This window comes from Megalops cyprinoides, chromosome 6, assembly GCF_013368585.1.
Source record: "Megalops cyprinoides isolate fMegCyp1 chromosome 6, fMegCyp1.pri, whole genome shotgun sequence".
Lineage (NCBI taxonomy): Eukaryota > Metazoa > Chordata > Actinopteri > Elopiformes > Megalopidae > Megalops > Megalops cyprinoides.
In genome coordinates, this window is record NC_050588.1 from 1,369,093 (window position 1) to 1,657,450 (window position 288,358).

General features: G+C 43.8%; 7 protein-coding genes and 2 long non-coding RNA genes across 19 annotated transcripts; 4 read left to right on the forward strand and 5 right to left on the reverse strand.

Annotated features, from left to right (window-relative positions):
- The first annotated feature begins 6,441 nt into the window (after window positions 1-6,441).
- cdk4 (cyclin-dependent kinase 4) lies at window positions 6,442-16,363 on the forward strand. Of its 2 annotated transcripts, XM_036530532.1 has the most exons (8): window positions 6,442-6,664; window positions 8,748-8,972; window positions 9,684-9,819; window positions 10,397-10,564; window positions 11,088-11,197; window positions 14,284-14,334; window positions 14,440-14,584; window positions 15,279-16,362. In XM_036530532.1, exons 2-8 carry the CDS (start codon window positions 8,755-8,757, stop codon window positions 15,354-15,356), a joined length of 906 nt encoding a protein of 301 aa, XP_036386425.1. In that variant the 5' UTR covers window positions 6,442-6,664; window positions 8,748-8,754; the 3' UTR covers window positions 15,357-16,362. The 2 variants fall into 2 exon arrangements, with proteins under 2 accessions (XP_036386425.1, XP_036386426.1); XM_036530533.1 differs by lacking the exon at window positions 6,442-6,664 and having other exon boundaries at window positions 8,751-8,972; window positions 15,279-16,363.
- Window positions 16,364-18,097: 1,734 nt separating this feature from the next.
- On the reverse strand, window positions 18,098-29,197 carry LOC118778806 (tetraspanin-31-like). The gene is made up of 6 exons (XM_036530534.1): window positions 28,985-29,197; window positions 26,394-26,561; window positions 23,941-24,021; window positions 22,285-22,425; window positions 19,826-19,936; window positions 18,098-19,695 (listed from the first exon to the last, which is right to left on the reverse strand). Exons 1-6 carry the CDS (start codon window positions 29,045-29,047, stop codon window positions 19,621-19,623), a joined length of 639 nt encoding a protein of 212 aa, XP_036386427.1. The 5' UTR covers window positions 29,048-29,197; the 3' UTR covers window positions 18,098-19,620.
- An 11,606-nt stretch (window positions 29,198-40,803) lies between these two features.
- LOC118779162 (arf-GAP with GTPase, ANK repeat and PH domain-containing protein 1-like) lies at window positions 40,804-68,047 on the forward strand. 4 transcript variants are annotated; one of them, XM_036531107.1, is made up of 19 exons: window positions 48,243-50,958; window positions 56,241-56,299; window positions 56,763-56,850; window positions 56,944-57,029; window positions 57,393-57,534; window positions 58,273-58,407; window positions 58,986-59,107; window positions 59,434-59,595; window positions 60,206-60,289; window positions 60,526-60,630; window positions 60,937-61,096; window positions 61,201-61,326; window positions 61,436-61,573; window positions 62,166-62,225; window positions 64,415-64,566; window positions 64,698-64,788; window positions 64,892-65,114; window positions 65,278-65,563; window positions 67,046-68,047. In XM_036531107.1, the coding sequence occupies exons 1-19, from the start codon at window positions 49,950-49,952 to the stop codon at window positions 67,250-67,252; spliced, it is 3,435 nt and encodes a 1,144-aa protein (XP_036387000.1). In that variant the 5' UTR covers window positions 48,243-49,949; the 3' UTR covers window positions 67,253-68,047. The 4 variants fall into 4 exon arrangements, with proteins under 4 accessions (XP_036387003.1, XP_036387000.1, XP_036387001.1 ...); XM_036531108.1 differs by having other exon boundaries at window positions 61,204-61,326; XM_036531110.1 differs by lacking the exons at window positions 48,243-50,958; window positions 62,166-62,225 and adding an exon at window positions 40,804-41,141.
- Window positions 68,048-77,137: 9,090 nt separating this feature from the next.
- Window positions 77,138-93,355, reverse strand: LOC118779836 (phosphatidylinositol 5-phosphate 4-kinase type-2 gamma-like). Of its 3 annotated transcripts, none has more exons than XM_036532126.1 (10): window positions 93,324-93,355; window positions 91,375-91,472; window positions 89,936-90,032; window positions 89,150-89,299; window positions 87,499-87,645; window positions 87,112-87,150; window positions 81,785-81,898; window positions 81,192-81,456; window positions 80,510-80,613; window positions 77,138-79,888 (listed from the first exon to the last, which is right to left on the reverse strand). In XM_036532126.1, the coding sequence occupies exons 2-10, from the start codon at window positions 91,437-91,439 to the stop codon at window positions 79,808-79,810; spliced, it is 1,062 nt and encodes a 353-aa protein (XP_036388019.1). In that variant the 5' UTR covers window positions 91,440-91,472; window positions 93,324-93,355; the 3' UTR covers window positions 77,138-79,807. The 3 variants fall into 3 exon arrangements, with proteins under 3 accessions (XP_036388019.1, XP_036388017.1, XP_036388018.1); XM_036532124.1 differs by lacking the exon at window positions 93,324-93,355 and adding an exon at window positions 92,321-92,684; XM_036532125.1 differs by lacking the exons at window positions 77,138-79,888; window positions 93,324-93,355 and adding exons at window positions 79,950-80,159; window positions 92,321-92,684.
- Window positions 93,356-96,527: 3,172 nt separating this feature from the next.
- LOC118779748 (insulin-like growth factor-binding protein 3) lies at window positions 96,528-100,624 on the reverse strand. The gene is made up of 4 exons (XM_036531976.1): window positions 100,137-100,624; window positions 99,028-99,062; window positions 97,612-97,731; window positions 96,528-97,323 (listed from the first exon to the last, which is right to left on the reverse strand). Exons 1-4 carry the CDS (start codon window positions 100,483-100,485, stop codon window positions 97,216-97,218), a joined length of 612 nt encoding a protein of 203 aa, XP_036387869.1. The 5' UTR covers window positions 100,486-100,624; the 3' UTR covers window positions 96,528-97,215.
- A 5,710-nt stretch (window positions 100,625-106,334) lies between these two features.
- On the forward strand, window positions 106,335-181,932 carry LOC118779299 (SPRY domain-containing protein 3-like). 2 transcript variants are annotated; one of them, XM_036531338.1, is made up of 11 exons: window positions 106,335-106,464; window positions 107,312-107,449; window positions 111,063-111,138; window positions 126,611-126,735; window positions 127,212-127,347; window positions 129,519-129,707; window positions 154,415-154,564; window positions 170,143-170,200; window positions 175,893-176,012; window positions 177,951-178,087; window positions 179,001-181,932. In XM_036531338.1, the coding sequence occupies exons 2-11, from the start codon at window positions 107,322-107,324 to the stop codon at window positions 179,133-179,135; spliced, it is 1,254 nt and encodes a 417-aa protein (XP_036387231.1). In that variant the 5' UTR covers window positions 106,335-106,464; window positions 107,312-107,321; the 3' UTR covers window positions 179,136-181,932. The 2 variants fall into 2 exon arrangements, with proteins under 2 accessions (XP_036387231.1, XP_036387232.1); XM_036531339.1 differs by having other exon boundaries at window positions 107,315-107,449.
- A 1,437-nt stretch (window positions 181,933-183,369) lies between these two features.
- Window positions 183,370-217,798, reverse strand: LOC118779151 (LIM domain and actin-binding protein 1-like). Of its 3 annotated transcripts, none has more exons than XM_036531083.1 (11): window positions 217,678-217,798; window positions 211,577-211,723; window positions 208,903-208,948; window positions 200,540-200,944; window positions 193,499-193,574; window positions 192,953-193,071; window positions 186,568-186,645; window positions 186,423-186,474; window positions 185,003-185,088; window positions 184,638-184,771; window positions 183,370-184,491 (listed from the first exon to the last, which is right to left on the reverse strand). In XM_036531083.1, the coding sequence occupies exons 2-11, from the start codon at window positions 211,696-211,698 to the stop codon at window positions 183,399-183,401; spliced, it is 2,211 nt and encodes a 736-aa protein (XP_036386976.1). In that variant the 5' UTR covers window positions 211,699-211,723; window positions 217,678-217,798; the 3' UTR covers window positions 183,370-183,398. The 3 variants fall into 3 exon arrangements, with proteins under 3 accessions (XP_036386976.1, XP_036386975.1, XP_036386977.1); XM_036531082.1 differs by having other exon boundaries at window positions 186,568-186,648; XM_036531084.1 differs by lacking the exons at window positions 208,903-208,948; window positions 211,577-211,723; window positions 217,678-217,798 and adding an exon at window positions 202,015-202,129 and having other exon boundaries at window positions 186,568-186,648.
- A 2,498-nt stretch (window positions 217,799-220,296) lies between these two features.
- On the forward strand, window positions 220,297-224,389 carry LOC118779447. 2 transcript variants are annotated; one of them, XR_005005031.1, is made up of 5 exons: window positions 220,297-220,371; window positions 221,810-222,003; window positions 222,280-222,435; window positions 222,991-223,084; window positions 223,491-224,389. It is a non-coding gene; the product is annotated as an uncharacterized LOC118779447 (long non-coding RNA). The 2 variants fall into 2 exon arrangements; XR_005005032.1 differs by having other exon boundaries at window positions 220,302-220,371; window positions 221,813-222,003.
- Window positions 224,390-230,703: 6,314 nt separating this feature from the next.
- LOC118779448 lies at window positions 230,704-232,752 on the reverse strand. The gene is made up of 3 exons (XR_005005033.1): window positions 232,557-232,752; window positions 232,354-232,426; window positions 230,704-230,976 (listed from the first exon to the last, which is right to left on the reverse strand). It is a non-coding gene; the product is annotated as an uncharacterized LOC118779448 (long non-coding RNA).
- Window positions 232,753-288,358: the final 55,606 nt, after the last annotated feature.

The window sequence follows — 288,358 nt, forward strand, 5'->3', positions numbered from 1 at the left end:
AAAGGATGGGACCCTGGAGCCATGCGACAGGATTCCTGGTTGGGGCCCTCCTCCTATGGGCAATGGGAGCAGCGTCAGTCCAACGGCAGGACTTAAATAATAGCCGCTCAGTCCAACGGTGGGACTCTAAAGATAACCGCACAGTGATGAGTGCCAAGCCAACGGCACCACCGCAGGGTCGGAGTAGTACCCCAGAAGCAGATGAACCGAGGTGCACGGGCCTACTAAATGCAAACACACACACACACACACACACACACAGACACAGACACAGACTATGCTAAGTGGGAGAGAAGAGCCTTGAAGTCTCAATGTATATACTCACACACGGAAAATGACTGGTGGAACTGGTATAATCTGACTGCTCAAACATATCCTACAGTGAAAGACTCATGTGATGTGTGCACTTAGGTGCCTTATTCAGCTCAGCAACTCTGACCTATGGCAGATGGTTAAATACCCACACATTTTTTCCTGCACCGCTGCCGAGAAAAATCGTGACCAGCAACGGCTGAGTGATGTGCTAGGAACTTCTCTTCTGTCCATTGGTCCAACGCCCCGGTGAGGACTTGGAGGAAAAGAAGATGTCACTCTGCTAAAGCTGTCTTGCGTGATTTAATATTGTTTGCCTAGATTTAATGTTTAATACAATTACTCGGGTGATTTTACTACTGTGATTTGAAATGTGATTGATCAAAACTGATTACACCGTGGTTGGTCCCATTACTGATGTAACCATGCTTAGCAGGTGATTTATTTGATGTATTTTAGTATGTTTTTTGATAGGATTACAGTGTATGCAGGTCGGCCCACATCAAGCCTCGTTGAGTGGTACTGATGGCCATGATTTGCCCTGTTGCTGTTGTCCTGGGGGCCTCAGGTGGATGATGGCCAAGAGTCTGATGGCGGGGCGACAATTGCATCTGATATCCATGTGGAGGGGGGCCACATGACATTGTACAACATACTCTTTTAAGACACGGGGGCCATGCCCTGGCGGCACACAGCGGTAAAGCCTGCATCTGGCCTTGGTACTCCTGGGGGTCCTGGGTGACGACTGCTGGGCAAATCGGTTTACTGGTGGCCTATGTAAGTGGCAGGAAGGCCGATTAGGGAGTCTGCCTAGTTGTTTAACCCACTGGGGGTTGATTGGGGCTGACTATGTTTATGTTTTCATATCTGACTGACTATATTTCAGGTTCTTATATCTGACTAAGTGTTATGTGCATTATGCCTTACTGACAATGATTTCTGTTTATTGATCTTATATGATTTAGCTTGTAATAACTCTTATTGATGATGATATTGAGTAGGGACAGGTACACAGTGTGGTTTTTACACGCGCCCTGCAGGGACGGGATGTTTTCCATGATGTGTTGCTTAGGGATAGTTTAATGGTGTGACTTATAAGTCACAAAGGGGGGAATGTGGTGGAAAATTTTTGATAAAGTGTATACCCCATATGTAAATTATGAGTATTATGAGTATTAGTATTATGAGTATTGCCACTTTCACCCCCCCCCCCCAGAGAAAAGCGGAGCTTGACGTGGTACGATTAAGCTTGTTACATGGTGGAAATATTATTGCCAGCAAACATCATAAGCATTGCCAACAGATGTTAGCTTTTGATTTTAACCACAGTTATTGACATATTAACTGAAGTTATTGATATATTACATTAGATATTTATTTTATCTTTACTGTACATGTGGAGGTCTGGAAGTGTATAAGGAAACCAGACAATCTAATATGTTAGCCTTAAATAATATGTATTCTATTATACTTCGTATGGTGGAAAATATTGTTTGCATTAAGCACTACTACTGAAAAGTAATATGATGTGATTCTATGCCTAAATAATGCTGGGGCTTACCCTAGGTCATAAACATTTCATGTAGGCCATTGTAAGACACCGCTAGGGGGGTAATCTTGGGGTTATTACAGGACAGTGGGTGACCTTGGAGAAGGAACACTGGCTTCAGCATTGGCCCTCCCTGGAAGTCACCCCAGAACCTTCGTGCACTATGTTGCTGTTCTATAGTCATGCCAACTTCTGTTGGTTCATGGTCTACGCTTATTGTATCTTTTTTGCCTTCACTTCTCCTATTGGTTCATAATCTACGCTTATTGTATCTTCTCTCCCTTCACTTCTCCTATTGGTTTACGGTCTACGCTTATTGTATCTTTTTCCTCTGACTCATAGTCATGCCACCTTCGCTTATTGTATCTTCTCCCCCTGACATGCCCCTACAGCGTGTCAGCATGTTTTTGCCTCCTTTTAACATATGCATCCCATATTAGTTTTATATTTTCTTTTAGGAGTCATACAGCTAGAAAATAAGAGCTGATTGCCTGCTTTGGCCTAGCTGACATCTACTGGCAAATGCTTGCCAACTGTATGTGGATTTACTGCTGTTTGTCATAGTTGCCCATCATAGTAGTGCTGAGCCAACGGCCCCCCTTTGCGGGGTTTAATTCCTCTTTGTCTTATTCCTGTGGCCCGTCTTCTGGGCCGTGTCCAGACGGGGCCTAGTTCTTACATTAACCCTTTGCTTTAAGGCCTAACCTTGTAGCTTATGGCACATAGATATCTGTGTGCCTTCTTACAGTCTGCAGCATCGCGGTCTGGCTAACTGAGTTACTTAACCTTTTTTATTATTTAAATGTGGGCCTGGAAATAATGGTAATATTCCAGGCATATATGCTGTGTATTATTTAATTATGTTTAAAAATCATATAGGTGTGGAGTGGGAATAATGGGAAATTTCAGAAGTGTTATGTTTAAAAATAATATACAATTAATGACTATGGAGTTTATGGGACTTTCCAGGCGGGGTAAATGTAACAACTTAAAAATTAAATAATGGTGTATTAAAATGGAAAATGGGATGATCTTGAAGGAGGAGCCTGGGAGGAGTTGGAAGTTGTGGTCTGGGATAGGAGGAGTGAGAAAAGGCATAAAGGATGGATGTAGGCTGAGGGGAAGGGGAGTGATTGGGGAGTGTTTGTGAATGTATACACACGCATATACACCTGTTGCTCCGCGGACCAACCCGGTTTACTGTATGTGATTGATCACCATATGCAATAAACCAAACAACCATGATTACATCAGACTCTGTGAGGACTTATTATTTTCCAGAAGGCATCAAAATGTGGAGGAAGACCCTCGGTCCATTTGGCCCAGACCAGGGGGATATACACCACAATGCGACCATTAATAATTACATTTGTAGTATGTTACATTGTCGCTTGAAATCATTGCGAGTTTAGAAACGTCCAGGTTTCCTCGTGGTATTTTCCAGTTAGACGCCACTTGCATTCTCACGAGTGAAAAGTATTGACGAGATCATCTAAAGTAGTCACGAGTTGAAGTAGTTTTTTTTTCTTTTCAATGTCTTACCTTTCAGTGGTACGGGTACATAATGTGGCACGGAGGAGGAGAAGGCGAACATAGCTATTGTACTTTTGGGTAGCCTATAAAAAAATCACACATAGCCATCCAAATGGTGCTACCGGCACACATAATTTATTATTAATTATACATTTATTATTAACAGGATGGTAAGTTTTTGTTGTTCGCTATGTAATGTTAGGTCACCAGTTCACCTATCTCACTACACCTATCACTATTACTTAGCTACAGCTTAGTTAGCTACTAACCATAACCAGATAATAAACTACTAACCAACGTTATTAATCGTAATGCCTGTACATTAAGAGTAAGAGACAAGTTTTGGCAGTATAGCTATAGCTAACTATCTCTTTAATGATCATTGGACTCAAAATAACATGTATTTGGACATATCCGCAATGTCAACGAAACAGTGGAAAGCTATGTACAGGCACGCAGCAAAGAGTATAAGGCAGATGTTTGTATTCTTCCGGTTTCGTGCCAGTCATCAACACGTCCACTCGCTGGCGGTGGATTCTCCGGAACGTTGCCTGCTATATTCACACATGGGCTCACTCCTACATGAGGCGGAATTTGTACTAGGGAGCTGGCACAACGAAGTCTGTCACATGTCCGGTCCGACAGATTCGGACATTTGGTTCTCACATAGAGCTCCTCCGGCTAAGGGCCGGATACGTTCCGGTGACCAGTACATGTGTGAAAGGGGCTTCAGAGAGGCGGCTGTATCAGAGCCAAAGTAGCGCATTTTTAAATTAATTTATTTTATCGGATATCTGATAAAAAAATAAAGATGCCGATGCTGGATATCGGATCCGATAATCGGCCAGGCCGATAATCGGTGGACCCCCTAGTTAGTACACCATTACCAAGTTTGAGAAACACATGTGTCGCTAGGGGGCAGCGGACCCAACATATTTTGCTGTTCGCCTTATATCGGATCGCTGAGACAGTGGTATACTGAACCTGCTAGTCAGTAAACTCAGAATTTGATAGCAATATGTATGTCAGACCATTTTAATGGAAGTGCATAAACTAACTTCTAATTCTAATAATCGACGTCTTGTGTCAAATTCTGGAGACAGCAGAGAATGTATTCACATAATCACAGTAGTACAGCATACCATTGCATTGATATGGAATGTTTGTGAGGAGGCTGAGTAGTAAGCAATAATACATGTTAGACAGAAGGAAGATCTCCTTACTGGGAGATTTCAACAACAGACACATCATCACCCCAACCAATTTTTACAAATATATCATATGAAATGAGACGTATGCAATATTACTGATGCTGAAAGTGTTCAATAAAGAACACTACCTTTTAATAACTGAAACTCACCTTAAACACTCAGCAGTAAGGTTTCCTTGTAATTTGGCGAGACAATGTTTCGGGCTACATTGTCATGTTTAAAACAAGCCTACAATTTACAGTTTACACTTACGCTATTGATTGAAACACATTTCGATTTCACAAGTCCCGATCACAAAGGTCAACAGGCTGAGGTCATTTCATGTTCACTAAAACCAGTTACCAGTGAATACGGTGATTTCAGCCATAGCAAACCGGGCTACATTTTCTCCCCTGCGCTACTGAAATGCATTAACTTCTTGGTCATGCGAGGTCAGCTGATGAGAAAGCGCCAACCTGGGCCCCATCTGCTATCTACTAGGCCACAATAAATCCCACATCGATACAGGCAAGTGTTAACAATTACATGACTCTAATCTGTCGCGTTTTGGGGATATCCCCCAACTCACAAATGTCGTCACAGACCCACATGCAAAAGCGCGACTACTCGCAATATAATTATGCTCAATTAATGTAGAAGACAGAATGTCATTTTACTCCCCACAGACAGCCCCTGTTCCGGGATCATGAGGAATAATGTATGGGGGATTTACAGACTTGAATACCAGAATGTTCTACTAAAATACCTATGCCATTTTGTTCTTGTATTATAGGATAGCAATGTTATGTTTGAAACTGAAGACACTAGGCCAATAGTCAGCCTGTTACAGATATATTTTTAATCTTACATTTTACATTTACATTTATTCTTTTGGCAGACTTAAAAGCAACTTACATAGGTTACAGTTGTTTTACAATGTTATCCATTTATACAGCTGGATATTTACTGAGGTAACTGTGGGTTAAGTACCTTGCCCAAGGGTACAGCAGCAGTGTCCCAGCGGGGATTGAACCGGCAACCTTTCGGTTACGAGCGCTGCTCCTTAACCACTATGCTACACTGCCGCCCAATCTTGGCAATCGCATGCCTGTGTAACTACTTCGTATGATGATGCGGCTATAGTACGTGTTGTTATGCGACGGGTAATTTCAGATGGATGTTTCGTACCGTCGTCTCAGTCGCAATCTCCACTGGAATGCGGCTTCCTAGCTCTCCTAGCACAACAGAGCAGCGGGTGAGCCTAGCAACAGCACTTTCTCACCAATCGCAGTGCAGCTGAAAGCGGGGCGGGACTACGTGGTCGGTCAGCGCCACGCCGCTGATGTGTCTGCGCGCGCCGGGGGCGGCGGAGTCTGTGACAGTCTTCTTTCGGCAGAGACACTGTGATTATTGTGCAGATAGTACAATCACAGGCATTCAAACTGTCCGAAATGATAATAAACAGAGAGGACGCACACGCACATAGATATAAATAAATGCAAACGATCAAATGACGTGCCAAATCTTTTCACTGTACAAATAAACTGAGCAGGCACTTGTCATGCCGAAAAACTCCCCTCAAACCCATCTTTTAAACGTAAGGTCAATTATATTTTACAACATAGCCAATACTATGCCATGACATTAGTATTATATTTCACCATTTCTTCTTCCAATGTTATGTCACTCAGCAGACCTCATATATTTTTATCAATCAAAAGTGGTCGGGATGGGCTAAGGAATAATGGGCGTGTTTATTGGAAAATTTTAGCTGCGATTGGTTAAAAGAAGGCAAGGGGCGTGTTGGCTCGGCCTTTCATGCGCACAGGAAGCGCCTCCGCTCAAGTATGAGATTAAGGTTGGAGTGTTTGGAAAAAGTGAAGTCAGGCCAAAGTTTTAATAGAAATATCAGAACGCGTTCTGTACATCAATATCAACAGTAAAAGCCGATAAATCAGTGCGGTCGTGCGTCTTCATATGCAAACATATACACAAAGGACTCGAGGGAGGAGATGATTTCGCTCACAAATTAAAGTATTTAGAGCTAGCTTGCTAGCTAAAGAGAACGAAAAGGAGCGTGGTGAGTAAAGTATCCTGGCAAAATGAATCTTTTCAATATATGTTCGAAGATTAACCTTATGTTAACAAGCTAGATAGACTTGTAAACTGTAAACTACACGTATTTCATATTGTAGGTCGTTGGACTATATTTTAAAGCTTGCTAATATTGTAAGTAAAATGAAATTTTGTTCGTTAAATTTTATAATTGAGCATAATAGTTCATTAAACCATTTTAGCAAGAAGCTCACCAAAGATCACCAACTGAGTCGCAATCCACACATAGTACCAGTTTTTAAGGATGTGGAGACGAAGCATCTAGGTTTGTGAAGTTGGCTATTCGGCCTTTGAAGCCACACTGACTAATTAACAAAGAAAAGAGCGCTGAGGATACCACGTGCTGAGGAAGCGCTTTCGTTTTGTGCCTGTCTTGTTTGCCCCTGCAGCCATTAACGGAAGCTAACTGGGAACGGAAGGCCAGAATGGGCGCTCTAAATGTTTAGCTATACCCTTGATTAAACAAAACCAAGGAAATTTAGTACAGTTTATTCAGTGTCGTTTGGGGGAGATGCTAGATACCTGTCGTAATTTGTAGTCAAGTATCATGCCCCCTTTGTGTTTAATAACGTCAGTTATATATGTTTGGTATTACATAGCGAAGATGACATTTGATGTACATTTTCTCATTAACATTGTACACACCCGTATTCCCAGACAGAAACGGCACTCGTGTTCACCGCAACAGACTTTCCGGACATCCGCAAACTGACGTCAGTCAGTTCCTCTCACGCGTGTCAATTAGGCTATTTCTCTTTTATTGAAATAACCTGTTCCAGGTGAATGATTGTAATGTTGGCGCTGTACAGTGTCTCTCTTGCTGGCATAAATGCGACTCAGGTTGTATTTCCAAAATTAAATTTGCCTAGTTTATACACCTGCATGGCAGGCGACAGCTTAGAAATCCTTGAGATCATGACTTAATTGACGCTGTACTTCACTGTGTCGCAATAGTTGACGTTATACTTTAAGTTATTATTTCAATGGTTTTCGCACAAAAGCTAGCAGACCAGCCACTTTTGCTACTGATAACGGTAGAAATTACGACGCAGAAATCTGTCGGTGGGACAACTTGCAGGTGCATTCGGACAACAGAAACGCCATAGTTACCCGTTCTCCTTGTCTGTTGTCATAATTTTGGGTGAAATATCTGACACATGGACACAGCCATTCAAAGGCCTGATTTTTTTCTTCGGCCCCGCTGCATGTTTGAACCACGTGACCGCAGCGAAACTTGTACACTGTGGACCAGGGAGGTTCCTTCGAACCGCTTTAGGTTCTGTGAGAGTTGGGTCATTCGTAAAAATCATTTCAGAAACGATTGACCAGTGGAAGTTCCAACAGTCATGAAAAACGTTGTCTTTGTCATAAAATAACACATTATGGGCTGAGTATCTTGGGACTCAAAAAAAGCCACTGGAATATGAAAAGAGACTTGCCAATGGTTTAGCTGCCGTTTCCTCTGTTGCCTACGGTGATCCTGTGACGTCAGCAGAGTGAAAGACCTAAATAATTAATTTCTTCTAGCTCTGATGGTGTTGAAATGACTTGCATGGGGTGTTTTACCTGGGCTCTGCTTATAGAGTGGCAATATAACATGGAATGACCCTGGCCCCACCCACTCTCCTGCCGCTTTCCGTCTCTGACTGCAAGGAGCCTGCGGCCTTGTGGTTCCCCTCAGGAATGTCTTGTTGACTGAACTCTTGTCTCACTGGATGGCAGGTTAGATTCCACCCCCCCCCCCCTCCTTAGCTCAAGAATTCAGTGTTGATCCCAGCTGACTGGTGGGGGGGTTAAGAGAGCAAGACTGCCACAACAGGCGTGTAGAGTAGGCAGAGTTTATAAACAGGAAGGTGGAATATGCCTTTGGGTTTGAGATCCGGTGTGAGTGGGGTGAGAGGGATATTTGTGAGATTGGGGGAGGGATTCAGGGGGTTTGTTTAATGTAATTGGGTATTTGGGATACAGAGGGGGGTGTTGATTGGGGTTATAGGGCATTTGGGTTATGATTTTACAGCAAACTGAATTTGGTGCTCTTTGTGGGCCAGGCTGGCCATGGCTCAGGAGTCGGGGGTGCAGTATGAGCCCGTGGCAGAGATCGGTGGAGGGGCCTACGGCACAGTGTACAAGGCTCGGGACAGGCAGAGCGGGCAGTTTGTGGCACTGAAGAGTGTTCGTGTCCAGACCGACCAGGATGGTCTCCCCCTCTCTACGGTCAGAGAGGTGGCTCTGCTGAAGAGGCTGGAGCAGTTTGACCATCCCAATGTCGTCAAGTAAGGCACCGGCTTACATGGTCACCGCTGCAACGCTGTGCCCACACACACAGTCAACACTGCAACACTGAACCCACACACACGGTCAACACTGCACCACTGCATCCACGCACACGGTCACCACTGCAACACTACACCCCACGCACACGGTCAACACTGCAACACTACACCCCACGCACACGGTCAACACTGCTACACTACACCCCACGCACACGGTCACCACTGCAACACTACACCCACGCACACGGTCACCACTGCAACACTGCACCCAATCTCACGGTCAACACTGCAACACTGCACCCACGCACACGGTCACCACTGCAACACTGCACCCACGCACACGGTCACCACTGCAACACTGCACCCAAGCACACGGTCAACACTGCAACACTGTGCCCATGCACGTGGTCAGCACTGCACCCACGCACACAGTCAACACAGCCAACGCAGCCACACACGGTCATTCTGTCCTTGTCCTGAATCTTACTTGTGAGCAAAACAATAATTTTGCAATACTGTACAGTGTATGCACAGGAAGTGCAGGAAGTCAGATTGTGTTTGAGTGCAACGGGGGAGAGCTTCTTCATCTTGCAGCCCCTTGCAGGGCTGGATTATCAGTGCCTGGAGTGGCCAGTCAAGCACTTTCTTGGAGGTTTAGTGTCACAGGGCAGTCAAGGGTGCTGTGTGGGTGATGCTGTGCATTTCTCCCAGGCTGATGGATGTCTGCGCCACGCTGCGGACAGACCAGGAGACCAAGGTGACCCTTGTGTTCGAACACGTGGATCAGGACCTGAAGACATACCTGAACAAGGCACCAGCACCAGGACTCCCCGCAAGCCAAATCCAGGTAGGGCCTACAGCACTCACCTGTCCCATAAATTACACACCCCCTCTCCTCTCTATAGCTGGGGATCAGGTCGAAATGAGCTGCTGTCCCATTCTTGCATGGGCATCTGTCTTCAGGCAAACAAATACATTCAATTCTTTGCACATGGCTTGATCTTTCAGCATGTGTTTTCCAGGATGTCGTTAGCCATGGTTTGGCAAGAAGTGGCTTCTCTGAACAAGTGAAGTCATAACTGAACTCTTTACAGTAGGGCACCTGTTAGTGTACAAGCTCTACCTCCTCATGTAAAGTTCTCCTAATGCTACACTCTAAATTTTACATTACATTACATTATTGTCATTTAGCAGATGCTCTTATCCAGAGCAACTTACGTCAGTTACATTTATACACCTCGATATTTACCAGTTACATTTATACACCTCGATATTGACTGAGGCAATTGTGGGTTAAGTACTTTGCCCAAGGGTACAGCAACAGTTCCCCAGTGGGGAATCGAACCGGCAACCTTTCAATACAAGTCCTGCTCATTAACCGCTATGCCACGCTGCCGACTGAAATCTGGCTCTGCCTTCAACAGGACTTGATGCGTCAGTTGTTGTGTGGCCTGGCCTTCCTTCACTCCAACCGCATAGTCCACCGTGACCTGAAGCCGGAGAACATCCTGGTGACAAGCCGTGGCCAGGTCAAGCTGGCCGATTTCGGGCTTGCACGAATTTACAGCTGTCACATGGCCCTCACTCCTGTGGTGAGTGCAGCGAGAGCGCTAACGTGTATGCTTTGGCTATCCGTGGAATATCACTAGAGCTAACACCCGTGCTTTGGCTATCTGTGACACTCCTTTAATGAAGCATAGTACTTTGGCTATCTCTGACATTGCCTTAGGGAAAAGTAGTACAAGTGCTAAGATTTGCACTTTGGCTATCTCTGGCATTGCATGAATGAACTGTTGTACGAGGTCTAACACTTGAGCACTAGCTGTTTGTAGCACTACATTACGGAATTGTAGCACAAGTGCTAAGGCTCATGCTTTTGCTGTCTGTAGCACTTCATTAAGGAAGCTTAGGTACTTGCACTGTAGCATCTCTCTAGTGTTGTGGTAATGAAGAAGCCCCAAGAGATTTTTAGAGTAATGTAAAAGTGTAGAGATGGGACCCAGTGACCCAGTGCATGTTGGAAGTATTCAAGTGGGTGCATTGCTAAAGCATGTGGACATGCTGCTGGTGTCATCCCTGCTCTTTCTTCTCCTCCTACTCTGTTTGTGGTCTCAGGTGGTCACCCTGTGGTACCGTGCCCCCGAGGTGCTGCTGCAGTCCACCTACGCCACCCCCGTGGATATCTGGAGCACTGGATGCATCTTTGCTGAGATGTTCCGCCGCAAGTGAGTCCATCTCTTGGACTAAGTGTGTGTTTAGGTTGAGTGCTCATGGACGGTGGCTGCCACTTTTTCCCTTTCTTCCCTGGATTCACCAGTTTTAAGGCCCACAGGGGAATTGGCTGTGAAATATGGGTTCTGTAAGGGTCCTAGAACTCCATTTCAGATCAAGAGAGAGGTCAGTGTTCACAGCTGAGATCCTTATGTCATGCCCTCTGCTGCCACCACATGGTTAGCTGCAGTACTGCAGCAACCCCTTGTCTGCGGTTCTGTGATAAAAGGAAGCCAGAGGGAAACTGTGCTTATCAATCTTGTTCAACACTAACTGCCACAACAGGCGGTTGGAGGGAGGGTCAGCACAGGGTCCTGTAATCTCTGGGACTTGGACAGCAGGACTTCTGCTATGCCGAGCTGCCATGTTGTATCTTGAAGCCCAGTGCTTCAGATACTCTGTCACAGTGGTGATCTAGGCGGTAGTGGTCTGCATTCCAGCTGGGGTGTTTATTAATAAGTGAGCCTTGCTTTGATGGCAACGTGAATCATAACCAGGGGCTCACACACTGGGTGCTACTTCTCCCTCTGTATGCTTGTTTTTGTGCCAGCCAGAAGTGCTGCTGTAATGTAATGTAATGCTGTATGAGCTGTTAGCTAAGTGCTAGTCAGGTTGAGCCATGGGCAGTGGTCTGTCCTTAAAGGCCCTGCGGCAGTAGACACAGGTATGTGTTCTAGAGGTGTGCAAAAATATTGTTTTTTCGACTAATCGTTTTTTGAAATTTGTCTGATTCGATATCAATCTGTAAAAATTGTGGATCAATCTTTTAGGCTAATATGCATTTTTTTCCGGTTTTCTAGGTTCATTTCCGAAATGGTTATACATAGCCAAAGAATTAAATAGACGGGCTCTGACATAGCCTAACTGTCGGATTAAAGGCAGTTACTAGTCCCCCCATTAGATGTCGCTCTCTCGTTTAACTTTTAACGTTTAACGACCTGCGAACGCATAGAGGAAAACCTGTTACATAATTTTTTTTTACTATGATACGACCTCTCAGTGTTCACCATGGCTAACCCTACGGTCACATGGACGACACAGGAGAGAGACAAAGCGACCGACCGGCTGCCATTCATTTTCAGTGAGAGTTGGTGATTTACAGCAACAAGAGACAAGTGGCCGTTGCAAAGCCAACTAGGTGGGGCTAAAATAGACTAGACTCGAGGTCTGTTTTATGCAAATACTGAGCGATGCGACACGGCGAAGGCAGCGCGACACACGTTGCTGAAACAAATGATCCAACATTTTGGTTCCAGTCAAACATGGAGGAGAAGCTTATCGTGGCAATGTCAGGTTTCCCCATACTCTACAGTTTGTCTCTTGATACGTACAGAGATATAAATAAAAAAGATGCATGGAGAAGGGTGTCCGAAATCGTGGAGATGCCTGGTATACATATTCATATATATGTGCACTTCAGTCACAGCTTTTTAGCTTTAACTTTAATACAGTGCCCAACCACTACCTTGCTACCTAACTAGCTAGCTACCTAAACAGAACCGCAAAACACTTGCTCACGAATGCAGTGTAATTTAGCGCAATTCAAGAGAAACGTAGTTGTTCATGTTTGTTAGTTAGGTAGCTAGTTGTTCATATTAGGCTAGCTAGAAAACGTTCACAATTGCAAAGTTGCTACTGGCAGTCAGCTACGTTTTGTCAGACATTGTAGCTACCTTATAAACCAGCTTTCCCTGAGCTAACTGATGCAAACACATTGCTGCTTCGTGTCATTAATAAGTAGGCAAGGACACAGGTTGGTTTTGTTTTTAAGGAACTATACCCATGTGTTTCTCAAATAAAAAGATTTTGGTATACAGCCATGCATTGCTTAATGTCCACAATACGTTCTGTGAAATAGGACGTTATGCGATTTTGACGGTGTGCCAACACCATACTATATACTTAGCAAACCTATATGGAATAGCATGAGATTGGATGCTGCTGCTTACGAGTCAAAGCATACACTGTTATACAGTAAACTTTTTAACTGTAAGTATGCAAAGTTCACATTAAAACAACGATAGAAAGTACAGTACAGTACATAGGCTACATAAGACATTAGCATAGGCATTTATTATGACTATCAAGACATGTATTATACGGTATACTATGTACTGTACCATTATACGCCTGGCAGCGCAATCGCTTTATTTCCATGAGACATGAGATACACGTGTTGCGTGCGGAAAGCGTTGCCTTCGCTACGCCCGGTTACGTCCGCTACGTCCCGTTGTGCGATCTGGATTTTTAAACTTTATCATAACCTTATGGGACTACGGACGTATATGCGAACGGACGTTGTCCGAATGGATGTTAAGTGGCGCGTGACTGTACAAGCCTTTGGCCTTTTCTTTAGTGATTTTCACAATTTCCAGTGACTCTGCATTTGTAAATTTGTGTTTCCTTTAGAGCTTTTTAAACATCTCCCCAAATATGGAATGCAGCTATATAGTATTTCATATCTCATTCTTATTGAATCGATAATGAATTGGAATTGAATGGAATCGGATTGAATCGAATCGTTACCTTGTGAATCGGAATCTAAACGAATTGGGGCATCTGTGCCAATACCCAGCCCTAATGCGTTCCATAAAGAACAAATGCCTGGGATTTAAGACATGCTGATCGATTGTTCACATGGCCAATGATTTCCTTTTATGCACTGTACTTTGGTAATGCCTTTAGACAAGGGGCTACCTTTGACTGGCTTATAGGAGTCATACCTGTGCCCTAAACACTGAAAGCAAGGACACCCAGTTACTGAAACTAAACACTTACTGCTACAAAATCAATGAACAGTTTTAGCTGTTAATGTAAATCGCTGAAGTACCAAAATGTGCATTTTTGATGGCCAGTTAAGAGACTGGCTGGAAAGCACATTAATATACTTGAGAATCTGGAACTAAATGAATAGCCTGCTGTAGACCATTAGATCTCTTGGACCAGGAGTGGTCATTACTATGGTACATAGGTAAGTTAAAACTTTCTTTCTCCTTCCTCCCTTTCTCTCTGTCTCTCTTCCTCCCTCTCTCCATCCCAGGCCATTATTCTCTGGTGAATCTGAAGTGGACCAGCTGGGGAAGATTTTCCAGTGAGTATCAGTGTGATCGTGGATTTAGATTGCAGTTGGCTGCTTCTGTGTTGAGACTGATTTGCCATTGGTTCTGCCCCTCCCCTGTTTCCTAACTGCCCACAGAGTGATTGGTCTGCCAGCAGAGGAGGAGTGGCCTGCCGATGTCAAGCTGAAGCAGCACAACTTCAGCCAGCTCAGCTCTCACGGCCCCTGTCCAATCACAGAACTGGTTCCTGAGATCAGCCACCAGGGGGCGGAGTTGCTGCTGGTAAGAGGAAGCTGGATTGGGCGAGGCAGAGAGAATTTTGGAAAACGGTGATGAATCAGGTGACAGGTGTGCTTGCACCAGAGAAAAAGTGAACAGGAGGTGAAAAATTATGTTTTGGAGAAATCTGTAGCATATACCTGTGGGGTGGAAGTGTGGTGTAGTGGTATGAAGCAGGGCTTGTAACGGAAAGGTTGCTGGTTCAATTCCCCACAGGGGCACTGCTGCTGTACCCTTGGGCAAGGCACCTAACCCACATTGCCTAAGTAAATATCCAGCTGTATAAATGGATAAAATTGTAAGTCGCTCTCATGAAGAGCATCTGCTAAATAATAATGCAATACCTACAAATAACTCGTAATGAGTGAGGCTCTCCCATCGCTCCAGAGGTTTTGTCATTTGTGTTTCAATTATCACTTGTTTTTCAAACCTGTACACATGCCTTGTATGCACATTGAATGTTTCATACATGTCTTATTTAGCCATATTTAGCCAATCCGCACAGGTGAACTTTGGTTATAGAGACGTGTCACCGAGCCTTGATTATCACACACCGTCCCACTCCCCTCCTGGGCACAGTGACAGTAAATTTCACATCACTGTTGAGTTTAATTATAGATGGCAATATTCTTCCCCCTGTTCGTGTTCTCTGCTTTAACACATTTATAAACATGTTTTTTCCTCTGCCCTGCTGTAGGAGATGCTGACCTTTGACCCCCTACGAAGAATCTCAGCCCTCAATGCTTTGGATCATCCGTATTTCCAGGAGGGGTGATTGGGGGGGTGGTTGTGGGGGAGTTAGTGGGGGGTGGATATGGGACCAAGGCCCCCCACTAGCGGGGCAGAGGGTTGGAGAAGCAAGTCGACAAAAGGACAAAGAGAAAAGAAGGGGACTTCAGCTCTGGGCGTGGTATTGAGGCAGCGGCATCCAAACACCTATAATCGAGCAATGTATCACGTCTTTGTTGCACCTCTGGCCATTCTCTGGCTGCAGCAAAACCTGCAGGGGCTGAAATGATGCTTTGTCACCAAGGGAATCTTTTTTTGAGGATGGGGAGTTACAGGATGCTGGGAAGGAAAATGGCCGATACTCATGAGAGGCAGAAGTTGCCCAAAGGTGCCGATCTAGGACCTGATACCCCCAACCAGAATTCTAACCATAACCACAATAAGCTCAGTAGCAAAAACAGGTCCTGGACCAGCGCTCAAGGGTTAACTTATGTGAGATTGGGACCAATTGACATTTGGGAGCAAGGTGCTTAATCCCAAAGTGAAATAAGCAACCAGCCACTGAGTGCCATTAACTGTCCTCAGTTGTACTTTTAATATATATTGTATTCTGTATGTGTATCAGTTGAAATAATTGTGAGCGGCATTAATTGGGTCTCAGAAATAGGTCAGTGGTTTTAGTAAGTGGGAACCTGTCTTGCCTTTGTTGGTCACATACACTAATGGCTTTGTGAAAATTTAGCCAAAGAATGTGTTGCTGCGTAGAGCATTGATTCTGGCTGCGTTCCTGCCTCTCATTCCAGTCATAACTTGGAAGTGGTCCCTTACACGCTGCTCAGTCTCTGTCGCTAACCAAAATGGATACTGGTATAAGTACCATGTGAGTACTGTAATGCATGTATTAATATTTTATTAATAAATGCTGCTTTGTGTCAGTGCTGGAGTTGTGTAATGATCGCTCCTGGGGGGTGAGGAGGACATGGGGTCATTTTGAACCCTTCCGCCCCACTTTTGTGGGAAATCTGTTAAAGGGAATGTTCGAATAAAATGAATGACTTGGCATAACTGATGATGCATTGCCATTGACTGAATTTTCACATAGGACTGTTTATGGCAGGACTGGTTTTTGAGCAGCTTAACTCTGAACTGAATATGTTCAATTGACTGCTCTTGACTGTGTACAAAAAGGGGAAAAAAAACACCCCCTTGTGGACAGGGCCATTCTCACCCCTGTGTTTTTGTGGGGCAGGAGACCCATAAATTGTCTGCTACACACCAACAGGGCCAGAAGGTCTTTGCTGAAGTGCTTAAGATCACTAATGCAAGAACAAGAGCTTACACAATGGGTCTTGGATCTTGACATTCTTTTTTATTAGGAAAATCGCCAACAAATAAAAGTTAAGCAGGAAAACAAGTGCACGGTGCGTATGCAAAATCAGGCATGTTATGAGAATTGCATAAGGTGAGGTAGGGAAAGGGGGGTGGGGGGAGGAGGACTCCGATTAGTGGACAGAATGGGGAACATCCTGCATCATGCAATCTCTGCAGCGCAGAGCCCCACCCGGACATTTGTTAAGCTTTCCAGGGCCTTAGCTCTGGTGAGATGATACACGCCTGGATTTATTGCTGTGAAGGTCCCTCTCTGGTGGGAGTCTGTCATTTTTGATTGACAGAGGGCGCGGGGCACCAGCGGGACCCGCCATCTCTCTAGCACTCTCTTGGCATGGGAGCCGGAGTCTGAGGACCCCCCCCCCCCCCCCCCCCCCCAATCTGCACGCGATGCATGCAGCAGAACACACTGGCCCACCTGCAACTAACAGAGTTCATTCCATACTGAGCACTTCAGCTATTCACTGCACCTAACAGAGTGAAGTCTCAAACCCAGACACAACTGAGGGGAAAAAAGAACAATGGATCAGATGAGGTGGCTCCTAGCAGTGCACTCATGCATAGTTTTGTACAGCGCCCATACATACAGACAGGAAATGGGGCAGTTGAATGAAACCCCTTTCTGTACGGCTTTGGCGGCTATGCTGGGACACGGCACTTTAGTTATATAATTGAACAGACGTGCTTCTACAGCGAGCGCCGATCCATGACCCCCGATTCTAGATGGGCGTTAATGAAAATTCACCCGTTGCATGATTTTGACATACACATACAAGTGGCAAGTTTTCACTGCTTCTGGGATATAAAGGAGAATGTCTGGCTTGGGTATGGCTGCGTGGTCTTTGCACTGGCACACAGCGTTAATGTGCAACTCTCAGACTGCAGGTGGCCCAGATTTTTCTCAACTTGGCATTAGCGGGACTTAAAGCAGGGAAAAAGTACACTTATGCGATACCAACTTAAACTGAAAAACTAAAGCACTATTTAAAAAAAACACTGATGTAGTGCTAAAACATACTCCATTTCCACATTTGGCAAATTAGCAATATTAATAACATTAAGAAGGAAGAAAAAACAACATTATGAACACAGCAGGTTTTCCTTCCTTTTAGGACTTAACTAGGGTTTAAGTGAGCCCCAGCACCACCCTCTATCCACCAAAAGATGGTGCTCTCTGCCACCACTCTCCTTCGCCTGCAGTGGGAAATCCGCATCCATGTTTCATCTTTTGGTGATCCAGTTCGAGGATGGGCAAATTCCTAACACATCCAGTTAAAAAAAGACTCCAGTCTAGACTGCTGTAAAAATCACTTAAATAATCACATTAAAATCACATCATTTAAAATGTACACACTTTGAGAGATTCGCAAAGAGAGGGACCTGGGAGTTAGTGGGGGGGGGGGGGGGGCAATGGCAGCTCGGAATGTCCCCGTAATTCACCAAAAAAGAGGGAGGGACGCTGGAGCCCCTGCGGCCCTCCACTGATTGAGAAAAGGATGAAATGGTGGCTGCTGCCAGTCAGTGAGCTGCGCGGGTCGGGCAGGAATGCGGCGTTGCCGAGGTAACACTCTTTAAATAAAACCCGGATTAAGCGTTTAAATTTAACAAGCTCAGTCAAAGTGCGGCTTCATCCTATTATCTAATTAAGGGTTTAGGGAAAATCCCCCGTGCCGAGGGAGGAAGAGGCATCCCTGCAACAGTTGCGGTAAAACATGGTAAAGTTGGGCTGTGGGAGACTGTTGTTGTGAGAGTGCATTACCGTAGCTGACATCAACCATAATGCCTTACTCCATCCTGTGTTAGCAAAGTTCTGGTCTCCCTTTTCATCCACTGTAGTTTTCATTATTCTACCTAGTAGGGGATGACTTGTGTAGTGTGCATTCCTGTAAAATGTGGAGGCTTTTTTCATTTTTTCGCTGAATGGACTGATAGAGGCCCGATAAGGGAAACCCGCGTGGAAATGACAGCAAACTTAAAGTGCAGTGAAGCGGTTTGAATGTGAGTTGAGCATGTGTGGGTGTGCCCCAGTCCAGTCAATGCTGTATGGTTACCGCAATAACAGTCTGAGCTCCGCAGGCTGCACCAATCGCAGGCATCTCCCAAGAGTCCGGGCGGGAGAGATGGCCCATCAAGACCGAACCCCCCCCCCCCCAGATTTTGTCTGGGGGGCGGAGTGAGAAGCACGGGAGAAAAGCTACAGTCACAGTGGGAGGAGGAGGGGAGCTGCCATGTGCTGGGGGGGGGTGTTGTACTCAATTCCAGAGGCCGAAGAATCGTCATCCTCTGTAAAGAAACTGGTCTTCAGCACTGCAGGGTCGCCATCCTGCATGTAATCCACTCATGTCAAGGATGGCAGAAGGGGGGGGCAGAGCCAGGGTGTGAGCAAAGCCGGCTATTGGTGCTGGGAAAGGAGGGAATAGATGACCATCCAATCATGCATGAGTGAAGAGACTTGTCAGGAATGGCAGTGGGCGGGGCTATTAGTGTGTGATGTGCACGCGCTGTGCTTGTTGACTTCGAGCTCAGTACCATATGGACATAAATACATAGTTATGCATATGTGTGTGCATGTATGTATGTGTTGTGTATGGATATGCAGATACATATACAGACTCGCACATATACAGTTTAGGGCTCAGTACAAAATGACCAATAGAGGCTCAGTGCTGAGCATCTGCTGGTGTGTGTTGGTGTTCTCTCTCGCAGGACAAGAGCAATTCTGTGCAAATATGTGTTGATGTGGCCACGTCTGTGCCTGTGAGTGCGTGTCTGAGTGTTGTATGTGCTGCATTTGTGCGTTTGTCAGCGTGTCCAGTTTTATTTCTACTTGTGTGTGTGTGTACTGCAAACGTGTGCGCATGTATAGTGTATGTACCGTGTGTGTGTATCTATGAGTATGTGTGTATTTCGTCTGTGTGTGCCTATAGGAAGGCACTGGGGTTTGCTCTGGGGTCTTTCTGGTTCCGGTAGCGCACGGCCAGCCACACGCCTAGGATCTGTAACGATATAGTGAAGGAGGCGGTGAGTGTCAGTCGGGGTCAGAGTGACCACAACACTCAGAGGCCCGATGGGAACACGGGAGGGTCCACAGGTAGGCGTGCCCTAGGGGGGAAGGTGCGAACTCACCTCTGTGAAGCTGAAGAAGAGGCCTACACCCCCAAGGATCTGCAGCGCTTCAGCGGAGTGCTGCAGCATCAGCCCCCCGCAGGTGTAGCACTTCTTTGTGCGTTTGCATGGCTGGGGGAGGGGGAGATGTCTTACATCATCAACATGAAACGGCCACTGTTTCCGCAACTTAGCATTAAATCACTTGCCCATTGTAAGGTAAGCAACATGAAGCTACATACGTACACAACTTCATATGTACACTGGAGCCTGCTTGTCACATCAGCTCTAACCCAGGGGCCTCTTAGAAGGAGGGGCTATTCAAAGGGAGGAGCTAACTGGCCCTAAAGACAGCAGAGTAACTCATAACTCTCCGCCACCTTCTGAAGGCTCACCTCTTCTGACTATTCCTGGGTTAATCTGTCTCAGATCTGCCTCAATCTGCTATGCCTGATGTATATCTGCTGCAGTCTGTCTTTAGTAGTTACAGCCAATGACTAGTCACTACAAGTAATTTCACCAGACTAGCACTTTGTGCTTTCATTGGGTGAGGTGGCTTCTTGCTGACTTTTATTAACCATTAATAGCTGTCTCGCTGTCATGATTGTAAAGAGTATTCTTCATTCTAGTTTTCACATGCCAAAATCAACCCCAAAAGTAACTTACCACAGTCCACCAGTCTGTGCTTTCTAATTAGGACAATGGCAGGGAGTGGAAGTGAGGTCAGGTTTGCAAATGTGGCCTAACTCTTACAAAAAAGTGCTGGGCTAGTGAGCATGAAGTGTTCAAAAGCCTAATCGCAGTCCAGTCACAGTGCTGGGAAGAAGCACCGTGAGGCAGAGTCTGTGAGATCAGCCACACTGTAAACGCTGACCTCAACTTTGTCCTGTTCAAGATTAACTAGACAATGATGAACAATTCAAATGGTATCAAAACACTCACATTAACCAGCTGAATTAAGATACTTTTTGTATATACGTGTATCAAATCTCAATATCCAAAGCTCACATTTTGGATCAAAAGTATCTGAAATTCACATCAATAGCATGTCAAATGTACGTTCTGTATCCATATGTTTCAAATTTCAATGTGTCAAGCTCACTGTACCGAAGGGTGAGAGCAGTCACTCCACTCGGCCTCGAACCCAGGTCTATGGGATACTGAACTGCAGCTTTGACCGCGACACCAAAGAGTAAGGATCGTTAGTATGGCAGTCAGAGCACATACTCAACCATTGTGACAGCACTGTGTCACACACATAATATATCAAAACATCTTAAATTCACATCAAAGTCCTAGAAAACATAGAAAACATTACTACGTGTTTATGACATGTGAGATGTCAGACAAATCTGATGATCATTGGATGCTATTTTGGAACATTAAGCCACGATAAGCCTTAATGGGCGTCAATAGAGAAAAAAAAATGCTTAATGTAAAATAACATCCATACTCATAGGATTCGCGGTTTTGATTTTTTTGACAGTTGAAAGTGTTCATGACAAGACCTGTCTGAGAGAAATTTGGTGATCATTGATCGCTGTTTTGGAACATTAAGCCACATTAAGCCTTTTCACGTTAAGAGCTTTAAAATGTCCCTGAAGTGGCGCTGAACGTTGCATCTTTTACCGACTGAAATGCTGGTTCCGCAGATGAGGCACACACACTTGTCCTTCACATTCATGGGAAAAAAAACTTCCCATTCCTCATGGAAATAGCATGTTTTTTTTGGCCTGCCCACTTTCTTTGTTCATCATAAATCTGGCTATTTTATAAGCTAAACTGGCTTGCTAACACCACCAAACTCCTTGCTTTAGCTCAGTAGCTACTTCAGTAGCTAGCCTACAGGGTAACTGATGTGACGTGTTGGCAAACTTGACAGCAGCCCAACTTATTTGATTGACAGGTGATATCATTTTGTGTTGGAGGGGGTGGGACATCTGTGTATTTGATTGGATTGAAATGGGATGAGGTTTCCAGTGTGCATTTATTTGTTGTCAGATTTTTTGTACATAATCTTTGAACCTTTTGGCGAGCTACTCAAAAACAGGCAGCGAGCTACCGGTAGCTCACGAGCGACATGTTGGAGACCCCTGCTCTACACATTGTCATGCATTTTGTCATGGACCATTTGTATACTTTCCCCTGCAATTTCTAATAATCTGTCAAGCATCTGCCAAAAAGCATCTTTAAGTTGCTTCATATTTGATAGACTGCATGCATAAATATAAGGGTTTCATTAAGTCTGACATATATTGCTCACTTTCAAGGGATTGCTCAGTAATGACAAAAAACCCTAGGTTTTTAGCACTTGACTGGCCACTGCACAAATAACCTGTTGTATGTGCAAGTCATTCATTTTTCCCGAATAATTTAACCCTTTCATTTTGATGGAAGAAAGGGCAGGTATGAGCGTTCTGTGGCGTGTGCGGGATGGGGTGAAAGGCTGAAGGGGTGCGAATCAGCCGGCTTAGACTCACAGCGATGCAGGACTGGACTTCACTGACAAACTGTGCCTGGCTGGCTGTGGTGTTGAAGAGGCCGCAGCAGTCCAGCTGCTTCTCCAGAGCCCCCCGTGTCCCGTTACCCATCATCCCCCAGGTGGCGTTCAGCAGCTTCTCCTGTGTACAAGAGGAGAGGAAGGGAACATGTAACATCAGCAGTACAATATTTAACCCCCTGCCGCAAACTAAGGAATGAACAATGACTGTTCACAGCTTGTGATCTGTTAATATTCACAGTTTATGATCAGTCCATTAACGTTACTTTCAAATTCATATTCGTGTGTCATGTCTGAAAATGTGAAAATTGTTTCATCTGTTACAACCTTTGGCAATATGACACCATGCCAATGAAGTAGTTTGAAGCTGAATTTAAATTTTAGAGGGAGAGAAACAAAGACAGGAAGAAAAAAACAGAGGTAAAATGGGAGAGGGGTGAGTAACAGAGAGGGAGAAAAAGAGGAACAGAGGGAGAGAGAGGGAGACAAAGAGAGAGAGAGAAATGGAGAATGAGAGATTTACTTCCTAACATGCTGAGATAAATACTCCTAAAAGAACATTTATTTAAACAGATAATGGCCACGCTCCCCTGTTTCCTGATGAGGAAGAGATGTCGGTCATGCCCACTGCCTCTCAGGCAGCCCAATATATGTCCACATCACACCGCAAGTCTTCACTGCTTCAGAAGTGGGAGGCTTTCCACAGTATTAAACAATTTCATGGAACTTACGGTTATGGTACCCTTTCTGACATGCAGTTACACATGCCATTGTTGGCTATCAATTTAACTTCATTTTGGGACACATATTTGTTTACATTACATTATTTTCATTTAGCAAACACTCCCATCCAGAGCAACTTAAATAGTTTACAATTTTATTCATTTATACAGTTAGATATTTACTGAGGCAACTGAATCGAACCAGTGACCTTTCCGTTACAGACCCTGTTCCTTACCACGATGCCACACTGCTGCCACATGATTTGATTCTAGTATATTGGATTTGATATGAGATGTAAAATCCCAGCTGAAAGTGAAAACAGAAGGCAGATGTTCTGACACTCTCAAGACCCAATCGGAGCGGTCCTGAGCCCTGCAGTTACTATCTGTGAGTGTGTCCATTCAGACAAGTCTGATTGGTCAGATTTGTCTGGGCGACTGACAGCATTTACCTTCAATATGTTCTCCTTGTTTCGGTGTTCTAAAGCAGCTTGGCTGCCCAATCCCCCAGACACCCCACGTCTGAAGGCCTCCATGCCCCTCCCCTTCGGGGTTAGGCTAGTAGCCAACAGCTGCACAGGCAGCAAGTTGATTCTTTAGATTGGCTTCTTGCTCGTTTCCTCCTTATCTATGTCCCTACATACATGCACATATATTTCGGTTTTCTATTCTGCTACACAGATGTGCTTAATGGACTGCTGTGGTGACACTACTTTGTCTTCTGAATGTTGGTTTTTCCTGCAAATAAAACACCATTGGATTTGGGGGGGGGGGGGGGGGGGACAGAGGTGATCAGGCCAAGTGGACAGGGGAGGAGAAGGGGGCAAAGCCTGGAAAGGGGATCCAACACCAGGAGTTCAAGACCAGTGGAAAGGTTTTCGGGGAGAACGGTGTGGTCACAGACGGACCCCCACCTGTTGTTCGCGGTTCATCGCCAGGCAGGAACAGGACACTCCAAACTGGAAAAGGAACACCAGGAAGAGGATGACCATGTACTGAGGGGAGGGGCAGTCAAGGAAACAGCGAAACCAACAGAGCTTCCCTAGGAGTGACACAATGAATGATAACAATGACTGTAAAAATAAAAACAGCTATAGAGTTTTTTGTGGTCACACCCACACCCACACTCTTATCGTTCAACACAAATGTCAAATTCGTGCACTTTGATTCAAGAGAAAAGTCATCTGGACCTCAGCGTGCTGCCATGCAACATTACGGTGATAACTAGTTATGCAGGTAGCCACTGCTCATTTCCAGGTAACTCCCCGTTTCTGCTCACAAGACATGTTTAGAAAAGGGGGCTGGTTTTATCATACGGCATGCCCCCCCCCAAGACTTCAACTCCCACTTCTAAATGGAATCTTCTGCTTTAATGGCTGGTCAAAGTAATGGGACTGCACCAATTATGCAACTGTGATTGGTTAGCAATATTTTAAACGTGAAACGGCACCTGGAATTCAGTCTGAAAATGGCCCCAACAACTCTGCTGTGATCCCATCATCATTAGCTGAAAGTCATTTCTTGAGGCTATCGTGGAGGAACCACCTGCATTGATCTGTCCTTGAGCGATTTGCATTTCTAACCCAATATATGAAAATGTAATATATAGATATATCTCGACATAGATATACAGGAAATTAGACCCTGGCGGATAAATCGGCGTGCCGATATGAGCTAATTGCAGATATACTGGCATCGGCGTTTAGGCTATAACGGCCAATAAATGACAATTAAAAAAGAAACGGAGAGACGGAAGACGGATCCTTCAACCATGTTATGAGTGTTGTCGTTGCATAGTTTGTCCACCAGAGGGCACACTGCAATTCCACTGTTGGCAACACACGTGGTTGGAACGCCACAAATCACAACAATCTGCTGACCCAAGCAGAGTCGAGCAGAGTAGCCCACGACGGAGATCATTTGTGTTCATGGTAAGCTGATAATCGTCATGAGAAACATATTACTTAAATAATAATAAATATCCCCCATCACTTCTCCTCTTAAGCCTGACAACATCCATGTCAGTCATGCCTGATTTTGCTGCAGTAACATGAAAGCTGGTACCGTCAGTCAAACATCAAAATTATGTTTAACGTTACGGTAGTTGAGTGGTGTAGGCTAAGCTGTTGACAAACTTGATTGTAGGTGTATTTATGAAACAGTGCGGCAGTTCTTGCGAGTAAACAAACAACGGTCCTATCATCTCTCCCACGTCACTTCTAAAAATTCTCTGGCAGCCTCGCTTACAGCAGCTTATAACACTGTCCATTGCTAAATTAGGTTACCCACAACGTTAGCTAATGCCATGTTTATCAGTGGAAAACCGCTAACGTTAACGAGCGGTTAAACCATAGTGTTTCACTTATTCTGCCTAAATGAAGCGATGGTAAATATATTTGCGACTCGCATGTCTGTAGTTACAGACGGTGCATTGGAAATTATTAACCCTTTCGCACATACAGTCACACCAGTGTTATTAGTCGTTTAGCGCGTATGCTAAAACTTGTGTGATTATAACAGTAGATTGGAGAAATTCTAGCTAATTTTAGCTTTGAGGAAACAGCGATATAACTCTAAAAAATATAGCAAATGCTAACTGAAAACTATGAGAAGCTTAATAACGCTAATGAAAACATAATGAACTATGAAAGAGAACACCCACGCTACATAGCATAAAAACTAAGTTATGTGCGACAGGGTTAAACCAGAGGGGACACGTAAATAAACGTGATCTGAACAAGTATTTAACATCGCTTTGTAGCCAGACAAAGTTGTCTAGCTTCTCTTTCAAACATGTAGTGTGAAATCCCAAAGTCGCAAGTCCTCGTTGCAGACAGTCATGTAGTATTAGATGCATTCAACAGCAGCGTTTACTCTAGGTCACTGTCAGTTTACTGCATAGTTTAAGATGGCATGATATTTTTTAAAACTTTTTTGTATTTTTATACATTTGACTCTTATTTATCAAAACTTTACTATATTTTGTTGTACTTTTGTTCAAAGTTCCATTTATGACAATAAAACAAGTTTATTTTTAAACTGCATCATGTCATGTTATCTTGGTGAGGACTCAAATAACTACACATAACAAATGTTAGGGAAAATCTTTCTTTATGTTATGTGTTTCTGAAGAAGAAGAAAAAAGAATATTGGCCGATATATCATTATCGGAATTTTAAATCCTCAAATATCGAAATCTGTATTGGTCTTAAAAATCCTACATCAGGTGGGCTCTACAGGAAATATAATTTGCGCTGTTGCAGGACTTCGGAGTGCTGCCAGTGACAGAGGTGGAGTGAGGGGTCCCCACAGTGATCCTGTATCCTCACTGCACTCCAGCACCGCAGCAGAGAGGGAGAAAGGATACGAAGAAGAGCATGACTTGGTGGTGGTTGAGGGCCCCAACGAGCCCCACGATGGCGATGAGGAGAAGGAAGACACCCACAGCAATCACCCCACCAATGATGTGGATGCTGGAGACGATCCCAAAGCCTTTGCCCCAGGCCGCCACCCCGATGAGAAGCAGGCCCACCAGCTGGGGAGGGGGAGAGGTGAGTGCAGTTAGACCCACAGACACACACACAAAATCAGACACAGACACACACACACAATCATAAAAAGTTAAGGACAGTATCACACATAACAGACAGACACACGGTACAGACACAATTACAGAGTCCAGACAGAAATATACTCACACACAGACCGACGCAAGCTAAGTCACTTGATGGAATACATTCACAGACGACCGCAACCACATCTAATAATTACGGAAATGTGCTGGCACAATAAAGACACTACCAGTCCAACTTTGCAGAGAACAGGGAAACAACACGCTAACGCAGTCCGACCATGCAGAGAACAGCGTTACGATAGACCCAGCGAGAATCGCAGTCAACGAGAAGCGAAAGCGAAGCTGACTGTTCTCAAACGAGACGCTAAATGATTTTTAACACGACAGCATTCCATAGCAACATTACAGAGCAAATTTCGAAACGAATTCCCTCGTCTTATTTCTAACCTCTTCACAAATACAGTCTTATCAATAGATAAGCAGTCATTCTGTACACTCCTCCAACAGAACACTTCTAAGACTCAGGGGTAGAGAGGTTATCAGGCTGAGAGGGACTGAATGGATAACAAAACCGTTTCGAATTGACTGACATAATGACGTAATCTCAATATAAAATGACAAACTGAAAAGGCGCAGCCAAAGGGATTAATTCTCGTTTATGCCGCTCCCGACGCCCTCAAAGTCAGGATGGAAGGGTATATATTTTCGAGTTTGAGAGCGACTTTGATAAAATGCCACGAATAAACCACGCTTTCGAAGTTTGTGAGCCACAGTCACGTCACCGTGGCACGTGGTCGTCTTGACTGCTGACCACGTTGATAAAATGCCGGACTAAGCTCGGCCATGAAAACAGTTTCACTAGTTAACTGTAAAGAGGTTCACGCTTGGCCCTCCCTCGTTAATAAACTGGACATGTCTTGGCAAACTTCACAATGAAGAGGAAGGTACCTATGATCGTGCTTGCCAGAGTATTTTATTTTCAAGGCACTAGTAACAGGGTCTCTCTGTCCACTACAAACACCACAACAAGGCATTTTCGCCTTTAATATGATCTGAACAGGAGTGCGTGTTTGGGGATTAATACCATTTATTTTGGTTCAACAGCACGCTTTTGTTAATGACCTCTACTGGGCCCCAAAACCTCGACAAAGCCTGGGTGGAAGAAGCTCAGTCTTAGCCTTCGTTTTTCAATAAAACGAATTACTATCATTACCATGTAATGGTAGGAAGATTTGCGTTGACAGTCGTTCTGGGTAAGAGTGTACATCACATGACTAAATACAAACACTAGTCGGCGGGCTAGTTCATCATCACGCCCCCAAGACCGCTAACCTTCGCTATATATTCTAACGAAATACATAGCTACCACAGCGTTACTATTCTCCCTGTTCTAACCCTCATTTTTTACTCTGACTACCATTATAATTGAATCTAGTATTAATGACACATAACACAGCAATGCAATAGCAATGGCTTCAAGTGCAGAAACACTGTACAAGTAACCGATCTGTAATATTTAAGCAAAACTAGTGACTTGCTACAGGAGCTGGCTAAACTTTGCTATCTTACTAATTTGGCTACGTGGGATAAATAGACAAGCTAGACTAGCGTCTTGCAAACCTAGCTGCTATTTTCACAATAAATGGTCAAACATCCATACTAAAACTGTGAGTAGAATTTGCGTAATCATAAACGAAACTCTGTCGAGTCTAATTCATTGCAGAAAACATGCAGTGTAACAGTCCAGGGATAAAACAGTTTTGCTAGCTAGCCAGAGAGTGACGTCACATACAGTGACGACACCAGACGGCCTGTTTATAATGTGTAGCCATTTCGCAATTATTTTGCAGATCTTGTGGTATTAGAGCGCATGTTGGCCATTAAAGCACTTCAGCTCCGGTTAGGGTCAATTAACTAGCATGCTACATTAAGATAACATTAGATGACTACACAGCTGTAATGCAAAATCACCGTTAATTAATAAAAACAGCTAACAGAACGAGCGCGTCATTTTATGCACTAGCTAGAAACCGGCGTGTTTGTGTGCGCAAATGCAAATATGTCAGATGAATAGCTCGCTAATGACAGCAAGCAGGGTAAATTGTAGCTTTTTGGGAAGAAATTTGCGCGCCGTCAACGTTACTTGTTGATTCGAGTTTTTTTGATTGGGTATAGCTAGCTTGCTAACTTATGTTAGGTAATTAAATACATTTCGATAAATAAAGCTATACTGTTAAATCGGTGAGTCAGCTAGCTAGTTACATTTGGTTTCATACATTCGCAATCGCTCGTGAAAGTGGAGATTATCTGGCACTCGCTACGCTTTTGATAGGCTAGCTACGAGACAAGACTTCTACCCGTGTTGGTAGTGAATCGTTACTCACCATGTAGACCACGTTAAGAGAACAAAGAGCATTTTTTGAACATGTAAATCCTCCGCAGACCATCTTCAGAGTGCTTATTATACGGTTCCTAGACCTGAATGCCGTATCGTATGGTTTTGTTTATCTAGCTATCGTTTTTATTCGTCCCCAAAGACGGTCAGAAAGGCGCTTGCTGCCTCCCAACTGCTCCAGACAGATTTCCCTCAGTCAGCCGGGCGATCGCCTGTAAACTTCCCCGTTGTCGTTTGGACCGCTGCACAAAGAGTGAATCCCATTGGATACTCAGTCTTCCGTCCCACCTACTAGGGAACGCCCCCATAAAGGGATAAGAACCTCTATCCAACATCCCCTTTCAAACATGCACTGGACGCCGGAACTTATCTAGCCATTAGGGAGGAGCTGTATGTGAGAACGCAAACGTCCGAATCAGTCGGACTGCACATGTGACGGACTTCGTTCTGCCAGCTCCCTAGTACAAAGTCCGTCTCATGTCGTACTGAGTCCATGTGTCAATAGAGCACGTAATTTGCCGGAGAGTTCACAGCGAGCGAGTGGGCGTGTTGATGACGTTTCTATCATGCGACTGGCACGAAACCGGAAGAATACAAACATCTGCTTCGTACTCTTTTCTGCTTGCCTGTATATTTCTTTCCACTCTTTTGTTGATATTACGGATACGTCTAAATACATGTTATTTAGAGTCCAACGATCGTTAAAGAGATAGTTAGCTATAGCTATACTGCCAAAACTTGTCTCTTATGATGATTAATAACGTTGGTTAGTAGTTTATTTAGTAGCTAGCTACGCTGAAGCTAATAGTGATAGGTATAGTGAGATAGGTGAACTGGTGACCTAACATTACATAGCGAACAACAAAAACTTACCTTCCTGTTATAATAAATGTATAATTAGCCTCGCCTAAACCAACCGGAATATTTCCAATATGTGAGAACGCGTCTGTCACGGGCAATCTCCTGTAGTGTGCTACACGTGTGAAAGGGCAATTCCGACCAATTTCCGGACCCGCGTCGCCCGACATTCCTCCGGAATTCATGTGCGAAAACGGAGGATAGTCCTGGGCTAAGAATATGCAGTGTGAAAAGCCTTTATGTGCAGTTGGTTGCATAGTGAAGAGGCGGCGCAATGAGGGTTATCCTAGGCTAGGGCGTTTATATTACTTTCTTTGGCTGACACCATCCAGGGTGACCAATTAATTGCTGTACCTGTACTTGGGTGATGACTACAGGATGTTTTTTCAACCCTCCCTGTCCAGCTGAGCAAAAATAAAAACACTTATTACACAAAGTCACATAATAAGTTGGAGTAAGCTGTTCACTAAGTTAGAGGCTTAGACGGTTGTGGGGATGAATTAAATGTATGGTAACACACAATCAGCACATTTGTAATTACCACAGGTATGGTGCCTAAAAATGCATTCTGTTATCGAATGGGAGGATCTCTTTAGATCAGGTCTCCCTTGAAGTTTTAAGGAATTAAGCCTCTTAGTGGACAGCCTCCCTGCCAGACCCTTTTGCACATGTGCTGTGTCTGTAGAATATGAATGGCATCTGGACTTCCTGATTCTGTGTAAATGACTGATGAGCATGCTCTGATGTGGTGGTGCGAAAGAGTTTGTTTTTGGAAAAAGTGAAGTAATAAACAACATGAGCATCGGCCTGCTCCAGTGAATCTCATTAAACATTATTTCAAATTTGAATATGTAACTATGTAATTTATGTACGGTTTTAAAAAAGTAATTAACCAGGACAACAAAGGCTGTGGAGGTCTTTATCATGCATTATAGCCTGTTAAATCATTGAACATGCACCTCTAATTAGCTGGATGCTAGGAGTTAGAGGTATTTGATTTCCTGGTTGCTGGGTAAGGACAGCTGCAGTCTACTTAACTATGACAAGGTAACACTAGTTGTCTGTTAAAGCACTATACTTAATTGTTATGTCCATTTGAGAAAATAAAAAACCCTAAAAAATAAAAAAGAAAACTTTATAGAGGTTATGCACGTGATGTCACAGTAGGCGGAGTCACCGCGGTTACACCCACTGAGTGGCAGAAAGACTTGCTGTGTGGCAGTGTTAGCGTTCAGCTTGAATGCCGCGAAAACACAAAAAACACATCTAAAATGGGAAAGAGCTGTTGTGCGATTGATTGTACAAATAGATTCAACAAGAAATCGGAGCTATCTTTTTACAGACTGCAGAAAGCTAAAGAAAAGAGAAGCAAATGGATCGCTGCAATTCGCAGAAACAACTGGAATGCAGGCACCGAAAAGTGTAGCTTACAGTTTTCCAAATAAAAGTTGTAATAAAATAAAAATATTTGTGCACACCTGTCCACGTACAACCAGAATATCCATTGGTGTCCTCGTCACAAACCCCGCCTTGAAGTACGACCAAGCGTTAAGGCTTTTGCGGACGTTCTAAAACGCTTAACGTGACACGGCTTTTAACGTGGCTTAATGTTCCAAAACAGCGATCAATGATCACCAAATTTCTCTCGGACATGTCTTGTCATAAACACTTTCACCTGTCAAAAAAATCAAAATCGCAATCCTATGAGTATGGATGTTATCTTACATTAAGCGTTTTTTTCTCTATTGACGCCCATTAAGGCTTAACGTGGCTTAATGTTCCAAAATAGCGTCCAATGATCATCAGATTTGTCTGACATCTCACATGTCATAAACACGTAGTAATGTTTTCTATGTTTTCTAGGACTTTGATGTGAATTTAAGATGTTTTGATATATTATGTGTGTGACAATGCTGTCACTACGGTTGAGTATGTGCTCTGACTGTCATACTAACGATCCTTGCTCTTTGGTGTCGCGGTCAAAGCTGCAGTTTAGTATCCCATAGACCTGGGTTCGAGGCTGAGTGGAGTGACTGCTCTCACCCTTCACTGCAGTGAGCTTGACACATTGAAATTTGAAACATATGGATACAGAACGTACTTTTGACATGCTATTGATGTGAATTTCAGATACTTTTGATCCAAAATGTGAGCTTTGGATATTGACATTTGATACACGTATATACAAATAGTAGCTTAATTCAGCTGGTTAATGTGGGTGTTTTGATACCTTATGTGAATAAGTGTGAGTAATATAAGACATGAGTAGCTCTCCGCCACTTTCATTTTTTCAAAGTAGCTCTCAGATGAAAAAAGGTTGGAGACCCCTGGTGTAGAAAAACATTTAGAGGTATATTCATGTATCCTATTTGAACTGTTCATCATTATCTAGTTAATCTTGAACAGTACAAAGTTGAGGTCAGCGTTTACAGTGTGGCTGGTCTCACAGATTCCGCCTCACGGTGCTTCCTCCCAGCACTGTGACTGGACTGCGATTAGGCTTTTGAACACTTCATGCTCACTAGCCCAGCACTTTTTTGTAAGAGTTAGGCCACATTTGCAAACCTGACCTCACTTCCACTCCCTGCCATTGTCCTAATTAGAAAGCACAGACTGGTGGACTGTGGTAAGTTACTTTTGGGGTTGATTTTGGCATGTGAAAACTAGAAAGAAGAATACTCTTTACAATCATGACAGCGAGACAGCTATTAATGGTTAATAAAAGTCAGCAAGAAGCCACCTTGCCCAATGAAAGCACAAAGTGCTAGTCTGGTGAAATTACTTGTAGTGACTAGTCATTGGCTGTAACTACTAAAGACAGACTGCAGCAGATGTACATCAGGCATAGCAGATTGAGGCAGATCTGAGACAGATTAACCCAGGAATAGTCAGAAGAGGTGAGCCTTCAGAAGGTGGCGGAGAGTTATGAGTTACTCTGCTGTCTTTAGGGCCAGTTAGCTCCTCCCTTTGAATAGCCCCTCATTCTAAGAGGCCCCTGGGTTAGAGCTGATGTGACAAGCAGGCTCCAGTGTACATATGAAGTTGTGTACGTATGTAGCTTCATGTTGCTTACCTTACAATGGGCAAGTGATTTAATGCTAAGTTGCGGAAACAGTGGCCGTCTCATGTTGATGATGTAAGACATCTCCCCCTCCCCCAGCCATGCAAACGCGCAAAGAAGTGCTACACCTACGGGGGGCTGATGCTGCAGCACTCCGCCAAAGCGCTGCAGATCCTTGGGGGTGTCGGCCTCTTCTTCAGCTTGTTTTAGATATTCCCAAGCGTTCACCCGTAACATGCAAATGAGTTTGACAGCAAAGACACCAAACAGGTAGTGAGGTCATATCTTGGCAATGCTTTTGTGTCTTCACAAGAAACTTGGTATATGGACTTCCTACACAGTCCTGAGAGTGTCCAAGAAGTTTTGTGTCATTTCACCCCTTTGTGGCGCTATAACTAAAACAGTTGAATTTCTGCTCATAACGTTTGATGTCTTTAGTTTAGAATTATGATTCTTTTTTATTTCGATTCCTTGGGTCATGTCAAGTTGAGCAGATGTAAAATTTTCATTTCCACCATATTTGGTTGTCCGACCTTTTTGAATTTTAATGAAAACAGTCTTTTTGCTACTCCTCTCACAAATTTTCTCCAATTTTCACGAAAATTGAGTCAGAGCGTATTGAGACCATGCCACGCAACAGTTATCCATGATTTTCTGTTCATGGAAAGCATTTGCTAGTAATGTGCGAACAAAGTCAACAGCGAAGACGCCAAACCAGCAATAGGCCATATCTCGGCAATGCTTTTATGTACTGACGCCAAATTTGGTGCCTGTGTTTGCGACTATGCCTTGAGGGTGCCCAAGTGTTTGACCACTAGGTGGCGCTATAACTCTTATTGCGTATAACATATTATACTTATATTTTAACATATGTTTTGAATTGCATACCAAGAATTGAATTGTCATACCAAGTTACACACACATAACATAATTCAATGTCTGCTGTGTTGGATTGACTGTCATTTTGAATTTTAATGAAAATCTTTCTGCGACTCCTCTCACAAATGTTCTCCAATCTTCACCAAAATTGAGTCAGAGCATAGTGAGACTATGCCTCATAACAGTTATCCATAGATTTTTGATTACTGAAAGAGGTACTGTAGCAAAACAGGCCCTCATTGTGCTTGGCCCCTGTATCGCTGCTTGCAGCTATATTTTACTCAGACTCGCGCTAGGAAGCTAACGCGATTATCACGTATTTATCATTGTATAAACAATTAAATGCGAAACATCTCCGATTCATATAAGCAATGTAACACGAACAATTTGAACAGTAAGACATTTGTACATAAATACTTACTTAATTTAAAGAACGCACACAGCAGAACAGATTCAGTGCAAGTAATGTCTCTCTTGAAACTTGCAGCTTTTTCCAGTGATGCACTGTGATTGGCTGGTGAAGCTGTCATCAGGCAAACGTCAAATTTAAACTATACACAACTTAAGTCTCTTAAAGGAGCAGTTTTTATAAAGGCATAGCCTTTTCAATAGGCCGTGCTCTCAAAGCATGTGCCTACGAACTGGCAGATGTCTTCACTGACATCTTCAACCTTTCTCTGTTCCAGTCTGTAGTCCCCACATGTGTCAAGAAGACCACCATCATCCCAGTCCCGAAGAAACCAAATGTAAGCTGCCAAATAACTACTGCCCAGTAGCACTCACCTCCATTGTGATGAAGTGCTTTGAGCGGATAGTCAAAACCCACATTACATTCTCCCTGCCCATTACACTAGACCCACTCCAGTTCGCCTATAGGCCACAGGTCCACAGATGATGCAAAAACATTTGCACCGCACACTGCCCTCTCCCACCTGGACCAGAAAAACACTTACGTGCGGATGCTGTTCATTGACTACAGCTCAGCCGTCCAGACTCGTCATGAAGCTCCGAGACCTGTGCATCAGTTCCTCCCTGTGCAGCTGGATCCTGGTCTTCCTGACGGGCAGACAACAGGTGGTGCAGATCGGCAATGCCACCTCCTCCGCACTGAAACTCAGCACTGGTGCCCCCCAGGGATGTGTGCTCAGCCCCCTGCTGTTCTTCCTGTTCACCCATGACTGCACGGCCAGACACAGCACCAACGCTGTGATGAAGTTTGCTGACAACACCACCATCATCGGCTGCATCACAGACGGAGATGAGTCTGCCTATAGAGCAGAGTTGAGAGCCCTGACATCGTGATGTCAGGACAAAAACCTCCTGCTCAATGTCAGCAAGACCAAGCATCCAGACCCGAACCAGCAGGATCAGAGAAAGTTTTTACCCGCAAGCCATCAGGCTTATGAACTGCTGACACTAACACTTGCACACACACCATACACCTGGCATACACTCACCACAGTAAATGGACCCTTACCTCACACAACTGGCCACTTTAAGGAGAGTAATGTTTACACCCTTTACATTGTTTACCACTAGTCACCTAACTATATCAGTATTGCACTGCACTGTTTACACTGCTACAGAGTTACTTTGCTTACTATCTTACTTATTTTATTTTATTTTATTTATTATGTAAAGCTGAGTTGGCTCTGAGGCTAAGAATTTCATTACTGGTAATGATGTTGCATTGTTATCAAGTATATGACAATAAACTTAAAGGCATTCTGTCTGATGCGATCCAAAAGAGGATACATTCCCAACCTTATCCTCCAGGGGGTGCCATACGAATGCTGAATGCTAGCTAGCATAAAGGAATCTCTCTCTCTCTCTCTCTCTATATATATGTATATATATATATATACAGTACTGTGCAAAAGTCTTAGGCACGAAAGATTTTTCACAAAACATTTGTCTTAAAACAGTTATTTTCTATCTTCTCCATTAGTGTGTCAATAACAAATATCATATTTTAGATTTCCAAACATTTCTTTTGAAAATAGTGAAATGTGCCACTAAGACTAAATAAAGAAAGTGGCAAACTAACAAAAAAACTTCCAGACCCTCCAAACCTTTTTTTGCAGGCATATACTCCAATGCATGATAAAACAACTATACCAAACAACTAAACAAAACAGGTGGTAATCATTAGCAACATCAGCAGGTTTAACCACAATTATTAACTGAAACAGAAATACCTGTGTAGAGGGAATAAAACTGGGTGAGGATCAGCCATACTGAAAAGGTGAGGTTGCAGAACAGATTGCTAATCTTACACCATGACAAGGGTGAGCATAGAGACACGACACAAGGTGGTCATCCTGCATCAGCAAGGTCTATCACAGGCAGAAATTTTGAGGCAGACAGATGTTTCCAGATGTGCTATCCAAGCTCTTCTGAAGAAGCACAAAGAAACGGGCAAGGTTGAGGACCACAAACGCAGTGGTCGGCCAAGGAAACTTAGTTCAGCAGATGAAAGACACATCACGTTGACGTCCCTCCGCAATTGGAAGCTGTCAAGCAGTGCCATCAGCTCAGAGCTGGCAGCAACCACAGGGACCCTGGTACACCCATCTACAGTCCGGAGAAGTCTGGTCAGAAGTGGTCTCAAGGGAAGACTTGCAGCCAAAAAACCATTCCTCAGACGTGGAAACACAGCCAAACAACTCATCTATGCATGAAAACACAAGACCTGGGATGCAGCACAATGGCAGCAGGTGCTCTGGACCGATGAGTCCAAATTTGAAATATTTGGCTCTAGAAGAGGGCAGTTTATTTGTCAAAGGGCTGGAGAACACTACAAGGATGAGTGCCTGCAGGCAAGTAAAGCATGGAGGAAGTTCCTTGCAGGTTTGGGGCTGCATTGCTGCAAATGGAATTGGGGTTTTTGTCAGAATTAGTGGCCTCCTCAATGCTGAGAAATACAAGCAGATTCTTATCCATCATGCAATACCATCAGGGATGCGTCTGATTGGTCCTAAATTCATTCTGCAGCATGACAATGATCCCAAACATACAGCCAGAGTGATAAAAAAAACTATCTTCACCAAAAAGAGGAACAAGGAGTCCTGCAACAGATGGTGTGGCCCCCACAAAGCCCTGATCCCAACATCATTGAGTCAGTCTGGGATTACATGAAGAGACAGAAAGAATTGAAACAGCCAAAATCCATAGAAGAACTGTGGCAAGTTCTCCAAGATGCTTGGAAAAACCTACCTGCTGAGTACCTTACAAAACTGTGCACAAGTATACCTAAGCGAATCGGTGATGTTTTGAAAGCCATACCATGGTGGTCATACCAAATATTGATTTAGCTATTGATTTTTCTGTTTTGTGCGCTTCGTATGTTGTTAATACATACATTAAAAACTATTCATTTCATTATTTTGAAAGCATTCTGAATTTACATCACTTGTGCCTAAAACTTTTCCCTTTTGCAGCTATAACAGCTTCCACTCTTCTTGGAAGGATTTCCACAAGATTTTGGAGTGTTTCTGTGGGAATTTGTGCCCATTCATTCTGTAGAGCATTTATGAGGTCAGGCACTGATGTTGAACGAGAAGGCTTGGCTCGCAATCTCCATTCCAGTTCATCCCCAAGGTGCTCGATGGGGTTGAGGTCAGGGCTCTGTGTGGGCCAGTCAAGTTCTTCCACTCCAAACTCATCAAACCATGTCTTTATAGTCCTTGCTTTGTGCACTGGGGCACAGTCATGTTGGAATAGAAAAGGGCCTTCCCCAAACTGCTGCCACAAAGTTGGAAGCACAGCATTGTCCAAATTGTCTTGGTATGCTGAAGCATTAAGATTGCCCTTCACTGGAGATAAGGGGCCTGGCCCAACCCCTGAAAAACAGGTGTGGCCAAATACATTTGTCCATATAGTGTATATGAGACTGAACCTGGAATTTGGAAGTTTAGGAGAACATCAGCACTATAGATTTCATTGTGTAAACATCTTTCAAAGATCACAGTTAATAGTCTTGGCTTATTTCTTTCATTCAAAAAACACAAATTTTATGAGCTTTTACAATTCATACGCGCTGTATGTCCATTAAAATCAAAGCACAAAAAAGGAACCTGGAGCTGGTCTGTAAGCACCTCTGTAACCCTACTCGCTAGCTCAATCTGTCCTGCAATAGCACTTCATATATTCTTCCACAGGTTGGAGATAGACCACTATCCCAGAGCAGCGCGTGGTCATCCCTGGCAGTGTCATCCCATCCTAGTTCTGGCTACTTCGCCGTATGTCCTGGTTTTTATTCCAACTGAGATCAATTAATTAGGTCTGATAACTGAAGACAGAGCTAGATAATCATATATTATATTTTGCATTTGGAAATATAACAATTTAATCAATGAAACGACAGTCATGTATTTACTATGAACTTCATATCCTTAGTTTGTTGAAACTGGCACTCATTTTTAGCTGGTCAGAAAGGCCACCACTTTGGCTGTGATCTGATGGCCGTGATCATGTTGGAACTTGTGTTCCAACATGATCTTTGTGGAGTTTTGAAGAGAAACAGAGGGTCTTGTGGTGACATATATTGCGAGGCCTCTTCACGCTTTTAACATTGCGGTATCATTGGAGAATTTCATTTCGGGTAGATGTTGTTTCAATTTTGGAATATTAAATAGTTACGCTGCACATAACAGTTATTGAGTTGCGCGGGGTACACTTTGGATTGTTCATTCCATGGTTGTTGGGTCAGTTTATTCCATTGTTGTAATATCAACGATCCTGCTTCATCACTTAGACTAAAGGTGCACATCCATGAGGAAGCTGCTTGCAAGATAAATATATGCCAAGATAGAGTATGATAGGCAGATATCTTTGACATTAACAGGAAAAAAATCCTCAATCATCAAACAACCCTCATACTCGTGGATTGTTTTTGATAGACTGGGAGGGAAGAATGCGTCTGTAAAGCTCATGTCAGCGTTGCGTTGTGGGTTCGTTCAGGTTGGACTGGATGGCGATAGGACATGTTGAGTTGAATGTCTTCTTAGGTAATTTATCAAATTGACAGTGGGCTCTATTTTAACGATCTAAGGCGCATCGTCAGTGGCGTGAAGCGCACTGCCGTTGTGGGTGTGGTCTGGCGCGTTTTGCTATTTTGACGGCGGAAAAAACGCACCAAGCGCCGACGCATTGCTCCAAAAGGGTTGGACTACTCTACCTAATTAATCAGAGGTGTGTTTTGGGCGTGACAGGCAAAGAACCAATCATATCGTCATCTGTCATTCCCTTTAAAAGCGCGGCGCTTGATCAATGGCGGATTGCTATTTCAATGGCGCAATTACCAGGGAGACCAAACAGCTTGCGGTTGACATATATCAGTGCGTTTTCAGATGGTGAACGTAGTTGCACATGAGTGCAGTCCATAGCACCGAGGACGCCAGGGAACCCACTCATCGCCCAGAACTCTTGTTTAACCCGCTCCTGGCTGTCAGGTGTCATGGGAAATTGAATGTATTCACTAGCATGTCGGACTAGACCTGAGGTAACTGCATGTACGGCCGAACTTATGGCAGATTGTGATATGCCTCCAATTGAACTCAGGGGATGTTGGAATGAGCCACTAGCATAGAATTGCAGCGCAGCAGTTACTTTAACAGCAACGGGAAGGGCATAGGGACAGGATGCATTACTTCCCAGATCATCTGCCAGGAGATGACCGATGTCTGTCACAAACTGGCGAGATAGGCGCAGCTTACACCTACATTCCTCCTCACTGAGACAGATAGGAATGTCTCGGCCGGTGAACCCTCTGCCTTTGCCGTCTTAAAATTCTCTGTGCCATCAGATACTCCATTCGGCTGCGCGAATCGACACCATATGAGCAAATGCAGATATGATAATTAACTGAAGAGTTCAAGGTGTTTTAATAAACTTACATGGTCTTGTGTTGGTGTAGCCTAAAGTAGCTGTCAGTGTTGATCCGTCAGATAGTTTCCTGGTTATTGACCGACAGCTCCATTGTGACACGTATCCTTAAATACCCGTGGTCTTGCTGCTACTGGTGAAAGAATTAAAAAAACATTTTTTGAATAGGTCTACCTACCTAATCTCCCGTATCTGTGAATACCTGATTATTATAACTACTCATTGTGAAATACATTTCTTCTTATCTTCATTTATCCCAAAACGATGTGTCCCATTGCAATCTAATTTGTTATATTTTGCATGGATGTGTGCTATTGCTTATTGTTGTATGACAGAAGCAGGGTGTATGATCGCGCAGCCTGACATGAGTAAGTTGATACTGCGCCCTTAAAATAACATTAAACAATGCGCCACTGACTTCCGACCAGCTTTTTCTTGGTCAACGGCGCTTGGTCAGCGGCGCATTTTCAGTGCTGTCAAAATAGCGTCTTATAGACCATGCGCTTGACCACACCTCTTTTTTAAATTACCACGCCTAAGGCCGCGCATGGTCACCTGCTATTTTGACGGCGTGAGCGCATGACGCGAAAACTGACAATGCGCTGCCTGTAAAGACAACTGCGCCGCCGCGCCAACCGCCATGCGCCGGGTGTAAGATAGGGCCCAGTAGCTTTAAAGCTGCTACAAGACTGTTTTAACTGGAATGTTACAGGTTTCAAAGATACTCGTTCTTCATTGCTCTAACCACCCTAGGTACAGATCAAGACGATTCACGTCACAAAAATCACAAGTATCTGCTATCCACAGGCCTAGTAAAATCTATATCTTATCGACATGCAATTGCTTCAGATAAACTGGGGCGTTTAGTCTGTGTATTTGAAATAATTCATAGGCGAGCAGAACGTTCAATGCCTGTGAAAGCGTGTGTAAATATCGCATGCAGTTGCTTCAGATCAACTAGTGCATTTAGTCTGTGTATTTGAAATAATTCATAGGCGAGCAGAACGTTCAATGCCTGTGAAGGCGTGTGTAAATATCGTCGTCAGGTGTCAGGACTTGACACACGAAAAAAAAAAACGCACACAGACATACACAGTCATTTAAATTCAGGAAGTAGACGCAACGTCGGAATTGGATGAACTTGAACAGGAAAACGTATGATTTAGCAACGTTTTACTTTTATTTTTGTTGTTTTAAGTGATGCGCTACTTACAGTGCTCAGCCATTGTTTGCGGGAAGGAGAGCACATATGCGTAGCAAGTGTCATTTCGGCAAAGAGAAAACTCGCCGACCGATTACAAGATGAACAGTGTGAAATTAGCGAACTCAAGCGCAATTCGTGCCGAGGTGAAGCGGCACGAATCCGTAAAGAACAACATCACTAAAATTTTAAAGCAACTGGAGAGAGTGGAGAACGAACAGCTCCGGTCCGCCCTCAAAATCTACCTCCACAGTCTCAAAGGTGAGCTGCCGACAGGTGCACAGACCTAGCGAGACCTTTACATGGAATCTCAAGTATTTATTGTCAGCTATAATTTACACCACGTTCCGTGTTCATGACCACTCACAAAGTACACAATTATATTTTAGTTAAGGGGAGATACTTTATATTACTTGGTACTAATTCACTTTCTTGTAATTTCAACCTCCTGCAAATTCTTTTTCACAGCCTCTCGCAAACTCGTGCTGTTTTAACTCTCGTTGAATTGTTGGACAGAAGAATTTTAAGGACGTAGTTTTAACAGTTTTATTGTGACATCCCGTCGCAAGTTTGCCACAGCTAAAGTGTCAAGGCTTCGTGTTCCCCTTTTTGGTTCTTTTATAGAATGGTCTGTCAGATATCTTGCAGCATCCGCATATGGAACGCTAACGTTACTCAAAAGCGTTTTACCCAAGTCATTAAAGAAGGACCGCAGAGGTCTGTGAGACCACTATGATTTTGATTTTTTAAACGTCTGTGCACGGCTATATTTTTTAGTGAGGGATGTCTGCAAGGTGATCTGTAATGTACACGAGAGATGGACTGCTTTACATATAACTTTATAGCACACTACCGTAAAACTGCAGATATTATTCAACATTCAATGACATTTTCAGTTAAAAATGACCTAAAACCATTTTCTCTTTACCCATGCCCAGCAGTGGTCATTAGTGTGAGGTTGTCCCTCCCTTTCTGTGCCCCCCCCCCCCCCCCAACCACGGTAGCAATGCTACTAGGGGCTGCTTCTGTTAGACACACAGAGCATCAGCCCAAGTACGTGCGTTGCAGTTATAAACCAACTAGCTCATTTACAGTGAACAAGTCAGTGGTTATTATTCATTTTAGTCTTGCAATATGACAGTGGAAGGTAGAAGGTACCTGTGAGGTAACTCAAAAGGCGTTAAAGGGTAGTTTTGCCATTTGCCTCATGGCCTTATGTCCTCTGGGTCATCATTGGATTTTTTGGCCTTGAATATTTTATATAAATTAAATATTCACCAGTTAAAACGTGCATGTTTATGGTGAGTGCAGTTTTGGCTCAGCTATCATGACCTGTGTGTGTGAGAGCATTTGACAGGGGGAAGGTGGACAGTTCTAGCTGGATGGAGACAGGCTGTGGGAGGACACAGCACTGGCGGTCCCATTGACAGTGTAGTGCCAGGTTTGACACAGTGTAGAGGTGTGTCACTGACTCAGTGAAAGCGCCGAGCGCACAGTCAGCGGTATCTTGGCTGTCCGTCAAATGGAGAACTTTTAAAACTGCTTTTGAACTGCAATTGAGGGCCGGGCAGGATGTGTCTCCATAGCGACCGGTTCAGACATGACAGAGAAAAACCAGAGAGAGAGAGCTAGAGAGAGGAAGAGACAGAGACATTACCTCTTGACTGTTACTTCCTGTAACCTTTCAAATGAAATTGACAAAATTTGAGGGATTGGTAGCTGTAAAGAGGAAGCTAGATGTGGTGACTGTGACTCAACCTTTTACCAATGATGGCGTTCTGCACATTTAATTATCACTCTGGCGTCACTCTTATAATGAGTAGTAATACCACCTCACATGAACTGCAGAATTACTTTCCCATGTAATCCAGATCAGAACACACACACACACACACACACACACACACACACACACACAAACATACTGGACAGAGACTCACAAACACATAGACGTACACGAACACACTCATACTGGAGACACAAACATACTGGACACACACAAACACACATATTGTGCATCTGAGTGTGCGTTTTGTGCTGCGATTGCATTATCAGTGTCCCTGTGGGAATATTTGGTTTTTCATAGAACTTCACAGAGTACAGTTCTATGCCGTCCAGACAGCAGCTCTGGCTTTCAAAAAACAACAGAAAAATTCTAGACATTCTATTAATAGTGTGTCCTTGAACGCGGCTCAGACTCAACCAGGGCCAAAAAAACTCAGCAGCTGTCAAGAACTTCTTTTCTTACATTTCACTTTGTCAAAAAATTTCACTTTGCCTTAGCAGGAAGCAGCTGAGGCACTGTGAAGCCTTGCTTTGTAGATGTTACTTCCCAGCAGATTGTGCATGATTTCATCTTCTCTCCTCACACCTGAAAAGCACAGTGAGCACCATATAACAGCTCTTTGTGTGTAACAGTGTCACCTGTGAGATGCACCTCTAAAAGGTGGCATTAGACAGCGCTGCACTGTGGCAGCGGGAGCGTGGATAGTGGTGTGCGGCAGCTTGCATTCAGTGGGTCTTCGCTGCTTCCTCCCTGTTTCCGAGGGGAGAGTCACGTGACCCCAGCCCTGGCAACTTCAGCTGCCTGGCTTCCTGCCTTTATCTGAATGCTATCAGAGGGTGAGACTCACACCTAGAAATGTCCTTGCCTCTTTAGTTTCGAGCATGAGATCAATGCCCACTTCCTCTGAGGAAATTGCATGAGCCGTAACCACACCTGAATGGAATGAGGTGCTGCCCAGATGGGTATTTTGTCCACAGTTGGCGTTGTCGTTAACATTTGTATGGGTCTCCATGATGCTGTCAGTTTTTCTCAATGCGGACACCTTCTTATCTTTCCAAACATTGCCATATCTCACTTAAACCTTTAACGTGTGGGGAGCAGAGTCAAAATTCACGCCATTTCAGATAGGAACCATACATTGGTTGAGGAGACACCCCCTCCTCCCCACTGTAAGGCTCTTTGAGATGCCTGGAAGAAATGTATGAATTTTAAAATGAATTTTAGTGTGTGTATATATATATATATATATATATATATATATATATATATAATGTGTATACGTGTGTGTATACATATATATGTATATGTTTGTATATGTATACAGTAGTCCCCCCTTATCTGCAAGGGATATGGTCCAAGACCCCCAGCAGACGCCTGAAATCACGAATAGTACCGGACCCTGTATTACTATATATGTTTTTTCTGTATACATACATACACTGTATGGACAAAAGTATTTGGCCACACCTGTTTTTCAGGGTTTGGGCTAGGCCCCTTATCTCCAGTGAAGGGCAATCTTAATGCTTCAGCATACCAAGACATTTTGGACAATGCTATGCCTCCAACTTTGTGGCAACAGTTTGGGGAAGGCCCTTTTCTATTCCAACATCACTGTGCCCCAGTGCACAAAGCAAGGACTATAAAGACATGGTTTGATGAGTTTGGTGTGGAAGAACTTGACTGGCCCGCACAGAGCCCTGACCTCAACCCCATCGAGCACCTTTGGGATGAACTGGAACGGAGATTGCGAGCCAGGCCTTCTCGTCCAACATCAGTGCCTGACCTCATAAATGCTCTACAGAATGAATGGGCACAAATTCCCACAGAAACACTCCAAAATCTTGTGGAAAGCCTTCCAAGAAGAGTGGAAGCTGTTATAGCTGTAAAAGGGTGACCAACTCCATATTAAAGTATTTATCATATTAATGTATTTGAATGCAATGTCATTACAGTCCCTGTTGGTGCAATGGTCAGGCGTCCGAATACTTTTTGTCCATATAGTGTACCTATGATAAAGTTTATTTCTGGAATTTTCCATTTAATATTTTTGGACCGCGGTTGACTGCGGATAACTGAAACTGAAGCGAAACATATGTAAAATTTTGTATATATATAATTCATTAGTGTAGCATATATATCTGAATGCTGGATTATGAAGTAATTGCTGTCTTACTGTCCACCAGTGTCCCATGCATGCTAGTAGCAAGACTCAGAGCACACACTGTGCCAACCTACTTCCTGTCTGCCGCCCACAAACCCACTTCCTTCTGGGCTGAGATGGCACCTGTCACCAAACTACACCCCCCCCTCCCCCCCGTCGATCTTTCTCTTGATCTGGTGCATTTCCTCTTCAGCCAGCTCTCTTTCCTCCCTCTGCTCTCAGTCTCTCTCGTGTTCTGCTGCCTTCATTCAGAGGCTCTGTCCCTGTGAGCTGTCCTGCCTTGCTGAGGGTAAAGTGTTCAAACGGGGTGGGGGGGTGGGGGTGAGGTACTCTGACTGGGCTGGGGGAGGGGAGTGAGGTGCTCTGACTAGGCTGGGGGGGGGGGGGGGGGGGGGGTGAGGTGCTCTGACTGGTTAGGCTGTCTCCTTTTGACGGGGCCGCTATTACACTGTAATTAGGCTGATTCCTGATGTCTTTGGATTCTGACTGTGAGGTCTCACAGCAAGCCCCATTTGCGACCTGCCCTCTCAGTCATTGGGTGTTAGGAGTGTCTGCAGCAGGCCGCCAGCGCAGCTGCGCCATGCAGCGCCTCTTCAGAGGCTCATTTGCATTGCAGATGAGCTGATGGCTATTAGTGCTATGCCATGTCCAATTTTTGATTGCTGGCTCCAGAGACCCAAGCACAGCCACCACCCCCTAGACCTTACCCTCTTCCTCCCCCCATTCCCCTGTCTCCGTACACACACACAGGAAATTTGCCTTGTTGGCTGGCCCCTTTCATGGGGACATTAATAGCTCATACATTGTACACCATCACATCTGCATAAGACCCTCTCGGCTGGAAAGGTTAAAGGTCAAGTCTTTGTTTCTTTGTGCTATGCTCTATGCTTGTGTCACATGCAAATAGTGCTACAGTTTCAAACATCCAGCACAATGCTGTGAGAGTGGTCTTTGGAAAAACATAGCTCTGTTTTTTCAAGGGCATAAATATCTTTGTAATGTGGTGTCTGTGATCTGATTATGTAATAACTGAGAAATTCCTCCCATGTCTGTGTACGTCAGTGTGCTCTTGGGCAATGTCACACACCCAGATTATCAGGAATTTTCAGGATTTTATTATTTGAAGGAAGAAACTGGTAAAACATGCAAATCTGTTCTAGATCTGGACCAATTAGGACTTGTAAAATGCAGCACAGCAACACAGCAGTGTCTCTGAGCTAATGAAATGGTCCCACTCCTGCTCAAAGACCAATGGGGAAGCATGTCTTGTTAAGGACTGTGCAGCTTTAACCAATATCCACCTGCACGGTCCCATGTTTGTAGTGTGATGTTTTTTCTGGTAGGGGTTACACTCAGTGACCCTCCTTGGAATGTGCGGAATGTCTTCGATGCTTGGAATCCTTGAACTCTGCTTTCGGAATGCTACCAGTTTGTCCGGCCTGTTTCCTGTTGCTGTGTGTCTTCCTTTGAAGGTTAAAGGCTGTGTTTTTATTTTGTTCTTTTTTTTCCCAAAGCTTGAAAGTGAATCGAGACAAATTTGCAGAAGTGCGAGGCCTCTGGATTGACAGAGGGCGTGCCTGGTCTGCGGTGCAGTGTGAGAGTGTGCAGGATGACTTGCTGAGTGAATGAGATGCTTTTTCAACATGGCTGTGGGAGCAAACATGCGACTGAGCTAGCAGGCTGTTGTACTCTCTACTACTCTGCTCTGACCTGTGAGTGAGCCCTGATTAGTGTTTGCATGCGTTCTGTTTTTCATGTGAATAGTCTTTTGAAATGCACAACATGGAATCAATTGGACAGTGTGTGGATAATTTTCACAGCAGTGTGCACAGCAGTGTGTGTGTATGTGTGAGTGTCTCCATTTGTTTGAGTGTATGTGTCTGTGTGAGTGCGTGTGTGTGTGCGTGCATGTGTGTTTGTTTGAGTGTGTGTGAGTGTGTGTGTTTGTTTGCGTGTTTGAGTGTGTGTGTGTGTGTGTGTGTGTGTGTGTGTGTGTGAAAATGTGTATGTTAGAAAGTGTGTGTGTAAGCACCCAGTGAATGACGCGCTGTCAGTCTGTGGGCACACATCATAGAGTGATCCAATTATGCTGGAAACAATGCAGAATTGGAGTACTACAGCTCAAAAAGGGTGTATGTATGCTCACACACACATACACACGGCCTTACTCCACCCGTTACCTCAATTTAAACCAAGACGGTACACCCCAGGAGTTAGGATAGTATTCACAGAAGAGTTGAGGACAAAAGACCCACTGACATAATATCTCACCCTTGCCAGAGCTTTGTAAATCAAACTGACCTGGTGCACTGACTGAACTACAGAGTGCAGCACCAGGAGTGGTGGCCCACTATCGGGACTTTGCGAAGGAGACAGACAGACATGAGATGGAAGGTCATGTGTACTGTCAGGGGATAGCAGGAGTCACCCTGTGTGAACTGAAAAAGGGACCCCGCTTTATACAGCACAGGCCTTGCTGTTGCATATTGAATACCACCAATTGTGTTTCAAATACGGGGAATTCAGGAGGCAGCAGCATGAGTGTTGAGTAATGGGTTAACACACAAAAATCGACAGCGCTGATATCAATCTCTCTCTCTCCTGGAATCATATGTAAGGAAAATATGAAATGTAATACAAACACGGTTCAACCACTGGGTGGGAGAGCAGCATGAGTGGTCTTTAATTTCCTCAATTCATGCTGTGTGTGAACATCTGACTGCTTCTGCAAATGAACACACCGGCAAGCAGATCAGTGGAGATGCAGACATACTTGGAAATATACACAAACACACACGTGCACACACAACCACACACACACACACACACATAAACAGATGTGAACAGACATTCAAACATATTAACCTAACATACTCACAAAAAGCATATTATGCACATGCATACACACAAACGGATATTTACACTCATACAAACATATTAGCATACACAGACGTATGAAGACATATTAATATACAAACGTACACACGTGCATATAACGTATTTACTGTCTCACACACACACACACACACGCACACACACAGGCACCACAGCAGCTGACAGAAAGGTCTCAGGGAGACAGAGGACGAGAGGACTGACAGGAAGGGGGGGGGGGGGGGGGGGGCAGTGAGCACGCGTCAGGCGACACCTTGGTAACAGGTTTCTGCGGCACACGAAAGGGGAGAGGGATGCATCAGCTGCTGCTACTATGCCACTGACTGGCTGTGACTGATGCTGATGACATAGTGATGTGAGGGAGAGGACAGGGAGAGCCTTCTCTCTTTCTCCCGCTCTCTCACTCTCCCCTGCCCTCCCCTGTGAGCCACACTCTCCTCCCCATTTCCCGCCCCTCATTCATCATCTTGCTCCTCCACTCTGTGTTACCTCTACTCTCTTTTGCTTTTTCCCCCTGTGCATTGCTCTTCCCTTTTAATAGTAGAGAGGCAGAGATACAGAGCAACAGCGAGAGGCAGAGAGAGAGAGCAGGGACTGCCTGGTGACTGCCTTATGAGAGTGAAAGAGGGAGAGAGGGCAAGCACAGAGGGAGGGAGAGAGAGCGAGGACTGCCTGGAGACTGGCTTGGGAGAGCAACAGAGTGAGAGGGAGAGAGAGCGATAGAGGGAGAGAGGGAGAGAGAGAGAGAAGGGAATGAAGCAGAGGTTTGCCGCTCCCTCCGTTCTGCTCAGACACAGGCAGCGCAGCACGGAGCAGGGAATGAAGACAAACATCCGTGTGCTCCCCTCCTCCACCTTCTCTTCCTCCGCCAACGCTCCTCGCAGGCAGTCCGACCGGTCGCTGGCTGCTGCCTCTGCATTCGCATGCCAAGCGTGTCAGCTGGGTGGCTTGGAGCCGGGGCTCAGCCTGTCTCTCAGACGCCTTTCACCGGCTTGCTAATCGCCCGACGCACTCCGAGGACCCGGAAACCAAAGGAAGCCTGCCTGGCCGATGGAGGTGTCGTTGTGAGTTTCCTTCTGTGTCCCTGCGATTTCAGTGGGAATATCTGTGTTTTTAGGGCTTTTTTGTGTGTTTTTTTTTTTTCTTGGTCCCGTCTTTCGTCAACCCCCCACCCCCCCATCTCCTACCCTCGGGGTGCGTGCTCCATCACAGACCGCCCGACGTGGGCATACAGCCACGACCGTGAGTGATACCCATCCGTCTCTCCGTCACTGCCGTGTCTGCAAGCGTGCATTTGTTTTTTTCCCCTCCACATCAGAATGGCTTTGCCACTTTTTCAAAATCCCCGGCTGCAATTTGCTGTCTGATCAGCTGTGCCCGTTTGGGTTGGCTGCTCCTTCTGGGTTTCACTGTTTTGCTGGTGGTATTCTCCTCCTCACTGTTTGAGTGGGCTTAAATTGGTGATTTTTTGGCTGTTTTTCCCCTCCTGCATGGACTACACAGATGATTGAACAATAGAAGAAGCAGAGAGGAGAGGGAAGAAGAATGCTGTAAATGGGAAAGGAGGAAACAACCAAGAGGAACTCTGTGAAGGACGAGAGGCACCTACATAACGCCGCCCCTCTCCCCTCTACAACTGTCCCGGGGGGGGGGGTATGCACCATCAGGCGGAATGTTGATGGAGTAACTGAAAGAAAGTCCAATGTTTTTTATCCTAAACCATGTTTAAGTGCGGAGCCTGCCTTTTTTGGGCTTCGGAGTAGACAAGAGTGATGCTGTCGCGGAGGGAGAGGTGCGACCTAAGCCCCCTGGAGTGGGCGAGAGCAGAATGAAACGCAGGGAGGAGCGTGTGGCGGCATCCTGAGGTGGCCACACTTGCTGAGCCATTTAGGAAGCCAGAGAAAGAGAGGGAGGGAAAGAGGGCATGCAATAAGGAGAGGGGCAGTCTTGTCACCCGACTGCTCCGTTTGCCCTCCTCCTCGTTTTGGCTAGAAAACAACACAGTCCCGCTTCACCTGTTCAACCTGGCTGTGAACTTTGACCACTGAGGGAGAGAAACAAGGGGACCCTCTGTGGCCTTGTTAAGAGAGTCTCCCGGTCATCGCCTAATCAGCCCAGGCATCAGGCCATCCTCGCGCTGGGGCAGAGGATTCCGGCTCTGTGTGGCTATGCACACCGCTGTGCTGTCCCGCTGTGACCGGTTGCAGCCCGTCTGCTGAAGCCTGCCCCAATGTCGCGAGCCGGAGCACTGCAGCGCCGTACCACCTACCTCATCTCCCTCACCCTCGTCAAGGTCGAGGCCCTGGGGGCCTCAGAGGAGGGGGAGTTGCCTTCTCCCACACAATGGAAGGAAGAGGATGATGAGGCAATGACAGGAGGAAAGGAGAGCTCTGCCAGGCCCCGGGAAGAGAGGGTTAAACCGCAGAGGAGAGGGCGTCGGCCACCCAGCCCTGCTAAGGACGGGGCACCCATCGAGGATGGGGAAGGGGAGAGGGCACTCCCTGTGGCCCAGGTGGAGGGTGTGAGCTGCAATTTGGTTGAGGGCAGAGGAGGTGGAATAGAGGAAGGGGTGCAGAGGGAGGACACCCCAAGACCAAAGCCCGTCATTGGGACCTTACAGTCCTGTGCGTCCATGGGCGTGGCTCAGCCAGGCCACACCCCTAATAATGATGTTCCCCTCCGGATTAGCCAACACCCAGGGGCTCTGGTGAAGGCCCACGGTGGCACAATGAGTTGCCATGACCTGAAGGAGGTGAAGGAGGCCATCCCTGCCTCTGCCAAGAGCCTGGACCACAAGGACGGGGGCCGGCCGTTGGGGTCAGCGGAGCCAGGGCCCAGCCCGGCCTTCTGGGCTGACAGTGAGGGGACAGCCAAACTACAGTGCAGGGGTGGGGCTATGGGGTCTGGGCAGTTCAGTCCCAGGGCAGAGAGGTTAAAGATGGGGTCTGCCTCTCTCCCTGCCCCCGTCAGTGTCATCCCCAAGCCCCCACGCAAAGGCAAGAGCCGGACCCTGGACAACAGTGACCTGCACACTCTGTCTGAGGACCTGCGCTGGGGCAGGGAGGGGCACACTGCTGCCCCTCCCCAGGCCCAGTCCCAGCGTGGCTCCGCCCGCGACCGCAAGATGCTGAAGTTCATCAGCGGGATTTTCACCAAGAGCACTCCGGTCCCTGTGGTCAGTGCGGCCACCTCCCCGCCACTCTACACCTCTGTGCAGAGGGAGTCCAGTGACGAGGAAGGTAAGCCCCTCCCCCTCATGTCCCAGAGGCCCCGAAGCACCACCTACTCTGCCACTGCAGAGTCCTACCTGAAAGGACTTCATGTTGTGTTACTCTTATTCATCCATTATGGAGCTCTGATGTCCCAAATATGACTGCGAAACACAGGATGCATTAAGTGGTATGGCATTAGGGGATGTTAAAGGACAAAGGGGATTTCCTGCACAGTGCGCGGGGGCCAACTGCCAGGACTGACTGCTAGGGCCCCTATTCCCAGCTGCAAAATGGTGGGGAGTCTGATGGTGCAAGAGGAGCCAAACTCACCAACCAGTGTGTGTGTTCAGTACCTGCAGGAGCTGGCCTGAAGGTGTAGAGCCAGGAGTCAGTTTGCCACCGACAGGCTGCAAAAAGCCAGTCATACTAGTGTGAGCGATACGTGCTTTTTATCTTCTGGTTTGATCAACATCAGAAATGAGAGAGGGGCTAGGATGGCAATGTGGCATAGTGGTAGGGAGCAGGGCTAATAACTGAAAGGTTTCTATTTCAATTCCCCTGCTGCTGTACCATTGGGCAAGGTACTTATTCCAGAAATGCCTCGATAAATATAAAGCTGTATAAGTGGGTAATATGTAAAACTGTAACCTATGTAAGTTGATCTGGAGAAGAACATCTACTAAATGACAGTAATGTAATGGGTTATTGTTGTCCCATGTGTCATCTCTCTAGTCCTCTTATGATAGTATGGAAGAGTAGAAGAGTAACACAGGACTGTCTCTGTTGTGCCGTTTTGGCTGTCATGGCTGAAGAGACCGTCCCTCCTGCCGTTTCTGTCCCTAAACCTAGAAACTGGGAGGGGCAACCAATTTGTTGAAAACCATGCCCAAAAGCAGCACAGCTTTAGCCTAATCCTATCTTTGATGCTTTGCTTCAGTCTTTTTTTATACACAACCATGGCTGCATCTGAATACTCAGTATGCACTAACTTTGGTTAAGAACGTACTACCCAACCGTTACTGCAGTACGTTCTATGAGTATGCGAGTGAGTAGTAAGGACACATTTCGGACGTACTCCGCCGCCATCTTATCTGTCCTTTGACCTCTGATGTTTACATGTTTTAAAAATCAGTCTGCTTTACTTAGCTGACTGTCAACCTGAGGTAAAACGAACAGCTAACGTTACGTAACACGCCAATTGATATGTTAGCTTAACCAAGTTGACTACACCGCCATCTTTCTCTTTTTCCTGGGGAATTCTTCTTCTTCCATTATTCGGGCTCCAGCTGACTTATGGGATAGCGTAGTGTAGTACGTTTGCATACTTCAAAATTTCAACAGATGTAGTAAGTCATCTGGGTACCGTTCGACTACTATTAAATGCCTACTGAGTATTCGGACACCCTATGGATTGTGACGTACTGCTTTTTGCCTACTAAATAGTATAGCAGTATGAGTATTCGGATGCAGCCCATGTTTTTCAATCTTCTCTCCTCCCTGCTCTTCCTCTTCCTGTTTAAGTAGGAAGGTGGATTGATGTGTAGTGAGATCAGGAGTTTTCTTGATCCTGTAATGGGTTGACCCCCTATCTGTAATGACAATGAAATGGTGCGTCAGGTGAAACGTCAGTCAGTGCTGGTGTCAAACTGGAACCAATCACGACAATCCAGTGGTGCTGAAGACTTGGCTAGATGTTGTTCAATAAATCAATGCTTTTAAATGCAGACAAGTTGCAAGGGCCAGCCCCCACTTCTTTCAGCTGTGCTAACATCAGAGCCGCAGCCTGCAACCACCAAGATGGTTTTAACCTTTAATTTCATTTAACCTTTATTTAACCATGTAGGTCCTTTTGAGGTAAATATCTCTTTTCTGAGGTGGGCCTGGTCAAGAAGACAGCAGAACATAGAGTTACATACAAAAGCAAAACCACTGTACCAAATCACTATACCAAAATACTAATTTATAACCAATATAAAACCTTAAATCACAAGGCAATCACAGTATACCAATGAAAGCCTTCAAGAAAAAGAGCACACGAGACAGAGAGAGAGAAATGAGAACACACAAGAGATGAGGGGAGAGAGGGACAGAAAAAGAAGAGAGAAAAGAGAATGAGGGGCAGAGAGAGAGCACATCCAGAGTAAGGGTGGTACAGAGAAAAGGAGAGAAAGATGGAGCAGACCTCAGCTGGCTGGGATAAAAACTCAGATCCACGGCGGCTGAGGGAAATGCAATTACTGAAGTCAGAAAACCCTTGAGTTGTCTGGTTCCGGGGCACCAGCAAGCAGGGCGACGTTTTGAATTCGCTGCTGGCCCACTGGTGGGAGGAAAAAAGGGTGAGGGGCAAACAAGTACAAATTTGAGATTGCATCTCAGTTATGTCTGCGCAGATAGTGACTAAGTAGAGTCTGCGATCGCTGTGAGCACTAAATAATTTGTCAGGGATAAGTGCTGCATGAATATCTGAGGGAAACAGAGCAAAGACCCGCAGTCTGTAGAGGGTCAGAGAAGAGGAGTGTGGGGGGCTGGGGGGTTGATGTATTTCCTGTCACTCTTTGAAAGTTTTTATCGACATTCAGCAGGCTGTCTGAGTGAACGGATACTGTTTAGGAATTTCTGCTGTTAACGGAATTTCTAACAAAGAGAGACTGTTGACAAAGAGGGTTTCTGTTGGTGTGCTCTTCAGAAGGACATCTTCATGAATGAATTGTGTGTTTGTGTTTGCCATTGTGGTTAATTGTATTTTTAGGTGCATTTCTCCAGGCCCATCTCACATTGCGTGTGATTCTCCTTGTGCATGTGACCCTTGTATGTGTGTGCGCGCGCCCAGTAGTGTATGTGTGCATGTACATGATGTGTCGTGCATTCTTGAGTGTGCGCATGCGCATTTGTGCATATGCGCACTGAGTGCAATCTCATTCGTTGTGCAAGAGCAAGGCAGCTGTTGGAGGGATGGTTGTCATGGCAACAGCGAGCCGTGAGAGGTGCTTGCTGGATGGTGGTGTAATAATGAAAGGGGAGAGAGAGAGAAAGAGGGATGGACGGGGTGGGGGTAGTAGAGAAATGGAAAGAATGGTTGCTAAAATTCTTGCGGGAAGAAGAGGAGTGGTGGCTCTGTCAGTATCATTGAGATGCAACAGTCCAATGTGCCCTTATGCACAGGGGGTCCGATATGCTGCTGCAGGTTTCCCCACACAGAGGGCATTGACAGTGTATAACCATCACACTGTCTAATTTCTTTGACAGTGGCACTAAGGAAGCCATGCCAATAAATCACCCTTTGACATGAGCCGAATTAAGATGGAGGCCATGTTTGTGTGAATTTGTATAGGTGTGTATGTAAGCTATGGGATGTCATTAATGCATTAATGCATGTCTATCTGGAAGCCTCAGGAGTGATCTGCATACATGCCCTTCCTTTCCTTCCTCTTTCTTTCACCCCTCATTTCTCTCTCTTTCCCCCCCCCCCCTCTCTCTCCTGTGTGAAGTAAAGTTCCTCTGCTGTAGCGTTCTCTCCTTTGCCCTTGACTGCACTGGTGGAGATGAGCACCCGCAGGAGGGCAGGCATCAGGACAGCCCTTGCGCCTGTCTCACCTCTGGCCGCTGTTTTACCACAGAGCTACTCCCCTGGCTCTGTAAGCTATAAGCCAGAAGTGCGTAGGTGGACTTTATTGGCGAAGCCAACGTTTGTGGTCTCCTCTTTTACGGGGGGCAACAGGAGTGGTGACAACCCTCCAGCTGTCTGTGACCACTCCTCCACGGTCTGATGAGACATAGACCACGGGCCTCTCGAGCTGCGTAAAATTAGCTGTGCTGTAAAGGCCTGTCTTGTGCATATTCCATAGGGTTTGTGTACTTGTTGGTTGTATGGTATTACTATCAGGTGCAGTCCCTGCAGTGCTGTGAGCACAGACACACAGCCACTATGAACAGAGCTGTGCTTCACATATATTATCATATATTATTGAAGCTCTCTGGGTCTGGAAAAAATAGTAAACACGATTCATAATTCAGCACCTCTGTGTGAGAGTGTAACTTAGATATCTTCATTCCCTCACACATGCACATAACATATGTGCATAGACACACACACATACACACTGCTGCAGCCAGATGCACCAGAGAGAAGGGTGTTCATTGGTGTTCCGCTCTATTGAGTGGGTGATTTTAATTAGCAGTTTTACGTGATTCCGTGAGTAACAAGGCCCCTCTATCACTGGGCTGCTCCTTCTCATCTGCTCGCCACTGGAAAGGCATGTGCTTCAACCTTTCAACCTTTCAACAAAGACCAGGGAAAATAGGAAGGCATCTTAGGGTCTGTCATTAGATTAGATGAGAGGAAATCCCACAGACAGATGGGGTACCTGAAGACAGAGAGGAGGCAGAGTGTGGAACAGGATGACCTTACTTAACCAAACTTACCTGACTTAAAACGCTGAGGTACACACACATGCACATGTGCACACACACACACACACACACACACACAGAAACGCACAGTTAATGCTCCCTCTGTCCCGGCACTGAGCTGCTAATGAACTTGAGCCTCACTACTGCTACCCCATACAGCCTTTGCAATTAATTTGCACCACTCCTCCTCCTTGCCTATCACTCACTCCCTTTTGCCCCCCCCACCACCACGACACTTAACACCTCTCCCCGGCCTCCCACTGAGCGCCATCTGGACCTGTGAGGGAATGCATATGGGGCGCACGGCGCCAGCACAAAGCCTGAGTGGCATTACATGCCATTGAAAATCACCACCGGACGCACGGTGACTTTCAAAGTTTCCCATGCAGCAGAGTTCAGGCAGGTGCTGGTTGCGACTGAAACGGGGGCCTTAACCCCTCTGCCACATAACTTTCAAACAACAATGGAGGAAGTGTTTTTCCTGCCTCTGGGTGGGGATCCACATCGCTGCTGAAGCCCTCCCCCCGGGCGTCAGCAATGCTTTTTGTAATTAGCCACTAGCAGGTGGTGAGCAAGTGCTGTGCTCTGATAGCATGGTCTGCAGGACAAGGGTCTGCCCCGATGGCTTGCCCCCATGCCAGGCTTCTGATTGCATTAAACCCGGTTTCTGGTCTGGGAAGGAAATCGCTCCACTGCATTTTCAGCCATGAAGTTATATTTGGGAGCATTCAGAGCGTGTCACTTCCTGGCAGCTGTCTGCTTGCTTGCGCAGCTGGTGCAATCACCCTCGCAAGCAAAACTGAATAAAAATAAATTCATGACTGCACATTTTCCCACAGACAAATGTAACCTCTCTATCTCCCTCTCTCTCTTATTCTACCTCTCTCTGTCTCGAGCAGCGGCCTGTGCCAACAGCCAGGAATGGACCATGAGCCGCTCAATCCCAGAGCTTCGGCTGGTAAGAACTGTCATCAATAGTCCAATGAATACAATTATTGGTCATAGCTGTTTTAGTGGTCGTTACAGCAATATTTTTTGTATGACATCCAGGATGGCTATTAATGAACACTCAGTTTAACATCAATTCAACACATTCACACTCGTTTATCTAGCAAACATGATAAAGGTCACATTAAAATTCACATTTCAAAGACAACACAATGAAACCATACTTATGATTGTGATGATGCAAGTACATTGACAGCAATTGACAGCAACCTAAAGACACGTTACATGTGAAGGCAAACCTAGGAGCAGCAAACTGTAGTGATGTGGGCTGGGAGGGAAAAACACAGTTTGCCTCTGCCTGTGTGTTCTGTGTGTGCAGGGGGCATGAGAAGCCTCTCTGTCTTTTCTGAGAGTGCCTCTGTCTGTGCCTCTTTGTGTCCCCCCTCACTCTCTCTTTCTCTGTCTCTGGGCAGGGAGTGCTGGGAAGTCTTCGGAGTGCCAAATCTGCCCTCATCAATAGGTACATGACGGGCAGTTACCTTCCCCTGGAGTCTCAGGAAGGTACATGCATTGATACCTCACAGGGCTTATCTGCACCTCACAGACAGACAGGCTATCCCACAGATCTCTCCTCTGTTTGCCTTTCTTCCGCAGAGGCAAGGTATAAGAAGGAGGTGCTGGTTGATGGACAGAGTCACCTTCTGCTAATCAGGGAGGAAACTGGGCCTCCAGATGCGCAGGTATGCGTGTGTGTGTGTGTGTGTGTGTGTGTGTGTGTGTGTGTGTGTGTGTGTGTATTTGCGCATGCAGGTGTCTGTACGTGTGTGTACCTGTGTGCAGTTGTGGATCAGTTGCACTGGTATTATTTCCAGAATTGCAATCATTGTTATGGCAGGGAAATTGGAAATGTCTTCATTGTGGTTGGACCTTTATGTCACTTCCTTCAGAGCTTCTTAGAGATGCTTGGATTGAATGTGACATGAGCACAGAGCCGGGGCCACCACACGATGTCCCGCCACCCTCCCTCTCATCCCCCCTCACCTCTCACTCGTATTTCTCTCCCTCCTCCCCTGTTCCCTTGTTCTCTTCCTCTCCCTCTTTAGTTCAGTGCCTGGGTGGATGCAGTTATCCTGGTGTTCAGTTTGGAGAACGAGTCCAGTTTCCAGGAGGTGTACAAGAACTATAGTCAGCTGACCGCACACCGCAACACCGCTGATGTCCCATTAATCGTGGTGGGAACACAGGGTGAGTGGGAGAGGCAGTTCTAGATAAATTCCACTGTCATATTTTACAGTTACATATACAATATGTATTATTTGCCATAGGGGACATTACATAGATATCAAGAGGGCCCCCAGCAAAGGAAAGATACAATTACCCATAAACCCTCATTGCCTTTGTGTTGTAAAAACATGTTTAGCCTTGGGGGTGTCCAGTTCAGTCCCAGACTTGCAGTTAGCAGACCGGTAAGAAGAGTCTGCCCCAAAGTCTAAACAATGGGGGTGTGCACAGGGTACTGTCTCTCAGAGGGTTGTGAAGATACATGTGACATAGGATGTGCATACATGCATGCGACTCCAAACAAAGGTTTTAATCCAGCAAACCGAAATGGCTCCCTGTGGAGAAGCTGGCCAACACTTCTCATAGAAAGAGAAGGAGCAAAAGTTACAAAAACCCAACTCGGTCAGCCTCCTTGCTCTGTAGTCTCACGCCTGTCACACTGAGGCCTTAATTGTCAGGTGAGGTGACAATGACCATTGCATTTAAGGAATCCACAATTAACCTGTTCAGATGGAACTAATTGACATGACTTGTCTGTCTGAAAATTGACAGACAGGGTCTCTAAGCCTTTAAACAACGATGAAATGGTTTTGAGGGTGGAGGTGAAGGTTTTCCCTCATACTCTCGCATGTGTTTGGGTGCCTGTGAGCACGGCTCTCCTCCTCAGCTCCTGGTCTCTCAACCCTGACTCTCCTCCACCAGACAAGATCACCAGCACAAATCCGCGGGTGATCGAGGACGCTCGGGCTCGGCAGCTGTGCTCCGACGTGCGCCGTTGCACCTACTATGAGACCTGTGCCACCTACGGGCTCAACGTCAACCGTGTCTTCACCGAGGGTGACTGCTGGCCACAACCTTGGGGCTTTTTCTTCTTTTTGCCTTGGTTTTTAATTTAATTCAATACACCTTGGAGCCTTCTGAATTAGCTCAATTGCATGCAGGATGTTGTTATAGTACATTGAGTGCTTGTTTTTATTCTCCTCCAAAGCAGGATGCATGAGTCATGTTCTATTACGTTACATTGTTGTCATTTAGCAGATTCTCTAATCCAGAGTGATTTCCATAGTTTCCACAGTAATTTTATCCATTAGACAACTGTGGGTGAAGTACCTTACCTAAGCGTGCAACAGCAGTGCTCCAGCAGAGGAATCAAACCGGAAACCTTTTGGTTACAAGCCCTACTCCTTACCACTATGCCACACTGCTCCCCTTATATACCCTTATACACCTTTTCAGTACAGGGATTTTGTTTCTTTTGATAAATTTGGAAATAGATTATGGTAATCTCACTCTATGTGCAGATGCAATTTCTTTCTTCTAGGAAAGCCTTTTAGATTTGAGAGCAAAAGATAAAGAGCTGCTGAGACGGAGAAACAGAGGGAATAATGACTGATCTTCAGTCTCCTTCTCCATAGCTACACAGAAGATAGTAGCTGTGAAGAAGCAAGCTGCTCTGCTGGCCTCCTGCAAATCCCTGCCCAACTCCCCCAGTCACTCAGGGGGGTTGACCCCCATTTCAGGAGCTTTTCCTGGACAGGTAGTAGACTGAACTAATGCTCTGTGTCCCTTGCTTTTGAGGTCTGGCCCATTGCCAGAATGGTCACTGCAGACATTCATATGGTGACAGTAAAGGATCTGTTTTGGTGGCACATCACTGTACTTCCACAGATAGGCAAACTGAGACAGATAGATAGACTGCTGGTGTTGTTTCCTTCTCCTATTGGTCCCTCAGCCCCTATACCTCTCTTTTTGCCTCTCTGTCGCTCAAAATCAAAATTTTACATTTACACAATTCAGCTTGGGTTGCAAATGGACAAATGGACACATAAAAAGGAAATGTCTCTCCCTCCCTCCCTCTCTCAGACCAGCAATGGAGGCCAGAGCAGTGACTATTCCTCCTCTCTGCCCTCCACCCCTGTGGTCAGCCACAAGGAGCTGCGAGGGGTTGTAGCGGGAGATGGAGGGGGGAGTGCCATCCCTGGGCCCCAGCGTGGCACCCTCCGGCGAAAGACATCCCGCTTTCCGGTCAGTTGCCTTGCCTTGTTACATCGCCCCCGACCCCTCACCCCCCACCCCCTGCACCCTACCCCTCCATCCTTACAGAGCTCCAGGGACCTGGAGCCCAGTAGCCTGCATTGTCCTCCATGATTCAGAGCTGCTCTTTCACAAAGGACTCTAGGGAGATGGAAAAAATGGCACAGAATGCATTCAGGCCTCATCAGTATAGCCAGTCAGGGGAGACTGTAGATCCTATAAAGGGAGGGTGCTTGTCTGTATTGGGTCCTGTAATGAGGCTGGTACCTTTCTCAGTCAGCAGTTTGGACCCGATTACCCCTCAATTCCCATGTCTTCTTTCCCTCTCTTCTTCCAGAAGCTCAATTCTATTTGCCCATTGGACCAACAGATTTGACAAAACAGTTTTACTTCTTCTGAGAAGTTAGTAATAACAGAAATGACATTAATACCTTTTATTTGTGCAGCACTTTTCTCAAGGGCACTGCACAGGACAGATAGCAACACATGCCATCAACATATGTCTGTAAAAAACTTCTTTCTCTCTCCCTCTCAACCTCTCTCACTGTCTCTCCCTCTCCAATCTGTGTCCCTCCCCGTTCACTCTTTCCTCCATTCCAAGAACCGGAGAGGCAGTGACTCGGAGAAGAGGAGTGCTGACGGTAAAGGTGACTTGGGCAGTGGAAGGGCAATCCCCATCAAACAGGTCAGCTCGACATGCCCCCTTTCACCTCATCCTGTCAGACCAGGGGGCGGAGCGTCGCAGCCCCATCACACACGTAGCTTACACTGAATTTCATTCAGCTGAAACATTGGCTGGAGCAATGTGGGTGGTGTGGGTCATGGGCCCCTGCTCCACCATCACTACATCACGCAGCTGCCGTGACCTCACCTCTACCTGGTGAGAGCACTCATACCCCTGCCCCTTCCCCGGCCTTACAGAGCATCCTGTTGAAGCGCAGTGGGAACTCACTGAACAAAGAGTGGAAGAAGAAGTACGTCACACTGTCCAACAACGGGGTGCTGTCATACCATTCGAGCGCCAATGTGAGTTGCACACCTGTTCCAGTCTGGTTTTTACTGTCCCAGCAAGGCATATACACATACACAAAACCAAATAGCAACAGTGTTTCAGGATCCAGATTTATCCATTTATACAACTGGATATTTACTAAGGCAATTGTGGGTTAAGTACCTTACTCAGTGGTACAACAGTAGTGTCCCAGTAGGGAACTGAATTCTGTAGCTCAGTAATAAAGGTACAGGCTGATATTTTGTGATTAATGCATGCATTTTCAGTGCAGTGTGTAATAATTTATGTGTGTGTTTTGGTATGGCGTTTTGGCTGGTCAGGATTACATGCTGAATGCCCACGGGAAGGAAATGGACCTGCGGCGAGTGACAGTGAAAGTGCCGGGGAAGCACCCGCCTCGCGCTATTATTTCCTGTGGCTCTGCCCCCGGCATCAATGGACTGGTGAAGGACGTGTCCGGCCCTGACGGAGGCACAGCTGGTGAGAACCCACTGTTCTGGGATCAGCTTGAGTGAGACTGGTGTGGGGGGTGCTTTCGCCTGGGAGCTGCATATGACCTCTGTGTCGCTGTTCCATTCCCTCAGCAGCTCCCCCATTTCCCAGCAGTCTGCTGCCGTTGGAGGAGGTGGGCGGGGCAGGTGTGTCACCGCGAGGGGACAGAGGAGTGCAGCGCTGTCCCTCCTCGCTTTCCAGCAAGGGGCAGAGCATCGGTGAGTCATCTCGCACCATGATTTAACAATCAGCATTTTCTTCTGTGGCATGATCTCCAGTGCTATCGCTCGGAAACACTAGGTTTAATACAGCATGTCACTGCACCAGACTCCTCCACAGAAGGCATGCACAGCCTGCCTGCTGCGAAAGACCCCCCACCCTCCTCCCCAATGATCGACCGAAAGAAACACAGGAGGAAGAAGAGTATGAACCAGAAGGGTGACGCAGCCATTGGACAAGCTGAGGGTGAGCATCCACTTACAGGAGCGAGGAGAGTAATGTCATAGATGGGAGCCAATGAAGAAAGAGAAAGAGGACTTTGGTAGAGTTTGGAAGGGGTCTGAGAGTAGAGGTGAAAGCGACCAATTGTAAGAAGACAAGTTAAGGTGGTCTTAAACTTGAGCAATCCAGAGCAATTAAAATAATGAAGATCTGCAATGTGTGATATCACAACAGTGATGAAAATAAAGATTTGCAGTGAAAATATTGAAACTTTGCTCTGGGTATATGCAGTTACATGGGGTCCAACATCAGATCAGACTGTAAATGAGAAAGGGAAGCTAACCAGAAAGGATCATAAGAGTGATGAAGATGTCTATGGTGATGGAGGGTTGGATGGACTGTACTCTTTTTCTCACCTTCACCTATCGTTCATGGATGGCACAGAGGCAGATCTGCCACATACTCTACAGTGTCTGCTTCTCTGTCTTGTCTTTGCTTACCTGTCTCCCCTCCTCTCTCTCCTCCCCTCTCTCCACCTCCTGTGTCCTCTCTCTCCTCTCTCTCTCTCTCTCTCTACTTGCCTGCCTGGGACACATGCTAATCTCGTGCTCTGCAGCCAAGCGCAAAATGTGGAAACTAAAAAGCTTCGGTAGTTTGAGAAACATTTACAAGACAGGTAATAGGGTGCTGGGAGGCCAGAGCATGCTGCAGGCCTGATTGTGTCTGTGTCTGTCTGTCTCACTGCCTGCCTGTCTGCCTTTCTGTCTGTCTGTCTGTCTGTCTCACTGCCTGCCTGTCTGTCTGGCTGCTTGTCTTGCTGTCTGCCTGTCTGTGCCTGCCTGTCTGTCTATCTGTGTCTCCTTTTCAAAGCTTCAGTCATACAGTAATCTAGAATTCTTCACTGTTTTTTCTAAACCCATTTCATGGCCATAAGTTCTCTCCCTGTGTCCCTCAACCCTCACATATGTACAATGCAAAAGTTTGGGCACCCCTGGTCAAAATTTCTGTTACTGTGAATAGCTAAGGGAGTAAAAGATGACCAGATTTACAAAAGACATAAAGTTAAAGATGACACATTTCTTAAATATTTTAAGCATACTTAGTAACACCCCCTTTGGCAAGTATCACAGCTTGTAAACACTTTTTGTAGCTTTTGAGTCTTTCAGTTCTTGTTTGGGGGATTTTCGCCCATTCTTCCTCGCAAAAGGCTTCTAGTTCTGTGAGATTCTTGGGCTGTCTTGCAGGCACTGCTCTTTTTAGGTCTATCCACATATTTTTGATGATATTTAGGTTGGGGGACTGTGAGAGCCATGGCAAAACCTTCAGCTTGTGCCTCTTGAGGTAGTCCATTGTGGATTTTGAGGTGTGTTTAGGATCATTATCCTGTTGTAGAAGCCATCCTCTTTTCATCTTCAGCTTTTTTACAGACGGTGTGATGTTTGCTTCCAGAATTTGCTGGTATTTAATCCATTATTCCTTCTACCAGTGAAATGTTACCCATGCCACTGGCTGCAACACAAGCCCAAAGCATGATCAATCCACCCCCGTGCTTAACAGTTAGAGAGGTGTTCTTTTCATGAAATTCTGCACCCTTTTTCCTCCAAACATACCTTAGCTCACTGTGGCCAAAAAGTTCTATTTTAACTTCATCAGTCCACAGGACTTGTTTCCAAAATGCATCAGGCTTGTTTAGATGTTCCTTTGCAAACGTCTGACACTGAATTTTGTGGTGAGGTCACAGGAAAGGTTTTCTTCTGATGACTCTTCCATGAAGGTCATTTTTGTGCAGGTGTCGCTGCACAGTAGTCTCCAGAGTCTGCTAAATCTTCCTGAAGGTCTTTTGCAGTCAAACATGGTTTTGATTTGCCTTTCTAGCAATCCTACAGGCAGTTCTCTCTGAAAGTTTTCTTGGTCTTCCAGACCTCAACTTCTACCTCCACCTCCACCGTTCCTGTTAACTGCCATTTCTTAATTATATCACAAACTCAGGAAATGGCTACCTGAAAACGCTTTTCTATCCTCTCATAGCCTTCTCCTGCTTTGTGGGCATCAATTATTTTAATTTTCAGAGTGCTAGGCAGCTGCTTAGAGGAGCCCATGGCTGCTGATTGTTGGGACAAGGTTTGAGGAGTCAGAGTATTTATAAAGCTTTGAAATTTGCATCACCTGGCCTTTCCTAGCGATGATTGTGAACAAGCCATAGCCCTAACAAGCTAATTAAGGTCTGAGACCTTGGTAAAAGTTATCTGACAGCTCAAATCTCTTGGGGTGCCCAAACATTTGCATGGTGCTCCTTTCCTTTTTTCCACTCTAAAATTGTACAAAACAAAAATAATACACTAATCTCGCTTAAAATGTTGAAAAGAATGTTTCATCTTTAACTTTATGCCTTTTGGAGATCCGTTCATCTTCTACTCACTTAACTATTCACAGTAACAGAAATTTTGACCAGGGGCGCCCAAACTTTTGCATGGCACTGTAATCTTGTAATTTGGGTAATCTTACTTTTGCCTCGATGGACATGCAATGGGATAGTAGGGTGATTTTCGTTGCTCTGTGTGTGTAAATATCCAGCTGTATAAATGGACAACATTGTAACATTTTAAAGAACTGTACTGTAAAGAACTGTAACCTATGTAAGTCGCTTTGGATAAAAGCGTCTGCCAAATCAATAAATAAATGAATGAATGAATAAATGTAAATGTAAATGTAAATGTAAATGTAAATGTGTGTGTTTGTAGGTTTGTAGGTTTGAGTAAGTGGATGTGTGTTTGTACACATAAGAAAATGAGAGAGGGATGTGTCTGTGCATAGGGTAGTATAGTTATCTTACTGTGTCAATATTCTGTCTTCGTGCCTTTGTAGATGAGGAGAATTTCGACTTCATGGTGGTGTCCAGCACAGGGCAGACCTGGCACTTTGAGGCCCAGAGTTTGGAGGAGCGGGACGTCTGGGTCCAGGCCATTGAAAGGCAGATTCTGGCCAGTCTGCAGTCCTGCGAGAGCAGCAAGAACAAGGTGACTCCCGTGCTGTTGGGGAGCCTAGCTGAAATTTACCGGGAAATTTCTACATGGTTTCATGGTTGTCTCAAGATGAAAATAAACTGACACCATGTGTGTGTACATTTGTGTGTATGTGTGTCCCACAGGCACGGAGGAACAGCCAAAGTGAGGCTGTGGCGCTGCAGGCCATTCGCAATGCCAAGGGTAACAGTCTCTGTGTGGACTGTGAAGCACCCAGTAAGTGCCCCCTGTCCCCTGTCCTTACACCCCATGCTCCCTTTGTCTGCTCCTGCTCCTGCCACTGCTCTGACCCCAGATCCCCTCTCTTGCACTGTGTAAGACCCTACCTGGGCCAGCCTCAACCTGGGTGCGTTGATCTGCATTGAGTGCTCGGGCATCCACCGCAACCTGGGGACGCACCTGTCGCGCGTGCGATCGCTTGACCTGGATGACTGGCCACGGGAGCTGACGCTGGTCCTCACCGCCATTGGCAACCACATGGCCAACAGCATCTGGGAGAACCGCACCCTAGGCCGCCAAAAGCCCACGCCCGACGCCACACGGTGAGAGCACCATGCAGTGGTCGCTGATCCGGGATCAGCATGCTCTTTTTCACACAGAATGCCTTTCCACGTGACATTCCCACACTAGAAACCCCACCAGGGTCACGTGCAGGGTTGCTGTGATGACCCTCCCCTGCCCTAACCCTTGCCCTTTGTGCCCCAGGGAGGAGCGGGAGTCGTGGATCCGGGCAAAGTACGAACAGCGGGCGTTTGTGGCGCCCCTGCCCGCTGCGGGTGAGGGCACAGACACCACCATGTCGGTGCGGCTGCTCTCTGCTGTCACCCAGAGGGACCTCCCGAGGCTACTCCTGCTGCTTGCCCACAGCACCAAGGATGAGATCAACGTCCCGCCAGTGGTCCCACCCAATGGCGCCGCCCAGCAGCCTCACTATGCTCTGCACGCCGCCTGCCAGCTTGCTGACGTTGCCATGACCCAGCTGCTTGTCTGGGTAAGAGCCTTCTTCCTTTTTTCCTGGATTACACCCAATCCAGACACAAGACTCAGATGGCTACTTGTCAATGTTAAATGGTCTTGCTGTGTCCTCCTTCCACTTAGAAGGTGACTGTTTACAGAGGCTAATTGTTGTCAATTGTTGGTCATTAAACTAAGAGAAGTTTCTGTTTCAGGGGACAATCTGAACCCTGGTACTCAGGATTCATCTGACTCCCAATGTGTGCTTGCCACAGAGTCCACAGCCAGGGCTGTGTTTACACAAGCCACACATTCATTCGTATCTCCAGGTGGCAAAGGGATCCTGCTGTACCTATATTACATCTAGTTGTTGTATAAATCACCCTGGGTGAGACAGGTCTCTACTGGTTGCTGTCTGTCATTACACTCCACACAGCTGTGAATAAGAGGACCTAGTGGGAATAGATGTGTTGCTTTGTGAACTGGGCAGGGTCAAAAACCGGAAGGCAGTCCGTGGACAGAATGAGGATCGGGAACTGGAGCAGGCAGGGTCGGGAACCGGACAGGCAGGCAATCAGGTGAACGTGGCAAGGCGGCAGGCAAAAACGAGGTCAGGATACGAGCAGGGTTGAAAACGAGAAACACGCAGACAGAAGCAAACGGCGGGGACAAAACAGGGGAAACACACTGTGACGAACTAGCAACAGGACAGGGAAAACCTGTGGGTGACCTCTGACACTGCTGGAATGGAACATGGAATGGAACATGGGTCAGGTATTCCCTTAAAACACAAAGGACAGGTTTGAATGAGCTTTGAGCTGACACCACAGGGGCCAGCTATATGTGAATGCAGCAGGTAAGGACGCAGAACATGTGCGCATTGTTTTTCAGCAGTGGATGTCATTTATGAGTTGTTGCATTTTTGACTGTAGGAGGACTTCCTGTTTGTAGGTGTAATTTAAGTGAGGATGGGCAACACCCGGGCCAGCTGGTTTTGTTCGTCAGGTATTTGTTCAGTTAAAGTCATTGTGCAAACAGGAAGCAACCTCACCTGAATGCATCTGGGTAGAAGTCAGTTGTTAACTAAATAGCAACCTTGCAACCTGAAGGACCTGGGACTCCCATGGCTTCAGTTATCTTTTTTGACCTTTGACACATCACAACCACCCCTGATGAGATGGCAGTTTTATTTTTTGATTGGATTTCTTTGAGTGTGTTTTGTTGAAGTCACTCAGATATTCCCTGACCCTGCACCCCCCACCCACATTACCCCAGACTTGGACCCCTAACTGAGAGGTTTCTGGTTTGTTTCCCTGGGTGGGAGGAGAACAGTGTTGCTGTTGTACCATTGTGCAAGGTGCTTTATCGAGATTGCTTCAGTCAATATCTGCTTGTCTGTAATGGATGATATATCAGCTATAAGTAAGTCCTGCTGAGCAAGTGATGTGATGCAATGTGAAGTGGTTGATTGAATGTCCCCCCCCCCCCAACCCCCCACTGTCGCTCCCCATCTCTGCAGTACGGCAGTGATGTGACTGCGCGGGATGCTCAGGGCCAGACTGCCTTGGTGCTGGCCCGCCGTGCGAGGAGCCAGGAGTGCGTCGACATCCTGCTGCAGCACGGCTGCCCTAACGAAGCCCCGCCGACTGCCCTCACACCCGCCCTCTCCCGCAAGAGCAACATCACCAGCCTCAGCCGTACCAGCTCCAAGAGAGGGGTGTCCTAACCCTCCCCCCCGCAGGGCCAGCAGAGGATGGGGTGGGGGATGAACACTCCTCTGCACGGACAAACACCCACCTGGCCAGGAGGGAGATGGATTTACAATGTTCTCACCAGAGGTGCACTGTGCTCAAGGATGTTTATCTGCATCTGTGTGTGTGTGTGTGTGTGTGTGTGTGTGCATGAATGTGAAAAAAACACTGTCATCCCAGTAGGTTCAGGGCACTGCATTCCAAGGGTGATAACCCCAGAGTTGTTGTGACGGGGAGAGAAAGACAAAGCTTCATACAACCAACTGGAAAAACACGATAAAAAATAGGACTCACTGCTGTAAACCCTGTCCTTGTGTAAACGACATAGAAGCATTGTGCTGTGCAATGAAGAAGCAATACATTTTTGTCACTGATGTGCATGCGTCACCTTGCCTGCAACCACACTGTGTTCGAGACACAGAAGAGAGCAGAAGCCGTACAGACATGCAGTGTGCCATGCAGTGTGCAGCAGAGGTGCCTCACTGGGTGGCTACCAACACTGTGACTGTGACTGGGAGAGAGTGACCAGGGCCCTGGTTTCCGAGTGTTGGCACTTAGAGAGAGAAAGAGAGTAAGCTGGATATGTGAAGCTTCTAACATCTGTTGTGGACTTTGTTTTCAGACCTCTTCCTGAAAGGAGGTTTTGTTTGACTGTCAGGTTTTCTGCAGGAGCTTCGGAACCTGCAGAGGAGAAAGTGTTAAACTTCAGAGGACTGGAGGACTATGTGTGTGTATGTACGTATGTGTGTATATGTGTATTTTTAAATGCGTATATGTGTGCATGTGAACACGCACCTGTGTGTGTGTGTGTGTGTGTGTGTGTGTTTGTTTTTGCATACATGTGTCTGTGGGAATGTTTGTGTGTGCTTGCATGTGTGGAGGTGGGGGGGTTACACAGTGTCCTGTAAATGTTGGCTGTGGTCTCATGCTGGTAAGAGGGAACAGAAGGACAGAGTGGACGAGCAGCCAGAGACATTGTTATGTGAGCCACGGGGAGTGCCGTTTCAGGGTGTGATCTAAATCAGATGCCGCTGATTCTCTGCCGGCCAGCGCTTGTGTCACCCCATAGTGCTGACTGGGGCAGAACTGGTGCCCCTGCCATGGCCTGCCTCGCTTGGAGTGAGGGCACAAGCCAAACTCTGTGCCTGCTGGGAAATAACAGGGCCAAACGGGTGCGAGGACTGAAGGAGCATCTTAGCAGGTTTTTGAATGAGATGGTGCACAGTGTTTATGCGGATCTGAAAGCCTTGAACTGAAAGAAAATGGCAATAATCCAAGTTCTCATGGAAAATGACAGTTTGATGGCTCCACATCTTTGCTGCCATGTTTGCCTGCATTTAAGCTCAGTCTGAATCCATCTAATACCATTGTACAGAAACAAAAAAGGTGTCTCTCTTTTTTATTAAGTGTTAGCTTTACCTTTGTCCTTGCTTATAGGGGTAAGGTATGTTAAATGGCGAGTGATGATTTAACTCATCATGCAAATAAAGATGTTTTTAACTTTTTCTTCCCTCAAAATTTTCCATGGGAAGGAATGAAGTAGCTGTTTGCACCAACTGTGTAGCTTGTAGTAATTAACAGTAAGCTGATGGGAGCAGGACAGAGGACCAAGCCACTTTTACTGTCTAATGTTATCCATTAGCTGTAATCATAACTCAATGCAGAGTTTTGCCTTTGCTGTCACACATTAAGTGCTATAAATTACTGCTTATTACAGCTGAAGAAAAGGAAAATGACCTGGGTATAAGGGCAAATACTGTCCTAATCAAACACAAAACACAGATTTAATGGAGAAATGGAGAAATGCTATTAACAAATGACAGAAGAATTGTAAAGATATAAATATATAATTATATTGTTATTACCAATGTTATGTGTTATTATGGTTCTTGATTATGTATTGTACAAACAAGATTGTAACTGTATGTAATGATGTTTGTATGAATATCTAGGACTTGTCTGTAACCGTACAGGATTATGAGTTGCTGTTCAGATATGTGCTTCAGATGTAATGTTTTTAAGTGGGTTTTTTATTTGATTTTTTAAAGATGACCAATATTACTGTACATAGCTTTTTGTCTTAACTGTGTTCATCTTCGGTCACATCTTGCTGAACCGCTATGTGGTCTTCATCAGTTGTATGGACTCAAAATGTAATGTAGGGCCTATGTCATGAATGACTACTCTCAGAAGGCGGCGTCTGTCTCTACTCTTCATTTGTGATCTTCATTCAAATATAATTTAAGCCTGATCAATTTGTTCATGCAAAGTTACTGAGTTAATAAGAACAGTTAACATAAATTACTGCTCATGTTTATCAACCCATTTACAAACCCTAAAAAAAGAGTGGCATAATCACGATTTTTAATTCGTGTCTGTGGGGTTTACATCACTCTCATGGTTCTCAAAAAAAGAAAACGGGGATAAATTTCTGTCAGTGAACAACTTAACGCAAGCACCTCTGACTGAACTACAGTAATCGAGTTACGCAAATCAAACATTGCCTTTATCGGCACCGCATGGATGGAGGATGAACATTCAGGTGAGAAAAAGAGGTAGGCTATAAGAAAAGACCATGACCCTGCATACATTCACGCAATGTGCTTTGCTTTTCCGTCCCCTCAGGGGTGAAGAAGTGGCTGCAGCTTTTTTTCCCCCTCATGTCACATTCCACTGATTGTGCTCAAAAATCAGACAATTTATACGTAGTCACGTGATCTTGCAAAGCCAACTAAAGACAATCTCACAAAATTTCAATTGGTAATAGGTGATTGGCTCACGGCTATATCTGATTTTAGATGACGCTACTTTAATAGCCTTGCATAATTAATCTGCCATCCATCTTAGTGGATATCTAAATTGAAAAAAAAATGGAGAGCAGGCCTGCGTGTTGGGAGCTGCTTTTTCCCCGCCCCCCGCATGGTGATGGCCTGCACCGCCTCCTATTTCCAGAGTCTCTTCTCTGGTGATCGGGCGACAGCCACCGTCACCATGGACCTGGTGGCCCCAGCTAGCTTTGAGAAGATGCTGACCTTCATCTACACAGCTGAGGTTTTCACCGATCTCATCGACGTTGGGGTGCTGTACGAGCTGGCTGAGAGGCTCGGGGTGCAGGAGCTGGTGTGGGCGTGCCGCACCACCTTCCCTGACCTGCGGGGGCGCCACCCCGGGGAGCCCGAGTGGGGTCTTGCTACCACCCCTGTGCTGGCCGCATGCGGCTGCTTGTCCTCCACCGCCACTTCCTCCTCTTCCTCCTCCTCGCTGCTGTCCCCAGGTGCTCCACCGAGGCTCCTGCCCTGGTCTCCCCCCCCGGCGGCAGGGGAAGCGCGGGGTGGAAGAAGCCCCGGAGCTCGCCTCTCTCTCGCCCCTGGATGCGGGCAGGTCTGGCCCAGGGATGGGAACAGGGACGAGCCAGAGGGCCAAATGGTATCGGTGCCGATACTGCGGGAAACCATTCGCTCACTTGGGTGAGTTCACGTACCACCTGCGCATCCACGCAGGTGAGAAGCCGTACCAGTGCAAGGTGTGTCTGCGCTTCTTCCGTGGCTGCTCCACCATGATCTGCCACCTGAAGACGCACACTGGTGCCCTCATGTACCGCTGCACCGTCTGCAGCCTCTACTTCTCCACACTCAAGCTGGTGTCCGCACACATGGAGCTGCCTGCCGCCTGACTTCAACATCAAACAGACCTTCATGTACAACGAGCACTCCAAAGAGCCACTCCCCAGCCTGGACAGCTGACTGGGTTCACCTTCTCACTAGGGCTGTGTGATATAACCGTTGTGATATATCGATTAGTTATTTTTAGTATAATAACAGCTATCTCCGGTATGCGGCATTAGGTTTCTTCCCGTATTGTTTTCTCTTTAGTCATACCTGATGCAGCTAACAATCGGGTGTTTATGTAACGGGTGATCTCTTGCGTTGTGTTTTAATATGATGTTACGTGGGTCGGCGAGCGAGCGAGTTTCGAACCGAGGTTCTTACTGCTCGCTGCCAACCCCTTAAAGCCAGCGTCGTTGCCAGTTGAGCTAAAGGCAAATTGCCGTTAGCCTGTCGGCAACAACGCTACTTAGCCAGGTCTCAGAGGGAGTGACGTAGCCGCTGCAACCACTCGGCTACCTGCTACCCGCTACCTAAGGCTTTACGCAGGACTCACACGAGCTAATCACTTCAGCTCCGCTACAATTGCACTAAAAATAGCTATGCGATATATCACAACGGCTACATCACACAGCCCCTCTTCTCACCCCCCAACCTGGGGGGTTTTCCACCTCTTCCTCTCCCTGCCTGGCCCTCCTCCCAAAGGTCCTGGAAGGTTGCGCTTGCTTACTGTCCTCAGACTGCAAAGTTAACGGCCAGGTGTGGATTCTGGGTTGGAGGGTTGGAGTGTGGTTATTAGATCCTGACCGATATAGGATTTTGTAAAACCGATACTGATTGCAATATTTGAGGATTTAAAAATCTGATAATGATATATCGGCCAATATTCATTTAGAAAAAGACCTTTATTACTGCTACTACTACTACTACTACTAATAATAATAATAATAATGATATACCATTTATCATTACTCTTGTGATTACAATTATCTGATGAACAGGGCTCTCCTTCATAGGCAAAAAATTATATAATAGGTTATTTTTGTTGTTTAATAGTTATTACCTTACATCTAATCTGTCACAATGACTATGTTCAATGTAGCATATTCACATCTAGTTTGTCCCTTTACCAGCACTCTTTCAATTCTATTCAATGCAAACTATGAGAAACCATTTTTGAACCACCATTTGGCGCCGTCTAAAACATGTCATCTTAAACTGTCAATACAGCGGCATCTTAGCCGGTTTGTTTTTGTTTTCCCTGTCCCCTTGTTTACCGTTTTTCCCTGTGTTCCAGCCCTGCCCTGCTCTCTGCCCTGTCGCCACCCATCTGATTACCTGCCTCTTCCTGCCTGCCTATGCACCTGCATCCCATTCTCCTCATCAGCCTAGCCCTATATCTTCCCTGCTTGTTTCTTGTTTCGTTACCAGTTTGTCTCAGTTTATCTGTTTCTCTACAAGCCATTTTTCCTGTCTTGCCTGCCTGCCTGCCTGCCTGCCTGCCTGCCTACCTGTTTTGCCAATCTTGCCTGTTATTTTATCCCTAATTTATTTACGTGTCCCCTCTGGTTTCATAATTTCAAATACACTGATTGTAACTACGGACATGCGAGTCGCAGATATATTTACCATTGCTTCATTTTGGCAGAACGCTATAGTTTAACTGCTCATTAATATTAGCGGTTTTCCACTGATAAACATGGCATAAGCTAGCTTTGTGGGTAAGCTAATTTAGCAATGGACAGCGTTATAAGCTGCTGTAAGCAATGTTGCTAGAGAATTTTTAGAAGTGACAAGGGTGAAATGATAGGACCGTTGTTTGTTTACTCCCTAGAACTGCCGCACTGTTTCATAAATAAACCTACAATCAAGTTTGTCAACAGCTTAGTCTACACCACTCAACTACAATTCAACGTAATTTTGATGTTTGACTGACAGTACCAACTTTCACGTTACTGCAGCAAAAACCAGGCATGGCTGACATGAATGTTGTCAGGCTTATTTAGGCTAAGAGGAGAAGTGATGGGGGATATTATTATTTAAACAATGTATTTCATGTGACAATTATCAACTTACCATGAACACAGATGATCTCCGTCGTGGGCTACTCTGCTCGACTCTGCTTGGGTCAGCTGATTGTTGTGATTTGTGGCATTCCAAACACACCTTGCCAACAGTGGAGTTGATGTGTGCCCTCTGGTGGACAAACTATGCAACGGCAACACTCATAACATGGTTGAAGGATCCATCATCCGTCTCTCCGTTTCTTTTTTAATTGTCATTTATTGGCCGTTATAAATGCCGATACCGATTTATCTGTAATTAGCTCATATCGGCCGACAATATCGGCACACCGATTTATTGGTCGGGCTCTAGTGGTTATAGTGTGTTCATAGTGTGATCACAGTGCCTGACACATTTTCCAAATGCCTCTTGGTCACACAGAAATAGATGCAAGGACCTGCTCCTGCGGTCGCCCTCTAGTCCCACAGAAAAGAATATTTTTGTGGGGTGACAGCAATATTTTCTGATAAGGGACAAAGACGACTTTATTAACATTCCTATATACTTGTACACTTGCAGGGCAGTGCAAGCTAAATGAGTCTTTATTTACATGCTTTTGCTCACGTGCATATAATTAAAGGGGATCAAATCCTTCTCAGGATGTGGGCTCCAGAATCCAAATGGAAAAGCCCCCTTTTGAAACAGAGTTGCCTTTTGCATTTTCACCTGCATCAAACAGTTTGATGCTCATGTTCCATGTGCAGCTGAATTCAAGGAATGGCTGTTCCACTCAAATTGTAGGTTTACAACTTAAAGCTGGTCTTGGTGTGCATTTGAGTCTGTGTGTTTTCCCTGTTGTTTTGAATAGGGACTGACGATGATGACAGGAATTTTTGTTTTCCACTAGGTGGCAGCATACTGAAGGGCTCATGTTTTAAGGGGACAAAAGGGAACGAGAAGAAGTACATATCTCCGTGCACCCCCAGTTGTGTCCTTATATCCTGATGTGTACTTAATATTTATTACTTTTACTTTTATTTTATTATGCTATAACATTCCCCCCACCATGGATTTCAAGTGCACAGTTTATCTAAACTTCACAAATTCTGACTCTAGAAGGGGTCTGAAAACGCAGCCGTTGTGTTACATAATTTGAGGCAATTAAAGTCATTCAATTCAAGTCATGAGTTCATTCTATATTTTACATTAGATGTAATCTGTATGGCCTCCATATGTATTGAAATACAGTGGTTAGGCTAGGTGACAAGCTAGATCATGTGCCAGCTAGTGTTTCTCAATCCTGCTCCTGGAGGCCCACTGTCCTGCGCGTTTTCCATCTTTCCCTGCTCTGCCTCCCTGACTGAACTCATCAGTGGCACTTTTGATTAGCTGAGCACACCTGATTTAATCAAGAGCATGTTAATCACACTACTCAGGTGTGTTTGGAGCAAGGATAGACAGAACATATGCAGGACACTGGGCCTCCAGGAGTAGGATTGAGAACACTGAGTAGCCTATTTCCCATTATCAGCTGGCTCAGTTATTTCTTGTAGGGACACGTTGATAACAAACTCTTATGTGTCATGAACTACCTGGATTGCCTTGCAATGGTTACATCGTTCAGTCTAGTTTCCATATTAGAGCGCTACACAACCCCACACCATCAGTACCAAACTGTTTTTACTGAATACGCCCTTTCTCCGGTCTCCACTGATGCGGTCATGGTGTGTGTGGACGATCGTGAGCGTGAAGAGGCGTTTCCAAGGCCAAGCTGCAGTTCAAATTAGTTTTGAGGAGTTGGGGGGTTGGCTAACCGTAAGGGAAGACACAAAACACGGAAAGCCCTAAGTATTGCTGCTCATCCTTATATAGTGAAACGTTAACAGCAAAATTCAATGTGACAATCACCGTATACAACAACCAATGTGTGTGGATACACTTTCAACTTCATTCTGGGAAATAGTACCAAGACATTGGATTGCATCGTAAGAGGGAGTTAACGTTAACTAGCACACCAACTGATGTGTTATTAAACTAACTTTGGAAGAAAAAAAGTGTGATGAGGGACCGGTTGGCCGACTTGACAGCCATAAGTGAACATATATTTTTCCTCTTTAAATTACATAGCGTTACTATTTTGCCAGCTAAGAAACGTTAGCTAACTTATCTCAGTTAAGTCGTTGCCCTGTTTTCATCAACCAATTATAGCTAGCCAACTAGCTAGCTAGTTGATCCTATGGTTGTTACATCTTTATGGCGGTCAGTTGTCCAATGATAATGTGACGGTTGGGGAAGTGGCGGAGCGACCGAACCGTGACTGTGTTTGCGCTCCCTTTTATTTAGTCCCTTCCTTCTTTGCTTTGGGTGCGTGCCTGTGGTGCTAAAAAGTGATTGGTATTAGCAATTTGCAGTGTCATTCTTTCTGAAAAGAATCCGGTACGCTACAATAATATAACTAAGTAGATCATCAAATTAACCATAAGTTAAGTTATTAAAATTAACGTCTACAAGTTTAAGTATTATGTAACGTAACGGAGTAAATTCGCGAGCTAGCCGTTAGCTAGCTAATACCACCGGGGTGTAGGTCTGGAGCTACGTTCAGGGTGGTCAGGGAAAAGACTAGGTAACGTTAGTTAAGTAATTGCTAACGGTAACCAACGACGAATTCAAGGTGAGACTGTGATGCTTTAACCACTTTGTTTTTTGGATAATGTTAGGTAGATAAGCTTTTGTTTTAATGCATAATCACACAGAATGCTAGTGATATAACTGTAAAGTACCTTTCAATTTAGACAATTTTGTAAGTAGGAGCTACCTAGCTAAGTTGGCTAACTACTCAACTGAAGCTAGGTGCTTATATAAAACATCAGTTTCTGCTATCCAAACCGTTTAGTGAGCGTTACTTAATGAAATTGAGTTGGACAGGTCTTATTTCCAGGGAGGACTGAGAAAGAGAAGTTGTGCGCATTTCGTCACTGCAAGTTTACCCTCATTCATTGAAGTAGTACGATATCTTCCTGTATCGATAGTCCCACCCCTATTCCTTGGTATGTTTAGTGTCATGTGGCCAACTGTTTATTACCTCCCACAAACCAAGAAATGCAGTGTGCGGATGTGCTTTGACAGAACGTATCATCAGGCCCTGTTTATTGAAAGGGGTGTCTTTGGACATCATACTGACCAGAAAGCTACACAGATTTGGAGATGTTTACTGTGCAGACCTCAGCACCAACGCGCTGCCTCAGTCATATAACCGAGCCCCACGTTTACCCAACAGTCAGGGTGGCAGCTGCCACCTGCAGAGACTCATTGCATTTATGGCTAATTGCTCTTATCTTTAGAGGCATTGCTGATTGTGCTGTCTGTTTGCACATGCTCACATGTAAGTCTTCTGCGGAACAGAACAGCAGACACCAGTAGAGCTGCTATGCATTCAAGGAAGCCTGAAGAAGACGTTTCCCATAAACGTGTTGTAGAACTGTAATCACGTCAAACCTAGCCTTCCAAGTTTGACTTATTAGCCATGTTAAAGCAGAAATAAAATGTTCCATGCGTTGTGTTACCAATGAAATGGATGCTGCTGTGCTAAGGTTGCCGTCCATTAACGACACGGTGAACGCTGGGGCCTTTGGAAATAATGTCTGAAAGGAAGGCCTTTTCGACTTTCACGTGTTCTGCAGGCTTGTGAGGACACACAAGTACTTATTTCTGAGAAGACCGTCCCCTTGCCTTTTTATTTTGAGATTATGAAAGTGTCTTCAGTTCACTGAAATGAAGAGTTGTTTGTGCCATTTTTAATACTTTGTAATGTGTCAAATGCTGTCTTCACAAACCATGGCATTGACAATTTTTTTTACACTTATAATCCTGTTTTATATCAGTTTAGTTGACAATAAAATGAAGGCAGAAAAGGTTGCTGTAATGGATTTGTATCAGCTTTGTCATTTTGGAGTCTCTGAGACATAAGATGTAAAAAGTTTATATATAGATACATATACACACACACACACAAGTAGTAGCCTCTTAATTTATTCAGACTCTTGAAGGTGTAATGAGAAGAGTATTTAACAGAAGAAATGTGAGTGTATAGTTTTTTCTCAAATGAATTTTTTTGCTAAAATTAAATTTTAATATTTAACAAAACTGCACAAATTCTTCTTCAGTGTTCTTCGTTTAAATTGTGCTGTTCCATTCAGGCCCTGCACAGCTGTGATCTTATGTGTGCTCTATACACTATACACTTTACCCAGGTTTTGTTTTCTTGTGGAACATCACTATGTGATCTGAAGTTCTTTGCCACCTCAACACTTGTGATCAAAAACATTGACTGACACCTACATTTCCTTTCCTCTCCACCATGCTTACTGCATGCCAAAAACAAAATCAGGAGTCGCTGACCAGGTAATCTTAGCATTTTCCATTCCATCATGTCTTTTACATGTGATGAAATGAAAAATTGCAGAAAGAAATGACACCAAATTTTTTCCAGGAGATTTCAGAAACATAAAATATATTTGGTCCAACCATTGATTATTGCACAACAATTGTAAGGCATATTTGGTCTACTTTGTTCTTCATGTCTATGTTTACATGCTATAAAATCCTTCATCGCTTATATGCTACTAGTTAAACAGGATCATTCGCAAATGGCCAGTCTCTTCCTTGGCAGGAGACAGCAGTGAAACTCTAATAACCTGTTGCCTGTACATTTTTAAACAGTTGATAGTCAAAACAACCTAAGAGCATCGTGCTGAGAAGACTACATTCTCAGGATAGGATTTTCCCCTCACTGTTTACATTGCACTCATGTGCGGTGAGACAGAGAAAGGAACATCCAGTCAACCATGCCACTACAGCTTGAGACACCCCTGTCCACTCCACTTTTGATGATGTCACAATGACCGCTCCAGACAGTAAAGCTGCATCCAAATACTCAGTATGCACTAACGTCGGTTAAGAACGTACTACCCAACCGTTACTGCAGTATGTTCTATGAGTATGTGAGTGAGTAGTAAGGACACAATTCGGACGTACTCCGCCGCCATCTTATCTGTCCTTTGACCCGGATGTTTAAATGTTTACATGCTTTAAAAATCAGTCTGCTTTACTTAGCTGACTGTCAACCTGAGGTAAAACGAAAACCTAATGTTACATAACCAGCCAATTGATTTGTTAGCTTAACCAAGCTGACTACACCGCCGTCTTCTTTCTCTTTTCCCCTGGGGAATTCTTCTTCGGTTATTCGGGCTCCAGCTGACTTATGGGATAGCGTAGTGTAGTATGTTCGCATACTTCTGATGTAGTAGGTCATCCGGGTACCTACTATTAAATGCCTACTAGGTATTCAGACACCCTACAGATTGTGACGTACTGCTTTTTGCGTACTATATAGTATGGAAGTATGAGTATTCAGATGCAGCCTAACTCAGTGGAGTCATTAAGGCCTCCCATGTTCCAAGAGCCCCCATGAAGTCATCTGATTGGTCCAATTCGCTTGTGTCACGTGGCCACCATTTTGAATATTTTATGCGCGAAAACGAGGCTGAGGTTGTAGGAACAAGGAAGTTCATCGGAAAGTTGCAGTGAGTGAATTGAGTGATTGACAAGCCATGGCTTACTGCTGTGTGCCAGGCTGCCATTCTTACCAAAGACGCAATCCAGAGCTGTCTTTTTATCGTTTTCCAAAAGACAAGGACACCCATCGGCAGTGGATTGTCAAAATAAGGCGTGATGTTGGACCATATTTTCAGATAACTATGAAGTAATGCAACGAGATAAGCTAGCGTTAACTTTCAGTGTTGGCTAATGTGTGGGGTCGATAGATGTCGAAGCATCATCGAGTGCAGCAAAGTTAGTTATAATGTTAGCTAACGTGGAAAGTTACCTTTGCAAGTAAATTAATAAAATAAAGTGAACTATTTTACGTGCTAATACTGATAATACATCTCTCATCTCAGATTACAGACAACACAAGAGTGTGCTCCAAACACTTTGCTGATGACTGTAGAGTCAGGTCGCTCACCGGTTTAAAGAAATTTAAGAGTGGGAGTGTGCCAACTGTGTTTTCATGGTGTCACCCGAAAAAAAAAAAACCTGTGAACTATAACCTTGTCACAAACACATTAAAACACAATGTAATGTTACATAAAACATAGGCCTACATCATATTTCATGTCTTCACTTTAGTGAGAAGTATATATTAGGCCAAGACTGAAGTTAGCTCTTCACGCTTCCAGTATTTTGACGTTTGCTAAGCTAGCGCACCGATTGTTTACTTACATTCTATATCAGTGATGTAGCCCTCTATCCAGTTGCTGTAACCTTTCAGTAATACTGATCTTGGGATACGATTCCCTTCTTCAGCCCACTTCTCAACATCAGTCATTGTGAATGATGGTAGAGACTCAAGGCTCGTTGTCCAAGCCATCTTTACGTTGTTGACACTGAAACTGTACGGTTGCATTGTACTCTATGAAATGTAACAGAACGTGACGTCACAGCTACCACCTCTGCCTCGTTCTCGCTGCAGCGTGACATAAGCGAATTGGGATTCTGATTAGCAGGTTGCATTAAATCAAATGGTTTAATTAAATGCATGATTTTAAGAATATGTGCAATCAACCTTGCCAAACTATGACCGTTTACAGCCAGATCAAATGACATTTGTTACTGTGTGATTATTTCATGGCTTTAGCAATAAATACAACTGTGTAATATTTAACATAAACAGCAACATAAAAGCAGCTCCTAAACATTGATCCTGCCCAAGTACCTTGCTTTGAATTTCTGCATTTTTTAGAACAATTATTGCTTCATACATGTATATCCAAAAAATAGATTGCAATGGCAGGAGGAGACTACAGGGTTTCTGGGAGAAACAGGGACAGTCATGGTCGGTGCAGCACAGGGGGTTATGGGAGCTCAGGCGAAGATGGTTGCAATGAAGTCACGAAATCGCTTGGCGTACTGCTCTGGGTTAACGGTGGAGATCTCCGCGCCGGCCTGTAATTCACACAGGAGTCACGCTTCAGATGGTCCCCTGGGGGGGGGGGGGGGGGGGGGGGGGGCTCTCTCACAATCTGCTACACAATGAAGCGCAGCCTGTCCCACAGTGAGGGAGTGGGGTTTGTGCTGATGGAGTTTTGTTTGGAGGGCTATCGGTCAATGTGAGAAGCAGAATTTTATCACAAATATTAATGCCCTTGAAGGACAAGTCTCAATATCTGGTGTGCTGTTATCGTCTATGTGTAGAACTGAACAATTATAGCAAATCCTGTGGAAAAAGACAGGAATTCAAGTATTACATCCAGAGAAAGTGTTTGTACAAAGTACATGCCAAGCAAATGGCTTTCTCTGAGTGGTTGAGTGACTGAATGGCTGAATGGTTTGTATGCTCAAACAAACCATTTCCCTGAATTTGTTCTGTCGGACAATAGTCGTCAGTACTGTGACGATGTGAAAAATGGGTTACCCTGTGAGAGAATGATTAGAGAATTTATGGTGACCTCAGCACTAGCTTACCTGAAACACGAACATAGCTTTGCCCACCACCCCTCACCGTTGCCCTGTGGAGTCTCATGTTTCAGCAACGCCCTCCAACTCCTCCTTCCCACTACCACTCACCCCGTGCTTGACCGTCTTGGCTGCGTGGGCCGCCCTCTTCTTCGTGTCGTATTGTGTCAGCACGTCAATCAGACCCATGAAGTACACTTCCCTCCGGGGGGCACCTGCAACAGCACAAGAGGGAGGAAGGGGGTGTCGCATCAGCCCAAATCCGCCTCCTCTGCACCTTTACACTGTTCCTCTCTCCTGTGGTCTCTCGCTAATGCGCACAAGATAGAAAGGCCAGCAGCAGGCAAAAAGCCACCCTGATGTACAAAAACATATGGCAGACTCCTGCACATGCTCCTTCCCCTCTCCAACTTACTGATGCATTTGCATTTTACATTCTGTCCCTAAGCAGACGCTCTTATCATTACATTACATTCATTCAGTAGATGCTCTTATCCAGACTGATTTCCAGCACAAGAGAACAGAAGTGTATCCATTCAAGTTGAATTAGCAAAAGTGTCAGACCAGGATAACAGCACTCCCAGGCCACTAAGTGTATGCACAATGCCATTCAAGCACTACTACATGTTAACTTGTGCTAACCTGAAACTAGACAGCCTAGAAGTGAACTCAAGTACATACACAACCATATATTTCAATGGTTCACACAGGACACCGCTGAGGCAGCGTGAACACACATCATCTCCTTGTGGAGTTCTGCATTAAGTCGTGTGTGTGCTTCAGGTGCGCTCACCAGGTGCGCTCTTCACGGCATACATGTCCACATAGGGATCAAACTCCCCGGGCCCCAGGGGCTTGTGGGAGCTGAAGTATCCAGCGATGCCCTCAGGAGACGTGCTGTAGGAGCCCACCAAGGGAGCGGGTGCCAGGCCATTCTCGGGCTCCCCCTCCTCCTCCACAGACTCTTCCTCCAGCTCCTCCTCCTCGTGCTCTGCCCGCTCCAAATCGTGGATCCCCAGCAGCAGGCTGTAGTCCATGATCCTTTGCTGGACCAGGAACTGCAGACCCACACAGGAACACACATACACACGCACAAATACATGTTGGTATGCACAGACATGTACACACACACAGGTACGCATATATGTACACACGAACACGCAAGCACACACAAACATGCATGTCCACACATGCAAGAGCTCACAAGTCATACCTATACATTGCAGCCTAGATTAAACTGATGACCTTATTTTAGCCCTGTGTTGATATGCACAGTATACTTAACACCATCATGTGCATGGCATACTGAATACTAAGCTGTGCACAGTATACTGAAAGACAAAACTGACACCACAGCCTGTTGTGAGACACGTCAGAGCTCCTAACCTCCACGTCTCTGTTCAGCCGCTCCATGATCTTCTCCTTGTCCTCCTCGGTCACGTACACCTTCTGCATGTTATTCCTGAAATCGACGTCCTTATAAGTGGGCAGCTCTTTCACCTGTGGGGACACCGGCAGTGGAAGAGAGAGTAAGAGTGCAGATATTTTACATTTGGACCAGATATTTAGTACTCTGTGCCTCACACTGAAAGTTTTATCTCTGCTGTTGCTGAAGCTATAGGTGCTCCAATTTGCTGGCTGGCCCTGAACAGTCTCGACTGGGTGTGGTCTCAGTTAGTGATGACAGAGAACAGAGGAAATGCAGGAGCTCAATACCTCAACATAATATAGAATATCTGTGCCATATCAAATAGTAGGCATTGTCTACAACACAAACACCAACTGACACCCCAGGGTCAAGAGGAAAGCTTTAATTGCCACAGAAATTACACAGCACACAAAATGAAGCATACATTTCCATACAGAGGGTAAGCCACAACAACATACACTCCATTTTTGCACAATGCAGTTATTTATTATTGCTATTGTTACTGTGGTTTTTACTGGTACTAAACATGACAGCAGTGACGTTCAGCTGGTTAACTGCAGTGAGTCTCTTTCTAATACTACATATGAGATCTAGGACTTTCAGCAAAGAACCTGGGAAAAAACTTATGCAAATGAGTGCTGTCAATACACCCTATCAAATTTATCACACCAAACAGTAACTGTCACTGTACCAAGAGGTCAGAACAAGAGGCTCGCTTGTAGGAGTTTTCAGTGATCAGTTATTAACTGAAGTCTCAACATTTCACATTTCTTTATTACAAGGGCGTACAGCATTTTGTCCTATTGCAATGGGAAGCCATGATAGGCTGTGAGAGGGTGTGTCGTCTCATATTACACATATTGTAACACATTATTATATATCACAATAACATATTATTTCACATAACATCACATATATAGTGTGCTATTACTGTGTTACTGCCTTGATCAGCCATCACACACTCCCCACAGAGAAACTGTTGAATCTTCTCAGCTGGTCCTCCTTCAGCTTGCAATACTAAAAGCAGTTTTCTCTTTTTGCAGACAGCCATTAGTTTTTAGCAGAGACAGATTATTTCACTGGAAAGAAGGCAAGAACCAAGGACATAATGGACGAAGGTATCCAGATTTTAGAAGACTGGAAAAGAGGAAACTGCTTTTAATGAAGCCTCCTCGCAAAGGGCTGGAGGGGGCCTGACTGTTGAGTAGGGCCTTACCCCTACCAAAATATAGAACCATATATAACATCAATACATTATAATATCATCACATAAATTTCACATATTGCTGTATTCCATTCATCCTCATGGTAAAGAAATCCACTTAAACTTCAAGTACTAGCTCATTCTCCATGCATATGAATAAAAGTACTTATGCCAACACCCGTAGTGTTTTACAAACCACTAGAAAGGTCTTATTCATTAGCCAAAGGAAATGAATGAAAAGCCCACACTCAATGATCTTTGGAAATCTCACCTGAGCTGAGTTGAGCTGGGCTTTCGGTCATTGGACTTAAGAGTGAGGTTTGCCAGTGTAACAGAGTGAAAATTATAGTTTGTGACAAGAGTTTCGCCATATTTAAGCAGCCCTAGACAGTATTAGCTTTCCTGGAGCCTCCTTTGGAGTTGTGGCGTACTGCAGGTCTGCACATGCTTTTGTCCTTTTTTTGCCCTACTCCAGCAGAAGCGGTAAGCTGACTGCATGAGGTAGGTCTACTGTGCAAAGTGCTCCCAGCATTTCATTCTTTGCATAAAAGTGGACATCATCTAAGTTGAAATTTGTAACGTATTATGTGTACTAACCATTTTAGCAGGTGTTGTGATGAATACTGTACGGTTTTATCTGCCGACGATAAGTTTAGAAATAACTTTCATCAGACCACATGTTTGCATGCTAATTAGCTGTCAAGTTTGCTAGCTAGCATCATTCCGTGCATTCCAAGCATTTCATTCCTCACATTCTGCTTGCTAACTAGCTCTGACAGTGTTGCTGCATAGAAATGCGATCATATTTTATTGTTTTGCTTGCGCAGATACTGCGGTATTACAGACACCAGGGGATCTGAAGACATTTATGTGTTTGTTTTGTCTTCTACTTCCGGAATAAAAGAACAAAAGCACATGGTTGTCCCTCAGTCCTTTGACAGTCTGACTATCGTTACACCAGGACCATAAAATGCAGGCATTCTGATACTTTTTGTCTTTTGAGTTTGTTAGCCGTGGAGCCGGAGGCTGATACCATGGAAACCCCTGCCGGGAGAGGGGGGGATAGGGGTTTCTTAGGGGCTCTTTGACATGCAGCCTGCAGCCACTGCTGGGACCTCGCCAGGCAAACAGACGCCCGGGCTGAGGCAGGATTGGGTGACGCCATTGGCGCCAGGGCTTTCCGCCAATTCATTACGTGGCCTGAACCTCTTAGCGCAACTTGGCTTGTATTGACATTGTTTTCCACTGATTTAAAATGTTTGCTTTTTGTTTGTTTGTTTTTCCTGAGTGACTTCGAGAGAGTGTTCCTGAGGTTTCACCGGGCACGGAATTTTGGGTATTGTTGACAGTGCCAACGGCAGCACCAGCCAACACCAACAAGCCAAGGCAAGGACACCAGGTGGTGTGGTAGCCGCCTGCAAACTGGGTCCGCCCCTTACTGGTATGCCAGCACAGCACTTGTTATAACGGTTTCATCAGGGTCCCCACTTTGAACCAGAAACCCCTATTTCCTCCGACTTACCTCAGTCATTTTCCTTCAGGTTCATCCGGTATACCGGTTTTAATTTCCCGTACGGTATGAATTTTTCAAATACCGCCATACCGTTGCAGAGCTGAAACAACAGCTGTAACGCTTCAATAGGCAACAAATTATATAATATTGTTCGCCGCTAGAAGCGCTACGGAGCGCTGTGCAGAGTGTATTGGGGGGGACCCCTATTAACCGTGCGTACCATTCTTACTAACGGTTATAACTTTATAACACAACAATTAATTACCCACAACTTACTCTCTTTAACAAAACACCATGGCACGCAACAATTTGTGACACATAAACAATTTGTAACACCAGTGGCGGCTGGTCAGCTGGAAACAGGGGGAGCGGAAACACTACCTTTAAATCTATCATTACTTTAAACCTGTTCCCCTTTATCCTGCTTGATTAACAATAAAACAAATAATTCACAGAATAATCGACACCAATCGCGTAAATAGAGTAAACCAATATGCTCGCAAAACAGCGCAGATTGTCTGTAGTTTGTGTGCTTGCGAAAGCTACAACGTGAGATTGTTTAAAGAGGATAAAGGGGAACAGGACGAAAGTAATGATAGATTTAAAGGTAGTGTTTCCGCTTCCCCTGTTTCCAGCTCACCAGCCACCACTGTGTAACACTAATATTTGTACGTTTACAAAATTACACGACCACCACAGCATACTGGGTACAGCTCGCTAGCTAGCCAGGTAGCATAGCAGTCTGTTAACAGCTGGGAGAGGCTCCGTCGCTACGGTACATTAAAGAACAGAAAACGGATGGAAGATGCAGAAAGTGAGACCGGAGTTGGAATGTTTTATTTGTTAAATGGAGAACCAAGGGAACTGTGCCTGATCAACACCCATTTTAATACCTGAATACCTTGGCTTGAAGGATAACATATTGTGAATTAATATTAAACTTGTTTCTTATTTGTGCAATAGAAATATCTCTTTGAATATTTAAACACTTTTGAGTATTTTAGGTCAGCTTGTAGTGTTTATAGAACTATCTTAAAATGTTTTTTTTTTTTTTTTTTTTGAAAAGGAAGCAATGTTAAAGTTGTTAGCATATCTATTTTTTAAGTTCTGGTTTTACTACGTTGCAGTTTGCGCAATAAAAATTGTTTACATTCTGTCAGTGCTCCGCCTCCTTAGCTGTGGTGTTTTTGTTTTTTCCTTTGCCCATGTGCTTTTGTTTTCCTTGTGTTTTAGTCCTGCCCCGCTCCCCGCCCGGTCTCCGCCCGCCTGATTGCCTGCACACCTGCTTCCCATTCCCTCGTCTGCCCTGCCATATATCTTCCCTGCTTTTCCCTGTCCTGTTGCTAGTTCGTCACAGTGTTTTTCGCCTGTTTCGTCCCCGCCGTTTGCGTTTTGCTTCTGTCTGCCGGTTTCTCGTTTTTTGACCCTGCTTTTTCCCAGACCTCGTTTTTGCCTGCCTCCTTGTCTCGTTCGCCTGATTACCTGCCTGGCCGGTTCCCGACCTTGCCTGCTCCCGTTTCCCGATCCTCGCTCTGTCCCCGGACTGCCTTCCGGTTTTCGACCCTGCCCGTTTTCTGATTAACGATTCTGCCTCACGATTCTATCAAAGACGCTTGGAACCCGAAGCTCCCGTGGTCCGCGCCTGAGTCCCTGCCTGAGCCCTGACACATTCTGCAACTGTTTCATACATACTGATTCCTTCATATATTGTGTCATTTTGTGGGGCCAAGCAAACCCTATAGTAATCAAAGCCTTCACTATATACATGATGAAATTAAAATGTTTTTATATTCTATGTACTCCTGACAATAGAATAAGCCACAAACCTATATAAAGTCATGCAAAAAAAAAAAAAAAAAAAAATACCGTCATATACCATGAAACCACCAGAATCTTAAAAATACTGTGATACAAATTTTTGGTCATATCACCCAGCACTAGGTTCCAGGGTTTCCAGGCTTATTTTCACTGCTTCAGTGTTAAAATGTTCAAATACTTTGAATTTGGAATTTCAGAGTGGTGGAAGAGTGTGTCTTTTCCAAAGTGTTTGAGTCTGCCTGCACACTTATGGAGTCACCACTGGCTTTTGTCAGCATGTTTAATGTAAAAGCTGGTGAGACAGCTAATTATTTAGAAGGCTAGGCTTGACTAACAAGTTAGCTTTAAGTAAAGTACACCAATCTGGCGAATTAGCATGAAACGGGTATTTCTAACTTGCTGTCACAGAAAAAAGAAGGGGACTTTTAGGATTTTCAACAAGCTTTCAAGGACATATTTTTGGTCATTTTGAGGAACATGGGAACTGTGTCACAGGTGGGGCTGGTGAGGAACACACGTAAGGGAGGAACCATGGTGAGAGGAGACATATCTCAATAAATTCGTCTTCATAACAATTCAAAATATCCTCCAAGAAGACCCTTTTTTGTAGATTTTTGCAAACATTCACTCCCCCTCACCCTCATGTACAAAAATGTGAAAAATGAAACATGAATCAAAGGGAAATGTGGCAGGAACAGAAGAGACAGCAACAGAAGAACTTAGAGCAGCAGCAGTGCTTTCTTTCCTACCTTTTCTTTGTCGCTTGCTTCACGGGACACAAGGGACCCCTGCAAAGATAAGGTATGTTCACATGCTTTTTTCAAACCACTCCTAATTCATGCTATGCTAATTGCTAATGTTCAGTTACAACAGCAATGCTTGCAGCTGAACAAGCATGCAATTCCATCTTTCACTCTTCATGACCAAACCACAGATTTACTGAGGTGCTCAGGGGTGCACAACAGCACTGATCCGGTAGCCACGACTAAGCCAAGCTAATCCTGCTTCAGACCCCAAACCCTTGGTGAGAGAAGCTGAAAACAAAGCAAGCAGCATGCTGTGCCACTGATCTTGGATCAGCCACCAGCCAGTGGCTGGCTCTCGCTCTGCTGATGAAGCAGAAGGGGCAGTCTCACCTTGAGGTCGTACTTGGTGTGCACCACCAGCCTGTGGCTGAACATGTTCCTCATAATGATGAGGTAAGTGTCCTCGCTGTCCACACTCACGCGGTACATGCCCAGGAACTGCGGGAGCAGTGTGCTGCCATGGCATGTCACAATGTGCTGGGGGGGTGAGGGAGGGGGGTCAGTAAGAGAGGGGATTGAGGGACAGAGGGGGGGAGAGGACAGGAGGGAGAGAGAGGGAAGGAGGGAATGAGGGAAGAGGAAAGGGAGGAAGAGAGTACAAGAAAGGCAGTAAGAGGGGATCAGTAAGAGAGGGGATTGAGGGACAGAGGGGGGAGAGGACAGGAGGGAGAGAGAGGGAAGGAGGGAATGAGGGAAGGGGAGAGGGAGAAAGAGAGAACAAGAAAGACAGTCAGACATAAAGTGGGAGGGAGAGGGAGAGAGAGAGGGAGGGTGGGAGTGAGGGAAGGATGTAATGTAACAAAGGAGACACGGAAGTAGCAAGGGAGGAATGAGAGAGGGAGAGAGAAGGAGGAAGGAGGAGAAGAAGTTGGGAAAAAACCATTAAACAAAGACAAACATTGATGAAGCACAGACTGAGTGTGTGCGAGGCCTGGCCACAGACAGCGTCCGTCTCCAGCAGACCTGGCAGCCCAGACAGGACAGACTGTGCTCTCGCCGTCAGTTACAGGAAACCAGGCACAGAGCTACACTTTCTTCTTATTTGTGGAAAATAGGAAAAGGGAAAAGAAGACATTTGTTTCCCTTCTATTAGGCTGGTTTGGCCAACAAAAAAAAAAAAAACTCTGTTATATTCTTAAGAAATGTATGTATTTTTATTTCAACAGGCATACATTTTTTACCCTTTAAGGGCAATAATAAATTTGTTTATTCATATATATGTTTATTAATATGTTTTATTTAAGAAATATGCTACCTGTGCTTGTATTCTTTTTAAAGATTTCACAATATATTCAACTATGTGGTGCCAATAAAGCATTTGAAATTGACAAGTGAAAAATCTGGGAGAGTCAGATTGCACAAGGTAACTTTTGGTAGGGCTTGAATGGTGTTAGGCTCACACTCACTGGACTGGGAGAGTTGTTAGCCTGGTCTAAGAGTGTCTGCTAAATGCATGTAATGTAATGTAATGGAGAGTGAGAGGAGGAGAGGAGGCTGAGGACAGGGGGACAGAGGGGAGGGGAAAAGCACTTTAGAGTTATTATAGCCATGTGTCACTCAACAGTTTACTGATCTAAGCTGGTTTGACTCCATTACCCAATCAGGGTAATGAAGTCAAATCACCTGATGACACACGAGAGATGCTACCCAATCAGATTGCTCACTTTGACAGTCAAGCGCAATACAGTGTTTGGGCTTCCCTAGGTCAGACAGCTGATGTACACCAACATCCAGAGAAGGGGAAACGATCACTGTAATCTGAGTATTACTGTAACGCCTGCATTAATGTCCCCTCTTGCTTGAGATGCATACAGTGAGCTGGGGAGATGAGACAAAATAAGACCAGCACATCCAATCCACATTCAGAAAAACAGTTCCGTGTCAGGGCTGCTGTGAATGTGGAGTTTTCCCCAGTGGAGCAAGAGATGGAGAGGAGGCACGGTGGTGGGCCACTGAGGCCCCTCGGCCCCGTGGTCGGTACCTGGTGGTATTCGGACAGGATGTTGTGCATGTCTTCCACCTCCTCGCTGGAGATCTGCTTGACCACCAGTGTGCGGTCATACGAGGTCAGCAGAAGCCCCTCCTCTTGCCCCTCCCCTCCCCTCACAGGGGGGCTTCGGGCCAGAGACACCTGTGGAAATCAGACGGCCACAGATGTAAACACTCCATGTGAAAATGAAATATAGTGCAATATACTTAGAAATATGTTGTTCAGCCCAAGATTACATTGCAAACATACTAAAAATCTGTTCATGCAAAGCAGAAATATATTGCAATACACCAACACAGCAATAATTTTCATGTATTCAATATACTGATTGAGTTCAAAAATATACTCTCAACATATTATTTTTTGTATGGGAAACCTCTAGGAGATGCTTAACTACAGCTGCTTGGCAAGTAGGGGCCAGAGCAGGACCAGGAATTATATAGGCTACAAATGGTAAATCAGGAAGCCCAGGTTTTTTCACTTTCTTTCCAAAATGAGAATGCTGGCCCCTATCTTCACATAAGGTCAAATCTGAACTGCAGATGTCAAGGACACCTAAGTAACTGACTGGCAAGAGAGACTTCACTAATCCTACAATGATGGCGCTATCACACCTTGGTAACCACTGACTTGTGTGAACCAATCAAAAGACTGCTCTCCATACAAAACAATATGATTGGTTAAAATCAGCCCCTAGAGCATTTGATAGCTCCACCCATTCTGGAGCATGTGAAGCCATGTTCTCCTGCCACTGGCCATGGCGAGCTGGTTTTGCACCTGGTAATCCAGATCCTCGATTCCGAAGCGTTCTCGGAGGTTGCGGAACACCTGCGGGCAGTACTCCTTAAACTTGAAATGTCCTGGCAGATTCTCTCTGTGAGGATTGGAGCAGATTCAAAGCAGGGCTGATCAGATGTAGGCGTGCACAGAAACACCAACACACACTTTGATAATGAGTGCATTAGCCACTATTGCACAAAAGAGCACTGTGCAATCTCATCTCTCCCTCTGAAAATGGGATTCTTCCATGCTTGGCACAGCCCCCTCCTCTTCTCCCTCTGCTGCCCTGCGCACTGTATAGGAATTTCCCACCCTGCATCTGAACGTTCACATACAAACACCAAGCCCTCAATCACCTACCAACTGCCCTGCCTGCTCCAGCAGACGCACAGGACCAGAGAGAGAGCAGGAAATATAGCATGAATCCATGACTTGTGCTTGTGCATGCTAACGGCGTACTCTGCTGATCTTTTAGATAGACCATCCACAATGAATTAAATGCGGTATCGGATCGCTTTTAATTCGATAATTTCTGGAAGGGCTCGAATAGTGTAATGCTCACACTCACTGGTCTGGGAGTGTTGTTAAACTGCTTTGACACTGTTGCTCGTTCAAACTGAATAGATACACTTATGTTCTATTATGATGGAAGTCGTTCTGGATACGTGCGTGTGCTAAATGCATGTAGTGTAATGTGTTGCGGTCGAACAGTGTTTTATTGTAATGGAATACTCTTCCCACCCACCAGACCTGGATTCTCGTAGAGATCGTGGGGGCTGAGGAAATCCACTTCAGCCGAACTACAATATCGTCACCCATCTCAGACAAGTACGCCGAGAATATTAAACACAATGGCGCCATTGCACGCGAACGCAAGCAGGGACACATTTACACTCTGATTCTAGGCCACTGCCAGGCCGAGTTCTCTAACATCTCTACACCAAGTTACTGAGCTCGACCTCCACTTCACTTCTGCAAAGCATCCTGTTTACGTGAGCCGTAAATTTAACAGGCTTCCTGTGAATGCTCAATTTCTCAGTGGGATTTGAGGGGAAAATCGTTTTAGTAGGATTGATAAGATTAAAAGCTCGTGGGTTTCGTCTACAGGACAAAAGGCCGTGCTTTCGCTTGTCTTGGAAGTTCTGGCATCTTCGACTATCGTAGCGACAGCCACCTGTGAATTCTGTTCCATTTTTTTGTGGATGAAAGCCTGGGCAGAAAAAACAATAATGAACTTGCGGAAAGGGAGGTCCAATAAACTTGTAAACTCGAGTTTCCTGTCCCAGTTCATATTAGCCCTTTAGCAAAGGAATAATTCTGTAAGACAGCGCTTGTTTTGCAAATACGTTTTCAGCCTTTTGTTCGCATCACGTTATGTCATTTGACTGCAGCGGGGACAGTGGGACAGCATGGTGATAGCCACATCTCAGCCTTACTTGTTGAAGAGATGGTTACTGACTTTAATCTTGGTGTTGGCTTTGAAGTCATCAGGGAGCAACATGACGGGAACAGGCACCTGGCTTAGGTCATTGATCTAAAGAGAGAGCACAATGTGTCACAGTCGCGCCCCAGTTCACACAAACAACGCCCCCCCCCCAGAATAGAATGTGACCGTTTTTTCTGCTACTAGTGATGTAGTTTCGCATTATCAGTTTTCCAAAAGTCAGTCCGGGCCAGTGCCCGATCCTGTATTATTTTTTTAGGACTGTTGTCAACATCGCCACAGTGAAGGGGTTTGCTGATGCAGCAGGACAGCGCTGGCAAACTGAGACCTCTGGATGTCTTAGTCGTAGGCTATTAGTTCCACAGCAAAAAAACAGCAACGAACCTGTCATTAATTTAAATAGGACTTCATGTGACCATGTGACAGTTCCAAACGACATACAATGAGCACAAGTATGGGCACTTCTGTGGCAAACCGGTAGCTGACTACCTGCAGCTAGTGATCTAGCCAGCTACAAAATTTCGTTTGTGACAAGCACACTAAATAATAGGTCGTAAAGTATCTGGCTTGCTAACTAGCATAACTAATGACAGATTTGACTCCAAAAGTGACCTGGAACCTAGACAGCCATAAGCTAATCAGACGCTCTTGCTAGCTCTTACTAACCAGCATGCTGGCTTGCTAGAAGTAGCCAGCTAATAACCAGTCTACCAAACAATCAAGCGTTTCTTTTAGCAGTAATGTTAGCCCACTTTACGCCGGCTACCTAGCTACCTAGACTTTTTTAAAGGAAAGAAAAATATCACTCACTTAGGTCAAAAGCTCACAGCAGAAACTATCCTTCACTTGTGATAGCAAATAAGTTGGTTAGCCAGCCAGCCAATGCCGGCAAATGAAACAACAGCAAACAAGCTGGCTAGCTAGCTAAATCTACGTACCGAGTGGTTAACTCCCCACATAAGGACACTCAGAACAGGATCACTGGCACGGAACACCTCCACCTTCTGCTGCACGAAATGTTTTTTCTTGGTCTTGGTTTTAGGAGCCAAAATAACCATCGGACTGGAAGCGGAGCCCGAGCTACCAAGAGACGCCATCGCAACGTTTGCAGCTGAGGGGGGATGAAGAAACTTAAGTATCACAGCTATTTAGCTTGCTAGCTAACTTTTCCTCCAAAACTTTCTGTTGACGTATTAGGCAGCTACATCAATCCGTTACTCTGCCAATCAAACGTCTATGCGAGCTGCCGGCATAACTTCTGGACCACGGCTTGCTGCTTTCACTGGATTCCTGGTCGCATTCCTCTCGGGACGAGTTTTTTTTTTTGCGCCAGCTCAGTCAGTATTTGCGTCCCACGCTCGGCACTCCCCCTTCCCGTTGCAAAGCGCAAGGAACAAAATCTCTCTTTGCTGCGAAACCAGTTCTCCATCATGTGTCTACAATGGGCGAATGAATAAACCTGATACACATTTTCGCAGTCCAAATACTACGTATGTTGCGTTCTGTAGCAAACTTTACGATAGCAGTCATAACTGCCTCGCTAAATTGAAGTAATTGAATTGGCCCCATAAAGCACACATATCTGTAACGCCAACGCAGTCAGCATGAACACCTATGAAGTCTAGCTAATGTGATCAACCAGATTTGACCGAATGTCGTCGGGCGTTTTGTTCGCACTCGCCTCCTGGTTAACCAAAGATAACTAGGATTATATTGCTTTTTCGGACCGGAAACATCTCTCAGGCCAGATTGTCTGCATGTTTACAGCAGCCTACGTAGCGTTGTGGATTATTTAATTTTTACCTTTACATCATCAGTGAAGTTCATTCAAACAGTGAATGAACGGTGGCAGCTATGTGGGATCTTTCAATTACGGGTAATTGCACAGAAACGGGAAATTATACAGGCTATAGTAATTTGCTGAATGAGTGTCCTACTTACAAGATCACGCTTATTTGAACATGTATCTCCCCTTCAAGTTCTTCTAAAAAAGTAACTTGAATGCTTAAAAAAAGAAATGTTCATTTGCTACACTTCACAACACCATCTCTTCCGCTTACATCTTTCTTGCAAATGCTCATAGCATAATTTGATATCAGCGAAACAAAAAAGACAGTGTTCATTTGTTTGGTGTGGCTGGTCACATGCAAATCAACTGACCAACTGGCTTTTAAAAAATGTGAGATAATTCCACTGCACTGTGCAAAGCAACAAACTTGTGATGTCTAAAGAAAGTTGCTCTGTGACTTTGGAGAGTGCTCCGAGGGTTGAATTTGAGAATATCTTCTCTTTCAAAGTGACTGCTCACCAGTTAAGAAACTCGGACAGCACAGTCCATGATTGGCATACCTTGCAGGGGAAGTAACTTGCCGGATCACAGTTGAGTGAAATGAGTATTTGCACTCTGGTAAAATTTAAAATACAATTTGACTGAGGAGGTGCTCCGTATGTACTTTGTACATATGTACTTTTTCTTGCTCATTAAACACTTTTTGGCACATCAGACCGTGTGGATACTCATTCCTCTCTTCTGCTGTTTCCTCATAGCCAGTACCTGTGAACATCTGCTGGATGTGTACATGCCCTGTTGCTTTATTGACAGAGGCGAAGTAGAGGACACAGACTTACTGCTTTGATTGCATTGTGCCACTGTTCAGTGCAGCTCATGCAGACAGCACACTATTAACACCTGCCTTCAGAAACCTCATTTCCTTCCATCAGCAGGAAAGGAGAGAGAAAGTGTGGAAAGCTGCCAGGGTTCTCAATGCTCAAGGCTTATTTATATATGCTAAGGTGTCAGAGCAAACACTTTCGATGAGTGTACTGTACAGAGAGCTACTATAGGTGTCACCAAAGCTTCATTCAAGTTCTGCTGTTGTGGATCCCAGACAGTCAGCCTGCATTTTGCTATTTGGCCTCCTGTCCTTTAACAGCATTTGGAATATCTCGTTCAGTGCCCTACCTCTTCTCTCAGCTCTAGGTCATATGAAAGGGATTTGAGGATTATGAGAAGTCCTTCAAGCAGTCCAGGGCCAGGGTTGCCATGGCAAGGCTTCCATTTAGACAAGAGGAGGACTCCTGTTGAATTTTCTTATCCATTTCACTTCTGAAAGCAGAGTCTTCTAAAGAAACCTGTGACCTGGTTGTCTTTACCTTCCGTATATCACTCTGCTCTCCTTGTTTCTATGTTCTAACATCCACCATAGAGGAAAAATCCTCATGGCCAAGTTTAGTTTAATGAAAGTACAAGAGCAGACAAGCAGACAAAGCAACACCTGAGTTGAAAACTAATTTAATGAAAGGTTGGATGAAAAGCAGACAATTTTAAAATTGAATGTCAACATTTACAAAATGCATATTGACAATAAATGACGGATATAAATAAAACAACTTTAAAGTAGAAACAGTGACAGTTACAGCAGGTAGAGCTAAAATGAGGATGTGTGCGAAAGTGTGTTCTTCCCAAGAAGTTGCCAAAAGATTCCCAAATCCATAAAATAACAATAATAATAAACAAACATGAACTTTTGTTTTAAATAAAGAAAAAAAACATTATAAAAATACAGAGCTTTTTGTTAAATAATAAATCAGACTTAATTTATATATGTATACAAAAGTGTATAAAAATATGAGTAACCGTATTTTCAGAAGGGTAGCAGTCTCCAGCATTTGTGTGACCTTTCACTGGCACCTCCAAAGCCTGACAGTTTGAATCTGGTTTAGCATAAAATAAAAAACCAAGGCAGGGATGGCAGACACATCACCTGGGCTGCGTGTAATGGTTTACATATATTTAGATCACAGAATTAAGTGCATAAATCAAAACATGTATTTAAGTGCATTGCAACAGCATATCCCTCTGTGATTTATTTGAGTCAGACATCAGTTATGTCCGTTTTCTTATACATAATGTTGTCAGTGTACCAAGGGGAGGAGTGGGGGGGGGGGGGCTGGCTATAACCGGGGTGCATCCAGCTGAGCCACACTGTCTTAGTGCTCTTTGTGATAGGTTTAGAGCCTCTTGATCCTTTCATGTCTCCGCCAAGGTCTTAATAGGGAAGTGGTAGTTGTCTTCAGAGTGGATTTTGTGTATGTAACAAAACATCTGATGCTTTATCCAAAAAAAAAATGTGCTCATTTTTAGCTCCTTGTTCCTTCAGAGAAAAGATCACATTCAGGTAGCCTGTCATTGTAACTCAGTTATGATCTCATAATCTGTTGAGGCATATGCTCCCAAAAGGATTTCTTTAGATCAATATTTTTACTCTTCATTAATTTTTGCATGGTTGTCTTCATTCAAAAAAAGTTTAGGCAAAATTGTGCCACTAGAGAGCAGCATGACATCGAAGTGTGGATTGACAGTGATGTTCATCACCGTCTCCAAAGCATGTAAATTCCTTGATGTGGTGCTGATATTGTTGAAGATTCTGAGGACTACACTATATGGACAAAAGTATTTTGCCACACCTATTTTTCAGGGTTTGGGCTAGGCCCCTTATCTCCAGTGAAGGGCAATCTTAATGCTTCAGCATACCAACACATTTTGGACAATGCTATGCTTCCAACTTTTTGGCTCGCACAGGGCCCTGACCTCAACCCCATCAAGCACCTTTGGGATGAACTGGAACAGAGACTGCGAGCCAGGCCTTCTTGTCCAGCATCAGTGCCTGACCTCATAAATGCTCTACAGAATGAATGGGCACAAATTCCCTCAGAAACACTCCAAAATCTTGTGGAAAGCCTTCCAAGAAGAGCGGAAGCTGTTATAGCTGCAAAAGGGCGACCAACTCCATATTAAAGTATATGTATTCGAATACAATGTCATGACAATGTAATGGTCAGGTGTCCGAATACTTTTGTCCATATAGTGTATCAATGACATATGTGATGAGAATTCAGTTATATATTTTTCCTCAACTCTGTGAGCATTGCATTGTGTGATTATGTCTTCAAACATTTGTGTTAAGCACAATAATGATCTTAAATATCAATATGGACAACTGGATCAAATAATCCCTTGAGCAAACTGCATCTGCTGTAAAATAGGATTTAAACATGCATTACTGTCAAATGTCAGATGAAACTGTAAACATCTGTTTCATCTATTGTCTCTTGAACACAATTTTTCAAACAATATTGGTCGGCTTTGACCTGACACGGTATTTTTAGATGAGACTTCAAACTGGATGCAGAGTGCAAATGACTTAAATAACTAGCGATAGTCATGCCACCTTTTCTGGTGAAAGTGATTTAAAAAGCTTTGGTCAAATTCCAGGGGATTTTCCAGATTATTTTGGGGAAATTCTAGTGCACAACAGAAATGTGGTTGATTTAACTCTAAAGGGGCTGCGATAAACACAATCAAGGCAGTTACCAAGCCGGTTGTTTTTCTTTTTTTTTACCAATAATTTATATAACAAGTTTGTACACAGTGTGGGTGTCTCATCAGTCTGATGACCATGGCAAGTTGCTAGATCCCCTGCACAATGTTTAGGTAAAAGACCCATAGCTAGCTAGTGTGCTGGCTGCCTTAACCATGAAAGGCAGTTTGTGCTTTTATCAAATTCAGAATTAAGATAGACAGTAAAATGATTTTACTCATTAAAAAGTGCTTTGATCACTCGTGTGCCCTGCGCCGTCATTAGGAATGATGGGAACCTTACTAGAGGATTTCATGGCCATTTCGGGTGCATCCCCCCTGCTTGGAGCATGTTGCAGTGGGCCTCCATGGCTCTTGCTGTGGGGGAGTGGGGTGGAGGGGTCACACCTGTGGGTTGGATGGTGTCCGGTAAGCCTGCCGCCCCTCAGCTCTGCCCCTCCAGCTCCCCACCTCTCAGTTGCAGTGCACAGTGCCATCCTCAGCAATGCGTGATGGCAGTGGTGTCCCGTCCTCACTAACGCACCAGCAGTGGCCGCGTTGCATGCGTCTGGATGATTGACACTGTGGCACAGAGAGAGAGAGCCAGATATCACGCACCATTCCTGCTGCGAGAGCAAGGGGTGACTCATGCATACAGACACACACACACGCACTCATGTACATGCAAATACACACATACAGTGATATATTGCAATACACACACTGACTGTGACACAGTCACACACAGACACACAATCATGCACACGTTCACACACATACACAGACACAGTCACTTACTGTCATACACTACGATTCACACAGTCACACACACACATAAACTCACACACACCGGGTTGGTTAGGCAGCTACCTGCTTCTTCATGTAGAAACCACGAGTGTCACAATTGGGGATGTAGATGTCATGGCTGGACTGGAAGACAGTGAGCTCAAGACCCTGCAGGATAGTATTCTGCAGTTTACGACAGGGGGCCTACAGACAGAGCAGAGACAGTGGGTCAATGAGACAGGGAGGCAGAGTGACAATGAGAGACTGAGAGGCAGTAGAACAGAGACACAGTGAGACAGGTAGAGCAGAGAGATACAGAGACACTGAGTCAGACAGACCAGAGAGGCAGTGTCACAATATCTCCATCATTGATTGTAAATGTGTTGGGGAGAAAACACAGCCCAGAGGGTCATTAGGTCCAAACAGAGTGTGGGATAATGCACTTCCAGACCTAATGCTTGCTTTCCATTGGTTGGTTGTGCCATGGATAAAAAGATACAGTGCTCTGATTCTGACATAGCAATGAACATATAGTCAGTAATATATGTAGTGCACCCTAGTGCCATTATTTTCTCTGAAACATTAAAAGGAAATTAAAAAGTCTTAGGAGACGTGGGAGGGTCTGAACTCCCAGTTCCACAGGGGATACAGATAATTCCTGCCAGTTATGCAAACTAACATTGCAAATGTGGAGAAATTCAGCATGGAAATGATCAGTCGCCTCTCAAAGGTGTCTCAGGAGCTAGTGTATGTTGGTATACACCTCATTTTTTTTCTTTTTTCTGCATTATTGGCATTTAGGACATGCTTTTAATCAGAGCAACTTACATCCGTTTTTAAAATGTTACCCATGTTACAAATTTATACAGATGGGTATTTACTGAGGTAACTGTGGGTTAAGTACCTTGTCCAAGGGTACAGCAGCAATGGCCCAGCGGGGAATTGAACAAGCAACCTTTAAGTTATGAGTCCTGCTCCTTAACCACTATGCTATACTGCCTCCCACTCATAAGGCATTTTTCTGCATGTGATATTAAAGGATTATCTCACAAAAACACATTTTCCTTGAAAAGATGAACACTTACAGATGAACACTACTGGCAGCATTCCACCTAGGCAAATTCCTTGTGCATTCAATGTACTCGATAAATAAAGGTGATTCTGATTCTGATCTGATATTTAAATGTTTGCAGTGATTTGGCAGAGCTAGTATAAAGTCCCTGAGACAGTGCCACACCGCATAGGGTGGGGATTCTGGGATTTCTATGCCTTCAATTCATGGTAACATGGTAAGGACACACAAAATAAGATAGCTTGGAGCCAACAAGTTAGCTTCTCCCTGTCTGTATAGGTCCCGATGAGCTCCACACATACACAAAGTTAAGTAAGGATTCAGGAAGAGCAGGAACTAGAATACGAGAAGCAGCTGGGACTGCACAGTACAACAGAAACAAATCCAAAATCTCAGCCAGGAAAGGAGTTTGGAAGCCAGTGGCTTACCTTTTCCAGGTCGCTGTTGTATGAGGGGTCCAAAGCTGGAAGGCAAGAGACAAATTTATCTTTTTTTTCTGAGGGTCACAGCAGTGCCCAATCAATCCCACTGGCGGGACAGCTTTGCACCTTAAGGTGAAGGCAGCAGCCTGGACGGTCCACATTTCATAGCAGGACTGTAATCTGAGCACAGTAGATAGCAGTGGATACTCCACCCTTAAGAATCATGCTAATTACTGGATTCAGTACAGCCTATGTCAGAGTACACAGTCAGGCACACATAAACATGCATCTGTTTCAGTGAAGTGCCTCCCTCTTGTGTGCATATTTTTTAGGCTGAATGCTCTCCTGTGATTCAGGGTGCACTGCGTTCGCTTCGCCATGATGAGTTTTCCCTTGGGGCATAATTCCTCCGTGTAGTTTTGGATGGGCATGCGCACGGAGCCAGGAGGAAAGGAGAGTGGTGCCTGCCGGACTCAAGGCGTGCCCCGCAGATGGGGAACTACGCTGACTTTGGCAAAAGAGGAAGGGGAGGTGCCCTCGTTCACACAAGGCCTGTGCCTGAGAGTTTGCTCACCCAGAGCGTTGCCTCCCTCCGAGGGGCGGGAGGGAGAGCATGTATGTTTGGAAAGGAATGCACATCCCCCGCCCCCCACCCCCCGTCGCTCTGGAGTATTGGTTTAATTTGTATGCCAGGCCGACGCATTGCTGAAAGCCTTTCATCTAAAACAGATGCACCCTGTGCCTGTCGGCAGTAGGGCTGACGGACTGCCTAACTGCACTGGAGAAAGGCACTGGGTAATTACACGTGTTCCTGCTGGCCTGCTGCTGACTGCACCCCACGGCTCATCCATGCTCGGTAGCGCAGAGTCCTGCTTTCAATTAGTCACCCACATTCACAACCTGTAATGTGCTGGAGGCTCGTTAGCATGCCGCTTGTTGGTTATTGTGGCAGACTGTCACTAATCATGTGCGCATGGCGTTCACGGCACTTGGAGGGGCGTACGCCTGTGTTGCACGCCGGGAAGTGTGGGTGGGCAGATAGGTGCAAAAAAAACGGTGTGAGCGCACCCCGTTTCCCTCCCTCCCCTCCCCCTTGCTTGCGAGGCGCACCTTACCTGTGGGGAGGGGCCTCTTGGTGGAGCCGGTGGGTGCCCCGCGGGCACACACACCGCGGCCCTGCAGGAGCGCCTGCAGCGGGCTGCCCTCGCGGGGTGGCGGCACACAGCGGAGCCCTCGGGCGCAGCTCAGGGTGTACACCCCGCATGGCTCGTCTGCTGCCAGCGCCACTGTGCTGTCCTCACCTGCCTGCTCCCGGGGGGCCCGGCTGGAACCAGGGGGGTCTGCACAGGAAGGACAGGCCTTCTGGGGGACGTGGCCAGAGCTGGGTCGGACTGCCAAGGCCCAGGAGCTGAAGAGCGAGTGGAGGAGCAGCAGCAGCAGCGGCAAGGCAAAGAGGAGATGCATTTCGTTCAGGGGGTTAAGGGGAGGGGTCCTCAGGTTGTCCACAGGCAAACAGGCAGAGGCTGTGGCACTTCTCTTCCTTTCCTTGTCTTGGGGTCGGCAGCACGCTGTTACGATGCAAGGCAGTGGCACCAGTGGAGTGGTGATAACACAGACAGCTGGGGGAGAGAAGCGGAGTGCGGCGGCTTTTAAAGATCTGAAAGGTGGAGAGAGAGCAGGAGAGAGAGGAGCGTATGACACCTTCAGGGGCAGGGACTCATGGTGGGGGGGGGGGGGGGAGAGAAAGAGAGAGAGAGAGAGAGAGAGAGAGACAGAGGCTATTTTCCTTTTCCTTCTTAGAACCGAGAAGCATCCCTGCTGTTGTCATTCTTTCATTAGCCTGCAGGCTTTTTTTGCAATTTTACATGGAATGTGATTCCTTGGCCACTGTTTTATGCAGAATTTTCACTCATTTAACTTGGTCTTCAGAGCAGTTTCTTACACAGTTCAAATTTATTTCACACGTGTTGATAATGTTCCACAAGGCAGCTATGATGGAAGCAATTGTTCTGTCTTGATGTGGTAATATAAGTCATTATTCTTTCTGGTCAACTCTCAGACAAAGCAAGTAAAAGCAGATCATTTAGGTATGCACACTGTAGGAAACATTATGAAGAAAGTCCACAGTACTACAAACACTAATCATCTTAGTAGGATTGAAATCAGACATTAAAAAGACCAGAAAGCTCAACATCAGAAAAAATGTGTTGAGCATTCAGGATGTAAAGATTTAACATCGATATGTTGCATGTAGAACCCGAGGAACAAACACCCAGATCAGTAAAAGTTGAGCAGTACTGCCTGTACTTACACATTCTGACCACGAGGGGGTAGAGCTGGCAGTGTGACACCACGAGGGGATTTCTCAAGTCAAACTGCAGTGGTTGAACACACTCAGAAATTATGCATGAGATAAGTACAGCTTTGTTGATTCTGTGGTGTATGAGTTTTATTTTCTGAAATGTACTTGTGAAAACACAAGTAGTACAAATTACTTTGGAGTCTTGGTGGTGAAGATGCTGGGGGGGGGGGGGGGGGGGGGGGGTATGGTGATGTCAGATTGTTTATGTTGGAAGAGGCAACAGCAGGGTAATCAAGACTTCTTTTTTCTGGAACATACAGTTGATTCTGCATGCCAGCAGGTAATGGTGTAATCCATCCACTCAGCCACTCCAATATTTTACAGAGATGTCATAGATTTTTACTTGGTTTGTACTTGGTTTACTTCTAAAATTACCTTGTTTAGCAAGAGTGTGCTAGCTGTTACAGCAACTGCCGGAGTCAAAGATACTGTTGTTTTTTATTTTCATCAAACTGGTACAGTAAGGCAACTGTGTCACCATTCAGCAAGAAAGAGTGTGTCTTAATGGTATCACTGGATGACTAGGAGGCAAAAGATTGATAGAGAATTAGGAGGTTTACATTGAAATGTTTACATTTAGTGTACTTAATGTATACAAATGGAGTAAAATTAAGTTTTTAAAGGTTGAACTTCAAAGCAAGCGCACCGCTTCCTGGTGCAAAACAGAAAGACCTGGTGGTCAAGAAGCGTTTGTTGTGCGTTGCCATGACCCAGTGCGAGGATGAGAACAAGAAAAGAACCTAAATGACAGAGCAACGGGAGAAAACACATGAGCGCCTGGTCTCCTGAAAGAAACCGTGCTAGGAGACAGTGGCACGCGGCCAAGATGCCGTGACCAACAATGACAGACAGCGACGTCACAGGACGCGTGCTCTGCACCAGATCAATTCAGCTCAAGTTGCTGCACTGGCAAGACAAAATCACTGCCCGACTAGTGTTATGTAAGGAGAGGGGCATTCCCTGAGTTGGTCACCCTTCCACAAGCTCCAGGGCAAGCCTGGCCAGGAAGAATCCTCCGCTGCACTTGGTCCCCGACCAAAGCCCCTTTCACACATGCACTGGACGCCGGAACGTATCCGGCCCTTAGCCAGAGGAGCTCTATGTGAGAACGCAAATGTCCGCATCAGTCGGAACGGACATGTGACGGACTTCGTTCTGCCTGCTCCCTAGTAATAAGTCCGTCTCATGTCGGAGTGAGCCCATGTGTGAATAGAGCAGGCAACGTTCCGAAGAATCCACCGCGATCGAGTGGGCGTGCCGATGACGTTTATGTCATGCGACTGGCGCGAAACCGGTAGAAGACAAACATCTCCCTCGTAGTCTTTTCTGCGCGCCTGTACATAGCTTTCCACTGTTTCGTTGACATTGCGGATACGTCCTATTCCTAATACATGCTATTTTGAGTCCAATGATCGTTAAAGAGATAGTTAGCTATAGTTATACTGCCAAAACTTGTCTCTTACGATGATCAATAACGCTGGTTAGTAGTTTATTATCTGGTTAGTAGCTAGCTAGGCTGTAGCTAAGTAATAGTGGTAGGTATAGTGAGATAGGTGAACTGGTGACCTAACATTACATAGCGAACAACAAAAACTTACCTTCCTGTTATAATAAATGTATAAATAATAAATTATGTGTACCGGTAGCACCATTTGGATGGCTATGTGTGATTTTTTTATAGGCTACTCAAAAGTACAATAGCTATGTTCGCCTTCTCCTCCTTCGTGCCACATTATGTGCCCGTACCACGGGAAGGTAAGATATTGAAAAGAAAACACTTCAACTCGCGAATGCTTTTCGTCAACGCTTTCCACTTGTGAGAATGCAAGTGGCGTCTAACTGGAAAATACCAAGAGGAAACCTGGACGTTTCTAAACTCGCAATGATTTCAAGCGACAATGTAACATACTACAAATGTAATTATTAATGGTCACATACTGGGTACTACACTGAAAATAGCATGTAGTATACAGTATATACTTGTGTAGTATGCCGTACACAGTATGCAGTAGGCGGTTACGAATACAGCCACTGCGATTTCTGCAGCGTACTTTTTGCGTCCTGTCCTGCCTCCTGCACGGTCTACCCAGGCGCCGCCCCTCACCTAAACCAAACCGGAGTATTTCCTGTAGGTGAGAACGCGTCTGTTACGGACAATCTCCTGTTGTGTGCTACATGTGTGAAAGGGCAATTCCGGCCAAGTTGCGGGCCTGATTCTCTGGACCTTGTCCGGTGTTCATATGTGAAAACGGCTCAGCTGAGTTCACGTTGGCGGTGATTGATTGCGGCGCAGAGAGCAGGAACCACTCCGCAGTCTCGCATTCCCATTGCGCACAGCACAAGCCCAATTCTGTTTCCACATTTTCAGTCGGAGGAAAGAGGGGTACGGGGAAGGGGAGTGGCGTGCCAGGCCAACTGGGGCTCCTGTTTCCACACCGTCTGTATTACTCATTTTCTCTTTTATTCATTACGCTCTCCGAGGAACATTAGCCATAGTCTTGAAGCTGGATTGTTATGGGGACTTATGCCTGTAATGCTATTGTACGCATCCATATACAAACACACATGCAAACACATTTTACATTTATTTGGCAGACGCTTTTATCCAAAGTGACGTACAAAAGTGCATACAGCAAGTATAGCGACAGTACGGGGACAGGATGTTGCACAATTAGACAGTTCTCAACTGACAGCAAAGTCTGTTTGAGGACACAATACTAGCTAATCTATACAGCTACAGGGTATAGGGCAACTAACAAGATCCAACTTCAAAACAGCGCAATGAGTGCCAGAGTAAAGGCGGTAACAAGAAAACAAAAACACAAAAAGCACACAGCAATTTATAACAGCGGTGATCCAGATGGGGCGCTGAAAGATGACAGCAGGCAGGATTTGGGAAGTGCATGGTTTGGGGGGGGGGGGGGGGGGGGGGGATTGTGTGATAGGTCAGTCCAGGTAGAGTCTGAAGAGCTGTGTCTGAAGGATTGGAGTGATGGAGCTGTCTGTAGTGGGACAGGGAGTTTGTTCCACTGGGGAGTGATGTAGGAGAAACGCCATTGCCCTGAATGTTCATCTCTTCACCAAGGATGTGATCCTATGCATTTGTTGTCATGTATCTCAGTAAACAAAGACACGGGCAGTAAACATTGAATTCAGGTGCTAAGAACCACAAGCTAAAAAGCCACAAAACAATAATAGGTAGGTTATAGGCTAATGTGTGTATCCAGGGGAATTGCTGCTTATTCAGGCCTTTTGTTTGTTGTCCTGTTTGCATTATGGGAGATTTGCTACATAGTTGCAGAAAGCTGTATAAGGTGACACTTTTGTAAAACAAATATTTTTTGGGGGAAATATGAGTTTGTGCAAATCTTGCCAGTTTTCCTTTATAATAATCAGGAAGAGGCAGACTTGGCTTGCAGTGCATCCAAAGTAGTGCTCACCAAAGCACAGCTCAGAGTGAAATTGAGGGGGCAGTTTCACCCGTAAACTAGGCTCAGTCTAATGTTGCTGTCACAGTGGGGTGTCAGTCAGGACACAGAAGTCAAGTTGACAGAAGTCAAGTTCCAGGTTCAGAATTTTATTGAGGATTTCGTGGGTTCTGTACGGAATGTGTGTGTGTGTGTGTGGTTTCCTGGAAAGATTCACGAAGAACAATAAATGAGAACTGATGGATCATATTGTGAATGTGCAATATACAATGCCACATGGTAATGCAATTATAGCATTTATAAAGTATACATTTACCATCTATGCATAATATGTACAAGCAGGCATTCAAGTGATATTGCAAAGGACATTGCACTGGGATCGCTAGCTATACATGATATCCAATTACTGACGTACAGACTTTAACTGAATTAATAGTTATGGCAATGAGAACATTTCTACATAACAGACAAACATGATCTTAATTAATGTGCACATATAATATACATTGGATAAGAATGCATATCACCCTTCTCTCTCTACAGACAATTGTAATACAACCAGTTGAACTCAGGCATAGTACTTACTTATGCACAGACGCACACAACAACAACAACACAATACTCTGTCCCCAAGGGTTTGGTCTCCCCAGTTCTTCACCCCACAGGTACTGGTGCAGTACTGAGGTGGGGGTACCACTGCTGGTGCAGGTACTGGTGCAGTACCACTGCTTTTGTATTGTCCTATATCCTTGGCCCTGTTGGGGTTCGTACTGGTGGCCAAAGGATATGGAGAGGTCAGAGGGAAAATGGTGACCTGGGGGCTGTCCTTGGGTTACCTGCAGGGGTCCTGCTGATAAGGGGAGCAGCTGGACCGGTTTGGGCAGGTTTCAACTGAGTTGTAAACAAAGTGCCTGTGAGAGGTGGGGGTGGTGTGCACAAACAAAGACTAGGGAATGTGGTTGTTTTCTACACAGAGATTTTAGTAAATGCCTATGACAGTATGGCATACAACTTTGTGTGTGAGTCCAAAAACACACAGTGTCTCTGGGCCACATGTAAGTGGTTTATAGCAGCAAATAGGACAGACAATAGCTACTTGCAGCAATGCCCTCTTGATGAACTTGTCAACAAACCATGCACCACTCACTGCAGAGGGTTTAAGTCTATTTCCTGTATGCGACCGGTAGTGGTAAAACTACGTTAGTCACTTCCAGACTAAAAATTAATTGAAACATAGCGTCTGAGGCAACGTGTTCACAGAAAAAAAATAACAATCGCTATCACCTGCCACAGTTTATTTTTTTTTTTTTTTTACAAACAGACACACTTTGTTACCTTATCAATTACAATGCAGAGTGAAATAAACTCCATAATTTTTTTATTAAAGCCGGCGATGATTAAATCTAATTGATCGTTTATTGGTGTTATTGGCTGGGTCAAAGATTCCTATGTAGCCGTTTCAGTGATTCCATCTCTGATTGGCTCCTTCTTACTTGGTTGGTAGCCAGCTCTGTGATGTCATTAGAAAGCGCCGACTGGCCTTTGAGGTTTGTGTCAATGGGTAGCAAAAATCTGCGATTTTGATCGGAAAACAGAAACTAAGGTGACGGGGAAAACACTTTAATGACCGCCGGGAGATAGGTACTTAATAAGGTATGGGAGATTATATATTCAGTTTGTGTCGTATTGCCGGAAAAGGGTTTTGAGACTCCGGACAGGGTTTGCCGCTTGAACTAGCTTAGCTTGTGTTAGCTAGAAGTCGAGATAACTATATTTCTGTGAGCTTCATACAGTAATCATTACAGGTATTGTAGACGATGGTGTTGTTGTGACGAGCTAGGTCACGATGAAAAACTTGTAGCTAAGTTAAACTAAATAGCCAGCTGCCTACTTATGTGATTTAATCAGGTTGCGGGAACTAGGTTTTTCTGACAGCACTCGATTGAATAACATGTAGAGTTTAGATGTTGCTGAGAAAGCTATTTAGCTAGTTGGGTAACGTTAATTAACATGCTGAGTTATCCAGTTATTATTGTTCTCTCCGGTGAACCTCTTACTACCATAAACAATACAGTCCTGTTCAATTAGATGGCTACCTAGCAAGCTAGCAGACAGAAATGGGCGACGTCTGTCTTATTCTGTTCATTTCAGCTTTAATATGGGGGAAAGAGGGCGGGTTGTTCTGTTTTCGTTTTACTACTAATTTCAGATATTAAAAAAAAAAAAACAAAGCTATCACAGCAACACCAGTTAATACCAGTGTTGCTCTTGAAGTGTAGCCACTGGACATCCCAGATCAAATGATCTGCCAAAACTCGCGCTTTAGGGTAGTGAACTCTCTTACAATAGGCATTCCATGCTTAAAAGTATCCAGTTATCTTGAGGCTGAAATGCGTGGCAAGGCAAAAGTGATCGCCTTCCAGAGACCCTACAGTCTACCCCCCAGGCTTAAAACAAGACATTTGTCAAAGCAAGATGTCTGTGCTGCCTATGACTTCAGCAGGGCCAAGATGGATGACATCAACCTACACTACAGGTTTCTGAACTGGCGACGACGGATACGAGAGATCAGGGAGGTGCGGGCAGTGCGCTACCAGGAGCGCTACAAGAGAATGCTGAAGGATGGAGACACCCTCAGGTGAGGATGGGTATGGGGGGAGCGGAAAGGGGACCAGAGTACCAGGACACACTGGTGGTTTTTAACATGAGCGCACTGCATCCCTGCCATGCCTTGGTGCTGTCCTGTAGAATGGTGTTAGCAGTATTTTTGCTCCCACCTAGATATTATAGTAATGGAACGTTTAATTTGCTGTGGATTTAAAAGGGCATTTGTGAAGTTAGTTTTTGTATTGTATCAATTGGAATTCATTTGGCAGAAGTACCTTTCAATTCTGCGTTCATCTTAGCACTAAAATGTTTCTGAATTTACTGAAATGCATTTATGAATGCTTGTACAATCTTTCTTTGGACCTTTCTGAATCACCTTTTTGGACTTCTGACTTTATAATGTACCATAAATCACATAGTTTTATTTTTGGAAATGCTTTCAATTTTGGAAGAGCACTTTGTAAATAACCATTTTCCTGTTAGGGGGTTGGGTATTGGTTGTGCACAGACATGCTTTTGTTTTTGTTCTGATCATTATTCTTTTGTTTTTGTTCCTTTGTTTCTTTTGCTGCCACTTACAACTTTGATTGTGACATCTCAATTGGTATATGTTTGACCAACAAATTACATTCAAATTATGTCATAATCATCATTGTTATACTCACATTCTAATCATACTTTACTCACCTGTCCAAACTTCATTCTGGCCACATTCTAATCACTTTCAAATATTACATTCAAACAACAATCTATTTGTGTTCAAAATGATATGTTGTGTTTCATGTTTTAACAACAGGCTAATTGGCATTCTTCTGTATTTATTTCTCAGCATTGGTGCCGTACACTTTTCAGACTGAGGGTGGGAAATCTGTAAGAAAAAGAATTTAAATAGTTAAAAATCCGTTAGTCCTGTGTTCTTATTAGTAATTCATTACTATCCCTTTAACTTTTTATTTACACATAGGGCGTATGGTGCCTCACACTGACTGAGTTGCAGTTCTGTAGAATGACTACAGCGGCTATTGTCGTGGACAACATGTTTTCATTTTTGTTTTCACCAGTATTGTCAAGTTTGGTTTGATTTCTGTCTTGTTTTGACAATTTCTGTCCTATGAGGGTGGGAAACCATTAGTTCTCATGGATTAACCTGGTAGTTCACCCAGAAATTGCCTGCCTAATGTGATTCCAGTATATGTATGAATGTGAAATTTGTAGCTATCGTAAACAAATTGTGGCAGATGGACTTTTGGTTTGGTAGCTGTTTTAGGCAACAAGCAGAAACAGCAGTTTTATTTGACATTACTTTGGCCATGTATGTTTATGTTAATTTAGCTACTGAATCACAAATGGCTGTTCTGGATCAAACTCAAAAATGAAGGACATTTAGAGATTGTATTTACTTATTGCACCAGCTCTCCCAGACGCTTGGGGTTTTTCATGGCATATCACATGCTGTTTGTTGCACAGCTGCCTTACAGGGTGTTCACATCGTTCTTGGACGATATACATTATGTGCGCCTCACCTTGTTTTGAATTGTGCATTTTGAAATATGTCATTGCTGTTTCCTTTACTATGAATTATATTGCCTTCTTCGGATAACATCATTGGATATGATGCAATTTGATACAATATGATTCAGCATAACGCCATTCAATGTTTTTGTCAATTGGAAGAATAAAAATGGATTGCCGAAGTATTTGTTTGAGCGCTCTTTCATTCAGAATGCTTCAATGATATGAATAAGATACATAATAAAAATATAAATATGGATTGATCATCATGCAACGTCAATACAGCTATTTATTGTGGGCGGCAGTGTAGCATAGCGGTTAAGGAGCAGGACTCGTAACCGAAAGGTTGCCGGTTCGATCCCCGCTGGGACACTGCTGCTGTACCCTTGGGCAAGGTTCTTAACCCACAGTTGCCTCAGTAAATATCCAGCTGTATAAATGGATAACATTGTAAAGAACTGTAACCTATGTAAGTCGCTTTGGATAAAAGCGTCTGCTAAATATGTAAATGTAAATGTAAAAATTTACCTGCTTTCATGTAGACGCAGGGATATGTAGATGTAGATACAAATTGATGTACCCTTATACCCCTGGGTTTGCATGGGAGCACTAGATGAGATAAGTACTGGTGGGCCAAGGCGGCGGGTGCGCGCAAGGCGTTAGCTGGGCTCTAACGTCAGTGTAGGTAGGAGGACTGGTGCGGACTAGCGCGCCCATCCTAACCCGCCCAAAATGCAAACACCCAGGTTCCCCTCAGCCAACCGATCGAAGCAGGTTTTAATATCTGGGATTATCAGGAAGGGGTATGATGTTTTCCTGTCTCGGGATGAGACGCTCCACAAACAGAGGTTTCTCCGTACTGGAGAAAGGGAGAGGGCTCTTCGGCGTGTGGGGCGCTTAGAAGCACGGAAGCGGGAAGACCGTGTGACCGCTTTTGTTTTTGTAGGATCGCCAAGATTAGCCGGAGTGTTTTGCTTTTGTGTTCATCTGTTCGCACAAGTTTCGAGCCGCGTTCCCCGAAAAGTTAAATCCCCAGGTAATGCGCGCTCCTGATGTTACCTGTCATTGCTGATGAATCTTTTACTGATGTGTGATTAAAGATGCACAATTCAAAATAAGGTGAGGTCCACATAAAGTATATCGCCCAAGAACGATCCGAGACGGTCAGCACACAGCAAGCGTACGAGCTGTGTTTTTGATGCCTTTTTCCAGTGGCTATCATAGACAGTCTATAAATCCTGTGCGGGTTACATATGGTCCCCGTGCTTCACACTGATTGCCACGGCGGCAAGTGGATTTCCCACTTCTGAAATGACATGGAGGTTTCAAAAAATGGAATCTGAAGTCTTCATGAACACGAAATTTACCACAAGGTAGCTCCTGTAATGTGACGTAAACAGGGAGCGCTGCTCAATTATGTCAGTAAAATAAGAGCTGGTGGGCGCGCATATTGATTGAGATTTAGCTATGCTACATGGGAAGTGCGAATGAATTAACCGTGATTCGCTCGGCCTTTGTTTATCTGCCGTAACCTCCTTGGCGCTAATTTGATTGCCTATTTGTAGTTGCACGAAAACACACATTCAGAAATGGTCTTGGTGATCGTTTTCTGAACAGCTGATGGCTTGACCGTGGTGAGAGGAGGCGGCAGGGCAATCAGGACGGTGTCTCCGTGTCGTAAAAAACATGCATAAATGCATTCTGATACTAGTAACTCAACAAGGCTCAACAAATGCAAACCGATGAAAATGGGAAAACGAAGGAAGTGGCATAAGAATGATATGAAAAGGTACAGTGGAATTTAATATTTTGAAAACTAAGAACACAAGCTATAATATCAGTTGTTTCTGTACTGAAAAGTTCTCCTTCAGCATGAAGCCAAAAGTGGTTTTTGTATTGGGGGGAAAAGGACAGGATCTTTCCAGATTCATATCACCATTAGGTGGTTAGCCTGCCCCTCTCCACGTTGCTCTCTGGTGCCTGAGGTGATTTGGTCCCGATTCGGAATTGGATAAAGCTGCACCTGACTTGTACCCCTACATTGACTGGCCAAACGATCTCATGGGGAAAGAGGCGGCCTTTTCAGTGTTGTGACCAAAATCAGTAACATTTGGGAACCTTTCTTTTTGCAGTTACCAGGGGAACTCCGATGAAGTGGGCTGCTACGTGGCGCCCCGGCCCCTGTCGAAGGGGAACTGCTACTTTGAGGTAAGTACCTGAGGTGAAGAGGGGAGAATGCTTGGTAACAAAGCGGATGCATGTGGCCAGACTGTGACATGCTGGCCAAGGGCAAACTACACGGCCAGAGTTCTACGAGCACCCGGTGCTCTGGGGGAGGTCAGAAGTTTGTTCCTCCTACGCTGTGGAAAGCCTCCCATTATTCGAGACTGCTGGGTGAGTCACAGACTCTTGATTAATTGCAGACTTGTTGTTCAGGGCTATATATTTGCTAAATTTAGCTGACACATTTGAGTAAAAATACTTGGCAGAGCGGATTTTCATTTTGAATGCTAGAAATAGTCTGACACATGGGTCAAGATGTTTTCCCTTAAAAGTATATTGTATTCCAGCTAGACTTTCCAGTTATTAATTCCGAACCTTGACGCTCGACCTATAGCTCCATGATAAAGTGGAACTGGAATTACTGATGATTTAGGTGGGGAAAACCTGTTTGCACTGAGTCATAAATTAGAGGATGGGTGACAACATTTTTCTATATTTTTTGATCCGATATATGAGTCTGTGGAAAAGCACCCAGGGTGCATAGCGAATGTGAGGTCATTATAAGAGTATGCATAGAGTGGCTGGCAGGCCTAGCGGTATGTGTAGAGTGGCTGGCAGGCCTGGTGGTATGTGTAGAGTGGCTGGCAGATCTAGCAGTATGTGTAGAGTGGCTGGTAGGCCTAGTAGTTAAACAAACGCTTTCCCCTGAGTTACTCGGTGTCTACTCTGAAATCCCTCTGCCACAAGAAACCTGGGCATGTAGCATAGGGCAGGGTACTTAACTCAGAATTGCCTCAGTAAATATATGGATGTATAAATGGATAAAGTGTAAAAATTGTAATTTATGTAAGATGCTCTAGATCTAGGGCTGCCCCTAATAGTCGACCAAACGTTAGTCGATTAAAAGAGTCTGAAGGTCTTTACACATACAGCGCGATTTGTCGTTACGATTTTTTGCGCAATAGTATATTTTTTCAAACATCTATCCTGTAAATGAACACTTTCACATCAAAGATGAATGTTCGTGAGCGAAAAAGCGACGTTTAGTTTTTTCGCAACAGGCTTGATTTTCTAACATTTCGTCCGCGACAGGAACGCATTCAACCAATCAGGCCGTAGGTTGTAGAAACGGCACACTGCTACAGGCATGGTGGAGTCGCTTATTCATTTAATGTCTCAAAACGCAGCGCTGTTTGACAAGGGCAACAAAAATCATAAAGATAACGACTTTAAAGACAATGTCTGGAAAAAAATGGGAGAGGGGCAGGGCTCCAGACTAACTTTTTTTTACCAGGAGCACTGTAGCCCCTAACTGAAATTTTTAGGAGCGCAAGCAGAAAATTTAGGGGCGCACATCATAAATCGATTTGCAACACAATTATTCACATGTCTCCCCTTTTAACTGTAATAAATATAGAAACTACAATCTGCTGTTACCAGTGTCACATTTTAATTGAAATGGTGCTTTTTCAATCATGTTTACAGAATGTAGTCAGAATGAGGTATGTGGTCAGAGAAGAACCTCAACTTAACAAATGTACACAAAGAAATATCTGTTCAGTGACCTTCCTGTCATTACAGTACAAAAAACAACTAAACAAATACATTAAATGCAACCATGAGGTAAGTGATCACTGTTCATTAACTTTACTGCAATTACTGCACCGCTTACTTTACCATTACAGCACATCCAGGGCTCCAGACTTAACTATCAACACTGGTGCTCCTTACTGAAAATTTTAGGAGCACCAGCATAAAATTTAGGTGCACCGCTTAAATCGACATGCAACACAACAGATTCATATTTTTTTTTCATCTTAACTGTATTACTGATAAATTGTTTGGTAATAAATAGACAATTTACAGAAATACCAATGTGCTGTTTTATTTTAAAGGAAAAAGTCACAAAGTGAAGTAGTGATTTAAGAGAAAAAAGTTAAATGGTGCTTTTTGAAACATAAACACCAAATGATAAATTTACAAATGTAAACACAGGGCTCCAGACTAACTTTCACTTTCTCAGTTGGTCGCACCAGCACATGATTTGGTCGCACCCTTTTTTTGGTGGAGCATAGTATTAGTCAACGACCTTGCGTGCTGATGAATAGTTAATAGTTACTTAATTTGCATACCCTAGTTTTGCATTGATGTAAAGATTGACAGTGACTCGAGATCGAGACTTGATATTTGCAAAAATTTTTAATCTGAATATTATGTTTCCCTCGTAACGCAACCACGGGTACTGCGTTAGCCATTGTGGTTGAAAGTAGTACTTTTTCTCCTTCACTGGCTCAGTCGGTCTCTCCCTGCCTGCACCTGCACTCTCGTCATCAGTTGTGTCTGAGTCGGGACCTATCGCTGGCTCTGTCTCTCCACCAGTCTCCTCCTCTATCTCCTCATTTTTTTTAACCCCTTCGCACTTATGGTCACACCGGTGTGATTAGCCGTTTAGCACGTATGCTAAAACCGGTGCGATTAGAACACGAGACTGGAAAAATTCTAGATAATTCTAGCTTTGAGGAAACAGCGATTTAATATTAAAATTATATCGAATGCGGTGGTGAAAACTATGAGAAGCTTAATAACGCTAATGAAAACATAATGAACCATGTAAGGTTACACCTGCTACATAGCATAAAATAAGTTACGTGCGAAAGTATTAAAATAATCACCTATAGACCGCTTCATCTTTGCAACAGAATAACAGCTAAATGGATCGTTTCGCACGTTTCATCATCAGTGCGTGTGTACAGGCAGGGAGACACCGACTAAGCCAGTGAAGAAGAAGTACTACTTTCAACCACAATTGCTAACGCAGTACCCGTGCGGGAAGGGCGCCAAAATGATCATCATGCACTCACACGAATGCGACCACGTGAAATTTTAACTTGCACACTCTCAAAAAATGTTCGCATATGCGGGCATATTTAAGTTGCGCCTATTTTATAACTAGGCACTGGTGCGCCTAGTTATAAAATTTAGTCGCACTATCTCCAAAAATGGTCGCAGTCTGGAGCCCTGGAGAGGGGCTCGGAAATGAAAACGGTGGTTGTATAGTCTATGGTCCGTAGCCTACTTTGTGATGTGGTGAAGCTTAATAGTCAGTCTCAGCGAGCCAGCTACATTGTTCGTTCAGTCCTGCTGACTTCGCTGTTGTGGGTGGGTGGTGGATAGAGCACTAAATTGACTGTACCATTTCTATGTATTCCTTGAAAATCCTTAAAAATGCTTCAATTTTAAAAAGGTAAACGAGTGGTAACCCTGTGTGTTGTAGTTGAGGAGCTCAAAAAACTGTCTCCAGCAACTCCTCAATGGCCATCCTGAAGTTGGTCCAAAAGTGGCCGTGATAGTTTCAACTCCTGAACAAAGCAGTGAAACTCCCCACGTTCTCGCCTCCTTCTCAGGATAGGATGTACCCAAAATTTTCTCTTTTTTCCCCCTTTTATTTTGTAAAAGAATAGACACCAGCTCATCATCACTTGACGCTCCATCGTCATGCGGTTATTTTTGTGGAATGCTCGCATAATCGTGTTGCGTTTAATGTGAATGTTAATGTTGCGTTAAATTCGTCAACGATTTTTTCGCACTTTCGCATCGTTTTTTCGCGTCACCCTGTATGTGTGTATGAGTTGTTGATCACAATGAAAATTAGTTTCTGTCTGTAACGTTATCTTTTAAAATGACATTTACCTACCTGAAAAGTGTTAGGCCTACTTTCGTCCCGGCTCTCTCCTAAGTAGCGTTGTTATCCCTTTTGCACGTAACTTATTTTTATGCAATGTAGTGCGCTACATTGGGTTACATCATTATGTTTTCATTAGAGTTATTAAGCTTCTCATAGTTTTCAGTTAGCATTTGCTATATTTTTAACGTTAAATCACTGTTTCCTCAAAGCTAAAATTAGCTAGAATTTTTCCAATCTAGTGTTCTGATCGCACCGGTTTTAGCATACGCGCTAAACGGCTAATCACACCGGTCTGACCGTATGCTCAAAAGGGTTATTCCATTATGCTAAATAATTAATGGCCTAATTAACATTAAGGAATTGCAAAGTTAAGGCTATATGCAGCTAAATAAATATATTGCCATAATGTGTTATTAGGCTTATCCAAGTGTTCGTTGGGACTGGGGAAGCTAAATTACCTCGCTTACTGCATGTTTAACTTCTTGTTCTCTTATATTTATCATTTGTCTTGTAAGTTATTGTGTTGGTGTTACAAGTTCGTAAGTTGTATTATGTTATACTGTGTTGAAATAAATTTACAAAATTCAGTCTCCTTACTGGTTGTTCCGACACATTCAGAATCATTACCGCTTTTGCCGTTAGCACTGTCATTAACGGTTTTGTATTTCTCTGTAACGTAGCACAGTGTTAACAGTGTTACTTATAGCATTCTTCCTCAGCCCTGGAACTCAAACCATTTTCTGATGCCCCAAAAATATATATTTAAATAATTAAATTAATGCCATAAACATGGGATGACAAGTCGACTAATGGCTTGAACAAACAACTATTATTCGACTAGGAAAATCTTTGGTCGGGGGCAGCCCTATCTAGATCAGAGGTTTTCAACCTTTTTGGGGCTAAGGCGCATCAAAGGTCAAACCAGAACATCAAGGAACACCAACTTAAAGGTGGTTATCAATAATGAAGAATGTCACACACATAATGTCATTACCGAGATTTGACCCATAGTTCACTACAGCAGACTGTCAAATAATTATCAAACATAGTTAAATCAGACAGGCAGTCGTATAATGTATTAAAAATGCATTGAAGTGCATCGGAGCAAGAACTTGTCCGACATAGTGCGGCATCATGAACAGCAACATACTGAAATAAAACAAAACATTAATCCATTAACCCTTTCACGCGTAGGGTCACACCGGTGTGATTTGCTGTTTAGCACGTGTGCTAAAATTGGTGTGATGAGAACACTGGATTGGAAAAATTCTAGCTAATTTTAGCTTTGAGGAAATAGCGATGTAACGTTAAAAAATATAGAAAATGCTAACTGAAAACTATGAGAAACTTAATAACGCTAATGAAAACATAAACCATGTAAGGTAACACGTGCGCTACATAGCATAAAAATAAGTTACGTGTGAAAGGGTTAATAGTAGGGCTAGGCGATATGACCAAAAATCATATCTGGATAATTTTACGCTGAATGGAGATACATGATATATAACTAGGTATTGTTCACACATATATATATATATATATATATATATATATATATATATATATATATATATATATATGTATGTATATATATGTATATATATGTATGTATATATATATATATATATATATATATATATATATATATATATATATATACACACTATATGGACAAAAGTATTCGGACGCCTGACCATTACATGACATTGTATTCAAATACATATACTTAGTTGGTCCCCCTTTTGCAGCTATAACAGCTTCCACTCTTCTTGGAAGGCTTTCCACAAGATTTTGGAGTGTTTCTGTGGGAATGTGTGCCCATTCATTCTGTAGTGTGTAATATATATATATATTTATTTCAGTTTTTCACATTTATTTTTTATTTGTTTTTCAGTTGAATTATATTTAAAGTTTAAGAAAATCCACTGTTATCCCTTTTGCACATAACTTATTTTTATGCTTTGTAGCGCGCCTGTTACGTTACATGGTTCGTTGTGTTTTTATTAGAGTTATTAAGCTTCTCGTAGTTTTCAGTTAGCATTTGCTAGGCTATATTTTTAATGTTAAGTTGCTGTTTCCTCAAAGCTAAAATTAGCTAGAATTTTTCCAATCTAGTGTTCTAATCGCACCGGTTTTAGCATACGCGCTAAACAGCTAAGCACACTGGTATGACCATACGCACGAAAAAAAAAAAAAGTTCAATAAATGCATTATGTTTCCAAAGTCAATGAGTAATCGTGTTAAATAATTGTGATCTCAGTATTGACCAAAATATGATATGCAGACACAGAGGGAGAGTGGGGGCGGGGTTGCTCGGAGAGTGTGAGAGAGATGCAAACACTGGCACATCTTTACAGAAGAAACGGGGTATGAAGGGCAACATCAAACTATATCGATATAAATGGTATTGTCTCATCTTATATCTCATTTGAAAATATATCGATACACCTTAAAAAGTCGATATACCACCCAGCCCTAGTTAACAGCACAATATAAAACATCAGTCTTTTCACAGAGTATAAGTGCACACACACACACACACACCTATATAAAAACGCATCAGGTTCTTCAAAATTCCACGGCACACCTGTTGAGAACCACTGCTCTAGATAAGAGCGTCTGCTAAATTACAGTAATGTAATGTCGTGAAACCGCTCCTGGTTTCAGATAAGGTACTGCTGAAGAAGCTGCTCTTGATTTATAAATAAAGGCTTTTGTAAGGAATTTGAGAACAGTGCAACCATTTGGATTACTTTACAACACTATTGTAATGAGTCAGTTAAGTGAGTGAGTTAAGAGTGAGCTGTAAGATCAACTTAATGACAGTAAAGGCATTTAGAATCTAAAATTATGCTTGAGCATGTCCTTTGTCTTGACTCAAAAAGAAGGAAACTCCCACAACCCTACTTTCTGCAATATCATTCTGTGTTGAGTAATGTTTCGGCTGGCAGAGCAGGTCAGTGTTGGCCACCATATTTAAACAAGAAAATATCTGAGCGTGCAAGCATTTGAATCACATACTCATTGATCAAGTAGATGACATAGCTGTTTTTGTTTCATTTATGCAATCCTGCATTAGAAACCTAAGCATAAACTGTAAGTGCTTTGCCTGTATGAGGCTGACATCATTGCACTGTATGCAAGCATCACGTCTACACTGATGAGGGCTGTGAAACTTGCCAGCGTGCACAGAAGAGCCTTGAGAGCTTTTTTAAGAAAATAAAAATAATTAACTTTTTAAAATCAACATGCCCTGGATGTGTAGGAGGCAGGAAATGTCACAGAAAATCATGAAGGGCTTTGTTTGAAGAGGCCAGGGTGTGATTCACAGGGAGGTGACACGTTGCTCTGACGATGCTCAGCAGATCAGAAACCTCATCGCAGTAAAGGATGACTACTTCCTTGCTGTGGGTGTTCGCCTGTCCTGATTCAGGTTCTCCCTCTTCTCCCTTCCACCCGTGGTTTATGCACATTGCATGATAAAATTCAAAGGATGAGTATGGAAAACTGCCCTTCCGGTATCGGCTGAGGATGCATTCTGCCTGTGAACGGGGAAATAGCTGATTTAGTAATGCAATGAACAAGTGATTTACAGCGGGGAAAATAAGTATTGAACGCGTCAACTTTTTTCTCAGTAAATATATTTCTGATGGGGCTACTGACATGAAATTTTCACTAGATGTCGGTAACAACCCAAATAATCCACACATACAAAGAAATCAAAACATATATGTCCATAAATTAAGTCATGTGTAATAAAGTGAAATGACAGGGAATAAGTATTGAACACATGAAGAAAAGGAGGTGCAAAAAAGGCATGGAAAGCCAAGAAACCAGCTGAAATCTGTCAGTATTTAGAAAGCAATCCTGCCCCCTATCAGTGCAAATTAATATCAGCTGGTTTAGTCCTGATTGATGGCCTATAAAAAGGTTTCTCATTATGAAGGTGTCACACAAGAAGCATCTTGTGATGGGTAAAAGCAAAGAGCTCTCTCAAGACCTTCGCAACCTTATTGTTGCAAAACATACTGATGGCATTGGTTATAGACGTATTTCTAAACTAAATTGTTCCAGTGAGCACCGTTGGGGCCATTTTCCGGAAGTGGAAAGAACATCATTTCACCATAAACTGGCCACGACCAGGTGCTCCTCGCAAGATTTCTGACAGAGGAGTCAAAAGAATAATCAGAAGGGTTGTCCAGGAGCCAAGGACCACTCGCGGAGAGCCTCAGAAAGACCTGGAATTAGCAGGTACAGTTGTTTCAAAGAAAACAATAAGCAATGCTCTCAACCGCCATGGCCTCTATGCACGCTCACCGCGCAAGTCTCTATTGCTGAAGAAAAAGCATGTTGAAGCTCGTTTAAAGTTTGCTGCACAACATTTGGACAAGCCTATGAAATACTGGGAGAATATAGTCTGGTCAGATGAGACCAAAATTGAACTCTTTGGATGTCATAGCACACACCATGTTTGGAGGAGAAATGGCACTGCACATCACCCCAAAAACACCATACCAACAGTGAAGTTTGAAAATCTATGGAAAGAACTGAAGATCAGAGTTCATAGAAGAGGCCCCCAAAACCTTCCAGATATGAAGGCAGTTTGTGTGGAAGAATGGGCCAAAATTACACCTGAGCAATGCATGCAACTAGTTTCTCCATACAGGAGGCATCTTGAAGCTGTCATTACCAACAAAGGCTTTTCTACTAAGTATTAAATAAATTTCAGTAAGTGTGTTCAATACTTTTTCCCTGTGTCATTCCACTTTATTACACATAACTTAATTTATGGACTTATCTGTTTTGATTTGATTTGTATGTGTGGATTACTTGGGTTGTTACCGACATCTGGTTAAAATTTCATGTCAATAGCCCCATTAGAAATGTATTTACTGAGAAAAATGTTGATGCGTTCAATACTTATTTTCCCCGCTGTATATGTATGTTTATGTAAAAAAAGCTTTTAACCTGTGAAATATGTGAAATAAATTCTAGTGAAAGTGGCACCATGCTTTTTGGTTTTTGGAACAGGGAGGGAAGCCAGGAACAAGGGAGTGAAATTTGACAAATCACAAATCCATGAATGGTGAGGGTCTTCTGTACATCACACCCTGAGCACAGAATCCCCACCCCAGAATGAAGAGTAGCCACACATGGTATAACATGATTTAGGGCTGTATCGAATGCCATTTTTTGTCATTTGAATTTTAGCCAACCTTTTTTGAACGAAGCTTTGAATGTCTGTGATGTGATGTCATCGTTTTGGCCTGTTTCGGCATTTCATGAGTGACCAAATGACTGTAACAAACAGTTCTGTCTACAAAAGTTCAACCAGCATTTGCTTTGGTGTACGGAATTATTCCTGTGATTTCATGACACATAATTCATTCCATAAACTGCTGACTCAAGGAATGTATTGGACCAAAGCCCTTTAGCGCACATCATACCTTCAGTAATATAGCCTATGAACATAATTAATTTTGTACTTAAGCAAAACACTGATGCCTATAAAAGTTCAAGCAGCCTTTGCTTTCGTGGACGGAATGGCTTCTGTAACTGCGGAGTCACGGAATATATTGTGCTAAATCCCTTTCATACACATCATACTTAAAGTAATATAGCAAAACAGTTAGGTGGACAAAATGAACATTCGATGGCACGAAATGATGAATATATAGCGCATTCTGCATTTTGTGCCACAAAAGCATAAATGCTGGCCTAGGACATCTATTACGTGGACAGAATTACTTTTGTCTACAAAATGAGTTTCTTTCGTCCACAAAATGAAAAGCACAACGGTCAATTCAATACATGACAGGAATCATCCGTTTTGTTTTCTGTGCACCAAAGTATGTGCTCTCTTCAATATATCGTGGACACAATGCTAACGCGTTATGGTTTCGTAATGAATTTATGCGTTTCATAGCACAGAAGGCATTCTGTCTATGAAAAAAGTGAGAAGGTCTGTTACACTTGGCACCCCACAGTTTATTGGCAAAATTGTTTTTATTAAATGATAAATAAAAAGTAGGCCGCTTTAACATCTAAATTTCTTGTATTACAGTAGCAATAACCTTAAAACTGCAACTGAGTACCCATCCTCCTAATAATCGAATGCTTAATTTCACAATCGAATGCCAAGTCAATAAACGAACCTTTGAAGCTTCGTATTTTTCAGTACACCCCTAACATGATTGCTTTTCAGAGTGGAGAAGTCTAGGTGAGAGTTGGCTTGGTGATAACTATACCCCTGCAGGGTACATTACCAGTTGTTTCACTAAATTCCCTGCTGTGGATGCTACGCTAGTTTTGCACATCACACTGAGTAATGGCGAACAGGGTTTGGCTGGGAAATTACCTGGAACGAGCTGAACCCAAATAGACTGCGACCAGCGTGGCGGGGCTCGTTATGAACATGTTCAGCACGGGTGACAAAAACGGAGTGAACTACACAGGTCGACATTTTAGGTTTCCTTGAGTGCGTTGTTTCAGAACCATTAAATAGGCACGGCGGTTGCCTCTCCAACCAGCTCTGCTCCTGTTGAAGCTCAATGTGCCTTTAAGCATGCATACTTGAGTGTTTTTATTACCCTGGGAATAACGGCGCTGACGCAGATGGATCTGGGCGAACACACCTTTACCGGTGCGTCAGGGGCACCTGGGGATGGGGGGTATTTGAGGGTACGCCGTGCTAATCCAATCAGTGTCGGTGTAGGCAGTTAGAGCGGGGGAAAACATGTCATAAACATTAAACAGGCTAGGGTTTTGTTTTGTTCGTTGCTTCTACAAACCGCGGTGCGCCTCTCGCTGAGTGAGTTGTCACCTGTACTGACAGGCCGGATTAAGCCTGCTGTTCCCACAGGAGGGAGATTAAATGCAGCAGTGCCGTTTGACACCCCCGTCGACACAATCTGAGCCGGTGGCGAGACCTGGAGTCCCCCCGATGTCCTGATCTCACGCCTGGGGGGATCGTTTACAGCCCTGACAGAGATGGTGACGAAGGTTCCTGCAAGTGCAGCGTGACCGAAAATCAGATCCAGAGAAAACGTGGGGATGAACCTTAAACGCACTAAGGAGAATTCCAAACACATTCTTTTTTTATTCTAAAATGTGCATATCCAAGAGTACAAATGCAATGTGATTTTATACCGAATTTGTGTACGGTAGTATGTGGTAGTGGTAAGGGGCAGGGCTTGTAACCAAAAGGTTGCTGGTTCCTTTCCCCTCTGCTGCACTGCTGTTGTACCCTTGGGAAAAATACTTAACCCACAACACCCTCAGTAAATATCAAGCTGTATGAATGGATAAAATTGTAACCTCTGTGAGTCATTCTGGATAAGAGCATCTACTAAATGACAATAAAGTAATGTAATTTTATAATAATAAAGGTAGAAGTTTTACTGAGGAATAGGCATTTGAAAATTGGTATCTTTTAGTCCATATTTCAAGTGGTTGATTGTAGCCATGACTCTAAAATGACATTGGGATCGAGTTCTAAATCCACTATAAGCCCCTCACCTCTTCATAAGTAGAGGGAATCGTAATCTCCAGCCCTGAATTGAAAGGGAGCCAACATGGTGCCCTAGGTGCATGGGTGATGTGCTGTGAGCTGTGTGTGGATAAACATGCTTGCAGCTGTGTTTTAGACCAGTCATCTCCTCAGATGAAATGCCCCAAACCAAGCACTTTTATGTGGATCACCCTATGAGGAAAAGTTATGAGGCACACCTGTGAGTGTCTCCAGGGGTCGTGTGCTTCTGATGTCATCTTCATGACCATGGGTGTCAACTCATCCAGTAGGGGAAGACTCCTTTCATCTCTGGTAAGCCATTTGGAAACATGGGTGTTCACATCGCTCAGCTGGGGAAGACTCTGCTCCTGTGCATGTGTGTAAACGGGACCGGAGCTGTGATGCCGAAACCCCTCCTCCCCTTTGCCCCACAGCATGGCGTGGCTGGCCGACCGAGCCCGGCTTTGCTGTGGTCAGGTCGGTCAGCGCCAGGTGGCCAAAAGGCCCAGCGTCAGCAGCGGGGGAGGTGCCAGGGGAGCCTCTGCCCTCGTTAGCGGGCCCCTGCGCCAGCGCTCTGCCCACCTCATGCTGAGTCACCCTCACATTTTCGGCAGGAGCGCTTTCAAGTCAGTGCGCCTTCCCAACACATCACTTAAAGTGCGTTGTAAAAATAAGACCCGACTGTGTGAATAGCCTCCCTGTCATGCCTTGATATCGATACCCTGAGGTGCTCTAATAACATACACACGGATACCCACAAGCATGTTGGCCTCTATTGTCTGTACTGTCAGTTACGGGAGGTGTCGGTTGTAGCTATAGGTGCTGTTCCCACAGTTCTTAAAGCATGCGTGTGGATTGGCTTTTTCTGTGCGGCATTAACGCAGTCATGAAAGTGCCACCTTGTTTTATGTGATGTGGTTTTTGAGAAGGCAACACACATTCTGTTTAATTCCCCCCTAAGATCAACAGTCTGGGGGTGTTTGTCCAACAACGGTCATTTGCCTGTCTGAATATGCGTCACAGACATCCTCAAGTTTCCCCATTACGCCTTCATAAGGGATCTCTGTTATCAGCGTCAACATACATTAATGGTTATACAACTGGGCATATTTCAAAGTATACATTTGAAATCTAGTTACCGTGGCCAGCTGGTCCTCTTTAAGGTGGAACTGTCTGTGTTGGGAGAGAGTAAGCTGGGGATTGTGCACTGTATAAACTAGCAGAATGTATCCATGAAAGAGAGAAGGAGAAGAGGAGGCATGTGTTGGGGGAAGCCAGTGAATTTCTCAGGTTGTTTCCACCTGAGGAAGAGGCTAGAGGAACCTTGTTTCATTCTGTGTCTGGTGAAGGCTGAAGTGAGAGCAATTTTTTTTTTCTTTTCTTTGGGGGGGGGGGGGTTCTGTTTTCACAGTTCTTCTGAATTCCTGTTGGGTGAAGGTAAAAAGACTCTCTCAGACCCCAATGTGTCCAGTAGAAATTGCATGTCCGTGAAGCTGCGAGAAATAACATTGCTTTGAGCACAGTCTCTCTGCTGCTTTGACCTACGTTTTTAAAAATTTTTTGGATGGGTCCCAATTTTTAGCACTCTCATGTGAATGAGGCGTGGACCCATTTTCCGGGGGGGGCGCTCGGACATGAGTGGAGGCTCCCGCCCTGCCCTGTCCCACCGATGCACGCACCTCCCTTAGGTGTGTATTTCCACTGCTCCACCCAGTACCCCCACCCTGTCATCACACAGATTAGGTGATAAAGGAGGAACATGACACAAGACAACAAAAAAAGAGGTGCACACTCTCACTTTCCCCGTCTCACACAGACAGTGGTGCAGGCCTTGGTGAGGTAATGGACAGCAGCTTAATGGGTCCTCATTCAAGTGCTTTCAATCTGTCAGTGATCCAATCGCTCCTCATACACCACCCCCGCAGTGATATAACTTAATTACTGTTAGCTGGAAAGTGGAGCCACTCTGAGGCAGCTGGCCTCCCACGGAGGAAGAGGAGTGAGGGCAGTTTTCCCATGAGTGCGAGGTTAAAACTTGCGCTTCAGCCAGAAATGTGGGGCGTGAGCAACGTCTTCCACAAGAGCGCCAGGCCATCCTTCTCGATGAAAACGACAAAGCGGCCAGAATATTTTCGTTGCTGTTCATAGCTTCAAAAACAAGTTATGCATGAAAGTGATTCCCGTCATGACTCAAGCAGTAAGCGTCCAATGAAATTGAGAACATGAAGGACAGAGATAACCTGAAGTGATCTGTAGGAGTGGTCTGCTCTCAGTGTTGGACCATGCAGTTTTCCCACACCAGTGTTACTAGCAACGATCTTTCTGAGTGGACCACAACTTGACCTTTTTAAATTAATTTTGAATTATTTTCATTTATTATTGCTTAAAATTACCAGTCATTTGAACACTCAAGCCATACTTATTTGCACTCTTTTATCAGTTATTTATCTGCTTAACACTTGACATGGCTTTAGAGCTCAAGCCTAATACCAAGGTGAGGTTCTTTTATGCATTACTTTCATGACATACAGATCCAAAGCATTTTGGTTAGCTTTCCTGTCTTGGCAGCAAATTCCAAAAATCGCAAGGAAACTTCCTGGTATGTGCTTGCCATTAAACAGGAGTTGTCTTTCTGGTTTAGTATCTCAGTGAACATTTAAGTGTTCAATTCCTATCCTGTTATTGAAAGCCTTCCTCATAACGGTGTCAGTTGGTATGCACACATAGTAGTGCACTGTGTTATAATTAGGGGTGTGCAAAAATATCATTTTTAAAAATCTGTCTGATTTGATATCGATCTGTAAAATTTGTGGATCGATCTTTTAGGCTAATATGTATTTTTTCCAGTTTTCTAGGTTCATTTCCGCAATGGTTAAACATAGCCTAAGAATTAAATAAATGGGCTCTGACATAGCCTAACTGTCGTATTAAAGGCAAATCAGCTGTTTTGGAGCAGGGAGAGATCTAAAACATGCAGGGCAGGGGGGCCTCCAGGAGAGGGTTGAGAAACACTGCTTTAGACTGTACTTAGCAAGCCTATATGGAATAGGCATGAGATTGGATGCTGCTGCTTACGAGTCAAAGCATACACTGTTAAACGATAAACTTTTTAATTGTAAGTATGCGAAGTTCACATTAAAACAACGATAGAAAGTATAGTACAGTACGTACATAAGACATTAGCATAGGCATTTATTATGACTATCAAGACATATGTATTATACAGTATACTATGTACTGTACCATTATACGCCTGGCAGCGCAATCACTTTATTTCCATGAGACATGAGATACACGTAATGCGTGCGGAAAGCGTTGCCTTCACTGCGTCTGGTTACGTCCGTTACGTCCCGTTCTGCGATCGGGATTTTTAAACTTTATTATAACCTTATGGGACTACGGACATATATGCGAACGGACGTTGTCCGAATGGATGTTAAGTGGCGCATGACTGTACATGCATTTGTGTTCCCTTTAGAGTTTTTAAACACCTCTCCAAATATGGAAAGCTGCGATACAGTATATCATATCTCATTCCTATTGAATCGATAACGAATTGGAATCTAATCGAATTGGATTGAATCGAAGGCTTGTGAATCGGAATCGAATTGAATCAGGGCATCTGTGCCAATACCCAGCCCTAGTTAATATGTGCCTGCTGACTGGATGTTGGATTGCATGGGTTATACCAGCGTTTCCCAAAACTCTCCTGGAGGACCCCTTGTCCTGCATATTTTAGGTCTCTCCCTGCTCCAAAACAGCTGATTCAAATGATCAACTTGTTATGAACTCCTGAATCTGCTTAATAACAAAATGATCATTTAAATCAGTTGTGTTGGAGCAGAGAGAGATCTAAAACATGCAGGACAAAGGGTCCTCCAGGAGAGGTTTGGGAAAGGCTGGGTTACACTGTGTTACCTGCAGCAGTGTGCTGTGTTAACTGTGTTAGCTGAGTAGATGTAGCAGTGCCCTGTGGCCCTGTGCTGTTCTGTGTTAGCTTATTGGATGTAGCAGTGCCCTATGGCCCTTTGCTATTCTGTGTTAGCTGAGTGGATGTAGCAGTGCCCTGTGGCCCTGTGCTATTCTGTGTTAGCTGAGTGGATGTAGCAGTGCCCTGCGGCCCTTTGCTATTCTGTGTTAGCTGAGTGGATGTAGCAATGTAATGGTTATGCTGTTTTTGCTGAGTGGATATAGCAGTGCCCTGTGCTATTCTGTGTTGGTTGAGTGGAATTGAAGTTGGAGGGATCTGTGATGTGTTTCAGGTGACCATAATGGACACAGGGGTGAGGGGGACAATCGCCGTGGGCCTGGTGCCACAGCATTACAAACTGGACCACCAGCCTGGGTGGCTCCCATACTCCATCGCCTACCACGCTGACGATGGCAAGTAAGTGTTTGGTGTGTGTGTGTGTGTGTTTAGCAGGGCAGGGATGGGGGTGGAGCAGGGGTTGCAAATGTAGCAGAGTTGAAGTGAAGAGCTCGTGTGAGTCCGGCTGCAGTGGCTACGTCACTCCCTGAGACCTGGTTAAGTAGCGTTGTTGCCGACAGGCTAGGGGCAATTTGCCTTTAGCTCAACTGGCAAAGACGCTGGCCGTAAGGGGTTGGCAGCGAGCAGTGAGAACCTCGGTTCGAAACTCGCTCACTCGCTGTCCCACGCAACATCTAATACACAATGCAGAAAGATCCCACCCGCTACACAAGGCTGTTTGGATCGCCAAAGTTTGAACAAATTCTGGGGTTTTTCGTTGAAGAACCTCAAAATGGAGTGTGTGCTATTTGTGTAGATAGATTATCCATTTGCAGCAGCGTAGCTGTTGCTCTTTACTGCTGGTTGGAGCTTCTTCCCTTTTCCCCAACCCACAGACTCTACAATGGCAATACTGTGGGCCAACAGTTTGGGCCCAAATGCAGCCGCGGGGACAGGATTGGTTGCGGGATTTACTTGGACTCTTTTGACGCTGGTCTGACGACTGTCTTCTTCACCAAGAATGGCAAAGAGGTAAGCCTTGGCCCCTACCTCCCCATCCATCCACGTGTCATGTCTAAGCGAGGGTTGTGTGGAGATTCTGCTCAATTACACAGAGAGGCGTTACACACATCTGTGGCTAACAGGTCAGGCACTGAGGGTGTAAAAATAGACTTCCCTCTAGTTTTGTACATTTCATTATCTCAATCTTGTGTGCCTTTTTTAAGTGACCAATGAAAAATTCTGCTGCGCTAATATTACTGTTAACCGATAAGTATATGTCACTAATCATTCGCTTTCTCAGAGACTGATCTCAGCAAACTGGCTGTCAGGTTGACTGACAGAAAATGCATGATGTGCAACTCATGTTATTTGTTGGAGGACTCACTAACTCTTCTAAAAAAATAGCTTTAATAGGCTGTCCGCTCGACTGCCTGTTGCACCTCGGGCAACACAGATTAGCAGACGTCTGCAATCTAAAATCCTTTTAGAAAGTTTAATGTTGTTGGCAGAAGTTGAAACGAAAGAATATAAGAGGGAGAAAGCATAACTTCCAACGGAAAACCTATGAATCACGTGCGCTCCTGAGGGCAATTTAAAAGCGATGGAGACTGCGAATCAGTGTAGCCAGATTTCGCAGAGCTTGCTGGGGCTGATTTCCTCCTCCACTGGCAGATGGATGCTTTGTTGCTGCATCTCCGAATATCAGCCAGTGGTGAACAACCTAACTTTTTATAAGTCTCTAACAGCACTCGTTTTCCTATTCTCTAACAGTACTTACACCGTGTGCCATGTAGAGAATAGCATGCATAGTAATCTAACCTCCAGCTGACTCACAAGACATGAACAAAAAAGAGAGTAACAAATAATAATAAATAAATAAGTTGGATTTAACTATTTCACATGAAGTTTATGAAAACAAAAATTACAGTAAAACATTAGTGGAATTTCAAAAAGTATATTACAGATCTACAAAATTTTTTTAAGGTTTTCAAAATATATTTTTAACATTTATTTTATTGCATTGTTTGTAATTTGTCCTCCTTTTTCCTTTTTTGGTGTGATATGCACTCCCAATCCAATGCTGGATTTTGAACAAAGGTGAGTTCCATTCATTTGTCAGTGATTAAGACCACTGACAGTAATTTCATAAAGCAGTCCAGTCAGTGGTTAAGTGATTTCCTGTGTCACAGAGGTCCCTCCCTCAGCTGTGCATTTTACTGCAGGTGTCCAGACTGCTCCCTCCGTACTGCATACAGGGATAGTCTGAGAGACTGCCAGCATTGCTCCCCGGTCTGTGGACCACAGAGAATGTGGAAGTCTGGGGGAGTGGGGCCAATGAGGTGGTGGTGGTGATTACTATCTTCCATAAAGTTGAGCCCATAGCAAGTAATGCCTTATTCTACACTAAACCTGCTTTACAGCAAAGTGTTTTTACAGATGGATGAGATGGCTTGTGCTGTAGGCCACCATACTGTCAGTATAGCTCATGGCAAAGAACTGGTAGCCAGCAGCAGGATTTCATTGATCATCAGTTGAAATATGACAAAGGCGCCACGGAGGTCAAATAGGAGAATGTTGAATTGGGATATTCCTAACACTACAGATAAGACTAGCTGAAAAGATATAAAACTGCTTGAATTTTGAACAGCTGGCTGGAATCCTTGTGGGAAGATATAAGAAAATAGATGCTTAACTGCATTAGCTGGTAGCTGCTCTGATTTTCTTTGTTGCCTACAGTTTTTTTTCAGTTAAAAATGCAGCAGGTTGGTTAAAAAGACAAGTTAAAAATAATAGGCGGTTAGGCAGTTAGCTCGTGCACATGCGTGCTATCCATATTCAGTTTATTTTTTTCAGTCATGGGGAATTGCTTTTACTGTATCTTCAAGAAGCTGGAAAATGACTTGATTTTAAATATGATGGCCAGCTGAAATGCCAGTCCTACACTTGAAATGCATGAACATATCAAACTGTATAATGATTATTTAACAAACCATTTTAGTGAAGCTGGTGTGTTTTTTCTGTTGTGACCGACAAAATTAAACGCCATTGGTGATTGATGGGAGTTTTTCCTGAGTGGAGAGAGCGCTGTACCATGATTAATTGTAAGTTAAAGGAAGGTTTTATAGTTGTCATCGAGGATTGCAGTGCAGTGCAGTGGCTATCCCTGGGTAACACAGGATTGAAATGTATGCGTGGTACAGGTGGGCTCGGTGGTGTTCCCGGCCTCACCGGACGGGCTCTACCCCGCCATTGGGATGCACTCACTAGGGGAAGAGGTGCGGCTGGACCTGCAGGCGGAGTGGGGGGCGGACGAGGACGACAGCGTGATGATGGTGGACAGCCACGAGGATGAGTGGGGGCGGCTGCATGACGTGAGAGCCACTGGCACGGTAAGGCTCTTGTCCCCTTACCTCACTGGATGCTAGTACATTTCTCAAGCCTCTGGGGCGGCAGTGTAGCGCATAGTGGTTAAGTAGCAGGACTCATAACCAAAAGGTTGCCGGTTCAACTGCTGTACCCTTGGGCAAGGTACTTAACGCACAGTTGCCTCAGTAAATATCCAGCTGTATAAATGGATAACATTGTAAAGAACTGTAACCTATGTAAGTCGCTTTGGATAAAAGCGTCTGCCAAATGAATAAATGTAAAATGTAAAATGTAAATGTAAATGCCTCTGTCAGCCTGCTCACTCATTCTGGCTTGAGCAGTTTAGACATCTAGGCAGCAGTGTGGTGTAGCGGTATGGAAGAGAGCTTGTAATGGAAGGATTGCTGGTTTTATTCCCTGCAGGGGCACTGCTGTTCTACCCTTGGGCAAGGTACTTAACCCACAGTTGCCTCAGTAAATATCCAATTGTATAAATGGATAAAATTGTAACCTATGTACAACACTCTGGGTGAGAGAGTCTAATAAATGACTATAATGTAATGTAGACATGTTTGCAAGAAGTAATATCTTCACCTTGCTACAGTTGTATGTTTGTATGTAGTTTAAGTTGACAACACAGGGATTGTCTGTTCTGTGAACTGAAAATTGAAATTGTAACCTGAACGGAAGAGCAGTGATATGCTTTGACAACAAAAATCATATGGAGTGATAGCGTAAGAAACATTGAGATGTGGTCAAACTACAATGAGGTTTCATCTAGGTCAGACAAGCACAAAGCAAGCTGCTTGACACTGTGAGCATCTTGCTTGATTATATGGAACAATTACTCAGTTATTGCAGCAGTACCCAATTTAATGCTGAATTCAATGGAGCGCCAGTGAAGGGAGGCCAAGACAGGTGAAACGTGGTCAATGATTTTATTCAAAAATCTTTGCGGCTTTATTCTGGGGCTGTTGCAGAGTGAACAGAATAAAGGCCTGTCAGCCAGACAGTAAGGCATGGCAATAATACAACTATGCTGAGGTAAAGGGAAGGATGAGTCTCTTTGCATCCTTGACAAATTGGAAGACTATTAATTAGGGGCCAAGCACCAAAGGTGCTAGGCACCTATTGTAATTGTTAGAATTTTTCACAATTATACTTTCTCCCATGGGAGTCTATGGCAGCCCATAGAACCCCTTGGTGGATTTTTATGAAATTTGGCACATTGATAGAGGACAGTCCAAAGTATCCAGGTATCAAATTTGGGGTCAATCCATCCATCTCTGTAGCACCACCAACAGGCCAAATTTCAAGGTACGTTTTTGCTTATAACTTTTGAACCGTTTGTCCTAGGGTGGTGATTTTTTTCCCCTGAATCCTTGGGGCATTGCGATTCGAATGCACTCATTGTCATTAAAGTCCGCCATATTGGATTTTCCACCATTTAGAAGTTTTTGAAAAACCTACTTTTGCAAACTAGTCCTAGACCGCCTACCACCAAATTTGGTACGTATCATCTACACAGGGTTCTGACCAACATTTATTCAAAGAATTTTGCTAGGGCAGACACTGTTGGCGCTGTCCAATGAAATTCCATGATGAAGACACCAAAACAGGAAGTGAGTCATATCTCAGCAGTGCTTTGTTGGAGTGATGCCAAACTTAGTACACTTCGTTGATATTAGGAATACTTGGTATGCACCAAGTTTAATGAATTTTGGCCACTTGGGGGCGCTATACCATAATAAATTTAAATCCCCATTACTCTGGCTTGACAGCAGATATTTCAACTGAACTTCTTGTGCTTCATCAAAGTTAAGGATCCTAACTGGGAACTTATGAAACCTCTGCATCACCCATTTTTTGTTTCATCCATCTTTGATTTTGTCAAAAACACGTTTAACCACCTCCTCCTAGAGTTATGGCACAATGAGGTTTTGTGTATTACCTCTTTGTACCATTGTCTTTAACAGTTGTTAAATGATAGTTGCCAGGCTGAACAATATGGCCGCAGTGTACCCACAAATTCGCCCGTGAAGTCGCCATAAAGGAAGAGTGGCCATATCTCTGCAATGCTTTTGTTCATTGGCATAAAACTCGGTACACATGCTTATAATTAGGCCTGGGTGGAACACACCAAGTTCAGTGAAATTTGGCCACTTTGGGGTGCTATACTGAAAAACAGGTTTAAACCCCTGTGTCCATGTACTTAGATTTTAATGACATTTTGTTCCAATGGACATCACAAGGCACAGACCACACAAAGAAAAGCAGATATTACCACCAGTTTTTTGTAGGTCATTACATCATTACATGTCAGGTCCTAACTGGGAAATGAACACATAGTTCAATGTCCAAATGGCATGGCTGCTAAGATACAATCAGTTTGTAGCACTTAAAGTAGGCACATCTCCTGCACTGTTTGACCTACTGCCACAACTGATACACTAAATAGTGTTGAAGAAACACTTGGACTTTCCATATTGGCCAGAATGTAAGACAGAGTTTTTTTTTTCTACTTCATAAATTACATCTGAAAAGTGGGGTTGTCTTACATGGGAGGACTAGACTTTTTAATATCATTATACATTAGCAACAGCAGATGGCACCATTTATCTGAAATTGTTCAGTGGTATTAGAAATCCCAGTAGGCTAGTTTATTTTTATTTTTATTTAAATGTGGTAATTTCATCTAACAGATGTAGAAAATATATTATCTTACCTTGGTTTATTTGCTGTTTTATTAAATTGATATCAAATGAAATTATTTCTTTAAACACAAGTTTTTCATAAATTTTTCCATTTTTCTCCCCAATTTGGAATGGCCAATTCCCCGAATTTTTTTGGAATGCTCAATTTGTCATTGATGTTCGGTCCCATTGCACAACCCCCACTTTTAATCCGAGAGAGCGTGGACAAGCACATGCCCTCCTCTGAGACACGTGATGTCAGCCGCTGTTTCTTTTTCGCACTGCGATCCACAAGCTAAGCTAGCACAGAGATGAGTCGGAGGAAGAAATTTCATATGCAGCTTTGGCACGTGGACCACAGGCACCCGATCGACCAGCAGGGGTCGCTGTTGCTAATGGGACCGAAGCCCCTGCCAACGTACCCACCCCTATCCCTGGTGGAACAAAGCCAGTGTGTTCCGCCTGTGAGCTCCCGGTCACTGTCGGCTAGTGACAGGCTCGGGATTGGACCTGGGCCGTAGCATTCAGTATACACTTGGAACAAGTGCTTTTACCGACTGAGCCACTCAGGAGCCCCTTTAAATAAATAAATAATAATAATTAAAAAATTATTAGTATGATTTGATCTTCAAAAAGTCTGTTACCAAAAACAGGTGTTGAAAAATTGGGGTCCTTTTCTAATGAGGCACATGTTGTTATATTCAGCTAATATGGTATGTTCTCTGCCATTTTTCCCACGATTTTGGATTTTTTCAAATACCCAAAAATGGCACTCCTCCAACAGCGTTGGCACTTGTTATTGCATGTCCCAAGAAGGCACACTGCAGTATGGCAGTATGGTGGTGCAAATGGGTAGCACTACTGCCTAACAATATGGAGGTTTCAAGTTTGGGATGTGTCTGCGTTCAGTGTACCTTGTCCCTGTGTTCATGTGGGTTTCCTCTGGGTATTCTAGTTTTCTACCACAGTCCAAATACGTTCAGGTAATGTCAGTTGGACATGCTATATTGCCCATAGGTGTGAGTGTAAGAGTGGGTGTCAATGTGTCTGTTCACATTGTGATGGACTGGTGTCTTGTTGAGGGGTTGTTCTGATTAGTTGTCTACCTGGTAGCTCTGTGTTGCTTGGTCCCTTCATTGCTGCTTGCAGCTATATTTTTGTATTGTTTCTGTGCTCGGAAAGCCACTCTAAAGATGTTTTTCATTAGAAGCAAGAGATGGAAAGATATGAGAGCCAAGTTTTGTAAGCTTTGTTATCAAAGTTAGAGAAAAGCCTTCCACATTTAGTACTAATCTCATGGGTTAAAGATCTCCGGCCCCTCGCTGGAAATCCAGCGTGCAGAGATTTTAGATCAGGCAATAAATTATCACTAGCATATATGAGCTCTGATATTACCAGACCGGAACGCAATTTTATGATGAGTTTTAACCGATGGTAGCCTGTTTAGGCGACGTACTGGCACAAGAGCAATGTTCTTATCCAATCGGCAACTAGTTTCAACTTTCTGTGAGGCAGGGCCTGGAAGTACACTATATGGACAAAAGTATTTGGCCACACCTGTTAAGTATTGAATTCAGGTGTTTCAATCAGACCCGTTGCCACAGGTGTATAAAATCAAGCACCTAGCCATGCAGTCTCCATTTGCAAACTGTGATACAAAATGGGTCGTTCTGAAGAGCTCAGTGACTTCAAGCGTGGTACTGTGATAGGATGCCACCTTTGCAATAAGACGATTCATGAAATTTCATCCCTGCTGGATATTCCACGGTCAACTGTAAGTGATATTATTAGAAAGTGGAAGTGCTTAGGAACAACAGCAACTCAGCCACAAAGCGGAAGACCATGTAAAATCACAGAGCGGGGTCAACGACTGCTAAGGCGCATGGTGCGTAAAAGTCGCCTGCTGACTGCTAAAACGCTCTGCTGATTCCATAGCTGAAGAGTTCCGAAGTTCCACTGGCATTAATGTAAGCACAAAAACTGTGTGGCGGGAGCTTCATGGAATGGGTTTCCATGGCCGAGCAGCTGCATGCAAGCCTCACATCACCAAGTCCAATGCCAAGCGTCGGATGGAGTGGTGTAAAGCACACCGACACTGGACTGTGGAGCAGTGGAGACGTGTTCTGTGGAGTGATGAATCACACTTCTCTGTTTGGCAGTCAGATAGGCGAGTTTGGGTTTGGCGGATGCCAGGAGAACGTTACCTGCCTGACTGCATTGTGCCAACTGTGAAGTTTGGTGGAGGAGGGATAATGGTATGGGGCTGTTTTTCAGGGTTTGGGCTAGGCCCCTTATCTCCAGTGGAGGGCATCTTAATGCTTCAGCATACCAAGACATTTTGGACAATGCTATGCTTCCAACTTTGTGGCAACAGTTTGGGGAAGGCCCTTTCCTATTCCAACATGACTGTGCCCCAGTGCACAAAGCAAGGACTATAAAGACATGGTTTGATGAGTTCGGTGTGGAAGAACTTGACTGGCCCGCACAGAGCCCTGACCTCAACCCCATCGAGTACCTTTGGGATGAACTGGAACAGAGATTGCGAGCCAGGCCTTCTCGTCCAACATCAGTGCCTGACCTCATAAATGCTCTACAGAATGAATGGGCACAAATTCCCACAGAAACACTCCAAAATCTTGTGGAAAGCCATCCAAGGAGAGTGGAAGCTGTTATAGCAGCAAAAGGGTGACCAACTCCATATTAAAGTATATGTATTTGAATACAATGTCATTACAATGTAATGGTCAGGCGTCCGAATACCTTTGTCAATATAGTGTACCAGGTATGACCAACTTGTACAGATCTCTCTGATGCACCCAAGTCAAGCAATGTTTTTTTCTGTCTGACTGAAAACACAAGATATGCCTGCACAAAATATTATCAAACAGAAATGGACTTGAAAAAGAAAAATAATTCTGGTGTCCACCAATATTACAAACTTGAACAATGTTCCCTGCAATTATTGCAAGGTTGTTTTTATTCAAAAACATATAATTTATCAACAACAACCCCTATGTGATGTGTTGAGATGGTGCTAGCGAGCGTTGAGTGTCATCTAGTGTTTTCTTCATGATCATGGCTGATTGCGTGGGTTTAATTTCTTATTAAAGAACAGAATGAAGACGCTAGTTGGGAGTGCAAAGAGTTTTGACAGTGGTGTGTCAGACATGTTTGTACATGAGTCATGCAGCTGTGTGAAAGGGACCATTTCTGTTATCCTCGATAATTTCATAAATGTAACAGGACCTAGGACAGAGGGCTTTTCATATTTTTACAAGACTTTCCGTGATGCCTCAGCATTTACTCCGCATGTTGCAGTTAATGAGTTTTCTCATTTTTTACATGCCACATGCATTTTATGACAGCCTTTTTTGCTTTATGTTATCTAACCACGTCAGATGTGTTTGGCAGAATTCATTATCACAAAGGGTGACTGGACTTGAGGTGTACAGATTGTAAGCTTATGAGTTTATTAGGCGGACTCTTGAAAACATGGTCCTTCTCTTATATTATTTATATTATTTAAATGAAGTCAATATGGAAGAGTTCTCTTGACATGCTTTTTATCAAAGGTTACATTTGGCCTTTGTTTAGGCAGACAGACCACAGCACCTTAATGGCTTGTCAGCACATAGCTGAGGTGCATTGAGATTTCATTAAGGCCACAGCCTCAGCACTGCCTGACCTCAGGACAGAGACTTGAAACAAGGGTTACTTAATAGAGTGGCTGAGTTTATGGAGGTGTGACTTCAACTTTAAGGGTATTAAAGTGTGCTTTACAGTTTTACCTACTGCTCCATTTCAGAGCAGAGCAGCATTAACTCTTTTAAATAATTTAAATCAGCGTGGTTTATAGGCAGGAGATGAAGTGTCTGTAGGCATGAGACAAAATATCAAAATTTGGCAACATCAGGAAATGATGAAATGTTTGAGGGCACTGAGGACATGCCACAAAATCAAATTACGCCATGACTTGGAATAAAACCATCTGGAATGTAATGCACACCTTCCTCCCCAGTTCATGTCAGTGGGATTTTTTCTTGCTTTATGCATTATGTCCACTACACCTGTGGAGTGCTGTTTGCTTTTAAGTAGCCATTTGAACTGATCAACACCACCATTAGACACCACTGTCAGCTGATAGACAACAGAATGGCTAGCACCATCCCCCTCTGGGTGTGACACCTGTATGGTGACACATCCAAGCTGTTTTCACATATGAACTCCGGACAAAGTGCGGGGAATCAGGTCCTCAACTTGGCGGGATTTGCCCTTTCACACATGTAGCACACAACAGGAGATTGTCCGTGACAGACGCGTCCTCACCTACAGGAAATACTCCGGTTTGGTTTAGGTGAGGGGCGGCGCCTGGGTAGAGCGTGCAGGAGGCAGGACATGACGCAAGAAGTACGCTGCAGAAATCGCAGTGGCTGTATTCGAAACTGGCTACTGCATACTGTGTACTGCGTACTACACAAGTATATACTGTATACTACATGCTATTTTTCAGTGTAGTTACATTGTCGCTTGAAATCATTGCGAGTTTAGAAACGTCAAGATTTCCTCGTGGTATTTTCCAGTTAGACGCCACTTGCATTCTCACGAGTGAAAATTATTGACAAGATCACCCAAAGTATTCACGAGTTGAAGTATTTTCAGTTTTTTTCTTTTCAATGTCTTACCTTTCGGTGGTATGGGTACATAATGTGGCACGGAGGAGGAGAAGGCGAACATAGCTATTGTACTTTTGGGTAGCCTATAAAAAAATCACACATAGCCATCCAAATGGTGCTACCAGTACACATAATTTATTATTAATGATACATTCATTATAACAATAAGGTAAGTTTTTGTTGTTCGCTATGTAATGTTAGGTCACCAGTTCACCTATCTCACTATACCTATCACTATTAGCTACAGCTTAGCTAGCTACTAACCAGATAATAAACTACTAACCAATGTTATTAATCATTGTAAGAGACAAGTTTTGGCAGTATAGCTATAGCTAACTCTCTTTAATGATCATTGGACTCAAAATAGCATGTATTTGGACGTATCCGCAATGTCAACGAAACAGTGGAAAGCAATGTACAGGCAAGCAGAAAAGAGTACAAGGCAGATGTTTGTATTCTTCTGGTTTCACGCCAAGATAGAAAGAAAGATAGAAACAAGATCATCAACATGCCCACTCGCTCGCGGTGGATTCTCTGGAACGTTGCCTGCTCTATTCACACATGGGCTCACTCCGACATGAGATGGACTTTGTACTAGGGAGCTGGCAGAACGAAGTCCGTCACATGTCCGGTCCGACTGTTTTGGACATTTGCGTTCCCACATACACCTCCTCCGGGTAAGGGCCGGATACGTTCCGGCGTCCAGTAATGTATGCAGTAATGCAGTGTCTGAAAGGGGCTCCAGAAAACATTTATGGAAATGTTTTCTGTAAAGCTTTTTGTTTGGATTCATAACTTGAAAGGGGTAGCTCCGCTGCCCTGCAGAAAGTTTTTTTTCATTCTTTCTTTTCTTCCTGGGGGCCACGTGTGGGTTGAGTGGCTGATTTAAGAGATTTAGGAGGCTGAAGATGCAGGAGGAGATCGGTGGTGTTTGGATACATGCAGTGGCCATTATGCAGTGGTGGCAGAGACCGATTGGTCTCTCGGTTCCTCTCTGCTGAGAGTTGGGCTTAAACGTGATTTGAGCGACGCTGAGTGGGAACATGGTTTGTTAGGAAAGCTTTTCCCAACCCATCAGGATTAAGCAGCGTCAGCCGCAGGATGGGAGGAAGTGCTCTAAGTGGTGGGGTGTGGTTCGGGGGCTCAGCACTTGCAGGCACTTAGGATTTCATCCTGTTTAAATGAAGCAAGTGTTACCCCTGCTGTTAGTGGTGAACTTAACACCAAACAACCGATCCCCCCGTTGTATTCATCACTGGCTCAAAGCAAGATGGTTTCCCAACAGTATGTTTTTAGTTTTTTGTCCTCACCAGCGCAGAGGGTTGTTAGATGCACTGTGTTCTGCAAACGCTCTTTTTCAGTGTGACAGAAATACATTTGAGGAGCAGATGTCATGGGCCATGTGACATGTGTAACTGATCAGACGAAACTGTCAAATATCTCCAGCAGACAAACAAAAGCTTTTTCTGGAAACGGCTTTTCTTGGAGAAATGTCTGTTCTGAAATGGATCATCTGGTCTTGTATCCAAGAAGCCACTTCAAACCTTTTGCACATTGTTTGCTGTTATGAAGAAGCAGTTCACTTGAAATTTAGATACTGGGTCTGTCACCACTTATGTCAACAGTGAAAGAATGGGTTAAAGTAAGGGTTGAAGAAGAGTTGCCTGATGAGGTTTTTGTTGAACTGGAATGTGTCGGGGGGGGGGGGGGGGGGGGGCAGAATGAAAAAGGCATAATGTCGATAGAGCCAACTTCTGTGGATCCTTTTGTGTGCACTGTTTAAATTGCATTAAAAGGAGACGGATGCGCCTGTCATGATAAGTCGTTATCTCATTTCAGATCTACACCAGCTGTCATCGAGGCCTGCTCGCTCCAAACACAGCTCTTATTTGGACGGTTATCCGTCATTGATGGAGAGTGAGGTGTTTGGAGAAGGTGAAAACTATCGGAATGGAATTTTTTATTATTTCCTGCCCTGTAACTTGCCGGTTCCTCTGGGGACAAACCCTTTTTCGTTCCTTGCTTGTGTCCCTTCGCGATCAGCAGGACCCTTGTCTTCCAGTGTTCCAGGAAACTTCCTTAGGACTGTATTTGGGCTGTATGGGCTGCAGCATCATTTGGTGTTGCTCAGTTTTTTGTTTTTTTTTTGTTACTTACCCTTGAAATGTTCACCAATAGTTGGCTGTCATAGTTGCAGCCGCCAGTATGCCTGAGAGATGGGTTGTGTTTCGCTGAGATTTGAGTAATTTTTAAGGAAGTGAAAAGAGTCATTTTTCAGCTTGAGCGCTGTATTGTCTCATGGCTTGGTACAGGAAGCACAAGAAAACAACCACATCAGCCAAAGCTCTTTATACTTGGGTAAAAAGGTTTTGAGTCCGCACAACCTGTTGGGTTTGTTTTGCTTGTTATATGCTATTCTTCTTCCCATGATCTCTTGCTACTCCTCACCTGTTTTTGAAAGGCCTTCAGCTGGTCCTTCCTTGCACCCATCAGCTAGGGTGAATGTTACACCTCATTTCAGTGGCTAATATGCCCACTGACACCAGCACTGTAGAGGGTTTGCACAGGGAACTGGGGGGGGGTCGCTACAGTCTCAGCATGGGAGATGTAGAACTTGGCCGGCCCAAGAGGTCACATACAAGTTTGTGAGGCCCCACAGGATTACATTACATTACATTACATTCTTAGCGTTTAGCAGACGCTCTTACCCAAATCAACTTACATAGGTTACAGTTTTTTTTTTTTTTAACACAATGTTATCCATTTATACAGCTGGATATTTTGCTGAGGCAATTGGGGGTTAAATACCTTGCCCAAGGGTACAGCAGCAGTGGCCCAATGGGGAATCGAAACAACAACCTTTCGGTTACAAGTCCTTAACCACTATGCTGCACTGGCGCCCCAACAGAACCCGAGGCTAAGGAGAGCAATGTCTCCACAACTGTGGTACCTCTCCAAGCACTGGCTCAGATGCACGTAGGCCAGACTGTGTCAGAACCTCTGGATGGCAGAGGAGCACTTTAATGTAATCGGTTTCAACACGTACGTGGGAGCAGGGGGGAGACATGGTAAAAACACTGTGAAGAATTTACAGCAGGAGAGCTAGCCAAGTCTTATTTTTTCCACAGTGAAGCCTTGTATGAGCCTTGTCCAGAGTTTCTGTTATGGTTGGATGCCAGCAGTTTGTCAGCGCTGGCAGTCCAGTGCTGAGTGTGAGTCAGAGAGCTTGACAGCAGCGGGCCCGTCTCCATCTCCTGGCCCGGTGCATCACGCGTGCTCGCCTCAGCCAGTGTCACGACTTGTTCTGCGCCCCCCCCCCCAACGCTTTTCCTGTAGTTTTACAAAAGGGGGATAACAGCGTCGGTCTCTGGGATGTTAGGGGTATGAGTCAGAGATGATATGCACAGTCTTCGGTTTGGTGTCTATCCTTGGTAACATTTAACAGAATGGAAACCGAGGAGCAGCTGGGTTGCCCGGGGCGAACGTCCTACATTCCTTCACACAACTCCCCTCTGCCCCCCACCCCTCCACCTTTCCCTGAGCGTCACTCTGCCCATGTCACTATCACACCCAAAACCGCACGCCTCCCCTCTTCCTGTTCGAAGGCAGTCCTCTGGGTGAGAGTTTGACAGCCCCGTACCCCAGCTGACCCACACCCGCGCAGCTCCTGTAATTAAAGGGATGAGTAACCAAAGAGGGATTTTAAGGTACGTGCTGTGCTTCCCCTCTCCTTCCTGTCCTCTCTAACCCCAAGGCTTGAACACCAGCACCCTTTCAAGGTCAAATCTTTTATGGGCCCTGATTGTGTTGCTGGGGGCAGCCAGTTTCATTTACTTATTCATTTAAGTTTATATGTATGTATGTATGTGTGTATGGTCACATACTCTTGTCCAGATCAATTCACTGGCTTATTGTAGGATCCTTTTACGTCCAATGCATACCCAAGAAGCAACAAGAACAGCAGTTATATGTAAGAAGAGGCAGGATTACTGTAACTGGGCATCAGGGTTCTGAAATAAAGATTTATACTTGGTGTGGTATACTTGGTATACTTAAAGTGCTATACTTGGAGACTAATTGTGAGAATAACACTTTTGCGAATACCTCCACCTAAATGAAACATGTAATCCGTTAATTGAACAAGGTGTGTAAACAGACAAGGGAGGGAGCCTACGGCTGACATTGGGATGGAGAGGCAGACATCTGTCATCTTGTCATCTGAATGTGCTGGTCCGCCTAGATTCAGAACCCTGGAGATGATATGTCTGCACTGCTTTCTTCTTTTTGCTCAGCACAGCACCTGGAAGCAACAGAAACCTGATGTTTCCATGCCAGCCAAAGGCAATGTTTCCAGACCACGGTAACTGGGGTTCTGTGGAACATTTCAGCCTGCTTTGTTAGGGACCTTGCATTGAATATGGTGCAGGTAGGGTAGGATCAGCCCTCAGTTCATTCTGTCTCCAGGGGGGTTACTGAGAGAAAAAAGGGATGTTTGTAGGGAGTGGACAGGGATAGGAGGAAAAACCAGATTACCAGGGGTTGCTGAGTGGAATGTTCATGGTAGGAAATGTGATCATGCAACACTGGTAGGAATACAGAAACAGAAACATGGGCACACTGCTGTAATGAAATGTAATGTTACCTTACATTACATTACAGCAGTATGGCATAATGGTAAGGAGCAGTGCTCATAATCAAGAGGTTGCTGGTTTCATTAACCACTGGGCAGTTGCAGCCTTGAACAAAGTACTTAACCCAGAATTGCCTCAACAAATATCCAGCTGTGTAAATGGATAACATGTAAAAACTATAACCTGTGTAAATCACTCTGGATAAGAGTGTCTGCTAAATGTGAATTAATTAGACAAGAATACCAGGGGATACTTTTCTCTGTCTAGTTGATATTCCTGTTTGCACCAATTTTCACTTAATGGCTGGAGAAATGTGTGCAATTGAGTAACAAAGTAACCGTACAGAACAACAGGTTAACTTGTATAGAATAAACCCCTGCTTATCAATCAGACCTCTTAATCTTAGGTGGCGGTTTATAATTTTGTGACAAGATAGGGCTTGTTGCTTCCATGAAGATGTGCTAATCTTTAGGCCACAGGCATTTTTTTTTGCCTCATAGATTTTTTTTATTGCCCATTGTAGACTTCCACACCTGAATCGTGCAACTCAGTTGATTTTAGTGTGGGATCGTGGGTTGGTCTGAGAGGCTGCTGAAGGGATTCCAACCCTGGAGCGGTGGAAATGACGAAGCAACAAGACTGAAATCAGACAAAGGCAGGCAGTCATGCATGAAATGTGTGGAAAAATTTGCATGCTGGCAGCTGGGGAGGCATGGTAGACTTTACTGCCCTGATGCTGATAGATTTTTTTTCTAGAGAACAGACCCACCTACTTATACCTGTTTAGTGGTTTAATTTCATAAGATACAGATACAGATTTCATCACTGATTGAAGTGTAAACAAGATTCAGAATGAAACAATCATGTTTTCCATCCAAAAAAAAGAAAAGATCCCCTATGGTTTACTGAGTGACAGTGTGAAAATAAGCATGAAGCCCATTATCTTGGTTGGTACATGTCAGAGGAAAAATGGAAAACGCCCATCTTTAATTATATGCTGATTAATGGAAAGGGAAAAAAAAATGGTCTTTTTGTTTTGTGTTTTACTTACTGCCATTGACAGAGTGCAAATCGAAAAGGTGAACATTGATGGCATTTTCTAAAATGGACAGTATTTCCTTAATGAGAAGTATCCGTTTCAAAAATCTTGTGGTTGTGAAAACTGATTGTAATCTAGTGTTTACACTTCTGAAGGAAGGTGAATAGACTTTGCTAACTCTGTTTATTTACAGCACCCACAGATTATACATGTGAATTCACAAAGTGCGCTATGTTGAAGATGAAAGAAGAGGGAGTGATTGTAGAAAATGTAATTCCATCTCTCTATGCATGTGGCTATCTGTAGGGCAGGTTAGTCATCTCTTCATCCCTTCCAAAAACAGTGGTTGAGAATGACGAGACCATTTTTTCTTAATTTATCATACTTCATCTTACTTTGTTTTTACGTGGCATGTAACCAATGAAATGTCTTGCAAAGCCACTTGAAACCATACATTCAGGAGCTCTGTCGGTGTCCTGTTTTTAGCAACTGGGCTTGTGGTTTGTTTTTTGCTGAGGCTTCCATCGTGGCATTTTCCAATTTGAAACAGTTCTGCTCCTAAATCCCCTGTGCTCTGATTGGGGCAGTGGGTGCGAGCGTATTGGCTACATCGCTGTGGCCAAGGTCAGAAAATAAGGTTGTTGGAAAAGCAGCGACCTTGGAGGACTGTGAGGTTATTTCATCTGGTCCTGACAGCGGTGAGCTGATCGCTCATATTGGTCTTTGGAGGTATGTGCCAATTGCTCCCAGATGCCAGGTACCTGTGCTGTGTTCTGAAAAACTGGGTTATTGTGGGTCAAAGTCCATATTTAACAGCAAGGGTAGGGGGTAGTGTTAGATGCTGAGATACTCTTTTGTTATTCATTGAAAGCGCGACTGGATACTTTTGAGTCTGTTATGTAGGGGGGTTGTAACAGCAGGATTTGAGGCACCTCTGCACAGGATTAGCGTAAGCATGATGATTTAGAGTTATTCCATGCTGAGTGGGTGAGAGTATTAACGTAGAAGGAAATGAGTAGGAGCCATGAAACCACAGAGCAGGTCTCCTCTGGTAACCGTAGGTTGTGACAGGTGCTTTTGCATTTGACACATAGGGAGTGGCAGTGCTAGAACAGAGAGCAGGGGAATGTGCAGATCCCCGTGTTTCTTAGTGTGTCTTGAAAGTAAGAGGCGATTGACACGTGGGACTGTCCGATGCTCTGCTCCCTCACCCGCACATGCACCACCCCATTCTTCACCCACGTTATCCCTCCCTATGCCGGCGTCATGCCGTACTGCTCCCATTCTGTGCCTACCTGGAGCACTGCAAACCCTTCCTGCCAGGCTTAATGTCCAAGCAGTGAGGCTCTGTCTCTGTCCAAAAGAAAGCAGAGAGGCTCTGTCTCTGTCCAAATCAAAGCAGTGAGGCTCTGTCTCTGTCCAAAAGAAAGCAGAGAGGCTCTTGGTCCAAATCAAAGCAGTCATGCTCTGTCTCTGTCCAAAAGAAAGCAGTGAGGCTCGGTCTCTGTCCAAAAGAAAGCAGTGAGGCTCGGTCTCTGTCCAAAACAAAATGGTGAGGCTCTGTTGCTGTCCGAATCAAAGAAGTAAGCTTCTCTCTCTGTCCAAAACAAAGCAGTGAGGCTCTGTCTCTGTCCAGATAAAAGCAGTGAGGCTTGGTCTCTGTCCATACTCTGTCCAAGGCAGTAAGGTTCTATTTCTGTCCTCTGTGAGGTTCTGGTATCTCAACATTTGAAAACAAAGGGCCAAGCTGCATTATTGGCATCTGAAAGTCGCAGGATGGTGCGCAGCTTGGCAACATTGCTTTTATGCCCATAGACAGACAGCATGGAGACATTGAGTGAATTCATTACTTGAGTAAGCGACTTGCTGACAGATTACCACATTAAGCAAGCAACAATAACACTGCAGGTTAGACTGTGGCGAAGGTATCAAAATACATCTATTTTATTGAAATAGAAGTGCATTACAATTTGCAATGCGGCTTATTCCTAACTTAAGGGATCGATGGTAAAGGGAGAAGCAGCATTATTGTGCATGATTTTGCTGATGTTTGAACTCTTGAATTAATGTGACAATAAGTCATCTCCCCCCCCCCAGCCCTCCCAAATCCCAGGATTTGAATAGAGAGTACTGAAGGCTAACGGGGTAATCACCCCGTGCTTAAAGGAGAGCAGCCACAACCTGAGTAAGCACAGCTTGTGCACCCGTATCTATCCTTAAGGAAGCTGTCAATCTGAGACGATGTTTTGGTACAACAGAACCTTTGTTATGTGTCCAATGAATCTTTGTCAGTTGTGCACCTGTTGAAAACCTGTACAAATGGAAGCTTTGTCTCACAGTGAAAGTTAAGGTCACAGTAATCATGGGTGAGCGGTATGATTCTTTGGCTTACAAGTTAGAACATTGGGATGAGAGTAAAGCACCACAGCTCAGAAGCCATTTAAAATAATGGGTACAAAAATGGCATACCCCAGACCAGGGAGCAGGAGCAGAAGAGCACAGGTTTAAAAAGCAGTCATTAATACAATGCTGTGAGCTTATTGTCCTCTGGCAGCAGACACGGGTAGACCTGCCATTTCCATGGGTCTGTCTCCACTTCTTTCTGACACCCCCTCTGAGCTCCTCAGTCGCCCCAGTGCAAAGTAAGTGCCTGCTTCTCCTCAGGTTGATCCTGCTTGCTTACTGCCAAAGTCTGAACGAAACCTCCAGCTGCATATCACAGAACATCATACATCACATCTCACATTTTGGGTCAACTGCTTGTTGACAAGAATAAAAGTCGGATGGGTATGAATGGTTAAGGATTAGGGTACAAAAAAAAGAAAGGTCAATAGTAGTGTTGTTGGCTGGACATTTTAATATTTTAGTAAACATGTACTGAAGAATCTGACAGGCAATTCTGTTTGTCTGACAACTGAACAGAAGCAACACCATTTTAGTTTCACCAAACCTATTGACTCTACAATTTGAAAATAACTGCCGTTTATTATACTGCAGACAAAGCCATATTTCTACAGGCATCCTAATTACAATGAGCTTCAGTAATTATACGTTTAGCTAGTGTGTGACTGAACCATTTGTAGGAAGATCCTAAATTCAAGCCGTAGAGAGCCATGCAATTATGAGGCCTTCCCGGTATTGCACAGCAGGGATAGAGATGTCTCCTGACTAGGAACGCAGTGTTTGCGTTTTTAACATATGGCTTGGCTATGGCCTGTCCTTACCGTTTTTAAACCCCTCTGTGGAGAACCTCTGCGGCCCCTCCCTTAGCCAAAGTACTTTTGGTGGTAACATCACTCTGCTGTTTTTCCCAGCATGCCCGGGCAGAGCGCCATAGCTAGCCGGCGATTAATGAGCCTCTCCCAATAGGCATTCAGAGTCTCCCAAGGTCATAAATCCCATGTGCTGATAACAGTGGCGTGGCTTGGAACGCATCCCCACGACTCTGCCTCCTTCCAGTCACCCTTTTCTTTACACAAGCTTTTTTGAACTGCCTGTGTGAGTTAATCCACTGCTTTGCCTCACTGTTTGAGTTCAGGGGAGGGGAGACAGGGAGGGGTAGCAGCAGTAGCCATAGCCATTGAACCACATGACCTTCCCGGTCAGAGAAAGGTAAATTTAAGAAATAAATATATAGTATATACTTATATATGGGCAACAGTGTAGCATAGTGGTAAGGAGCAGGGCTCGTTGCTGGAAGGTTTTCGGGTTCAGTTCCCTGCTGTGGCACTGCTGTTGTACCCTTGGGGAAGTTACTTAACGAATGCCTCAGTAAATATTCAGCTGTATAAATGGATAACATGTAAAAACTATACCCTATGTGAGTCGCTCTGGATAAGAGTATTTGCTAGACAACAGTAATGTAATGTTAAACATTGAGAAAGAGAGGCTTTTGCTCACAGTTTAGAAAAGCAGTTGTGGCGCATGTAAGTCAGCAAGGTGGAGTTCATGTTGCAATTGGCGCCCTGTGTGTGTGTGTGTGTGTGTGTGAGTGCGTGTGCGTGAGTGCGTGTGCATGTATGCATGTGTATGTGTATGAGTGTGAGTACGAGCATGCGCGCGCGTGTGTGTCTGTCTGCATGTGGGCGTGCTGGCTCTAGTGTGAAATGAAGATTAGGCAACGCAGCCTCCCTGAAGCTGTTTAAAACAATTAGTCTATTAAAAGGTGGTGACAACCTCCGCATGCCCAAGGAGTGACGCGGGCGGGTGTTGACACAATGCTCTGTGTCTCTTTTCTTCTCCTCTCTTTTCTTTCTTGAATGGATGACAAACTGCCATTTCTGATCTTCTCCAACTGCTGTCAAACAGGAGGCCCAGACAACCCAGAGGTGTAAATGTGTGCTCCTCACAGCCGGCAAAGGGATCTGGTGTTGGGTGTGGTTGGTATTGTTGCCATCACTGTGGTAATTTTAACCACGTTACCAATGATCTGCGATCAGCTTGCACTCTACTTACCCCAACCCTGACAGACACTGATCCAGGATTAGCACTAGGGCAGAGTCTGTGCTCTCCTGGCTGCCAGTGTTGTATGGTGAATGTGGGAGTGGTGCTCTTTGGCTCCCCCTTCTGGACTGCACTGCATTGCACTAAGGCCAGTCTCTCTGCTGTGGGATGGATGCAGGGATTAGCTCTTGTACCGTGGGTCAGACACCTATCACCAGTGGCGAGGGAATGGACTGCTGGGGGTTTGCGGCTGGGGGCATGTGGACGTGAGGATGTGGTTCTCCAAGGAAGTCACCAGCTCCATTGTTCCAGCAACTTGTTTTCTTTGCCCTAACAACTAGTGAGTTCACTCCACTGACCTGCATGGCTGATTTGCGAAGAAGCGTAAGAAATATTTTGGGAAGCCTTCAGAGACCCTGGGGCCCGCAGATGTGACTGGCGCAATGGCAGAGGGAGGATGGCATGCACATGCGAACAAGCACACACCCGGTGGAACGGGTCTCATGTACACACACACACACACACACACACACACACACACACACACACACAGCCCTGTCTTTAATCCGGCACGAAGAGGCATCTTATCCACTGGCAAACAGTGCTAGTCTATTTCAGGAGCACTTTTCAAGGCTGTGCAAACACTCTCTATCCACGAGCATTATCTGCTGGAGGGTGTTTTCGGAGTCTGAAGTTATTCTTATTAAATGGCCGGAAGCAACACTGAGTTTCTGTTCCACCTGGTAGAAAAGTAAGAAAGCACTGGGTGCCAAGGTGCATGTGGAGCCGAAATGCAGTCTGAGCATTTCTCCTGTCTGCTTCGGCAGAAAAGGGGGTCAAAACAAAGCGGGCGTGACAGCAGGAATGATGACCCACCCCCCCCCCCCCCCCCCCCCCCCCCGACTCCTCCTGCGAATGTGGGCACTCCAGGTATGACCTTTGCAAGGTGCTCTGGACGGCGAAGGTCAGAGAGGGGTCCAGGGTGCTACACCTGTTGCCTCACCGGGGGCAAGGAGGCAGGCAGAGGGATCTGTCAGCGCAGTTGCTGAGGCTTGTGGAGGGAATGCTGGGAGGGCTGATTAAATGGGCGCTCTCTCTCCATTACACAGCCACTCAAAGCTGGGAAGGTGTGACTGGATGGAACCCACTTGTTATTCAAAGGGACAGCAACTGTCCAGGCATGACGGATGAGGGGAAACCGGAGGAGACAGCATTAGAATTGGATATACATTTGGTTACCTGTAAACGCAGACAAATCTCACACCAAGGGGAGTGAAACTCTTTAAAGAGAGGTAGATGAGTCAAAGCAGTTGGTATTACGTTACATTACATTATTGTCATTTAGCAGATGCTCTTATCCAGAGTGACTTGCATAGATTACAAATTTACATGTTATCTGTTTATACAGCTGGATATTTACTGAGGCAATTGTGGGTTAACTACCTTGACCAGTGGTACAACAGCAATTCCGCATTGGAGAGAACTAGCAACCTTTTAGTTACGTTTGCGTGTACCAGCCTTTGCATAGAGAGTGACCTAATCCCTTTCTATTTCAATTGAAAACACAGCCAAGCAATGGTAGTCCATGCTCTTTTGCTGCCCCATGAGGCATGTAAGAGACCTTTTAACTGCGTGTAATGGGGCACAAACTGGGCTTTTCCCCATTACATACCAACAGCGCATGCCCTCAGATGACCCTGTTGTTTGTTTGTCCCTGATGTAATGCAGACCTGTAGTATTAAAGTTAGTACATTGCTGAGTTAAATGAACAATGAAGTCTTTTTTTGAGTAGTACATTTCAGTATGTCAGTGTCACTCAGTGCCACACACAGAGGAACGTACTTGTATGTAAAAGGCATCGATATTAATGTTGTCGTTTTTGTTGTTACATCTGGGTAGGAGTCCATTGGTAGTCTTATCATTGGTGAAGAGGTAATGTTACTGAAACATTCGAACTGAGACAGTAAGTGGTACATCATCTAGCAAAGACGCAAACATTGGAGTGTGTGTTGGTTGTCGGAGAGCTGGCCCAGAAGGGAGATGCAGCCCATGGAGAGCAGGTGCACTGAACAACACCATGGAGGCGGATCCAGGAAACATACTTTTTGTCCAAGTTGTGAAGGTCTCCATTAATGGTTAGCATTAGCAGGACGGCAAGTACAGGCCGATATGTATTCGGTGGCTTTCTGGGGTGAGGCAGCTGCCCCAGTGATGTCCGTAGCGCTTGGATTTAACAAAGTCTTGAGGGGATGGGAAACAGGTATGCTGCACAGGTACCTGGCCTCTGCCTGGCCTGGCCACAAAACGCTTTGATGCATCATGCCCCTCCCCTCACAGAGATCTATACTTCTTGGTGTGAGGAATGTGCCAGATATGAGATGAATGGGTTTGTGCTCTCAAAAGCCATCGACACAGGTGTCAAGCACGCCTCACAGTAGGTGGGTGTGCCTCTTACCCCGGGGGGTGGGGGGTTGTTTTGCGCACACCTGCAGCCTGCGACCAATAAGCATGCTGGATTTGTGTGTAGCAAAGTGAAGCTGTTGATTGCTAAAGTGCTAAATTAAAGGAAAATGAGACCAGAACGATACGTTCTTCAGCCGTTCTGGCCCCGGCCACTGTTTAGAATAGAATAGAATATATCTTTATTGTCCACCAGGGTGGAAATTTGTCTTTGGCTCACCATAACACAAGAACAACAACGTAAGAAACATACAGGCAGCTACTAAAACAAACACGTAGGCAAGGTCACATTGCACATTAAAAAAAAATAAAATAAATAAATAATAAATAAATAAATAAAAACAGTTCTTGTCACTGTCTGTAGCTTGAATCTTATCAGTCACTTGAAGAGTTAAGAATATTAATGACACTTGGGATGAAGGACTTCTTAAATACATTTTTATTTGCCAGAGGGACTCTGTAGCGCCTCCTGGATTTCAAAGGCTCGAACTGGCTGAAGAGAGGATGGGAGCTATCTGCCAGGATACTTCTTTCTCACCCTTTCTGTAAAAAGTTGAGTTAAGGGCTTCTGAGGTTTGCCAACTATTTTGCTTGCCATTGACGCAATTCTAGAAAGTTTATTCTTAAATCTACAATTAAGGTGACCATACCAGGCAGGGAGATGAAAAGTTAAAACACTCTCAACAATAGTTTTGTACACTGGTTCTAAGATCTGCTAACTAACACCGAGGCCACTGAGTTTTCTGAGACGCTGTGAGCATCTCTTGAAAATATACTCTGTATTTTCAGAGAAGCATCTTGAAAGCATTTTCATTTCAATTAAGAGAATACAAGGAATATTATGCACTACGCTCCATACTTTTCAGATCAGACAATAACACCACATCAGAAAATGCATTAAAAATGGGACCTGGATCTCCAGGAGACACCAACTACCACCAACCAAAATAAACTGTCAACACACACATGTGTGACGATATTACCAGAGAAAACCTCACGCAGTTTAACCTTACGCAAAATAATGAACAGGTGATTGCAAGTCTTGTAATGTAATCCATAAATTTTAAAATCAGTTTTGGAAAGCAAGCACCTGCTTAAAGTGTAAAAAGTGTAGAAAAAAAAAGATTCCTTGAGACACTCCTTCTGGGAATGGCTCAAAGGTAAAGAACCCTTAGGGCAAACGGAAGAATTGCTTTCCTTGGCTACTGCTGGGACTGCTCTAAATCTGACAGAAATGATGGCTCCTTCTGGGAATCCTCACCTGTTAAAATAATGGCTTCAGACCGAGAAACCTAATTCTGCCCTGAACTTTGCAGAGTTGAGAAATTCAATGCACATTGCTTAAATGTGGAGGTAATATCCAAAGAACCCTAGAGAACTAAAGATCAAGGTACTGTGGTGAGTAGCATTCATAGAGACATTGAAAGAATTTGTATGTAACTGATGTAGATTTTTTTTTGAAGACGAATGGTACAGGTCAGTTGCATTAAACATCAGGCACCATACCAAAGAGAGAGTTTGACATCAGAGGTCATGGCACACTGTAAAAGAACTGTAAAAGATTATTTCTTGAATTATTTCTTGAATTAATATTTCTGAAGTGTTTAACTGTAAGGGCATGTGACACATTGAAAGTTTCAAAAACTGCCCAGAAAGATACTGCACTGCTTGATGCTGCAGTTACTGATACTGCCTGATAATGTTTAACAGGGAAAGAAGTAGTCACATCTATTGCATATACAGTATTCTCATGTTTACCATTATAAGTGACTTGCTGTGGTAGCAGAATGTATATTTACCATTACAACAGACAAAATGTGGTAGCAGAGTGTATGTTGAGCATTATAACTGACTCACTGTAGTAACAGTGTATATTTAACATTGTAACTGACTTGCTGTAGTAGCAGCGTGGATATTTACTATTATAACTGATAGTGTAGTAGTAGGGTGTATATTTACCATCATAACTCACTGTAGAAGGAGAGTGTATATTTACTGTCATAACTGACACTGTAGTAGCAGGGTGTATTTTTAGCATTCTAACAGACACTGTAGTAACAGTCATGTAAAACTGAGTGTATGTTCACCATTAGAATAGACTTGGTGTAGTAAGGGAGAGAGGGGATGTGGATAGCCGTTTTCTTTTGGTGGGGTTTGGTTAAACACCTGTCATTGACAGCCAAAACGTGATCTGTCATGATCTGGCTATGTCTGATGTCCATAATGGTGTAGATATATTTACAGGTGAAGTTAGTGTTCCCCTGACATTAGGGTGGGGGTGACATGGAGGAAAACTAAAAAAAAAAATCATTGAATGTACACACAGTCTTTCTTCTTTGCTCATAATGTTTGCACCAACAAAAGGTGCTGTTATATCTGCTCTCTTGGGCAGTCAGGAGGGTTGCTGACTCATGGTCAGAAAGTTCTGCCTCACACGCAGAGACTTTGGGAGATAAACAGGAATGCTAAAAATTGTTAATGGGGTTCTTGGGGATTTTTCCGTTGCTTCGGTGGCCGGCTGTTTGTTTGAGCGCACAGGAAATCGCAGAGTAATTAAAACAGTGTGTTGCCTATTAGGAGTGGTGGCTTGGAGGTGGTGGGGGGAATGCAGAGAATCGGGAAAGAATGGGGGGGTGGGTGTCTGCACACGGTGTACTGCCATGTCCTCTGCAGAGCTGTGACGCACATTTTGCACATATCGTGTAGTTCGCTGGTCATTGACACAAGCTCCCTTATCGCCTCTACCAAGCCTGAACCGAAAGTGTTTAGTAGGCAATGTTTAGTATGTCTAGTGGTAGTAGTGCCTTGCGTAGGACTGTCTGTAATCTCACTTTGCCGATATGATGCATATACCCCTAACCCGTACCCCTAGTTGTAAATGTGCCAGGTTTTGTGATACACATGTTCTGAGTGTATTGATGTTTTGTTGTGATGTTAGGGAGGTCAGATGAAGTACATTCACTCCTGTTGCTGAAATGAAACCGTGTGTATGTCTGTTTCTGTTTCTACCTGTGTCTTTGTGTCCACGTTTCTGTGTGTGCGATAGATGTGTTACTTGCTGAATTTGGTTTTGATACCACTAATAATATGAAACTGTGACCAAAAACTAACGGACTGGTACCCAAGCCTCATGCACCATATTTATGAGAATGAGGGTGTCTGCGGTCAAAGGTGATCAGACACAGGTAATCAAACATATGACTTGAGTGTTTGACTGTACCAGTGTGCCGCCTTTCTGCCAAGGTGACCTGCAGAAGCTCAAGCCATTCTCACTGCTGAAAGGAACCCAGCCTAAGGATTTCAAGCCCCATGGAGTTAACTATTTGTGAGAGTGTTCATGTGCAGGCCTGCTTTCAGTAGGCCTGCATTTCTACTGCTTTATATAGGCAAAGATGGCCAGATGCATCTGAACGCCAGATTCATCTGGAACCATTTTCTAAAGTGGTTCTCATAAGACAAGTTGAAGCACTGTCTGTGCTAAGGTTCATAGCCGACAGTTTATTAAGGTCATAATTACACGCATAATTACTCTGTTTCCCCCCATCATTCCAAACAATGCACGGTAATTTTATTGGAATGGAATTCTACATCTAGGCAAATGCATTATTAAGCCAAGAGTTTATTTTGAAATTAATTGCACTCAATGGATGACTATCCATTGTAATCACATTCTTACTGTATGTTTTGACTGGTTGAATTTTACGGTAATTTGATTGCAAGTCTCTGGCTGTGGCTTGTCTGTGCTTCTACCAGTTGAACAGGGCACTCCGTCCAAAAATGATAATTTAATGTTGCCCCTGCAGCAATAAAGATGTAATGGCTAAATTACTCATGGCAAATTACTCATAAATTAACCAGTAATGTAATACATGTTAGAACCGATGGCGTATTAATTTGTAAGCAATAAAATAATGAAAAGAATCACTGGGTTCATTGTACAGCATTGGTTAGCTCGTATATTTGTTGTAGTATGATTTGTTAAGAAATTGCATTGCTTTGATGTTAAGGGGGGAAGTCAATGAGACCAGTCGTCTGGTGCCTACCTATTTTTGGTAGGATCTTACACTCACTACTGCAAACAAATCAACAGATAATTCAAAACCCCCTCCAGATACCACTTGTGGACAGCAAGGATTCTGTCCATTACAAAGGGCTGTACCTTAATATGTAAAGTATAATATTTATAACAGTGTTGCATAGTTATTACACAGTGTGGTTGTTTTCCACCTGGTTAGAGGTGCAGTGCATTATTTGGTGAATACCCCTGTTCACAGGGAGTTGTAGAATGTATCTCACACGACTAGTGAGGGATTCCTGTGTTGTCCTGGATGAATGGGTTAGCGTGTGAACGGTAACAAAGGTGACAGCAGCACAAAGGCCTTGGATGAATAGGTTAGCATATCAGCAGTAACAGAGGTGATGGCAACACTAAGCCTTTGGATGAATGGGTTAGCGTGGTAGCAATAATGGAGGTGAAGGCAGCACTAAGGCTTTGGGTGAATGGGTTAGTGTGTTAGCAGTGACGGAGGTGATGGCAGCGCTAAGGCCTTGGATGAATGGGTTAGCATGTTAGCAGTAACAGAGGTGACAGGGCAGTGCTAAGGCTTTGGATGAATGGGTTAGTGTGTTAACAGTAAAGGAGGTGATGGCAGCGCTAAGGCCTTGGATGAATGGGTTAGCATGTTAGCAGTAACGGAGATGACAGGGCAGCGCTAAGGCCTTGGATGAATGGGTTAGCATGTTAGCAGTAATGGTGATGGCATCGCTAAGGCTGGTCTTTTGTCTCCCCAGCTGCTGGAGTACATGGGCAAGGGGAAAAGCATTATGGACGTGGGGCTGGCTCAGGCACGCCACTCCCTCAGCACCCGCAGCCACTACTATGAGGTGGAGATTGTCGACGCCGGGGAGAAGTGCTACATCGCCCTGGGCCTGGCCCGCCGGGTGAGCGCCAACGCCGCCTTCTCTCACCCTCAGCTTACTTTCTGTGGGGAAAACATGTGGTGGGGGGGCACACCGCTATCGTCCCTGACCAGCTGCAACTGGCCACTCTCACTTTTTCCATTCTGGAGTGATAAATGACCCACGCTGTTTAAAGGAGGGGTGGGTAAAGGAACAATTACAGTCATATTTATAGCTCTAATTTGGTCCCCTCGTTTGTTTTTCCAAAGAATGCACATGTGGTTTCCGCTGAGTTCCAGCAGGCCTCTCTGTCGCGGAGCGTGTGTGAAGTGTTCTGTGCCGGGGCAGATCCACACTCCCCCTTAAAAAAATAAACTGAGAGGAAGAGAGAGAGAGAGACACACAGAAGGAGGGAGGAAGGAGCACGGGGGGATATGGAGCACGGTGAGACAGATAAAGCCGTTAACATGGGCAGAGGAGAGCACGACTAACACCAGCATTACTTTACTGGTGACTTCTGCTTATGTTACACGTGTTATTATCTGCATTCCGCAGACCTGGGTGGCACAGCAGCATAGTGATACAAAGTTAAAAAAAATTCTGTCCCATGTTAGTTGTTCTGGTTAAGGGTCTCTGACAGGCAAAGAGGTCCAACACATATCTCTTGTGGATTTATGAGGGGGCCAGAGACAATACATCACTGTCTTTTCCCACCTTTTTAATCATTTCAGCATTCACTCAACAGGTCAGTGTAACTGTCAGGCAAATGCGCAGATTCTGCTGGCTCCGTTCATAAGCTCTTGCTATTGTGTGGGCACTCACCCCTTGGCCCTCCCTGGGTCGTTACCCCACCTCATGTACCCCTTTTCCACCAACGCGAACTATGTGCTAGTTCTGGGCTGGTGCTAGTGCCGGTTCAACTTTCAAACCTTATAAGAACAGGTTTGCTTTTCCACGGGCTGGAGAGCCACGTCATTACGTCACTGTATACGTCTGTATATGTCTCCGTTTTCCCGCTAGCGCCAAGCTAGCAGTGGTGGCTGGTGAGCTGGAAACGGGGGAAGCCCAAACCTTTAAATCTATCATTATTTTCAACCTGTTCCCCTTTATCCTCCTTGATTAACAATAAAACAAATAATTCACAGAATAGTTGACAATCGCGTGAATAGAGTAAATGATTATGCTTGCGGAACAGCGCAGATTGTCTGTAGTTTGTGTGCTTGCGAAAGCTACAACGTGAGATTAATAATGATGGCATTTATAGATTTAAATTTCGTTAAATGCTCATGACACATAACAGCTTTTGTGAGGTCTGTGTTCTAAACGTTATTGTTCATTGCACTCAACCTAACCTAAAAGTTTGTTCTCAGTAGTCTAAATCGATTTAACTAAATTTAGCTCCTTTCTGTAATTTGAATTTTGTAACACAAGAAAACTATAATGCAAAACATTTAAGAGAAAGCTTTGGGATTAGTTGCCACTTAATTATTCAAATTGCCATCGTTGTTAATTAAACAATCTCATGCTGTAGCTTTCGCAATAGCACACAAGTTTCAGACAATCTGCGATGCTTCGCGAGCATAATGTTTCGCGAGTATAGTGTTTATATAGCGGGAACAAACAATAAAAACAAGAGAACAGTGCATTAAAAAACAAACCTTTCCACCACACTTAATACAATGTTAGCCTTTTGTGAAGCCTAATGTTAAGTGACATTGGTGGTCAGCTAACATTACCCAAGCAAACATAGCTACTAATTTCTCACATCAATGATACAAACGTCGACTTTAACACTGATGTGAGAAATTAGTAGCTATGCTTGCTTGGCTAACATTAGCTGACCAACAGCTAGCTAGCTAGCTAGCCATCAATGTTACATTCATAACGTTGATGTGAGAAATTAGTAGCTCACTAAACAGCTAAGAAATACATAGCTGGCTCGCAACAAGGCGAAACGTTTGAAAAATAAAACTGGTTTTTCTTCTTTTTAGGCAGACTACACTAGCTCTGATTTTTTTAAAATGGCGGTCACAAAGTTTTCGTTGGACTTATTGGTCATGATAATCCCACCCCCAGCCCCTGATGTAGTGGTTCTTTGTTCTAGACCAGCAAAGAGTTGGTGCCGCTCTCAAACCAGTTTTCCTGGCCGAGAGCCAGTTCTTTGGCTGTCGAAATGTGAAGAGCGGGTTCGAGATTAGGCACTGGCTCCGAACTGGCCCTCGAAATGTGTTGGTGGAAAAGGGGCAATGGTGATGGCTGGAAAGGCAGGCCATGGCTCTCCGGTAGATGATGGCATTACTGCAACAGCTGCGCAGCAAATGAGGTGTAGCGGCTCACACTGCTGGCATGACAGTTGGGTCATCCTGGTTTTGGGGGCGGCGAGCGGATGTTTTGGCCCATGGTGGCCTAGGAGTACAGAAATCAGACGGGTGATGAGTCAGGCCAATCGGCAGCTCCCGCATCCATGTCTGCCGCTGCACCGGGGGGTGGGGGTGGTTGGTCTGCAGACCGAACATAATGTTCCCGCGTGTCCAGGCCTTTCAGTAAACACCAAAGCTAATGAACGGTTTAATTAAAGGACGGGCTTAATTACTGTTTACTTGCACAGTGTGCTCAGCCTCGCTTGGCAGGGCTTCACTTTTAAGAAGATCGGAGCACATCAGGACGGGGTGGCTCGGAGAACATGGCGGCCTGAGATGAAAATTCAGCACACGTGATTTTTCATTGCGGCTGGATGCCACACTCCTTACCTTTCACCCACTCTGCCCTGGAGTAAACCATGAGTACTGACGCACAGTGTGATGTGGTTTTATCTCCATATACACCTACATTACATTACATTACATTACATTCATTAAACAATGCTCTTATCCAGAGCAACTTCCAACACAAGAGAACAGAAGTGTATGCATCCAAGTTGAGTGAGCGACAGTGTCAGACCAGGCTGACAGCACTCCCAGACCAATGAGTGTGAGCACAACACCATTCAAGCACTACTAAAGTTAATTTTTGCAAATCTGAAACTAGATAGCCTAGAAAACTAAGGGAAATCAAGTACATACATTACCATTTATCTCAATGTCATTAGATTGCAGTATCCAATATATATACTGGATATATATTTGCCAATAAGTGGCAAATAATACACATATATACAGTCAGAATATACACATATGAATGTGTGATTTCTATACACACACACACGAGTGCCTGACAACACATATAGTGGTGTGAAGTATTTGCCCCTGATATTTAGGGGTCCAAGTACCGAAGGTGCTGGAACCCTCTTGTTTTTACTTGGATTATTATTATTATTATTATTATTATTATTCTTTCGCCGCTTTTCCAATCTTGCCCATAAAACCAAAACCATGCATCGAAAAGTCACCAAATTTGGTAGGATGGAAGAGGGTCATCTCCTGAACAATTGTTTACAATATGGTGACCATTGGTCACATGACCTGGTAGCCATCTTGGATTGAAATCGCCATTTTCAAAAGCTCAGCCCCCTTGACCCATTTGACGAAAAGTCACAAAACTTGGTATACAGGTTCCCCTCATCACATGCCTCTTGAACCTTTGGATTTTGAGCTAATTTGCATAATTATGATTTCAACAAAAATTACATCTTCTCCTGAACAGTTGGGCCAATGTGCACAAAATTTGAAACACGTCATCTTGAACCAAATCCCGACATAAATTGCGAAGAAGCTGCTGCTGCATCCAAAAACGTAGCCGCCACAAGCCAATCAAGTTGCTTCATTTCCTAATTAATATGCAAATTAGCCAATATTATTCACCGTTGCATCAATCATTCTGAAATTTCTTGTGCACAATGACAAGGCCTCACTGACAAGATATTCCAAATTTGAAAGCAATCTGTCAAAAAACACAGAGTCCACAAGCGCTTGAACACGCCCATTTTTAACCCAATTTTTAATGTGAAAAATATACCTAAAAGTCTTCTTCTCATGAACCGTAACTTCAATTGATGCAAAATTCCACTTGTAGGGCCTTTGGGGTATGCTCTATGTAAATTGCGAAGGAATAGTCGCTACGTCAAATAACACCAGAGCTATGTGTCAATCAATTTGCAACAGTGACATAATGAGTTTTTTGATATTTTTGATATACTCATGTGCTTCTGAACCACTAGCCTGATCAACACAAAACGTGGTATGTAAAACCCTTATACTGACCTCTGTCTAATTTATGAGGGAAAAGTTGCTATATCAAAAAACATGGCAACCACAAGCCAATCAAGTTGCTCCATTTACTAATTGATATGCAAATGTGTCAATATCATTCACTGTTGCATCAGTCATTCTGAAATTCAGAATTTCCAATGTATTGCCTTTGGGGTATGCTCAATCTAAATTGTGAAGGAATAGTTGCTACATCAAATAACACCAGAGCTATGTGCTAATCAATTTGCAAAGGTCTCAAAATCAGTGTTGAAAAATTGTGTTCAAATGGATGTAACTTCTAGACAGTTGCTTAAAAAGTGTCAATACTTTGCATTCTTCTATAACCCCAAAGGTTGATTCTTCTGTATGAACAACTTGTACACTGATGATATGGTTTGGCTGCCACATTGGATTTTATGTTACAAATTCAGTTTGTCCTCCTACCAAAACAAAACATTGGGAACTCCTGAGACTTAATAGATATGTTTCTCCCTCTGTCAACAATCATCCCAATGAGGGAGAATGCCATAGGTCACATAATTTGGTGACCATCTCGAATTATCTGTAAGGCTCTTAAATGTCAGCTTGTCTTGAACTGTGTGGCCGACTGCAGGCCTCTCTAGCATCTGCCAACGTCAGTGTTCATGACTCACCAATATGAAAGAGACTGCAAAAATTGGCTTCATGGTAGTAATTCAATGGTAAGTAATAGCAGCAGCATGGTGAAAACCACTACTCATCAAGAAAAACATCAAAGCTCATTTCACATTTGCTAAAAAGCACCTGGATGATCCCCAAGGATTTTGGGATAACATTCTATGGGCAGATGAGTCAAAAGTGGAACTTTTTAGAAGGCGCAAGACTTCCTATGTCTGGCGTCAAGCATTTCACTGTAAGAATGTCATATCTACAGTGAAACATGGTGGTGGCAGTGTGATGGTATGGGGACATTTTGCTGCCTCCGGACCTGGACAACTTGCATGAATTCTGCTATGTGTCAGGCAATTAAGGTCCGTTCTGTCCGTCCATCTGTTCGTGAGTTTAAGCTAAAGCGTAATTAGGTGATGCAGCAGGACATTGATCCAAAACACAGAAGCAAGTCCACATCTGAATGGCTAAAAAGAAGCAAAATTAAAGTTATGTCAAAGTACTTACTTGAGTCCAATAGAGATGATGTGGCAGAACCTGAAAACAGCAGTTCATACGTGAACCACCTGCCAATCTGTCAGAGTTAAAGTAGTTCTGCAAAGACGAGTGGGCCAGGATTCCTCCACAGAGATGTGCAAGGCTCATATCAAATTATAGGAAGTGTTTAGTTGCAGTTATTGCTGCTAAGGGTGGTCCAGGCAGATATTAGGTTTAAGGGGGATTTTTCTCAGGAGTGATATGGGTGTATGTTAACTATTGTATGTTAACCAAATAAACATTAAATACTGTGTTTCATGTTCACTTGGGTTCCTGTTGTGCAATATTACCTTTTATTTGACAATTTGAAACCATTCTCCATATAGGCAATAATAGAGAGTATCACGAAGGGGGAAAATACCCTTTCACACCACTGTACATGACTGTGTGATTTTTATACACATGTAATAATGCAATAATGCATGGAAAATAGCCTCCAAAGACTGGGGTTATAAATGGATTTGGAATGTGAATGGAGATGGCTGCCCTGCCAGTCCAGCCAAACCCAGAGCCTTCTCACCATGTTCTGTCCCTCTGTCATTGCCCCCACCATGGGTTCTGTTTTGGCATCCTGGGACACTTGGTTTCCCATGGTGCGAAGGCCACATGGCCCCCTCCCCCCATTACAGCACTGTAATGCTGTAAACCCACAAAGGAAAAGAGAAAAAAAAAAAAAACGCTCCAAGTTGCCACAGGGCACCGTAAGTTGTGGCCTAGTCTGTTTTTTTTTTTCCCCTCATCAGATCGCCATATGGTATTTTTCGCCTGGGTGATGTGTATCTTGCCCTGAGTGATGGCCCTGCATCAGTTGGAGTGGAAATGCAGGACCCTGATTTAGGACCAGATAGCCATCTCCCAGGCTAAAAATACCACGCTGTGATTCCGTGGCTTTCGGGAGTGAGTAGAACAGCGCGCTGATAAGGTGTGGGCCCAGAGGATCAGATACGGAGCAGAGAAGGGTTTTGCCGTGGACATTCCGAGCAGAATGTTCCAGTGGTCTTATCAGAGCCGCAAAAATAGTGCAGTGCACATTTTGAATACGCTCACAGATAAAGGCTGCTGTTAGACATGGTCGTCAGTTTCACTCAGGTCTTGTTAAGTTCAGTTTTTTGCCTGTTGTTAACCTCCCAGAACAGCTGGGGGTGTGTCTCTTTGTTTTTGAGCTTCTGAGCACATTGATATTACTTATATTGAATATACTTTATATTCAATAAGGATTTTTTTTTTCATTTAACTTAGATGGATACACTTCTGTTCCCTTGTGCTGGATGTTGCTCTGGATAAGAGTCAGTGACGGAACTAGAGTTTTATACATGTGGTGGCCAGGGGGTGGCCAAGGTTACTTTAGGGGGTCCATAGACCATGACAGAAAATTAGTGTGTAACCCTAACCTGGCATCTAAGGAGCATGAATGAATTCTATGATTGCTGATTAGAGGTGGAAGTGATAACCCGGAGTTCTTCAGTGTGGCAGATAGTGTGGTCCACTAGGGTTACTTCACTAGACTTCTTTTACATATTATGAGTAACTGGTATCTCTACCTCAGAACTGCAGCTCAATTTCTTTCTTATACACACACACACACACACACACACACACACACACACATACATGTACTCACATACTGGGGAGACTTGGGTCACTCTGTTTTCATGAATATATAATCTGGGTCTATTATGTCTACCTAATGGTTCCATCCTTTTTGGGGACAAGTACAATTGGACTGCAACTCTCACTGTTAGAGTGCTCAGTCACTCCCAGGGATTCCATTGTCCTGCTGCAATACTGGAAGTAGGCGTTCTGGAATGCGATAGCATTTCTGCCTTGCTGGTACATCTTCTTTCAGATGTATATGGTGCTTCACCAGGTTGGTGTATCCAGGCTTCTCCTGGAAGAGTTCTGGATCCAGCAGACTGTTCAGCTGTTCCTGCTGTAGTGGACTAAGGTGTGAAAGGTCCATTGGCTGTGGGAGGCTGTCTGTGGGGAAATACTGCTCTGCTGGTTCCTCCTCTTCAGCCACCGACCGAACAACCAACTGGGCCTTCATTGGGTCTTGTCTGGGCCAAAACTCTTTCAGTAGGTTGACGTGAAAGTTCTGTTTCTTTTTCCCTCTCTCTGGCATGGAGATTTCATATGTTACAGGCCCTGTTTGACGGAGGACCTCATATGGACCGTGCCATTTTGCCAGTAGCTTGCTTTCATGGGTCGGAAGCAGCAGCAGCACCTTCTGTCCTGGTTCAAAAGTTCTATATCTGGCATGGCAATCATAACGGGTCTTCTGGCTGTTTTGTGCTCTCCTCATGTTCTCCTGGGCGAGCATGTCATCTCTTCCAGCCTCTCTCTCATCTGGACCACATATGCCACCACATTCTTGCTCTCTCCTCTAGGGCCTTCCCAGAATTCACAGAGGAGTTCGAGTGGGCCTTGCACTTGATGACAGCAACTCAAACGGAGAGAACCCTGTAGAGGCCTGTGGCACCTCTCTATAGGCGAGGAGCAGATACGGCAGCCACTGGTCCCAGTCTGTTCCTGATTCCGTGACAAACTTACGTAGCATGTTCTTAAGGGTCTGGTTAAAACATTCAACCAAACCATCTGTCTGGGGATGATAAGGAGTGGTCTTAATGCCCTAACAGTTTGTAGACCTGTTTTAGGAGATCTGAAAGGAAGTTGGTTCCCTGGTCGGTGAGTATTTCCCGGGGCACACCTACTCGTGAGAAGAGCTGTATGAGACAGCTAGCAACCTGCCTAGCTTTGATGTTCTTCAGGGGAAAAGCCTCAGGATATTTTGTGGCATAATCACAAATGACCAGCATGTACCTGTTCCCATTTCTATTCCGGTCCAGGGGCCCCACTATGTCCATCCCTATTCTCTCAAATGGGGTGTCAGTAATGGGTAATGATTGTAGATGTGCCTGTGCCACCCCCCTCCCAGATGTTAACTGACACTCAGTGCGAGTTTTACAGAACTCTGCCACATCTGTATATAGCAGGCCAAAGGCCAAGTAAACCGACTAGCAATCCTCGCCAGGGTCTTATGCTTGCCTAGGTGTCCTGCCCATGGAATTGAATGTCCCAGTGACATAGCAGTGGGTCTCAATGGGCTGCCAGGGTTTCTATCCCCCCTTTGACTTGTTGGGGGATGCCATTTTTCAAAATAATCTTTTCCTCCTCCAAGCAATCAGTGCTCCCCTGCTTAATACCATTAATTACAAACACTTTTTTAAACCATGGCTGTAAGGTAGGATCATTCTGCTGCAAGCTCACAATGTCCTCTGGAGTGTTGACATCTAGACCCATATCAGGTTCTGGCAAAGAGCTACAGTAGTCATGATCTGCACTGCCTTTCATTCTGTCGATTCTTCTTTGCCGTCTAGATTTACGAGCTTTCCCCCGCTCTGCCTCAATTTCCTGACCATGAAAAGGTAAAGCCTTAAAACCTTCACTGGCACCTTTGGACTGTGTAACAGCAACATTACTGGCTCAGCTTTGGGCAGCAAGTCTAAAAGGATACGCATATCCTGGCCCAACACTACAGGGTAAGGCAGTCATGGTGCCAAAGCAACAGGCAGAAAGAATGTCTGGCCATCAACAGTTAAAAACACCTCAGTAGTCGGGTACACTTTTTCATCCCTGTGGACACAACACACTCGGACCTGGGCCTGATCCTGCCACTGATCCCTGGGCACCAGACTTTCCAGGACTAAGGTCTGCGAACTCCCAGTGTCCACCATAGCATGTGTAGCGACACCATTAATAAGAACCTTGACTGTGTGTTCTGGTGTAGTGCTCTCTACTGTTGGTGTAAATGGCCTGGGAACATAGCACTCATTCGAAGACTTGAACTTTCTAGCTGGGCAGTGTGGCCTAGCGTGTCCTAGCTCCCCACATTGAAAACACCTCACTTCTAGTCTGCTAGGTGTATTAACTGGTCTACGGTGTGTGTTGGGCTTACTCTGGGCATGACCATCTCCCCCAGCACCCTCAACAGACTTACTTTTGCTCTGGCTTGACCCACTTTGAGAAAAGTTCCTTCAGACACACATACAGCTCACGTGGCTTGTCATTGGGTTGGATGTCCGTCAACCGGAATCGTAGCCTGTAGGTGTCAGCATTGATCTCATACTTTTTCAGTATAGCTTCCTTCACCTTGTCATAGTCACTGGTGTAATTAATGTTCATTGCCACATAAGCACTGTGTGCCCTGCCAGTCAGTAGGGGCACCAGACGTATGGCCCACTCTTCCTCTGGCCAATGGCATGCTGCAGCAATCTTCTCATAAGTTGTGAGGAAGTGCTCAATGTTATCGTCCTTTGTCAGAGGGTGCAGCTTGGGAGGCTTGAAGTCTGCCACTGGACCCCTCTGAGCTGAGGCCCTCAGCTGCGGAGACACCGAGCTCCTGCTGAGCTCTTCGTTCTCCTCCTGCCGAGCTCTTCGTTCTCCTCCTGCCTCTCTCTGTCCCAGTGGCCTCGTCCCACCTGGTCTTGTAGGAGCTGGAATTGATGCTGCATGCTTTTCCAGCGCTGCTCTTGACGCAACGCCTCCTTCTCCATGCGCTCATCCCGTGCAGCTTGGCTCTGAAGGAGAGCTTTCACCAGGCCCGTCAGCGCTGCCACCAGTCCCTCTGTGCTGCTCGCCTCTCTTCTAGCTGCTTGGTCCCCTGTTTAACTTGCCGCCTCTGCACCCAGCTCTTCAGCCCGGTCTTGCCTTGTCTTGGGAGGCATCTTGCTCTGTTGTGGCTCCACGGAGGCGGTGATCCCACCTGACACCAAATGTGACGGGACGACCGCAGCAGCCAGGCAAAAAAATCCAAGAATCGAGCCAGACAATAAATGAAGTGGCAAGGGTGTTTATTGGTTCCCAGGCGTGCAGGTGAAGGTGATGGCTATATACAGTGCAGGTGGCAAAAATATCAAAATAAACAAAAAACAGAACTCAGGCAACAAAGATGTAACAAAAGACAAAAAAAATAAAATAACAAACAGGTAAACAAAACTATTCACAGGGTTTTCCAATAATACCCACTCACTGTATGCACTTAGACTCTGACCAGTCTTCCTCCCATTCAACCAACCAACTAACCACAAAATGAGTGCAAAGACTCCCTTAAATACCCTCCTAGCTGGCTGGGATGATCCAAAACAATTTTAATGCTTTTCAATCCCAGACTGTTAATATTGTAATAAATCACAGAAATAATTTACATTATAAATAGCATTTCAATTGTAACACATTTTACACATTTTTAGATTTACCTACATTCAGAAAATAAACATATATGAAAACTGGTGTTAGCTGGACATTACACCAGTACATGTATGTATATTAAATTATAAATACAGTCTCAGCACAATGAACCACCCTTTGCTTCCCGATGACCCGGAAATAGTGGCTGCAGACTGAAACAGATGCAAAGTAAGCAGTTTGAGCACACTCACAGAACACCATAAAACATTTAAAACAAAGTTAAAATTGTTTAGCTAGTTATTAAAGTTTATTATTAGTTTTTTTTAAACAGCGTGTAGCTTCATTGTCCTGTTAGTTGGCCACCCTAACAGCAACAGTGTCACCTGACGGTAATTTAAAACTGTTTAAAATTTAAAAATGTTTTGTAAACATGTGCGCAGTGCGCTCGGTTGCGAACTAACAAGCTATCGTCAGCATTCCGCGAACTGTTTTTGTACCATAAAACTGGTAAGTTACAGTCGTGTATGTTAGTTTTTATTGTCCCAATTACAGAAGCATTCCACAACGGGCTAGCAGCTCCGTTACAGTCTAGGGTTGAACATCCAAAATATTTTCAGAAAATAAAGCTGAACCACCAAGGAGATAAGATAGCATTTGTGTGTGACATAATTTGCATAGTTTGCATAGTTTATGGAAGTATGGAAGATGAAATTTACAAAAAAAACGAAATTTGACATACAGTACCAGGTATGACCAACTTGTACAGACCTCTCTGATCCACCCAAGTCAAACAATGTTTTTTTCTGTCTGACTGAAAACACAAGATATGCCTGCACAAAATATTATCAAACAGAAATGGACTTGAAAAAGAAAAATAATTTTGGTGTCCACCAATATTACAAACTTGAACAATGTTCCCTGCAATTATTGCAAGGTTGTTTTTATTCAAAAACATATAATTTCTCAACAACAACCTCTATTTAACATATAGTAAGTGCATTTTTTTTTGTTACTCAAGCTTACATATATTTTACAGGCTTTGTTGGTATGTAACCTATTTGTTGTCCTTTTAGTTACATATGCAACAAAATGGTGATGTTACTTTTCAACCTCTATTTCTCAGCCAGTTTACACTGAATTGCAAAAATAAGACAGTCTGTGGTTACATCTAAGCATCCAATTACCAACATTTTAGTCCAATCTCAATCTTAATTACAAATCACCATTATCATAACTGTACCTTAAAATCAGCTACCAGCCTAAGTTACTAGTTAGATCATGGCTAGCCCTACTCTGCAAAATGTAGCTATAATTTCTTACATCTTTACAGTAGCAAACAGGCTATCTGCAAATTGTGGTGATCTTTTGAGTAATGTTAACAGATTGATAATAACAATTGTTTGTTTTGAGTTCAAGTACAAAAATCTGATTTAATGGATTTCAAATTGCTAAATGTTAACTTGCTTAACACTGACAGCTGTACTAGTTGCCCCACCATAGCTAAACACTTGTATACTGTAACTTACGACACTGTGCTGTGTATGCGTGGCACGTATTACTAGCACAGATGTAAACATAATGTTTGGCTAAATTGGCAACCGATCTCTCTTATCTGATTAACTGTCTGTTATGGAGCCAAATTGCTAATATGGATCTACACAGCGACTCTACTTTCGTAAAAGTTGTTCAGGAAACCTAAACCCGATGCTAAACCTTAAAATTTACTACAAAATTGTGCTTTTGCTGCAGGTCTGACTGCCACCCTAAAATTTCATTCGCTATTACTGGCAGTTTGATGCTGATTGACATCTCATTTCACCTTGTCTTGAAAGAAGTGTTTATTATCCGGCGGCGCCTTTTTCAAATTAAGGATGAGCAAGAGAGAGTATTTCCACAGCTCACGGGTGAAATGTAGATGGCAATCAGCATCAAACTGCCAGTGATAGCGAATGAAATTTTAGGGTGGCACCCGGGGTGGCCAATCAGATATCAAGGGTTTCCAGTGCCACCCCGGACACCCTTCTGGCTTCGCCACTGATAAGAGTGTCTGCTAAATGAATGTAATGTAATATAAGATTGGGTCCAGTGTGCTTACAGGAGGTGTGGTGCGTCCACAGATCCTGCCTGTCCTGAGAACAAATTCGCCAGGATGTAGGAATGCATGTTATCTCCACTTGGAACTGAATAGGTGTGGTCCATGTAAAACCACAGAATTCCCTGAGAACACGCTCTAGATTAGAGGTGTCACTAAAGTTGTTTTTTTTTTTTTTTTTTTGATTTTGAGAACCTGGAGGAATAAGCTCCTGTCACATGATCAAGTTGCAAACAAAACAAGGGGGAAATGAATTGTGAAAAATGAATCACAAATTTATACAGAATTTTTACCTACACACCTAATTAGGATATTGCCATTCCAACACAGCTGAGCAGAAAGGGCACTTTTTTGTCAGTCATGGTAACAGCAGCGTAGAGCTCATAACCCAGAGGTTGCCAATTCAGTTCTCCGGTTGGACACTGCTGTTGTACCCCTCCGCGAGGTAGTTCACCTGAATTGCCTCAGTAAATATCCAGCTGTATAAATGGATAATATGTAAAAATTGTAAGCCGTGTGAGTTGCTCTGGGTAAGAGCGCCTGCTAAGCTATTGCAGTTTAATTTACAGGCTGCAGCTGATCTGGAGGTGATAAGCAGGGGTGTGTTTGGTTTCCAGTGAATGCCTTTTCCAGTAAACGTGTTCTGGTGAAGTTTTTATTGTGTTTTTGCGTTGATGTGCACGTAGTGTGTTTATCGTCCCGCTCAAGGGCGAGGTGAATGAATAGACAAGTTCATAGATTGTTTTTTTCTGAGGGCACGGGTCTGCAGGGCTCATGCTTGTAAATCCATCAGCTCTAATTCCTGAGGTTAAACTCCCCTCCAGCCTCCCTCCCTGTCACCCCCACTGCAATTAGAAAGCGGGACCAAATGAGTGGAGCTTTCACCAACGTGCTGATGTGAGCCATTTCTCTCTGGGGAAAACTCAAAACAATGAGCACATCATCCTAACCCCCCCCCCCCCCCCCCCCCCCGAGACAGGTTGCGAAAATACCAAGCGTTCGTGGTTAAGGGAGAGGGTGCAAACTTGGCTCCCCCAAAGATGAGCGTGATTTGCATTCCTCTTGTCTTCCTCTGATACTTTCTCTCCCCGTCGCCCTGTCGTTCTCTCTCACACTCCCTTTCTCTGTCTCTCTTGCACGCTCTCCCATTCTAGCTTTCTCCCCCCCTCTCAGATGCAGCTGGGCTTCTGTCTGTCTCTCCCTTTCTATCTCTCTCTCTCTCTCTCTCTCTCACTTTCTCTCTCCCATTCTCTTTCTCACATCCTCTTCCCTTCTTTCTTTCTCTCACACACACTCTCCTCTTTCTCTCGCTTTCTCTCCCTTTTTCTCTCCCCTTCTCTTTCTCTTTCTTCCTGTCTCTTTCTATTTCTCTCCCTCTCACACTCTGTCTTCCTCCTCCTCTCCCTACAGTAGCTGCGGATTTGTGGTGAGAGCGTTAGAATAATATTGAACAGATGATTCCTTTGATATCTCCTTCCAATGGCCACCTGGAACAAAATCCAGAGAAAGAGTCTGACCAGACACCCTGAGCATTTATGAAGTACGCACGCAAGGGCCATTGAAGTGGTGTATACATAACATGTCCAACTAGTCAGAGCAGCAGTGTGGCATAGTGGTAAGGAGTAGGGCTTGTATCTGAAAAGTTACTGGTTTGATTCCCTGTTTGGGTACTGCTGCTGCAGCCTTGTGCAAACTAGCCTTGATACTACTGCTGTAGGCTCTAGTGTCAGAACTCCAGCTGCTGTTATTGCCACACTAGTCTTAAAAATGCTGAGATATTTGGTGAAAGCATTATTACCAATTTAATAACTAGCTAACTGTATTTACTATAACTGACTATAATTAATTGTCTTTTAATGAGCCCCCCCTGAGGGGAGCGATCAGCCCTCTGTCTCGGCAAAACTGGCGGGCGCTAGAACAAACACTCTTTGACAGAAGATTGGTTTACTTTTACTTTTTTGGGGGTTGGGGGGTTTGCTGACGGATGGCGCGAGCATGGTGCTTGTACAGTATGTCTATTGTGAAAACACACCTCTGGTAATTAGTGGGGAGCCATCCTCTGATCTAATCTCTGCTGCTTGGGTTGGCAAGGAGCACCTATGTTTTCCTGATGGAGTGTCAAGCAGACCAAAAACGGGAGACTCGGGAGCCTGCTAATCTGTCCCCCAACACCCCCCCACCCCCCATGTCCCCAGCTGCATTGGGGGGGTAAACATATGATACATCACAATGAATATCAATATCAAGGAAACTTTATCAAATTTGTGTACAAAAGTATTTCAAGCGATCGTAAAAGAGACTCCACCCACTGTGATGGTGCCAGGTGTGCTCACCTGGTTCTGCTTTGCAGGTGGGTTTGCCAAAGGCCACTGCGCTGTTGTACAGGTCTTTCAGTGTGGCATGTTTCACCCTTAGGTTTAAAGTTTTTCCTTGTGGAGCTGTTTAAAAAAGTAAAGATAACTGAGTGAAATTATTGTGCTTAATTGGTTTTGAGTTGTACTGATGCATAAATTGGTTATGATCATAGTGCGCACCATTGATAATAATTCATGAGTTGAGTGTCTTATGTTATTGTGTTACTGATTTATAAGTTGGATTTTGAATGGTATTGATATGTGATATCACTTTCACATTACATTTTATTGTTGTCATTTAGCAGATGCTCGTATCCAGAGCAACTTACAATTTTATCCATTTATACAGCTGGATATTTTCTGAGGCAGTTGCGTGTAAAGTACCTTGCCTAAGGGTACAACAGCAGTGCCTCAGTGGGGAATTGAATCAGTGACCTTTTGGTTACAAGCCCTATGCCTACCACTACACCACACTACTGCCCACAGTCGTTGCTATTTGGTCACGAATGGAATTGGTAACTGAATCTACTTTGGATTTTTGTTGCTGAATGGTATTGGTAACTGAATTGGCAATGGTCATTCAGCTGTTGACCGGGCTCCTCTCTTTGCTGGTAGGACTACCCCAAGAACAGACACCCAGGATGGAGCCGAGGGTCGGTGGCGTACCATGCTGGTGAGTCTTCCCTCTGTTAGCAGGAAATTGCCGCTGGGACCAGTATCAGACAAAGACCCTGTTTTGAAACCCCTCACATACTTACACCTTCTGCACACAGCCTTTACATTGCATTACATTACACTACATTACATGCATTTAGCCAATGTTCCTATCCAGACCGACTTCCATCACATTAGAACATAAGTGTAACCATTCAGTTTAAACTACTACCAGGCTAACAACACTCCCAGATCAATGAGTGTGAGCGTAAGATTATTCAAGCCCTACCACAAGCTAACTTGTGTGTTCTGACAAAAGCCCAGTATACTACAATACTACAGTTCCTAGAACACAAATTATAATAAATCGTAATACTAACCATAGAATTAGCATCAAATGCAAGAGATAGCAGGTGTTAGGGGGTGGGAATAGAAGTGTAACCAAGATGCAGTCTGAAGAGGTGGGTCTTCAGTCTGCGCCTTAAAATGGCCAATGATTCCGCTATCCTAACCCCCGTTGGGAGTTCATTTCACTACTGAGGTACTAGTACACACAGGGATCGTGTCTGTGAAGAGTGACCCCGTTGGTTTGGGGCAGTCAGTTGCCCTGTGGAAGCAGAGTGCAGCGTTCTTGAGGGAACATAGGGACTGAAGAGGGGTTGTAGGTGTGAGGGGGCTGTCCCATTCACTGTCCTGTATGCCGGCTCCAAGGTTTTGAACTTGATGCGAGTGATAACAGGAAGGCAGTGAAGAAACTTGACTATGTTTAGCGAGATTGTAGACGAGTGGTGCAGCTGCATTTTGGATTAGTTGTAGAGGTTTGATTGCACACGAAGTGGGGAGTTGCAGTAGTCCAGGTATGAGAGGACCAGGAGGAACTGTGTTGAATACATAGTGAAATAGGGGCGGATCCTTCGGGTGTTGTAGAGGAAGAATCTGCAAACACTGACTCACTGCTGTCGCCTCAGAGGAAAAGGACAGTTGGCTATCAAGCATTACACCAAGGCTATTGACAGTGCTGTTGTGGAGTCTAGGGAGAGTTCTTGAAATGGAGAGGACTTAGATGGGATGTAAAGCATCTCAGTTTTAGCTAGTTTCAGCTTCAGGTGGTCCACCATCCACTGTGAAATGTCTTTCAGGCAAGCTGAGATGCGTGCATCTGTGTGTCAAATGGCGGAAATGACAGGAAGAGTTGTGTGTCATCGTTATAGAAATGATATGAAAAACCGTGAGATGAGATGACATAGCTGAGAGATTACATGTAAAGGGAGACCAGGAGTACAGAGCCTTGTGGGACACCCGTAGACAGGCTGTGGGGTGTGGGCAGCCCACCGTTCCAGGACACCCTGAAGGAGTGTCCATAGAGGTAGGATTTTGCGCAAAGGAGAGTGGTGTCAGTAATCCCCAATGTAGCCAGGATAGATAGAAGTAGAGCGTGGTCCACTGTGTCAAAAGCTACAGAAGGTTCTAGAAGCATCAAGACCAAGGAGTGGGAGGAAGCTCTGGCTGTTTGAAGAGCCTCAGCATTGGAGAATAGGGCAGTTTCTGTGGAACTACCAGCCCTGAAACCAGACTGAAAAGGACTGAGAAGGTTGTTCCGTGAGAGAAAGGAGGATAGCTGGTTAGCCACACACAACTCGTTTCAGCGTTTTAGACAGAAAGGAAAGGAGAGAGACTGGTCGATAGTTCTGGACAGCAGATGGGTCCAGAGTCCTTTTCTTCAGCAGAGGTGTGACTTGCATTTCCTTGAAGGCTGTTGGCGGTGCTGGAGAATGACTGATTCATTAGACTTGTGATGAATGGAAAAGGACTGGGAGTGATGGTCTGTAGGAGAGGTGAAGGAATGGGATCCAGAGCACAAGTAGTCGGTTCTTGTTTGCAATGGAAGTTGCTCTTTACAAGAGTGTCTGCTACATGCATATAATGTAATGATGTGATGTAAGGAGGTGAGTGACATCAGCATCTGAAAGAGGAGAGAATTTAGAGGGGGGACGGGTGGCAAGTGGGAGGGAGGAGAACGAGACAGAGGTGAGAGATGAGAGCTGTGGAGATTGGAGGGAGTTACGAATGTTTACAGTCTTAAGTGATCCGCGAAGTCATCCGCAGAGAGATCAGAGGAGGGTGGAGGTGACAGAGGATTGAGGAGAGAAGAGAAGGTAGAAAATAGTCTGTGTTGATTAGAAAGAGAGCTCTGAATTTTAGATTCATAAAAGGAAGCCTTAGCTGACATCACACTCGCAGAGAAAGTAGAGAGGAGTGCTTGATAATTCAGCAGGATAAATCAGATGGATTTTTTCCACTTCCGTTCTGCAGCACAAAGCTTTGCCCTGTTCTCACGGAGTGCATCAATTAACCCAGGATATAGCCGAGTGGGTTGTACAGGCCTGGAAGTAGGAGGACGGAGAGGAGAAAAGGGTGGATGGAGCGGAGTCAGTAGACAATTTGGAGAAAGCATCAAGGGGCGGGAGAGAAGTGAGAACTGTGGATGAGAAGGTTGAAGGTGACAGGTTGCGTATATTACATTGAGAGGTGACATGTAGGCACCAGTGTAGGTCGTGGGGGAAGAAGTAGAGAAAAGGAGACAAATTAGTGGTCAGAGAGTTGAAGGGAGGTAACGTTTAGACCTTAGACTAGACAAAGACTGGAGACACTTCTTCATATCCTGATTGGGTCCTCAAGAAGGGGCTGTCATCCAGGCTCAGAAACAGGCACTGTGTTGTTTGAATGTACACTCTCTTGGAGCTAGTATCAGGAAAAGCGTTTCGTATCAATTTTTGTTTTTTTTTTTGTTATTTTAGTTGTGACAGTGCGCAAGGGACTGAGTGTCGTAAACAGTTAGACATGCATTAGTATTACGTAGAGTTGTTTGGTTGTAGATAAAGTGGCTCCACCAAGATGAGTATATGGTGGGATTCTGGAAGGCAGTGTCAAGATTGCACAAATCCAGCATATCATGTGGCTTGGCTGCCATTTTGGCTTTTGTCACTCTTTGCAAACCAAAGATATCAGAGAAACGTCCCTCACCCACTGTTCACCTTAAGGAATAGACGAACATGCACTTGGCAAAGGAATTGTCTTCCTTTATTGCCTCGTTGGACCTCCCACACGTTCAAAACTCCTTTGTTAAACACAGTTCTGAAAAGATTACATCAGTGTGTGTTCCAGGTGTTCAAGGTACGAGGGTTTAAATTGGAGTCAGAAGGTCAGATGACAAGGTGGTCTCTTACTGTATAGTCTACAGATTCAGGTTTGGGTTATGTGGACATGACAGATTAAGAAGTGTGTGTGTGTGTCAGAGAGGAGCTTATGAAACTGTTGTTGTAAGAGCCAGAGAATCTGTGATACAGGTGATGACATGGACTTTGTTTTCAGATTTTTTGAATTCTAGTTTTTTGAATTCTAGTTCAAGAAGTGGTAAAAAAGTTGGGGTTGAGAGGTGAGGTTGCAGGTGGTGCAAGCAGGTCACCTGTCACCTGGTCCTGTTACCTGTGACCGTATGATTTCAGGCACCAGGGAGAGCATTGCAATATGGCTGCCATGGTTTGGATCCCCCTGCCCCGTCGCGCCTCTGTTACACAGATGTCCAGGACTTGGGCGGGTGCTGGTCCCCTGGGATAGGGCCTTATGCTGCAGTTCTGCTGCGGCATGAACCGGACCCTTCATGTGCAGTGCTCTCCTTTACCAGCGGCACAGTGGGGGGTCCGTCACTGGTAAACAGGGAGGCGTTATCTCGCGGGGGGTGGTATATTTAGAACTTGGCAGCAAGCAGGTTCATGCCAGTGTAGCGTCGTAGCATGCATGTTTGTTTTCTCAGTGTCGCTGTTTGGTGTTGCCTATCTTATCAGCCCGTGGATCTGGTGCGCTCTGTTAAAACTGACTCCCTGACATCAGCTGGAACCTGTTGATTTGGGAAGGGGGAGAGAGGGAGAATGGGGCAAGAAGCTTGGCTTATTTAACCCACTCTTTTCAAGCTAGAAAGCAGCGGTGTTCTGCTGATAGCACACCCTCACTGACTCGCAGTGGTGACCGGCTTCCCCCAGTTATGTTAGGAACACCCTACTCCTTTTTTCCTCTGTCTAATTCAGGGGGTATGTGTGTCTGGGTGTGTCCAGTACAAATGCGTATGGCAATGCAGTTATGGCAGCTGCCCATATAAACATGGCTCCAGAGTGTTTGATGGCTTTCGGCTGTGAGCTTGTCCCTTTCAAAGCACCAGTCTGTCCTGAGCCCTTCTGGTCTCTTGAACCTCTGAACCTCCCTCCTCCTGTAGCTCTTCATATTTCATCTTTTTTCTGCTCTCCCAGGTCAGTGGTTTCAGCAGATGGATTCCTGTCTTGTCTGGTTAAATGTTTAAGAAATGGCTCTCTCAGCTAAAGTAAAGTCACAACCTCCTCTGTGCTGTCCGCCGCCAGAGCACAGCCTGTGCCCTGGGCCAGTCCCTGTGACACGTTAAGGGCGCGGAGTTCACCTCAGGGTATGGTTTGGGTGGGCTGTCACCATAGAGGTCACTCAAAGGTCACCGGGAGCTGTAGTTTGTTGCTAGTTTTCGAAATGAATCGGTCCATGCCATAAGTATTCCTGAATAACACCCAGGGATTTTATTTAGCTGGACAATATGAGGCAGACAAGGCAAGTACTGGGTGACTTCATCCAAGTGTTTTCCCAGGTTTTTTGTGTTTTCTCACACAGAGATGTGAGGCGCTTCTGAAGCCTTCCTTGTGCGTGCTCACCCTCTGTCACCCATGTGACCTGCACAGCCCTTGTGCCCAGATGTTTACAGAGGGTTCGGCATTGTGTCAGCAACCCACACAGCATTACGAGCGATAATGAATCCACCTCCCTCACCCCGCTCTCCGGTAACGACAACAATGTCAGTGTGGGCCCCCTGACGACACTAAATATTTTCCCGCCATACCGCTTGTGTATCTCCACTCTGTATCGTTTTTGGTCATCTTCCCCTCTTATCTTACACTGGTACCGTATCGTCTTGTTTTTCATTATCATTTTTCAATAAAAACAGGACATTGTGTAATCATTGTGGTCACAAAGGGAGCGGTGTGCGTCTGTTCTGCCCTGGGCCCCATCCGAAATGCGTGGAGCTCTGCCGATCACATTACGTCCGAGATTCCAAGGGGGCTGCGTAAAGCGCGTCAGGGCTGAAGAGAAGACCAACGTGCCACAACGCTGTGGAGGAGTACGTCCACAGCCCAGACACTTCACTTGTAGGGGGGGTCCTGTTCCGCTTTCACTTGGGGGGCATGAAAATGAAGATGTCTTCCTTCTTCTAGAAACGACACAACACAAAAAACACTCATTCCACAGTATCTGTGGAAGCTCCATTGGCTGCCCTGTGCCCTACCTACCACTACTCCAGAGTGGTGGTGTTGGGCCCAAAAAGCAGTCCCATCCATTATTAGAGACCTGTGAGCTTTTAGGATAGTAATGCTGTGATGCTAATTCTAATGAGCCAGATGGCCTGTCAGACGTCATGAGCACGAGAACATATTCTTTGAGTTATTTTTGTTTCGGATAGACATCATGGTCAATCATAACAATGTTTGTTATATGTTATATTAATATTTGTTATAATTGTCGAGTCTGCACGCTCACATTGTCTAGTGTATCACAGCAGTGCAAGCGCTCTCAAGCTTTCTTCGTAAAGCCTCCTCATTGGCTCCTGCTGACAAAGCCCCTCCCCTGTTTTTGCGCAGATGATGGGAAGATCTTCCATGGCAGCGGAGTCGGGGACCCCTTCGGCCCACGCTGCTTTGAGGGCGACATCATGGGCTGCGGGATCATGTTCCCACGGGACTACATCCTGGATAGTGATGGTGAGTGTAGGGGGGACATGTTTCATTGTTGCCACTTTTCCACCAACGCATTTCGAGGGCCGGTTCGGAGCCGGTGCCTAATCTTCAACCAGTTCTTCACGTTTTGACAGCCAAAGAACTGGCTCTTGGCCAGGAAAACTGGTTCGAGAGTGGCATCAACTGTTTGTTGGTCGAGAACAAAGAACCAATACGTCAGGGGCTGGGTGGGATTATCGTGACCAATAAGTCCAACTAAAACTTTGTGACCGCCATTTTTAAAAAAACAGAGCAAGTGTAACCTCTAGTCTGCCTAAAAAGAAGAAGAAGAAAAACCAAAGTTTTGTTTTTCAAACGTTTCGCCTTGTTGTGAGCCAGCTATGTATTTCTTAACTGTTTAGCGAGCTACTAATTTCTCACATTGATGTTACGAACGTAAATTGTTGGCTGGCTAGCTAGCTGTTGGTCAGCTAACATTAGCCAAGCAAGCATAGCTACTAATTTCTCACACCACCGTTACGTTTGACGTTCGTTGCTAGCTAGCCAGCTACCGTAACCTTGGTAACAGTAGCTAACGTTAGCATGCTACTTTCTAACATTACCATTGACTCACCTACCAATGTCACTTAACATTTGGCTTCACAAAAGGCTAAAATTGTATAAAATGTAGTGGACAAGTTTGTTTTTAAAGCACTGTTCTCTTGTTTTTATTGTTGTTTGTTCCCGCTAGCTTGCAGTGGCAGCTGCAAGCTAGCAAAACATATGCTCGCGAAGCATCGCAGATTGTCTGAAATTTGTGTGCTGTTGTGAAAGCTACAGCATGAGATTAACAAGGATGGCAATTTGAATAATTAGGTGGCAACTAATCCCAAAGCTTTCTCTTAAATGTGTCGCATTATAGTTTTCTTGTGTTACAAAATTCAAATTACAGAAAGGAGCTAAATTTAGTTAAATTGATTTAAATTACTGAGAATAAACTTTTAGGTTAGGTTGAGTGCAATGAACAATAACGTTTAGAGCACAGACCTCACAATAGCTGTTATGTGTCATAAGCATTTAACGTAATTAAATCGATAAATGCCATCCTTGTTAATTAATCTCACGTTGTAGCTTTCGCAAGCACACAAACTACAGACACTACAGCTTGGTGCTAGCGGGAAAGCGAGGACCTATACAGACGTATACAGTGACGTAATGATGTGGCTCTGTGGTGGCCCTCTAGCCCGTGGAAAAGCAAACCTGTTCTTAGAAGGTTTGCAAGTTGAAGCAACTCCGAACTGGCACTAGCACCAGCCCAGAACTAGCACGTAGTTCGCGTTGGTGGAAAAGGGGTATGTGACACCAGCAGCGGAAGCTTGTAATAGTTCCCACAACCCCTTCATAGTAGACCTTCATTTATTTTTCTCACTTGTCCAGGAAGATAATTCCTTGGTGTAGCACTGTATTCTCTCCCAAGTGAAAGTTTGTATTCTGTAAAGTTCCCATTTAAAGGATGTCGTATTAGACAAATAATCTTACTGTCCAACATTGCGATCTATACCTGTACAGCTGAGCTTACAAAAATGGCTATACTTATGCCTTGGGCTGTCTGCAAAATGCTCTTCATAAACAAGGTGGAATCTGGTGAATGTGGTTTTCTTGCTTCCTGTTGGTTCCATTTTCACAGTCATTTTGTGGTAGAATCTGTAAGTGTAGATTTATTTCATCACGTCTTTCTCAGGTGATATGTGGCCTGCATCACATTTTTTTTTTATTCATGTATTATTTTGTACAAAGTTACATTGTACACACACAATAACTTTGTGAGAAACACAGCTGCAGAATCAGCATTGCCTGGTTTGCAGAATGTGAATGATGAAACAGCTACTGTATGTTTGTTTGTGTGTGTGTGTGTGTGTGTGTGTGTGTGTGTGCGTGTGTGCGTGTTTGTGTTTGTGTTTGTGTGTGAGCGCACGCACGCAGATGACAGTGACGAGGGGGACTTCTTTGAGGTGCGGCCCAAGCAGAGACGGGTCCAGAATGTTCTCTACCTGAATGATGAAGATGAAGAGGAGGAGGGAGAGGACATGGAACAGGAGCATGAAGGCAGGAAGGTCATGGTAAGTACCACACATACCCCTAGACACTCTCTGGACTCTCTGGACACACACACACACACGCACACAAATACGCAGAAATCAAAGACACTCACGAGAGGACCCCGGGAGGAGTGAGGATGTATGGGTCAGACGCTAGAAAGGCTCTGCACAGTACTACTGCCATCCTTCCGGAAAAGGATGGAGCAGGACTCCCAGCTCTCCAATGAGGGTCTGCCTTAGGCAACACTGGAGACCCTGGAAAGCAGAGTTAGTGCCAGTTCCAGTTCAGTTCAGTCAGTTTGGGAAATGGACTGAAATTCCATTCAACAGCTGGAAAATCTTCATAGAAAATGATTGGCAATGATTTGAAATTCCTGAATGGAATTTCAGTTCACCCAACAAGATGGGAATGGAGTTGACCCCACCTGTGCTTGGAGTAGTGTGTGTGCTGTGGCCTAAACTCAGGCTGAGTATCTAATTTTGCTCATCCATCAATAACTTTGAAGTTTATCTTGCATTCTCCTGAGTGGGGCTGCTCAAAGGGACCGTGCAAAGACACAGACCAAGAAATAAGTTTGTCACTCACATACATGATTTAATTTCAGTCACGCTTTCAATCAGTCATTTTTAAAATGTCAAGAAAGAACCTATTGCCACCAAGAAATGCGTACACTTGTGTCTGTATAATGAAAGGAGAACATTTTCCAGTCTGACCTTTAGATCTCCCTTGTCTGACTCGTACCTTCTTCTGCTATGGCTTGAATGAAATTTATTTCTGCTAGCAGCGGCACGCATCAGATTTGATATGTATATTTCTTATATTTCATTTGTGTGTTATTTCTATGAGTCATAAAGTGGAGCTGTGGGGAACTGCCCTCCCTCCTGGCAGCTGTGCGGTGCACTGACTCTGTCGCCCCCTGGTGTCCGCACGCAGGTGTTCTTCACCCGTAATGGGAAGATCATCGGGAAGCGGGAGGCGGTGGTCCCGGCGGGGGGGTTCTACCCCACCATCGGGATGCTGAGCAGTGGGGAGAAAGTGAAGGTGGACCTGCACCCCCTGAGCGGATGAGCGGGGGCCCACACTCTGAGACTGTCTGGGCACAGGGGCGAGGCCAGGCCTTACCACACCTTCCCCCCTCCCTCCCTCACACATCCAGCCTCTACTCTGCCCAAAATGATCAAAATGACACTTTTTATTATACATTTCCTTTAAAGCTTACAACAGAAGTTAAGTTATTCTATTTTTACTAATTTTTTTAGCTAGGCTTGGCACAGAAGGCATGGCAAATTTGTATATCAGAGCATCAAAATCTAAAAACCCAAGTGAATGGATTAGATATGTAGCAGCAGAAACCCTGCTGGCAGTGGCTGCTATGGCCACCAGGGGGGCCCATTTCTCCATGATGGTTAAATACAATACATTCTCGTGCTGCTCAGTGGTGGTTATCGGTGAAAATGAAAGTCTTCAAGAGCCTGTGGTTCTTCCTGCTTTATACTGTCTAAATGGTTATGTTTAAGGGCTTGTTAGCAAACAGAAAAAAACAAATGGTAAAACTGAGACTTATAAACTGTACATAGATAATAGTCCATTTTTTAATGTTATTACTTGAATATAAACCTAACTGCAAGATATCACTGTGGTGCAAAGCATGTGGTTCCATAGGCATGTTTGAATATTGTGCTGGTTGTGCACAGCAGGTTGTCCTTAGAGCTCAATTAAAGCTGTTGGTAGGTGAGGCAGGTGGTGTTAGTCTGAACCGCTAATTCCCTGCTAGCGTTGCATGCTTCCATTTCTTTTGTTCAAAGGAATTACAGGAGTGTGGCTCGCGAGGTAAGGGCTGCAGAACCGGAACCACATTTTCCGTGAGTCCCTGTGCCTCTGAATGTGAATCTGGCGCCCTCCAGTTCGTTTCAGCCAGCACAGCGTGCTGCTGTCATCTTGTTCCTCTCAAAGGTGCGTTTCACCACCATACAAGCTCTGTCCCTCGTGCAGCTGTCAGAAACCATGCCCACTAGTGGTGAGAAGAAAGATCAGTCCTGCTGTTGTTAACACTGAATTGTTTTTTAACAGGCAGAGTGACTGAATCGCGCTTTCATTCAGATAGGACTAGCATGAAATCTGAATATTAATTTTGCTGTAACATTTGTAGTCACAACACGGGTAGTAATTCCTGAGGGGCAAAGAGAAGGGCCCCCATTCAAGAACTCCTTGGAAGTGCCAACAAGTGCACCTCGCCAACCTGTAGCAGGTTGATCAGCGGCCATTTTACAGGGCTCTGCCTCATGAAACCGCTACTTCTAAGCAACTCTAGCGAGAGCTCTCTAACCCATCCCTAGCAGAGTCTTAGTCCAGCCACCTCCAGTGTTTCCAGGCTATCCATAACATTAACAATAATGCTATTGCGTTTTTAGCGGCAACACGTGACAGAGCAGAGAAGTCAGGAATCTCTGGTCTGTGTGGTTTACTCGCACTGAAGGATCCGTAGCATTTGTAGGGTGGCACGCTCTCCTCTTCCTCAATACCAATCGGCCTCACAAACGCATATTATTTGTACACAGACGGCTAAAAGCCAAAACCACACGCCATATGCTGTTGTCACAAGCACTTTACAGATGTGGACTCCCAACAGCCACTGAGCCAGAGGTTGTCGCGGGTCTCGGATCAGCGCGTTTGGGTCGATTTCAGGGAAAGCCTCCTGTCTGAATTGAAGGGTAGACCATTACCATCTTTTAACCTTTTTGTTTTTCTTAATTAATAAAAACGAGTTAGAATTGAGTTAAACATTTGAAACAAGTTTGGTTACGTGTTCATCACTTTTCCTTTTAGTAGTTATAACTGCCCCGTTGCGGTTTCTGTATCCTGTTCTTTTGAAAGGCTAATAAAGAGGAAGTTATTAACTGCGTTTGTGTTGAGCGTGATGGTGACGCAGGTCACGCCCCTGTGGATGTGGGGCTGCCTCTCCATCACTGGAGGACGGATGGCCTGTCCTCTTATTGCATAGTTGTTAGTAACAGGGCATGTCTGAAACAGTGGTATTCTTCCATGGAGGGGTGCATTTATTTATTACACGCTTACAGGCAGGGGAGATGCCACAGAAGGACACTATCGTCTGGAGTGAGATTTGCAATGATATAGACAACAATCATTAGTTTTATATAACAAAGTATATCTCAAGGGATATTTGCAATGTAATTAGCATCTACATCAGATTACACATACTTAGCAATATATGCAACCCAAGTCTGTGCCTATATGGCTGATACATTGGTGCCTTCTTGTGGTAAAATTTAAGCATCTTGCACTGGGGTGAATTTCAACATGCACTTTCCTCTGATTGGTCAGGTGAGGTTCCATGTGACACACCTGGACAAATCGTATATGAGGGGAAGAAATGGCATACCCTGCTTTGGGTACTTTCTGCCCTTGACAACAGATCTAAGATCATCTTGCCCACCCCCAATCTTAACCCCATCCCTGTACTGTTAAATTTTGATTATGATCCCGGATCAGTTGCTGAGGACAGAAAGCGCGCACGCCAACTCTGAATCCCACAGCTGGCCCATGGATGTTGGCTTTATCAGTATATCAAATCATAAGATTAAATGCAGGTGCCAAGCAGCTGTCAGAGGAGGTGAGGTCAGGGGTAAGAAGGCAGCGTTCAGATGACCAAGTGTTCTGGGTGGCAGGATAGGTTTAGCTGTGGGGCTGCACATCCAGTTATGTGTTAGAAGATGATCTGTCAGCCCTGCCCACCATTCAGTCAATGGCTGTTGCTCAGTACCTCCTTTCCAGCAGCTGCACTGCTGTTAATGTGTACATAGAGATGTTTATATCCCAAAATAAAGCTATTTCCATAGAGCTTTGCCTCTCTGTCTTCATTTCAAAACCCTGGGTCCCTCATCTCTGAGGGGTGGGAAAGATGTATTGCATACAGAGGGAGAACTGCAAGTCCTCATTTTGTACATAGCCAAAACTCAAACACTAATGTGACCAGATGCACTCTGGTATGTATATACACACACCAACGCGTGCCTTTTCCTCTTTATTGAATAGATGTAAAAACACCAGCAATTAAATATTCATTATACTATACTTGAGCACATATAACTGTTTACAGATTAGTATTGGCCTGGCAGTTTGATTCAGTACATCATGAAGGTATTTCATCCCATACATGTCAGTGTGCAAACAAACCATTAGTAGTACAGGTGGGAATGTGACAATTTCATAAATAGCTTGCATTGACAAATAGATCATTCACTGATTTGAAGTCTAGCACTGCTTGAACATTCTTGAATTTCCAACATTAGTGTGCAGATCTTTTGGACCCTTTGTGAACAACAATGAAATCACTCTCCTTTTCCTGTTCAGTTTAGATTGCATAAGTAGTTTTCCATGTTTTCCACAGGCATATTAAAATAATGAAAAGAAATAAAATCACGGAATGTTGAACTCACCCCCCCCCCCCCATTCAGACACTCTTCTCATTAAAAAAAAAAAAACCCTGTCTCACTCTAAGTAATGATGCTTGTCAGATGCACTGATTGGTTTATTTACTTTGCTGTGGGTTTGAAGCACTCACACAAACCTGCCAGTCACCTTGACACTCCACCCAGCGCTCGTCTAGCTTCATCTGTTTCTATACACACCCAACATGCGCAGTCATCATAAACCCACTTCAACTCCACCACACAGCCAAAGATTCAAAGGTCATTGTTTTTCTCTCAAACAAGTGTTACTCCTATTAAAATGCATAGTTTCCGGTTTATAGTCACGCATCACAGTGAGACAGTCCCCTAAATGGGTTGGTTTTGTCACTCCACACGGTATAAAAGCCATAACGATTCCAAAATTGTTCTCGTTTTAGGTTTAAAAGATACATATGATGTCAGCTGCTGTGTTGTAACACATACAAAAGGAAACATACAAAAACTCTTTTTTCCGGCAAACTTTGGAAAGGTGGCAAGTATGGAACTGTCAGAAGCTTGGAATGTCATCACACCACGTTCCTTAAGTATAGCTGGCTTCTGGGAAAGGGCGGTAAAACCTTCTTTCCCTTTGAAAGGAACCTGGCCTTTTGGAGTGTTGCAGCCAAAGGAGTTCATCAGCGATGAACAGATTTTGAAAAGGGAAGACACAACAATTGCACCAAAACTGAGGGACAGGCTGCCTATCTCCAGCAAAAGAGCAGGAGGTTCCCTCATGGCGAACGCTGGCAAGGCCTCTAAAGTATCAATTCACAAGTTATAGAAGACAGAAAAAGTCATGAAGAAAACTGACTGGCGTTCTTTCGGCATGTGTCTTTTTTTTTTTTGAGAAGTTGCACGGGTTTCACCCCTCCTTCTCTGCATCCTCTTCCTCCTCTTCTTCGTAGTATCGGTTCCTCTTGATCTGTTCTTCCACAGACAGCACCCCGCCGTCATCTTCATCATCCTCATCATCCACGTCCTGGGACGCCCTGTTAGTCTTGTTCTCCTGCAGGGGTGAGGGGGATGCTGGGACATCTGGAGACACGCTTTGGAGCTTCAAAGAGGGCACCTCCTCCTCCTGCTTCTCCTCCTCTTTTTCTCCCACTCTTTGTTCCTCTTCCTGTGGTTGAGGGGGCACATCTTTTGCGTCCTGTGCAGATCTGCTCTCCTCTTCCTCTGAGCCAGCTGCTTCATTTACAGCACAGCCCCTAGCCGTGACCCTATCCTCCTCCTCCTCCCGCTGCTTTGTCCCCTCCCTCTCTGGCTTTGACTCTGGCTCTGGCTCCTTGCTGCGGGGGGCAGGTGTTGGACGAGTCTCCTCCAAGGAGCCTCTCCTCTCCAGCAGCCTGATTGGGCAGCGTGGCTCCCTGGGTGCAGGGGTGGGGGCAGAGGCAGGGCTGACGGTCAGGGAGAAGGGACGGCTGCGCTCCTTCAGAGAGGCGCTCCTGCGCAGATTTTTGAGCTCAGAGCGCTCAGTACTTGGAGCAGGGGGCAGGGTGTCACCCTCGGGCGGCCACTTTGCTCGGAAGGGCCTCACAGATCCGACTTCTGGGGCAGCATTAGAGGCCCCGGGGGCCCGTTCACCCTCGGTGGGCGGTGGCCAGGCGATCTTCAGCCGCCGGGTTTCCACGGGCTTCTCGAAGGCTGGTTTCTCAGCCATCGCCGAGCTGTGCACCCGTGTCTCTAGCGTGGCTGCCAGAATGTTGACCTTGGCCACAGACAACTCCTCTACTAGGGGATTCTGCGGCTTTGCAGCAGGGGACTCTGTTGGAGGAGCCCTTGCCTTCACCACTTCCTCTTCCTCCTCCTCCTCCTCGCCCTCACTCCGTGCCGTCCACAGCTCCTTGTGTGGCCGGTGACCAAAGCCCTCATCGTAGTTTCCCTTGGCTTTAAACAGCTGGTTGAAGTGCGGCTTGCAGTACACGTTGCCATGCAGAGAAGCATAGTTTCCCAAACTGGCCAGCAGGGGGAGACAAAAGACAAAGAAAAGATACACGCACAAGAAACTGGGGGATTCAATGCCTATCCCCTTCTCAAATGACTAACAGACACTGGGGTGTGTTAGGATCCAGGGGTGTGTCACTGTGCAGTGCAGACTCACCTAAGCTTGGTGTTACAGTGCGAGCAGCGGAAGCAGGTCTTGTGGAAGATCTGCTGATTGGCCACCAGGCGCTCCAGTGGATAGACTGTCTTCAGACACGCCACACAGTTCTCCTGCACAGGCATGCAGAACTTCTAAACACATACACACACACACACACACAGATTAGGCAGAGACAGCAAAATGGCTTTGAATCCATACTCAAGGTGCCAAGCTGGTGCACAGCACATGTGCACCACTTGTTTGTCCTGCATATTATTCTGCCTAAATTGCAGTGTGGGCACCTGTGGTGTTTACAGTCAACACACACGCACTGATTTTTGAGCATAGAAGGTTGATCAGACCAGTGCTGCGCAGACACTTACTCTCACTGCCTTGGACTGGGCGTTGTCACTCTGGGGAGAAGGTGCTGCTGTGTCTGTGCTGGAGCCTGCCATTTCCTCTCGGATCCCTGAAAACAGAGACAGACTTGCAGTGGATGCAGTAACACCATACTGACACTAGAGGGTACGGACACTAGAAACAAAGTAATTGAGCTGAAAGGAAGCGCTGTATGTCAGTGAATTAGGCATGTTACTTGCTGTTTACAAAACTGAAGACACATTGTCTGCTTAAACCAAAAAACCCTCAAAGACTTCACTTGACTCTCCTCCCCTAAGAGTCATTACGTGGGAAAAAAGAGAAAATGGGACAAGGCGTCACTGAGACACCATTTCTATGGAGAGGGACCCTACAGTGCAACATGACAGGAAGTAGTAAAAAGGCGGGCCAAATGAGGAGTCGCTGACCCAGCACAGTGCTTGCCAACAGTCTCCATCCAAGACCTGAACACCAGAAGCGGGCCTGAACTGGGCTTTGTTCCAGAACCTTCCCCCAGAAACAGGGATCCCTCTGTCTCTATGCTGTCCAAAGGAATTTTGTGCTCAGGGTCAGGCCCGGCGTCTGGGGAGGGGACAACCTGGGAGTGATCCTCACTCATAAATGCTAGCCATTGATTGGTGGAATATTTAGACAAATTTATATGTTATCAGAAAGTGTTCGCATTATTTGCTTTGAATACATGTTGCTTGCCGTCAAATCATTTATCTTCATTCTAAAATATGTAGCCTAAACACGTCCCCCCTATTATATTGCAACATGGTTTGGTCTTAAGTGTAGTCCTACGTTAATTCGTCCATACCCCCTTTAACAAATTGAGCTGTCAATTTTAAACTCTTGTAACTATTGAGTCTAACATAGTAGCTACCTATCTGCCCTTGGTTATAAGGTCAAGACATGACAGGTTCCTAACGCACTAGTTAGTGTATACGATATGTCCTGAATCTTCAGAGCATTTATGGTGACTTGTGCATCTTACTGCGCATTTTTCTGTGCTTGCCAGTGACTGTCTTGGGTGGTGAACGTGCGTTCAGTAAGATGAAACTTATAAAAAACTATTTGCTATTACTATGTCTCAAGACAGATTAAATGGTTTGGCACTGCTTTCAACAGAGAGCCAGTTGGTGTACAATCTGGACTTTAAGGGCATAATACATGTTTGCTACCAATAAGGTGCGGCCGATGACACTCTGACTGTTTTTTGAACGTTTTTGATGACATATCAGTTGTCCTAACAATAAAGCACTCCTTTTCAGTTGTAATGCAGTGCAATTCTTCCCCTTTCAGACTCCTATCCTTAAATGCACCGTGTCTGCGTTAACCTGAACTTTGGTGATTTAGAGTAGGGCTGGAGGAGAGGGGAGGTTAACTGTATGGGGATACTTGGAATCACTGGTGTTGACTCACCATTGCTCTCTGCAGTGGAGGCACGTCTGCTGCTGGCCTCAGGGGTAGGGCTCTGCAGGGGACAGTGTCACAATGGTCATGACCAATGCCCACATTGACCACGCCCCCCAGTAACCATACCCACACTGGCCATGGTCATACGTACTACGCCCATGCTGGCCGGGCGCACGTTCTCTTTCTGGTCCACCCCAAGTCTGGTCGCCTCCGCCTCAGCCTTTTCCACCTGCTGGGTTGAGATTTAGTACGGTCCTGTCAAGTTACTTCAAAATCCACCTTTCCACCACCCAGGCCCCATGCAACTTTCTAAACCACATGCTGGATACAAATCCACCGACTAAAGGGGAAACGGTCCCTGACAAATGACATGCCACGTCTACAGTGACAGGATAGAACAAAGAGCTGCTCTCATGGCCACCTACAAGGTGAGAGACTGAACACTTAGGGACTTAGGGATGTCAAGTCAAAAACGATAAACATTTGGAGAGTTTCAGATTAGCACAAGTTAATGTGTGGTAATGTCGGACAAATGTCGGATTCAGTAATTTTCTCTGGCCCCATCCCCATGCGGCGCGGTGATGAGATCAATAGCAGATTAACGTCACTTAATCGTTGGTTGTCTGAATGGTGCCCCTCTAACGACGTGGGTTTTATAGATAATTGGCACAAGTTTTGGGGGAGGCCTGGTCTTTTAAAACGAGATGGCATCCACCCCTCGAGGGAGGGTGCAGCTATCATCTCTAGTAACATGGATCATAGTCTGAATTCCACTAAACCTTGACTTATCAGGGCCAAGGCCAGGCAGCAGACCTTCTGTCCTACACAGATGTCTGCTTTTTCCCTGGAACCACCACTTAAAAATCCCATAGAGACAGTGTCTGTTCCACGACCCTCCGTCCCAAACTTCTTAAAAACATCCAGTAGGGGCATTTGTGCTGATAATTTGAAAAAATTAAGTCTGACAAACCTGAAAGTACTACCTGTAGACAAATGGTCCTAAAGATTGGGTTAATAAATATCAGATTGCTACAACCTAAAGCTTTATTAATAAACGAATTGATTACTGATCACCAATTTGATGTCTTATGCCTGACTGAAACATGGCTTAAACCTAATGACTTTGTTGCTCTCAACGAATCAACTCCTCCCAGTTATTGTAATCACCAGGTCCCTCGACCTACTGGTAGAGGTGGCGGCGTTGCTGCTGTACACAGCTCCAAACTCTGTGCCACCCTTAAACCTGGCTATAACTTCCATTCATTTGAACTATTAGTACTTAGCTTTGCACATCCTGACAAGACTGCATTTCAGCTATTTACCCTTGTTATAGTTTACAGGCCACCTGGCCCTTACAGTGTTTTCTTATCGGAATTTGCCAATTTTCTATCTGACCTGGTTGTCAATATAGAAAAAGCTGTAATAGCAGGCGACTTTAATGTCCATATGGATAATGAACATGACCCGTTCAGAACAGCATTTTTGTCCATCATCGAATCCATTGGACTCTATCAAGCTGTGGACAAACCCACACATTACCGCAACCATACTCTTGATTTGGTCCTCACATATGGAGCAGACATTAACCAGGTGGAAATCATGCCACACAATCCTGTGTTATCCGACCACTATCTCATCTCTTTCAATTTACCACTAACGTGCTTCACATACTCGGAGCCTAGATTTTCTTCCAGGCGCACGTTTTGCTCTCTTACAGCAAATGCCTTTATCGACGAGCTCCCTACATCATACTACCTGCACAACGAAATCTCCTCTAGTTTATGTTCAAACCCTAGCTCAACTGAAATTAATCTACTCGCGGACAGAATCGACTCTACTTTGCGTAAAACTCTAGATGCCGTTGCTCCCCTCAAAAGGAAGAAAATCACAGACAAGAAGCTAGCACCTTGGTATAACGACCATACTCGTGCTCTCAAACAAGCCACACGAAAACTCGAAAGAAAATGGCGCTCCACCAAATTACAGGTTTTTCTCCTGGCGTGGAAGGAAAGTCTCCTAAATTACAAGCATGCCCTCACAGCTACCAGATCCAAATATTTCTCTACTCTTATTGAGAGAAACAAGGACAATCCTAGGTACCTGTTTAGCACTATCGCCAGATTAACCAAGAGTCCTGCATCAGTTAACCTTACCATACCAGCAATTTATAGTAGCAGTGACTTCATGAACTTCTTTGATAGTAAAATCTTAAAGATAAGAGACACAATACAAAAATTCTCATCGACTTCTGCCTCCTGCCTGGCCAGTCCCGTTCCAGATTATGTAGGCATGTCTATTAGGCCCGCCTCACACTTTGACTCTTTTATACCCATTGAATTTAGCGACTTTTCTTCTTTTATCAATTCATCTAATAACTCTACCAGCCAACTTGACCCCATACCAACTGGCTTCCTAAAACAGCTACTGCCTGCAATTGGCACACCGCTATTAAATCTTATCAACGCCTCCCTTATGTCTGGACACATACCTCAGCCCTTCAAAGTAGCAGTTATCAAGCCTATTCTGAAAAAGCCTAATCTTGATTCCAATGACCTGTCAAACTACAGGCCCATCTCAAACCTTCCATTCCTCTCAAAAATTCTGGAAAAAGCAGTATCAAAGCAACTCTGTGCCTTTTTACACTCTAACAACATTTTGGAAGTTTTCCAGTCCGGATTTAGACCTCACCACAGTACGGAAACCGCTCTCCTGAAAGTGCTCAACGACCTTCTACTCTCCTGTGACAATGGCTGTATCTCTCTTCTTGTGCTACTAGACCTAAGTGCAGCCTTTGATACCATCGATCATTGTATCCTCCTTGACCGCCTCGAAAACCTGGTTGGCATAAGTGGACAGGCCCTATCTTGGTTTAGGTCTTATCTATCAGAACGATATCAGTTTGTCTCCATCAACAACGAATCCTCCGCTCGTTCCAGAGTAAAATATGGTATACCTCAAGGATCTGTGCTTGGACCTCTGCTCTTCTCGTTATACATGTTGCCTCTTGGCGATATCATCCGTAAACATGACATTAATTTCCACTGTTACGTGGATGACACTCAGTTATACATATCAGTCAAACCCGATGTCCCTCTGAATATTTCAAACATGGAGGCCTGCCTAACAGATGTAAAGAATTGGATGGCCCGAAACTTTCTCCTCCTCAACCCGGACAAAACCGAAATATTGGTCATAGGCCAAAATTCAATCAGGAGCAAACTCACTCATTTTACACTGGACCTTGATGGTGTCTCCCTTGCCCCGAGTGCAGCCATCAAAGACCTTGGTGTTGTTATTGATCCCGAGCTCTCCTTTGAACCTCACATAACTAACACCTCTAGGACTGCCTTCTTCCATCTGAGAAATATTGCTAAAATCAGGAAAATCGTATCAATTAACGACGCTGAAAAACTAATCCACGCCTTTGTAACATCCAGATTAGACTACTGTAATGCCCTCTTGTCAGGATGTGCAAACGTCTCATTAAAACCCCTTCAGCTGGTGCAAAATGCAGCTGCTCGAATCTTAACTAAAACTAAACGCTTTGAGCACATCACCCCAGTTCTGGCCTCTCTCCATTGGCTACCTATTAAATACTGGATCATTTTTAAAATACTCTTACTCACATTTAAGGCTTTAAATGGGCTTGCCCCCCCCTATCTTAAGGACCTTCTTCACCCATATCTTCCGCAGAGAGCCCTTCGCTCCCAAAATGCCGGGCTTCTCACCATTCCAAGAGTGGGCAAAACTACTGTAGGCGGTAGAGCCTTTTCCTATCAAGCCCCTCTCCTGTGGAACAGTTTACCCTCTGAGATTCGGGGAACAGACTCTCTCTCCACCTTTAAGTCTAGGCTCAAAACATATCTATATAGTAAATCCTTCAGCTGAGGGACATGGCCTGGTGCTGGCGTGGATCATAGAGTCTCTGGTGGACTAAGTGGTCATTGCTTTTATGGACCCTGTGCCGTGATCTGGTGTTGACTGTCTTAGGGTCGCCCTCATGACTATGCCGGTCCCTTGCCTCCCGTCCCCTAGGTATGCTGCCATAATGTTAGCCTGCCGGGGTCTTTCCTTGTTGCACACCTTTTTCTCTGCCCCTCCTCTCCTGCCTCTCTGTTCTACATCCCTGCCATTCTTATCATCCACTAACCACTGTTTTCTGTTTGCTTCCTATTCCCTGCTCCGGGCTCCTGTCCGGAGCTGTAGCCCAAGCGTCTCATCCTGTTTTCCAGTCCTGCTACCTCGCTGCCCTGCCTATCAAAGCCAACTGCATTCCAAGACCCGGACATCCTAGGAGACATTCTTATAATTACTCTACTGTTAACTACTATTGTTCTATCTGCCCAGTGCCGGCCAGAAGCAGATGGGCCCCCCCATGAGCCCGGTTCTGCTCAAGGTTTCTTCCTGATAGGGAGTTTTTCCTTGCCACTGTTGCCTTAGGCTTGCTCTCAGGGGGTCTCAGACCTGGGAACAATGTAAAGCTGCTTTGTGACAACTTGTGTTGTAAAAAGCGCTATACAAATAAAAATGAATTGAATTGAATTGAATTAATGCTTGCATGATGCCATGCTCACACTCACTTGTCTAAAAGTGCTGTAACCCTCGTCTGACATGGTTGCTCATCTAACTTGGATGAATACACTTCTGTTCTCTTGTGCTGAAAGTGACTCTGAATAAGAACATCTGCTAAATGAATGTAATGTAATACTTTGGAGAGGTGATAAGGTAGTTGGTATACCTGACAGCTCTGTGTCTCTCTATAATAGAATGCAAAAAACTAAACACAAAGTCCAGCACTTGGCGAAAGATTGAAGAATGCCTTGAAGACTGTATTGTTAAATTGCCCTGAAGAGCTGGCAGGCCTTTGAGCTTGATCAGTCACTTAATGTGGTAGAACCTTTACTGCAGCTAACCGCTGCGCTTCAACACCATGATGACTGGGGACCAGTGAACAAAATCACACCTCCCCTGTTCCCCTCAGGGGACTGCAGATAAGGAGAGAGGGTGTAGCTGCATAAATGATGCTGATAAGCAATTATCGCCTCACCACACATGGTCCCTTATCTCCACCTGTGCATGGGGTCTCAGATGTAAACTAGGACCAACTCTGCAACATACAGTCAGTGCTCCTTGATAACTTGACCCCTTTCACACATGCACTGGACGCCGGAATGTATCCGGCCCTGACCCGGAGGAGCTGTATGTGAGAACGCAAATGTCCGCCTCATGTCGAAGTGAGCCCATGTGTGAATAGAGCAAGCAACGTACCGGAAAATCCACCGCGAGCGAGTGGGCGTGTTGATGACGTTTCTATTATGTGACTAGCACGAAACCGGAAGAATACAAACATCTGCCTCGTGTACATAGCTTTCCACTGTTTCGTTGACATTGCGGATATGTCCAAATACATGCTATTTTAAGTCCAATGATCATTAAAGAGATAGTTAGCTATAGCTATACTGCCAAAACTTGTTTCTTACGATGATTAATAATGTTGGTTAGTAGTTTATTATCTGGTTAGTAGCTAGCTAAGCTGTAGCTAAGTAATAGTGATAGGTATAGTGAAATAGGTGAACTGGTGACCTAACATTACATAGTGAACAACAAAAACTTACCTTATTGTTATAATAAATGTATAATTAATAATAAATTATGTGGGCCGGTAGCACCATTTGGATGGCTATGTGTGATTTTTTTTATAGGTTACCCAAAAGAACAATAGCTATCTTCGCCTTCTCCACCTCCGTGCCACATTATGTACCCATACCACCGAAAGTTAAGACATTGAAAAGAAAAAAACTGAAAATACTTCAACTCGTGAATACTTTAGGTGATCTTGTCAATACTTTTCACTTGTGAGAATGCAAGTGGCGTCTAACTGGAAAATACCACGAAGAAATCTGGACGTTTCTAAACTCGCAATGATTTCAAGTGACAATGTAACATAGCCTACTACAAATGTAATTATTAATGGTCACATACTGGGTACTACACTGAAAAATAGCATGCAGTATACAGTATATACTTGTGTAGTACGCAGTACACAGTATGCAGTAGGCAGTTTCTAATACAGCCACTGTGATTTCTGCAGCGTACTTTTTGCGTCATGTCGTGCCTCCTGCACGCTCTACCCAGGCGTCGCCCCTCACCTAAACCAAACCGGAGTATTTCCTGTAGATGAGAATGCGTCTGTCACGGACAATCTCCTGTTGCGTGCTACATGTGTGAAAGGGCAATTCTGGCCAAGTTGCGATCCTGATTCTCTGCACTTTGTCTGGAGTTCATATGTGAAGACAGCTTTATAGTCAGTGCTCTTCTGTAACACAGTCAATTCAATTCAAACACCTTGATTAGTATGACAAGTTGGCTCTTATACTGTCAAATATAACAGTTTAATGAATATAACAGTCTCTGATTAACATGATGCAATACCATGCTGTTCCAGGCAGGGGCAGTATAGGGATGTGCCACAGAAATACCTTCTTTTTCACAGTGCACACACACACACACACAGGTCTCTGAGGAGACACACTCACATTGTGTGGAGGGGACAGAGAGTCCTGCTTGGACACGGCTGCCTGGTACTTGGCCATCCTGTCCCGGATCGAGGTGGTGTCCCGCGGCCGGTCTGAGGAGGTCAGCCCATCCAGGACCCCTGGGAGGGGCAGGCAGAGCAATGGGTCACCCTGACCACCCACACACAGGGCTAACATACCTTTCATGGCAGAGCCAGCATAAAATGTATCAGTCTAAGACACAGGACCCTTATAGATACAGGGTGAGAGACACTCCTTAGGACAACAAGGCAACCAGCTCACACACTGGTTCAAACTGCTGAGCTTTTAGAGTGTGGCCTTAGCCCTTTCCTGCTTTTGATACTGAAGCTCACTCAAAGCACTGCAGAAAGGAAGCAAATGTCCTGACACCAGCAATTTCCGCTGCTCACAACAACTAAAATAGATGTCTGTTCAACATCTGATATCCTTGCCTGTCCTACAGTTTTTTTCACTTTGCCCTCAAGGTACTCTCCCTGGTGCTCTGTGTTAGACTGTGCTGTCAATCACTGGTGCTCTGTGCTGTACCTTGTTCTCCTGACCGCTGATCCATGTCATCTGAGATGCTGCTGTTCCTTCCAATCATGCTTGGCTGTCTGGACACCTGGGAAATAAGCGAGAGTTCAGTCTGATGTCTCCCATACCCAGGCCTTCCCTAGAGCCAGGACTATACAACCCCATTACATCTAAACTCTCAAAATCTCTAAAGCAGTATGAGGATACTGTGTGAACAGACCCATCCTTTCCTAGCTCAGAAAAAATCTGGCCACCCTTTTCCCCTCTCACTAGCCCTGGGGGACCCATGCTACCACTGACCCCACATTCACACCTTCAGGCCAGATGAATGACCCCACCTACCCTAGAATAGGCCATACCCCCTGTCCATAAAAGAAAAGGACAAATGACCCATCTCTGAAACTCAAAGCAAGTCAGACTTACACTGGAAACACATATCATTATACAACCCCAATGTAGCTGAAAAATAAAGTAGCCAGATACAAGAATTTGAGTAAAAAAAGTCTGTTTAAGAAAATTAAAGGACCCAAAAAAGAGCTCCAGTTCTCTCCGGCAGCACTGCAGCTTCAAAGCGACCACAGCTACACCACAGTAGAGAAATCGCTTGCTTCATCTGTTTTGGGAAGGGAAGAAGGGTATCAGACAGCCCTGGGATCTTGCTTTGGGGCAATCCTCTGTTTAGCCTGCAGCTTCAGGGGTGTGGTGGACCTGCCAGTCAGACACAACCCCCCCACCCACCCACCCACCCTGATTAATCCCCTTATGAGCTCAGAGAGCACAGACACCCACGGAGTGGACGTCTGTGCTACAGTTTGTCCCTGTTTCAGTTTCGGGGGGGGGGGGGGGGGAGCTGCACACACACTCCACAGCACCACCATCAACACACATCCCCCATGAAGTGATGGGGCCATCCGTCTGAATTTGTCAGGTGTCAGCTGTTCACACTGACGGGCATTAAACTGCACTTAGGACACTCCCCGTGTGGCTTGTGTGTCGTGCCATTTCTCTCCAAGTCTATCGTGGGTCTACTAGTCCCACGATATAGGATAGGCCCACGTCTCGACTTCTCTTGACTTTTCTCTCACATAACAGATTGTCCCTATAACGGGGTAAACATGGCTGAGTCATGCAGGGTGATACTATAGCAAGGGTCACCAGGCGCAGAGCAGGTAAGGACAGCCTGTGTCAGGGCTCAGCTATAGGGTTTAACTGCAATGGGTAGTGACAGCTAAGGATGTTTCACAGACAGCAAACCCAGAGCCTCACAGAATCACCGCTTTACACCTGTGGTGTTGTGTTCATAATCTGAAAAGTGCAGTTCAGCAAACAAATCAATGAATCAAAGACAGGGATGTAATAACTCCTTCAGGTTGCTTGTTTTTCTTGACCAAAATGCATTACCAGATTGAATGTCTGGAGCTGTGTCTAACATGTGTGTCTAAAATCGCAATGTTTCAATGCGGGGACTGCATTCAGATCTAATTCAGATCTAATTTATTTGATGACCAGGTCAACAATTTCAGTGCAGCATTTTTCTGTAAAGGTCACAGAAAGGCCATAGACAATTTTTCAGAATTGACAGACGTGTATATGAACACAATGCATTCAGTAATGGAAATGTTGCCTAAAGCTAACATGATAGTTTTTCTCTCTTGTCCAGGAAAAATACAATCTCATACTCTGAAGTCTTCACTGATAAACACTTCAGAGAAAAGGAGAGATTCTTTTGAAATGTATCACTCAAACATATTTAGGTAAGTTTCACAAATGTACCTAAACTGTGCAGAATCACATTACATTATATTATTGTCATTTAGCAAATGCTCTTATCTAGAGCAACTTAAACAGGTTCCATTCCATTCCATTGCCTATTTACTGAGGCAACCATGGGTTGAGTACCTTGCCCCAGGGTACAGCAGCAGCATCCCAGTGGTGAATCGAGCAGTTACACCTTGTGACCTTTTGGTTACAAGCCCTGCTCTTTACCACAGCACACCGCAAGAGTATGTGAACAATGACGCTTTGAAGAGGAAGTGGGAGAATATGCCTCAGTGTGAAAGGTGGTTTACAGTCAGAGGGCCATGGAGGGTGATGAATGACTCTGTAGTTCTTTGATGGTGCATAGGTTATTCCCCACTGCAGGTGGGTTCTTTGGGGAGGGGGTGTCTACCCCCTCTTTCTATTGGGAGTGGATTGGCTTTGCGGCACACCTTTATGCTTATGCTGAAGAACGACCTAGTGTATTGTATGAGGAAAACCTCTCTTACAATAGCAAAGGTCCCAGCTCATTTAAAAGAGCACTAGGGAGCTAAACCCTACAAAGGTCTTTCACTGGAGGTTTTGGAAACAGAAGAGCCCAGGTCATTAGTCATACTAAACATACCAATCAGGAGCCAGACAGGGGCACTTGTTTTTTGTTGTGGTGAGCAAGACGAGGTGGTGAGGGGAGGTGGAGGTGAGTCAGCTGGTGAGACCTTTAAATACCAAAAAGCACCAGAGGATTAGCTTTGGAGGGGCAGGGGTGCAGAGTATGAGCTGGTCACGCTGTCCCATTTGTGGAGAGGAGGAAGGACACAACCAAGCAAAACCCTGCCTAAACCAAACCAATCTCACAATAAGACACGGGGGCTGTCACTAATCCTGGGGACCCATTAGCACTGGATGTTTCCTCTGTCTGTCTGTCTGTCTGTCTGTCTGTCTCTCTCTCTCTCTCTCTTTCTCAAAAATTCGCTAAAAAGAGCACAAGCACCAACAGAGCAAAACTATCCTGGGAATGTCCCACTTATCTGAATGATAAGATGTTCGCACGAAAAGTAGAAAGGAGTGGTGGCGCGCCGCGAGCGAGACAGCAGCAGGCCAGTTCTCGCACTGTGACGCAGTTCGCCAAGTGGTTAAAGAGAGGGACAGAGGAAGAGATGCACCACGAGACAAAGCACAAAACAAGCACAGCTATCTGAAGTATTTATGAAAACAGTATGGTCAATGTACCAAACAGGGACGCAGCTCGCAAGACAGGGATCAAGTTCTGCATCTGCCTGTTGTGTAACGGGGTGGCTTTGGAGAGAATTGGGAAAGGGTTGCAGCTCTGTTTTCACTGAGAGGCAAGAGGTTACCCTCAGGCGCTCTTACCATTGCTCAAACTGTTTAACGGAAGTGGAAATTTGCTTTTGATGCCACCCTACCAGGTATTCTCATTCAGTAAATCAATAAAAATGTACACTGAGGCATCCTTCCACAAGTCTCTTGCCTTTGTAATGTGATCTGTTAAGATTTACCAGCTTGAACGCATATATGAGAATATTTATACCAATGAACACCAATTTCTCCTGCCTACATTTAAACAATAGAGGAAAAGATTTTAACCATCTTCATATTTCACATATTCTATCTGGGTGTGAATGTGGAATGTATGAAATATGAAGATTTTAACCATCTTCATATTTCACACATTCCACATTCACACCCAGATAGAATATTCTATTCTATCCTGGCCCTCTTTTCCCCCAATTTTGTCTTCATAGTGCAGAGTGTTATCCTTGGTGAGTGCCAATCAATATTCTTGCAGGACGTTCCACTTCAAACGTTATTTCACTTGGACACATTTACCACCTGCACGTGTCATGTAAGAACTATGAATCTGAAGTCTGATTATTATCATAATAATGTTCTTATTATAACATTATTAATCTGCTTAGCAGGCACCATTATCCATGGTGACTCACATGGCTTATGCATCATCCATTTATACAGCAGGACATTTACTGAGGCAATTCAGCCACCCGAGGAGCAAGATTTACGAGACTCGCTTCTTACCACTGCACCACACTGCTGCCCACACCAGCTGAGTTCTGATACAGGAGCCACACCCTTTCCATGCAAGTGGCCTGGAAAATTCACGGTCGCTTTTATTCTTTCAGAATGATTCAGTGGTGTTGTGGTTAAAGTCTCTGTGCTAAAACCAGAAGAGTACGGGATCAGTCCCCTGCCAGTCTTTAAGCTTTAAAAAAATCTTTAGACTTTATAAACAGGAAATGGCCACCTTTGCACTTCGACTAGACAAGGTATATTTCATTGAGACAGTGGATGGTTAATTTTGTAATAAAATACTTTAATAGGAGAACTGATATCAAATTATTCAAATCCAAAGAAATTTTTGAGGTCCATGGTATGATAAAACATAATGAGATGTACATTTTTCATGGAGTTACATTTTTTCCTTGCTTTACAGCAAGTTGGGTCCAGTGGAATGCTACCTATACATTGAGGCTATCATATTAGAGAACTGTACACTCAAAGTGTTGAGATGGGTGTGGGAGATATGCATTTCTTCACAACATCACCATAAAATACTAAATTCACAGAAATTCTTCACATTCCTCCTCTTCAAAAAGCCTAGTGATAAATTCTCAGCCAAAGCAGTGCATTCAAACTGTGATAGACCTACACCCCTCTAGTGATCTCAGCTGCTTGTTTTGGTGCCCATTCCATCGCCGAACTATTTGACTAACTGATACGTCAGATTAGTGGTGAGCATATTTTGGGACACTCCGTAGGAGGGATTTGGGCTGTGCGTCTGTCCCCACCCCGCGACCCCATGCAGGAAAGAGGAAAAGTGTGGCTTTAATGAGGGAGAGAATAAGGTTGGTGTACAAGCTGGGTTTGGGAGCCCCTTTGTGCTCTGGGTAAGGAGTGTGTGCATACCAGCCTCATGACATCAGCCCTGTAAGGCACAGTCTACCCAGGCCAGGCACACAGCGAGCAGTGGGGTTAGCACTGTGTGTCTGTGTGTGTGTGTGTGTGTGTGTGTGAGAGAGAGAGAGAGAGAGAGAGAGTGTGGGGTGTAAGTGTGTGTGTGCAGTCTGTGTGAGATCATGTGTTTGAGATTGTATATATGGAATTACATATATATGTACAGTTATGGGGGAGTTCAGTCCTTATCCCACTTCCTCTACAGCCCACATCTGCCTTGTCTTACTTCCTGTCAGTTGACGGAGCTATGGCTGATTAGGACCTGGACACAGGCATGGAAGGCTTGCGGAAGCTGCACTGCCAACAAACTTTGATGTGCCCTGATGCTTGTAGAGGGCAGCATGCTTGGCTGAGTGGATTTAGACAGGCTCGCCAAAACAGTGGTGTCTGTGCCAAGCTTTGTCTCCTCTCAGCTGACACAGCGACTGACCCTGTAACATGGGAGCACTTGATGTTCTCTGCTGGCTCAGTGAATAGATATGTGTGTATGTGGTGTGTGCTTTTCACTCCCGAGACAAAGCTTAAATTATCTGAGTGTATTCCTGCTCCGCTTCGAGTCCTGCATAGAAGGACTTGTATTTAACATTCAGAATCTCAAGACCAAGTGTGAATTAGCTGGTTGTGTGCTGATGGGCATAAGGTAATGCTGTCTCACATTCATGCTGCTGGCCTCTGTGTTAAACATAGAGCCGTTCTTCTCTGCAATGTGCCAGCAGTGGCATGCGAGAGGTACTGGGCTCGCATGCAATGATGCCAAAAGAATATTGGTGAAATTGCCATTGCGCCCTCTGTTCCCACAAAGTGAAAAAGAGCAAACTCATTTTTTCCATTACTCGGTTTTCTTTAGCAATTACATCAGCACGCACAAATCCTTGTCAAAGGAAAATGGAAACGTGCTCTGCATGTACAGTAAAGTAACTGATAAAATTTGCGGTTGTGAATGGAAATCCTTTTAGTTCCTGAGATCTGGTTTCATTCCTGAGGTGGCTGTGGACTCCAACGCCTCCTTACCAGAGACAACAGAACCCAAGTCCTTTCCCCCCCTCCATGGTTAAAATAGGCAACTACACAAGTAAGCTCAGCCCTGGCAGAAAGGTCATAGATGATGACAGATTGCCTAGACCCAATGTTGAAGACCTCCAAAGTGGTTCTTTGCAGAAATGTCTTTGCATTGCTCTCCCCTGCCAACAATAAGGGGCAGGGTTCAGGGCGGAGGCACAGGGGCAAGGATCCTATTGACATCTGCTCTGATGGCTGGCAGTCTTCCCTAACATCTAAAGCCTCACCACAACAAAGCGTCTGGCAAGTCACCTCCACCCCCACAGATCACTGTTCCACTTTGTACTAAGGCTGCAAAAGCCAGGTCAAAGTCTCGAGGGTCATGAATCTGTCTGTCAGTCGATGGCCACGCTTACACGCACAGGGCTGAGTGTGTGTGTGCATGTGTCTGGAGGGCAGAGCTACAGTTGTCCTGGAAACACCTGTGTCCCCACCGCAGGGTGTGTAAGAGGGATGACTGTCCCCCACAGAGTCTGTGGGCCCACATGTTCTCAGCCCTGCTCAGCTCTGTCACATGCTCCAAGCTCATCAGCTAAATTGTGGGTTTGGCTTGACTTCAGCCAATCGGGGACAGTTAAATTTCAGCCAATCAGGGAAAACTTGACTTTAGCCGGTCAGGAATCCTATATTTCATTGTGACAACATCATTAGTGGGCAGGACAACTGGCTGTGAATTTCACCCAAACCTAGGCCAGAGGACAAATGTTTTTTGTGAAATGCAAAGCCGAAAGAGTTTTATGAAGAGATACAACAACACAGAGGTTCATAAAGAGAGAAAAGATGATCTAATCAATAGACATATTTAGGGAAAGTCAGAGACTGACACCTGGGTGTAAACACCACACCCTGAACAGTCCAAAAAACCAAAGTATGTGTCTCAAATGACAATCAGGCATTTGGGTTGCCAGACTGGTTCCTGCAAACTGCCTGATTAGTTAATTCATCTTGATTTACTTTTGATATACTTAAGGAATCAACATAAGGAATCCTAATTAGGGGACATAAGGGAGAGCGTGAAGACAGGGCTTGCTCATAAGGGAAAACCTCCATAAATTCCTGACAGAATATGAAGGTGTTGGGATTAATAGCCATGTGTGGATTTACATAGCAGTCAGTTACAGAGACTTCATGGTACTAATCCCACGCAGTCTGAATGCACAGGTGTTAGGAGCAACAGCTGCGTGCAGACACAGCAGTCAGGTTCACAACAGTAATCACAGACAGCGAATGTGTGAGCACACTTACTTTGTTACGCACGACTTCCCCCTTCTCAAACATCATCTTCAGGCTGTTCAGAGGCACACTGGGCTTTTCAACGGGGGTTGTTGGCACGCTGCCTGGCCTGCCCTCCTCCCTCAGGCTCCTCTCCATGGCTCCACCCTCCTCTGCCTCACTTGTTCCGTCCACAGGGTACTGGAAGTGGCTCCCGTTGCTGGGCGTGACCAGAGACTTGGCTGAGAGAGGCTGCTCCCCCTGCAAGCTGGGCCCAGGTTTAGGGGCAGGCTTGGAGCCCAGTGGGGGCGTAAGGAGTGCGCGAAGTGGAGTGGCTGGGGCGGGCGTGGGCTTGGCCTGGCAGAGGGGCTGCTCCCAGCGCTTCTTCAGCACACTCAGGGTACCAGAGCGCAAGGAGGGGGGCAAGGTGTCCAGAACCTGGGTGGCGGAGAGGGATGAGACACAAAGCACAGAGGCCATTGCCCGTGGTCATATACAGTCAAATATGCTCAGCACGAACACAACCTCAAATCGCTGCCACAGTTCCCGTTTCTGTTTATATAGACATTTATACTCTTAATGTGTCATATATCACATTATAGAGATGTGTTCAAATGAAATAATTCCTGACGTAACAGTGTTCAGAAACACCAACATGTCTTCAGCCTTACTGTTGACACATACAGAGACATTGTGCAGTGGCGTCTAAGGAAAACGTCATGCTCTGCTAGCAGTGTGGACAGCAGAGGCTCAAGGGTCATGTCACAGGAGCAGGAAATGGGACTAAGCACCACAGAGTCCACTGTAGTGCCCACATGGATGGATGGCATGGCTGGCGGAATGCTTCAACAGCAGGAAAACTCAACAGGGTGAAACCACAAATGCTCGTCCCTAAAGTCAGTCAATCCAGGGAGATGCTGTGAGAAGGGTCAGGGTGCTATAGTATAGAACTCTAGAATGCACAGCACCATTTTGACACTATTTTGAGACACCCTGGTACTGAGCAGATCTCTGTGAATCTACTTCCATCTGCATAAACAATAAAAACGATGCCATCAACCTCCAACAGTCAAATGAAAAACCTTTCATGTTATCTTCTGTTTTTTTCCATTTTAAACTTTTGAATCAGCAAAATTAAAAACACTTTTAATTCACAACAGTTTAAATGCCATCAGTTTAACAATCCCACACCAGTCCCAATCCTCTTCAATAAAACGTTACCCAAGGATCTCATGCGCATGAAAATGATCTCAGGACAAACAACAGAGCCACTACTTGCAGACCTTCTGTAACAGCAGAAAGGAGACGTTCCGCACAGAAAGGAGGAGCCAGTTACACTGCACAAGGAGGGTCTGCCGTTAGCAAAGCCCTCTGCTCTAAGAGTGAAGCTGAGTAGCAGAGGAGAAAGGGAGAGGGTGAAAGCAGGAGGGACAGGAACAGAAAAGCAAACTTGAAATCCAGAGGAAACCCCTACAGTCCCTTCCTTTTCTGAGCCGTGTTGCTGTTACCGTTACTGTACAAGACAGCCAAGCTGAAGCAGGAGTAAGAAGCCTGAGAAGGGCTGTCCAGCTCTCTCCCTTGCCGAGCTGCTGCTGAGAGGAGAGAGACAGAGTGAGACAGAGCTCTCCCAGATGTTAGCGCTCAGAGGCGCTGAATGCAGGAAATGACCCATGGGGGGGCACTGAAAGAAGAAAAGAAAAAAAACCAGGAAACGAGAAAGCAGGAAATGATACATTTGGGAAGAGATTAACCCTTCGTTGGCTGAAACCGGCAGGTTTGCCATCAGATGCAATCATAGTACTAGAAGGTATATCCGAGAGTTGATTTGTAAATTAAGAATAATTGTAAATTTTAACTGTGTAAAGTTTTTTGACTTTATCTTGTCTACATGAAGTTTCTGCTGTGTCACTAAAATGGAAGCATGTTTATGACAGAGTATCTGTAAAGAGGAGGTTACATTCTTGTCATTTTCAGTCAAAAAAACTCCAGCCGCTAGAGGTAATGTCTCTCAATGAATATCCACCCACATTACTGTCCCTAAAATGCAAATGGCTTTCAGCATCAAACTTGCGGACTCAGCTGGTGGCAGTAAAGTGCTTATCGCAGCTCTGAATGCAAATGGGACAACTGACACACGTTCCACTCTCTGCCTCGTATTTGAACCCTTAAACCACGTGCACATATTACAGCTTCAGCCCTGATTCGGCTTGTTTAAAAGCCATAACAAGCTTTCTAGGATTGTCGCTGAAATTGGTTGTATTGTATGCTGAAACCATGTCTCAGCTCAACACGTGTGATCCATGTGAGCAATGATAATTGCGAGTGTCTTCCAGCTGTTGAGAAGATTTCTAGCAAGCTTGTAATTTTTATTCATGATTGCTATTCAGTATTGGGTTTCAATACTGTGAGGAAGAGCCAGCAGCCAACAAAAATACACACTCGACAATAACATTACTTGTCAACAAAAGACAGCCATTTTGCACTTAATCCTTTCCAGTGCAACAACATTAAAACTGTGAGAGATTAAGAAAATAATGGAAAGACAAGACACAAGCTGCCAGCCAGAAATTCACAGTGGACAGAGCCGGAAGAGGAGACGTACTGAACTGTGGTGAGAACACGATGGCTCATTTAATCTGTCTGCAGACACTCACCACAATCACAGCAAACAACAGAAGCAAGATATGCTGGGCAGCTCAAGAGGAACAGCTTTTGAGTTTGTGTGTCCACCTCTGCCATATAGGGCTGCACTGGTGACCAGTGGGCGGCACAGGTTGTCTATGCAGTAGTTGCCACTCAAATCTTGAGGTACTGACACACACTAAAATTCCCTAATTTCAACACTTGCGTGCTGAGTCAGCCCCGACAACACCAGTTCCACAGTGGCCCTCTCATGATGACTGTTGGGCTTGCCTTTAGTAAATGTGCAGAGCATGGGACTGTCAGAAATGGTGATGTATGCACTAGGGTAACCTTTCCTTAGCCTCCATGCTACCCTGGTGTGCCTAACATGGGGTAATGCTCAGATATCACCAGTTTTTGAGGTGCCTCAGGTCTCAGGCAACCTTGGCTCAGTCTACCACCACAAGTGAGAGGTGTGGGCCTCTCAGTCCTCTCACCCTTTCACCCTTTCAATCCACCTCTTTCATCCTAGTGTGGCATAACAATTAATAAGTTGGGGCTTACAGCCCAAAGGTTGCTGGCTCGGTTGCTAGGTAAGGCACTGCTGTTGTAGCCTTCACTAAGGTATTTAACCTGAACAACTTCAGTTAATATGCTGAAGCTGAAGTGTAATGTACAAACAACTTTACATATCCACTAAGTCCTCTCCCTTCTGACTCAATGGTCTCAGCCTCCCAGTGCATCCAGACCCTCTGGATGACACTCAATAGTTTACTGATCTTGAGTCGCATAGTGCTGGTCAGTATATTCTTACTCTACAACATTGGAAGAAGCCACCCCTTCCTCAGTACCCACTGAATCCAGATCCTGGTGCATACCCTGGTCCTCTCTTGACTGGACAACTGCAACTCCCTCCTTTGCTGGCCTCCCTGCATGTGTGATAAGATCCAGGCAACTCATTCAGAATGATGGTCCATAATCTCCCAAAATTTTTCCACATCACCCCCTTGATCTCCCTCCAGGCTACTTGTAACAGCTGGTTTCCACTTCAAAATGCTGGTGTTAGTCTGCCAGTGAGGGGAATGGCTCCCCCTTATTCATCACCAGACCCTGCACGCTGGCGAAACCTCTGTGCTCTGTAACTTCAGGTTGCCTGGCTGTCTCTCCCCTTAGCAGGGACACATGCTCTGTCTGTTCTGGCACTCAGAGTGGTGGAACAAGGTTCCCATAGCAGTCAGAACAGCAAAGTCATGGGCCATCGTCTGTCACAGAGCGAGGACACACCTGTTGCATGTTGTATTGCACATACATATCGTAGTATGTGGCACTACTTGTGATAGCACTGTATAAGGGACCAACGCATGTGGTGAGTTATGTCCTGCATGTAACGTGTTTCATGTAACTTTTCTGGATGTGCTTTATTTTGTTTAGCTGTGGAACAGAGCATCTGCTAAAAGGGTAAATGTAATGTAACTACTGCAAGAATGCACCTCACTAGTTATATCACCAGATTGGTGCCTCTGTGCCAAAAGACCCCCTGTCGAGCCTTGCTGGCTGCCATCTGTCAGGCATGAATTTACGATCAGGTAACTAGCCCCGTCTTGACAACAAGGCCAAGGATCCACAAACACTTCTGGCCAGTGGGACTAAGCTGACCAAGCATGTCTGTGCTTGTGCCATCACACTCATGTTTACGTTCACCCACATGGAAACTGGGAGATGGCACACCCCAAAACACGCTTGGGGCGTGGAGAATTTGCACGTAAACAACAAAGACAAATGTCTGGGCACATCCCCCGGCCCTCTAGAACATTCAAGGGCTGTCCTTGCTCCCTACATGCCTGGATTGCTTCACATTAATATAAGCATCAGCACTCTCAGGCTACTCTCACACTTAGCAATGAATAAGTAAACACATAACAGAGCCGGCTGCATAGCATTGTGTCTAAAGAAAAAAGCCACGACTTCTTTCTCACAGACAGATCACCTGACTGCAGAGACTGACAGGACAACGGCGGTTGGCGCAATGGTGGGTGTTACCTGGTACTCTTGCATGACGCTGGGTGGTTGCTGTGTCTTCATTCACTCCTGGATAGCCACACAGACACAACGCACCACACAGGCTGTTATGTAAAACTAAAGTGTATTACCTGCAGATTACAGGGTCTAAATAAGGATTAAGACCGGACTACCCTCCAATGGCATTAAGTAGGAAGACTTGGCCACAGCCAACTGTCTGTGTGTATGTGAGTGTGTGTGCATTTGTGTGTCCATGCATGTGCACATCCATAGGGCTCTGGACCAACTTCAGCTGTGCAAAAGTGCACCAGCTAAAGCAGAAAGACTTCACAGACATGGTTCTACAGTTTGAAGGACGCGATGTGCTTGATAAATTCATTGTTTGACATACTGAATAAGGACTACATTGTACTGAGGGTGGCCATTAAACATATCTGCCACAGCAGAGGTGTCATTAGTTCTGTAAATGACAAAACTTCCAGGGTCCAAATTTTTTGGGAATTGCTGTGATCAGTTATAGTCCAAACTGTTGATTCACTACTGGGTATAGGATTCACTGTTAACTGACTTCAGGAGTAGCTCAAATATATACCCCCTCTCACTGTTTGCATTACATTACTGTCTTTTAGCAAACACTTATATCCAGAGTGACTTACATAGGTTGTAGTTTTATCCATTTATAATCCTTAATATTTACTGAAGCAATTGTGGGTCAAATACCTTGCCTAAGGGTACAACAGCAGTGGTCCCCCGGGACCTGAACCAGCAACCTTCTGGTTATAAGCCCTGTCCCTTACCACTATGCCACACTGCTGCCCACTCTCACTGTTTAACCAACGAGTCTTGTATGCTTATTTGTGGTAGCCATGATTGTGGAGCCAGAATGGTGTAGCTCACAGCAGTTTGGGGTGGGTCTGAGGGATGGTCTGTGAGCGTACTGCTGGATTCTTACCTTGGTAGGGTAGGGATTGATGGAGGCATGACAAAACAGGACCAAAAACAGCTAAAGTTGTGTGATTGCACAGCATGGAAAGCAATGACAGTACAGAAAACACAGAGCAGAGAACAACAGTGATTATGATGGAATGTGACTGTATTTTTCATACACTGCTGACAATCACCCTTGGATGTGGAAGGCATAAGTTAATGAGGACAATGACATACATTTTAAAGATAATCATCAGAGTGCAGTAGCCTAGTCTATAAGCAATATTACAATTTAACATCTGACGTGCTCAATTGTTAAATAAATCATGGTATATTTCAGTGCAGCTCTTTCACTTTCTTGCTAGTCACTGTAAGTATGACGGTACAATGCAAGTTCATGTTACTCTGAGGCGTCATTGTTTCAAACCATGTAATCACTGAGATTCAAGTTAATGTTTCCCTTATGGGTCATTTTTAGGCTCTATGTTCAGTCTAGCAGGGTATGATTTTTTCTCTTAAAGATCATTACCTGGCACTGTGTTTTACTGCAACTTAATTTTAACTCCTTTTCCCCTGTTGACTGTAATTTTGGTTTCTCTACGTATATTGTCACTGTTGTTCTAGTTTCTGCTGTGATGCATTTAGAACATCACACCACATTTGCATTACAAGAGGATAACAGCATCTACTAAAGAAAGAGATGAATAGATCAAATTAAAAATAATAATGATAATAATAGTTCCACAAAGGGCTCACAGCTCCTTACAAGATGAAGAAATTGAAAATTAAAACTCCCCTCTGATTTCACATACAAAGTAATGCACAACAGGGCTGTGGAAGTGTTTGTTAAAGCCGCAATTTCCTCTGTGGGCAGCATCATTAACTGCTGTGAATTATGGGGATTTTTCACTGAGGAAAGAATAAACTTTGAGATGTATTAGTATCTTGCATTAGCATGTTAAAACACTGGCAGGAGGGCTGAGAAAATACTAAGCATGTACTGTGTCTTACATGCCATATATTATTACTGAATGTTTTGAACATGGTGTAGTGTTACTTAATCATAACTATCTTGCTGTATGTACGTGAAGCCCATTTTCCTTTCTGGGAGAAAATATGAATTTTGCCACCAGCCAATAAACTTAACCCAATGAAGATCATTGTTGAAATGTACTGTCATCCTCACAGAAGGACAAAGAACTAGATAAATGCCAAAGGTATAAAAAGTACAGATTAGAATGCAAAATTAGATTACCAAGCAATCATAAAAATAAAGCATACACTTAATGACTTACATTTAAATCACAATTCCAAATTACATTACTACTGAAGTGAACGTATCTGCGTGGTGCACTGCAGTCACATTAAGGAAGTTTATAGAGCTTTAATTAGGCTAGTTCAATGCAGGTCAGCGAAAGCCCCCTGGTGGTAAATCATGGTATATTTCCACAAGCATACTGGAAGCAGCAGTGCTGCAGATTCCTTGCAGAGGAGGGGATAGACTCAGGAAAAGAGCCTGCAACAGGGACTCGGAGAGAATCCCATCCCTACCAGCCAAAGGCACTGGACAATGCACCCAACTGTTAAATACATACAATGAAGGTGTCAATAGCAGTGATGTTTGTCTCTAGGAAACATGAATAATCAATTACATATGATCATGATCATGACTGGCAAGAGCTAAACTGAATGCTCCCTTGAATTGATAGGATTAAAGAAGTGTCAATGATAGGAGGTAGAGGAGCTGCTCATTCCACAGCTGCTAAAGCTTAGAGATGGAGGAGCTGCTTCTCATGAAGCATAGTCCTATGATTCTCCTGCTTTCACAGTTACAATACAGGGAAACAGCTTTAAACCAGTAACAAGTAATTAATGAGTGACCTATCAATCCAGATATTTTATAAGAGTATGACTGTAAGACTCCATTTTTAAACCTGCTCAGGACAACAACTTGGAGAGAGAGAGAGAGAGTGTGTGTGTGTGTGTGTGTTTGTATGTATATATGTATGTATGGGTGACATGTATGGTTGAATGGTTCCGTATGTATGGTCCCCATGGGGCCACTGCTTCTGTACCCTTGGGCAAGGTACGTAACCCACAATTGCCTCAGTAAGTATCCAGCTGTAAGATGGATAACATTGTAAAAACCTGTAATTGATGTAAGTCGCTCTGGATAAGAGTGTCTGCTAAATACTAATAATGTAATGTAACGATAGTGTGTGTTTGTATATATGTATGTGTGTGTGTCTTTGTGAATGTGTGTGTGTTTTCCTGTTCTTGCATGCTGTCCTCCCATTGGGTGGGCTCAAGCTTTGTCATTTTTGACATATCAGTGGAATGTTCACAGGTTCACATCATAGTTTCTACTGGACCCTCTTGTCCGTGACAGTTTTCCTGGTGTGCGGATTCTGTCCCGATTAAAATTGTGTTCACACGCTTGCCAACACAAATGACTTCACAGAGAAATAAATCTAGATGTCTACATGCAGTGAGGGTGAAAGGACGGAGGAGTCTTTACAGGGCTCCTGACCAGATTCAAGGGTTTGGGCTGCTGGACACGAAACATGAGTGCATGGTGCCCCATGGAGCTCTGGTAACACAAGACAGAGACCACACTGCGGAGAATTGTTAGAAAGGAGTATAGAAGCACAGCAAATGAGGAGTTAGGAGGAAGTCCAGATTTTGTAGTGACAGTTCAGGAATGAGACTAAGTGCTGACGAGGGGCCCATCACACTGACCGCTCGAGAGCCACCCTCTGCTGAGCTGTAGACCACGCACAGACCCGTCTCCCTTCCCAGCATCTCATTTGTTTGATTCAGAAACTCACCACTTTCTTCTTGTCTGAGCTGGCCTCCTCAGCAGCCTTCTGGTACCTGCAGAAGAAAAGGGCATAAAGAGAGCTGGAGCTCTAGAGGAAGTATGCAAACATTAAATACATACCAACCACCCCCCAACCCTCACTTAACCTCATTCCGAGAGGGGCCAAGCCAGGGTCTTTTAGGCTCTTAAATCCTTTCTCCATGGTGGTTCATGAGGGAGCAGAGAAAGACCCCGTTCAAAGTTCAGTGTCAACATACAAAACCAGCCAAGTTGAAACAGCACTGCCCCCTGCTGCTCACATGGAGTACTACACAAACAAGAATACATGTTACAGTCTGTTCTGTATAAATTATGCCAGTGCTCTCATCACCCGTTTTAAGTTCTGTACCGATGTTACAGAGTTGTTTGTGAGTCTTCTTGTTATAAGTTCTGTACCGATGTTACAGAGTTGTTTGTGAGTCTTCTTGTTATAAGTTCTGTACCGATGGTACAGAGTTGTTTGTGAGTCTTGAGTTCCTTATGTTTTTAAATGGGTCTTTCAGACTGAAAAGCATTTCCCATCTTATATTCCATAACACAACAATGTGATGTCATGCATGCCAAATTCCAGCTTTCTGTGCCTCCACGTCTTTCTTTAGGGGCAGGGGCTCTGCAGTGCATTACGGTCCTTCTGCCCCCTACATGTATCATATATCATTTTCATGTTTGTAGCTTATATGGCTTTCCCTGATGGGGGCTGCCTGAAGCCTTGGATACCAGTATGGTATGGTATGGTACACTTTATTGACCCCCGTGGGGAAATTCATCTTCTGCATTTGACCCATCCAAAGCAGTGGGCAGCCGCAGTGCAGTGCCCGGGGACCAACTCCAGTTCTTTTTGATGGTGGGAGGAAACTGGAACGCTCAGCGGAAACCCACACAAACACGGGGAGAACATGCAAACTCCACACAGAAAGGACCTGGGACAGCTGGGATTCAAACCCAGGACCTTCTTGCTGTGAGGCAACAGTGCTAACCACTGAGCCATCGTGCTGCCAGTAGATCTCTGACAGGCCTGCCTTTCCACACCGGTCGAGCAGGAGACTCACAGAATGTTCCTAGGCACAAGCAGGACCAAAGTACTTTGGCAAAACCAGAAAAACAAGTTTGGAAGGAGGTCACGGTGAACTGGTTGTAGTGACAGTCAGGGTGTGAACGACTTGGGGATTTCACAGGAAGAAAAGAACTGAAAACCTGAGGACTGGAAAAACAGAGCTGGGGGACAAGGAAACAGCATAGGAGAGCCATTACAGCAAGGGTGTTTTCCACAAAGAGTGGGGCAGTGAGGAACAGTGAGAGGTGGACACTTCAGGGAGAAATCCAGAGAAGTGGAACATAATGTTCATTGATTGGAGTGAGAGTCCTGGTTTGTGAGAAATTGAGTGAGGTGGAATAGCATGATTATAACAGAGCCCTAGTTTCAGTGAAAACTTGATTAGGGTAGAGTGCAGTGGTGATTAATTTAAGTAAGAGTGCTAGTCTCAGAAAGAAACTGAGTTAGGTGGAGTGTAATTTTTATTGGCCGGAAGGAGAGCCCTTTTCATGCGGTCACACTTAAAGGTGTGACTTTCCGACCTTTAGCCCCAATGGGCATCTTAAAGAATGGCTAAATATTAACAGTAATAACTATTCAAGCTCTCTATATGGCTGCTGTAATTTCTGTCAGGTGGATATCCTGCTGGCAGCTCTAAACTAAACTTGCAGAGCTGCAGTGCAGATTTGACCACTGTCTGAGACAACAGACAAAATCAGCACCTACCCAATGAGAGTGAGAGGGAGAGAGAAAGGAAAACAATCGATTTGAAATAATAAAAGAAATGACAAAATAATTTAATTAATTTCTGTATTGTTCATCTTGTTGCTTTGGATTGTCTATCCTGCCAATAACACACCTTTAATTTGAAATGTGAGAAATGAAAAGAGAGACAGAGAGGCCAAGAGAGAGAAACTGAGAAAGGAGAGACAGGGAGACAGACAGACCAAAAGAGAGAGACCAGGACAGAAACACAGCAGAAACAGAAACAGAGCAAGCAAAAGAAAGAGCAAAAGACTGAAACAACAGACAGAGACAAGTAAATAACAGAATGAAGGAAGAAAGGATAAAAGCAAAAGAAAAGAGCAGCTATAGCAGAGGGAAGCATTCTCTACCCCATGTGTGAGAGGTGGCACATCATTACTGCCTGAAAGGAGGACACAGTGGAGTGGGATGGGTACTGGCCCAGGACAAAGCAGGCATGAGGGCACTGCTTTACCAGCAGACTGATGCTTTCATAAAGGAAGTGCACACTAGTCGCTTCCCTCTCCCTCAGCCTCGTCCAAACACAGACTCTGCACTTGTCTTCCCAGCATGCACAGGGACACGTACAGGTACCAGTGTATCATGCACACTCTGATCGCTGTCAATGAGGAATGACTGTGTTTTGTGGGAGTAGCACTGTTCACTAATGCACACACTTCTCACGAGTGTGTGTGTGTGTGTGTGTGAGAGAGATTGTGAGTTGTGACACTTTTACAGTATGTTCTGTGCAAACAAACCCCTGTACTACAACAATCATGCTGTGTGTGTTTCCGAGAGACAGACATTTTCTACAGTAGGTCTGTTCTGCTCATATTTATTTGGAGGGGAAGAGGGGCACACTCACTTGGAGAATCGCTCAGCGATGGCCTTGCTCTGGCCGCGGGAGCTGACCAATGATAGCTCCCGAGCAGTGACACGCAGGGACTGTGACGCCCACTGCCTCCGGCTGAAGGGACTGGCTTCCATGGCTCACCCCTGTTGCTCTCAGGACCTGCAGGTGAGAAACTCATAACACCCTTGTGGACAACAGAACATCGTTCATAGACATTTTGGACAGTGAAATATTATTCATGGATCTTTTTGACAATAAACAGAACATCGGTCATAGGTCGTTTGGAGAAGAAACACATCTATGCAATTTTACTTCAAATTATAAAGCGTTCACTCTCGCTCTTCAAAAATCTAATTTCAAGAGAAACAGTTGAGAATGCACTTGAGAGAGATCAATAAAGATTCCAGGAAATGTATGAATTTTCACGAGGAACAGGTAGAGATAGTCGCTGTTGATGTAAGATCAAATTGATAAACACCAGTCAAGAGGAAGGTCATCTATACCCATCAAATTCAAGGGGATCTCCCCAATATACTGTTGAACAATGACTGCTATACTCCTTTAGAATGAAATTATCTTACTCCATTATTGATTTTTATGAACTGAATGAATTGAGAAAGCAAAAAAAAAAAAGATTTTGCTGATTTAGTTTTGCCTTTCAATATACACAACGGGACAAAACATTCACAGACCAGAGTTGGATTCACCTGTGTAACTGTTTAGAAATGCCTTTTCTCTGGTTCATCACAACCCACAACAAATTAGCCCACACCATGAGACCCACGTGCAGTTATCCCTCGCCACATTATGTGGGATTAATTTACAACTGGAGACTGTCACTAACCATTAACATGAGACTGTCTTTCTGAGACAGGTTCTTTACCTGACTACCAGCTAGACTGCAATATTTGAGCTGACTTGTTTGGCAGTAACAATAGCAGTGGCAAAAATCACCAAAGGACTTTCAATGTTATTCATACACTATTTATCCACAAATACTGAGATTGTATTTTGTACTGTTCAATTTACTTTGGTATTCACTAAGTCCATACCAGGAGCCCCTGGATAAGGTTAAGATGGTGGACTGACAACAGTGCTGTTAGAGAAATAGATAAAGAAAAAGGAAACACCACTTAATGTAAATTTAGACATAGTCTTCCTCATCAGCTTATCATTTTCCTTAAATGGCCTCTCTGTGTCCATAAGAATTTTAGTGAAACTGGAAAAAACAGAGTAAGGTATAAACTAAGGCTTTTGAAATGAGAAACACAAGTGCTCGCTTTCAATATAATCTGAGATGGTTAAGTTGAAGATTGTTTTAACAGAGAATTATGACAGAGTATGAAACAGACATCAGTGACATTAACCTGGGGCACACTAACACAGGCCAGCCAAGGGACACAGTCTGTAAGACAGACAGCTAGAGAGAGAGAGGGGGAAAAAGAGAGGGGGAGGGAGGGAGAGAGAGAATGAGAGAGGTGAGAAGGAAACAGAAATGATTGTATGGAGACCAAAGTATATATATATATATATATATATTTGTTTAGTTGTTCAGGCTTTGGCAATACTGTACACCTGTGTGGTCATGTTAATAAGGCTTATTTGAATTTAAATTTGAATATTTGAGTGAGTTCAGCTCTTCACAGCACACAGAGCCACGCTCTGCACAGGAAACAGGTTCCTGCGGGCCTGGGTCAGATTGTGCATCACAAACATCACCACGCCCGCCACAGAAAAGGCTCGCCCACGTCTCAATGATGGTTGGGCGGAGGGGGGAACAGAGCGGAGACAGCAGACATTCCTTCGGCGCTGTGGAGAGCCATCTGGGGTGTGCAGACATGCAGGAACACGATCCCCCCCCCATCCTCCAGTTGAGAGGATGAGGCTATTCTATACAGGATTCTTTTCTCTTTTTTTAAATCACTCCTCTGAGCTGGGAATGACGTCAGCGCTTCCACCCTCCCAGGTCTGCACAATGGAGACCTTTAAATGGTACACAAAGGCAGGGCTGCGACAGCACGATAAAACACCAAAAAGGCAATTTGTCTTGGAAGGAGGAGCTTTCCTGATGGTCAGAAAAAGCATATCAGTGTTTGCTGGGCTGTGACAGGGCTGGCCTTTTTCACAAACAATATATTTATACACATATGTCACAGACCTGGCAGCTTGTCTTGATTGACAGAAAAAGCTAGATGTTGTAGCCGTCGCTGTGGTGACACTGCTGAGGAAAACCCATGCGAAAACATGGATTTCCTCATCACAAAATTGTGCCATTTTTGCCCACTGTGATGCTCTACCAGTTACACAGTGCTCACGTGTGATAAGGACACTGAGATTCAGATGGAGCGCCGATGGACCCCATGACAGCAACGTGGGTCACATCATCCATATCTGCCTGCAGCACCCAGGAGGACTCTGACCCCGAGTGTGGGATGGGAGCGCCTGTCACTTCCTTGGCAGAATCTGTGCAGCGGATTCAGCCTAGGCATGGATGGATGCAATCTCTGTGGCCGTGTGCCCTTTTGCATGGGTTAAACAGGTGTGTCTCCGATTATCCAAAATTCTGCTCAAGAAGAGACAGGATTCTTCATGAAAACATCTGAACTGTGTTAGAGAGTCTTTTCCTTTTTCCCTTTGGTGGCAGAGGTTGTGCTTTTTCTCCCTGGTGACAGAGGTCTCTGATCCAGTTTCAGCATAAAGTGTCTAGAGATGAATAATGATGAGCAGGACAGAGCCTTACATGTGATGTATGGATATATATATAACCTTGAATGTGAATGACTGTTTTATAATGATAAATTTGTTTAGCTGCCATTAATACTGGGCCCCATGTTTTCCCAATTTTCCTCTTAAAGAGTCAGTGGTCCTCAGGGGCAACTACCCATGCTCCATACTCTGCAAGGCCAGTATGATGACTGCATCTGCATAGCCGGTTACTGTGTTCCTACATATCATTCCCATTCATCTTCTCTAAAATGACATTCTCTTTCAACAGGATGTCATTCAGTAACATGTGCATTACGCCCTGGGGCACACAGTAAGAACCATACATCCTTGCGAGATGCTGTGGCTTGTCCCAGTGGTCGCTAATTTCAAAATACCCGCACGTACACAGAGAGAGGAAAAAAACAGCATTGTGTTAAATTGCGTTTCTCACAGTGATGGCCTACATACTCCTATGCAGAATTTTTTACACAGCATGTCAAGTCACTTTTGGATCAGGCTGCTTCCTGACACTTTAATTATCATTCCTTTGTGAAAAAAATCCAAAATCTTTAGTGGATATAGAATACAGGAGCGCTTTACGACTGCCACCAGGTGTTGTCATGTTCACGAAGTGCTCCGGTTCAGAGTTATTGGGAATGATTTAAAGTATGTGGCTGTGAGCTGAAGGGAAGACACAACCACAATTTTCAGTGGTGTGCCCCTTTAAGCATTCGAAGGCACTGTACCTACAGAATGCTTCTTCAGAAATTCACCTCATACCTGTCACATTCCTGAGGATCAGCCAACCAGGAGGAGCGGCATAACATACGGCTATGGTATGTGCTTTGAGGAAAGAGGGATAAAGTGTTTGGAAACTCCGGTTGCGGCAGACAGCGAGGTCCAAAAGAAATACATCCTGCATGGTCATTTAGGGATTTGCTCAAATGCCAAAGGCTGGGGCACGAGTTCGGAGGCTTCAGGGAAACAATACAAGCAAGCCAGGGGAACTGGGGTCCAGACGTTCCATTTCATTTCCTGTGATAACAAGGAATGAGCTCCTTCATCCTTATATATCACGGGTCCTAAATTTACTCCTCTGTTCCTTAATGTATCCCCCTGTTCTTCAATTCACTCCACTGTTCATTCCTTGTTCCTTAATTTAGTCCCCTTTCCTTAATTTGCTCATCTGTACTTAAATGAAAATAAAAGTAAAAAAGAAAAAAAAAGAAATAATCTGAAAAAACGCCATGGTTACACTGGGGGTGCCACACAGCCACCCATGCATTATGTGACCTATGTGTGAAGGGTAACAACAAAATGGGCTCATTCAGGAAAGATATCCAGCTGCCAACAGGAAGTTGCACAAGCTCCCCTCTTATGTAACGCCACCTCAACTGTGCTCCTGTCCCACAGCAAGATATCCCCGCAGCACAGTACGCCCCAGCCCAGTGAGGCCCTAATCTTTCACACAGAGCCTATCAAACAAATCACACAGACTTATCATACTCTGCCATTCGTAAAAAAGAAATCAATGATATGGGCTATCAAGAGACATGGTCAATGCAAAACCACTCCAGTGTCATGACCATGTTATTCTGAAATATTTCAGTTTACTGTATTCTCACATTGTTAATATGCCTTTATCTACAGGAGCCACTCTGAGAGGTGCTCAATAACATCTCACAAGAATGGACCAATGTAAGCCAAGTTTTGATTAACACATTAAACCTGAATACAGTAGATCACTCAGGGAGCGCAGACTCCTCAGATTCCAAATCTCCACATAATCACAAAAGTTCTACCTGCCAAACAGATGTACTGATTTTATTGACCAAGAGACAACATTTCACAATCTCTTACCTCGGCAAGAACGAAACCTGTCCCCCTCAGCTGCCCCTTGGATTGTGATTATGAAACACAGGAGTACAGTGTAATACTTCATCCATTAGCAAGCAGGTTTATAATGTACCACAGCTAGCGGCCCTGGAAGTGAAAAAGTGCTGAAGAGAAGCACCTTTTCTTACGAGGTTTGAAGTTGCCTGTCAGTTAAAATTAACAATGTCTTTGAGGGATAAAAGTTGAACAAAAGGAAAGCAGGATTTTCTCAGTTTGAAGTTTAAAGGTGGCTTCAACTGATATTAGTTTTATCCTCTTCCATGTTTGTTCACATATGATTCATATAAGCCACCAACAAAGGTTTTAACTTCGTATCTTTTGGTCTACAAATGATGTTGCTACAATCTTGGAATCAAATCTCTCTGTACCTCAAAATATTAGTGCCCTTGTGCACAAATGTACTGAAAATTTATATATAATTATCTTTCAAAAAAGAATATTAAATTTCAGAAACATTAATAAGAAATGGCGAAGGGGTCAATTTTCTTTTTTCCTCCTCTTTTTGCACTTATTTATAAAAAATGGTCTCTTATTTCAAGGAATTTAGATTGCTTTGATATACTGAGGAAAAAGTCATCTGTGGTGAAGCCTGGCCACACTGCAACACTGCAATCTGACAACTGTGATGAAAGTCGACATATAGGTAGTAAAGCTAAAGTGACTGCCATACACACTTTAGACATGTATTTACTCCCCGGCTGGGGACTAAAACAAACACCCTGCCGGTGCCCTGGTGGAAACTTGAACAAGGTTGCCCAACCGGTCATATGTGTAGCACCCTTCAATTCCATCTACCCCCCCCCCCCCCCCTTGTCTCTCACTCCTGCTGGTCTGTAAACACCAAAACTACAGGTGTCAACAGCCTAACAACAGGCAACAACCTCAGAGTTGAATTTGTCTATCATAGCAAAGGTGTCACACACATCAACATAACTGTGGCTGAAGTTTTTTTTTTAATTCAGGGAACAACACACATCTAGGAATCTGAAGAAGGAAGTGAAAAAACAACAAACAAAACTCCATTCCTACTGAGCGTGAGCTGACTGAACGCTTATGGTGTTGGGGAGGATACAAAATGAATGCGAGCAGGTGGGCAAAGTATACACTTAACCCCGGGCGTTATTCCTGCTCTGTGGTGCCGAGAGAGAAACTAAAAGATGGCCCTCTCAGCTTAAGTGGAGAGCTGACCTGGCACCTCACCTGAAACAGACGATCAGGTGTCACAAAGCCACTGGCCGTGCTCCTTCTAGGGTTTCAAGATAAGTGACTAAATAATATCATATCAGCAAAGACATTCGCAGAGGCCCCTGTTAATTACCGTCCACACGTGTTACACGGCCGGGTCTAGGTAACATAAAAGAACTCCTTTAAAGGGCTAAACCAGAGTATTGCTGTGTTGCACAATAGCCACACAGCAGCTGTGCTTACTTTAAAAATTCCACCAGCCTTTCCTGGTACGGGATAAACCCACAGACAGCGCTTGATTAAGGAGGGGTCATCCTGCTACTCACCTTTAGTGCTTAGCTTCTAGTTTGTCTTTGTGCCTCCTGTATACCTTGCTTTTACGCTTGCATTCCCTCAGCAATGTCTTTCCCTTGTCTTCTTCCCAGCTCTTTTATTATAACCTTGCAATACCTGTTGCTCTGAGTGTGTCAGCAGAGGGGGGCTGGTGGTGCATGGGAGGGGAGAGGCCAGGTCATGTGATTCTCTGCACCAATAATGCGCTGCCTTGCATCTCACCTGCCAGGTGGGACCCGCCCACCCCATCTACTTGTCTTCCTCGTGTAAGTGTGTGTGTGTGTGTGTGTGTGTGAAAACACTCAAAATTCACAGAAATGTTGCCTTTCTCCATGCTTTCCTATTTTTTTGTATCACGTCTCAAATTCTTTACAACATGTTGGTCACACAAGGCAGAAAACTGACCTCTGAAGGCTTAATGCTGAACGCGCAGAGTTTAAAATGCTGATGATGCCTTCATTGTGGGGGTGCAGAAGGTGAGAAAGGACAGCTGGAGAAGAGCAGAGCAGGGACAGAGGCTCAGGTTTCCCCGAGTAGGGTGAAACTAGACCTGGAGACACAAGATCTCCCCAGAGGGTACACTTGCCTTCATGGTGCTCCCGCAAGAAGAAACACAGGCTCTGTGAGTATTCAGGGAACTTTTCAGCCAATCTACAGAGTGGGCTGCCTTCCTCCACACCCATGCATAAAGACAATAGGTTTCACCATGGCAGTGACTGAGTGACTGTAGTCTCCACCCTACTCTTAGCTTTAAGCCTTTAGCTTAACCCCTAGTCATCCCAATTACACCCATACCCTAAGACTATTTCACGCCACACAAATACTAACCCTAAATCCAATTTGCCCTACACAAACCGTGACCATAAACCAAATTCACATCACACAAACCCTGACCCTAAACCCCTTTCACCCCACACAAACCCTGACCCTATACCAAATTTACCCAACTCAAACCCTTAACTTAAAGCAAACTCACCTGACTTAATCAACTTAAGAGTATCAAAAATGTAGCCCACAATTCAATGTTTTCATCAATTTCCATCACCTGCTCAAAATATATGTTGGAAAAGAGAAGAAACCATACCTACAAGATTAGAATGTTATCCACAGAGCATTCTTTTGTATCTTGAGATTATGAGAGCCTCAGCTCTACTAGATACAGGAACAGGGATCAGCGAGGAGTCTATGGTTTAGACCAAGATGGAAGAGGTGTGAGGCCATGCCCTTGGGTCCAGTCCAAGACCATGGCCAAATCCAGAGCTAGCACCTGGGTGTGATCTTTACCTTAGAAAGATCTGCACATAGCACAGATTTGACCACACCCAGTGTCCATGATTGCAGCTTCATAACACACCGTTTGTGTCACTGCTGCAAAGGGCATGGCCTCTTGCAGAGTCCGCCCAGAATCCAGAAAGTGAATGGAAAGAGGAGGGAGAAAAAGTGGGTCACAGCTCAAAGACATGAAAACCAGCACAATAAACCTTTTGGGGGACCCACAATCCCCTGCACAGACAATAAATGATGAGGGGGCATAGGGGACACGGTTATGACTAAATTATAAACCGTCTTCTGCTTCAGACCTTCAGCCCCACTTCTGCTATGATGCCAACAGCATTTAATTCAATTCAATTCAATTCAAATTTATTTTTATAGCGCTTTTTACAACACAAGTTGTCACAAAGCAGCTTTACATTGTTCCCAGGCCTGAGACCCCCTGAGAGCAAGCCTAAGGCAACAGTGGCAAGAAAAAACTCTCTAATTTACAGGAAGAAACCTTGAGCAGAACCCGGCTCAGAGGGAAAACCCATCTGCTTCTGGCCGGCACTGGGCAGATAGAATTACATAGAATACTTGAAATTGTACAATGTACTTTAGGACATGTGAGTTTTGATAGACAGTAGTAAATAACAGAGTAATAATAAAATGTATCCTAGAGAATGTCCGGATCTTGGCACACAGTTGGCTTGATAGGCAGGGCAGCGAAGTAGCAGGACTGGAGATCGGGGTGTGATGCTACAGTTCCAGGCAGGAGCCCAGAGCAGGGACAGGAAACAAATAGAGAACAATGATTAGTGGATGGTAAGAATGGCAGGGATGTACAGCAGAGAGGCAGGAGAGGAGGGGCGGGGAAAAAGGTGCAAGTGTGCAACAAGGAAAAAAACCCTGGCAGACTAACATTATGGCAGCATAACTAGGGGACAGGAAGCAAGGAACCGGCATAGTCATGAGGGCGGCCTTAAGGCAGCCAACACCAGTTCATGACAGCAATGACCACTTAGCCCACCAGAGACTCTATGATCCATGCCAGCACCAGGCCATGTCCCTCAGCTAAAGGATTTGCTGTATAGATATGTTTTTAGCCTACACTCTAAGAAATGAAACAGTGATGTTGTTCATATTATGTAACTTTGTCGTGGTAAAATTATTATAACTCTTTAGGTTTTTACATAAAAAATAACAAGGTTTCATTGGAATAACCTAACAGTAAGATATTTCAAGGCTACAAAACACAAAAGATTCAAACTGAAATAACCACCTCAGGTAAATCACACATGCACACAAAGGTACACAGATGGCGTATGACGTTTTTTCAGACCTGCGCAGTAACCACGGAGGAAAGCAAAATTGCCACTCGACCGCCATGTGCACTGTTGGAAGCTTGGAAGCTGTCCTCCTCGAAAAATTTGGTAAGTACAAACGTTTCCTTAATAATAAAGTGTGGAACTGTATGTTGTGTCAACAGACGACATGCGTTTTCAGTTTGTATTGCCTTCCGTTTTACATTTTGAAAGAGTTTTGAAAACAGTCATTGCTAGCTTAAATCAGACAGAGAGAGGGAGACAGAAACACAGACACACACACAGTTTCTTGCTAATGTGGTTTTATGTTTTTATTAGGACTGTGATTTTAAACGTACTTTAATCGCATTTTATTTAAAACGCATTAAAGCGGGCGGTTAGGGTGCAGAAGTATAGATTTTGGCGGGCGAGCGGCTGTGTGCATCTCATGTCTCCCTTCCCGGCTGTGTGCTGGGGGGGGGGTTGCTTGTTGCTTTGTGTTAAACACTCGTTTTTTTATTTATCAAGTATTTCTGTCCCAGATATTAAGTAACCGCATTCGACCCGGATCCGTCCAAAGCGCTCTTTGAAATCGCATATTAAAAACGTAACGTCAATAATAAGAAAGTTATCGGACGAGTAATATTGTAATGCCATACATCACCGGAAAGCTTAGACTCTAAGGATTCATTTGGTACCAGGCTTGACTGGGTTAAATCCACACTAATGGCATAAAATTACAATTTGTATCACTAGTCACGTTTTAAAATGTCAGACATTTTCACAATCCTCCGCTGCGTCATCTTACCTTGCAGTGTTTGCAGAGCAGTGTTTTAGGTCCTGAAATTCATCCTACCCCCTCATGTTTGGTCTCTAAATGTCCATAAGAAGCCAGACTGCAGTACAGAGACATTGAATTTGACAATGAGTTTGTGAACTTGACAGAGATCTCAGATATCAAAGACAAGAGCACTGTTAAAGTCATTTACTTATCAGATGAGTCAGACACAGCCAGACATCATCCTGTTTCACAGTGGTTAGATGACAGTTCTTTGTCCACAGCATCAGATACAGATATTCTTTCCTCAGCCGAGTCTACATCTTCAGGTTCTTCCCTTAGGTCACAGCCATGGCCCCAAAATTTCCAGATACCCCAGTTTAATTATGAGGTACAGATTCAGTTGGAAAGGGCCAATCAAGCCTTCCTGAACAGTGGTACTCTTTTGAGTCCAAGTCCTAAACTAAAGTCAGATATACTTGATGGTTTGGCATCAGAAATTGTCAAATACAAAGTTTATCCTTCAAATTTGGAATTTGAAGATGTCGCTCAGGCCCTGATAACAAAAGTATCCTTGTTTAAAGGAGCAGGGATCGGTTACTGGCTTCTATGGATGGAAAATTAGTATTAAGTATAAAATGGCGAACTACCGCACGAGACTGAGGAACATTGGCTGCCCAGAGTTGAGCATCAATGCAGTCAAAGAAAAGCGAGGTGCCATGTGTCAAAGTCCAAACCAGGTAAAGAAGCCAAAGAAAGCAGAAGTGAACTTCTGTCCTGATTACCCAGCAGGCGAGACAAAAGAAAGCCTTGAAAAGGAAAGAGAAGCACTTACATTAGAGGTGAAGAAGAAGAACAACCTTCAGCTAATCAACTGTAAGATGGAGAAAACCTTCGCCCATAGGAGACGGGAGCTTATTGAAGATATGCCCTTCACAGCTGAGTTCAGAAACAGATGGCCAGCCCTATTTTCTCAGAATCAGGTAGAGTTTTTGTTTTTCTTATAGTTGTACATTTATTGAACAAAATGCTCTTAATTTTGGGGGAAAAAAGGCTCATGTATGTCAGTGTAGGTGTAATTCTGTTGAACCAGGGGAAACCATAGAGCCATGGAGAAAATTCCATGCGTGGTCAATCTGTCTGCATTATAATGCACAGTATATTAAAATAAATGCAAACCATTAATATATCTCCTCAAAACTTGGACCCAGTCACAGACTTATGGTTACATGTGACATTCTGTCTCAAATCTGTTTCAGGTAAATGCAGAGTTTACCCGCATTACAACAATCCCCCTGCTGTCAACATTTATGGCTCAACTGGATCATTACTCCAGCCAACTGATGAAGGTTTTCAAAAAGAAGGGAGGGGCAGCAGGACGCAAAATCTGCGAGCTCATGGTAGCCATGGACCAGGTGTGTGTTTTTCACTTAAACCTTGACACAGACTTGAACGCTTAACATAAACTAGAAAAATTGAATTTCCTGCAGAAAATGCATGTGAATGCTGCAAGCTGAAGCAATGCTGAAAATGTTAGAAATGCATAACATAGCAGAAAAATGTTTACAGACAGAAAACTGACAGAAACAGGCAGAGAAAAAACAGACAAACGGACAGAAAAACAAACAGGCGCAGAAATGGATAGAGAAACAAACACAGGCAGAGAGGAACATGCAGCATTCACACTAATAAGCTGTTCATGTTTCTGTTTTACCTCTACCTCTTATTAGGTCTTTCACTTTCAATCATGTTCAAATATGCTTTGGAGCTGTATCATAATCAAATTTAGTATAAAAGAATTAATTCATAAAAGAATGAACCCATGAGTATCATTAACACAATGTCTAATTCTATTTCGTTACTCAATATCACCTGTTTATGCCAGTTTAATATTAAAAATTGCAAATCTAAAAGCGGTTGTTTTAAAAGGATTGGTTAAAAAAAACATTTGTTTTTTTTCTCTCCCACAGAATCCAAGCATTGAAGTAAGACGGGAATGCATACTGAAGGCATTATGCATCTACTTAAATGAAGATCCTGACAACCTTGTTTAAGAACTATATGGTGAGCTATGACACTGTTGGTCAACCATCACTAACTAAACCCTGTGAGCACTATGGTGACAATTTGTGTCCACCTTTTTTTTGGACCATTTTGGCTTTACTACCCTTTCAGCTTGTTCGTGGACAGAAGCAAGCTGAAAGGGTAGTAAAAACGAACAAAGCATAAAGGTTAATATAGAAAATGCAAGTTTTTGACCCTGCTTTCATATTGATATTTCAAAAACGTGTCTGGATAGCTTACACTCAAGTTCTCTTGTTGATATAATGTGTAATTATGACATCTATCAATGACGGCAGAGACATTTAATTGACACATTATAAATATATGAATAAAAATATATGAATATATATGTGTAATGAAAAATGAACATCAATTGATTAATACTTTTTCTTTCTGCCATTTTGAGGATGTTGGTGCAGTGGGAGAGATGGAGAAAGTCGTTTTGGGTATCTATGTTGTGCTGCGAGAGGGAGCAGAGGCAACAGATCCACCTGAGGATGTTGGCGTCTTGGTTGAAGGATGTACAGTGCTGCAAGACTTGAGAGATGTGGCAAATGGCTGTGCAGCCCTCTTTGGCTTGATCTATTGTTTAAACTTGAACTATCCCAAAGACCTGCGATACACTTTTGAGTTCCTTCAAAAAGTAGTGATGGGATTGGATGGGAACAAGCTCTCCAATAAGGTGCAAGTCCTCAAAAATAAACTGCATGAGTAAATTGCCATCAAGGATTTGGATTGGATTTGTGCTGATTGTTGTACAAGAGAAAAAGGAGCGCTTTGGACTGTGGACTGATGCTGGACTCAACAGTTCAGAGTCAAGACATTTTTTTTGTTGGTCTGTAATTGTGTTTGAAACTTTCACCTGTGGTACATTGAATGTGGAGGTGCAAACAGTGCTCTGAGACTATCTACGATGTACCAGTTACTAAAACATTACAAATTGAAGCATTATCATTTGGGTCAGAGACACTCATATCCATGCACATACTATGAATGCCCATGCTCATTCAAAACATATCTGAGTCAATGTCATGTTGATGTGTCAAGTACTAGAATTGCAGAACAAGGAGTTTGTATATGCCTTTTGTGCCCTGGAAGTGAAATACCATCCAGTAGAGAGTATTTTTCTCACATCAATAATCATCTGAAGCAGTTGAAATAGTGAAAGGTGGTACCGTAAATTATGACCATCATGCATCTGAAGACCATCCAGGGGATCTTGTAGAAACTGCCTCAGACTTAGATTGTCATAATTTGATTTTCTTGCAAGTTCTCATTTGGTAATTGGCAACTGTTCTTTTGAAAGGTTTTTTCACGTGTGCCATGTTCAGCATTTGATGGCTTGCTTGAGGAGTTGCATTTCATTTTGACCTCAGCAGCGCTGCCTATATCACATAGTACAGGTTTTGACATTTTCAGTAAACATATCTTTCAAGTTAACCATTTTATAGTTAACCAAATGTTTAAGTTATCTATAAAACCTATTTGGTTCAACAAATGTTGACAGGTGTGGGGTTAAGAGTAATGTGCATTTTATTACTCTGATATTACTCTGATTTCCTAATTTTCAGTTTTGTGACTGTGTATACTGTGTATATATATGGAATTATACACATTTTATTTATAAAAGCCCCAGTATTTCCTAATGATTCCTAATAAAGGTTCAAGTGAAATTAAGCAAATTAAATTGTACTCATTTAACTATTTTATTTAGCCAGTACAACTAGGGAGTTGGATTAAGACAAACCTACCACATCGATTATGTTCATCTGTGTTAAGTTAACTGAACTCAATCATATTAAGTTAACTTAATGTGGTCTAAGTAAATCCAACATAATGTTGTTGTGGTTACGCAATATAACAGTATCCTATAGCTTTAAAGAAAGAGTACTAAGTTAGATTTACTAAATATGTGTTGTTCACATCAATAGTCTTTTGCTTTTCCTGTTTAAACAACACAGTTTTGTGGGACCGGTTGACATAACTTTGTTATGTAAGATCAACATTTCATTTCTTAGAGTGTAGATTTAAAGGTGGAGAGAGAGTCTGCTCCTGTTCCACAGGAGAGGGGCTCGATAGGAAAAGGCTCTACCTCCTATAGTAGATTTGCCCACTCTTGGAATGATGAGAAGCTTGGCATTTTGGGAAAGAAGGGCTCTTTGTGGAAGGTATGGATGAAGAAGGTCCTTATGATAGGGAGGGGCAAGCCCATTTAAAGCCTTAAATGTCAGTAAGAGTATTTTAAAATCGATATTTAATGGGCAACCAACGGAGAGAAGCTAGAATTGGGGTAATGTGCTCACGTTTAGTTCTAGTTAAGATTCGAGCAGCTGCATTTTGTACCACCTGAAGGGGTTTTAGTGAGACATTTGCACATTCTGTCAAGAGGGCACTACAGTAGTCTAATCTGGATGTTACAAAGGTGTGGATTAACTTTTCAGCATCATTAATTGATACAATTTTCATGATTTTTGCTATATTTCAAAAAAAGGAAGAAGGCTGTCCTAGGGGTGTTAATTATGTGAGTTTCAAAAGAGAGCTCAGGATCAGTAAGGACACCAAGGTCTTTGATAGCTGCACTTGAGGAGAGCGAGACACCATCAAGGTCCAGTGTAAAGTGAGTGAATTTGTCCTGATTGAATTTTGGCCAACGACCAATATTTCGGTTTTGTCTGAGTTAAGGAAGAGAAAATTTTGGGCCATCCAATTCTTTACATCTTTTAGGCAGGCCTCCATGTTTGAGATATTCAGAGGGACATCAGGTTTGACTGATATGTATAACTGAGTGTCATCCGCATTACAGTGGAAGCTAATGTCATGTTTTACTTTACATTTACTTTTCAAATGTGTCACTGAATTTGAAGGTCACTGACCAGCAGAAGTTTCCTTGGAAGCCAACATGCATTATGTGCACATAAGCCTTTCTGTGGCTCAGTGCTAAATTCACAGCTGACTTAACATTGATTAAGAACGTTTGATTGGAAAAAATATATGTTAAATTGTACTAGATGTCTCATTTTCAGGTCCTAAACCAGTAAAGATAGTTGGGCCCAGCACAGTATTAAATTCTGCCATTTTCTCTGTCCTGCAAGAGCTGGACTAATGCCGGATCATGCAGAGATTGAACAAAAAGGGTTTAGATTTAGAATAGCGTTTGCTGTTGTTGCTAAGCAATGACCCTCAATGGAAAAAAAAAAAATCAATGAAATTCAAACATTAAAACGTGCACATTTATGGGACTGTTGACATAATTATTAGCATTTGCTGTTATACATTAAACATAGATTTAAGAAAAATATCTAAACAAGTGCTTGAATTATAATATCCTGGCCTGTTGGTGAAAATCTGACAAATTTCTAGCAAAGTCTAGCAAACACCTTACTACCTTACTACATGCAACTGAGTTTGCTGCCGTATATTAAGAGGTTCATACAGTCAAGACCAAAACCAGCCAGATGCCTAATTCTAGCCAAACGGTTTACCTCCTCCAATTTATCTGAACATTTCTTTCATATCAACATCACCAGTAGATACTGCATGTCATTCCTCCTCATCTATTTCTAATCCTGTCTTTCTGATCAGAGATCCACGTTGGCTTATGTCACCATTATTCATCCTCTTTCCCTCACCATTAGGTGGCAGCAGCTTGTTGAACTAGCACATTGATTGCCATTTGGGCCTACTCCCCTCCTGGCGAGAATGCAATTTCTGGATCACCTAATTGAGGAGGGGGAGCTATTTATCGTAGCCATATTTACTAACATGGGGCAAATGGCATGTTATTAGTTGCAAAGTGGATATCTAACTAAACAGACAGCCAAGAACAAAAACAAATGATATAATAATAAATAATCTGTATTTATGATAAACTACAGTATAGGATTCCTCTCATGTCTCAAACGTACACAGAACCTCACCAAAATACATTTGCTGCACAGTCACGGCTTCCTAAACCTTGGACACACTCCTTTTGAGCTACATTTCTGTATGCATTATGGCTTGCTAGTTAACCTTTACCTCAGCTGTGCCTCTGCAATCTGCTCACAGCAGCAGGCCAGGAGGACTGTCTTTATCAGATCCAATCAGGAGTTGCATAAAAAGGGCAAACACAACCCCTTTTCAGGCTGTGCTCACATTACAAAGCAACAAACCCTGGTAGGCCATCCACCAGATAGCCGTGATCCATAACTAGCATCTAACATACATTGCAATGCACTAGGCACTTCATTTCTTTTCATGCAGGATCCATGTGAAAACCTTTTTTGGTGTGTGCATTTGGGAGGAGGTCAAATTTATAAATTTACAAATGAACTAATAATTAACACATAACAGTCATACCAACCTGACCACCCTCTCCTCCTCAGACTTTCCTTCCATACTACTTCCCTAATTCGACTGCCTGGTGCCAGTTAGAGGCAGATGGGTTCCTCCTTTGAGTTTGGTTCCAGTCAAGCTTTCTCCTTTTAGTAAGAGAGATTTCCTTGCCATTGTTCTTTTAGGCCTGCTCTTGGGGATTTGAGCCCAGGATCTCTGTAAAGTTGCTTTGTAACAAGTTCTTTGTTGCAAAGTAACTGTGCTTTGTAAAAAGTGCTATATAAATAAAATTGCATTTAACTGAATTGAACAAATAATCCTAAAAGCAGTGGGCATCCATATTTGCACCCTACCATTAACCCCATGCCTGACCACAGACGAGTCTTAATCCAAGCCCTGGTTGGTTTATATGAGTATGTCATGCGTGAGGGCCAAGGAGGACACAGTGAGACATTGTGGTCCCCTGCTGGTGGAGAAGGATGATTCATCGGCAGAGAGTAGGACTGAAAGATGCTTTTATGCTCGTGGAGATGGCCCCACAAACCAGCCCGCCAGCTCTGGGAGACGTGAGCTGTGAGCTCCCCACCAAACGCACCCAGGCTCCATTGTATGGTGCTGACAAATTAAAAGGGATTTACTGGTCCCTGAAGAGTGTGCTTCACCTGCTCCAGAGTGCAGTGTCCACCAGCCCTCCTACATTTGTGATCTGGCCAATGGCAAGGCTTACTTAGACCTCGAGACACAAGTCCCCCACTAAGTGAAACACTCAGCCATGGAAACGTAGAAAGATTCAGTCACATGCAACAGGCACATGCAACAGATGGGAGGCATTGAATAAATACAGTACAGGCACATACAGACATAGCTACAGACACTTATTTTAACAACAAATAAAAACACTCTACTCTCCCTAAAGTTAATTGTTTGAATGAAATCAAACATCCTGTTCATTTTGTCCTACTGCTGCTTTCTGCAAGATGTGACATCCGAAACAACTGGCCGTTTCACACCTGCCCCCTTGGGAATGCAGACTGAGCAGAAATAAGTGCCTTGAAAAACTGTGGCAAAGACAGGAGTGGATCTCAATGAGGTTGCAAATTGCAACCGTCACCCCTGCGGGTTCAGGCCTCTACATAGGATGATGGCAAGCTCTTGAACACATGACCGTAGCAAATGTCTGTTGCCTGCAATCAGCCATGTGCTGGCTGACTAATTGGATCTTGTAAAAAAGAGAGTTGAAGATCTGCTGTTTATGGCCTGATCAATGGTCTATTCGGAAACGCTCTTGTGATTCCTGAGTGTATGATGACAGCATAATGTCCACATAGGAGTGGAAAAGGTAAGAGGTACCACATTAAAGTGTTTCATGTTTGACATGAAGCACAGATGTGAAAGAGGAGAGATGCAGTGGAGTGAGATCTTTTAGAGATCTTTGTCTCCAGTGGGTGCCAGAGAGGCTAAGACAGCTGGAGCTTGACTTAGTGTACAATGCAAGTGCTGTTCTCTCTCTCTCTCACACATACACACACACACACACACACATCTGCCTCCACCTCCTTTATCTCAGCATCCACGAGTATGCCAGGCCCTCTATTACAAGAGATCACATAAAGTGATATCCTCTTTACACAAACACACACACACACACACACACACACACACATCTACGCACTCTCACACAAGCACAGGCATGTATGCGCATGACAGCCATTTGTGACCTCCTTCCCAAACTGAAATAAGACTGTGACTTTTTTATTTACTCGGAAAACACAACAGCAGTTTAGTGGTAATTGACTAGTCATATTGTGTGAGTTTTAATACTATATAGATAGCATTAATGTTTCATTTTTAATTGTGACCCCAAGATTGGGTTGCATTACCTACATAATCTATGGGAATGTATGACTGAATTCCCAGCACAGAATGCAAAAAGCAGCCTCGCTACCACAAACAGATCCAGCTCCTGGGTGACTCAGCTAACAAGGCACTTGTCTTGAGTGTAGGCTAAGCCCTGCAGCCCAGGGCTGAAACTAGGTGTGTCTGTCAACAATAGCCTCAGGAGTGAAACATATTGGTTTGGTTCTGCCAGAGACGGGGGTGGGTAGGTCGGCCAGGCCTTCTCATCTCATTGTTCTCAGGGCACCTAATGTTTCTTCAGGGCCTTGCGAGGTTCCTGGATAATGTCAGCGGAGTAGAACCTATCCTCCAAACGGCACCCACTTTGCTGTGTTGCACTTTGTGGTCTGTACACAAAAAGTAGCCATTGGAAGATTACATTTGTCTTGGTTCAAGACCCCTGCAGAGGTTGTCGCGGTACAAGGGGCCTAATTTGGCAATTCCAACCAGGCTGCATAAAGGGGAAAAACCACTAAAAAAATCCAGATCCAAGAGCATTATACCAGTTTTAGCATCTGGGGTGGAAGATCAGGGTCAATCGAAAACAGTCACTAAGGCTCGGTCACTTCAAGTTTTTTTCCACATACTGATTACAGTTATGACTCAGATCAGGTACATTGATCCTGGAACTGCCAAGGGGGCAGAAAGAACCTGCAGTAACAGTAGTTGAAGTTCTTGATGGTGAATTCAGACTCTTATGATACATTCCCATCCCAAGTTCAAAGTCATTGGAGAAGCAGATAAAATTCCTATTCACTCTAGCTCAGACCTCTCATCTAAATGGTGATAATAATGGTAGCAAGGACAATGGTTAACAGCAACCAGCCTTGCAGTGTAGCACCCACCTGGGAGATGTAAATCAGCCATATTGAATAAAAAAAGCTCACCAGGCTTTATCTGAGGCAGAGAAGGATTTATTTAGTTAATTACATACGGAGATAATGGGAAATGATTTCACAACCAGATTGAAAGTCATATTGAGAATTGGCCAGATCATCTGTTCAGTCAATGCCATGAGGTTGTTAATGATCACAATGAGTCAGGACATGGGTTTAACATGTCATTCTAAAGACAGTAACTCCTACAGCAGTGTCCATATTGCAATGTAATACTTGTTTCCTGCTTGGTTTTGTACAACTCCCCCCTATTGGCCCATCAGGGCAACATCCACCACCAAATTGATTGTCCCTATGATGTCTCCCATTTAAGGTGCTAACCAGGGCAAGCCCCATACACCTTTAGCCATCAGGTAGGTGAAAATTACAGGGTGACCATGCAACAAACTCACAGCAAAGCACAGCCAGAGGCTCCATTCTACACCGCAGCTATGCTTTGAGAGAACAGCTGTCAGTTCACTGAATTCACATGGAAAGGAATCAAATTTATTAATGACATCATATAGGCAGGGAAGTAGGGGACTGTTGTGCTTGGCTAATGGACCTGTGAGCAGGCCCAACACCTCAGATGTCCAGTGGAGGAACACCATCTTCCTAGCGGGGTGTATGTGTGGAGTCCAGCAGCCATTGGTATTAGATATTCTTAGTATCACAAATGACTTCATAAGAAGGTGGTATATATACAAAGCATTCACCATCATAGCCTCCAAGCATTTCCACACACACACACACCCTGCCCATCTCTTCCAAATTCTTCTCCAACAAACAGATCCGCTGTATGGTAACCTGCATTTTGCAAAGAGGAAGGGTAAACAACAGTCCAAGTGTTAACACAAATTATTTCAAACTAGAATTAGAATAAGATGTTTTTAATAAGGGGCAAGAATGTGTAGTAATTATGCCCTCCCTTCCATGCTGAAATCCAATTAAAAGCAGCAGCCTCACTAGTGGTGTTGTGTGTGTTTTGCCTTCTGACAGGTGAGTTGTAATTAATCCCGCGTGCTTTGTCCACAGGATCATTTGGGAGTACTTTTCCCTTAGGTAACAAATCGGGAAATGACCTGGAGTAGCACCTTGACAACTTCATCATTGCTGAACCGCACTACGTAAGCATCCTCATTGGAAACCCACTTTGTATTATTGTAAGGATAGCCAATTTCTGACGACGGATACAGGTGGTCTACAAACAAGCAGAGAATTTAGGCAAACACCATAAGCTACATTTGATTTGCAGCGTTTTCATAAAAAAGTGTTACATTTTGCTCCCTAAAACAGAGGCCTGTCATCTTGGTCCCGAAAACCCCTTTTTCGACAAAACCCCTTGATTGTTTAGCTATATCGACACAATCAGACATGGTATGAATTCAAGGGACTGCGCTTTTAGAGTCGTCTTCCCCCCCCCCCCCCCCACCACCACCAATTGCCGTTCTTTGGCAATATTGTCTGCTATCTACCCCTGTGCCACACCATCCCGCCGGGGTTCTTTAATTAAAACCAAGCCTACGCTATTCAGTCAGTATCCAGGGGAGAGAAGTTCAGCGACCGTCTGTAAAGTAGCGCAACCCCTGAAAGGGAATGGCTGAAATGGGGAGCAGTTGAACACATTCCCTGGAGGCCAGCCTTTAATTTAAATCATGTGATGAGCAGACACCACTTGCTTTCTTTGTGGCCCTTTTCAAAAGGAACGAAGAAAGGGGAAGCCGAAAGTACGGGTCTGGTCTGCCCTGGCTGACTGCATTTCACCGTGCTCCGAGACACTGCTGTGTGGACTCCAATTCTTGAATAATAGAAGAGCAGCGTAGTGAAATGAGCACAGAGCTGCATTCAAATGGCGTATTCAATGGGGAGCCGGTGCGGTCAAGGCACTGGACGCACAGTCTGTATTCTGCACATATTACGCATCAGTACACAACCAAGTAACTCTGTCTCCAAGACAGCTAGCTCGCTTTTGAGAGAGATGTCAAACGCACCTTTCTCACATGTAATCTATTTTTTCAGACATCAAGGTTGTGTTTTTTAGTAGAATGGTTCTGTAAAGGCCTGAAATAACACATTCTAATTTCAGGCCAGTGTCTGTTTTGGCATGGGTAATTTAAAAGAAAAAGCTCAAGTTTAAAACCACATTGTAATATCTCATCAATTATGAAACTGACAACTTCATACCTATGGTGACAAGCGAAAACATCTTCCCGAAACAAACACACATGTGGTTCCTTCTGTTCTACTGAAAACAGTCCTGAAAATAAGCAAAAAACAGAAACAAAAACAAAAAACGCCCCAGTTATCTAGGACATGAGCAAACACAATTGCAGTTGCTTTCGTTACATAATTGTCGGATAAAACGAACTCACAGATTCTGCACTTACTTTACAGGTGCTGTGACTCCACAAATCCCGCTGGTAGTCGCCCCAAGAGTGATGCTTCTCAGCGGGCTAATGGGATATCGAGAGGGGGGTTTGTTCGGCCAGATCGATGAGTTTACGAAACAGAAACACTTGCTTAATTTAAACAACCTACTGGATTCTACAAAGATTAATACTTGACGTGCGTGCCTCCCGCGGTTCATTTCAGGCTTCATTTGGGGAGGGACAAACTCGCTGAGCCAGAGTATTTTTTTTTTTTTGGTCTTAAAGCCGTAGACTCAGCACCAAAGTTCGCCACCCCGCTCCAGTTTTGGAAAGTTGTCTTACGTTAGTTAGCCTATAATCTCAACCATGTCTTTCCACTTGTTCCGCATTTTGTTAATGCCCTCATAAACCGTCTATTCAGTGGCAGATTATCGCAGGTTCTTGAGAAAATATTACACTGACAGACAGGTGAACAAATAACCCAAGAGATTGCTATTGTTTTGAGGAATTCCGCTTATTTTAAGACTGGCTCAAGCATATCCGTGGACTTCCTCAGACTCCCGCTCTTGATGGGGCGATACACCTTAGCTATTCAATCACATTGATATTGCGTTTTAAAACTTCTACCATGGTGTCAACCCTGTCGTTTGAGTTATTTGAGGTTTATTTCCTTAAAAAAAGAGGAATAGGAATAGCCTATACTGTAGTCTACAGCTTATTACAACAATTTTATTTAAATACTAAAATGACACTGTCATTTTAACTACGATTTTATACATAATATTTGCTATGAACAAATTATTTAATCATTTTAGCTCCCCATTGCTCTAGTTCCCTTAGAATTATTGATATGTATTTCGTGGATATTCGTCTAAAAATATTCAGTTAATGGCATCACGACTCCCCCTAGTGGTAAAAGCTTGGGTGAGGATTTCTGCTACAAAATCCCAAAAATCCCAAGAATGGAGTTGACCAGGACCCATGAGGGCACAGACGTATGACTAGTTGTACACTCAATGGGTAATTATGCGGAGTTCATCTGTGTAAAACAATAAATGGATGGAGTTATGGGTTAGGGAGAAAGAAATGGAACATGGATGCCCAAACAACGGCAAATAACATTTCTTTGATAGAGTGCTACAATATCCACCTGGTAGCCTACATCACATACGAACATTTGTACCGCACGGAACATGCATAACATATACGTTTTAAAAATTATGGAAGCATCTGATGTGTAATGATTAACGTACAGATCATCACCTTTTTGCACATTTTGTCTGTTTTGCAAGGAAGAAAAAATCTGATACATTGTATGTATACTCCGTGGCAATGGCTTTGTAACGTGTTTAAATGCGTTTGTCGATGACATAAAATTGTTTTGTCGAAGAGTCTCAGTTGCATGATCAAGGTTTACAATTACATCCTTCGAGGCTTGTTACCACATTCAGTGCATTCGTCATGTTGTGTCCACATGGTTCACTTGGTTTTTATTTAGAACACTGTACACTAAGCCGTATACATGACATTCGCGTGTTCCTTTTTATTTGCTTTATTTAGTTAACGTGGTCCTGCTGCGTGACTTTTTTCTTAACGCTGTGCGTGTTCTGTGCTAGTGAGGTGTGAAATTATTCTTAAATCAGTATTACGTCACCCCTTCAAAGAAAAAGCTATATACATATATATATATATATATATATATATATATATAGCCCTGATGATTCTGGAGTACAAATTATTGCCGCAGGTTGCAAAAGACTGAACCAGGCGCGTGATAGTATGAACGGACAAACACTGCTGCCAATATTCTTGTGTATGTGTTTAGTTTGTGGTTAATTAAAGTGACTGAGGTACCTTAATTACATTGCATTACATTACATTGCATGCATTTGGCAGACGCTCTTATCCAGAGCGACTACAGAACACGAGCGCATCCATTCAAGTTACATGAGCAACAGTGTCAGGTCAGGCTAAAAACGCTCCTAGACCAGTGAGTGTAAGTGTTAATATGACAATTGTTCAGCAAGTGGCTTTAAAAATTAGACAGTATCGACGGCTTGGAGCTGCAGAATTGAGAATTGAAATACATGCTAGAAAATAAGTGGAACAAAACTCGGGCCCTAAGCTTAAGCCACAGCCACGATTCTCCATGTTTGTAAATACCCACATCCTACTTTTATATCTTCATGAACCCAGACGGAAAGCATGATGTGGTATAGTAATTGCAATAAGTATCTCACACGTATTAATAATAAACAGGGACAAAACGCTTGTTTATCAACATTTATTTTGGCTCAGGATTAAGTTGTCAAAAAGTACTCAAACTGAAAGTAGAAAAATACACTCATACTGAAAAATATTTTTAAGAGGACGTTAAAGGAATACTCTCAAATCAAGGTGTAACACTTCAAATATCTAATAATTGATAAATGAGTAATAACCAAAACAGATGCAAATGCATCAATACATACGTTTCAAAGCATTCATATCACAGTCAGAAATTCACTGTTGGAATACTATGACTAGTTTACCAGCATTGTATACTGTAAGCATGTATTCTTTTCAGAAACACATTACAGTAGTTACACTATAAACCTGGCAGTGAAGTATGGCGTATTAAAAAAGTAATACCTGCCGACTTAATAACAATTCAATCATTGGCCAGTAGGTGATGCTACATTCACGCAAACAGCCGTTGCTGAAACGTCACTGTGCTTATATCAATGCTCTGTGAAACACATTCATGGTCCTGAATGACTTTTTTAACATTTGTCATCTGTAAAAATAACCCTTATGTTATGTGACATTTCACATTACTATATGCATCCAAATTCCTTTTTAGTGCCCTTTTGACTATTATTGTACTTAATATAAGACCTTTACACCTTTAATGGTGAGATGAACCGCTTAGCAGTCACACTGAGACCCCCCCTTAACGACTTACTGTATGGGACAACTCATAAAATAATTATGAACCTAATAGTTGTTCTATATCTCACTGCTTTTAGTTAGCAATCTAATCATTGAATGCTGACTTGAAAGCCTGACTCCACAAACTAAAGGGAATCACAAACACATCGGACATAAGAAAACACAAAGCACCCACTTCCAAAAGGGGGGCCGAACATGGCGAACAGGGAACCAATGAACACATGATTCAGGTGACGCTGCAATTAGGGTTTACCTTTCACAAATGAAGCACAACTTTGTAATGACCTTCCGACAAAAAATGTGTGTATATATATATATATATATAAATAATATATAAATAATATAATAACTGATTATTATTAGTATTATTACATATTATCTGGTGAAAATGGGTGTATTGTTTATAGAAAATTTTAAATTGAACACAGACAGTTATAGCTGTTTTCACATGGGCGAAATAGAAGTAGCAGTCAACAAGTTTTGTTGAAGGTTCTGGTCAGCACAGGGTTTGCTCTGTGAAATGTGTGTCTAGGAAGTGATGCTTGCTTTGTCCCTGCTTGAATTCCCTGACAGTGGTGGTGATGGTGCGATATGCTGCAGTCGTCTTCCCAGTCAGGTCTTTGGGAGCCAGAGTTGGTGCCCCGCTGCCGTTCAGTGACTCGGCCACCCCTGCATTGTCCAGACATGCCCCTCCCACACATACGCTTCATGCTCATGCTTGTTCGGTTGCTGTTAAGGTGATCAAAATCCCGGCCTCTATCGTTTTTCCCACGGCATGGAGAGGTCACACCAGCTGCGGGGTCTTCAAAAACCCATCTGTGAAAGAATCACCAACATATGCACCTTTTCAATACTTTGACTGAAGGAGTACACATCATCCGGTGGAAAAAAAAGTGGTTGCCACTGCTGATATGTAATGCTGACAACCTCACATACATCTCCTCACATCAAGTTTCACATCACAGCATGTGTGTGTGTTTTGGGCTCTATTTCAGTTACCCACCTGTATTCCTTGTTTTGCAGAGCCAGCAACCCATTAACACAGATATGGTAATCAATATGATCATCACAATGACAGCAACAATGAGGGAAGCACTGGGGGGGAGGGTAAGAGAGAGAGAGGGAAAGAAAGATGGGATCAGTCTACAGGCCTGTGCTACATTGCTGGGCATATGAACTCTGAAGCAGTTCACCAAAATGCACTGGATTTGTCATGCTTAACAAAGGACAGGATTACTTAGTCTTAAACACACCAGAGAGTAGCCTGTTCTTTGGGCCTTTGATAAATATATCTACCAGAAGAGCCTACAGAGCTCCATTTCAACAAACTGAATGGACATACTTTACAAAAAGCAGGATAAAATCTACTCTTAGACTGTCTGCTACTTGAAATGACAGTTTAAGGAAAAAGACTTTCTAAAGGGTTTGGGATGGGTTTGGAATAACTGGATACTACATTACTGAAGAAACATCTGTGTAGAGATTAGGAAAGGAAAGCAAATAACACCTTCTGTTGAAGTATTTAGTTAAACTTTTCACAATCTTACATGAGCCCAGCAGCGGACTGTGTTGTGGGAGTCGTTTTAGTGATGTTTGGCAGTTTTGTCACTAGAACATAAAACAGAGAAGAAAGTTAAAACTCCAGACTAAATCTTCCAAAAGAGCTTGAAATTCCACTGGACCAAGTCACAGCACCCACAAATGGGCTCATGTTTCTCTTTCATCAGTATCTGTGAGGCATGTGGCCTATCACAAAGCCCCATTAGACCTGGCGAGTTGAGCCAAGTTCTCCAATTACAGAACGTGGGAGTGTGCATAGTGATAATGCAAAACAGCAGCACAGACCCTAAACCCAATTCTTCAGACTACATCTTGGCTCTACAAACTTTGACAAACATATTGTGGGGATGAATACATGTAAATGTAAACATGCATGTTTCTAAGAATCAGACAGAAGACTGGCAGGATGACACAGTGATCACCTTAGACAGAGACACAGAAACAGCACCAGCTGAGAAAGTGCCACCACCTGTAGGTGCCGACATAGTGGTTCTGTCCTCACCTGGCTCACAATCACCAGATGGGGCTAGGGTAAATCCATCCTTACACCCGCACACAGTGTCTGAGAAGAGGGTGCAATCCACAAGCTTCTTCTTTCCTGTCCCTGTGATGACATACACAGGCTTTCAATTCAAGCTGATAGCAGCACAACTCAATGCCCATGGAGTTTCATTCTTTGACTCAGGCACAGCCAATCAACTGCAGATAAGATAAGTGTAACACATCTCTGTCACATTAATTAATTTTCTGTAATTACAATATCCTTCCTTGAAGTAACAAGTCAATGTCAGAAATTCCCCCACTACACACCAGAGCATACCCACTGAATAAAAATGAATGCCATTTAGATATATTTACTGACCACAATGAGGCATGATCACAAATTATTCCATATCTCAAAACTTCCAATAACATTTTTTACACTTTTCTCAATCTGCTGCTCTCAGCAATTATGTACAGTTTATAGGCTCAATAAATATACTCACACTTACACAACATTCACAATTCAAGTTTATGAGATGATAGTCAGATGTCCTTAAAACATGCTTGGAGGAGTTTACCTGTGCAGCTGGTACATGGAGCGTAGGCATTTCCAGTTTCCTTGGTGCAGTTTTTGATAATGTAGTAACCTGCAAGGAGAAGAAAACTGAAGATGTCCTTAAACAAAATAGCCTCCGTTTTACCCATTAAAAACAAGACAGAAGTCCTAATGGCTTTAATCAAGGGGTGAGACAGTATAACATATCAACACAATAGAAAGGGGCATTTAATTGCTCACCTGGATTGTGCAGCCGACAACAGTGGCCCTTTTCTGTAAGAAACTCACTCTGTTGACAGTTCTTTGTCACTGTCTCCAGGAGGAGGGACAGCACTGAAATGAACTGCAGGAATAAGAGCAGTTTGGAAGGTAATTCAGAAGATGCAACAGTTTGAAGGGTCATTCTGTACCCTTGGGCAAGGTACTTAACCCACAACTGCCTCAGTAAATATCCAGCTGTATAAATGGATAACATTGTAAAGAACTGTAACCTATGTACATCGCTTTGGATAAAAGCATCTGCCAAATGAATAAATATACATTTGATTTTTTCTTAACGACAGGAAAACATCTCATTAAGTGTAGTCTTGAACACACACTGATCTGATCATTTTCCTCCCCACGGTTCCGTCCTTTTATCAGTACATATCTGCTAAATATCTGCCATTTCATCTGAAGAGCCATGACATTACCAACACAAATAACACTGCATCAACCCGACTGACATGCACGCAAACGTTTGTCACCTCTATCCAAAATTGTCCATACCTCTTAACTTGGCCCACTTTTCATTTCTGGTGTGAGACAGTTCTCCTTTTGCTTTTGTTGTTTTAGCAACCGTACATCTAAGAACATACTTTATAGCTCCACAACGCATCTGGATACTTACATACCCGAGAACGGTTTATCATTTTTTCCCATTCCAACCGTCTTGAACCGTGTCCTGCTGTTTCATGCAGAGCGATTTAACAGACTTGTTTGGCGTTCATAAACGCGATGCCTTGCTAAGCAGTGGCGGCGGGTGAGCTGGAAACAGGGGAAGCCCGAACACTACCTTTAAATCTATCATTACTTTCAATCTGTTCCCCTTTATCCTCCTTGATTAACAATAAAACAAATAATTTACAGAATAATGGACACCAATCGCGTAATTAGAATAAATGATTATGCTCGCGAAACAGCGCAGATTGTCTGTAGGCCTAGGCTGTGTGCTTGCGAAAGCTACAACGTGAGCCGGATGGCATTTATGGATTTAAATTACGTTAAATGCTTATAACACATGACAACTTTTGCGAGGTCTGTGTTCTAAACGTTTTTGCTCATTACACTCAACCTAACCTAAAGTTTATTATCAGTAATTTGAAACGATTTAACTAAATTTAGCTAACACAAAAAAGCTATAATGTGAAAAAATTTAAGAGAAAGCTTTGGGATTGCTTGCCACTTAATTATTCAAATTGCCATCCTTGTTAATTAAACAAATCTCACGCTGTAGTTTTCGCAATAGCACACAAATTTCAGACAATCTGCGGGACCTTAATTTACATTATAGGCGCAGAACCAAATGTAAAACTGTATAAGAAGGTGTTCTGGGTTCAGTTTCTGTTGAATCAGAAGTGCCGTGCGTTTCTCTTGCCACTATATCTTGCTTCAAGTTCGACATTTTTCCCCTTACAAAGGGGAAAGTAGGCTCCTCTGTTATTTGTTTAACTGAAAAATATTTTGTAAACAGCATGTTGATCCTGAAGAAAACAGACTGCCTAGGACAACTTATCTATTTATTTTCTTCTTTTTATATGTAATGTTACTTTTGATAGTTTTTTTTTTATTAGGCTACCTGCCTATTCCAATTTACTAAATAATATTAGCGTGGTTAATTCATTTTTTCGTTGGTTTTTAGTACTGGTTATAGACAGAAGGAAAGCCATCGCGCTTTATCTTTTGCTCCGAATGCTCCGGAGGAGAAACCGGCGACGAATGTGGGTTCACCCAATAAACCAGTCCAGAGAAGGAGGCAACTTGGAGCTTTTCACCATCTTGCAGCTGAACTGCATCTTGATAAGGACAAACACCTGAAGTATTTCAGAATGAGCGCTGAGCAAATGAATCATCTTCTTTCCTTGACTATAGGCCTACAGTACACATGTAGCCTCCACTTCCCCCTTTAATAACATGCAGTAGGCGATCTGAGGCGGGATGCTATCCCCCTTGTTAGCAAAATGACCAAAATGCATCCCCCTTGTTAACCTGCCATATCCCCCTCTCCATCCCCTAGTTAGCAGCAGAGAGAGTGAAGAGTGTGCATCTGCCATCCCCCCTGTTACAAAATTAGCAAATCACCTACTGATAACATGCGATTGCAAAAATGGTTTAAAAATAATATTTATATTTTTTCATGTCTGTGACACATAGCCTAGACATTGAAACTACAGTTAAATGTGTCAGTTATGTAATGTTGCTGGTATGATGTCAATATGACTATCAACAGATCGTTTTCACTGTCTATTTTTGCTGAGAACCGCGCGCGTCACGCGGAAAAAATAGCCGACACGCCGAATCTCTAGATAAGGCGCCGGTGCAGCGAGGCTCGAGCAGCGCCTGAGACGCACATCTTGTAGGCTGTGTTGCTGCTCTAACCTGTTAACATGCGCGCCGAAATGAAAATCAAGACGTTCCGCGACCGTCACGTACACGCGACGCAACTGGTGTGGTCCCGGCCTTAGCGTGAATTAATTCTCCGGGTATCTAAAGAGCGCTTCGGAATTTAACAACACTTATATGGGTTCACGTGAATTATCGTCCATTATTATAGTTTTCAGTCCTCTTTATTAGCGAGTGCTAACTTTAAAGTTTTTGCCACCATAGTTACTGGGTCGCTCTGACGTTTTAAACGGATTGAACAACCATAGAAAATGAAGTAGAGTATTTCCAGCAGCTATAGCCTACGGTGTGACATTTTCTATTAGTAAAGATCATTCCTAGTATTTTTGTAACTGATGATGGAGCTACTTAATGGTCTTAAGGCAGGGTAGCTAACGTTAGTTAAACCAATCGAATAAGATCGAGTGAACAGAATGACAGGGTAGAAGACGTTTGCAACAACAGTATTTCTGAATGGCGAAATAAAACGTTTTAGGCTACTTACTGCCAAACACAGCTTCATCTTGAAACGCAAGAGCTTCGGGGGCGGCCAGCGGGTGTCGACCTTTCCAGCAGTCTCGGTCTCTCTCATGCAGGTGCTCCGACTTTTAAAAAGTCCACTGGAGACTCCTCCCACTTTCTGGTTACTCAGATCTCTCTGATTACTCCACACAACTGGATCTCCGTTTGGTTATGAATAGAATCAAAGGCGAACTAGACCTGGGCTACAGCATAGCTGAGTAAACAAGACAGCATCCGTTCCGTTGAGCTGCATGGTAAATTGACGTGTGAGTGGGCTAACTTGTGAAGGTCCATGAATTTGAAATGATGTAGCTACGTATATATGTATTTCTTTAAATGTATACATTCGTTTGTGTTTATATATATGTGTATATATATATGTGTGTATATATATATATATATATATATATATATATATATATATATATATATATATATATATATATATATGAATTTATGAATGCCGCCCTCAATGTATGCCTGCATCCTGTTCTCCTGGTCCACCGTGAAGACTCTATTATGGGGCCTGTACCCTGGTGGTCTCGCCTGCAGCCTACTGATCTCTGGCCTCCTCCTACAGTATGGCATACGCCGTGTGCCTTTGCTGCACACTGACACTGACGTTGCGAGACTGAGAGAAACGTCAAAAAACGCCCTTTCGTACATTTCAGGGTCAACCAGACCTCTCGCTGTCGTTCTCATCCTGATTCATGGCATATTCTGTTGGTGCAATATGACATAGAAAATGTTTTAATAAATGCTGTAACACACAGAGTGTTAGCAGCGGGGCGAAAGAAACGATCGTTGTTACCGTAGAGGGACGAAAGAAACAACTGTTGCAATCGTCCCGACAATGACTCCTGACAGTTAAACCTGACTTGCTTCTAAACTGAAAAAAACTGACATGGCAAACTTCAGGATGTGTTAAAGCACTAATTAATCTGTCAAATGATCATGAGTATGACACATGAAACAATAAACACAAGTTGTCATTCAAAAAATTTACCGCTTGAGTGAATTTACTTACCTTGACCGAAAACGGTTTCTTGGGTATAACTCCGCGAAAGTGTGACGTATCCGGGCGATTTTTCGCGGGTTTGGTAAGTGTTGCGTGCTGTACGTGCTGACGCAGTCAGGCATATCAGGCTCGTGTTGCTTGAAGAAAATCGCTGTGTTACGCACCGGCTCTCCCTACTATTACCCGGGCGGGGTTTGACCAGTCACAGTTCGAGGGAGGAAAACGTCGGCGCGCTTAGTTGGAGCTCATAAGAAACAGTAACCGAGTGAGATGCAATGGTAGACTAGTCACGAAGACGCATAAACAGCACAGTCGGTGTTCACGATGAATGCGAAACTCTCCAACTTTCACGCCTTGGTTGTTCCATCTATCTACAAAAAAACGAGGGCCCCATCCTCCCACCCCTCTGGAACAGCATAGGGGCCCCTGAACTGAGCATCCATTGTTTGGTTGTTTCAGTCATGTCTCTACATCTAATGGAACTTAAAATGTAACAAAGGGCCCCATCCTCCCACCGTAACCACCCCTCTGGAACAGCACAGGGGCCTTTGTACTTTCACTCTTTGGTTATTTAATGGTCATCTATCTACATCTGTTCTGTTACAGAATGTTTGTTTGTTTGTTATTTTCTGCCTAGATTGTCCCTAGGTAGTTCCAGTAGTGATAGTAATGTCAGCATTTTATTGTCACTATAACAAGGAAGTTTTGATCCTAGACATCTTGGCGGTTCGTTGCTGTCCCGTTATAAAAGTTATTATCAATTCATTTATACTCCTTCGATAGCATCGTCAATAATTGATATCATCATTTCTCACGTCTGTTTTATTAATAGGTATATGGATGTCATAAAGTCATTCATATTGTTTTTAATATATGATTCTGTTGTCATCGAAGCTAGCTATAGCCTACCTATGCTACGTATGCTGCATATTAGTTGTAAACGCTAACAAGGTTGCCGTGGTTAGAAACGGAACAAACGGAATTCTGCATACTCAATATGTTACATTGACACACAGTGACATTGTGGTTTATCTCCTTACTTTGTTACCTCTTCAACAATGTAATGTATATTATTAGGTTCATGGTATAATTGATATATGTTTATGTATTTTTTTCTTCAGTTTCACCCAATCCATTGTCAATAAACCTTCGATGGTTTGGAAAACGTCTCTGGTGAAGTGATTGTGGGAGGAGTTTAGCTGCCTGTCAAATTAGGCCTATACTAAAGACGGCATAAGGAGGACAGAACAACATCTAACCATCTAACACGCCTTAGCAGTCAAAAGCAAGTGATTTTTAAGCTAGCACTGCCACCTCATATGAAGGTGCAGGCTATGGTGGCAAATCACTTTGGACCTCATAATGAATATGGGCAGGCCTGCCAACTCGCACGCATTAGCGAGAGACTCACGCAATTGACACAGATCTCACGATTTCACGCCACACATGCCTTTTCTCACGCTCAACTTTTCGTCTTCGCTTCCTCCGAAGTAAAATTTGTGATTTTTAAGCGAAGGAACAGCAGTGCGTGCAACAACAAATCATTGCGATGCGCGTTTCGATGGAGCAGCCAATCACAATGATTTTGTGGGCGAGCAACTAACCCGCTGAGCATGAGTGGAGCAAGGCTGGAGGAACAAATGCAATGCATGAAAGATCATTTGTCAAATTTTATGAATTCGTCGGGTGTTAAGATCTGTCGGTGTAAAGTTGTAGAGCTGGCCTACGCAGAGCAAGGTTAGCAAAGTTATTGCTACTTACATCGTTATTATTTACATCGTTTTTTGCTTAAAAACATAATAAAACATACGGTACCATTCAAACACCTGGACATGCCTAGTAGTTAACGTTAGCTGCTAGTTGTTGTTTTCTAAATAAACAGACCAGGGCTGTCAACGACAGCTCAGCTCAAACGATCTTATATATATATATATAGCCTAATATATTAATTTTGATTAAAAAGTTATCAATCAAAAACTCATCATCAAGCATGTCCAGACTTTTGACTGGTACTGCACATTTACAAATCAATTTTGCTCGTAGTTGGTAAACAAATTTGAGCTGTCTGTTATAGGATGTTTTCTAAAGTGTCAGGGACAGCTGCAGGGAAGAAAAGTACTCTTATCTCAATGTGGGTGGCTAACCAGCCCCCCAAGAAGTCCTGTGAACCCTTAGAAAGCAGATCAGCAGCAGGAAAAGACAAGAGGAAGAACATGAAAGTCTACCACTGACATAAAATCCTGAGACGTTAGGGCAGAGGGTGATAGATGAGCCCTCAGGGAAAGAGGGGAGACAGGGCCCGAAGACCAAAGTCCAGAGCGGAGGCGCATGCTATAGATGCTTTTTGAAAAATGAATGGTCACAAAAATGGCCATTCATAACAAAGGAGACACTAAGTACACATTGGTGCTCCATATGTAGAGTAGAAAATGCTTGCTGTCAACAGGGAATAGTAGATGTTACTAGGCATATAAACAGAAAAGGCCGTCAGGAAAAACAGAAGGCACTGCAATCCAGCAGTGGAATCCAGCAGTACTCTGTGCCACTTCCTTCTGCTGGGGCAATGACTGCCCAGGCAGTGAAGGTTGATAATGCACAGTGTTGGTATGGTTATGTAGTGGAGGGTAATGACACAATACCTTTTACATGAGCTCATTTCCAAAATAGAGTTTTGCCTTTCTGGAGCTGGCATAATCTATTACCTGAATTCATTGTGTATATTCAAATCATTCAAAATCTAACAACAACACAATTTGTACCCTGATATGGCCAGCTGAATACTGCAGGGCTTCGGTTTTATCCTGGCTTTGAGTTAACATTAGCTAGCATCATGGATTAGCTAGTTTAGTAATGGCATAGGATAGTATTTCTGTGAAAGTCAGGGTTGCTTGAACTGACAACAATTAACTAGCAAGTAGTTAATTGTTCAGAAAATTGAGAATTTGTCAGTATACTGATAGCTAGCAGTCCTGGTTTCTTTGCTGTAAAACAGCCGGTGTTAGCAATGTTACAATAATTCATTTTTCTCACAATATCTACTAGAGCCCGACCGATATAGGGTTTTTAAGACCGATACCGATTTCGATATTTGAGTATTTAAAAACTCGATAATGATATATCTGCCGATATTCATTTATAAAAGGAATTTTATAACTGCTACTACTACTACTACTACTACTACTACTACTAATAATAATAATAATAATAATAATATACCATTTATCATTACTCTTGTGATTACAATTATCTAATAAACACTGCTCTCCTTCATAGGCAAAAAAATTATATAATAGGTTTTTTGTTTAATAGTCATTACCCTACACCTAATCTGTCAAAATGACTACTTTCAATGTAACATAGGCTTTTACCAGTACTCTTTTAATTATATCCAATGCAAGCTACGAGAAACCATTTTCAGCCACCATTTGGCGCCGGCTAAAACATGCCATCTTAAACTATGCAGTAAACTGATGCAGTGACCTAGAGTAAACGCTGCTGTTAAATGCATCTAATACTACATGACTGTCTGCAACGAGGATTTGCAACTTTGGGATTTCACACTACACGTTTGAAAGAGAAGCTAGATAACTTTGTTTGGCTACCAAGCCATGTTAGATACTTGTTCAGATCACGTTTATTTACGTGTCCCCTCTGGTTTAATAATTTCCAATGCACTGATTGTAACATGACAAGAGGGCATTACAATAGTCTAATCTGGATGTTACAAAGGCGTGGATTAATTTTTCATTGTACTCCCATTCAACCAACCAACCCTAAAATGAGGGCAAAGACTTCCTTATATACCCTCGATCCAAAACAATTTTAATTCTTTTTAATCCCAAACTGTTAATATTTAAATAAATAACAGGAATAATTTACACTATAAGTAGCATTTCAATTATAACACATTTTACACATTTTCTGATTTACCCATGTTCAGAAAATAAACATATATGAAAATGGGTGTTAGCTGGAATATAGCACCCAATGTACATTATATTATAAATACAGTCCCAGCGCAACGAATCACACTTTGCTCCCGTTGACCGGAAAGAGAGGCTGCAGACTGAAACACAAACATGTGCAGTAAAGACATTTGCTAGTTAGCACACTAACACAGTACCATAAACATTTAAAACAAAGTTAAAACTGTTAGCTAAGTTTTTAACAGTGTATAGCTTCACTGCTCTGTTAGCTGGCCACCCTAACAAGAACAGTGTTGCCTGTCCCAGTAATTTAAAACTTTGTTTTCTAAACGTACGCAGTGTGCTCGGTTGCGTACCAGAAAACTTGCGGAATTCCGCAAACTGTTTTTGTACAATTAAACGGGTCAGTTATGAACAGTTGTGTACGTCCTTATTTTTTATTGTCCCAAATATAGAGGCATTCCGTAACGGGCTAGCAGTTCCATCACTTTTCTGCCCCTTCTGCAGCCGGAGAAAGTGGCCTGTGGAGCAAGCCATCAGGCATGCTCCGGATGATGAGGGACACCATGCCAGCTCAACAGTCCTCTGGAATGCATGACAGAAAGTCTGCCACCTGGTTGGTGGAGCCTGTCCTGCAGCGAACAGTAAAGTTAAAAGGCTGGATGGACAGATACCACCTAGTGATGCGTGCATTAGAGTCCCACATCAGTTGTAGCCATGTAAGGCCCGATGGTCTGTTTCCAGCACAGTGTCATCCCAGGAGGTAGAAGCGGAGAGAGTCCAGTGCCCACTTTATTGCGAGACACACTTACTCCACTGTAGAGTACCTGGTTTCCCTGGGAAACATGCAATAAGACAGCACCTAGCCCCACACCTGAGGCATCTGCTGCAGAATGACGCCTTGGTGCGTCCCATGCTTCCCAACGGGGAGGGCAGTGTGACAGAGTGCTCTCACTGCGGGTGAGTATGTGCTCCGACTGCCACATCAACGAGCCTGGCGTTGTGGTCAAGCTGCAGGTTTGGCACTCCGTAGACCCGGGTTTGAGGCCGGGTGGGGTGACTGCTCTCGCTCTTCGCTACAGAATGTTAACAGATAATAGATAGGCTAAGATACCAAATACAGTTAGCAACACATAACATTAACCACGAACAGCCTCTTAATTGTAAGTTCCGTTCTCTTAAAGCCATTTCATCCAATGTTGTGGAATTAGAGAAAAAGGCTTCTAAACGTGATTTTTTGCGGGGTGGGGGGAGTCAATATTAGTTAAATTATACATTGGGGCGTGTGATTACAGAGTGGTGGGTAGAGGTACTCGTCCAGCCCTACACACCAGCCCAACCCCTGCGCTCAGCAGCAACTGGACGCCTTGCTCCCTGCATGGTCAAGGCAGGAGGCGCTCGTTCTGCCAAACATCGGCGTTTCACCTACATCGCTCCCCAGTGGTGGAACGAACTCCCGGTCTCGCTAGCCAGCCTGACAGCTTCTTCACCCCAGTCCTTCAGACGGGGCCTGAAGACGCACCTCTTCAGACTCTACCTGGACTGACCCAGCACACAATTGCTGCCCCCCCGCCCATCAGTGCTGTCGTAAATTGCTGTGCTTTTTAAATTGTGCTTTTAAATTGTCTCTTGTTGCCGCCTTTACCCTGACGCTCATTGCGCCGTTTGAAGTTGTCGAAGTCCGCCGTTTAAAAGTGTATCGTATTAGTTGCCCTATAGGCTGTAATTGTACAAATCTAATAGTACTGTGTCCTCAAACAGACGCTGCTCTCAGCTGAGAACTGTCTCATTGTGGAACTGTACACATCCTGTCCCCGTACTGTCGCTATATGTAAGTCGCTTTGGATAAAAGCGTCTGCTAAATAAATAAATGTAAATGTAAATGTAGAGGTGGTGAAATGAGGATATCCATTTTGGAGTACGAGCTAACGTTACACAATAATAAGGAAGAGAGATATTTTTGTGATATGTCGCAATTGATATGGATTTAGAGTGCATATTTGAGACTTCTAAACAGTAAACAAAAACATAACTTTTGGGTTGAGTATTTTTGGGCTTTGTGATTCTGTTGACTATTACCTGTCTATATTATGTTGCAGCTCAGCTGATTTTGGATTGATGGCAAAGGGAGAGGGAAGTTGGAGGGAAGTGAGATTGAAAACACAAGGTAAATTTAAAATAGGTCAGCAATTTTGAAAAATGAATCACACTAGGCTAAATGGGGAATACTAAATACTAAATACTAAAAGTATTATACTACTGTATTATAAAAGTAATCATACTAAACATGTATTCTATTACTGTATTATGTAAGTAATCTTGTTAGTGTATATTAGTAACCTACTGTAGGAGCACCGGGTGCTGCGTGGTGGAGCATCAGTGATGCTGCAGGTCAGAAGTGCTGAGTGGACCATGGTGAGATTGAAAACACAACAAGGTATGTTTCAAATAAGCCAGCAATAAGGAATCATAGTAAATGTGTATTATACTGCCATATTATATAAGGAATCATACTAAACATTTTGTATTAATTATATACAGTAAGTAATCATACTGAATCTTTAATCTATAAGTAATCATTTTAAGCAATCATACTGCAGTGATGCTGCATGCTGCATGTCAGGAGTGCTGCAGGGTGAGGACCAATGATATTACAGGTCAGGAGTGGTGAGGACTAATGATGTTACAGGTTGGGAGTGGTGATGACCAGTGATGTTACAGGTCAGGAGTGGTGAGGACCAATGATGTTACAGGTGGAGGAGCAGCGATGTTGGCTGGGTGCTGGTAGGTGGAGGAGCAGCGATGTTGGCTGGGTGCTGGTAGGTGGAGGAACAGTGATGTTGGCTGGGTGTTGGAGAACTTGTAGGGGCAATGGTTAGTCCACATGTTTCCATAGCAACGAATAATGGGTTCGATAGCACCTTTGGAGCTGTTTGGGGGTTGCCAGATGTTGAAGCTTGGCTGCTGTTGTTCCTTTTCACATTTTTGGATTGGCTCTTGCTTCCAAGATGGCCATCTTTTAAGTGATGTTTTTTTCTGTCATTTCCTATTTTTGTTGCCTCAATTCTCAACCTCAGCCGTATGAATCTTTTAATGATTTTTTCTTGTACTCCACAGCAGACGAAAGCCTGCTGGAGAGTGCCTGAACTTATATCTCCAAGACACCCACTGCGTTGGGGAGCTCCATGAGGGAGGACCCAGTCTTGGTCCTAAATAGTTTCTCAATTTGGTGAATATAGGTTTCTTGGGAGGGACGACAAAGAGCACCTGCCTTGAACTCTTAAGTTCACTAAGATGTTTTCTCCTGCAGGACTGTCATCATTGTCGTCTGTTGCAATTTTGCATTTTTCACAGATGCTGGCAAACCTGATGACTTTGTGGACGGTGTAGCCTGCAAGATGGAAGAGAATACATTTCTCAGTTTTTGTGAGGTCAGGTGCTGCTCTGTTCACCGCCATCAGCTGTTCCACTCTGAATAACAGAGTGATATTTTGCTCCACTGTGTCCAGGAAGTCTGCCAAAAAGCTACTATCATCTTCCTGGTGGCTCCCAGACCTGATGGTGGTGAGGAACTGCCCCACAGATATGATTCTCAGTGCATGATGGAATTCCACTGGAGTTGGGACAGGATTTTTAGACCTCACACAGCTGAATGTATTTTCAAGGCAGTCTTGTGTGAACCTTGACGTTAACACAAACCTGTGTCCTCGTGTCAGCATCTCCTCCTGTATGGCCAAAATTGATGTTGTTGCCATTATCACCCCTGTTTGAACAGACTTCCAACCTCCCTTTTGACCAATCTTCATCCCACGGAACAGATGGACAATGTCCTGGAGGAAGATGATGGCCTTTTGGCACTGCTCCATCTTGAGCCTTCTCAGGGCTGTAATTGGATGGCGAGATGACATGAGATCAAACCAATGATCAACCTGCTCCAGGAGCCATGCTGTAGTCATGCAGGACAGAGGGTGGTTTTCTTGCTGCACCATGTATTTCAGCCCAGCACTTGTTGCCTTACTGAATACATTTAGAGCAGGACCAACCTTCATCTTATCAAAGTGACTTGGCTCGATGGCTGCTGCAGATAGATGGGGAGCTATTTTTAATGCCATCCCTCCTTGAAAGGTCAATAAGTCCTTAATAGGGACCACTGAAACCTTGGTAGAGAGGAGGTTCTCTTTGTTTACAATATCCTCAGGAATTATGAACACCTATCCATGGACAATGGGACTTTTTAGATTTTTTACCAGATGTGGGACATCAGGCATGAAATAGAGCTGCCTGTCTGGTGTTGCCGGGTGTGGCACTGATGTTTTATTGTGGCTGACCCCAAAGGATTTCCACATGGCCCGGTTAGGGCTACCCATGTTGGTGGTGACATCAAGCACATGTAGCCCTATGGATGCTGCCCTCTGTATTATTTAAATAATTATTGGCCATTGGTAGAATTGCCACTGCAATGACATGCACTACTTGCTTGTCTCCACTGTGTTATGCCTCCAGCCAACATAAACACACAAGCATGTGTTGCTACTCCCCTGTGACCTGGTAAAGTCACATCACCATACAGTTTGCCTGTAAGCATGTGCAACTCCACACTTGGTGTGACTGCCATTTCATCCAAGGTCAACACACACTCCCTTTCAAGCTCTGTCAATCCATCAAAGACCACTGTCAACACACCAGGCTCAAATTTAACACATTGCAACCCTTCTTTGCAGGGTTCTTATTCTGGCGGGGGAATCTGCAGTTCCCGCAGGGCTTAGTAACCTGTTGGACCGGCAGCAAAGTGAATTTCTAATGCCCTCTTAATTGTGTCATTGCTCTATGTCATCGCTTTTGTGGTTAGTCTGCCTAATGCCTTAATTTGGTCTTTTGAAAAAGTTTTCTTGATTTTTTTTGTCCCTAATTTTCATTGTCTTCTTGAGAGCAGCATTTTCCTTCCTTATTTTTCTTAGTGCCGCCGCTTTTCTGGTGATTTTTTCTTGTCTTTTTATTTTTTTCAATAGATCCGATTGACTGGCTGCTGGCTCACTGGTATGCTGACTAGCTGCTGGCTTACTGGGTGGTGTCAGCTCTCCCTGTCTCTCCTCACTAGCCATGTCCTCTCTTTCTTCATTCTCACTTTCCCTTCTCTCAGTCTCCTCATCCATTGTTTTCTCAATCTATGAAACTGATATAAGTAGAGGACATGGCACTGTTCATTTTTAAATATTCAAAATTATATCACTTCAAAATAAGAAATATTACTATAATTATTTTATATAAGTATAGTTATAAGTTATACTTATTATACCTGTGTCACCTTTAACACTATAGCTGTGATCAGCAGCTATGGGCTCGATATTTACAGCTTCAGGGGTGCATCGTGGTGCAGGGGCCCTCCTCTTTTTGACCACAGGGTGATGCACAAAGATGGTGGGAATAGCATCTGCTCTCAGCCTAGTCTTGCCCTTTTTGGTCTTGACAAACTGGTCTGCCTCATGTGCTTGCAGAGTGACTTGAGTTTACTTCCCACACACAACTCAGTTTTGTCTACCCACATACATATCCACATATGGTTGAATGCACAGTGTTAGGGAACACTTTATACTTACTGGACATGTATACAGTGCCTTGCAAAAGTATTCACCCCCCTTGGAGTTTTTCCTATTTCATTGTATTACAACCTGTAATTTAAATTGATTTTTATTTGGATTTTATGTAATGAACCTACACAAAACAGTCCAAATTGGTGAAGTGAAATGAAAAAAAAAAAACTTGTTTTAAAAAATTCTAAAAAAGAAAAAACTGAGAAGTGGTGCGTGCATATTCACCCCGTATTCACCCCTTTTGCTATGAAGCCCCTAACAATTACCTTCAGAAGTCACATAATTAGTTAAAGTCCACCTGTTTGCAATCTAAGTGTCACATGATCTGTTACATGATCTCAGTATATATATATACACATACCTGTTCTGAAAGGCCCCAGAGTCTGCAACACCACTAAGCAAGCGGCACCATGAAGACCAAGGAACACTCCAAACAGGTCAGGGACAAAGTTGTGGAGAAGTACAGATCAGGGTCAGGTTATAAAAAAATATCCCAAACTTTGAACATCCCATGGAGCACCATTAAATCCATCATAACAAAACGGAAAGAATATGCCACCACAACAAACCTGCCACCAAAACTCACAGACCAGGCAAGGAGGGCATTAATCAGAGAGGCAACAAAGAGACCAAAGATAACCCTGAAGTAGCTGAAAAGCTCCACAACGGAGATTGGAGTATCTGTCCATAGGACCACTTTAAGCCGTACAGTCCACAGAGTTGGGCTTTATGGAAGAGAAAAAAATAAGAAAACACATTTGGAGGCATGTGGGAGACTCCCCAAACATATGGAAGAAGGTACTCTGGTCAGATGAGATGAAAATTGAACTTTTTGGTCATCAAGGAAAATGCTATGTCTGGTGCAAACCCAACACCTCTCATTACCCTGAGAACACCATCCCCACAGTGAAGCATGGTGGTGGCAGCATCATACTGTGGGGATGTTTTTCATCGGCAGGGACTGGGAAACTGGTCAAAATTGAAGGAATGATGGATGGCGGTAAATACAGGGAAATTCTTGATGAAAACCTGTTTCAGTCTTCCAGAGATTTGAGACTGGGACAGAGGTTCATCTTCCAGCAGGACAATGACTCTAAGCAAACTGCTAAAGCAACACTTGAGTGTTGGGGGAAAGGGGAAACATTTAAATGTCTTGGAATGGCCTAGTCAAAGCCCAGACCTCAATCCTATTGAGAATCTGTGGTATGACTTAAAGATTGCTGTACACCAACGGAACCCATCCAACTTGAAGCAGCTGGAGCAGTTTTGCCTTAAAAAATGGGCAAAAATCCCAGTGGATAGATGTGCCAGACTTATAAAGACATCACCCAAGAGACTTGCCGCTGTAATAGCTGCAAAAGGTGGCTCTACAAAGTATTGACTTTGGGGGGTGAATAGTTATGCACGTTCAAGTTTTCTGTTTTTTTGTCTTATTTCTTGTTTGTTTCACAATAAAAAATATTTTGCATCTGGCATCTGCAAGTGGTAGGCATGTTGTGTAAATCAAATGATACAAACCCGAAAAAATCCATTTTAATTCCAGGTTGTAAGGCAACAAAATAGGAAGAATGCTAAGGCACTGTATACTTATTACGTATCTAAAAGACAACCAAGAACATGAGACAACTTTATACGAATTCATATCACATAAGTAACTGATGCCATTTGTCATACTTTGTTAAACATCAGCAACTAATGAAGTTCCATAACTTAAGTTGGGGAACAAAGACCACACCTCATCTCCCAAGGCAATTTCCTGTCCAAGCCTATATAGGTGTGTCTAACCCTTTCTCCTCTGTCTTTTTCTCCCTCTCTCACCCTCTCTCTCTCTTTCAGCACAAGAACCACAGGGGGATTCAATGGAGCCTGAAGACTCCCTGCAATGAGACAGTACCCTCACCCTGCACCCTGAGTCTCAACTCCCTGGGTTTTGCAAGCCTTTCCCTGTTCTGTATTTTTAATAAACCAAACATTAAGCCTCCCAATGGTCTTTGTGAAAAAGTGCAAATGCAGTGTTTGAATATGATTACCTCACATATTTTTGTTGTTGTAACATTTAGTGACAGTAAGATTGCTCCTGCTGACTTGAGCCAACCATTTTTTTCTCCTCTCCATGTCAGTGGGGAAACCGTACATTCGTACTCCTTTCTCCAAGCGATTGGAGCATCCCCATGCAGCACAGCAAACCATGGTAGAGACTATTTGCAAGGACAACATGGAGGAAAGGGCACAGACAAACTGCTTGACATGCTATTCATATTTCTGAGTATATTAGAGATTTATTTAATGAATTCATGACAATCATTGATAGTCACCTGTTGGTCTTCTTCTGTCTCATCTGAAAGTCATAAAGATTACATAAATCATTAAGATTACTTAGGTCCTCAGTTACCATGGGATTACTGAAACCACCATGAATTAAAGAAGTGTTAGAAAATTAATCTGATCTGAATTTTGAAACATTCTTTCCCTTCCCCTCCCTCTAAATATATCAATAGACATTAGGATATGATTGTTCTTGACCATACAAGCTTAAGAACATAATAATAAAAAAAATAAACAACAGCAACACACTCTTTAACCAAGGTAACGTTACCTTAAAATATTTCAACAAGGCAGGTAACGCTAGCTGTTCACACTAATCCTCAAATAGTACTGAATTTTACTTCCAGGTCCAGGTTGCAGGGCCACTCGAGTGCAGTCCAGCTGAATCAGACGGGTTTGTCCCCTTCTCCCCTGGAGAACATTGTTTGTATTGTTTCCAGCAATAGCAGGTGTAGTATGTCTCCTGCTAGCCAGCATTCAATCACGACTGATCCTTGGCCTGCTAAGGTAGTTTACGCGTTAGCTAGCCAGCCAATACTTGCATTCACTCATTCGAGACTAGCCAATCCTCGTAATCTCCCAGTCTTGCTGTTAGTGCCACATAAAACACACTTAACACAATAACAATTCTCTTAATACGGTGAAGAAAATAAAATGCACATATACACATTTACGTCCGTGAACTACTTTAATTAACTGCTTCTGTTCTAATCCCCTGGTAGCTCTGATCTGCACGCCAGCCACCATTTTTCTCTCCTCCTCCCCTATCAACAAGTTCCCACTTTTTTTTAAGAGCTCTTATTGGCTGGAGCCCATGGTTCACAGTGTAGAAATAAAAGTCCATTCAACCTACAGACAATGACAAACCTGTCCCATGCGATTAAGTACATATTATTCAGGATTACCCAAATGAAAATATTACATTCATTTCGAACCAGCATTACCCTTTACTTTAACCAGGATTAACCATGAACTTACTCATGACTTATTAGAAACAGTGGAACCCCCCTACATAAAAATGTGTGTGTGTGTGTGGCTCCAAAAGCAGGACATCTGGTGTAAGATGTTTTGAAGTAAAGGCACCACAGCCTTATATTTGTAGGGCCTTACATCAAAAGTAAGATGTCCTAAAATACTGTGGGAGCTAGTATATTCTTCCAGCATAGGTATGCTGTACTGATGGGACTTTGTTCAAAACATTGAGTTCTGTACATGTTGTAATTTGAATGGACCAGATGTTGAGGTTACAGACTGCAAGTCATTGCTACAATTTACTATTGAGAACATGAAAGCATGTGTATGTTTTCTCTACATCCAGCTGAGACATACTATTGCAGATTTGGGCAATACTCCTTTGATGGAAGAAGGAACATAACTAAAATGCTTCTCAAAAGTAAGAAATGAGACCAAACCAGCCTGAGAGTTTGGAAGGAGGGAGAAGGGTGGACCAGATAACCATTTATGTTAATATTGAAACCATGAACAATTGAAACCATTGAACTTGAGTTTTCCCTGAATAAAATGCAGAAAATTTGACAGCATCCACCTATCTTGTCAAAAATACAAACTCAGAGGTTGTTGTGGTGACATTGATGTCTGAAGATGCCCACAGGTAAAATCTGGTGTCATCTGCATAGCATTACAATGAAGCACAATCCAATGTCTGTGCAGAAATTCTCCTAAGTTGTGGGAACATATAAATGCAAAACAAGATTGGTCCCAACACTGAACCCTGAGGTACTCCGGGTGTAAGTTTGAAAACTGATTTCTGTTATTGCTGGGCGCAAAGCAGCATTAGAAGTCTGCCACAGCATTCCAATCTAGATCCTGCCTGCCTAGCACATGATCTCTGTTGGGATGCAGAAGAAAACAGTTGACCAAAGTGAAGGGAGCCATGACTCCCTATGTATCTACAATGCCCTCCAAAAGTATGTTAACAGTAAAATGGAATGTGTAATTTTTGCCATTAATTTAAGGTGTTTGGATTTGAAATGAAAAGATGAATGTGAATTAAAAGTAGAAACTATCAACTTTAATTTAATGGTCTTCGCATGCACATATATATTACCATTTTAGAGAAATGGCTGTTTTTTTGCTGAGTGCCCCCATTTTCAGGAGTGCAAAAGTAAGTTAACGAATGACTGCCAGGTGTTACTTGATGCTCAGGTGTTTCCTTTTGCAAGGATTGTTCACACATAAAAGCGCAGTGGGTGGCTATCCTTGATTTCATTTGTGGAGATTGCATTTGGAGCAAAAAGGCATACACCAGCATGAAAACCAGACTATGGCAAAAAACAGGTAATCTGTAAGAAGAGCAAACAAAAAAGTCATTAAGAACCATAGCATAGGAAATGGCTATATCAAGTACAGCAGTTTGGATAGTTCTGGAAAAAAAGAAACCAGTGGTGGACTTCAAAATAAACACAGAGCAGGTTGCCCAAAACAACTGCAGCTGATGACAGAAAAATCCTAAGAGCTGTGGAGAAAAACCCTAAAACAACAGTCAGCGACATTACCGCCAGTCTACAGAGTGCAGGTGTGAAAGTATCATAAGCCACTATTTGCAGAAGACTTTGGCAGCAGAATTATAGATGGTATACTGCAAGATGCAAACCTCTTATCAACAGCAAGAATCGAAAAGTTTTTCATCATAACTTATGATTCATTTCCAAGGAAAGCTAACAAGTGACATTTGTGCAGAAATTGGAGTATTACAGTACTATAGAGTATTACAGTGATTGTTGGTATCTGTTTTGTTCTGTTACAGCCTAAGTTCATTTGAATGGATTTTTCCCACAACAAGACATACTCAACACTTTAATGGAAGAAAATCATTTTTACTAAAAAAGAATACTGAAAAATAAAAAACAGAAAAATCCATCGTATTTATGTATTCTCCCCCCGAGTTATTTTGCATTTAGCTGCTCCCCTTTTGCAGCAACTACAGCCTCAAGTCTTTTATGGTATGTTTTCACAAGCTTTTCACATTTTGCAGGTATCACTTACTGAAGCTGTGCTGGGACTGAAGACACACAAAAAGCATGGATACTGGTAGAGCGCAAGTATGTCTGACAGTCTAACAATAACATCACACCAGCGAGAAGATTGTGATATGTGTTTTTGTATTTGCCTGTGTCATGTAAAGCTGTACAATTTATCAAACGTATGTCTTATGTATTTAAAAACCTTTGCTGGGTTTGTTAAAACAGCACTTCTACTTTGCTAGATATTTTTGCTATTCATTTTGGCACCAAATGTGCTGTCTTCTGTTGTAATTTGTGCCATTTATGTTATTGTCTAACTTGATGTATTATCTCTTGAATGTTTCAGGGGGAGAGGCTACAGATAACTTAAGGGCTGGGGTAGAGATGTTAAGAGACAGTGCTAGAAGGGGAAAGACTTGTGTTTGTTGGCTGTACAGGACCCAAGACAGGGCATAGCCTATATCCAGTTCTTGTTTTGTTTTATTGTTTTTGTAGAGTACATTTATTTATGGTCATTGTTAGTCATGGCATCCTCACTGTAAATAGCCTGCACTGGATCCTGGGTACAGCACCAAATGTACATAAATCACTATAGACTCTACTTTTTCTCAGCCACTTTGCAAGTCTCTGACTGCCAGTGCACCCAGCAGTGGGTTTAATTTTTTCCCACTCTTCCATGCAAAACTTATTTAGTTGTTTCACATTATGTGCACCGGCAGTGTACAGCAATCTTCAGCTCTTGCCACAGATTTTCTATTGGGTTTACTTAACATTACATTGCATTCATTTAGCAGAGTGACTTTCAGCACAGAAGAACAGAAGTGTATTCATTCAAGCTGAATGAACAACGTCAGAGCAGGTTAACAACGCTCCCAGACCACTGAGAGTGAGCATAACACTATTCAAGCCCTACCACATGTTAACTTGTGCAACCTGACAAGACAGTCTAGAAAGTAAGGGAAGCCAAGTACACATGGTGCCATACATCACAGTCACTAGATCACAGAACCCAAAACACACTGGGATACTACGCATAAAATAAACAGCAAGTAATAGAAGTAATACAAGCAGCAAGTGTTCGGGGATGGGGACTCCGGTGGAACTGAGATGCAGTCTAAAGAAGTGGGTCTTCAGTCTGCATCGGAAGATGGCTAATGATTCCACTGTCCTGACCCTGTGGAAAGTTCGGTTGCTCTGGTTCAGTGTTTGAGGTCATTGCACTGTTGATAGATGAATCTTCATCCCAGTTTCAGGTCTTTTTCAGACTGTTCTAGGTCTTGCTAAAGGATATGCTTATATTTTTCTCCATTCATTCTTCCTTTGATTCTGACACCCAGCCCACCAGTCCCTGCCAATAAAAAGCAACCCCACATCTGAGGATGGTGCTATCAGACTGATAAGCAGTGCCGTTCTTTTGCCAGACACAGCATTTAGCATTAAGGCTGAACAACTCAATTTTTAATCACCAGACCACAGGAAACATTGTAAGTTGCCTCCCTGACCAATGTCCTTCTTGTACTGTTGCTCAGTTTTAGAGGACGACGTGGTCAACAAAGATTCTGGGTAGTTGTGTGTTCCTTCCTCCTCTTGATAAGTGATTTCACAATGCTTTGTGAGATCAAAACTGTGGACATCTTTTTATATCTCTCCCCCTGACTTGTGTCTGTCCGCAGTTCTTTTCCTGAGTTGTTGGCAAAGCTCCTTTGACTTCCGTCATTGTATGGAATGTCAAATGGTGGTACCTCACAGAAAAAGGTGTATTTAACCTTACAAAGACAGGTGTATTCAGTCTAAAATGTTAACCATTTCAGAATTCTGAAATTTCAATGAAGATTTCTAGGACTTTTGTTTTTAATTATTTTAATAATTTTTAAATTAATTTTTCAGTCTCCATTTTTAGCAAATTGAAAGTGATCAAGGTTTCAGGTTGTAACACAACAAATTGTGGTAAATTGCCTTGGGATACTTCTGGCTTGAGTGGCACCATGTGAGGACAAAACTTTGCCTTCATCCTCGCTAGAATTCGACAAATTTCAGATTAAGGTCTCCTATAGGCATAACAGTATCCATCAAAGTCACTCAGTAGACCACTAAATGAATAAGGCAGAAATATTAATAGTCGGTATACAACAATCCTAATACATAATGCACAGAAGAAACCTCAAACTACGGACAGAATCAGAGGCTACTGTTAGCGCTAGCATGTCAGAGAACATGAAGACACCCGACTCTATGGCAGCCCCGTCCAATGACCAAAGAAGGTTCTCCAAGCGATCGGTTGTGGAATCAGCGATATACACACACAAAAAAAACATGCGTACGCCCCTCTCCCAGATGTGAAATCTATGAATCACAAATGATCTTGAAATTGTGCGTAGCTGAATGATTTTAGATCTCCGCCTTGTAAACGCCCCCTAATTACTTTCATTATCATATAAAGGAGCTCGAATCAAAACCCAAATCCTCTACTTGATAATGGCGAGCTGCAAGAACTTTTTTTTAGCGAGGCCGAAATCAAGGTCCTGTTGGCGGAGGTGCAGATGCGTGCAGGGACGTTGTTTGGGAGCCTTTCCAATGGCATTACCAGATTTACCACTAAAACCAAGTACGTGTCATCTGGGCACAAAGCTCTAATAGCGTAGCTCTCGGCAAACGGTTCCTGCTTATCAGCCACTCGTCATCATGCGCAAAGACGTCTGCCCGATATGTAAAAACTCGTTCCCTTCCTATTGCGCGGTTGGCGACATCTTCGAGAAGTGCTGCCATTCTTCCCCTTGCAAACCACTGCATTATTGGACATTTTATAGCCTATAGATTGACTGAAATGTTTTACACATGTGGAACCATAATATGTATATTAAATAGATTTCCTTCAAGGATGTGTCAATTATGCTAATAGGGGTAGTTTTGGAAAACCAATGTGTGTTTTTGTTTTGTTTTCCACAAGTAGCCTAGCTTATGTTGTTTTAATTTATTGATAACTTTTTTGTGCAAACCATTACGTATAGCCTAAGCAATGTGTTCAATCTGGCAATACAACTACAACTACTGCATCTACTACTACTACTAATAATAATAATAATAATAACGAGGAAACAATTAGGCAGCAGACCTTGGCGCCGGGATTTCCGTTAGCCGGTAATTACCGGTTTTTGCCTGGTTTTTTACATATATATATACCAAAAAAACGATAAATTAAAAACTTGCCGGTCAAAATGTCCGGTATTAATGCTCATACAAAACATAGCCTGCATCTTAGCGGCTAATGTTGAGGTTTTGCTCAATCGTTACTGTTCATTAAATAGTCAAACTGATTGGAGGTCGTTGTCATTCTTTCGTCAACCTAGGTGTAGGCCTACTTTATATTTGTGTTTGTAACATAGACTGTTATTGAAACATGACCGGTGAGTTTCAAATTTGTCCAGTAAAATAAATTCTTTCCGGACACCGGACTGGCAAGAAAAAATCCTAGCGGAAACCCTGGTTGGCACTCTTAGATTTCCGAATACCTGCAGTACTCCAACATTGCCACAAGGAAAAGCGCCAAGTTGGAACCTGACGTGGAGCTAAGTACTTTTCCACGTCAAAGACCATTTTTATAAATCTGAACTTTAGCGTGGATTTGAGCGTACGCACATTATAAGATCAAATCTGTGCGTAAGACCGTTTTATGAATGAGGCCCCAGGAGTTTGCTGCTTGGATGCAAGGGGGTCTGGTTTGGCTTGAGGTAACCGCAGAGCTAAGGATTATGACATCATATGGAGAAGAGTCCTACTTCAAGGATCCACAGCAGGCAAAGGACTTCATACTCAAGAACCTGCTCACCAAAAATCACCAGCAAGAGGGCTTGGAGTCCATACACCAAACCTGCCAGGGATGACCTGACCATCTTGGTGCTGAATGATGACCAACCAGCTAGGACTGTGGACATTGTGCTAGCTGACTACTGCGATGAATGAGAAAGCAGATGCTAAGGTTTGGTCCAGCATCACCGGTAATATGACATCTGCTGTCAGCCGAGTCATTTTATTAACTAGCTACTTAGAATGGACTATACAAGATGGCTGCGGTGGTTACATAGCTAGCTACTACAATACTGTTAATGCTGGATCAAACAATCAATTTTCTGATATGCTGGCCATTGAGAAGCGGGTTGAGAGTTGATGATTAGCTGGCTGGCTAGCTAGCTAGTTATCTGAAATTAGCAGACTGGCTAGCATTATGTTGGCAGAATGACTGGCTGTATAGATAGCTAGTTAATTTGTTAAATCGCATTGTATGCAATTTTACAAGTTTTTCTTTTAAAACATTCTTACTGTGCCACTGTTCTTTAGCCCATGTTTTAGAGTCAGATTGTTGTTTTGCATTTCATGTACATGACCTGTGTATCAATGTCATTAAGGGGGGCTTGGCTAATGACTCTCATTGTATGGATATTATCAAAACGGATTGTGTGTACGAAAACACCGGCTGTACTGCTTTCCGCCTTCCAAACCATGGATCTATTGTGGTCTGTTTAAAAGGAGAATTATAATGTCTAATTTATCTATCTAGTTCTAGATGAGGATTAGGCTCACATGGTCAGAGGTGGACACCCTGGCTTCAGAAAGTAAAAGTCCTACCATGTATTTGTTCTAGCCATTCACTAAACAAGGTGATTTCACTAATTAGCTCCTCTACCTGGCTGAAGAGTTGTGCTAATTAAATTCAGCTGGTGTAGCGCATGGGTGGAACAAATACGTGGCAGGACTGTTACTTTCTGAAGCCAGGGTGTCCACCTCTGCACATGGTAAGCAGTTAGGTTCTATGGACAGTGTTAACTGGAGCGCAATGCAGCCTCTCCTTGGAGAAACAAGCAGTCTATCTATTTGTTCAGTTCTGTTTAATTGTTATGTATGTGTAATTGTATGCTCACCTTTATTTTATTTTAACTACTTATGCATTTACCCTTGTCCCTTGCCAATACTTTCCCTCCCTAGCCCACCATCCCACAGATATGGGAGACAGTACACTCAAGGCACTGGCCAGAAGGAACAGTTGGCAATATCAGACTGACTATCCTTTAGATGCCACAGGGCAATGCTAGCCTAAATGGTGTAGCCACCAAGTTGGCCAGTTGGAGGGCTCAATCACCCTGTAGAACATAGCAAAGTGTTTACACACTCCAAATTTAAGATTGACATTTTTGCAAGAGACCCATCTATTGACAAAGGACCTGTCAAGACTCCACAGGGGAGGCTTCTCTCGGGTTTTCCATTCTGATTTTAATTGTAAGTGCCAAGGAGTTGACATTCTTCAATTATACATAGAAATGTGCAGTTTACAGAAACAAAAGTTTTTGCTGACAAAAATGGACGTTACATAATTATTCAAGGGAAACTGTTCAATATTCCAGTTGTACTCGCTAATGTATATGCTCCCAATTGGGATAACATACAATTTTTCAGAAACCTCTTTGCGTTACTCCCAAATTTAAATACACACCAGCTGATGCTGGAGGGTGATCTGAATTGTGTCCTACATGCAACATTAAATCGTTCTAGCACAATGTATCAACTCTTATGGACTCACGCAATATGTGACCCCCTGAGATTCAGATGCCCAACATCCAAGCAGTTCTAGTTTTATTTTTTCTTGGACAACAAATTACTTCCACTTTTAAATGGGATTGAATATGAGAGTATAATCATATCAGATCATGGCCCAGTGGTTCTAAGTTTTGTTGAAAATTTTGTTACTTTTGTAAAAAGTAAAAGTCTTTAGATATTTACAGGTCAGTCATTATGCTAAAACAAGCATTTCTCTCTCATAACTTCACCCCAAAACAGCTGGATTGAAGAGTGCTTAAATTTAGATCCCCAAGATGGAGGCATGGTGTCGATATTGTATGATACCATCCAAAGAATAGCCTTTCCTTCCTGCCGGCATCTAAAAACATAATGGAAGGAGGATTTGGGGTGTGAGCTCTTGGACACTGACTGGCAGGTGGCTATTGAAAGGATACATTCCTCCTCTGTATCCATCAGGCATGGTTTATTACAATTTAAAGTTCTGCACCGGTTACACCTTTCCAGAGAAAAACTGGACAGGATTTTTTCCGAAATAGACCCAAGCTGTCCTAGATGCCATCAAGCTACCTTTGGACACATGCTCTGGGCATGTCCCAAGCTAACTCAGGCAGAAGCTATTGCCTTCTCCACACTTAGCTAGAAGACTGACCCTCCAAAAATGTAAAAAAGCACTGCTCCCAACATATAAGAAGTGGGTGGAGGTGATGACACATATCAAACAAGAAAAGTTGAAACAGTCAATTCGAGGCTCAACCCAAAAGGTTTTTAAGGTGTGGCGACCCTTCCTATAGTACTCTGAGTATGAGCTTGACCCTAAATGACTGAAATTTCCCCCTAAAATCTGTTCTCCCAGCCCCTACTCCATACACCCACCCCCCTTTTTTTTTTTTCTTTTTTTCTTTAGGTGAGCACTTTTTGGTTTGTGCAAAGTTTGTGTGTCAATTGTTGTGTGAACCTTCTGAAAATCAATAAAAACAATTCAATAATAATAAATTGCTCTGGGGACTAACACTCTTATCCAGAGCAACTTACAATTCTATCCATTTATAGAGATGCATATTCACTAAGGCAATTGTGGATTAAATACCTTGTCCAAGTGTACAGTAACAGTGCTTCATGGAATCGAAACAGTAACCTTTTGATCACCACTCCTTACCACTATGCCACACCGCTGCCCAGTTTAATTTAAAAGACTTACTTATTGAGTATTGACTAGGTGTCTGGGTAATGGTGAAGGTGTGCTTCAAATTCCAAAGTGGACTAAAAGACGTGGATAAGTTACAAGACTCCTATCAGTGGATATGAGTTGTGTAATCAGATCAAATCAATAATGAAATTTAGTGGTTTTTTAAAAAAGACTGACAGCTTCTTTTGTACAAAACTTGTAGTACATATATTTGCATTTGCGTACATGGGATTGTATGAGGCATGTAGCCTGCAGTGTAGTAGTGTGATGTATTTCCACAACATGCCCTCTTTATGTCCCCTGTCATTCTTAATAAAACCAGTCTCAGTGTTCACAGGAAACCTTCAAAGCATTCTAGTGGCTGCTGAACCACGGCAGCAGCTTAAACCCAGGCTCTTTGTAAAATGCAAATGATAAAAGCCCCAATCAAACCTCTGTTCCTGGTCATTATTCCTACCATAAGGTGTCCCATCTTCTAGGTTGCTGCCACTGAATTGCCACTGCAATTATCAACACATTTGTTTCATTATCTGACATTAATATCCATGTATTAGCAGTCATACATGGTTTTGTACAGGTGAGTTTGGGAGTAATAACTGCAATGGGGGCCATGAATCAAAAGCTGCATGAAAATCAACTGCAGAAACAGGCCAAGACCAAGATAGAGCAAGGCCAAGGCAACAGACAATACTCCACACAAGGACAGACAATATTCCGCAGAAGAAAAATGACAAGCAATTTGACTCATCTCTGTGCTAGCTTAGCTTGTGGACCGCAGTGCGAAAAGAAGCAGTGGCTGACATCACGTGTCTCGGAGGAGGGCACGTGCTTGTCCACGCTCTCCTGGATTGACAGTGGGCGATGTGCAAATGGGACCAAACATCGCTCAGTTCTCAGTTCAGAATGTCAGTTCTTTTGCTCGCTCATACCTCCAGCAATACTCACTCTCACGGACCCACTCGGCATCCAGGTCAGGGGACACCCTCCTGCATCTCAAGCACGAGCAGTGCTACTGGTTCCTGCTGGAGGGATAGTATTTGTTTAAGCATCTCATGAGCTCCCAGGAATTCTGATTGGCTGAGTGGGGAAGTCCTTGCCTCATCTCATTATGGGCTGGCTTGGCAAAGCTGAAACCTTTGGCCCTCTGTCCATCTGGAGTTATTTGTAAAAGATTATACTCATAAGAAAAATGAATTTGATTCAGATTCAGCTTTAGCAGAAAACACAGTTGAGGGCTGGCATGATCTCCATAGACCATCAGCCAGTCACGAGTGATGACATCTAAACAGATTAGAAATTCTTTAGACAGTTCACTCACTCAATCAATCAATCTATTTTAATGTGTTTTACTGTAATGCATGTTTACAATCAAGATTTTCACAAAGTGCTGTGCATAGGCATTCAAGAGACTGTTGAAAAATCAAAATAGAAAAGATGGTATAACACAAGGCATCAGTTCATCTCAACACTTTTCTGAAAAGGCCAGCATTACTCAAATGTGAAGTATATTCAAGGTAAGGTAATGAGTTTTTCCCTTTTCAGTGGAACAATGCTTTAATGCCTGGCTGAGAAAAACACAAAATCACTGTTACTCAGTGGCTTTAACCTTGAAAGTGTAGTAGCTGGCTGAGCAGGCATTCTCTCTCACCAGGCATGTGTGGGTGAAGAGCTGCCTGAGAGGGCTGAGTTTAACTAAGTCTGTTGATAGCTATGGCCTGGGCTGCATACCAGCGGGTGTGTCATGCAGGGTTCATGCGGCCAGCCTTGCCACAGCTACGTAATGCCACTCCCATATTTACAATCGTATTTCAGAAGCAAGGCTGCGTAAGATAGTGTTTCCTAATCCCAGGTCCCAGGAGCCATGCTGCTTTGCATTCCAGCTGAACTCTAATTCATTTAGCATCGCTTGAGCTAAAGTCTCTAATTTGATCTCTATTTGACTTCACTCAAATTACTGCTGTCACTTCTTATGGATTGTTAGAAAGTTGTTTGCTCTAACAAGTATACATGTGAGATATTTCTATTTATTTCAAACAGAGTAAAATTACAAACAACTACTAAAAATTACAACTACTAGACTAATCAAAACTACACACTGTGATATATGCGATGTCAACAACTTATGCAAACATACATTACAAACAGCATATTTTGTTATTAAACATATAGCACACACACGGACTGGGAAGTGACTGACTGCAGAGTGCCCACCCAAACATTATCTTATACGGTAATGCACTATAGATTCCAGTAGATCAATTAAAATATACAATATAACTTTTAGACATATACGTTTTTGTTCTACTGAAGAAAAATATAAACTGTTGATGCACTGAGTGTAATGTAAATGGAAATACATTTCACTGTTAAATAAATAAAAAAAAAAAAATCAGTACTAAACCGTTTTGTATTTACCGTTGCAACTGAACCCGTAAAAGTCACACTCTGATAAGTTCTAGCTATGCTAAAAATATCACAACCCCAAAAAAATGTTTAAAAAATGACATTGTGAGAGCATAGGAAGCTATTGGCAGCTAAAGTCACTTTTCTGTATTCTCCACTTTTCAGTAAGGTACACGTATTGGCATTCGCACCTTCCGATCATATATCAATAAAAACTCTCTTTTTGGCTCACATTGGTGACTATACACGTAACAATTGCAACCAATATTCAGATATACGCAATGTTTTCACAACGCTGAATGCATTCATTTGTTGTCATGGCAACCGTAGATGACACAGCCACTTCCTTGCAGCGTGACCTTGGAAGTCGGAAGTGATTTTACCTCGTAGAGTACACACCCTGTAACTCCTTTACCCAAAGTTTCAGTTAAAAAAAATTAACCAGTAAGCGTTTTTTGTCGTATAGTGGTTGCGGAAACATCTACGCAACCAAAAACTGGTTGCAGTTATTTATACCTCGGATTAAATATGAATAAAACCATGCTACAGAAAATGAAAAAAGAGATTTTTTCCGCTTAATTTTATGTTACACTTTAAGTTAAAATGTAAAATTTTCATTGTGCGGCGCAAAGTGGACCAATTGTAATGTTACTAGTGAGAACAAAATTCTTAATATTTGAACGGACTAACTAGCCAAGTGTTTCATTAAGATGGGCTAAGTAGGCAGATACTATTTGCACCCAGGTGTCCATAGTCAACAGCGCTACTTACACCCGGGTACACCTAGCCAATATGGCTATTTACAACCATTTTTCGTTTTACCAAAATAAATCTCTGGAAAACATGCTGGTTTATGGTTTGAACTGGTCAGTTGATATAAGCAGCTAAATAATCAAAAGTCAAATGAAAACACACCTTAAACTAGCCAAACAAAGCGGATTAACATTAAAGATGGTAGTGTTAACTGTCTACACGTTTTTACAGTAAGGAATAAAACTACATGGCAAACCAGCAAAGTATTTTTACAAACTGTAGGATATGTAAAAATATGACATATCCAACCCCATTTGTCCAAATAATGCTAACATTTACCATGATTAGCCTACAATGTGGCGATCTTTCTAGTCTAAATGGTGTGTTCAACTGAGCTGGTGTTTTTACCGGTTAAGCAGCCTATTATTTGTATGTAACGATAAACTGCGTTGTGTCTCCGCGCAGTTCAGCCCTGCATCCTGCCCAGACTCGAACCCACAACTCACAGCACCGCGGATTGGGAGGCGAGTGTTAACAGCAACTGAGCTGCAGGCTGCTAGCTTTCTTGCTAGCACGTCTCTTGAATCAATTTCAATTATACATACATTGGGAAAATAGCCTGGAAAAGTGTATGTTTTTTGTTTACTGTAACCTACCTTGTATTGTTCGCACGTCTCTCCAAGTTCGACACAGGTCCGCAAAAGTATGGGAGCCACATACCAGCACCTACATAATGAAGTGCAACCAGGCACGCAATGTTAGGCTTTTCTGGAGCTAGGCGTAAATAGAAGAATAGCCTTCATTCCACTATTAATACCCAGGGTGCATATAGACACTCCGTTAAAGAAAACGTCAGCATGAAACACCTGCGTTAAATTGTATTTGTTCGCAAGCTTCGTGACGAAACCAGTCTTTTGCTGACCAAGTTTTCGTACATTAGCCTAGCTGGCTAGTTTGGGATTTGAAATGATCGGTACCTTGGTCAGTATAGTTAAATATAAATTTCCAAAAAAAAAAAAATTAAAAATAAATAAATGAATAAATAAATCGCGTTTGAATTTCTTCATGTAGTAGTAAAGTTTTGTGTAATGACGTTATGTGCCACTTAAGTATTCTATATATAGAATAGGCTACTTAAGCCGAAAAATTAAAAAGAAAAACGAACATTTTGAAAATCTGTACAATTTAAGTGATCAAACCTCTGCTCAGGATAATTGTTATTTGATGTGTTTCACGTTTAATGGGGAAATATTATAGACAGTATTCTTTATTCTCAGTGCAGGTTTTTAAGGCCATTGTGAGGACTTTGGCTTGAGGCATAATTCAGATCCCTCAAGGTCATGCTGCAATGGAGGTGGTCTGTGGCTTTGAGGCCTGTGTAGGCTACTCCACTGCACCGATGCAGACAGATCCAAGAGCTCCAAATTTGATCATTTATGATTGCACATAGCTGGCTGTGGCCCTACTGTTATCAATTTTGTTTTAAAATTAGTTTTATATCTAGCAATTATTTGTTGTGACCAGAGGGCAAAGATGTAGAAAGCGATAGATACCTAGACTTGCTCACTAAATCCCAATGCAAATCAGACAGTAGCCTTAGCTATCAGTTAGCTATCTGCCTCTGAGGATATGCCAGTTAACATTTTCTGCATTAACCTTATAAGGTGTGAAAAAAGATGTACTTTAGCTGTCTAATTAGCTGGGTGGTTAGGCCATTTGATAGGAGAGAAAATGTGCGTGAAGTCAGTTTGGCAATTTATGTCTGACAGTGCATAAATGATTAGCTACTTCTAAGATGATAAAAATGGGCAATTAAATCCATTCATAGTGGCAAGCTAGCTATATGAGTTGCAAAGTGTGTGCTGGGAGTATGCTGAATTCCAGTGGTTTCTAAACATCTGAGGAGCCTTCACTGTATTATGTCTATAGCTTGCTATATTTATGGATAATTAACTGACCTTTCAATGCTTGAGCAAGACATGGAGAATTATTATAGGTGAAATCACATTAGCAAGTTGGCTAGATCAGTGGTTTTCAAACTTTTCTCCATGCAACCCACATTTTGAAAATGACAAACAAATTGTGGCCCAAATAACAAGGTACAGTGGGTCTGGAAAGTCTACATACCTTTAGCTAATTTCTTATTTTTGGTGTCTGAAAAGCTGAAATCAAGACAAGACCTTTTGCTTTATTTACACACTGTAACCAACAATATCTAAATGAAAATCACCTTTTGCTTTGATAACTGCAGTGAGCCTGTTTGGAAAGTCTCTATCTTCTCACATCTAGATTTTGCAACTTTATCCCATTTTTCTTTGTAGTAGAGTTCGAGTTCACTTAAATTGCAAGGATACCACTTATGAACAGCTTTCTTTTTCAGCCATTCCACTGTGGATTTGGGTCATTGTCATGCAAAAGGATGAAATTCTTCCCATCCTCAGCTTTTTTTGCAGAGGGCAGCAGGTGTTTCTCTAAAATCTTTTGGTATTTTGCACTATTTTCCCCTTTATCCTCACCAGAGCTCCTGTCCCTACTGAAGAGACACAGCTGCATAACATGATGCTGCTACCACCATGCTTGACGGAAGGGACTGTGTTCTTAGGCTGATAGGCAGTGTTGGCTTTGAGCTAAGCATAAGGCCACAAGACCATTTTCCACATGGCAACAGAAGATCCAGTGTATCTTTTTGCATAATTCAGATGAGACTGGATGTTCTTTGTGAGAAGTGACTTCCATCTTTCCATCCTACCCACAGCTAACAGGTGTGGAGAACACATGAAATTGTTTGTATGTGCATATTTTGTCAAATCTTTACCATGAAGTTCTGCAGCTCTTTTAATGTTGCTATTGGTCTCTTGGTGGTTTCACACCCTCCTCCTTGCAGAGTTATCCATTTTGAAGGCATGACTTGATCTAAGAAAGGTCCTGGTGGTGCCATATTTAATCAATGTCTTGATTATGGTTTTTACTGTTCCGTGATATGTTTAAGGCCTTTGATATCTTTTTATAACCCTCTAGTGATCTGTAGCTTACAACAATTCAATTCCGGGGATGTTTTGGTAGCTCCTTGTTACCCATAGTTGTTTCCTTCTTTAGGGACAGGGATCTGCTGGTTTGGGCTCTTTGTCTCTTGGTGGATAATGTGTGTCTGGTCATCTCTAGTGATGCTGTGGTGAGTCACTGCTGGAGTGGCGGGTGGAGGAGACCGTGTTGAGTGCTGCATCCTTTAGGCCCTCCGAATGGCTGGGTTCGCTCCTGGTCAAGGTGGAAATGGTTGTAGAGATGATCTTGAGCTCGAGTTAGCTGGTGATGGCAGTTTGAACAGGTGAGAATAGTACATTGTTCAACTTCTTTGAGGACATATCAGTGCTGTACTATTGAACAGAAAAACTAACATCTGTAGCAACAAGTTCATGTAATCCAGTCTCTGGTTGGAGATTGGGGACCACCTAGCTAGCACTGATGGAGCTGCCATTAAATGGAGAGTTATATTATTTAGCTAAACAACATATGAACATAGACAACATTATTGGTGATGGAGAAAGTAGTGTTGGCTGTTTAATAGCTAGCAAGTAAAGGGGAGATTAGCTACAACCGTAGACACTGCTGACTTCCTGGGCTCTCGTTTCAAAGCAGAGTGTGAGATGTAACAATGTAACAATATCTATGTTTGCTTGACAATGTGCATAGCTCCAACCACATGTGTGCATGGTGTAAAGTGTGCAAAAATGTCCTGTCCTCTGTCCATGATAGCAATGGCCAAGGCAGCCTGGGATGTTAGATGGCAAGACAGATAGTGTTTATTTGATAGGAGGACATTAACAAGCTTCTTTTCATGTTACTACTCAGATATCTAGGACATTTTACTCTCACAGAGTAACCTTGTCTATATGTATAGACACTAAACGGTGGTTATTTCAATGGTACCAAGTAGTAGAATAAGGAATAAATGAACAGACAAGATACAACTTTTAATGCAAAGAATTTCAACATCCATATATTTCTGTATTAATTTTGATGAATTGCCATTTTGAATGAATGGAGACAGGTGTGTAATTGTGATCAAATTCCTACTGAAGTCATGAATGTGACATGGCTGATCTTGTTTTCCCCAAGGATCTGGCATTGGATTTGGAGTGCGTTTTCAGAGACCTTGCCAATTTTTTGCTGAAAGCACAGAGCAGCTTCTTAATAGAAACTGCTACCCTAAGAACATTTTAATTTGTTCTATGCCTTGGTATCCAAATTACAGACAGAAACCGCACACATGCCATCTTTGTGCAGATTCAAGTTGTCTACACCCTGGGATTTCTGGCCACCGGCATGTTTAAGTAAGAGATTAGAGATCGATCTCGCACTTCAGACCCCACCCCCACCCCCCCTCTCATCATCCTTCTCATCTGCTCTGGATACTCTTTGCCCTCTTATTTCCAGACCTTTGTGAGCACATCCCTTTAGGCCATGGCTGCCCATGTGAAGAGGCAAACTGGACTGCAGAATGGAAACAAGAAAATCTCACAGCTTATCTGATTTCTATGCCTACTAGACTCTCTACCTTTTCTCTCATGCTGTCATCTGCTAAGGCATCTTACTTTTGGGAAAGAAAAAAAAAAATCAGGAGTCATCTACAAACCCCACAAACTGTACTTCATATTTTTCCACCCTCTCTCCCTCCCTCCCTCCTGTCACTCCTAATGGCTTTGCCTGTTATGAGGAAAAAGGTGCCACAATCTGCAAGTGCTTCAGTCAACCCATGACTGAGACACTGCCACCATCCCTCCGTTCCTGCTGGATCCACATTCAGCCTGCTTGCAAATGCAGACACCTCAGAGCTCCTGTCTCATCACCCAACTACCCGATCCTTGTACCTACATCCCTCTTTTCACCAGAAGATTGCCTTTAACATTCTCTTATTCATTACATCACTTATCCACAACTCCCTGACCACTAGCCCTGTCCCCTTTGCCCTCAAGCAGGCTTGTCACACCTCACCTCAGAAAACCAAGATCAAACTACTACCTTGTCTCCCTTCTCGTCCTCTCCGAAACCCTTAAAATTGCTGCCTGCAATCAACTTTCACACAGAATTTACCCAATAAATCTGGCTTCAAGGCTGGCCACTCCACTAAAACGGCTCCTGTCAAATGCCTTTCACTTTGCAAGGGTAGTGTCCTTTATGTGGTCTTTGATGCAGCAAATCAAGTCCTCCTGTCTTTCTTGGTGGCGATGGGCTTCTTGGACACCATTCCCTGCTAGATTTCATATTACTGTCAGGAGCCACAAACGCCAGCGTCGGCCCCCGCTACCCAACACAGGTGCCCACCACAGGCAGGACACCAGGAGTACAAGTACAATGACTTTGTAGTTAATTAAAAAAAATTCATACAGGGACAGCTCACACTTTCTCCCCCCCTTCACCACGGCGGCCCTTCCCTCATCTCGTTCTTTCCCCACAAGGGCCCGACGCAGGAGCGAGATTGCCCTCCCCCACACAGCACTGCAGTTTAGGCACACTGAAAAGATATCCCTGTGCACTCACAGACACCACACCGTGACCACTCTGACTCGTCTCCTGCGCTGGCCCTCGCGCTTCAATGCCGGACATTGCTTGCGCTTGCTTGCTGGGGCGTCGTCACTCCGCCGCTCTCTCGCCTCGCTGCCCCTCTCCTTTCCCAGCCGGCTTCCGTTGCCTTGCCTGCCCCGGGCGTCACTCTGGGAAGCGGTCCGGGTCTGCAGCGCTCCGCTGTCACTCACTCCACACTCGTTCTGCAATTAAAAAGGAATTTCCCACCCCCAGCTTAAACCAAAAAGAAAACGAAAGACATGAAAAACTTCTGCAAAAAGGGAAAAGAAACCCGACCGAAAACGCCAAACAAAAGCGAAATCGAAAATAAGTTCCACAGTAAAACCACGAGCAGCGCCTCCATTTCCCGAGCCGTCCGTCTCCTCGACTGCTTGAATCGTCGCGTTTTTATACCTGCATTCCTGGTAATAATGACAATTCAGAACAGCCGCGAGTCCCACTAGTCCGGCGGCGGCAATCATTCAATAACCCCGGCCCAAACATGCACCCGCGGTACCCAATTAATTTCCCTGACTGAGGAGCCCAACTACTGCGGCAACTGTCAGCTTACCTCCTGACATTACCTCTCAGGGCACACCTATCATGTGTCCTGGAGAGGAGTAATATCAGCCCCTCTGGATCCTCTCTTTACATTATTACGTTATTGTCATTTGGCAGATGCTCTTATCCAGAGTTACATTGCATGTAATAAACTGGCATAAAAATTTCACAAACAGGATGCCACTACAAATAACAATGTCATGTCATGTAATATTAAGTGATCCAAAAAGTAATTTTTGTTTTGATTCAACCTCAGTAAGTAACACCTCTATTTCTGTTTCTGAAAAGTTTCTCTATATTTTTTTGTTTGAGTTATTATTAAAGCTGTTGGTGCTGTAGCCCATTTTCATGTGGCCTTTAAAGGAGTATTTATTCATCATATATGGGTACTTTAAACATGAACAATAACTGAAAAAATAATTTGGGGGGGGGGGCGCAAGTGTACAGTTTGCTGTTTGCACAAAATCACTGATCTGTAAGTGTTAGGTGAGAGTGTGAATCTGTAGGAGTGCTAGATAAGAGCTAGGTGAGACTGCCAATAGCCATGATTCTTCCCATCTTTAAAGAAAGTTACGCATGACCTGTCAACAGTTCTCTTCATGCCAAATACAATGATCTTTAGGTACAGACCCACCAAAAGACTGTAGTTTACCTACCTCACTATGTGTAGAAAAGGGCCACATGTTTTTGTCTTTGTCTGTGTCTTTTTCTTTGTTTGCGCACCACCCCCACCTCTCACAGGCACTTTGTTTACAACCCATCTGAAACCTGCCCAAACCAGTCCTGCTGCTCCCCTTATCAGCAGGACCCCTGCAGGTAACCTAAGGCACAGGCGCACCCCCAAGGACGGCCCCCAGGTCACCATTTGCCCTCTGAACTGTCCGTGTCCTTCGGCCACCACTCAGAGCCTCAATAGGGCCAAGGATACGGGACAATATAAAGTAGCGGTGACCTTCCCCACCTCAGTACCAGACCAATACCCGTGGGGTGAAGAACTGGGGAGACCGAGCCCTTGGGGACCAAGCATTGTGTTGTTATTGTGTGCATCTGTGCCAAAGTAAGTACTCTGCCTAAGTTCAACTGGTTGTAATACAGTTGTCTGTAGAGAGAGAAGGGTGATATGCATTCTTGTCCAATGTATATTATGTGTGCATGTTAGTAGGATCGTGTTTCTGTTATGTGTATATGTTCTTATCGCAATGTAATCCATCAGTCCTGATTTATTCTCCCTGCTTACTCCTTGCAGGTAACCACACACATACAAACAACACACACATACACACACACACACAAACCCCCACACACATACAACACACACACCCCAAACAACATTCCCACACATTCCAAGATCCCCAATAAACACCTGAACCCGGAACCTGACTCCTGTGTCCCGACCGACACCCCACTGTGACAGCAAATTAGCCTGAACCTAGTTACGGGTGAAACTGCCCCCTCAGTTTCACTATGTATTCTTTGCAGCTCCTAGTTCAGGCCCTGTTTCTCTTACACCTGGAATACTGTAACTCCTGCTTTACTTGTCTTCCTGCCTGTGCCATCAAACCCCTGCAACTAATTCAGAATGCAACTGCACGACTTGTCTACAACCTCCCTAAACGTAGTCAATTTACACCCTCCTCACCTCACTTTATTGGCTGTTATCGTTCACATTTCTTGCCTATGTCATGCCCAGCATATCAGCTAAAGCAGGGAATTTGTCACATTTGTCGTATTTGTTAGCCTCGAATATTAAAGGAGTGAGGAACCAAGTTAAAAGGGGACAGGTTTGTTCTCATTTGAAGTCACTTGTTGTAATATTTTTGCAAGAGACCATATAAAGCCCACTGAAAAGAGGCACTTTAGAACCAACTGGATTTTGCAGGTATACTGGCCACCTTTTTCTTCCAAAGCCAGAGGGGTAGCCATTCTTTTCCTGAGGTTTATTCCATTTCTCTTGTCTTCTGTTGTCACTGATCTGGCATGGAGGTATATTTTAGTATCAGGCTATATCAATTCTTTTCTGTTTACTTGTCTCAATGTCCACGGTCCATGACCCAAATTTCTTTTGAAAAATTTTTGTTTACTCCGTCACTCGAACTTGACATAATTGATAATTGCTGTTGACTTTCACTGTTATTTAGATCTGTATTTGAACCAACCACCTACATGGGCCCTCCAATGATAAACACGTTTGGTGCATTAAATACTTTAATCTTGTCCCTGAATTTGACAAGAGAGGCGCATCCTGTAGACAGGATGCTTTTTCTCACATGTCGACATATCATACACAAGAGTTCATTACTTCCTCATTGACTCAGAATTGATTCCCAGTGTGCTGCAATCCAAATACCTGTCTTGCCTGTCTTTACTGCCAGGTGTGTGTGTGTGTGTGTGTGTCCATATTAAGTATGGAACACAACAAAGTGACTGCGGGCAATAGTCAGTCACCAACCATATTTGACTGACCATCTGGTGTGTGTCCCTAGCTTTAGACTGGGGTGCTGTAAATGAGAGAGCCAGAGACAAAGCACCTCCAGGAGGTGTTAAAGAAGCATCAAAATTTATTCAAAGAGGAACTGAGGACATTGCTGGGCTCACCAGCTGAGATATATATCAACAAAGTAATCTGGTATTTCACAGGCAAGCCTCTGGGTGGAAGTTGCAGCTTTGTTCCCATGCTGTAAATGTTTACACCTGACACTTTGGGGGCACTCAGACCTATCTTCTGAGGTATTCACTTATCTTCCTTTCCATTGCTTCTACAGTTCTTAATGGTGCAGGGGATGTTAGACTTCCTCACATGGGACACCAGTTAGGTAGGGGACATGCCTGTCCCTACAGAGGCACCGGCCATTTGGCGAGGATAGTTAACATTCCTCAACGAACATAAGCCTATTACAGCCTGGTTTGTCAATACAAAATACAGACGAGATGACAATGTAATTAAAAAACAAGATTATTAACACAACACAGATAAACACTGATGAAACGAAACAATTCAATTCATTTTTATTTGTATAGCGCTTTTTACAACACAAGTTGTCACAAAGCAGCTTTACATTGTTCCCAGGCCTGAGACCCCCTGAGAGCAAGCCTAAGGCAACAGTGGCAAGGAAAAACTCCATATCAGGAAGAAACCTTGAGCAGAACCCGGGCTCAGAGGGGGGGCCCATCTGCTTCTGGCCGGCACTGGGCAGATAGAGTTAGACAAGTTATGCAATGTACTTTAAGACATTTACGATTGACAGACAATAGTAGTTAACAGCAGAGTGATTGTAAGAATGTCTCCTAGGATGTCCGGTTCTTGGAACGCAGTTGGCTTTGATGGGCAAGGCAGCGAGAAACGGGATGACTGGAAAACGTGATGAGACGCTTGGGCTACAGCTCCGGACAGGAGCCTGGAGCAGGGATAGGAAGCAAACAGAAAACAGTGGTTAGTGGATGATAAGAATGGCAGGGATGTAGAACAGAGAGGCAGGAGAGGAGGGGCAGAGAAAAAGGTGTGCAACAAGGAAAAACCCCGGCAGGCTAACATTATGGCAGCATACCTAGGGGACGGGAGGCAAGGGACCGGCATAGTCATGAGGGCGACCCTAAGACAGTCAACACCAGATCACGGCACAGGGTCCATGAAAGCAATGACCACTTAGTCCACCAGAGACTCTATGATCCACGCCAGCACCAGGCCATGTCCCTCAGCTGAGGGATTTACTATATAGATATGTTTTGAGCCTAGACTTAAAGGTGGAGAGAGAGTCTGTTCCCCGAATCTCGGAGGGTAAGCTGTTCCACAGGAGAGGGGCTTGATAGGAAAAGGCTCTACCGCCTACAGTAGTTTTGCCCACTCTTGGAATGATGAGAAGCCCGGCATTTTGGGAGCGAAGGGCTCTCTGCAGAAGATATGGGTGAAGAAGGTCCTTAAGATAGGGGGGGGCAAGCCCATTTAAAGCCTTAAATGTGAGTAAGAGTATTTTAAAAATGATCCGGTATTTAATAGGTAGCTAATGGAGAGAAGCCAGAACTGGGGTGATGTGCTCAAAGCGTTTAGTTTTGGTTAAGACTCGAGCAGCTGCATTTTGCACCAGCTGAAGGGGTTTTAATGAGACGTTTGCACATCCTGACAAGAGGGCATTACAGTAGTCTAATCTGGATGTTACAAAGGCGTGGATTAGTTTTTCAGCGTCGTTAATTGATACGATTTTCCTGATTTTAGCAATATTTCTCAGATGGAAGAAGGCAGTCCTAGAGGTGTTACTTATGTGAGTTTCAAAAGAGAGCTCGGGATCAATAACAACACCAAGGTCTTTGATAGCTGCACTCGGGGCAAGGGAGACACCATCAAGTGTAAAATGAGTGAGTTTGCTCCTGATTGAATTTTAGCCTATGACCAATATTTCGGTTTCGGTCCGGGTTAAGGAGGAGAAAGTTTCGGGCCATCCAATTCTTTACATCTGTTAGGCAGGCCTCCATGTTTGAAATATTCAGAGGGACATCGGGTTTGACTGATATGTATAACTGAGTGTCATCCGCATAACAGTGGAAATTAATGTCATGTTTACGGATGATATCGCCAAGAGGCAACATGTATAATGAGAAGAGCAGAGGCCCAAGCACAGATCCTTGAGGTATACCATATCTTACTCTGGAACGAGCAGAGGATTCGTTGTTGATGGAGACAAACTGATATCGTTCTGATAGATAAGACCTAAACCAAGATAGGGCCTGTCCACTTATGCCAACCAGGTTTTTGAGGCGGTCAAGGAGGTTACAATGATCGATGGTATCAAAGGCTGCACTTAGGTCTAGCAGCACAAGAAGAGAGATACAGCCATTGTCACAGGAGAGTAGAAGGTCGTTGAGCACTTTCAGGCGAGCGGTTTCCGTACTGTGGTGAGGCCTAAATCTGGACTGAAAAACTTCCAAAATGTTAGAGTGTAAAAAGGCACAGAGTTGCTTTGATACTGCTTTTTCCAGAATTTTTGAGAGGAATGGAAGGTTCGAGATGTTTGACAGGTCATTGGGATCAAGATTAGGCTTTTTCAGAATAGGCTTGATAACTGCTACTTTGAAGGGCTGAGGTATGTGTCCAGACATAAGGGAGGCGTTGATAAGATTTAATAGCGGTGTGCCAATTGCAGGCAGTAGCTGTTTTAGGAAGCCAGTTGGTATGGGGTCAAGTTGGCTGGTAGAGTTATTAGATGAATTGATAAAAGAAGAAAAGTCACTAAATTCAATGGGTATAAAAGAGTCAAAGCGTGAGACGGGCCTAATAGACATGCCTACATAATCTGGAACGGGACTGGCCAGGCAGGAGGCAGAAGTCGATGAGAATTTTTGTATTGTGTCTCTTATCTTTAAGATTTTACTATCAAAGAAGTTCATGAAATCATTGCTACTATAAATTGCTGGTATGGTAGGGTTAACTGATGCAGGACTCTTGGTTAATCTGGCGATAGTGCTAAACAGGTACCTAGGATTGTCCTTGTTTCTCTCAATAAGGGTAGAGAAATATTTGGATCTGGTAGCTGTGAAGGCATGCTTGTAAGGTAGGAGACTTTCCTTCCACGCCAGGAGAAAAACCTGTAATTTGCTGGAGCGCCATTTTCTTTCGAGTTTTCGCGTAGCTTGTTTGAGAGCACGAGTATGGTCGTTATACCAAGGTGCTAGCTTCTTGTCTGTGATTTTCTTCCTTTTGAGGGGAGCAACGGCATCCAGAGTTTTACGCAAAGTAGAGTCGATACTGTCCGCGAGTAGATTAATTTCAGTTGAGCTAGGGTTTGAACATAAGGAGATTTCGTTGTGCAGGTAGTATGATGTAGGGAGCTTGCCGATAAAGGCATTTGCTGTAAGAGAGCAAAACGTGCGCCTGGAAGAAAATCTAGGCTCCGAGTATGTGAAGCACGTTAGTGGTAAATTGAAAGAGATGAGATAGTGGTCAGATAACGGATTGTGTGGCTTAATTTCCACCTGGTTAATGTCTGCTCCATGTGTGAGGACCAAATCAAGAGTATGGTTGCGGTAATGTGTGGGTTTGTCCACAGCTTGATAGAGTCCAATGGGTTCAATGATGGACAAAAATGCTGTTCTGAACGGGTCATGTTCATTATCCATATGGACATTAAAGTCACCTACTATTACAGCTTTTTCTGTATTGACAACCAGGTCAGATAAAAAATTGGCAAATTCCAATGAGAAAACACTGTAAGGGCCAGGTGGCCTGTAAACTATTACAAGGGTAAATAGCTGAAATGCAGTCTTGTCAGGATGTGCAAAGCTAAGTACTAATAGTTCAAATGAATGGAAGTTATAGCCAGGTTTAAGGGTTGCACAGAGTTTGGAGCTGTGTACAGCAGCAACGCTGCCACCTCTATCAGTAGGTCGAGGGACCTGGTGATTACAGTAACTGGGAGGAGTTGATTCATTGAGAGCAACAAAGTCATTAGGTTTAAGCCATGTTTCAGTCAGGCATAAGATATCAAATTGGTGATCAGTAATCAATTCGTTTATTAATAAAGCTTTAGGTTGTAGTGATCTGATATTTATTAACCCAACCTTAAGGACCATTTGTCTACAGGTAGTACTTTCAGGTTTGTCAAACTTAATTTTTATCAAATTATCAGCACAAGTGCCCCTACTGGATGTTTTTAAGAAGTTTGGGATGGAGGGTCGTGGAACAGACACTGTCTCTATGGGATTTTTAAGTGGTGGTTCCAGGGAAAAAGCAAACTGTGTAGGACAGAAAGTCTGCTGCCTGGCCTTGGCCCTGATAAGTCAAGGTTTAGAGGAATTCAGACTGTGATCCATGTTTCTAGAGATGATAGCTGCACCCTCCCTCGAGGGGTGGATGCCATCTCGTTTTAAAAGACCAGGCCTCCCCCAAAACTTGTGCCAATTATCTATAAAACCCACGTTGTCAGAGGGGCACCATTCAGACAACCAACGATTAAGTGACGTTAATCTGCTATAGATCTCGTCACCGCGCCGCATGGGGATGGGGCCAGAGAAAATGACTGAATCCGACATTTGTTTAGCAATCCTGCACACCGATTTAATAGTTAACTTTGTTACTTCCGATTGTCTCATGCGAACATTGTTAGCGCCGACGTGAATAACAATTGTAGAGTATTTAGCTTTACTGTTACCTTTAGCTTTAGCCAGCACATTCAAATTGGCTTCAATGTCGGAAGCTCTGGCTCCAGGAATACAATTGACTATGGTCATTGGTGTCTCTACGTTCACGTTTCTAAGAATAGACTCGCCAATAATCAGGGCTCTTTTAACAGGCTTCTCAGCAGGTCTGTTACTGAGGGGGGAGAACCTGTTGGAAATGTGAACCGAGGGTTGGTGGTGCACCGGGGGCTTGCGCTTGCGTCTATTTTCCCAAACCGTAACCCACTCGCCTTGCTGCGAAGGCTCTGCTGGGGTTGAACTAGGGGAAAGGCTAATTGACGCATCGGGTACTGAAAATGATTCGATAAACTTTTCACTTGCTTTAATCTCGTATAAGGTGTGGATGCGTGCTTCTAATTCTGCTACCTTCTCCGTCAACCTAGCGTTAAGCTCGCATTTAACACAGGTGAAGTTGGTAGTAATGGCGGAGAAGGAATAACTAAACATGTTGCACATAGAGCAGGGGAGACAGCGGGAGGGAGGAGAGCTAAGGATGGGAGAGACAGAGATCAAACATCTAGAATAGAATATCTACAAACAAACAGACGACAAACAGAAAATGAATTAATGAATAAATTGTGAGAAGGTTATTGTGAGACAGGACAACACGAAAAGGGGGAAATGTAACGATAATGTTAAGAATGTGTGTGGCTTTCAGCAGCTGAGTCAAACTACAGGAGATCATGAAGTGATAGCTGTAGTTTGACATTAATTCAGCTAAGCTAGAAACGATGCCGGTATTAAACAATAATATTGAGGAGGGCCAGTCCATCAGACTAGAGGGGATGGAAACTCAGTTGTGGCAGGCTTACTGGGAGGCAGCGGTCCGTTTTCCACCGGAGGCTTCTGGGTTTGTCGCCGAAGACAGAGACACGTTCAGGAGAGATCCGTTGCCCGACCATCGTTGGGGAGCACCATTCAAGTCTGTCACTGGAGGTCCGCTTGTTCTTGCTTTCCTTGCCAGACACACATTGTTGACTTGGGGATGTTGAAGAGATCTGGTAGTCTTTGCACTTGTAGTAGCCGTCTTCGCTGACGGCCTCCAACTTCGTGTTGGGTAGCACTCATGTATAAAAGAAGTGCTACATATTACCCACAGCTAGGTCTTCTGGCATCAACACATGAATAACGAAGAGACATGATCATCTTCGTATTCAATGAGATAGCCGTCTTTTCTGACAGCCTCCAACTTCGTGTTGGGGCATTTTGGTCCCTAAGGTGGCATCGTTCATTGTCGAGGGACTTGCTTCCAGAGCCAGTTGTGGATTCATAACAGGGCGTACTGCAAAGAGCTTGGCCGTTGAAGAGTAGTGGTGATTATTTAGTGATTAGTATATCAATAGACTAATTAGTTTAGTAGAATAAGTATACACCGGGACAATGATGATTGTATTCTGTGTAGTTTTTAGGCTGATCACAGAGTTGCGACCTGTGGCCTACATTCCAAGAGATGCTGCTATGTTGAACTAATCATGCACACAGGCATATTGAAAATGTGTACATGGCACAAGGCCGTCCCAACGGAGAGGCCTATGATTACAAGCACTCATATAGCTGTAGTTCAGTATTAGGTCAGTCACTCCATATTTAACCATTTGGGAATCCATATATCACAGCATATATCACAGCCAGGATATCTTAGATATTTGCTTCTTATATTAAAAGTTTTGTTCTTGGGCGATATAGGGATTCTCTACCCGGTGGGACTTTCTCCCACTCTGCCTCCCATGTCAGTGTTTGTGACAAAGAGGAGTCGGGTCAGTGTGTGCTCCCTTATCAACCAAGGATACCCTTTGAAGCAATGTTTTTCTAATTAGGCGCCAGTGCCCAGGCATGGCAAGGTCAAGTTAAATCTAAACATCCTACCAGAATTGTATGAGCGCATCTGACTATTTAGGCTGTTGCAGAATTGCCCCCGCATTGAAGGAGAGAGAGCGGAGATCAGAAGCACAGAGGGGACCGTGAGAGGTTAGGGAGTGTGCAAGGTGTAAGATCCTAAGGGTGAGACTTTGTGCATGTAACATCTGAAATTCTGCTGAGCCAATGATCACTTGTAAAGCCTTGCTGTATTGAAGATCGTCAATAAACCTGTTTCTACTTCTCCTTCAGCCACGGTTCAGACTGAAGTTCTTTGTGTAACAGTTTATTAGTTAGCTCGCAAGTGCATCAACTTCACCAAAATCCAACACCGTCCAGAGTTGAAGATGAATTCAGGATGCATTGGCGGTGAGTTCAGGATGCATCGTGATCAAGGAGTCTTCCTCTTTAAGAGCTTGCTGATTTCAGAAAAATTAAGTGCATATGTTTATTCATGCCCTGCCAGAAACCCGACTGAATGGAAAATCAACCGAGAATTTTTTTTTGTCCAACTGAACTGCAATGGGTTTATTTTGGACTGCAAATTAAATTGTGGCCGACAGTAGGAGAACAAAAGATCACAGTACCTAGGTTCTAATCAAATGCATATATAAATAAATACAATCTTCTCCTTACCAGAGGGCCAGGGCCATATACATTCCAAAGATGCCAAGAGTAAGCATTGTAAATAACTTGGTTTTCGTTGTAGATATGTGCCCATATCCCCTACAATTGCATAGATCAGGAGGGACTGTTGGAGCTTGGGCAACAACCCAACACCCCTGGTAACCTTAGGCTTTCCAGGGAGACCACTCTTTTTCACTTTTTTTTGCTCATGATATCAGTGTTCCCAGTATTCCAGAACTGTATCATGTGCTCAGTATTACACAATTGATTTGTTATGCAATAATAGATTTCCTGGCTCCCCCAAATGCCGTCAAATCACCACACTGACAACACATGCAATACTAAGAGGAGAACTTGATGGAAGACTTGAAAATTGAATGGTGGGAGTGACCCATCTCCACCCCTTCCAATCTTTGATTGGATGCAGAAAAACAAAAATGGTTGTTTGCACAAGTGATGGCCACCTTCAGGTTAATTTTTCCACTTTTGTAAGATGTTTTAGTCAATTATTCCAATGCCTGTTGAACTCACCTGTGGTGTAATAAATTATAAAAGGAAAAAACTGCCTGCATTAAGGATGTATATTTGTGAAGACTTGTAATTTGTGCGAAATGTTTGTGAAAAGTGACATTGTGGCCACCCCAAATGCTGATTATTGCATCAGTGTTAACTAGACATTCATACCAGTGTCATTGTAGTCTCCAGTGACCACTCCTTTGCTCCTCAAAGGGTTAATGGTCAACTTGGCCCATTTGGTTAGCCATTCCAGATCCCTGAGCACCCATCTTGCTTCTGCCATGTCGTCCATGAAGGCACCTTACAAATACACATTTTTCATGAAATATATGGTAATCCCCTACACACACATTAAAAAGGAATGCCCAAAAAGCCTTCCTTCCATTTTACATTTTTTCCTCAAGAAATTATCGTACCCCTGTTCGCACAACCAATTGTGAAAGCCAACTGAACATGAAGCTTGTCCAACCATGACAACCTTTGACATACAGGCAGGCCAGTGTGACTACTTTTCAAGTCCAACAGTGCACAAAGTGAACAAAGCCATCAATTTCACCTTTCTGCTGTGCATTCCCGGTCATCGTCAGCATATGACTCGGCAGGTGTCAAACCCCAGTTTTACATTTTTATGATTATTATAGTAGCAAACAATAACTGAAAGTGAAAGAATGCAAAAATAAGACAGGTTAATTGAAAAAATGTAATGGCTGATAGCCGTAGGCCTGTATGTTGGTACCTAGTTGCTATGATCTTTTGTTCTCCTACTGTAGGCCATCATTTAATTTGCAGTCAAAAATAAATCCCTTGCAGTTCAGTTGGACAAAAAAAAAATTCTCAGTTGAATTTCCATTCAATCGGGTTTCTTGTTCAAATTTAACAAGGGCATGAATAAGTATAGAGGAGGACTCTGCAGTTTGTTCAATATTTGATTTGTAATGTGCCAAAACAATTTAATTCCAATTAATAAAGGGAGAAGGCCACAACACCTTTTAAGTCAGGTATTAACATCTCTTGACAGTAGCCTTGCTTCCACATTGCAAAGCAAAACTTCTGTACTTATGTGATCTATTAAGTGTGGTGCGCAAAAAGGTCATTTGATGAGTTTACAAAACAGATTTCAACAGAGCTGAGAGTCTTTAAGGCCAAGAGAAATTTGAAGTCAGCGATACTGTGCTATTTATGTTTCAGGTGAATGAATCCAACAAGCCTGATAGCAGCAGTAAATACTAACGCCCACAAGCTGCAAGGAGTGGCAGGTGATTCAGCCCGGGCTCTGCCAAACTTGGCAGGTTTACACTTGTTACCATAGGCAATGCTGTCACATTTGTTAATTGATGGGCAGTAGTAGAGTGTGAAGAAATTATGAATGAATAATGTGAAAAATTCCACTATGTGACAATTCATCATAGGATACTTGGCTGAGAGATGCACATTTTACCAAGGAAAAGCACTTTAGAAAGCCCACTGTAATCTGGGACAAGCTCTAAATTCATAACAAAGACACTTTAATGGGCAGGTTGTTTTTTAAGTGGAGTGGATATGATTATCATGGGTTTGGGAAAAAAGACTTTTCCAAGATGAAATTTTAGACTATAGAGCCATTGTTCTTAGTGCTGCTTTCATATTCAGTTTGAGGTCTGATTTCATGTGACCTGGACTCTTTTTCCATGAGCCTATCTCTCGATTCACTCTTCATTCTTTGAACTCAGTGCAGGCTTTGGTTGGAAAACCTTCTCAATTACATTTGGCAAACAGAGAGCACTAAAAAATCTGATTCAGTCCAATCTGGTCAAACCTGCTTTCCTGGTTTATCTCGGTTGCTAGGTAACATTTGGTTTCAGTTTTGACCAGTTTAATTTTGTAGAATGTGGGTGGCAGGTAATTTGACACTACAAAATCCTTAATGAGCTGCCGCAGAGATTACAGTTTTCCCCAGCAACCACGTTGAGGGTGGACATGCAAGGTCCAAAAAAGATGCTCCTTTCATTCACATAGCAATGGCGTTAACTTTCAGTCAACATTCATGCTGACCATTTTACCATTTAACATTAAAATGGTAATTAAAAATGTAATATTACACAGCTTTAATTTACCCCATTAGGGTCATAACCGGTTCTGAATTTACCAACTGTTGTCAGCTAAGTATGAGTATGTCTAACACATGCTAAGCAACCAGGGTCCAAATTAACTTTACTTATACAGAAAGCAGATTTTCAACACATGTGTAACAATTTTAAGACTATGCTACCACACAGAACGGGTAAGAGCTCGTTGTTTTCAAGTTCACAGTCTAAATCTAAAGTTAGATCCATCCTACAAGTTCTTATCTTGCTAGCTAAGCCAAGCGTTACCAAGGATTGCTACACACAATTATACGTAACTTACCTGTGTTTATGCAACCTTAAGTGGTGAACAAAGTTGGAGGTTGTTGATTCTCCATCAGAAATTTTTGCTCCGCATGTTTTGCATGTAGCTAGACATTTTCTGTTTTGACAGTGTAGTCTTTGAAAGCAAATGAAATTATGCGTGGTATCATATCGCTTCTACACCATCAACTCTGCCATTTCAGTGTAACTCTTCTTCATTCATTCCACTTGCATACGTTGTGATTTGAAACAAGCACCTCCATACCAGACCTCTAGTGGATATATAGAAAAGCAGTTGAACGTGGACCATCGTATTGATTTTATAAACATTCACACTGCGCTTTTAAAAAGGATTCCAACCTACATGTTACTCATGTCCTACTAGCCTACAGATAGCCTACATGTCATGCAGTGCATTATAGTTATCTACTTCCACTGGATGGATAAACATGCCCCCACAGTAGTTGCAATAGCCTACAGACAAATAACCACGCTGCCATCCCACGCATTCCGACATAGGCTACGTGTTTTATATGTCACCAAGGCCTTACTCAACACTAGGTGAATAAATCATTTGACTACCTTGACATTTCTTGCTATTTATTTTACAAAACACAATGCTGAAGATGATATGGGTGTTAATGCAATGCAATCAGTCACTGATAAAGATTCCGTGATGATTTCGGGTTGGCTCCCGTGGAGCAAAATTGTTTAGGCTACCCTAACGAACAACATGAAAGATCCCCATCCATTTAGTGAGATGACAGTATGTTGGAGGGATGAATGGGAACATATTCAGTGTGATTATCCCATGTCATTTCTAATAGATAAGAGCATTCCATGCAAAATAACGCTGCATTGCATGTGTAACGTTAGATCAGCTTAAGGATGCTGAAGTTGTATGGGGAGGAAATAACTAGCCTATATTTTGATCAGGTATAAATACATTTAATTTTACCCATGCCGTATGTCAAGTCATTACAAGTCAAAGAGGCAAAGTCTGAGTCAAGTCTCGAGTCAATAGCATGAAAGTCCAAGTCGAGTTGCAAGTCATTTATAATTTGGTCAAGTCGAGTCTGAAGTCACCAAAATCGTGGCTCGATTCTGACTCGAGTCCAAGTCATGTGACTCGAGTCCACACCTCTGCTATCCTGTATGCCAGCACCAAGGTTTTGAACTTGATGTGAGCAATAACAGGAAGCCAATGAAATGAGGTGAGGAGGAGAGTAACTTGACTATATTTAGGGACATTTTAGACAAGCTGTGCAGCTGCAGTTTGGATTAGCTGTACGGGTTTGATTGCAGAGGCCGGAAGGCAAGCAAAGAGGGAGTTACAGTAGTCCAGGCATGAGAGGACCAGGACCTAAACTAGGAGCTGTGCTGAATATATAGTGAGGTAGGGTAAGATCCTTTTGATGTTGTACAAAAAGGATCTGCACACCCGATTTACTGCTGCAACCTGAGAAGGACAGTTTTCTATCAATTATTACACCAAGACTTTTGACAGTGGCATTAGTGAAAAGGCTTATAGAGTCTAGACTGTGGGAGAGGACCTCGGTAAGACGAAAAACATCTCAGTCTTAGCCAGGTTAAGCTTTAGGTGACGGTCCACCATCCACTGTGAGATGTCTTTCAGGCAAGCTGAGATGTGTGCAGATACCTGTGTTAGATGGCGGACGAGACAGGAAGAGTTGCGTGTTGTCAGCATAGAAGTGGTACAAAAAACCGTGGGAGGATATGTCGGAGCTGAGAGATTGCATGTAAAGAGTGAAAAGGAAAAGATACACACTTGTGATCTTGGCACCAATGCTTGTTTGTATGTGGTTAGTAATGTCGTGTTTTAACCACTTTTCATGCAACTTGTCTTGTAAGTCGCTCTGGATAAGAGCATCTGATACATGATGATAATGTAATGGGAATGCACTCGCAGTCATCAGTTCTGGCTGACACTACTTTGCCCTCTAGTGGTCCTACTTGGAATTTGTCTACTCTGAAGTACTCATTTTTAATTTTTCTGTGCTTGGAAGTGCCTGCTTCTTGAGAGTTGGCTTAAATAAAATTCTGCTGGGCCACTGCACCATACTCCCTAAAATCGTCTCAATTTTTGATTTATAATAGGAAAACACTGTAACCCAGAGTCTGACAAAATGATGACAGAAATTTGAGATGGAGTTTGTATGTTTACTACTACTTAACTAAAATTATTTTCAGCACTGGCTGCATCTGCACAGTTGCCGCCGCATTACAGGAATATTTGGCATGTGGCATGTTTGACGGATGCATTCAGCTCTTTTGCCTTGCTGTTGAAATGACTGATGAGGAGTGAGAAACCTTGGAGGACTCCAGCCTTTGAGCACAGGTGTCGACAAGGGCCCTGTTATACAGGTACTGCAAGGACCTAGAGGTGAGGCTTGGAAAAATGGCAGCCTTGTGCAAGTGCACCTGCCTATGGAATGCGTGACATTAAAGGGGGGGGGGGGGGGGGGGAATGGGAGAGGACGGGCTAGTGAAACACCTGGTGGATATGGGGTCACTGTGCTTCCTTGTGAGGCCTCCCTAATATAATATCTGATGTAACACTTGATATAAAATCTGCTGGTCAAGATGTATGTGGGTTGTCTAAATTGAGACATCAAGATTAGGAGGAGGCCATGGGCTGTCTTAATCAGGCTGGCTGTCTCATGGGAAGCACAGTTTTTCCGAGTGGTTCGAGTA

What these genes read in the sequence shown, in the direction of transcription:
- cdk4 (XM_036530532.1), top strand. Translation starts at nt 8,755, where the DNA reads ATGGCTCAGGAGTCGGGGGTGCAGTATGAGCCCGTGGCAGAGATCGGT. An exon ending in GACCATCCCAATGTCGTCAA is followed by an intron (nt 8,973 to 9,683) that starts GTAAGGCACCGG and finishes CATTTCTCCCAG; the next exon opens with GCTGATGGATGTCTGCGCCA. An exon ending in AGGGGGCGGAGTTGCTGCTG is followed by an intron (nt 14,585 to 15,278) that starts GTAAGAGGAAGC and finishes GCCCTGCTGTAG; the next exon opens with GAGATGCTGACCTTTGACCC.
- LOC118778806 (XM_036530534.1), bottom strand. Translation starts at nt 29,047, where the DNA reads ATGGTCTGCGGAGGATTTACATGTTCAAAAAATGCTCTTTGTTCTCTT. An exon ending in CTCTTAACGTGGTCTACATG is followed by an intron (nt 26,562 to 28,984) that starts GTGAGTAACGAT and finishes CCCCCTCCCCAG; the next exon opens with CTGGTGGGCCTGCTTCTCAT. An exon ending in CGATGAACCGCGAACAACAG is followed by an intron (nt 22,426 to 23,940) that starts GTGGGGGTCCGT and finishes TCTTGTACACAG; the next exon opens with GAGAAGCTGCTGAACGCCAC.
- LOC118779162 (XM_036531107.1), top strand. Translation starts at nt 49,950, where the DNA reads ATGTCGCGAGCCGGAGCACTGCAGCGCCGTACCACCTACCTCATCTCC. An exon ending in CAATCCCAGAGCTTCGGCTG is followed by an intron (nt 56,300 to 56,762) that starts GTAAGAACTGTC and finishes GTCTCTGGGCAG; the next exon opens with GGAGTGCTGGGAAGTCTTCG. An exon ending in AATCGTGGTGGGAACACAGG is followed by an intron (nt 57,535 to 58,272) that starts GTGAGTGGGAGA and finishes CTCCTCCACCAG; the next exon opens with ACAAGATCACCAGCACAAAT.
- LOC118779836 (XM_036532124.1), bottom strand. Translation starts at nt 92,479, where the DNA reads ATGGCGTCTCTTGGTAGCTCGGGCTCCGCTTCCAGTCCGATGGTTATT. An exon ending in AGTAACCATCTCTTCAACAA is followed by an intron (nt 90,033 to 91,374) that starts GTAAGGCTGAGA and finishes CAATCCTCACAG; the next exon opens with AGAGAATCTGCCAGGACATT. An exon ending in AAGCAAGCGACAAAGAAAAG is followed by an intron (nt 81,899 to 87,111) that starts GTAGGAAAGAAA and finishes GTGTCCCCACAG; the next exon opens with GTGAAAGAGCTGCCCACTTA.
- LOC118779748 (XM_036531976.1), bottom strand. Translation starts at nt 100,485, where the DNA reads ATGCATCTCCTCTTTGCCTTGCCGCTGCTGCTGCTGCTCCTCCACTCG. An exon ending in ACAACAGCGACCTGGAAAAG is followed by an intron (nt 97,732 to 99,027) that starts GTAAGCCACTGG and finishes CTCTGTCTGTAG; the next exon opens with GCCCCCTGTCGTAAACTGCA. An exon ending in GTTTCTACATGAAGAAGCAG is followed by an intron (nt 97,324 to 97,611) that starts GTAGCTGCCTAA and finishes TCTGTGCCACAG; the next exon opens with TGTCAATCATCCAGACGCAT.
- LOC118779299 (XM_036531338.1), top strand. Translation starts at nt 107,322, where the DNA reads ATGGATGACATCAACCTACACTACAGGTTTCTGAACTGGCGACGACGG. An exon ending in TACCACGCTGACGATGGCAA is followed by an intron (nt 126,736 to 127,211) that starts GTAAGTGTTTGG and finishes CCCAACCCACAG; the next exon opens with ACTCTACAATGGCAATACTG. An exon ending in CTACATCCTGGATAGTGATG is followed by an intron (nt 176,013 to 177,950) that starts GTGAGTGTAGGG and finishes GCACGCACGCAG; the next exon opens with ATGACAGTGACGAGGGGGAC.
- LOC118779151 (XM_036531082.1), bottom strand. Translation starts at nt 211,698, where the DNA reads ATGGAAGCCAGTCCCTTCAGCCGGAGGCAGTGGGCGTCACAGTCCCTG. An exon ending in GCCCGGCCAGCATGGGCGTA is followed by an intron (nt 186,475 to 186,567) that starts GTACGTATGACC and finishes TGTCCCCTGCAG; the next exon opens with AGCCCTACCCCTGAGGCCAG. An exon ending in CACTGTAACACCAAGCTTAG is followed by an intron (nt 184,492 to 184,637) that starts GTGAGTCTGCAC and finishes CCTGCTGGCCAG; the next exon opens with TTTGGGAAACTATGCTTCTC.